Consider the following 288,358-nt stretch of genomic DNA (forward strand, 5'->3'; position numbering starts at 1 on the left):
CTATTGTTACAGATGGGTAAGAAGTTGCTGGACAGTGATTTTTAATTATACATGTGCAATGAGTCTCTGACAGTCCACACAGCCACGTTGCAGTTTATAAAGACTCTGTAGAAAGCCATCTAATGGGCTATCAATGCAAACAGCTTAATTGCACAATGACTATTGACAATAGCTTTAAACATCCCAGAGTTTGCCAGGGTGAGCTAATAGAGATCGGACTGTCTAAGTTGCCACTTTAATGCTTAAATTGCCTTCCCTCTGTTTCTAAATACATTTGCGAGTGCAAATGGACGCACTCTTGCTCTGTACAGCTGTCATGTTTGTCACACATGGATGTTGTTTTTGCCAATATTATAATTCTCAATTGGTATTGCAATTACTATTAGCTGTTACTCCCTGTAAGTACTTCAAAAGCATCAAAGACTACATCAAAAAGCAACCTGACATGAGATATTGGCAAAAAAAAAAATTTGTAAAGCTTTCCTGTCACTCACACTGGACTGTGGAATTAAAAAACAGAGAGAAGAACGGATGATGAAACAAATGTAAAACTTGTGTTCCTCAGGAACTATTGTTAAGATGCCCCTGAGCACGGCCACAGCTATCATTGTGGACACAAGGTCATGTCCTCGGTGATAGTTCTGGGAGTTTGGAGGAATTAAATGACATTTTGGGTTTTTCAAGGCTTTTTGTGATATTATTTCAGACAAGTATATATTAAAATTTGATTGTTTTGTAGAGAAGAGGCAGTGTATGTAATGTAATTCAGTTAACCGAACAGTTAAATGAATAAATAAAATGAGTTTGGTTTGTGGCCATAATTTCTCAGACAGGGGGCCTTATGAGGGAAGCTGGATGCTTATTTGCTTTCTAGATGAGCTTTAGATGAAAAAAATGATACCACTCTCTCTACGGCTAGCCTGGCTCAGCCCAAAGTTCTGCCTACAAACACCTGTAAGCTCAGTAGTTAACACTGCGTATCTAGTTTGTTTGATTCGTACAGAAACTAGCATGTAAAAACAATTATGTGGTTTTACAGGAGTTAAGTCTTGTGGGACTATTTCTTGCCCGGGTGCAGTGACTTCACAACAAGACAGATTAAACAAATGAGATATAACATGTTAGTGAGGTTTAGAGGTTCCGGTAGGCAGATTTTGTTACCTTTGGACAGATCCAGACACAGACGGACATTAGAGTGACATCACTGATAAAAGAATCTGATAAAAATTATAACAGGTTAAAACAAGGAAAGGAAATATTTATACAATCACAAAAGATGTGCAAGCAAAGCCAAAGGGCCAAGAGGCTTATCATGTGACTTCCCTAAAAGAGAATCAAATTTCATCATCACAACGTTATATTACTTCTGCTGTAACACCTGAAACATTCACAGCTGTGAAGGTCTGCAATGTGAATATATAGCAAGGAAATAGACAGGATTTCATTAAGGAACCGTTAAGTTTTTCATCAAAGAATTCAATTTTTCTATCATTACAGATACTTGGGGGAGAAATAGCCTTATCTATTTTGTTTAACTTAAAAATTGTCCGATCTAAGTGACGCTCAGCAACTATCTGCCTCTCATTCAACCTCCCATTTGCACATCAAAGCCGTGTGTGCTGTAGATAAGGCATGCACACACATCACGAACACACACAAACACCCGTCAAACTATAACCTCACCTGCTGTAGCAAAACCATGTTGACTAATGACAAAACCAGCGTGTTCCCTTGCAAACCATAAACTACTACTCTACTTCCAAAAGTCAACCTCAACACACACACACACACACACTCAGACATAAACACACACACATGCTCACACACACCATTACTCTTTCTTTCTCTCTATCTACTACGTTTAATTCCCTTTGGAAAAGACAGGTGCAAACGTTGATTGAGCCTGAGCCAGATTTAGCCCCAGCTCTCAGTGTGCGTCCAGCTGTACTCTCCAACCCACTGAGATCGATGTCCAGCCAGCCAGGCAGCCAGCAGGCAGGCAGCCAGGCAAGCAGCCAGTCAACCAGGCTGCACCCAGCGGGCAGAGGGGCCTACGGCTTTCCCCCGGCCCCAGATACAGCCGCGCTTCACTGGGCTCATTGGGCAGACCGCAGCGGGGCATCGCACAGTGCCAAGCCCAATCACTGCACCACTGATGCAGGATGTGCTGCAGGCAGGACGGGGAGGGGACCCCAAAGCCTGGACCTCCACCCATTTTCCCTTCACAGCTCCTGCTAAAACCACCTTTTCCTCCCTTCTTCCTGCATCCTTCTCAACCTCAACGCCTCCACCTCTATTGAACCCTCCCTCCCTCCCTCCTCTTCCTCTTCCCTCCTTCCTCTCCTCGCTCCATCCATCTTGGAGCTACTTTGATTCAGGTCTCTCTCTTTTCCATCCTCCATCCTCCCAGCCCCAGCCGTTCTCCAGCCAACCACAGTTTCCTATTGATTTATTGATTGCTGTCTGCCTGTGGGAGAGCGGCCGCAGTCTCCCTCTGCTCTCCCCTGCATGGATTTGTCTTCCCTTTCCCCTCCTTTCTTCTCCCTCTCTCTTCACCCTCTCCATCTCCCCATCGATGCAGCAGCTCTGAAACATGAATTAGAGAAAGCAGGGGAGTCCAATTTACCGGGAGAAATCGGATTCACCTTCTCCTACGCTCGTTTCTTCTTTCTCCCTTGCTCTCTTTCACTTATATACCTGTCTTTCTCCTCCATTTTCTGGGGTGCCTTCTGTATTTTGCTATTGTCCGCTCATCTCGTCCGTGTTGCATTTTCGCTCCGATGCTGTTGCAGACAAGCGTTAATGCCAGGACAGCAGGCGTTCCAAAATGCATTGTGTTATGTCTAAGCTGTAATGAGGAATCTATTCAATTTAATTCAGTTGTTTCAACTTATGCTGCATTAGAAAAAAAATCTATATTAACACACAAGCTCTGCTAAATATCCACTTTATGGATTGCTGCAGGTATTCAGTGGAGGAGGCCAAGTAGATAGTAAATAAAATTCTAAACGTCCCATTTTCCGTTAAATTATAGACGGCGGCATCATCCAAAGTGATATTGACTTGGCCGGATTTAGTTTTTCGTATTACTCTCATTCCAAGAGTCAGTTTTTGTTTGCTGCACATATGTGCACCACATTTTATTTTCCCACAGCAACAGACATGCATGTTGTCTTGCTGAATCTGTGTTTAATGTCCAGTGCTGCAGTTTCACCAGCTTGTTGTGTTGCATCCTGGATTGCTGTAAACTTCAATTATCAATCTTACAACACCGCTGCGTCCCAGTATTAAATGAGATTGTCTCTCAGGCTGAAGAGAAGAGAGGGACGGTCTTACCACACTGTCCCCTGAACTGCAGGTTAGTGCAGGTCAGAGAGGAGAGCATCTGATTATCTGACCTCTCAGGTCAACTCGCAGCTCTCTGGGTTTGGAACAATAGGATCAGCTGTAATGGATGGATGGACAGAATGACAGAGAGAAAAGAAAGAGGATGAGAGGACCCTCAATCTATCGAATTTACCCTGTAATGCCTTGATATTGTTTGGACACGCACACATAGGAATGACATACGTATACATACACACACATTTTTACATACAGTAAATTACAGAGGTGGAAAGTAACAAAGTACAAGGGTCACCACCTAAAAACACTTTAATTTCACTTTTTTCCCCTCTAGTGATGCAGATAGTTTTGGTTTTGTTTGCCCAGGTTTTCAGATATCTGTCTCTAAGATTTCTACCTTCACCATTTAGGTGTGAGGATTTTTTTTTGTGTTGCTCACAGCATTGAACCAACGACGTTTAAAAAATTCAACAGCAAGTATGTTTTTACAGAAATAATGTTTTTATTGTAAGTTTTTATAGAAATAATAATAATAACCTTAGGGTTGGATTTGAACTACTTTTTGATGAAGAAGTAATCCCAAGGAAAACTGTTAATATTGTATGTTTTGGATAAAAAAAAACCAAATCAAAATACATGGCTTCATACAACAAAGGTCAAGTCAGAAAACATGTTTTAGGATTTGGGTAAACTGACCTTTTACGTACAATTCATCAAGGTACTTGTACTTTATTAGAGTATTTTTTATTTCGTTCAAATTTATACTTCTACTCAATTACTTTTTAAAAGAAAATATTGTACTTTATATATATAGTATATACTTTACTGATACTTATTTTATGCACAATGAGGTTCATGAAATATAAAGAATTAACAGAGCAAACTTTAATAATGAATAAGTGGGTAAATTAGCTTCAACTGGACCAACTACAAGATAAAATCGCTGGTCACACATTGATAAATCAATACCATGACAAACTGAATGGGGCTATTATAATTCTGATTTAGGTACATTTTGCTTATAATGCTTCCCCATTTTCATTTACATAGAACTCTAAATGTAGGACTTGTGATGGTTCATATTTTTTTATTGCTGCTTTTACTTAAGTAAAGAATCTGAATACTTTTTCCACCGCTGAAGCAGTTGCCAGAATTGTCTCTGCACACTTCTGCTGCCAAAGAAGATTCACTTGAGACGCTGTTTCTTGTCCAGGAAAGGAATTCTATATAAGGACAAAATCCCAAATGGGGATGAGAGGGTTGAGCGGGGGGATGTTGGCGGATGACAGCAGCTCTTCAAGAAAAGACTACAGTTCTGGTGTTGCCTCAGTGCTCGGTGCTCTTTGTATTGATAAAATCCATACTCCTGAGATGCGTCTGTGTGCGACAGGGAGCGTGAGATTAGTTTCCTGACTGGAACCTAGTTAATTCCACGGAGGAGAAGACACCCCACACCTGAGGCCCTGGAAGACACAGGGCACCGACAGGCAGACTACAGGGCCAGCAGCCTACACACACACACACACACACACACACACACTGTGGACACACGTTAAATGCCAAATAGAAACTCATGGGCGTACTTACACTCGTAAACATGCATCATGCCTCACACGCACATGACACCAGTGCATACACACACCTACACACATGCACAGTCCCCTGGTCTGACGCCACCACCCCGGTAGGAGCAGGGGGGGTTAGGTGTCTGCAGGCCAGAGAGTGGCAGCACAAGGACAGACGTCTCCCTGGCTGTCTGGCTGCCGACAGGTCTGATCGATCAATATGCTGACTCTCTCTCTCTCGTCCCTCCTGTCTTCTCTCTCTTTTTCTCCTTCTCTCTTTTTCCTATCGCTCTCTCTCTCAGTCTTTATCTCTCTTTTACTTTCTTTCCAATCATCCTTTCCTGTCATCCTTCCGCTCATCTCCCATTTTTGACTGTTCCACTTCATATTTTTCTGCCTTTCTCTCATTTGTCTTTTCATTCTCTTTTTCTGATTATCTCTCTCTCTTTCTGATCACTGCCTACTGACCAAAGACCCCCACCCTATACACCGACCCCTTCATTCACCCCCCTCCACCCGCCCTCCAATCCTTCTGACCCAACCCAAAATGGGCCCCTCTCATCCTCTACCTCTCATTATCTGTTCATCACTCACTTTCTCCACTGTTTCATCACTCTTTCTCCTTCATGAGCACACAAATGCAGAAACAAGGGAAGGAGGGAGAGAGCAAAAGTGTATTTAACACACTCAAGGCCCTCTGCCACCTGAGCCAAAGCACCTTGCACAATGCAAATTGATTAGAGGTGATATTATTGACTGTAAACTCCATCAGCAGAGCTTAGAAAATAAAATAACTAAAATAAACTTAAATGGTTCTGCTCACTATTCTCGTACTAAAAGACATAAAGCCCACACCAAATAAAGAAAAGCTCTCTATATAGCGCCGCTCTTCTCAGGTGCTCAGTACAAATAGCAGTCCACATAATGATGAAAGTGTTTTTGATATTTTGCTTCACGCCACAAAGCTCATAGTGTATGTTTTTCTTTATTATTAGAAAATGACTCTTTATATCAGCAAAGACACAAAAGGAATATGAGAGTTCGCAGAGTGTGAAGGATCAGATCAAACAGCTTTTAACACATTCACTCAGCTTCATTGGTGGAACTGGACTCATTCGGTGTTTAGTGTGAATTGAAAGTTAACATAATGTTGTGTATTTGTTTTCTGTTTCCTTTGTAACTCATTTTTGAATTATGATTATTAGTTGTAATATTACTGTTGTAATAGTTATCAGAACAGACAGCATTGGTAGTAGCACTGAAATACTTTTGTAAAATTTGTCATTTTTATTCCCTTTGCAAATTAATGAATGAATAAAATAGACTTTTTTTTGAGGAATCAGCCATTTTAGCGATTTATTTTCAACCCACACTGAAAGAAAGTCACTGTTAAGTCAGTGTCAGATCTAAACAGGAGTGTACAGAGTGAGTGTGTGGCTGGGTTTTTTGGGGCTATTATGTGTAGTTTGGTGCCTGTGATGGTTTTTTGGGCATGACCTCACCCACCGAGGAGTGCTCACGCGTCTCTAATCTCTTTTAGATGGGATGCCTCACTTTCCCCATCATGCGTTTTTCCTCGTGACCCATGGGTAATAAATCTAATGGTCTAAACTTCTACTACATCTCATTGCTATTTCTCCAAAAAAACTATGCGCTTTATGTTCTCTTGAACTTCGTTACAGTGGGTCAGAAAGGAATGATTTCATGAGAAAATGTATATATCGGCTTTGATTTTTGTCTACTTTCTTGCAATATGGGCCCGCTTTAGTGGAATAAAAATTGATTTTTTTAAGCTTTTTGTGCATTAGCTTTTAAATTTGAAATTGTATTTGCAGAACCTGTTTGTGATCAATGAGAGAAATCAAGATTTATAGCTGTGATGTAATATAGGAGGAACAGCAACATCTGACTGCCTGAGATGTCTATTGCATCCTGTATATGGACAGTGTCAAGTGTCTGTAAGTACAGTATCTATCTATCTATCTATCTATCTATCTATCTATCTATCTATCTATCTACTTGTTTTCACTCTCCCTTTTCCCTTTTTCTCATATTTCCTTGCTCCAAACTCTTACGACTTCACTTTAGCCTTTAAGGGCTAAAGAGATAAAAGCAGTGAATCCATTTCCTCTCATCTCCTCCTAATTACTCCTCCTCATCATCATCTTCATCACCTGCCTCTTTATTTCTGTGAAAGCCTCTTTAATGACGGGGTTTGATGTCCTGGCTGCCTGTCTCCAACTTCGGAGAGCTTCCTTGAAGACCAGCAAGTGGCCTTTCATGAACACACATACACATACTGTAAACAACCACATACACACACACACACACATACACACACACACACACACACAAACTGCCCATGAACCACACTGTCCATTGTGTGTATCTACAGCCTTGACGAATCTTGAGGAGTGTCTTAAAAGCATGAAGGGGGTTCTAAGAGGGACACACAAACAAACACACATACTAATGGCCTCACATTAGCCGTCAGTGGCAGAGGAGACAGACACACACACACTTCACAGCATCCTTTCTTCTGGGCAGTCTTCAAGTGGGAGGAACAGTTTTCGGGCCTCCAAAGAAGCCCCGTACAGAATTGTCAATTTTACTTGTTTTTGGAAGTATGAGACCGAATCTTAAATTGTGCCTGTAAGTTTTAACAGTAACACAACATCTGTTTGTGATCAACAGTACAACTTTCTGTGTGTCAGTGGCTCTGAATGAATCTATGGATGCTGAATAAAAATCAAATAGCAAACACATAAATCTGCCAGCATTTCACACTGTAATCTGGTGCTTTTCATGACAAATTCATTGAATGAGTTATCTAGTTTAAAAAATATATTTTATTACAAAACCCAAACACTTTTTGTACTGAGCAACAAATACAGTATGAGGTATTTCTTCTTTTAAAAACTCAAGGACCTGTAGTATGTCAACACTTTCAACTACTATTTCTTGGCTTTGGGTTCAGTAGAAACGTCTTTAGATATACTTATATATACAATGTGCAGCATTATCTTTTATTGAGAGTCCAATGTTCATGATCCTTTTAGCTCTATTTTTGGTCTGCACCAACTCATGAGAAACGAGCGAAGGGAGAGGAATATCTGACTCTTTAGCTGGTAAATGCTCCACTATGTTCCCTAGCCATAGTCACTGACTTTGTCTGTCTGTCGTTTTCTGCTGAGCAGGTAGCATACAGTCAATCTTTAGAGCTTTTTCACTGAAAAATAACTGGCTATTGTGGCTGAGAACAGCGCTGATAAGAGCAGTGAGAGTGAACCAGAATAGTAAAGTTGTGAGCTGTAAAACCAAAACAATGAGCTGAAAGACACCAAAAAAGCTGATGATAATTCTCTGTAGGTTCATCACTGTGAGCTACTCAATACACACACAGGTAATCATGTGACCCATTGTCAATATAAAAAAATTAATTATTGCCGCTTTAAATAATAATCCTAAAAAAATTCAATAACCTCCACTCTGTGAAACTGGTGTTTTGTTGTGTAGTGCTACACGCTGTGGCCACTCAAAAAGCAGTCTACCTCTCTCCACAGTTTTGATGTATCACAGAGCCTTGTAAAGATTTTGAATGAATTTGTTTCTTTTCAATATCAAGGCTCGTGCATGCTTTGTCATTGCCTTTTATCTCAGCTTAAAACAGACATACAACATGATAAAGGACGAATAATTCACGCCTTATCCTGTAACTCTACAGGATCTGTATTCTCTCAGAATATTTTGTTGACCTGTTTCTTGTCTACCAGACTCAACCTTTAATGACAAAGACCTGCTGGGAGATATGAGAGTGTGAGAGTAAATTACATTCCCTGCTCTTCTCAGTCACCGCAGGCAGCTACTGTCAATATGCTGTGAATCTACTGGTTATTGGGGAATTACAAAAAGATAGAAGACTTCTCCATTTTAGCCTCTTGGGATCGTTACAGGTTCAAGCATTCTGCTATTATCAAAAATATCCAAGATACACTGTTGTCCACTTCCTTCAATGAAAAATTTGAATGAACAGATTTAAAGGGGACCTATTATGCTCATTTGCAGTTCTATATTTTTATTCTGGGACTCCAGTAGAGTAGCTCTTCATGATTCACAGTTCAAAAAACTCCTTTATTTATCTTATACTGGCCCTTTATGCAGCCCTTCAGTTCAGCCTCTGTCTCTAACAGGCAGTCTTAGTTCCTGTCTCTTTAAGGCCCCCTGCTGATGAGCCCACTCTGCTCTGATTGGCTTTCCAGAAGCCTGCGAAGGGGCAGCTGTATCAGAGTCGTGTTAAGTTACTGCTGATATTAACCCAACATTTCCTGCTTTTGCCACTTGATATGAAAAGGTTTTAAATGACTAAATAACAGCACACTTTAATCGTAAAGAATTTACAGGAAATGAAACGTGTTCCTCACTGAATTCGCAGAGCTTTGTTATCGGCGCTAAAAACTGGTCAACACAACAATATATGGAGATATTTGGAGCTCTTTGTTCAGCAAACCGAGCATTCAGAGCAGTCTGAAGCCTAAGTTTTTTGCTCACAGGGATTACTTCTACATACGTTTACCTCATTATTTGACACTTTGGCCACTTTTAACATCCAACATTGTAACATTATATATATGACTGAAAATAAGGAAAAACATAATAGGTCCCCTTTAAGTCAGAAGCGTTACTTTTATATGTTTTTGTGTCTCCCACTGTCTGTGTATGCATGTGTTGGCGTGTGTACTTGCATGGTGACAGCCTGCTAGGCTAAGACTGCTGTTGGTGATGGGGGACATTGATTTTTTCACTCCCCCCTCTGTTTTCTCTAGGATTTTGACAGAATCATAGCACCATGGAAACAAAGAAACTGCTTTGTGACAGAGGAAAACCTTTCATTTCAGCTGGAGTGAATGGTGGCTTGCCGCTGATAACAGCATGGGTAATCACACACACATACACACACATACCACAAAGCACTCACATATAACGTTAAGGTATGATTGTTGCACATGATTGTGAAAATAAACAACTCAAAGGTCCCTTTTCACTAAGCTGCAGCTCAGACACACAAGCACAGCTATTATCAGCCTCTATAATAATACATCTCAGCCAAAGGGTTGTTTCTTACTGTGTGTCAAAAGTAATACTGATGCATATACCTTGAGGTCTGTTTTATCCAATGATCCAATTTATCACAAAAATATGTTTTTGAATGATAATTTGGCATCATTTAGCACATTTGAAGTCTATTGTCATGCAGTATTTCATCCAATCTATATTGCTGTAACATTTAGTACTGTTAATACTTATTGTGCTTTTAATCTATAACCACAATTTATGCTTGTCCTCCAAACACACATTTTAAACCCCAAAAGTGTAATATTTTTACCATCTAATCACATACCTGACGGCGTTTTTTCTTGCTGTATTTTGGAACATGACTAATGTAAATTAGCCTTTGACATCGACAAAAAACATGAATAAATTTCAAGATTTAGTTATCTGGTGTTTGTCCATGTATTTCTGTCAAATACCTGTCAATCAATGTGTGTATTATAGCTGGTTTTGGTTTTGTTGAGACTCTTGTTTTGTTATTTGGATTATGCCCTTAACTCACCCCAGGTAAGAGCTCAAGCAGCTAAATGCCTGAAATGTAAAATGTAATTGTTTATTGAGGACAGTCTGCTTACAGGTCCTTAAGACAATTTTGCAGTATCGTTTTAAGCTTACAGTCTTCCAACAAAGCATCTGGAAAAACAACATCCTAATAGATAGGATGCAATAGGAACGGTGAAAGTCCAGAGTCAGATTGCTCTTCATTAAACGATTTGACCCCAAAATATTAGATTTCAGAGATTCTATTGCATTTAGCATCTTTTCTATCATTATTGAGATGACGAGGGATCAAATCGATTCTGTGTCAAATTAACTTGAAGAACACCAGACTGCCAGGCTTTCTTTGTGTGTGTGTGTCTGTGTCCGTGTGTGTGTGTGTGTGAGTGTGTGTGTGTGCATGTTTCCAGATGTGTGTAGGTGCACTTAAATGAAATTAATGTCTATGTGCAGGCATGTTGTGTGTTCATATACAGTTTACTGTGTGTGTGTGTGTGTGTGTGTGTGTGTGTGTGTGTGTGTGTGTGTGTGTGTGTGTCTGTGTGTGTGTGTGTCTGTGTGTGTGTGTGCGCGCGCGTGTGTGTGTGTGTGTGCATGTCAGCTGCAGCATGCTGAGTTTGTCTCTATTGAGCTGTTGGTGTAATCTGAACAGCTCTACTGAGAGGCTCCTAATGTGAACCAGAACAGACGGACAGCGGTCAGTGGTCACTGAGAACGGACAGTTAAAGGGACAATCTGCTCTAAAAACACAACTCACCCTGCAGAGGTTACAGAGGCGGGACTGGAAGTTCATTGATTAGAGGGAGCCTCTACCATCAGGCTGCTTCTCGAGAGAAGCCTGCAGGGTGTTGAGCTCTCCGTTACTCCGGTCACTGCTCAGAGATGATCACACTAGCTGCTGGGAGCTGCTGCAAGGAATGAACTTATACAACTGCACAGCATGTTTGAATAGCAGAGTTTGACTGAAAAACTTTCTGTGGGTGAATAAAAGCTCCCAAACAAAATTATTTGTGATTTGGGTTTGATACAGTAAAACTTTAACTTCATTTTACAGGTCATTTTTTTGAACATTTTGAGGATTATTTTGGATAGGAATTAGGATGTATGCATTCAAAAGCACTGCAATTAAAGTTTGTTTGCATGTAATAGCTCAAACTTGACATTCATCCATTCGAAATCAGCTGTGAAGCATTCATCTTATGATGATGTACCATGCCCTTGCTTAAGTTATTGATTATGACTATATTTCTTTAAAAATAGATCTTTATTACATTAACAAGCATTGAGTTTAACCTTAATCCTACCAACAGGGGTACCCACAGACCCCAGAGGTATACTTTTTGTCATATCTCATGGGTGCTTTATTCTATCATTCCAATTCTTCATGGCTTTGTCAATCAATTTGTTCCTCATGACTTCATAGCATTGTTTTCCGTTTCTGCTTTAATTAGTGCTTTTTAAAAATACCAATGTATTGGGGTCCTGGGGGGCCCCAGTCCAATGCACCCAATTCAGCCTATGCCGTTTTAATAGACAGAAATATTTATTGAGTTCATATTTGCCATGGGTTCTAATTTAAAGTATCACACACTATCAGGGGGTAGGAGCACTCTGTCAGTCATTTTGAAGGCTTTCTGGAAAGATTGTGCTTGGGATAAAAGATAAAAAAAACTGCAATTTGTATTAAAGGAAAGTATATATTTTCATTTTACACAAAATGCAAATTAACTGTAACTTTCTTAAAATAATCTGTTTTTTGTTTTGTTTTTCAGATGACATTAATTACATAATATATAATGTTTTCAGAAGAAATAAATTAACATTTTGCTTTGATGGTTGTTTCTTACAGTAGTTTATTCCTGGGGTTCCCAGTCGGTAGTCCTTGTATGTGAAATATGTTGGAGGGATGAGAGTTAATATGAGGGTTTGTTAGCTTATTTTATACAACATGAGGCTGACAAAGTTTACATGGTTTGAGGACACAAAGCATCACAAATCTATCGGTGTAAATCATTTTAATAATTTAATCAATGTCACTGCAACAACTGCTTATTTTGTAAAAGGAGTGCATACAAAACCGAACAGTTAACGAAAACAAAAATAGACAAGGGAAAACATTACATTTCCATCTCATTTGTGCCTTTGTTAATTTTGTTCTGTATCACTTAGACTAAGTCTGACGTTTTGTTAGTGAACCCAAAGAGTTACCTTTCAGAAGAGACCAGGATCAAGACTGTGATCAAAAGAGTCCAAGAACAGCAAACATTGTTTAATTTGGGTATGTAATTTTCAGACTTTTTTCAGACTGCACAAAAAGGAATGTTTGTTTAAGTCGGTTTCTGATTGCAGTGTGGTGCCTTCTGTAAGCACACAGCACACTTTGTTTACTTAGACCCACTCACTGTCTGAGCATTCGATACACTGATTACATGTGGCAGCAACTGTGCACGTGTAGTTTATCTGTAATTCACGTAACACAACTTGCATCTATAAAATGTATGAAAATTATTAATTTAAACAGAACTGCATTGTTTGTTGTATGTTTCAGCAAATTCCAGACATCTTGAATCCAATACAAATACCAAATCTTCATGACCATGAATAAATATACCTGCAATTTTGATGCTGGATTCATCCTGAGAGGAGGTCTGGACGGCATTTTATGTTTTGATGTGCATTCGCTGCATCTCTCTGCCCTGGCCTTTCGAGGATGACTCGTCTCATCCGGAGCCACTCACAGCTAAATGTCCCATCTGGTAACATTTCCACATTTCTCCGCCTTAAATCAATAGCAATAATTTTCCTAAGACCCTCATGGGCGCGCACACACACACACACACACACACACACACACACACACACAGACACACACACAAACACAAGGACAAATGCTTAGGTCCGCTTCTCTTTGTTTCAGCTGCCATTTAATTTGATTGCCATTTGTGTGGATCTCTGTCCTTTGAGCAATTGGCTTTGAATGTGCACTTCAGTTTGAAACAAAACGATATGCCCGTTCCTTGATGCACACCACATATCCTTCTCATATTCTCATCTCTCTATTAAATTCATTGATTGTTTCCCCTCCAATATTGTTGATTTGTGGTTCATTTTTTGAGCGTTTTGGCTTTCCAACAAATCCATACACCAATACGATACTGCAGAGGCACAGAAGCCGACACACACATGCACCGGTCTCCATTTTAGCTCTCTCCAGCTCGCAGGTCGGGCTGTGTGATGGCCGACAGTCTGCTTAGAGGCGCAACGCATCGATGCAGCTTCCCCAAACATGCGTGCTAATACACAATAATGAATACACACATATGCGCACGCTCTCTTTTCTCTCTTCCACACACACAAACACACTTCACTGATTCGCTGTGATTGATTCAGGTCCGATGGAGCCGAGGTAACGGTGAGTGATGCTTCGTTATTAATGTATCCAGATGAGATAATTACTCAGCCCTTCTGCTCCTCTGCTGGTCAGCCAGTTAGTTAAACACGCGTCGGGGATTATGATGTCAGCCAGATTAAATGATCAATTACACGCACACGGCCGAGTGCATGCTCCCTCTCCTCTCTCTCCGAAAACACACACATAAATACACACATACAAACACATGGATATTGTGTGTATGTGTGTCTGCTGTGTGTCAGTTTACTGTATGTGTGCGTGCTGGTCAGTGGCTGGTTGGTTGGGGGCCCTGGCTTCTGACCTTGAGCTCAGGGGTCAGGCAGCAGACGGCCGGCCAGCTGGACATTTCCATCTCAAAGACCCTGAGGACCCCTCAGCCCTCTTGCGTACACACGCACACACACACACACACACACACACACTACCTCTAAGATCCCCTCCCTCCCTTTACTTGTATCTCATTTTCTCCTGCTGTGGATGGTTGGATGGTTTATGAGTGCGGAGAAGCTACAGCCATTCATTTCTCCCTAACTGGGGGTCTAATGGAGAGGTCTACGCTGGAAACCTGAGCTCTTACTGAGTAATGAGCCGCCCTTTACTGTCCAGTATGTGTGTGTGTGTGTGTGTGTGTGTGTGTGTGTGTGTGTGCCGCCCTGAGTGTGTTTTTTCTGTGCATGTGCACTGCCCAGCCGGCTCTGTGCGGCCAGGCTCTGACCCTGTAAATGATGTCTCTCCTCCCCTCATCCACAGTGGCTCTTTACTGCTAATAACCTCTGATCAGATCTTAGATGGCAGAGCCCTCCACTGGGCCTGGACTACCTCCAGCCCACAGCCTGCTAATATGCTCCAATCAACCGTGGGCTTCTCTATTGGAGGTTGATATGCAATGATCCGCGGCGGGGATGGGTCACGCCCAACGCCCCCACATAGCCCCGCCAAAGCCCCACCGACTACCTCTGCCATCTCTGAAGGAGCGAAGGGGAGCAGAGCAGCAGGAGGGGGTTGGTGGGGGGGGCAGCCACTTCTCCACAGTCTAATGTAGTTAGGGCAGGGCCGATCAGTCATCCCGACCAATACTAACCATGTCGCTGGGCCTCTCCTCCCATCTTCTCCACACAGGAGCCACAGAGAGCAGCACTGTACATTTACCTGCAATTAGATTTGCCCCAGTATCCTGCTGGGAGTGATGGAGGCCCCTCAAACCCGGAGATGGCAACAACGCTCTCTCTTTGTGTGTTTGTGGGTGTGTGTGTGTGTACATTCATATACTGTATATGTACATTTATACATGCCTATGTGCATGTGTAATTGTATGTATGCGTGTGTATGTGTGTGTGATTGATGTGAACATATTTAGATACATGCACTTCGTACTTATAGACTGTGTGTATGTATACTGTATGTGCCCTTCAGTGTGTGTGTGTGTGTGTGTGTGTGTGTGTGTGTGTGTGTGTGTGTCAGTAACATATTAAGGACTAGTGCTGCTTGGTGACAGACCAGTAGTGTTTGCCTGGCCCTTTGCTAAGGTGGTAGATGGATAATGATTTAACCATTGAAGATTAGTGATCAGATGAAAACAATGGAGAGGCTGATAGCTGTCTCTGTCTGTTTACTTGGGCCCTACTGGGAACAGGACAGATCTCACATACAGACACACACCTTCACACACACACACACACACACAGTTACGTTAGTTTAATCCCCTGTAGCCGAACTCAATGCTAAACTCATTGTAAGCATGAACACGACACAGGAGGACCTTAACTAGAGGTTTGTGTGTGTGTGTGTGTGTGTGTGTGTGTGCCTGCACTTGTATGAGCGACTGTGTGAACCTGTGCTGTGTAAACACATCTGCAGTTTCGGAGGGAGGCTCTCCGCCTCGTCAGAATGCACACACACAGATTCCATTCCCTCGTCCCTGAACCTCATCCCCTCCCTCCTGCTCTCCTCTCCTCGCCTCTCCTCTCCAATCGCTCCTTTCTTCACCTCCACCCCAGCTCCTCCTCCCCTCAGCCCCCCCCCCCCTTCTCTGTGATTTACAGCTCCTGGCCCCTCCCCACACCTCAGCAGCACATTAAGAGCATTTAAACTGTGGCCGTTACTAAACAGGGGTCTTTATGGAGCCAGTCCACACATCTAAAGCCCATTACAGCTACATCAAAGCGGGATAACAATGACTAATGAACAATAGATATCATGAGAGACTGTGCCAAATCAGTATTCACTGTTGTAGAGAGGGTTTGTGTATGTGTGTGTGTGTGGGTGTGTGTGGTGGGCAATCAAAGCACTATTCATTTTTTTTCTCGCATAAAATGTGTGTCTGTTTATATCTCGAGTGTCTGTTTATATCTCGAGTATGTGACTCATGCGCACATTAATATGGTTTTAGTTGTATAACAGATCTATAATTGAATTTGTCAGCATGTTTTGCGTTCTTGTGTGTATTGGTCAATGATGGGATTTTATTAGACACTTGTGTGTGTGTGTTTGGGTGCATAATGGAGCCCTTTTATTCCAAAATTTTCCACATCTACTAAAAGCACAGTTTGTACCGGAAGTTTTAATGGTGCTTTCTTTCACCAGTTGCATCTCTCTCTCTCTCTCTCTCTCTCTGTGTCTATGAGATGCTCACTGTCAGAATCACCAAACATGCTGCTTGGAGAGCATTTTTATCCATACACTATCATAAGTGCATACAGTGTTAGCTGGGATTAACACAGTGGGATCCAGACCTGTAACAACCCCCAAACTCCAACTGGCAGCTTTAGTGCTGTACTCTATGTGTTGACCTCAACAGGACCACCCCTTCATTCTGACTTGGTGAGGCTTTGAGTTTGTAGAAGTGCAGTGGTATTTTGAAGGCTTCGCCCTGTTCCACAATGTTGAATGGAAAAGGTGGAAGCGCCGTCCGTAATCCCATAATGGCAGGTACATGATGACAGGGGAACCCATGTAATCCTCTTTTAGATGCAGCTATCATTGTCCCTACCCCGGCCACTTTCCCTACTAATCCCTCCTGCCCCCCCCCCTTCCCCCACATAACCCCTAAACACACACACACACACAGTCAAACACAAACATAGAAACACACCTGTGTATACAGCACTCATTGTGGTTGGTCATGATCAATGCAAACTCGTACATCACACAAAATAAATGCACAAAATTGACGACAAAGATCATCTGTTTCACATTTTGTCAACACACATGAACACATGACTCACAGACTGCACTCACCTGCACTGACTCTGAAGCACATGTTCAGCACACACTCATAATGCTTGCAAACAAGCAGATTGGAATAAATTAAATTAATTTCCTGGAGTAAAAATGTATTAATTTTAATAAGATTTGAAATATACAATATTTCCTCTGAAACTGCATATTAAAGTTATGATTATAGTATATGGCCATTGCTGGACAACAAGCGAAGATACCAACAGGTAATACTGAATGTCAAATTAGACAGTTGGAGGAGTGGAAACTGATAAAATAAGAGATACTGCTGGCATCATTGTAATCTTGGCCTCCAATTTCGGGCTGAAAGTTTTATTAGTTCAACATTTTTATTAAGGTTATCAACTGAAACCTATTGTGTTTATAATATGCTATTGTACAAACAAACAGAAACAAATATTGCACATGCAGCAGTTGGTTTTGTTTTTATTTTTATTTTTATTTGTGACAAGTTACTGATTAACTATTTTGTCTTTGCCTGATACTAAAAATTTGACATCACTGTGTATTCTCTAAACTAATTATTGGTTTTGTTAGCAAAATATTTCTATTTGCCTGCAAAATATGGCAAAGTGTTTCCTTCAAAAAGTGTCAGTGAACAGTGAGAAAATGTAATGTCCATGTTGACTGAATGAAAGGTATGAGTCAGGCGTCAGGTGAGAATATGTAAAGTTTTATATTGAAGTTCATGAATAAGTTTATCTGTTCATATAAAGGTTTGGAAACATTGACCTCCTGCACCTTGTAGCACACACCCTCATCTATGAAGTGTCTTTCCTTCTCACTCACAGAAACATGCACATCAACACACACAGTTCCTCATACACACATGCTGAGACCTATTGTGCACAACGGTAAGCCGCTCACAGACATACACACATAGACACACACACAAAGGAGAAGACAGTCTCTTGTTGACATAAAATATATAATCCTTCCCCTTTCTGAGATATAGATTTTCAGGCACAAGTAAAGGACAGCAATCCTTGACCTAACCACTGAGCGCCTTGTTAAATCTGCACACACTGTGCACTGTGTGCACATCACTTTTAACAGGTGGAACCTAGTTATTAAATATGGCACTTCCTATAAGTGGCTGAGAGGATCTTAACTGATCAAGAGGGACACTCCTGTTCAAAGCATTATTAAAGTTTAAACAGGGATATCCACCTCTGAGCTTTTACACACTAATACTGTACTTGTGTTAAATCAGAGGACATCCTTTTAGAAATGTCTCTACTTGTTTTATCTTAATAATGTGAACTTAATAATAAAATAACTCTAATAAATATATGTCTTATCTATAATTGTGGCAATGATACATTTAACAATTAAGAGAGCATTGTATCTTAACGTTTCATTTGGAACTTGGACAACTGGGAGAAGAGATTCATATGAAGATATAGGTCAATACACACCAAATTTAACTTTCACAACCGGAAAGACAATAAATTACATGTCAAATCACTAAAGTAAAAGCTAATAAAACTCATAAAAAGCTAAAAGGCCTGTTTGTTTTTTAACAGTATACAATCTCCTCATATTATTGAGGATATTACATATCTGATCTATCATATTAGTTTTAAAGGCCCTGTAAATTGTGGTCAAACAATTTTGCCAAAATGCACAAGAAGTCCATAAAGTGCTCAGGAAAAATTGTAAATTTAAGCCTCTCCAATTACATGACATGATGATCTGCTGAAGGTCAGGATGATATGAGTGAAAGCTCCTGAACAGCCATGAAATGGTGACCATGTTTATCAACAGCATTGAACATATTGAGTAACAGAGAGATAATTAAGAGTATTCAGTGCATACATAAATTACATTTTGCATTAAAAACATTTAAAAGGCCGTGCAGTAAACCATCTAACTGGAGTGTAAAATCAACAAACACATTTCACCTTATTTTCTGACACTGAAGAATTAATCCTAATAAAATCTTTCTATCTGTGAGCTGGATGCTCTATCTGCAAAAGAACAACCCCATGAAATCATCCTCCTTTTTTTATTTACCTTATAATCCTGTCCCCAGTGTGTATCTGCCAGCGCACTGACCACGCAGCCCTCAGGCCAAGGGGGTCGCCGACCCTTCACCCCTGACCCCCTCAGCTGGTCAAACTCTAACCCTGGGACAGATGGATAACGGACTCTATGCTTTATCTCCTCCTGACCACACTCTCCTTCTCCCTGCCCTCACCATAGCCTTTTCTTTCACCTCTTGCTGCCCTTCCTCTTTTTTCCTTCATCTTGCCTGTCTTGCTCTTGATTGCTTAAACTCTCAGATCCACTGTCCACTTTCTGTGCGTTTCAACATTACTCCTCTTCCTCACTCCTCCCCTCTTCTACTGCTCTCATATTTTTCACCTGATTGCCTCTTTTTACCTTTACCCTTTTTATTTCCTCTCTCTAATCCATCCTTACCCAGGTGCTTCTTTTCTGCTGTGGTTATCAGCACTGTTTAATTCCTCTATAGGCTACATTTTGTGCAGCTGTAAGATTATCAGAATATGACAGAAGCATGTTTGAAAATATGACAACCTGTCACTGTGAGCTACTTTATTCAAACCATATGACTGCTATAAGTCATACAACAGGGCTTATATCTCATTATTCAGCATTCGATGACTCATGTCAAAACAAGACAAGGGATGACAGTTGTTTTGTTTCTGCAAAACTGTGCAAAACAAACAACATGATTTCAGTTTTCGGTTTTAAACTGTGATACAGAACAAAAATTCAACACAAAGGCACGGATACATAACCTCCAGTGATGACAGAAAAATTAAATCAATTAAAGATTAAATATTAATTGTGGCATATAAATAGTTTAGTATATGATAGCCTAGACCCTGGTTGTGTGTGAGTTTATTTCACTAATAAAAAGGTATTTAAGTCTAAGTCATGGTCATGTAGACACAATCTACATCCCCCTGCAATCTGCATCACTACATTTACATTTTTATTTATCCTGCAAAACAACATTTTAGTTACATCTTAATAATAGTCAAGTATTTTCTCTCGTCTGTGTGTGTGTGTGTGTCTGTGTGTGTGTGTATGTGTGTGTGTGTGTCTGTTAATATATGGGATCATTATAAACATTTATGCAGCAAAGGAGCCTCTCGTGCCAAAGGGGCTGACGCTCAGGCGGATCGAACCTTTCGATTGATACTGAAACAATTTGCATACTGATTCTCTTTCAGTGCGCACGGATCCATAACAACACCGGCCAGCTATTCAAATGCGTCTGCATCGAGAAAAGCACGGAGAGAAGCACGGCACCGGAGAAGGAAAAGAGAGGCTTTTTTGCGGAACGGATAATTTGAGATTGGAAACGGAGACGCATGCAGCGGCTTAAGGATGTTTACCTCGCTCAGGATTTGGGACTCTGGCAGCTCTGGAGAAAGCTGGAAGCCGGAGGAGGAGGACGAGGGAGAGGGTGGGACGGGAAGAAACACACACACACACGGAGGAGACGCGCGGATGTGAGCGCATCCTCTGGGTTTTGTAACTCGTATGATGGAGTTAAAGAGTTGATGTAAATTGATGTTCGAGCCCTGTCGTTTTGTGCGCTGGTGTATGGGAGTGAGCTGGGCGGCTGTTAAAGATGCATGACAGAATAGGATCCTGCGGTAATGTCGGGGACTACAGTGTGAGCGTGTGTGTGTGTGTGTGCGCCGTTCGTGCATGTGTGTGTGTGCGCGCGCGCGTGTGTGTGTGTGTGTGGCGCAGAAGAAGAGGAGTTTAAATGCAGACATTTTGCACCCTGTTGAGAAGAGACGTGGACAAAAAGAGTGCTGTCCAAGTCGAGCATCAGACTGTTTCTCTGCAGCTTGATGCGTCTGCACATAAACTTACAGCAGCTGCGACACATTTCAACCTAATATCTGCATACTGTCATCAGATTATGGCCAAATAGGTTGTCTGAAGGATAGTTTCCTTAATAAAAAAAAGTCGTCTTTATTAAATACAGTTATTCTAATGTAGTGTCAAGCCCACTGTGGCCAATATTATAACGGATTACCAATTGATTTTCTGCACAATGCAGCCCTGCCTGTGTATAGAGTCAGGTTGTGGTATTTTCTATAATGCAGGCTTAATTTACTGAAAGTTGCCTTTATACTAAGACACAAACAAAACTATCGCTGATAATGGTTAATTGATGCAGTATGATCAACTGTAGCTGTGCACACACACAGTTCAGGATTCAGACAAAGCTATTCAGTTCAGTAAAAATAAATTCAATGTAAATGTATTTATGTGAAGCAGAAAAGTGTTTCTTCTGAGAGACGAGCGTGTATTTGTTTATTTGAGGCGCAGAGACAACGATGCACCGGAAAAAACATGTTGTCAAGTCTCTTATTGGAAATCAGCCCCACCCTCACGTCAATACCAGATGGAAAAATGTTTATCTAATTTGACGCAATAAGTTAAGTCTTATGGTTTAAAAAAATCCCTAATTATTGGGCCCAAAATTCGAGAGGATAGCCCTATTTTAATTTGAATGTATTTATAGAGGAAAGCTGCAAAGTTAAAACTGTGAAAATCGTTCTTTTTGCCAGTAACCATGGCAATAATTATAACCAATCCAATTATCCTAACAGATTCCCAGTGTGTCAAATATTTTCAATGAGCAGTGAGAATTGATCCAACAGCAGGACAGAATATTTTACTTACACGCTTAAAACATGCAGAAATAAGGAAACCAAAAAAAATATAACACATATAAAAAATATATATCTGAACTGAAGTTTTTAGAAAACTCAACAGACATTTGGAGAACGCTTTTTAATTTCCCCAAAGCCGCAGTGTGTCTGAGTAAGAAGTCATTTGAATTGGAAGTGCATCACTGCTGGGGCTGGTTTGGCTATCGTTAACACGGTTTTGTTGTCATAATTGGAGTCTCGCCAAAGTTACAGGGAGTAATTGGGCGGCATATGGACACCTTAATGTAAAGTGATGCCTTATTAATTTCACATGAGTGCACGAATCAGAGCAAGTGACGCGGAATAACACAAGGGAAGAGGCAGTTGATTTACCCGTGAGCAAGGCAGCAGGTACGGCATCTGCTGCTCGGCCATGATGGCATTTTATTAATTAGGGAGGAAAGAAGTAAATTCCTTAATCAAAGAGAAGAAACTTCAATCAGTCATTTTATAAATATAGATATGGAGGTTTATTTATTCCTGTTTGTTCAGGTTATTCGCTCGTGATTTTACTTAGAAAACTTGAGGCAGTTCGTCTCAAATGCTCTTATAAGGGATTTACAACTGTAGAAGCTTAAAACGGAGATGATCTCTCTTTAGGTCTTAATGTTATCTCGGCTTGTTGTCTGATAGCTGGTTGTCAGTGAAATAACATTTCTCTAATTAACCTTGCTTGTTTTGACCCTTAGAATAAAGCAAAATATATTAAAACAGCGTCATATTTTAATTTATATAAGCAAGCTCGAGGCTTTTCCTTTAAGAAATAAGTCTTGCTCATTTAAATAATAGCATAACTCAAATATAAAATAATCTGTATTTATATATAAAATGTTACGAAATACATATAAAAAACGTATATTTCTAGGTTTGTTTATTCCGACAAATCAAAGCTTTAGCCTGAGTTCCTCCAGGAATTATAATTGTATTCAGTATTGATTGGCGCGGTGTGGTGTGTTTTCAAGGCCTATACTTCAAATATGCTGTAAAGGCCAGTCACCAGCACTGCAACGCACATATTTTTTAGAAAACAGCGCAGAGAAGGAATCATTTCATATATTTGCAGGTATTTTAAACGTTCATCATATTTGTATTTCCCACAAAAAAAAATAAATCTTGATTTTCCGGATGTATTTAAGAATAAATCATATAATCTAGATTTAGAGAGGCACCATATTAATGGAACTCAAGACTTTAAAGGTGAACCAATAAATTAGTTTATGGGTTCAAAAGGATAAAGCGAGAGCAGTCTGATTTATTTTCAAAAGGCTAATTCAGTTTCCACATGCATCTGCCCTCGTGTCATATGGCTTCATCCGCCGTAAATGTCCATATAGGCCAAGCTCAAGGAGCCTCATTTATAAAAGTTTAGTTTCACCAGATGCCATTTAGTAAAGGCTTTTTTCTTAAACAAGCCATAATTGTCGTTTTCAACATCTATAACGTTTGCAACGCTGTGTCACTTTGCAGAGCTGCCGAAATATTGATCCACTGTCCTCTCTGCGAGGCATTATATTGTTTCAGCTCGGATATGCTGCTGCGGGCTTCACAGGAATGATGCCCCTGATTAATAATCAGTGTGAAACCTGTAAGTAATTGACACGGTGCCTTTAGGTGCCCGTTCCTGTCAACAAAACGCACGGCCTGGCTTCACTTTGCTCTGGCACAGACTTTTTTATTATTATTAATTTGGGGTTAAACTCGGCTGGCACACTCTGCTCTGCATATCCGAGCGTGTGTGTTGGATCTGCGAAGCTCTGCAGCGCTTGTTGGTCTCTGCCTGTGTTTCCTTTGTACTAATTGAATTGAATTCCGCTTGCAATGCATCCTCTTTCAGGAGTGCTCAGAAAACCGTGTCCCTTATATTCTCTGCAAAAGCAAATGTCACCGGCTCGTAGGGCCAGGCCTATCTCGGCACAATGGCCATAGAGAGCCAACACACATAAACACACATCTCAGGCCGTGCAGACATGGCAGGAGCCTATCGATCCGTATGAGAATGTGTAGATGAGGTTTGCTGCCATGTAAGGCCAAACCTTGGCCTTTCATATTCCTCTCCTTCTACATGTCGTTTGTCTCTGTGTGTCTGTCGAAATGAAAACATAATAACTCGAGCCACACTTGGAGAAAGAGAGTAGGCTGATTTAATTTTACTTAATAAGGTCAAACTGGGTGTACTCTAAAAAAATCTGCATATTAGGGATGCAATTTTTTTTAAAAATTGGATTCAAATTAAAGTGTAGGGTTCCTATTAACGCGGTGCTCTTCATCAACTGTTTTAATATTAATATGTAATTATACTCTCAGTGTTTTTGTTTCGCTGTTGTATTTGCTTGCCTTTATAAAGTCTATTATGTGCACTGGACTACACGGTTGGACAGCCACACTTCGAGGAATTAGTGTCCTTTTGTCTCGACACACGTCACACACACGCCGTTGACATTGACTTCACATCAGAGACAGTTTAACTTCTTCTCTTTTTTTTCTTTTCTTTTATTTAACTCGTTCAACCGAGCGCTGGGCCTATTGTGGGGACCCTGACAGATGCGGGGCCCCTAGCAGGTCCAGGACAGGGAAAAGTCTGAAAGGTTAATCTGTCCCCCCGCAGATGTTGGCTTTGGGAGTCTTGAAGCGTCACCTTTGACATGTCCCTCATTCAGCAGGGGGTCCAGCAGGACACTGACCGCTGCAAGCTGTCACCTCGGCCGGCTGAGGACGCTCTGCGCTACCGCTCTATTAAGCTAAACGGCCCCTGACATGTAAGCAGGGGCCGGCTTTTATCAGGCTTGCAGGTTTGGGAGTTTGACACTCACGCAGCATGATGCTCTACAATAACACAGAGACATCAGTCCTGTTATGTGTCAGCCTGTCATTTTCCTCCATGGCCTTGGATTTTAAAGAGATGCTGTGAATGTGTGTATTCGTCTTATTTGGACGTCTCTGTCAACAAAAATAAAATTCCTCTTTTGTGTAAATAAAAAAACAGATGTGTTGGTGTTTTTTTATATCATAGCGTGTAAGCCATTTTTTAAATAGTTAAATAATTCTCAAATTTCATATTTAAATGTGCTTCATGTCCAAATAGGACAAGCGTGTGCGCGTCCCCACGTACCTACAAGTGCATGCGCATGCACTCACACACACATACTGCTAGGCTTGGTTCGTTAAGCCTAATGGTTGAACAATAGACACATCTGCTCATCTTTTTCTATCAAAAGAGAAGGTACTACAGTCTTCCTCGTTTGGTTAAACCGCCACATACTTGGCAGGGCTGTGGGGGCAGGGTGGTGCAGCTGAAGTAGCCTAATAATGAAAGAATGGATCCATGTGATGTCTATGAATATAACTTTACTGGCAGCCCTGTGGCTACTAATTAAATTATAATGCTTTGTTGCAATTTGTTGTGCCTCTTTTTTTTCTTTTTTTTTTTGCTTCCTGCTTAAGAATTATGTGTGTTTTCATTGGAGGTTTTGAATCCTAGACCACACTAGTTAAAAATCAACTCCAAATGAACCCGGAAGTTTAGACTACTTCATTTGCACTTAATAATTTAAGGAGGACTGAAGGTAAAGCCTCATTATAGCCCTAATGAATTTAACATTTTCTAAATAGCAATTGACAATTAAACATTAAACGCTGCATCCAGCCCATTTCCATGGGTCGATTCTGTGAGGATTTTATTAGAGATCCGTCTATTTGCATTTTTTAACATTTCAGTAAAGGCCATAGGCTGCTGAATATGGGTTATCGGGGAGAGCAGCTTTTAGCAGGTGGTTTGATACCTCCCTTCCTTAATAAGGTAGCTGACGTCAGAGCAATGTGGCGGTGGATGTGCGCGTGAGAGAGAGAGAGAGGAGAGAGAGAGAGAGAGAGAGAGAGAGAGAGAGAGAGAGAGAGAGAGAGAGAGTATGGGAGGAGATGGGTGTCCTTAGTGCGCATGTGTAGACGGTGATCTGTGCTGCGGTGGAAGAGTGGTTGGAGACACACAACTAGAGAGATGGCGCGGCACCCGACCGGAGCGCAAGGACAGCTGGTTGGCGGTGGGGGGGCTTGAATTATAAAGAGAATCAGGAAATTAAGAAAAAGAAAAAAAACACAAAAATATAACGGAAAAAGGATTCGGAAAAGGAGTTTCCATTCTGCAAAATAGCGTCAGAGGTAAGAGAAAAATCAAATAGGTGAATATAAGGACAGCGATAAGAGAGGAGGCTGCTGCAAGAAGAAAAAAAAAAGCAACAAAAGAAAATTGAACTTTACTGGACGTGAAGACTTCTGGACATCAGCTAACTGCGGTAGGTCAGATAGATGGTTTGTCCACAGCGCTGCCCGGATCATGAACGCACAGCTGTCGATGGAGAATATTGGCGACCTGCACGGAGTGAGCCATGAGTCCGTGTCCGGTCACGGAGAGCTGCTGAGTGGCCACAGTCCGCATTCCCGTCCGAGCCCCCGGGGTCTGAGCCACCGCGCTATGGGCATGGCGACCCTGCTGGACAGTGGAGACTATCACCCCGGCCACCATGGACACCTGCATCCAGCCATCAGCATGTGTGAAGCCCCCCCTGGCATGAGTGCGAGCAGCACTTACACCACCCTAACCCCCCTGCAGCCCTTACCCCCCATCTCCACGGTGTCCGACAAGTTTCCTCCCCATCATCACCACCACCATCCCCATCATCCTCACCCTCATCCCCACCAGAGGATCGCCGGAAATGTCAGCGGCAGCTTCACGTTGATGCGAGAGGACCGGAGTCTGGCTCCTATGAACAGTCTGTATCCCGCATATCATCACAAGGATCCCTGCATGGGCCAGAGCCTCTCCCCTCTGTCTGGTTCCGGTCTGGCCAGCATACACACAACCCAGGCCGGCATCCCGCCCTACGCTCATCCCGGTGCCGCCATGCCTGGTGAGAAGATGCTCACCCCCAGCGGGTTTGAGGCTCACCATCCGGCCATGCTCGGCAGACACACGGAGCAGCACATGAGCTCCTCAGCGGGTATGGTACAAATCAACGGCCTCCACCACCACCCGCACGCCCACCTTGGCGCGCAGGGGCACGGCCAGGGGCCGGTGAACAGCCGGGAGCAGGCCTCCGGGCTCCGGCAGCAAGGGGGCGGCGGTGGAGCGGGTGGTGTTTCTGGGGGACAGATGGAGGAGGTGAATACCAAAGAGGTGGCGCAGAGGATCACCACGGAGCTGAAGCGCTACAGCATCCCTCAGGCCATCTTTGCCCAGCGGGTCCTGTGCAGGTCCCAGGGGACTCTGTCCGACCTGCTGAGAAACCCCAAACCCTGGTCCAAGCTCAAGTCCGGCAGAGAGACCTTCCGTCGCATGTGGAAATGGCTGCAGGAGCCTGAGTTCCAACGCATGAGTGCGCTCAGGCTCGCAGGTGAGCGAAGCCTCGGTAAAGCCCCCCCTTTTTTTGTTTTCATCTTCTGAATGTGACGCTTGAACAGGAGCGTTGATTCAGCACAGAGGAACATTGACCCTGAACGCTACCTTTTATAAAGCAACGGACAGGTCAAGTGGGTTGGGAACCAAAAATGCTCTTGTAGTTTTTTTCATGATGGAGGAAAAACACTAAACATGTTCCAGCAATTGAAGTGGAATTTAAAACCACATCAGGGTAGCATTCAGGGAAAATGTTCCCTCTAGGCTGAAAGTCTAATAATTCATCAAAATAACTTGTCAGTCATTATTAATCTTTCCACTTTTACTCGTTATAAAATATCCTGGAAGTCTTGATAGAAAATGATGTTAGATGAAGGCAAGAACTAGGCCATGTTTGAGGGTCTGATGACCTGACGACCCTGGTTTCTTGTGATGGGGAGAGGGAGGGTCGGTTGGATGGACAAAATCAAACACAATACAATATGTTAAACAATATCTCTATTCTCTAAGTTTGAGGAGCGCTTCGACGAGTTGATGCCCAATCAATACGCGTCCCTTTTCTGTCTCTACACTGATTTTGGGGTTGTGTGAAACAAGTGCTCATGTCATTTTACCTCAAAATATCGACCGCTGGATTGTGTGCGTAAGTTGATCCTTCGCCCAGAAATCGTTAGGAATGTGTTTATTTTGGTGTAGATGCAACTGATCAGCCTTTTTGGTGTTGCCCTTGGTGTAAACAGAGAGCGAGAGGAAGGTGTGTGTGCACGTGTTCTTGAGAGTGTGTAATAAACTAAATTTAAATGTTTATGCCAGTGGAATGGGCTCACTTTGGTCAAATTATAGTCCTTAATTCTTAATTTCAGACTGCTCCAAATAGAATAGAATAGAATAGAACAGAATAGAATAGAGCATGTGTTTATGATTTGGTCGTAAACTAACCCTGACTGAGGTTTCTCTAATTAACTGATAGACCTCTGTATTAATTTGTCCCTGAGGTACACACGAGTCAATTAGGGCGCGGTGAGGTCCATATCGGACGTGCGCGTCAACAGACATCCAATGGATTTTAATAATAATCAATGACCTACAAATGGGCTTTTTGGCTTTTGAAAAGTGAGGCTGTGGCTCCATAGTGGAAAGTACGTGTAGTTGAGTATGTGTGGGTGGGTGGGTGGGTGAGTGCGTGCGTGTGCGCACGTGAGTGTACTCGCAATTGATTATTTTTCAGTTTTCCCATCTGCTGCTGTGTGGAGGGGTGTGTGAGTGTGTGTGTGTGTGTGTGTGTGTGTGTGTGTGTGTGTGTGTGTGTGTGAGTGTGTGTGTGTGTGTGTGTGTGTGTGTGTGTGTGTGTGTGTGTGTGTGTGTGGAGGGGGGTGTTGGTTGAAGATGAGGTTTTTATCACTGACTTTTGAAAATGAGTGAAAAAACTAATTGAATTTTTGAATGCTGTTTTTGTATTTGATCATCATTCGATTATTAGTGTTAACTTCTATGTGTGAAACCTATAATTGGAGCAAAAATCTGATCAGTATCCTATTGATGAGTATTGATGCTGCTTTGATTTCTTTTTAAGTAAGAGATATTTATAGTGGCTATACATAGAAAATAAATATCTCAGGCCTGCTTTATTTACATTTTCCTCTTCAGCTTCTCTTGAACACATTATATCATGTCTGAACTTTTTATTTAAAAAAAAAAAAAAAACTACTAAACTACTAAAACTACTCAAAAATAGAAATGACAGAAACAAACATTTCAAATATAAAATGCTGGCTTTTGTCAAAAAGTGCACCAAAAACAGGTTAAGAGTGGCACATTTACAGTTAAAAACTAAATTAATTTGGAGAGAAAAGGCTGAGCGCCATTTTATTGATCCGTTCGTTTCGAGGTGAACTAGATATGTGATCGTGTTCTGAAGTAGACGTGATATACTTATTGATTTCAGGCTTCTGAAATTAATCTCGGGCCTTTTCTCTTTTTCCCACGTATTCAATTACCCATATCAATGTGCTTGAATAGAATAGAATAGAATAGAATAGAATAGAATAGAAGTAGGCAGGCTGTTTGGCACAAGACAGAATAAACGAGTTCAGAAAAGTGAGGTCTATTTAAATTAAATTAATTAAACAGATGTAATTGTTCAACATAAGCTGTTTTTCTGGTGTTTTTAGAATTACAGGTGAACATGTATCTGTCTACAGTGGGTTAAGATGCATATTCTCGTTAGAATAGGCAGAGAGTTTGTTTTCTAGTTGAATATTTGCAGCATTTTCTAGCACTGAGGTCTGTTTGTTGTTCTCTTGTGCTCTGTAAGATTATGAAACGCAGGACTATCGTCACAGTGTCAGTAGGCCCAGTGTGTGCAGTGTGTTTGAGTGTGTGGAGTTATCTCTTCTGTGTTTTTAATGATTAGCCGGGAGCAGCAGCAGTGTGTGTGTGTGTGTGTGTGTGTGTGTGTGTGTGTGTGTGTGTGTGTGTGTGTGTGTGTGTGTGTGTGTGTGTGTGTGTGTGTGTGTGTGATTAGCCTGATAACGAGGCCGTTGTTATGTCCCTTGCTCCTGGGAAAGCTGCCTCTCTGGCCGGGCCTCCTCTGCCGGCCTGGCCCGGGCCGCTCTGTGGTGGCTCCTGCTGTCTGAGTGGCCTTCACTCCTGCTGATTTATAGCAGCTCGTACACGAGGAGCTCCGACTCTCTGTTAATATTTACCAGCGCTGGAGACACCGTGCTCCTCATACTCACAATTACTCCAGTTTATGGTCATGCGGACAGGGTGCTGCACTGTACTTTAGCACACATCTGAGAAAGTGTTTACTAAAATGAGGTTACAAGGTGGGATCGGCACAATCAGCTTTAAGTATATTGATTTAATAATTATGTTTATTTTAATCTGTCCCTCATGAAGCTTACTGTTCACTGCTACTTTGGGAAGGGAATGATACACGAAAACTAAAGACCGAACTTATACGAATGCCATATTTAAGAAGTAATAAGCCAATTTAAACTCACTATTGACTACATAAAAAAAACCCCTCATGTAATACAGAATTGTAATGCAGTCATTTTTATGGTGAAGTGATACGCATAGAATTGTTATTTGGGTAATTTGTTCCCAGATTCTGCATGGGTTTTGTTTGTTTATTTAATTGTTTTCCTCTGGGCATTGTTCTGTTTTGAGGTTTTCTAATTAAAGGTTTTATTCACCCGGTGCATTTTGCAAAATTAATCAGCACTGGTTTAAGAATTGCTTTGTGGTTAGAATATGCCGTCCATTAATTTCCCCTGTGAGTCCATATTAGGCCTCATTCCAGCAGCCCACGCCTGCCCCCTCCTGGTCCCTGCTCACTAAGGAACCTCGTTCTAAAAGGGGTGAATCAGAGCTTGTGAAGTAAAAATAAATAAATAAAATAAGCTGATGTCAGGTTTAATTTCCCATCAAACAGATTCCCAAGGACGTCTTTCAAATATTAGATGATCTGTAGTTCATTTTTCCAGAGATGTTTGTTGAAGCGCCCCGTTTGCTTTCAGCACCGTGGACAGCGCTCATTGTTTCCTGGCTGACAGGCTTCCTGTCTGTCTGCTCTCCACCCGGGCCCGCGGTGCTCTAGCTCTGGTCCGGGGGGGCCACCAGGGGTTTGTGGGGCAGCATGGGGTCAAAATGAAGAAGAGTGTAATTCCACTGTCATTTCCCATGCACCCTCACGGTTTGCCCAATGAAAGAGTGTCTGGGTATTTGGAACTGAAATGCCACTGCTTCTACCTACCTACATGATTGTTATACCTAACAGCAGAAAATCTTCCAAGATAGGTGCTTATAAGGCAGAAAATGTCATATAAACATATTTGGTCATTTACACTTTATGCCTAAAATATGCATGACTGAATCCAGTTTTGAGATATCATTGTTTTAATGTAACTCGCTGCATCAGCTTGTTTTGCCAATTAACAGAAGTTCAACCAGAGCATTAAAATGTGCTGCTGTTAGGATGCGTTGGGAGGCATATTGTTGATGTCAACCGATATTAACTTTTCTTAAGAGGAAAGAAGTAAGAGAACATAAAAACAATGTCTTTCTTGCAGGGTAACACATTACAGTTATGAAAAATCAGTTTTTCAACTGAGATCTTGGTGTTATACACAAGTTACACAAGTTATGACAATTCGAAAACAATACTGGTATCAGCCAAACGTTCATTTTACTGCTGATTTGAAGGATTGTGGAGTTACCGTTTTTTATCTTTGTTTCTCGTGTCAAATTAGCAATAGAAAGTAGTATGGTCTTAATAGTAAAATCCACTGAATTATCTTGATATAAGCATCTATGAAAGGTTTAATATGTTTTGCACCTGATTTTGTACTCCACTAGAAAAAATCTGATCCAGAAAAAAATGCAAATCAGGATTGTTTTTGGTCAAAATGGGGTTGGACAATGTCAGATATTTTTATTGTATTTTAATAATCATATCAGTGTCCCAATAAGAATGAAAACCTGCAGACTTGTAGGCTAAGCTCCACTAAGATAATTCATGGGTCGGTTTTTTATTCAGCATTTTTTTCAATCAACCCAGACAGAAAAGATTCTTATATCAGTTTTCAATTGTAACTCATTTTTACACAATTATCCTCTACCCTTTCTCACAAACACACTCTCTCTCTCTTTGTCTGTCTGTCTCCACAGCATGTAAGCGTAAGGAACAGGACCACGGCAGAAGTGAGAGGGGGAACGTGAGCAAGAAGCCCCGGCTGGTGTTCACAGACGTGCAGCGGCGGACGCTCCACGCCATCTTCAAGGAGAACAAGCGTCCATCAAAAGAGCTGCAGGTCACTATTGCCCAGCAGCTGGGCCTCGAGCTGGCTACAGTCAGCAATTTCTTTATGAACGCACGCCGCCGGAGCCTAGATAAGTGGGTGGACGATGGCTCCGGTCACTCAGTCAACTCTGGCCCCAACGCCTGCACCAAAGCCTGAAGATGGACTGATTTGACCAACTCATGGACTGACTCAACCTCGGTGGAAAAGCTTTAAAACTTAAGAGAAACAAAGAGAAACTTAAAAAGACCTTGAAGCAACGTTTTGCCCTTAAACCTGTACTATATTGATATTTATAGTATCCAAAGATGAAAAAACAAACCAAAGACTTCTTGTTTGACCTGCTTTGAAATGTTTGTTTCAGCAACACATTTATGTGTAACATACTGCAAAAAGACTATAGTTTTACCCCCCCCCCACACACACACTCACTGTCACTGGTCTCTAGCTTTACTACAACCCCCCTCCCTACGCCTCCCCACCCAGTATCAATCTATCATTCGCCATCCTTATCTTTAATCTGATTGGTTGGTTTTAATGATGGGTCCCTAAATGGAGGTTTAATCAGCCTGTTGGCAGTCTGATCTGCAGCTGTCCACACCCTTGAAAAACAGCCAGAATGTGGAGCTCCGGTGGGATTGGCCAATCAACGGAAAAAAAATCCTACAGGAGCGACTGGATTGTTGTGCAACCTTTTCGGATCGGTGGACTGTCTGTCTATCTGTCTGTCTGTCCAGCTGTCTGTCTTTCCATCAAGCATTCCAGACAGACAAGAAAATGCCCAGCGTAGACTGCTAACCCAAAACCAAATCCCAACCCTGAACCCAAAACCAAAACCTCAACCCACATGGTAGTGCTTTCTTCCAACATGCTGAAGCGTTGAATAATTTAAAAAGAGAAACCAAAGCCTTCTACACCCTGAAGCCTCTCATGCAACTTAGAAATAAAACCACTAAATAACCTGCTAAGAAGTAATTGACCAAAGAGTATATTTTGTAGTTGATAATCTAATAAGTATTTTTACCTCATCTCCTCCCTTACCTCCCAAAACAGACTGTTAGTTAGGAGCCACGAAGAAGAGAATGTTACTGTTCATGGTCCTTACAACATTTGAGTCGTATTTTTATTTATGTTCCCTGCAAAAGGAAATACTATATGACACAACCCTGAAAATTAACTATTTACATTTGCCTTATCGTTGCCTTCTTGAATCAAACTAAATATTCCAGTTATATCTTCACAATCAGCCTCGTGAATGTTACTGTAAATGCTCATTGTGAAGATGAATCATAACATATCCCTCCTTTCCTGTAAGTCTGTTTAGCTAACGCCTAACACAGGTTTAACTCTAGTTGATGTGCTCAAATGCCAGCAGCTGGAAAACAAAGACTAACCCATTCAGTTGTATGTTTTCTCTGTAAAGGTGAAAACACAAGATGCTGGCTCCCATGTTTCATGTGTGGTCTTGACACTGTGAGGGGGACAGAGGGCCTCGGATGTTTTTTTTTTAAGTCAAATTGTGTCACCACCTTAATAAGCATTCAGCGTCCCCATGCTCTTCATATGTATTTGATTTTATCTCCTCATCAAAGATGTTGGGTGTAGGGGATGATATCAATGATCAAATCATTTTCCGGCGCTTACACAGCAATGTCAGCTCGTCACCTGAATACGAAAGCACCCCACCCTGTTCGCCGATCCCCAGCCCCCATCTTGCCTCCACTCTCTCCTGGTAAGCTATGCATTTCAGCACTAGGAGGAAAGCACTACACAGGGCTGGCCCAGGGCAGCGTAACATATTAGATATATTAGCTGGCCCCTTGCCGTCATCCTCCTCAAGGCCAGGGTTAGCAGCTCTACATTCATCAGAACAAGCGCTGAAGGAGAGGCCAGGGAAAGAGAGCTGCTTCTTCATCTCCGAAAGAAAAAACCAAAAAGATGACAAGAAACAAAAAAAAAAAAATGTGTCAAGACCTGCTGATGTTTTATAGTGTGAACCAAAGATGCTACCTCACTCAAGTTCCATACGTGATTTCTATCACTTTGATGATACCAAAGATAACCAAAGATTTTTTCTCATTGCACGGCCTCTACGAGTGGTGTTAAAAGATGTTGTATGTCTCCCCTCCCCCCATCTCCTCTCTCTTCCCCTTCTCCTTTCTTCTACCCTCTCTCCCCCCCACCCACCCACCCCCACCCCCCACCTGCACTCAACCCATGCACCCCTGCTATGCGTGCTCTTGCTTCATCTGTGCTCTGATTACAGCTCCATAGATAGTCATGCTGATATAGCTATAGGCAGATATGCTGATCTAGCCATAGATACACACAACCGGCCATGCAGGTGCCTGCGGGGTACAGCTCTCGCTAGCAGCGTGATCAGTCTTTCTTTGTGCTTGTTAGCAATACAAAAGCATACATTTGTACCACTTTGTTGGCATAAAAATGTACAAGCTGACATTGTGGCAAACAAAAAGATATGTAAAATTAGTTTTAGTTCGGTTTATGAATAATTTCAAAGTAATCTGTGTGGATTTGATGGAGAATCCCGCTAGAGTGTCTTTTCTCTGCAGCTTTATTTCCACTTGGCCCTGCCTCTTAGTGTGTATCTATAGGTTGATAAAAAATGATCCAACAAATAAGTCAGACATCTTTACATGACAATAGGCAGACAAGCTGACATAGCCATGGGCAGAATTGTTGACTCAACTATAGGCAGACATGTTCCTGAAAGTAGAAGCAGACGTGTTGCAATCTTTCTAAAACTCCCAGGACGAGTGCCTTGCTTGAACCAAAGTGTTAAACCGCTGTTGACCTCTCACCTTTGACTCTGTGAATACCTCAGCCTGTAGAAGGGCCACTACTGAAGAAACAAGGAAAAGGGTTTTTTTTTTAATCACACCGTGGTGCTTTCGCCAGTGCAACCATGCAATGAAAACATACCAAAGGAATTTCTGTTGTCCACTTCTACAGATTAAACCAAAGTTCTTTGTTTCTCCTCTCTCCTGCCCCTTTACCCTCCATCCCTCCTACCCCAACCTTCCTTGTCTCTCTGCTGTGTGTAGGAAGGTCCAGCACTCTGGCCGTGCATGTCTTTACCAATGTCTCTGAATACCTCATAGTAATAATTCCTTTGAGTTCTGCATTGAGACGTCTATCTGTGAGTTAAGCAGAACTCCACTCGTGTGGTAATTGTTATTGTTACTTCAAAAAGCTGTATGATTATCTATTTTGAAGTTTTTTGTTTTGGCAGAAGTGCTCTGTTTCAAGTCACGGAGGACAAGTTTCAGGGTTGATGTATGAAACTTACGGGATGGAGGGAGAAGCGTATTTTTTATCAGACATTGGGTTATGCCAATATTATGATGGTAGACTATTGCTTTTACAGGGTAAAACCAACTGCTGTGATATTGTGTTCATATTTTCCCTTTTCTCTACTTCTGTGTTGTGATTTTAATTTAATTGCATTTTTGTATTGGTTAACCACTGCTTTAATTTATGCATTTGTAGAAACTCTAGATTTGTATATAGTAGGATTTTGGAAAAAAAAAACAAACAAAAAAGACAGTTTTATGTTACAGCCTTATTTCCCACGCTTAGATATAACAAAGGAGTAGTTTGTATTCTTCTTCAGCTAAATCCTAGCCGGCATTTCAATGTGTGTTTTAAACACTGCCAGAAACCCAGACAGTTGATTTGCCATTGCAGACAAAGTTATACAGGAGCTACTTTGTTGAACAGCTGGCAAAAAGCAGTGTGTACGTGTGTGTGTGTTTTTTCTATTCTTTTGACTTTTTAAAAACAATTATTTTATGGGTATTACTGCACATCCAAAGATTTTTAAAACAAACCAAAAATTGGAAAAAAATATGTATAATGTTGAAAAGCACTGGCATTTGTGAGGTAGACTTGTTGAGTTTTGATTTGCCATTCGCACGGGTATAGAATGTAGAAGGCGTAGGGCTATGTAGACAAGCTTACTCTACCATGTGGGGAATCTCCTGTTCAATGTACAATCTGAAGCATTTGAAACGAGGGCTGCAAGTCCCGCTCACTTTGCTGTCTCATACACAGAGTGAGGTGGAGTGGAGGCTGGGCAGCCGGTCTGCCAGGGGCTGTGCCGCGGAGCTGGGTCTGTTTTTAATTGCCGTGGCACTGCCGCCTCGCTCCATCTAGTATCTGTTCTTTTGGTACGTACTCGTGTAATGAATATGAGCAAAGTCTAATAAAACTGCAAAGAACCTTAACAAGGAATCAGTGTGTGAGTGTGTATGGGGACACGTTTATTTTCCTGAGTGTGGGAGAGTGCAAGTGAGTGAGAGTGTGTGTGCAACTCAGATGTAAAGTAACGCTGAGGAATGCAGGTATGCGAGTTTTGGTGCATGTTTGTGTCTTTCTTTACTGTGCGTCTCTGTGTTTATTATAATCTGTAAGTACTGCATATTGTCAAGCTGTTGACTGGTGTGTATGCATGTGTGTGGCTGATTGGTGCATATCATGACAGTAAGTTTGACTCCCTCCGGTCTTTAAGAGGCCTTACTGTTAGTACTGCTTCCTCTCTGTCATGCTCAGACAGCACAGAATCTCCAAGGACTGACGATAATTATCATGTCAAAAATGTCCATGGCAGATAACACCAGTATGTTACACAGTCATTATGTCAAAGGATGGAAAGTGTGACCATTATTCAGCAAAGTGCAGGTGCTTACATCACAGTTATAAAGGCCTGTTTGAGGGAATGGATGCAGTGTGGACCTATTTCTTCCCCATTATCACATTTTGTGTTATTTATTTTGTTCATAAGGAGTTCCCATATGATGGGTAGCTTGGCTACAAGTCTCATAACAATACTGCGGCGCCTAAGACAATCATCTGGATCTCTTATGCTGGGGAACTTAGTTTCTCACCCACAGAGGGGTGTCCTCCAGCTATTCATATACAAAGATGCTTGAAGGGTTTTGATAAACAAGCATATTTGTTGTCATCGACATTTAGGAGTAGATTTACAGTAGTAGTTCATCTTGCACTTGCATTTCAAAATGAAATCTCATTGCTCTCGTCGACCTTGTGCTCTTGTCAACCTTGATCTTTCTTTTGACCTCCTTCTCAACTCACAATGCTTCTTCAGTTTTCAGTATGCGTGCATGTGCGAGTGTGTGTGTGTATGTGTGCGTGTGCGCGCGTGTGTGCCAGAGAGGCAATACTGTCGGTGTTACTCTCAGATGTATAACTCCATGTCTCATGACTTGATTTGTCATTGCTGTTTCCCAGGCTTTGCTACTGCTTTCTCAGTGCCGTGCAATATCATCTGTTGTGATTGCTAAGCAAATGAAAAAAAAAGAAAGAAAATTGAGAAGCAAGTGATGATGTCATCCAGCTTTTTTCAGTGTTCAAATGTTTCAACATTTCTGTAGTCACATAAAGTAGAAAATAAACTGTTGGTATTTCCAGCTTCTGAATCCTGTCTCTTGTTATTATTATTTTTTTATTTTTGGTGTGTGCATGTATGTGTGCGTCTGTGTGTGTTTTCTTCTCTTGCTCAGACAGGCAAATTGAATCAATACGACATCAAATCAGATACAAAAGTAGAGGACAAGACAAGCAGACATATAAGTCTGTCTTGGATGGGAACCTGCATGACAAGCAGCTTCAGAAGATGGATCATGTCATAAATGCTGTCAGGGTGCGTCTGCACCGGGGGCTCCAATACTGAAAAATATATGCATTTATATTACTGTAAAAAGCTTGAATCAGTCTATTTCAATCAAACATGTTTCCTCATACATGCTATATGTAGCAATTCAGAATATTTAGCTGCTGAAATCTGTCAGTCAATAATTGAAAAGCATGTATATTCTGTAAAAGGCCTTTAGTATATTAGTATATTATTATAACTTAGAAAAATAACAAATAAGCAGTAAATGCATGCAGCAAATTATTTTACTAATCCCCCAATTTGATCATTTTGGAACTGAATGTTGCTATGAGTTATAGTCCCATACCAAAGATGAATTGATCACATTTGTGTCAATCATCCATATTAGAGTTCCAAAGTGCAGAAAAGCAAGTTAATGTAACCATTTAAATGTTTTTTTTATTCACAATCATAACTTTTAAATGAGTAAAGTCATCCGGATCATCTTTTTTAGCATAAACATATTCACACAGAATCACAAATAAACCAAACATGACACACACAGACTTCCAACCTTCAACCCATCAGCAGTTTCACTAATTGAACCCAAGAACACAGCAATAAAGGTAGAAAGTAAATAGCTTTTTCCAACAGTTTCCTCTCTCTGTGATGCTAAACCCTACTAATCCATCTGTTAGTAATCCCTGTGTGAATGAGTGTGAATGCAATAAAGACAAACTCTTGCATGTAAATATTGGAGGCCAGGTGATGGATTACCAAATTGATTATTGAATGAATGTCTTGCTCATCATCAAACCGTGCCACTGGCCCAGGCTACAGATCTCACCTCTGCCTCGGCCTTCGGTTGAGCCAAAGGTTTGTCAAACTTGTCAAAGAAGCCAAACCAGGATTCATGCCTGGAAAGACTTTTCCTTTGGGATGCAATGAAACCAGAGACACCATGTCAGATATGAAGAAAAAATACCTAAGACCTGAGACAAACGATTCATTCACCTTACCTGCAACTGTAAAGCTTTTTAAAAATGGTCATGAGCTTGTGTCACCTGCTTGTGTTGTGTGTGTATTTCTGAGCATACTGTATGTGTGTATACACTTTCCAGCCTTTGGATCAAAGTGAATAAAGGCACTACAGTATCCCAGATAGATAAAGGAGGACTCCTTGTCTACAATATTTATAGATGTACTTGCCTTGAATGAGGAGTCACAGGACAATGATCCGAGGGATTCCCAATACCTGGAAACATGTCTGAACTGCTCCACTCTAGATGCACTCTTATTTGTACATTTGTCTTTCAATCTCTGGAACTATAGCTCTTTCCCTGCTGTTCTTCTCCATTTTCTCCTGTCTTGTTTTGCTTGTATCAATAGATGGATAGATACAATACAATAGTATACAATAATATATAATATATTGTATATACTTATGTAATACATAGTGATAAAAATATTATTAGCTGCATTATTTGTATTCTGCCACTAGATGGAGCTATGGCATGGATTTTGCAAACATATGGCTTCTTTGTGTTGTATTGTTGTCACAGTCTTAAAGGAAAAAGTCACAGAAAATGAATATATTTGATGATTTCGGACAGTAAAACAGATACCTACAAACACAGACAACTGTATCCCCACATTGGAAATCAATACTTGAATTGATATTTGGTTCAATGAGAGTGACCCATTGATTGTGGGCTTATAGAGTTTTTGTTTGTTGATCCTCCATCAGTGAATCGGAAAATGTCCCAGTATCTCAGTATAATCACCACTGTACTGTCATAGCTTTCTGGGAGTTGTTACTGTTAGCTGGAGTATTTATCTTTAACTTACATCATCACACTAACTACAGCACAAAGTGTGTTGCAGGTAATTACAGCTCATTGCAAAACGCAACTCAAAATGTTTCAGGATTGTTTCAGGATGGGTTGTGATTGTGTTTGGCAGTAGTTGGAGAACCAATTAAACAGAAACATACACACTTTTAGCATCTTCTTCATGTTGTTGCTACTCATCAAGCATGTTATTTATAAAACTTGAATCAAATGAAGTGATGGTTAATTTTTTTACTTGAGGTCTGCCATGCATTTCAGCTTTTCCCTCCCTTAAGCATATATCTATTTATGTAGCCTATAGGCATCATGTTGGTTTACTGCCAGTATTGCTGTACTCAGGACCGCAGCAAGACCGTTTTAAGCTCTATGTCAACTTATCAAGGGGTCTGACACCATAAATATCTTTAAATGTCATTATTGTGGCCTGTTCAGGGAACCGAGAATCATTTACGTCCCCCTTGTCCAAAAAATGTCCCTTCCACAGTTGTTTCTGAATAAAAACCTTGATAGGACACCACATGGTGTCTTATGTGAGTTGTTTTTGTCAAATGCATGATCACAGACTGCTGATGAAGCTTCATTTGACTCATCACAAAGTACAGGAACCCTTACACTTCATTTTGGTGTAAATCAGTGACAGTAGACTAACTTTGTAAACGTTGCTCCCCTGCCAGATAAAGGCCCATAATCAACTGGTAGGTGTTTGCATTGTTCTTGTGGACTCCATGACCCTACGTTCTCTGGGTCACTTGTCTCTGGTATCAGAAACAAAGGACAAGTTGGTCAATTTTAAATTAAATGGTCTAACAGCAAATCGACTGGCAGGCACATATTTTATCAAAAATGTGGCCCCTTTACAACAATATAGACTTTTTTCACGTGAATTTTTCAGTAGTCTATCCAAAATACTTTTCTGACAATACTTTTATTCATGATAATACTAATGATCCTTCACCAAAACCAAGTCCACTCTGCAGACTCTAACTGTGTGTGACAAACAACAATAACACACAAAGTGCAACTGCAGCTGTCAAACAGATTTGTGAAGCAGATTCTAGTGTCCTCATTTTGGCCTTTGCCTTTGTTCCAAAGGGTTTCAGCAGAGAAGACACTAAAACAAAGAGCTCTTCCTCTGTTCTTTTTTATTTGTACCAAAACTATCACCACATCCAGCACTTACTGGGGTAGTGGTTAGAACCACTGGTTCTAGGTCTGTTTTCCTACTTTAACTTCACATGTGGGGGTTTACTTTTAACTTTACTTTTGTTTTTGAAAAAATTTATTTTTGTAGTGGTTTGTTGTGTCTAGCCCTTAGGTATAAGTAACTTAATGATTGGGTCAAAGTTCAATCATGTTAGCGGATGTTCAGAGTGAATATTCTCATTTGATTTATTTTCTGAATTTAACTTAATTCATGTTTGAATTCATTATTAATATCATAATTATAATAATATTTTTAAGTTAGGTTCTTCTGCTCTCCTGTTATTGTTTTAAAAAAAAGTACAAATAGGCTACAAATTAGCCTGAAAGTAAGCTAGCTCTCTGGAAATAGTAGCCTACACCAGCGCAATGCACGAATAACAAAATGTTTTTGATTTACAAGCGACAAAGAACCAAAACAATAGGTTTGCAGCGCACGTTTTTTTTTTTTAAATTACCAGGTAAAATTTTTTATACTGATCATTTTGTGGAATATTTGCCAGGATTTTCTCAGTGGACTGTAGTACTACAACATATAACATCATTACCTTAAACACACGATCTTTGGCCTCATTGAAGCCAGAACAAAATGTTCACGACGTAAAAAAACACGAACCCTCACGTGCGCACGTGAACGCGCAGAGCGTAGCCCGTCTCTTGTTTGTCCTGTTTCATCATTCAGTCACATTAATTGTCGCTAATGTTTACAGAGCTATGAAAGAAGAAAAACTACAATTATAGGCCGTGATTTTCACCAGACACGGCTATGTGTGTCTTCCTTACAAGTTTTGGTACCACTCTTCTAACTTGGCGGTTGCTATGGCTGCGAGTTCATGCGAGGCTGGCAGTGAGGGAAGTGACGAGCGGGGCTGTTGTTGGGACACGTGACTGGAGCTGCACTGATCTGTTTTGACAAGCAGCAGTGAGGAGGGAAGTGAGGAGGGGAGGCAGACTGTAAGCATCACGACTAGAAGGGACTCACTGTTCTTCCTTTCATCTGCATTTCGGCCGAAGTAACATTAGTATCGAGCTCTATTTTAGCAGTCGGCGACACATCAGCTACTGTTAGCTAGTAAGGGCTCGCGAGGGACGGTTGCCGTCGTGAGCGACTCGCTGGGATCGGAGCCTATTTGTTGTCGGGGTGAAAAGTTTTAATGAAGACCACAAAGGAAGTCAGTACAGGTGTTGTTTCTAACGTTAAGTAGATGGTGACGGTTCGAGAGCCGTGGATGGACAGAAAGTGGACCATATCCCTTTTTATTATCACTTTGTGAGAAGATTGATACGCTGAATATGTTCCTGTCGTAGCTAAAAAAAATATATATATATATAAAAATACTGAGACCGTCCTCCTACCTGCGCTACGTTGGGGGTTGGGATGTTTGGGAGGTCGTCGTCGTCGTCACCAGCAGACGTTTAACCACACTGAAACGATAAGGTTAGTTAGTTAGTTGTGTGTGTAACCCCCCCCTGTTCTCGTATAGCTAGTGTCGTTGTGAGCAGCCAACGTTACAGGAGCGGAGACACAGAAATGCATCGCGACGTAACTGTGTCTGTTCAGGTGGTGGAATTTGAAACGGGCTGTAAGAGAAGCCCAGCTTGCTAGTTAATTTACTCAAATGTCAGATTGGTTGCTCGCTAGCAAGCGGGTTGACAACTGCATTAACGAACGCTATCTGTTAGTGGCTATCAGCTGTCTTTGTATCAGTCAGTTGAACAATACAGTGCGACTCGATGGAAGCGTACAGTAGCATGCTAACAAAGCAATGCTTTGTTGTTGGATAGGGGGCAGCTGGCACCAACACGCAGGCTTCACAGCTGATATTATTGCTTAGCTAAGACGGCAGGTCTCAGGCACAGAGGGTGTGGGGGTCCAGACACCGTTGCATTGCTGTCAAGGCAGCGTGTGATAGAGAAAGAGAAGACAGAAGACCCCGCAAGATACCCTGAAGGCAACCTGATGACACTGGACAACATGAAGCCCGAGCGAGGTATGTGGACCACCAGAAACACTCATACACACCCACACATATACACATCTTCAGGTGGCCCTGAAGGTCAGTATTTGGGCAAGCTGTACATTTTCAGCTTTAAGTGGACTGAATGTATTTCCATTACCCTCAGAGAAGAATCAGGGCAGGGAATTATGTAACAGCTGGTCAGCCTGGTCACTGGTAATGTGAATTAAGGAAAGGCTGACCCGAGCAAATGAGGACGTGCACATACAACACACATTTGCTGCTCCAGTTTGGGATGTCAACAACATTAATGTCAGCTGTTTCTTTTCCCCTGTTTTTTTTTGGCTCAGCATATAACCTGCTGGATCCTCTCATGCCAAACACTGTTCCCTTTTCCAGTAGCTCTTGTTTTGACAGTCTCTTGCACGGAGCTGCTGCAAAATGTTCCTCACACCCACCCTGTTGTGGAAATAAGGCTCCTGCCGTATGCTCTGCAACCTGTTTACATGTCGCTGTATCTGCAGCAAAAGGGCAAAACAGGGACAGAGGGGACATCCTTGTTTGTTTCAGTGTGATTATGCTAATTTTATTATTGCATTCATTTGTAAAAGGGGGATCTCATTACCTTCATCTCTGCCCTGACACAGTTAACATTAGATGTTTTATGAGCTCCTTTAAGCTAAATGATTCACCTAGTGATTGATTGTACACGGTTGTTGGTGATCCAGCTGGTGGCTTGAATCGTTGTCAACAACAACACAATAGCACCAGAAGCAGTGAAGGGCCACCGTTCTTCAGTCATGATGAGATTAACTGCAGTCAATCAGGGCTCGTCTGTGTGTTTTGAATAGGTTATGAAACTGCAGTCAGGCTGCTGACTGGCCTGAGTGGGATCTTCCTTAGAGCACAATATGCTGGTAATGAGACTCCACAAGACACAGAGTAAACATGTGCCCTGTATGGGACTTTTAACCCTAACCCTGCCTTGCCTTGCCTGTAGGATCCTAAGCCTTTGTATAGAAGCACTGACCCAGACATCTGTGTGATGTGACTGACCAGAATAATGGGCACACTGACTGACACTGTACAGTGTAATTATAGCCTCATAATGCAGCACAGCATGCTGGGTCAACTGTGAACAGCAACACTGCTGTTGTGGTATTGGTTGGAAAAGTGTCTCTCAAATTGAGTGATAGTGAGATGGTTTACTACCAAATACTCAGTGTGTTTGTGCCTGCCTTATATGAGCCAAAAAGATTGAGAAGTGTTGGCCTGAGGCGCAGTGCTACAGCGAGTCTGTTCTTCACCCTTCATGGATTATCACCATGTCAGGTTGGCTCGCTCACTGTCATGTTCTAATTATGAAAGCTTGTGCCAGTGGAAGCTGCTCCACAGCAGTAGCTCCCTGTATGACTGGCAGGCACTGTGGTGCTATTGTTATTTGGAACATACTGTACCGTTCCTTTGGTGGAGATACCAGATTGCTTATGGCCCTGATGCCTTCTTACTCTTCTCTGCCTGCTCAGAGGAAAGGACTGCAGTGGTGAGAGGAGTTGTTTACTTAAAAGCCTGGACCACAGCAAGGTCGAGTTTGAAAGGAGAGTAGCCAGTTCCACTGCTCTGATGCTGGATTGAGGGTTCCTGGGAGAGCCCGGCTAGTTTGGAGTGGGAGAGTTGGACATGTCCAGACATGTGCATCTTGCTTATACTGTGGTGTGACAAACCTCATGGGCTGTGACCTTCTCATCAGGTTGCTGTGAAAAGTCAAGCCAAGGCTTAGGGTAGGTGATGTGGTGAGGTGATAGAATCAGGCTGCACCCTGCCATACTTTATCTCCCTCTCTCCACCTTTAGCACCTAGAGGTGACTACGGGAGGTAGTGGTGCACAAATCCAACAAACAGTATCGGATCTGTGCCAAAACTGTACTTATTTAATGAATCCCTTATTGGAATGATGTGACAAGTCAAAATTAAAATACTTTTTTTTATTGTCACAGCTCCTGATAAAAAGAATTAAGACTTCAAATACGCAGATTTTTTTTTTCAAGTTTATGCAGCATCTCTGGTACTTTTTTTGAACCATGCTTTTGTTATAAAAGGAGAAGACAAGCACTTATGTTCTGCTCAGGGGCCTAACCAGAGTCATCTGACCCCCTTGTTTTTCTATGAGTTGAACTATGAGTCAGGATGGCGTGTATGTGCGTGTGTGTGAAGGAGAGAGTGAGTGTGGCAGAGAGTTTGCAACAGATTGCTGTTGGCCCTAATAAGCGCTGTACCGTTGAACCACATGGCTCAACAGACAGCTTTTTACAGGTCCCACAAAGAGCAGCTATGGAAAACTCGGGACCTGTTTACACCAGTCAGGGAAAACATGGCTCGCCGTATCGGGTTTCAAACCGCTTCAGCTGAAGTGTGGTTAAGCTGGATTTTATTTGTATCGTTAAAGACATAATTTTGTTGTCTCCACATGTAGAAGGGCAAAGCTTGACTAAAAAAAAACACATTGGAATTATTTACACCATAAAAATAGCCTTTTTTCCTCAACTTCCCTTCTCTTCACAACCAGATCAGTGGAGATATATTACAAATACAAAAAAAGACTTTGCATTATATAGCGACATGTGCACATGTGTGGTGAAATTTCTGAGTAAAGACCTAAGAATGGTGACTGAGTGCTTCCTCCTTTACACCCTCGACCACACTTCTCATACTCTTCCCCCTTTCAGACACCCATTAAACAACACACAGAGATGACCTCAGAGCTAGTCATGTTGGAGAGACTCAGTCAGCTGGCAAGTCTCAGCGCTGCACTCCTTGCTCTCTCTAATGTTATTTGGTGTGTTTGTATGGTGTCGCTTCCTGTTTGGAGCCATTAGTCCTTGAAGGAAGAGTTGAGTACAAGTCCCACCCCTCACCCAACTTACACCACTGCCTGCCTTCTGGTGTGGGCTCAGCCAGATTACAGCTGCCCTGAGATGTCCCGGACACATGCCAGTGGATCAGTGTATTCACTCTCACTGACGAGACACTTAGATAATACAGAGCGACATACACTGTTGTCCCGCACAGCACCTGTCTAGTCCTGTGTTGTCTTTGCCTCCTCCTTGGCAGTGATTTAGCCCGTGGAAGGAGGCAACAACAACAGGTGCTCTCCTCTGTTACAATCATCTTGCATAAATTGAGTCCATCTGAATGTTTTTTTTTTTTCTTTTTCTTGATTGACTTTTTCTTTACTGGGTTTCTTTTCTCAAGATTTCTTAACTAATTGCCACACCACAGCTGGTGATGCTTGGTAGTACTTTGATAGTTTTTTTTTATTTTTTATTTCCAAGACACATTCTGTTATTTGTCATTACCATTGACTTTATATAAATATGGAAGACACGTCTCCACTTCCTGCTGCTATGCCAAAGTGAAGCCAAAATATCTCCTTACTGGGAGCTTCCATCTTGCTTGTGTGACGTCATTTGGAGCCAGAGTCTGCACAGTAGAGTCGGGCGGCGGGATGACGGCACGCAGGACACGCCGCCTCGGTCATCCCGCCCTCAGATGGAAGTTTGAGAGCAGCTGTCACAGCTGTCAATCATGACATCACACCCCCTTCTATAATTAAAAACAAACTTATCAGAAAAATGAGCACTTGGCCAAACATCAGCGTGATAAGAACAACCTAAAATGACAGAAAGCATCTCTGGGGAAAATTTATTTGATGTGTAGGCTATTTTTAAATTTAGCTCATGTCCCATCCGCTAACATGGAGGGGGCGGGACTTATGACATGTACTGCAGCCAGCCACCAGGGGGCGATCGAGATGTTCTGGCACTTTAAGGGAGCTGTCATGACGTCCATATTTATATACCGTCAATGGTCATTACTTATCACAGGTATCACATTTGGAAAATAAGAACAACAGAAATATTAACATTGAAAACCATACTTTTTTATTTCTTTAAGTGCAACTGAAATTAAATTGCGTTTTTTGTCTACTCTAGCACACATATCTGCTCTGTAAATCACTTATCCTGTGTTTAGAAACCAAAAGGAGAAGTTTATATTTTAAAATTCTTTGATTTCATGACCATATTCTTTAGGTTTACATTATTTATTTGTGATTTATGATTAAATACTGTTCCTCCATCCACTTTTTCTTTCTAATAATTCAAAACTATTAACAATGCATTTTAAAAAAACATGTTGACATTATTGCCTGCAAAGGGATGCTTAAATAAGATTTCAGTTGAACTTAAAAGTCGAGCGAACTGACATTTATTTTAACAGTCCATCTAAAGTTGTTCCTGTATATGCAGTTTTACAGTTGGTATTCATTTTATCATCTAGTTAAAGCCAACTTAAGTGTTTCATCGTATTGCCTTTTTAATACATCACCATTGTCATTTGCTGACCCAGCTGCACTGAGCATAGATATTTGACTCCCCCCATTGTACAGCAACATTCAGAGCTGCCTTTCGCAATGAATACCAATACTGGGTAGGCATTCAGCCGTGAGTTACTGTCCTAGCCTCCAGAGTAATCAGCCTAAATCAATGCTGTTGTGACAAGTTTGACTGTAAGGAGCCTAGCCTTGCCTAGCCGCTGCATGGGATTGGGCCCCCAGTCCTCCCAGTCCAGTAATGCTCTTACATAATGCTGGAACGTTTAATTTAGCACACCAACTCTTTATCAGGACACATACACAAGTGCACTGTTACCCTATACGGATACACACAGGCTTAATGCTTAAGGTCGCTGAAGTCATAGTGTCCACACACGTGCACAGACATAAAAGCAGGTGTACATATTTAGCACAGCTACCCCGTATTAAGGCTCAGTGTTAACAAGCTATACAGACACACAAAAATACACCATCCAGACTTAGTGCTGGACTGGCTGAAGTTGAGAGTAGCAGCATGGGGTCACATTTCTGCTGCCAGGATGCCACTAAGCCAGTGATGTCATTGCTTGTGTGTTCGTCACGTCCTCCCGCCCCTGTGGCTCCTCATAGCCAACCAGCAGCCAACTCTGCAGGAACAGGAAGAGCCATCTGGACCTGGTGGTTTACTCCTGGCGTGGGTGGTGTGGAAGGGAGGATGTCTGTGTCTCTCTATCTTTGCATATCAGTTTTTGTTTCTTTATTTTTATCTGTCCCTGTCTGGTGTATCCAGTTTGTCATCTGTTTTACTTCAAGATATCTCAAAAAAAAAAGTCAGAATGAACGAGTCAAAATGAAGACCAGTTTTTTTAACTCTTTATAAAAGCTTTTACATTAAAGGTAGAGTCAGTGATTCTGGAGAAAGATTGTTCAAGACTTTTTTTGTCAAATTCAGCTTATATCTCCTCATAGTCAGCTAGCTGGCTGTTCTGTGTTTGTGCAAAAAAAATGTGGTGTTCATACACAGCTGGCTCTGTAAATGGGAAACAAACAAATTGGCTCACAGCGAGCCACACAACACTGTTCCAACCAATCAGCAACAGGGGGCGTTCATGTTCGTGTACAGGACAGGGGGAAGTCATCAGAGCAGCTGTCTGTCACACGACAGTCTCCCGTCTCCAGCACCCATTGAATGGTGGGGGAGGCACATTGAAAATATTGTCTCTCAGAACAGATACACTTCCTTTTTATTAAATGTATCAATCCATACTGAATCCCAGACAATGTCACAGAAACGCTCTGCATTTTCTTTCGCTCCAAGTCTGTTTCTGTTGTGTTTAGTGAAGCATAATCTGAACAGGCAGTTGTATAAATCACACAAATATCTAGGGCTGTAGTCTGCTGGTCGACTGGTCGATTAGTTGGTTGATATGCTCTCGTCCAACTAAATTCTCATTGGTCGAATAATCTCCGTGTTATTTTCATAAGGAGAAAAGTGCTACATCAATAGCTTTCCAGGATTAATCCATTATGTCCTGCGGCGGGAGGGACAGACTAACAAATTACCTGTGAAAATGGGGGTGTATTCAAAACACCCCTGTTGTTTTCACAACTTTGAACTTGCCCAACCTAATAGAGACTGCTGGGTCTAACTGTACTGAACGTTTACTGAACGTACTGAATGTTTACTGAATCTGTGTTTCTCCATAATGACACAACGAGAACCACCGCCAGGCCAAAAAAAAAAATTTTTAATATTTGATTTTGATTTGAAATCGACAGTGTTTGGAAGTCTCTGTGCAGCGCTGTTCCGGTTAGTAGTGAGTTGTCAGTCAGGCAGTAAATGTACAGTACAGACTACAGTGTGTCGGTTAATAAATGCTAAAAAGTCACGTCTGTTGTTTCCCCAAATGCTGGAAAAGTGAAGGAGGTAAGCTCCAAAGTTAGCAACAATAGGTTAGCCTAACCTGAAGACACAAAACAGAGAAATACAGAACAGAGAAATGTGTGGCTGCTGAGTTTACTGTGCACTCCCCCTCCCCTCCCCCCACGCCTAATCGATTAGTTGAAGATTATGTGCGATTTTAGTCGACCAAGATTTTCTTTGGTTGACTACAGCCCTACAAATATCCCACTATATATGTGTTTCAACTTATTAACTGCATCAATGAATCAAGAAATACAAACACTGTCGATTTCTTCTTGTGGAGCCGACATGCAAACTATTTTGGTTCAGTAAATTTCTCCTGTCAGTCAGCCTGGTGAGGCCAGTCTGTCTGGCTGCTGTCCTCTCAGCTCTCCAGGAGCTGCAACTGACAGGCGGCTGCTTATTTGGACAGAGACGCTGAACGCAGGTTGAGTGAGAAGTGGGGAGGCCACAGAGAGGTGGGATGGACTGTTGTGCTCACATGAAACAAATTTTTTGTCTGCTTGTGATAATGTGTGAGAGGAATAGAAGTGACTCTACAGCTGAGGCATCGCTCTGGATTGTGTTCTGTTCAAATATCAACTATCTTTCTCCAGAATGACTGACTCTACCTTTAATACAGAGCAGACTGAACAGGGTTAGTATAATATGCAAACCATCTATTTTTTAAAAAAATCCCATGTGGCCAATTCTTATGATCAGCAACTGTAGGGTCGTCATCACGATGAACAATTAATTCGTAGTGTCTTTTTATAGTGCATCCTTCCCTCCACTCTAGTATTAATCCCTGATGTGACATAACTAGATCTGTGTTAAGCTGCAAGTTCTGTAGGACTAGCGCGTCTTGCTCAGAAACCACACAGTAAAGAAAAGCACAAGCACTCATGCCTTGCACGGATGTTTTGAGTGTGTCTTTGTCACACACCCAAGATGTCTTATTTTAACTGAGAGACCAAAATGACAGCCTCTTGTTAACCTCAGTAGTGTTTACATAGGAGTATGTTAGGGTATGTGTGATTATTGTTATTCTGCGAGGTCTGGAGAACCTTGTAAAGGCAGTTATGTCTCTCTCTGACCTTCAAGTGAATATACTTTATACAATATACTATACTACTATAGCTCTACCTCTCCTCGCTTCACTGGTCTTCTTTTCTTTTTTCTATCTTCCCATGCTCCTGTGAGTCACATCACATTGACTTATATATAACACCACAACACTTAACACCCCCACCTCTGCTATCTGCTCATAATATATAGACAACAAGACCAGGTCAAATCCTAGTATATGGCTGGACCGTGTATGTAAACGTAGAGGGCTGAAACAACAGACACAGGAAGTGGCGACACTTGGCCAACCGATGAAGTTACACCATTGGGGTGTCACTCAGTCAGTCACTTTCATGCTGATAGGGCTGGCCCCGCTGTTGAGGTTTAGCTGTAAAACATATTAACAGAAATAGAGCTAGGCTGACTTGCTAAACACAAGAATGAATAGGTGATAGTAAGGACTGGCAGATTTATCAGTATACTTATATCGATTGCTTGATAGACATTTTTCAGATATATTGGTGTTGGCATGCATTTCTCACACAATGCATTGAATTGAGAAAAAGTGAGCCTGTAGCATAAGGCTAGTTTCCAGGACTGCAACTAACAATTCTGTTCCTTAGCAATTAATCTGTCGATTATTTTCTTGATCAATTGATAAGTTGTTTGGTCTATAAAATGTGATAATGACGAAAAATGTCCATGACAGTTTCTAAAAGCCCAAGATGAAATTTGCAGATGTATTGTTTTGTCTGACCAACAGTCCAAAACCCCAAAATACTCAGTTAACTACTCAGTCTTAGTCTTTTCTGACTAAGAAAACCAGGAAATATTCACATTTGAGTCACTGGGATCAGAGAATCTTGGCCTTGCTCACTTTAAAAAGTGACTCAAACTGATTAATCAAATGAAAAGATGGTTGGTGAATAATTTTCTGTTGATCTACTATTGATTAATTGACTAATCATTGAAGCTTTACAGATTTTTGGGCGTTACCTGAGTGTTTGTAGTCATCTGCCTCAAGCATTAAACACACATGTATTTTTGCAAATGTGTGAAACCACATAGTCTTAAGTAATGCACATGTGACACGGTCCTTTGTTTGATTTCAAGTTTGGCTGATGAGTCAACTTTGGAGTGAATTTTGCATTTTTTGCCTTCTATTTACTTTTTGGATACAGTTTCTATTGTAAGCTAAACATGATGTATATTTACTAGAGCAACATTTTAGATGTTAACGACAAATTCTGTGTATTTCAGCTCATGTGATGCTTCACAGTTGCTGAGGAGCAGCACATAGTCATGACTCCTGCTGTTGCTCCCGAGTCATAGAAAGTACTTGTCAAGAATGGCACTCCTTTGATGAAAGTAAAAATGTTTAACTCATACAGGTGGTCAGGGAGGTTGAAGAGCTAAAAACATCCTAAGCTAGCTCTCAGAATCACTAGAGCACAATAACTAATGAATAATTAAGAAATAAAAAGCTAGTTCTGTATCAGATGTCAGTATTTCCCACACCTTTTTAATGTTAATGTCAAATAGACTAATTGGATAATATTTGTTTGCATACTGAACATCCAGTACTGTTACACCCCTAATATTGATTCACAGTGCAGATTGGCTCTTCAGGTTTTAACGTCTGTTACCAGACACCACACATCTTTGGTTGCAAGAGTGTTATGTAAACCAGCACTTAAATCAGGTTCACTTTTCACACAACTGTGTCAGTGTTTTCATGCTGACAATACGCTGTTGTGTGCTAGTACTAAAAGGTCATAATAGATTGTTTGGGATTTAACTGTTTGATATCAGTATGAGCATAAGCCAAAAAGATAATTAGGTAAAAGACTATAAGACATGTTGTTTTTCTATGACTTTTAAATGTGTGCATTCACACTAGGGGTTAACATTAATTAATCAGGAGAAATCTAATAGAGGCCGTTAAATATCTTTAATGCCATAATTGATCTTTCCCTAATGTGAACTATTCTTTCAAAGTAATAGCTACATGGTTACACATGCACTATCGCTCACACTCACAGTCTCTGATAATGGAGAGCACCTTGAGGGCTCATTGTGGAGGCGTCAAGCACATTGCTTATTAACAACAGTGTGAGCTTAAGTTAATTTGAGACTCATCACAGCTATCCCCTTTCCTTTTCTCCATTGTCTCATCTCATCTCTTTCAGGCCAGCAACTGTCCTCAAATATTGAGTGAGATGATTCGACTATCACCCCCCCAGTATTGCCTCATCCTCTCCCCAAACCAGCTGACAGTCGGTCTGTCCTGTTTAACAGGGTTAATGTTCTTTTTTCCCCTTTACTCAGCTGATTTTTCACTGGTTGGCTTTTTACTTATTATGCGGTGGCATACTTTTAATGAATGCTGTTGCTGAATCAGAGGACAAGGAACTGTAATTTTGAGTTTCACAAAAAGAAGGCTTTAAATTAGAGCTGCAGCGATTAGTTGATGAACAGAAAATTAATAGGCAACTCTTTTGATAATTGAACAATCGTTTGTCAAACATTTGCTGGCTGCAGCTCTCAAATGTTGAAGTGATTTGAAGCTGTTCTGTGTCATGAATGATAGTGAACTCTATTTTTTTTGGATTTTGGACTTTTGATCGGACAAACAAGGCATTTGAAGATGTCACCATAGAAATTATTATGTACAAGTTTCACTATTTTCTGACATGGACAAATCAATTAATCTGGAAAGTAACCGGCAGATTAATCAATAATGAAAATAATTGTTAGTTGCAGCTCTACTTTCTAAATATAAGTTAAACAAAGAGAAGTGAGAAGTGAGAAGCAACCACAAGGAGAGAAGCAACAGCTATTTGTGTCCTTCATGGCAGATTAATCATTCAGTAAAGCCAGCAAGGTGAGGCAGGTTTTTCCAGTCACGTCCAGACTTCGGCCTTGTACTTCTTTGTCCGAAGCGGTTCATTCCAGTCACCAGCCACCTCAATATTTCTGTGCCACAACTGACACACTTTTCACATGGCCCGCAGAGCTACGCCGCTCCGGTTGCTCAACACGGACCCCCCTTTCTAGAAGCTGGCATCGTTAGCACAGGAGAGGTCAAAGGCTTGTGCAATCTTGTTGGACAGGGTGGCTCTGGTTTCAGAGAGAGGCTGGTTTGTCCTACTGCCCTAGTGTTCTGCACCCACCAGCAGTCAGCTTGCTGAAATTTAAACTGCTATAGTAAAGATTTGGTGTCAGATGTTGCCATTAGATGAGAGAGGGATTGGTCAAAGAGACCGCATATATGGACACAGCTTACTCAAGTGACGTACATGGAAGAAATGAAGAGTAATTACCAAAACATTGTTTTGGAGAATAAAATTCATCTCTAACATTTTCAGTCATTTGTCTTTTTTTTTCTAGATCATGTTGTCCACATGATAGTTGGATCTGGGGCTCAGTAATTTGCACTTTTCCCATCTTGTCCAGTACTGCTGTAGTCACTCCACTCCACGTTACATAACCTGTATTAGTTAGACAATGAATTTGCAAAGGGCCACTCTTGCCTGAATAAAAGGAGCTTAGGGGGGGCCGGCTACAATATGTGCAAGCGGAGAGGCCTAGGTCACAAAGGGCACTTCGGAGGGCGCAACAAACCGTAGGTCACTGCTCTGGTATTTCAGGAAAGATGAAGGAGAAAAGGAGATTCTTCTCAGCCTCTAGTACACCTACCTCACTGTAATTTTTGTGTTTGTGCACTCTTGCCTGCCTGCTTTTAGGGATAAGTTGTAATCCATAGGGGAGTTTACAACATATATCACTTATTTCAGCCACACTCTGCTTGACATTTACTCAGCCATTCGCATTCACACCTGAAAGCTGCCCGGTTGAGCCACTGAGCAACTCATCTGAATAATAGGGGTTTTAAGTACCTTGCTCAAGGACTTCAGTTGCTATGGTTGTTGAAGATGAAGAGAGCATACTGTATCTCATTCCTAACCTGGCATGTCCCAGCCAGTTTGAGATTTGAATGAATATTTTAGTGGTCAGTATCTGGCTGGTAGAGTATGCAGGTTTTTTTGTGACATTCAAAGATAACATCAGCTGATTTTTTTTTTTTTTTTCAGTTCCTCCTGTCTGATTAAAGGTGTGCTAATACTTGAAATCAGCTGGCATGGTATGTAGTTGCAGTGAAATCCTGCAGATTCTTGGCACTCTTTCAGCCCATGGTTACCTAACCCTGATAGGGGACTATTGTTGCTGGTTCTTTCATCATACAGTCCTGACCTAACTGTAATGAAGATTAGCAACGCAAGCAAGTGATTTCAAGGGGATTTATGTGAATGTACTCAAAATAAGGTTTACTGCCGTAAGTGTGAGTTTAAACTGGATGACCTGCTAATACTTACATACATTAGAAAATATATCATGTTTTGCTCAGTAGCCTAATGACAGATTAACACGCAGAGCAAGTCATTTTTAAATTCAGCTACTCTGTTTTCAAAATATAGGTCAGTCTATGGTTTTCTATCGGTTTTGAGTTTCATCTGTCAATTTTAGCCATAGGAATGAGCTTTTGAGCCAAAAAATATATATTAAATTGTCTTCTGGTAAAACTTCATCTCCTAGCAAGGTGTATGGAAAAGAAAGAAGTATTCCTCGGTTCATAGCTGCTAAATAATTAGATATAAACCAGGCCTTCAGTCAAAGAAAACCTTACAAATGATTTTTTCCACATCAGCTGAGATGAGTTGTCTGTTAAGTGCTCACGCCTCATGATGAAAAGTTTTTTCCAGTGGCTCAGAGCTTGTTTACCATGTGACCTCTGTAGTATGTGAGTTTCTCAGCTGCTAAACAACAGCTCTGTTTATGGCTGACAATAATGGGTGTGAGAGCAAGGGCAAGGTGGTGTGACAGTCTGGGTCGAGTGTGTTTGTTTGTTTGTTGGCAGTGGGAGAATAATGGCAGCTGAGTTCACTAAACAGAAGAAGGGTTCTCCTCAGCTGGAACTGTACTAACGCTCCTCAGCCAATCAGGGCTTGTTGCTATGTGTGCTGTGAATCTGCCCCTTTGTGTTGCAGAGTGGGAGAGAGAGGGACACACACACACACACACATGTCACAGATCCTGAGTCCATAGTTTTGAAGAACCATCTCATTAAATCAAGTGGGAGGAAGCTGGAAAAGTTTTGACAAAGACAGAATCTAAGGCTAAAACAACATATTGGAAACCCAGACTATAAAAAAAACTTTCCGGTACTAAGTAGTAGTTTGCAAACAAAGCCCAGAGTGTACTGGTTAAGTCTACTGGTTGTCAACTTAGTAGTGGAATTTAAAATACCACTCATCCAGTGTGATAGCTGTAATTTAAACCAAATGTAATGTGTTGAATTTCAGCACATCAAATCAAACCTGGCTCTTCTTTACTAATGATCCTCACCATTCTTTATGCCAGTTTCTTGGCAGACTTCACCACCACTTCCACTGTTTTTGAATGTTGTAACACAAGGCAGACAAAAACAGGAAAAGTGAGCTGGCAGTGACGTGTTATTCATGTTATAACCCTGTTATTACGAGTGAAGTTTAGCAGCCATCCTCTGCTGTTTCACCACAGAGAGTGAGAACAAAAGCTCTGCGGGTTAGGGACAGATGCAAGATACTGTGTGACATAAACACTCAGACAAAGTCAGGATAACATGTGCACCTACACAGAGAGAATATGATCACGTAAACAGCTTAACAGACAATCTCGGTGTACAATGCAAGAACATAGTGCACAGTCAGAGCACAGCGGACACAGAAACAATCATAGGTTGTTTATACCCAGTGTTCATCACTCACAGAGCGCAACAACAGGCGCATTAATTATCTTCAAACATTTTCTTGTCAAGCTGCCGCTCACTGTCACATACAAAGACGCATATTGGTGCAGCTCATTCCCACACACACTCTTCAATCACCGTGACGGGAATGTTTAACACAATGTCTCCGTTGCCTTGGTAACACTTGCCCTTTTTTTTTTTTCTTCTCCCTTTCTCCGCTGGTCAACTGTTGTGATCGTTGATCACTGTTCTCCACTAGTCCCAGGTCAGTCATCCTGTAGAGAAATGACTGAGGCCATGTATCCTCTTTTGTTTTGCAGCAACACTTCCTTTTTATGTTGGGACTTTAAAAGGAAAAGCTGTTGTGCGTTGCTACAGACGTGCGTAGTTGATTGTGTCTGAAAACATGTTGCGGTTTCTCTTTTTAGAGGAAGTGTATTTAGCAATATTGAAAACGCCTCCAGTAGGTGCATTTCATGAGTGGATGGTTTATTTGAATTCACTGAAACATGGTGGGTGAATATAAATGATTGAATATGTTCCCTATTACCTTCATAGTAATGCTCAAATTTCAATCAATCTAGAATGTGAAAACAATTAAATTGTTCAGGTAAAACCCAATTTAGGCTTCCTACTTTGAGCCGGTAACCATCTACCAGCTAAACAAGTATCAGCTGCACCTAATTGAGGTTAATTCAGTTGTCCAAACCTGTGCCTGTCTAAATATTGTCAACATGCTTGAAGTCATAACAACGCTGCTAGACAACTGACCACAAAAATAGACACCACAAGACTTCTCTTTGGCCTCTTGTCAGAAATGAAGGCTGATTTGGTTCGTGCAACCATTCAACATCATTATGAGAAATAGAACAAGACCAGAAAAAGCATTGTTAAAAAACACAATTCACCCGCCTATGAACTATCAGAAATTTGCACTTATAAAGCTGTAAACACCATGTTGAAAGTGGAACACTGGCTGGTGAAGCAGTTAGTCAGAATTCCTTCAAACAATGTTACGTATAACCTGATGCACTGGATGGTTGTTTGTTTGAAACTGTTTGGAAAAGAAAAAGAAATATTTGGCAGATGATTGGATGAACCGTCTGTCTATCACCGTCTGTCGCTTCTCGCTGTTGTCACACCTAAACCACGGCCATAGCCGCCAGTTCTAGGACGCTTATTGGTGGTTCGGCCACAAGCACATAACTTGAAGCCTGACAAGATGGATTCTCGTATGATGAATCCAGCTGCCTCGCATGGTAATGTTATGTAAGCATAACAGGTTCTGAATAGCTGATGACATTATGGCAGTAAATACACAGAACGCTGAGGTTTAGGTGCTCTGTATTTACCAGATTGTGTTACAAAATACTACATTTTGACATACATAGAGAATATGCATAATGAGGGACAGACTGCTCACTCTGACGTAGCTCCTCTTTAGGCCTCTATGTTTTTTACTGTTTTGCATATTTCAAGGCACACAGTATGTTTGGAACTACACACTTGTTGTGAAGTGCTCACAGGAATAGAGAGTTGGTAAGGAAAACATACCTAAAGAAAAGTAAAAGCTAGGAGTTGTACTCTTCAGATGTATAGGGAACAGAGATACAGTTTAGTTGGTCTTGCAGTGAGACCAGCTGGTCTCCAAATATAGACGGTCAGGCTGCAGAACTGGCCATGGAACAGAAAAGACGGCATTGCAAACAATTCCCGTGGTGGGGAAAATGCAGTTGCCAGAGCTGCTGACACTTCAAATCTTCCACCTGCTTTGCTGCCAGTGCATGTGATATCTTTGAAACTGGCTATGTGCTTTAGTCTTGGGATTGCCACAGGGGAGCCTGTCTTTCAGGTATCAATAATCAAGTCACACAGTGATTTAAAATAATTCTTTTATTTGCAGCAGTATGGCTGATGTGGCAGCATTCAAGCAAATAACTTATGGCTGTAAAAACTTTTCTCAATCTTGCAAGTATGATTTGTCATTGCCATAGTGTATGACTTCAGGCATTCACCGCATTAGCCCTTTTTAACACGGGCGCTTCCTGCAGACACACATCACAAAGTCATCAAATAGTTCATTGTAGGAACCTACACTTTGAAATCAGAGAGAGAGAGAGAGAAACAGAAAATGCGAGCTACCAAGTTGTGTCTATATTTATCTCACCGGGGGCTGCAGTAAGGAGATTTAGCATGGAGGAACTGTCAGTGTAATCTCCCATTCTGCCTGTGTATATTCATTATAGAAGTGCAGCTGTGTGTATGTACGTGTGTTTGTGTGCGTGTGTATGTTAGGGCTGCGTGATTCCTGATTAGGTGCTGAACAATTAATTGAAATTTTATCAAAACACAATATTGCCTAATGCAATTTTCAAATCACAGGGGACACAATAGTTGTTAAAGGCGAAATGTGTGTCGACATAGCATTTTAAATGAAATATCGTCGTGCTGCAGAGATGTGCTGGCCTACACATCATATTCTACAGACTTAAGAAAACATGTTTGTTTGCTACAGATCCCTGCAAAAATCATACCATATTCATTTGAATATGTTTTTCAATTAAAATGAGAATAATGATGTAAAACCCTATTCCTGATCATTTGAGAATCACAATTTTCCAACTCAGAACTGATAGTATGATTTAGTCTCACTTTTCTTAGTTTGATTATAGAAGTCTCTGTAACTCTCTTGAACCTTGCAGAGTTTTCTGTTTCTGCTCTCTCTACCTATGCACAGACCGAGTCTTGTCAGTTGTTGATGTTGGGGAGAAATAAGGAACGCTTTGTTGGATGCTACCTACGAATGCAAATGTGGCAGAATCTTTGAATATAATTGCATAGAGATGTGATTTTAAAATTTCAATTCCCATGTCTCGCAGCCTTAGTGTGTATATATACCGTACATTTACTAAAGTCCATCTACATCAGCATGATTCAAGGTCATCTCATGTCATCACTGCATCACAATTTCCCCTGCATTTATATTTCATGCATTTAGCACTCTTACACAGAGTGACTAAAGGTGCAAACACAGGAAAAAGCTTTTACTTTGGTTTGTTTGCCATCAAGGACATCTGGTCCTGTACCTGATGGGAATGAGAAATTCGTTGAACCTTCACGTTCAGAAAGAGCTAGATATGATTGTGTGTTAAACCGACACACCTCAGCAAGCTCAACAGACTGCTGCAACTGCTGCACTAAAGCTGCCTGGTAATGCCCTTAACACACAGCTTCCCGGCTGACTGCTTATCTTGAATCTGTGGGTCCTTAAAACATCATATCAGCAAAAGACCTCAAAAGATTTTGAATATGGAGACCAAAACCATGTTTTAAGTCTCAGAAATCTTAAAGTCCTCTGGTCTCCTTGCGGGGGTTATTTTTCATTGAGGAATTGGTCCAGTTATACAGAGCTTTATTCTCTTAGTTTTTATTATTAATTCATCTTTAGAAAATGGACTGAGCCCCACTGGGGCAGTTAAGGCTTAAATGCTTTGCTCAGGAGAACCTCAACAGAGTTATTCATTTACTTTCACAGCCAGTGTGTGGATTTGAACCAGAAAAAAAGCAGTCACTGCTTTTTTTCTGGTTCAAATGAACACACTGAACTCCACTACTTTAGCCATTCTTTAATTTTTTTCTCTCTCACATGTCAGTTATTTTGAATATCAGACTTGGGTATTTTAATGTAGCAGTTCACTTAGCAGGGCTTTGATTAATAACTTTTTCTCAGCATTGCAAAAGATGTGTCACGCTCACCTAAAGCACAGCCAAGTCACGATTTGTTCAAGTCTCACGGTACAACAGGTCAGAGGTGCCTTTTGACATTCTAAAATATCATCTGAAAAATATTTGTCCACCACAATCTGCCAGATAGGTCATGTGAGGCTTTGGTATTGCCAATTTATTTATTTAGAATGATAACAACTTGTCATTTCTTAACTGACTATTTTTCTTGTGGGTGGGTTTGGGCATTCAGAAAGCTTAGATGTTTACATCAACTCAGCCTATTCACTTTTTTTTTTTTTTTGCAATGATTGCACTTGACAGATCATTAAATGAACATTAATATGACTTCCTGTCTGCCTTTTGAACTAACGGTGCGTGTTTCATATCTGCCCTTTTAAACTACTCCTCTGTCTCCTCCAATATCTGTGTAGAGCTTCTGTCTCTCTCCCTCTGATGTAAGCCTCTTCTCCCCTGCAGTATATTATCTCATATTGTGTGTGTGTGTGTGTATGTGTGTATGTGTGTGTAAAACACTCAGCCTTTGATAGCCAGTAGCCCCGTTATAGGTGAGCTCATCAGTGTTGTGTTCCTGCTCAGACTTTGATCTGTGGCTCTCTTTTCTGATCTGCCACTGGCTTCTGTCTCCAGTCCCCCAATGCACACGCAACAACGGTGCTGATGAGGAAACACTGGCGAGACTCTGGCAGTGCTCATTTGAATGAAACATGATCATAAACAGATGACACATATAGAGTACAGCACTTCGGCCCCTCCTCCATTAGAGCAGAGGAGGATGGGAGTGGTTTTTTTGCCATATGGGTACTTACACAGCATTTAAATTAGCTGTGAGTGAGTGTGTCAATATTTGTGTGTGTGTGTGTGTGTGTGTGTGTGTGTGTGTGTGCATGTGCGTGTAGAGAGCAGAGCAGCTTTTGCCATAGAAAGAGGGCCAAACATGCAATGAAAGTGTGGCCACAGTGCACTGATTTAATGGGTCAGCCTTTCTGAATCTGGTGTGTGTCTGTCTCTCACTTTCCTGTTTATCTTCCCATCTGTCTCAGTTAAAATAGAAACACTGCCGTGTTCAGGATGTAAAAATTGGATCAAGTCTTATCTCCCTGATTTTTTTTTTTTTTTTAACATATTGGTGCAGAGACACAACACCAAGAGGAAACATACGGACAAGTCATACAAGACTGTTTTGCCCAGGCACTGACATGTTTGCCTTGTTCATTTGCCTCTCTGACAGGCCTTAGGTAATGATGAATCATGTCAAAGTGTGTATCAGTGTGTACCGCGGTGTGTTTACTCTGAATATGGTGTTGGCTATTGAGGCTGACCCCTCTGCTCGTGTCCTGGAGGCCTTTTTCCATCCCACATGACTCTGTACTGATCTGCTGGCCCGAGGACATGGAGACAGCCGAGAGGTGTGTGTGTGTGTGTGTGTGCTTGCGTGTACGGGCCAAACCAGCCGATCTGTAGGCGGGACTCCAGCTGTGCTTGGTGGCAGGCGGTTACAGGTCTACTAATAAGAAGCCTGAATCTAAATCCGACCTGTTACATAATTCACATCACACGAGATTGGTGGAGGAGAGGTCACACGCATATGGAAGAGAGAAAGATCAGTGTTCCATTGTGCGTTATGTATTTTCGCTTCAGGTCCGTAAAAGTGCAGGAAAGTGCATCAGCAAAGCTTCTTATTTAAACAGTGGACCTGATTAAGTTTTCATGATTGAAATGTTTTCTGTTTGCATTTCTCCAGCAGTGTTAGTAGTTGCTATGGCACTTCTCTAAGACTGCAGACTGAAGGCAAAGGGAACAGTGCGGTTTTTACACAGGTTTGATTTTAAAAACCAAGAAAACTCAAAAACAAGGAGAGACAATGGAAAGATGTCTCACAGGCACATGTTAATTTAAAAAAAACTACACATTTAAACTGATGAAAGGCAGGTTCCACATTTTAAAGAGACAGTTTTGATCACGTTTCAGTGGGAAGGAGAGGGCGAGGAGGGGGAGAAAAAGGCAGGATTGAACATTGAACCCTGCTTGTAAGGCTTAATGATTGGTAAACAATGTGGATTGTTACAGAAATTCCCAAATGATATTAACCATTTGTCCCAAAGGCAGGATCAAAAACATGACAAAGAGAGGTGATTTGATCTGCGTTAGGCCAAAACAGATTCTTCTGGTTTTTCTAAATACTCCAATCAGAATTCTTTTGTTTTTGTAAAGTGTGAAGTTGTTGAAAAAGGACAAAACTTGGTCTTAGTTCTGACCAATGTTGCTAAACCTTTTCCACTTCCATCACATGTACCGCTGGTATGTTCTCTTCTCCTTTCATGCCTGTGGGAGCTTTCCTGCTACTCTGCTTTTTTGTGTTGTTCTGCATCCTGATCACCTCCCAGCATCTATTTAAGCTATGTTTCTTTGTGTGTGTGTGTGTGTGTATGTGTGTGTGTGTGTGTGTGTGTGTGTGTGTGTGTGTGTGTGTGTGTGTGTGTGTGTGTGTGTAGGTCTATTCTATTCAGGCACGACGCCCTAAAGAATGACAGCTCTCATCTATGCGTATGCAGGCTGGGCCCCTTAACCAAAGCCTCCATCACTAGTCCTTTGTCCCGCAGCACACACGTGCATGTGTGTTGCTGTGTGGGTATGTTTGTATGTTTTCAAGGGATTTGTGCGTCACTGTGTCTTTATATGTTGGTGGCCATGCAAGTTTTTCACGTGTGCTTTAGGGGTGTGTGTGTGTGTGCGTTCCTGGGTTTGCCTTTCCTAGAAAATGGTAATCTGATACCCACTGTGCACTCATGATTGGGACTTTGTGTGTGTGTTTAAGGCGGGGGTATCCCACCACCCCCCTTTTTTTTTTCTCCTGTCCTCTTCATCACTCTCTCACTTCCCTTCATCCATCTATGCTTCCTTTCTCTTTTGCTCCTTGCCTCCTTCATGGAGCATCACCTTTAGCCCAAATCCCCTAATAGCACCAGGATCTGGAGCCTTTTCCAGGTCCAACCGTATATCCAGTACGTCCGAGCAACCTCCTGTAAAGGTGTAGGCGATGGACTCGGTGACCTTCAGTCTTGACCTTTGTCATATGTTTCTTCCTTTTCCCTGTCTCTTGCTCTCTTTTGCTCTCTCGCCGTTGGTCTCTTGCTGCCTTTGTTCAAACCTTTTCCAATTCCAGCATATAAAGAAAAGGAGATTGTCCCTGAATATAGCCTCCTTCTCCCTCTCCATCTCTTTCACCCTGCGCTTATTCAGCCTACAGCTGGCTAACAGACCCCTCCCTCCCTCCCTCATGTTTTGTGTTGGACTGCGCCTCTCTCCACGTGCAGCAGCAGCTCAAAGGCATGTAGGAGGAGTTCCCTGGGAGGAATGTGCGTGACTGGCTGGCAGACTGCGATACGCGCACACACTCACACGCACGCACGCGCACCCACACACACATGCATCCAGCAGCAGCTCTTTGCTCACACGTCTGCAGAGCCAGCTGAGAGGGACTCTGTTCCAGCCAGCTTGGCTCTGATGGGAGGAGGACAGGGTGTGTGTATGTGTGTTACTTTTACTTCTATCCTTATGAGGACCTGACGTCCTCAGAATGAGAAAAACATGAAGAATATCCACCTAATTTTGACCTCATTCTTGTTTTGACTCTGATTTTAAAAATGGCAGCAGTAGGTTGTAGCTTACAGAGGTATTCAGGCATTTCGAGGTTATAGGTAGGCAGTTTCTTAAAGCCAGTTTGTTTGCTTGTGTGTTGGAAAGAAAGAAATCTGCAATTCTCAGAGCTGCTCCGTATCAGCTGACCTCCTGCGGGATTCTGGGAGTTTTCTCTGGAGGAGTACAGGATATAGAGAGCTAAGACGGGCTCTTCAACCCTCTTCTAAAAATACCCAGCTTTAGATCTGAGCTTCAATTACAACACAAACAGAGCAAGACTTTGTTAATTTTGTTGTGGCAGGGGACGAACCTGTGAGCCGCAGCTTGTGGTGATTTACCGCCCAATATACAACATCTTCAACTTCTTGGCCCTCGTAAAAAATTGCAATAAAATCAGGTTATTGTGAATAATAGAGTACAACAAAGTGGCTCAGCATGAGCAATAATTTGAATGTGATAGCCAGCTGAGTATTCCTTGTCTGTAGTCTTTCTTATTCTGTATAGTTGTTCATTTGAACAGATTCAGAGGGGAGTAGCTTATTCCTGAAAGGGGAAAGGTTTCCGAGCTACTCAGCCCCACCCGACACTACTTTGGCAACATTGGTGGAGCACCGGTTGGAGCAGCACAACCCTATTATTTATATCTTGTAACTCTCCTCATTTATCTGGTTTATCTTTTGTTTGTAAATGTTTTGCCAATGAGTGTGAATGATGTCACCGTCAGTCCTGCCTATGTTTGTTTGTTTGTTTGTGTGTGTGTGTGTGTTTGTACTGTATAAGGCTGGGTGTCTGGCAAGAAGTTGAACTGGACTCAACTTTTACCGAAATGCAACCCGATGTCAATCACATACATACAAGCACATTTTCCTGGTGGATTACTTTGTGACATGAATGCCATTGTCAGCTGTTTACCCTGTGATCATCACGACGAAAGATAAAACAGTTGCCGCTGTGAAAACTTTCCAGAGTTGTAAAATCCTGTCTGTGAGTTTTACAAACTGCTGCATAGTGTTTTGGCTTCTGATAAGTCCTTAAATGCACTAATCTTTAATTCCAACTTGACTTCCTGGATCGTATTTTATTGTTTCACCAGTGTCTCAAACAACACGCCCCCACCATTGTTGCTTCTTGTGTTGTAGTACCGGATTGCTGGATGTGGTGCGAATGCAGCCTAAGAGAGTGTGTGGCTTCACCCCTTTGCCCAGCTGACATGGAAGGTCTAATTATATTCCTTTGAAGCAGCCAAACTGGAAAAGTTACATCATCTGCTGTCTTCCCCCACACCCCTCTCTAAATAAGCCTTATAGTTAAACAAGCCTTCAGTTAAATAGCCATGTCAATAGCCCCTTTTAAACAGCGATCCTGCAGTATCGTCTGTGTCTAGCGTGACTGTCCCGGCATGCTGGCTCTCCCTTTTACACAGACATTGATTCGGCAATGTGACTACCTCTTCTGCTGGCTTAATGGCTCAATTCGTACATTTTATACAGAATGGTGAGGCAGAATAGCAGTGCAACATTCCCACCTTGAACAGGCTGTATAAAAGGGGCTAACATAAGCCATACATACATTCATGTGCTTATCAGTCTGCTTTCTCATTTTACTTATATTGCCCCAAGCATCTATCACGGAACGGACTAATAGCTACTTTAAATACAAGTCTTACTCCAATTGGTTCCTTGTTTTCTCTCTGGATGTGAAGTGGTTTCAAATGTTGATCCTCTGTTTCTCTGCCTTGTTTAGATGCAACAGAGGAGTTTTTCGAGTATGACGCGGAGGAGTTCCTGGTGTTCCTGACCTTGCTCATCACAGAGGGAAGGACACCAGAATATTCTGTGAAGGGCAGAACCGAGGGGATGCATTGTCCACCAGCCCAGTCGGCCATGCCACCTCTTCACAAGCATGAGTGCAGCGACAAACTGCCCCAGGTAGCACACGTACACACACGTCTATGTACACAGCTTTGCATGTTTTTGTAACCTCAAAGCGTTGTTACTGCCTCTCTTCTCAGCGTACTCAAGCTTGTTTCTGCTACATCTGTGTCATTCTAGTCATGAGTGTTAAGTGAGGCCCACTTTTTGAATGGGATACATATTTTTCATGTTGTTTGTAAGTGATAATTACAGTTTTACAGAGCTGTACCTAATGAACTGGCAGCTCTGTATATTACTGTGTCACAGCAACAGCTGCATATACAATAGCATATACACAGTAAACTTCCAAGGTGGAAAGGTTTGTAATATTGTAAAGTGAGTATATGCAGCCCTCACTGTGAAATTCAGCCCTAAGTGACACTCTTTTAGGTCCCATCTGCTTTGCCCCCAGATTTTAAGGTCCTGGTGTTGACATTCACTAATGAACACTAACTCTTCACCTTTGTCTGTGTGTTTGTGTGTGTGTGTCCAGTGTCGGCAGGCACGGCGAACCCGTTCGGAGGTGATCCTTCTTTGGAGGAACAGCATCCCCATCATGATCGAGGTCATGCTACTGCCAGACTGTTGCTATGGGGATGAGTGCCCGCCGAGTGACCCCATCAGTGACCCGGTCATCAAACAAGATGCTCTGCTGCTGGAGAGATGGACCCTGCAGCCAGTTCCCAGACAGTAAGGCCGACACACAAGCACACACACAATCTTATTATTTTAAATTGTGCACATTTGTCAGTTTACATAAGATGCACCATACAACTATATAAATACAAAGGAGACCGTCCACATTAAATTAAGTTGAGCCAGACGGCATCCTGCTACACAACACAAGAGCCACAGACACAGAACAACACACATTAGCTTTCCTGCTAAAGTGTCTTATCTAACAAACATGAACACACCTCTTGTCCTGCTTGTTGAACAAGCCACCAAACAAATATTTGCCGGGGAAGGCTAATTAGCTGCAGCACATTAAACAGCATGTAAACGTACTTGCAAATGTCACTTCGGTCTGTTTAGAGGATGGTATGATCCTTATTCTTCAATACCACTGCTAACAAAACACTTGTAAGATACAGCACAAGTTTGTTTTCTTTGTCTTTGTTTACTGTGTATACTGTGGTCGGATATTGCTTCATTTGGAGTTATGATGTGAAGGTTGCTGAAATTATCATTATTAAGTAAAATAATCATGCATATTAAAACAAAAAATGAAAACCCAGATAAGTGGCTTCGCAATCAGAGGGTTAATTAGCCTGAGAAATTGGCCCACTTCTCTACTCACATATGTAGAAGCTGGTAACACACATCTGTGAACTGTTTTCCATTAACCTGACATACTGGCACATTTCCACCTCTTTTAACTGTGTTTTTAATAGAAGCGGTGATCGTTTCATCGAGGAGAAGACCCTGCTGTTGGCCGTTCGATCTTACGTCTTCTTCTCCCAGCTCAGCGCCTGGCTCAGCGCCTCCCATGGCATCGTCCCCAGAAACATCCTGTACAGGTCAGACATAACACTCACTCAAGACTTTGACACTGGTGGGCTGAAGGCTTTCCACTGAAGCTGTGGGGAGAGATTATTAAAGCTACTAAAGCTAAAGTTAGGTTATTTTCGAATTCATATTATATACAAGATTTGAATTGAATTGAAAGAAAACTGAATAAAACTGTAAAACTCTCACAATTCCTAGATATAACAGTGGCCTGTTTATTGAGTCTCTCTCTCTCTCTCTCTCTCTCTTAAACAGGATCAGTGCTGCTGATGAGGAGTTGGTGTGGCAGTTCTCCCAGCCGCCGTCAGAGCACATTTTCCCCGTCCCCAATGTTTCACAGAGTGTTGCGCTGCAGGTTCGTGTCCAGTCGCTGCCCCGCCAACCCACCTACCCCACCCTGGCCTGCAGCATCCATACGGGCCTGCCTCTGCTTTACGGCAAGACCCCCAGCCTCAACCCAAACCTCAATAGCCATGGTGGCCCGCCCACCCACAAAAAGAGCCAGGACCCCAGCAAAGACACCCTCCTTCACAATTCAAACATGTACAGCAAGAGCTCCAACTCCATGTCTGGCCTTCTTCTCAATGGATTACCCATCCCTAATCTTCCCATCAACAACATACCCATTAATAGCCTTCCCCACACTGCTGTGCCACCTCCTTACAGCAAGAAGAGCCAGGAGCCTGGTGAAAACCACACGTATCAGAACGGAGAGCTTCCGCAGGTTAATATCCCACAACGTCAGGGTTCCCCACTGTTTCACAGACCCTCCCACTCCCCCACGCCCTCCCGCTCACACTCTCCCTCACCACTGCCCACGAGTAAAGCAGGGAAGTGGCTGTACTCGGCCCTCAATGGTTCTTCTGACCCCACACAAGTAGAGGAGTATGGGTCTGGCACCAACAGCAGTGACAGGTCAAAGGGGCCTATCCCCCAACCACTGAGAGCTTTTAAGAATTTCTCCTTGGCTGAGCCACCCCGCTGCCCCTCCCCGAGGCCTGCGAATGAAACAAACCCCTTGATTGGCTCCCTGCTGCAGGAGAGACAGGAAGTTATTGCCCGCATTGCACAGAGGCTCAACTTCTGTGACCCCACAGCACCGCCACTTCCCCCCGGACTTTTTGCTTCTGACAACCCTCCCAAAGCCATGTGGGGCAGTAACCATGAGGACATAACTGCCAATAAGACCAAAGAGCCAGAGGTACCGCCCTATGAGTCTGTGGGCCGTGTGTGGCCCACCCCTTTCAACACACCCGTGACTGACACTTCTTTCAGCAAACGGGAGAGCTCCTCCCCTAAACCTGCAGCCTGCAGGAAGCTGAAAATGACTGAGACAAGAGACAGAGAGGAGGAGAGGAATGGAGAGACAGAGAGAGACGGAGAGAAGGAGAAAGACAGGGAGAGGGAGAGAGACAGCTCCCTCATTGCCCAGGCAGTACAAGACATTACTAGACTCATCCAGGAGAGACTGTCTGTCCCCTCTCTGTCGCCCAGGCACAGCAGAAGCAGCAGCCCTCTGCACCACACGCACACAACAACAGTCACACACACGGTCCGCACATATTCGCACACAGCACACATCCCACAAGCCTCAAACACTGCCACCAATGGCTACACCAACGGCCACATACCCAGCCACGAACCTCACAGTGGAACGCACACCGCTGCCACACACACGCCCATTTGCACAGACAAGCCCCGAGTCGACCCGGGGACCGAACGCCATTCTCCCAGGGCCCAAAACGGCGCCCACTTTACACTTGAAGAACCCTCATTTAAAGGCCAGTTCCACACCCAGGCTGGCCAGCGTTTACGAACTCCCACACAGGAAAAGCTCAGAGTCAAGACACCCAGCAGCCATGAAACCCGTTCTGCCTCCCCTGTCCTTGAGAACGGCCCGAGGAGCGCGCAGATCTTTAGTTGGACTTGCAATGACGCCAGCTCAGCCATGAACTGTAACATAAACCACAACCACAGCAAGCCTCAGCCTCAGCCTCACTCCCAGATGCGGACGCAAACCTGTGCGCTTGCCCAGGCCTCTGCCTTCCGGGATGAGAACCAGGCGCCCTCGGAGTCTGGATGCTCCAGCACCCCCAGTCCAGACATGACTCCCCCTGCTACTGTCCTGGTAAGCGACTCCTCATTTCAACAGAAGTTGTTTATCCAAATATTTTTGAGTGATTGCACTTCTTGCAAATCATTGCATCCTATCAGAGCTCAGAGGAGTCTTGGTTCAACTGCATCACTTTTAATTATATTCTAAAAAGTTAATTTATGTTTGGCAAATATTAGAAAATTAAACATTTGATAAAGCAAATGATGCAGTCCATTTAAAAACTCCTCATGTTTGAGTGTTTTGTTTGGAACAGGTGGGACTGGAGTGCCAATAAGAATGACATATGATATCTGAGAACATGGTTTGATAAATACAGATGATATTGGTTTACTTGCAAGCTGTCTCAATCTCTTTCCCTCTCTGTGCTCCAGCGAGCTCACAGCCCCTCCCCTCTGCGTCCCTGCAACAGCTGGAAGAAACAGAATCGCCACTCATTAGACGCCACCGCGACAAAGGCCTTCCACCCCTGTACTGGCCTGCCTCTGCTCTCCAGCCCTGTACGAGACACACACTCTCACACTTTCTAATTAGCGCATTTGTTAAGATGACAAGTTCACATGCAGAACATGATTAGTAGTCAAAGTCAGTGTCCATGCAGTTATGTTTGTCATAACATCACACTCACGAGCCTTTATTTCTAGTCATCTGAAAGTATGTATACCAGTGTGAGAGGTGAGCTCGTGAATGTTAATCATAAAGAGACAGAGACAGCAGCTTAATGTACACACAGAAACACAAACACAAAGGCGAGTAACAGTAAGACATGTGACTTATCTGTGACTTATCAGCCACAGTAAAGATTGTCAGATTACCAAACTGCCAAATCATCACAGTTTCCTGTTGTCTGATCAGTCTCGCTTGGACACATTAACTCTAAAATGTACACACACAGTACTAGGAACTCTCAGTCTCACCAACACAAGTTCAGAATATTCACACATACACACCCTGATGCACAAAATGGAGTCAAAACTTACTATTATCTTATTATGTCATTGAAACTCACTTTTTGCTTTTGGGTTGATTTACCTAGCAACAGTGTTTCAGATCTAATGACAATTTCAGCTTTTTACACAGTTTGTACTTTTAAATATCTTTTTTTGTGATCTTACAGTTTTTAATTTTAGGATCTGCAGTTTTGTTTTGTTTCTTTTAAACAGGCATGTTGTCTTCCAAACTCTAACCTGGCACACCGTGACAGTTTCTGTGTGTATTGTTAATCATGACCTGTTTGTCTGCGGCAGGTTCCTCAGAGGAGAAATCAAACAGGCTACTTTGACCTGGACACCTCTCTGGCTGGCTGTAAGGGTTTGCCTTGGGCCTCTGGGAAAAGGTACACATTTTCTCACCTGGGATCTTTGTTACTGTAGTTACAAGTCCGTTTGTCCTTGTGGAGGAGGTCAGGGTAATTTCTCCATTGTAAACCGAAAGACAAATTACAATTACCTCCCGCATCCTCTGTGGATTATAGTACCATCTGGATCAAGTTACTCTGTCTGCACAGCAATTTTAAAACCTACTTCTTTTTCTCACTTTGCACCATTTCAGCTGTGTAAAACTTTTGATAGTTGATATATTTATAGCTTTTTCATGTGTTTAATGCTGTATTATTACAGAGTTTTTGTAGTTTACCAATAGTATCAACCAAGCTATATAATGTTTAAAAGGGATCTATATTAGTGAGGAGACACAAATAGAGCCTTGGATAAGCAATAAGATACAGAAGTTTTGTCTCTTGTTTCTTGAGAAATCAGACAATAAGAGTGTTGTTCTGAGTGGTAAGGTTAGGTCACTCCTGTTCTGCTGACTGTTCTTCTCACGCTGCCACCTGCTGAAGCTCTGCTGTACTGTGACTACATCTAGAATCACGCACATTCAGCTCAAAATGGCAGACAGAACTGAGCTGGCTTTATACACACAGAGCTTCATGGCACTGCCTACACACTGCAGGTGTGGGTGGTAGCTCAGTGCCGCTTTTGATGAAGCATATGTTTCAAAAAGTTTAGCCGTCAGAGTGGAAAGTTCAGCTAAATGCTGGTCAGTGTTGCCTGTGGTTGTTTAAAGCCTTTTTTAAAATATTACCTCGCATCATTTTGAGGTTTTTTTATATGCAAAAAAATGTGATGGTTGATTAAATTTAAAAAAAAAAGTGATAAAATGTCAAGAGTAACAAACATTTGGAGATGGCTGATGTCATGTTTGTGTACACACAAAAATAAAATTCAGTCTGAAATCATTATGTCTAACCCTGGCCCCAGGTTTTGTTCAGACATACCAGGAATGTTTGTCACGTAAATACCTTAAGATGCTCTTTAACACATACAGAACAAGTTGATCAAGTGTTTGTGTGTGTTTTAACCCTTTAGGGTGTGTCCAAAGAGAGAGGGGGACACTGAGGAGTCACAACAGCTGTTCAGTGCCAGCGCTCCACCTGCCAGTCTCAGTCTGCTGGGAAACTTTGAGGTATAACACACACACACACACACACACACACACACACACACACACACACACACACACACACACACACACACACACACACACACTCAGAATTATCTGTTGTCTTTTTCTTCACTATTTTTGAGAATAGTCTATTTTCACTCATGCCATTTTTCATCCACAAGTCCATTTAAGTAATCAAATTCAACAGAATGCTGGACTAGTTATCATCCAGCAGCTTGTTTTCTTTTTAAAAAATATTTCTTTAAGAACTTTGCTGACAGTCTGTCCTCATAAAGAAAGTTAAAAAAGACAATCAAAGGTGTGTTGCATTTGTAAGAAAAATCTTTGTTCTTGTTTCTTCAGGAGTGTGTGCTGAACTACCGCCTGGAGCCTTTAGGGACAGTGGAGGGTTTCACAGCTGAGGTTGGAGCCAGCGGGTCCTTCTGCCCCAGTCACCTGACCTTACCTGTGGATGTGTCATTCTACAGTGTCTCCGATGACAACGCTCCATCACCATATATGGTGAGATTGGTTGTTTGTTTTTTTCCCCCCCAGTCAGTCAATCAATAAATTAGTCAACTTTTAATACCAGCTTGTAGGATTTAGCCTTGAACTGAAAGCCATATCTGCTACTGGCGTTCGATGTGTTCGAGCTCCGGTGTGTGTGACCTTTGTATGTCTGCTTGTGACACAGTGTTGGTTGTTTTGTTTTTTTTCACAGGGTGTTATAAACCTGGAGTCCCTTGGAAAAAGGGGCTACCGTGTACCTCCATCAGGAACCATTCAAGTGGTGAGGAATCTCTCATAAACATAATAATAAACATAAAGTAGAATTACCACATTTCTGACAATGTCAACAAAAACTGAAAATGTATAAGCTTCGTAAAAATGGAATTGACGGTAGAGCTGTTGTATTGTGTTGCTTTAGATTGCACAGGTGTTTCTAATGAAGTGGCCAGTCAGTGTATATATATCTGCATGATGGTTTACACATGGCTGAGAACAAAGAGCTGATTATGCCAAGTAACAAAAGGAGAGGGAGACCCCTAGTGGTTAAAGAGGCAAATTCAACATGTTACATACAGAGTCAAGGACATGTTTTTATTGATTTATTGTGCTTCTTCTAAGCTCCTACCTTAGAATTTGAAAGGCATTTTCCTTCATGTATTTTCATAACATTATCAGGTACATTCTTATGTTCATTGTATGTTCTGTATGTTGCTACCTGTCTAAATCCTGCCCTGTTCTCTGCTTCTGCTGCTCAGACCTTATTCAACCCTAACAAGACGGTGGTAAAGATGTTTGTTGTGATGTACGACCTCCGAGCCATGCCAGCTGGACACCAGACCTTCCTACGCCAGAGGACCTTCTCTGTTCCCGTCCGCCGTGACGCAAATTATCAGACCAGCAGGAAGCCCCTCAGCCTGGGCCAGGTTCGCACCTTGCGCTACCTTGTTCATCTGAGGTGAGATAGCTGTCTTTTATGTTGATCCCAATATTTTATTGACTTGTGTCTTGTAAACACAAGAACTGAAATATTTCCAGCAACGGTGGAGTGTCTCCTCCCTTACTGATCCTCCCTCTCCAACCCCAACCAGGTTCCAGAGCTCTAAGTCTGGGAAGATCTACCTCCATAGGGACATTCGTCTGCTGTTTTCTAGAAAGTCCATGGAGGTGGACAGTGGTGCTGCCTATGAACTCCAGTCCTTCACAGAGTCCCCCATTGACCCACCATTCTCTCCCCGCTGCTAAGGTCTGACTCCCTCCCTCCCTCCTCCACCTGGCAGGCCACTACTGAAGCTTCACTCACACCTCGATGCCAGCGATAGACTCAGCCTGTTAGCCTATGGCTAGTATTTGAAAAGAGAAGAGATTTAAGGACAGCAGTCAACAAGACTCACCTGGCTTGTGCCCAAACTCTTTAAGTTTCATTCCTTTTGTCACCCAGAACTGACAAAGGGGGGCTAAGAGCCTGGGAGACTTGTCAGAAATGAAACCTTGTTCTCTGTTGAGTGCACGACCTTGGATCAGAGAGGCTGGGTCACAGGTTAGTTTTATAGGGTTTGGTTTGAGATCCTGAACTGCTGGTTAAGAAGGCCTTACCAGATTATGGATAGAAAATTCTTTTTCCTGCTGTTGTGTGTATCCCCTCCAGCGTCTGGCAGGAGAGTAGAGACCAGTGATTGTCTACAGAAGCAGTTAGACACTTAAAATTAATTCAGCAGAGTTTGTGCTACTTTACAAATCAAAATGTTTAATTGGACCTCTACGTGACATAATGAATAAGTGTTCAATCTCAATTAATATCTTTATAAATGAAATACAAGGCCCTTTTAATGGTTAAAAAAATTGTTTTGATATCAGATTGATTGAATTTAAAGTGACTCAGCTTTGACCCTGTGATTCCTGAGCTCGGCGCAGAGGGAGCACATAACGGAAGAGGAACTGGGTGGCAGACTGTGGTGCAACGCCATCCCCTCGTCCAAAAAAACGCATACCATGGACCACTAAAGAAGTCGAACACGCAATCAAGCTGGACTCAACTGAACACATCACAGAAGAACATCAGAAGTGCACTGTGGATTTTTTTTCTCATTATAACTGGAAATGAAACAGAAAATAGTAATATTCTAATACTTTTGTACTGTTACAAAACCACTTTATAGGAAGTGTTGCAATAGAAAGAGTAACCTTAGTTTTAGTGTTTACACATTCACTTTCAGTTTACTTACCATCAGTTTATTTAATATTTAAATTAATATTTCAGTAACTACTTGTGACGTCTGTCATGCTAAGATGATGTAGTGCAAACTGTATATCATAGTATGTATTTTTGACATTAATATTCAAATCTGAAAAAAAAAATATATCTATATATCTTCTAAAGCAATCTTGAAATCTGCTCAGTCTCTTTGTGTTATTATTTTCCTCACTGTGTTCCCTGGTCTATCACTTCATCTTCATACACTCACACTGGAGGGTTTTTGAATAAAACATAAGTGACCTCTGCTGATATTCAGAGTTTCATTCTGAAATGAAACATCTAAAATGTATACTTGGTGCAAATAAAGAAAAACAGAAGTGCAAATAAGGCATCACGGATGATAATATGATTTCCATACTCTTCACATGTGGCAGGAATGATGTGTGTGGTGAGACAGCTGTTTTTCTGCTGATGTTCTCAATTTAAACATGAGTGACTATATACTGGTACTACAAAACACCATTATAAATACATCCAGTATTTCGGCATTCAGGCCTTTTTTAGAACGTTGTTGTTTTTCATACATATGTAGCACAATGTGCTCCTCCGGTAAATCAAAGCATTATATGTGCATTATGTTTGGAATAAATCATGAATTAGGTCATGTACATATGGATTCGGAAACAACTATTTACTAAATTTTATAGTTGAAAGTGAAAAGTGTTCTTGATGTAGTCATAGTAGTAGTTGCAGCACTTTCCGAAATATGGGGGCACAAAAAGTAGATGATGCCTTCCAGATATTTTCTTTATGGAACTGTAAACAAAGACAAATGACAAATGTTCCATTAAATAATTTTAAATTATTTTTTTTAATTGTCCTGAAATACGCAACAAGAAAAAAATATACCAGTCACAAATACCTGGTACATGTGAGTGTTTCAGCAAAGATAATGTTTGAGTGCAAAAATGAATCTTACTCAAACTGTTGTTTTAACAATTCTGTTACCAGTGTCCCATTTGACTTGTAAATACATTTAAAAATTCTATGAAAACAGATGAGAAACAAGCCTGTGATAAGGGATGAAAAACAGATCAATGCTAGAATTGGTAACAGCCTGGGTTAACCTTAGAGGGGGACGATTTATCGGATCAGGCACATTTACAGTACAGTTTTCCAACACAATACTTGGACAGAAGACACCGCAAACCTGTGGACTGGTAGCTGCTGAACACATTTGTCAAGGAAAATCAGTATTTTTGTTAAGATAAACTTAAAGTTAGCAAAATGTTCAATTTTAAGATCAACAGGAGAAAAATAACAACACTGACATACTCCTTGACTCTTAATGCTTGAAGACAGCAGTTATTTACCACTTCTCATAAGACCACAGGTTGTAGAAGTTGAAACCGCCACACAACAATCTACAAAAGCTGATCATAGTTGTTGGGTACTGCTTGGCACACAAAGCTTGAAATGGTGGGTGGCCATTTACCATGGCTGCCACTGGGTTCTTAAATGCTTCCTCTGCTCAGTCTCGCCCCATTTGTATGCATCATTAATTTATTTTTATGGTTGTGGGTTTTTATTGGTGTGTCTAAAGTGACTGTTTAAATGTGTATACTGTGCTGCTCGGTCCCCCAGTAATCTAACACAATGTGAGTATAGCAACCCGCTTCTGCCATATAACACTGCATGAATAAAAATTATCGGTGTGTAAATCCACATATAACTAACTGAACCTCGCCTGTGTTAATCAGTACAGTATTCATCATCCTCCAGCTCTAAGGATTATTTGAGTGAAATCTGGATTTGCGTTACAGCACATGGGTCTTACAGCTGATCAGCATGTTATGCAACGTAAGAAAAAAAACCTTATCCTGTCCCAGCACTGCGTGGGCGTTCACGACAGGAGTGCCCGATCGTGAACGCGCATGGTGTCTCCGCATGTGACGTAGGAGTTCTTCTTGAGCGCTCGCTCGGCTGCACGGCAGGACTCGTGTGTGTTCGGAAAGTCGGAGCACACGAGTGACAGAGGATTTGTGGATCACTTGCCCAACTAGTGAGCAAACCTCTCGATTAGAGATCACGACAATATAAAAAAAAGATGTCGGGGGATAACGAAGAAACGCAGACGGCCGAGGGGACACCAGTGGACGATAAGGTAACAGGTGCAGCGGTGAAGAAGTAGCGGGAGCGCGGGTTGACTTTGTTTTAGCTACGTAAGTTAGCTTAACGCTAGCCTCTGCGCCCCCCGCGCTCCTTATTGTTGACATATCAACCGTTGTCAGCCATTAACCCCCGGTTGGTTTAGTGAAACTGTGTAGACCAGCCATGTAACAACACTGAGTTACCGCTTAGCTGGCCTGCCATTCAGCTGCTGATAGAGCGACTGTTTCGGGTGGTTAGTGTGAATGTCAGCTAGCTAATGTTAGCAGCTCAAGCTAACCCAACTGTCATTAGCTCAGCTGCTAACGTTAGCTTCCACCGAAAAGATCGCTGTATTCTGGCTCGAAGCCTACACTAATCTTATCTTCAGTGCCACTTTATTTGTCGCACGTTTCCATGATGCTAGACTTCTGCCTATCTAATAGTCCACAGCTTTTATCACAACAAGCAGGAGGGTTTCTGGCAGCATATTTAGCGGTTAATTCTGCGTTTACACAACCGGTGGTCCAACCCACACTAGCTCACTGTAGGTTAGCTCCACTGTCTAACAGCTAATGTTACCAATAAAACGCAGTGCGATCATTTGAATCTTTAACTTTACTTTTACGCCAAGTTATGTCAGTGAGGTGAGTACATAAAATGCCAGCTGACAGCTACATATATTCAGGCTGGCATTGCTTCAAAAGTGTTGGAAATTGGCAGTCAATAGTCATTTGTAGGTTCTATCAAGCACATTTTAGTTGATAAAATACACCGTCAAATACCGCAGTGTCACAAGCTAACACATGTTTTTCAGTGGGAGCCTGGAAGCACCCGGTGAATGTAGTTTCTTATTATTGTGCAATACAGCAAGAAAGCTCTCTACTTTATTAATCCCGAGGGAGATTTAAGTGTCACAACAGCACCTTCCAGCACAAATCACACACAACAATAAAATAAAAAAAAAATAGTTAAATAGAAAATAGAAAAGGTTATTATACATTGTGCAGTATTTATATGCATTGTATACAATAAAATGAGAGTAGTGGAATAGATAAAAATAGTTATCCATTGTGCAGTGATTATATACATAGTATATGATAAAAAAATAAGAATAAGATTATTATATGGTGTGCAATAGAGACAGTTATTATTACATAGTGTGCATCTTTCTCACTGTCTTAATGCTTGTGGTATTTTTCAGGAAGCTCAGGACAAGATGATCAGTCCCGAGAAGGCAGAGGAGGCTAAACTGAAGGCCAGATATCCAAATTTAGGAAATAAACCCGGAGGCTCTGATCTGCTTCGCAAACGCCTCCAGAAGGGGGTGAGTTATCTCTTGTGTTTGTCTGCAAATCAGTCAGGATTCACTAATGGGCAGTCTCAAAACCCTCTGTCATAGAGATGCACCAATACTGATATCGGATACCATTATTTTAATAAATAACAATTTGCATCTATGTTTATTTGTTAAGTTTTGTTTTACAAAGCAATGTTTAAGTCAAGCTTGATGTTGCCTTACACAAAAAAAATGATCCCAGTCTCTCCCACACAGTGAGGCGTACAGCTTATTAATTAAACACTGGTATCGGATCAGTACTAGGTATCAGCTGATACCCAAAGCCCAGGTATCGGTATTGGGACTGAAAATCAGATAGGTGCATCCCTATTCTGTCATTTTTTATTTGTAACATTGCACTTAAACTTGAGTTGGTACATCTAAACTGAGAAAATAATCTTAACCCAAGGGCCATTAACCTTCAGTTAAGGCTAGGTTTTAGAAACACTTCTCAGTAAAACACAATATAATTCAACAACACCACAAACTGCAGCCTCCAAAATGACCATAAAGTTGGATCAAGACCTCTTAACAGTTTCAACAAAAACTGAACAGTATAACCTTCATGATGGTAGGATTAATTGCAGGGTTGTTTTGTGTTAGATTGAGTTCGTTTTGACTAGGTTTATGTAATAAATCTGGCAACTGTGTATTTATAACACCGCCTCCATATAGATAAACATGAAGTAATACTGTGATGCTAAAACAAGTGCATCGCACATATTATAAATGGGAAGTTGTCATAATTGACAAATCATTTCTTGAGTAAAAATACCAGCAAACACATCCTGGCAGCTGATTTGAAATGATCACTCTGAGTTCTATTAAGAACTTGTGATGAGCACTTGCCATTATTTATTTATTTTTTTTTTTAGTATTTTGTCAGAGCAAAAATTCAAATGATTAATCAGTAGTTAAACTAATCCGAAAAACGAACTAAACTGAAAACAGTTTTTCAGCTTTTCTTTGTATTTAAGAGTTCTGAAATGATTATTTGATGAATTGATTTTTTTGATTCAGAGAAGATTAATTACTACATAATTTATCAGGTAAAACAAACACTAAATCAAACACTTGATGGTTACAGGTACACAAAGCTGTTTGCTTTTGTCATATTTCATATAATTTTATTTAATACTTTAAGTAAGCAATTGTGTGACTTGTGATTGGCATTTGACAGAAGTTATAACATTTTAAAGTGGAATGGTTTGATTAATCATAAAAACAATTGATACATTTACCAATAAAGAAAAAAGTCATTACTTCCAACCCTACACTAGATATATTTATCTGTTCTGCAAAACCAGTTTAAAACCTTAAAACAAGTTCACAATTAATGTAAATTGCTCTCCATACCATATAATTAAAATGAGCTAGGCCAATTGTTAAATTGGTATTATTACATCTAAACCACCAAACCTGTTGATGTTCCACGCTGCTTGCTATGTAATAAAATATTTATATAATATTGAATATTGACAATAGTGTGACCTTGTATTAATCACAGGTGCTGTTTCTGTTCACTTTTCATAGTTTACAACTTATAATTGTGAATCTTGTGTCTGATGTTTCTCTGTAGCAAAAGTACTTTGACTCTGGCGACTACAACATGGCTAAAGCGAAGATAAAGAACAAGCAGTTGCCGACAGCTGCACCAGAGAAGACCGAGATCACAGGGGACCACATCCCCACCCCCCAGGACCTGCCCCAGAGGAAACCTTCTCTGGTGGCCAGTAAACTGGCAGGCTGATGCACACACGGCCTTGACAGCCCCTGCAGCACCTCCCAGCCCTAACTCCCCCCCGACCCCCACCACTCAAGTCTCAGAGCTGTAACATTACCTCTCCCACCCCTCACAGTACCACCTGTCCCCTGCCTTTGCCTCCTCCCCACTAGCCTGGACCCCACCTAACAGGAAACCACACCTAGCACCCAGCGAACTGGCTTGCTGATACCCTCAAATCCTCTTTATTTTTGTTTCCACCCCATCTGGCCATTTCTCTACTGCCTCCTGTTCTAATTTTTGTCTCTCCCTACTTCCCCAAACTGACTGCCCTTCTTTTATTGTCCTCTTACTTTTCCATGTTCCTTTTATTTCCTCTTTACTCCCATGTAAGATACACTGAAAGACAGGACATCCAAGTGTGAGTGTGATGGAGCAGACTGTGACGCCTTTGTACGACTGATGGACGACTGATAGCACGGTGTTTACTGGCTGAAGAGATGGGGGCGAGCAGCAAAGCTGCGTCTTGTCTGGTTGGAGGGCTTTAGTATGGTGATCAGGATCCCTCAGTTTGGAAGTGTATATATTTCCTTTTGTTGGCACAGGGGCAGATGTCAGCCTTTTAGAACGTTTTACATCAGATTTGTATCATTCACTGTATGTCCTTATTCTAAATTATGCTGTCAATATGCTTGAGTGATTGACTGAATATAGTAATCCAGAGGCCAAGCTCAGTTTTGTTAACACTTTGATTGTGAAACATGGGGGGAAGCCGTATGAAAGGACCACGCGGTGAAGGCCGGAGTGTCATATAGAGCTGCATGTGTGACCCAGGGCTCCCAAAGGCAAACCTCACTGAGCTCCCTTTTAACTCACTAAGGTGCACTGAACATTTACACAGATGCTGAAAAGCTCAGATGCAGCATAAAAGCACTGGGTGGCAGAAAGGTGGTTCATTCAAGTCTGCTTGGAACTAGAAAATGTTTTAACTCCAAAGCAGAAGATAAAAAGAAGAGAGGATGCTGTTGTTGCTTCAGTCTGAACTGTGATGTTGACAGAGTCCTCTCCTCAGATCAAAGTCTCTAATTTCAAGTCGTCCTGAATGAAACATCACCTTACTATAACAGGGGTGGATGAGTATACGGGACCTTAAAGCTAAATTCCTGTCAGTAGGGACCAGTCTTTGTGCTCCATACACTGTGTGAGAAGAAATCTATGGGCAAAAATGTACTGGGAGCAGCTCTTGGCACTGGGAACAAAGAGTGTTATGACTTGTGTTCAGACTTAGGAAAAACCTCTGCTCATAAGTAGTTTTTATGTTTTAAAAAAATGCCCTGGGCCCTGTATAGTGCTTTTCCAGGGTCCTTACTGACTGGATGAAGTTTACCTGCAATGTTTTAAATCTGCGCTAGCACTACATCTGTCTGAGCTGTGCATGTATATGGCTGCCCTGCTGTCAATTTGTGCCATTTTGTTTTGTAAATAAAATAGTTTTGCACAAATGTTTAATTGCTGTGTCATATTGACTTTGTTGTCAGGGCTTAATGTTTAAGGTGTTTTCAGATGGTAAATCAATGCATACATCTGACCGAAAAACGGTTGAGCATTGTTTGTTTGTCGTTAATCAAGTATTTTTTTTTAGACCTGTGGTTCCAGCCCTTCGGGTGACAAGATAAATCCTGGATTAACAGGACAGGAACTAGAGCAAACACAGAACTGTGTACTTTGTACTATGTTTACTTGAGTTACTGCATAATTTTACCTCCTCAGGCCTTATAAATACAATAAAGAAATCACTCTTTGGCTGAATTGATCACAACCATTAGACGTTTATCCAGTGATGACATTGCTTGCTTTTAAAGGGTGACGAACTAAAAAGGTTGGGGACCACTGCTGTAAACCATTGTGCGACAAAATGTGATTACATGTCCTCATATGTTAACTAAACAGAGCTATCACTGGCCCATAAAGTGGATATTCTTCCCGTGTTTTGAAACAGAACAAAAACAGAGAAAACATGTTATATAGTTAATCTAAGACCATGTTGCAAAGATGTTGAAATGTTAACTCTCTGATAAGCTGAATTAGTTAGTAGTCATCAGTAATGTAGTTGTAAACAAAGTATCATGGACTCTGAACTCCTGTAAGACATAAATTAGCATCACAATCATTAATACTTCACAGTGGTGTATCAACCTCTGATTCAACACCACTCTTACTATCTCAAAAAACCCATTATAAGCTTTACAATGTTTAGATCTTTTAAAGAGCCATAGTAATTCATTTATAATATAAAGTGTTACTGGTATTTTATCTACTCTGTTTTAATTTGCTACATCTAATGTCTTCAAATAGCTTTGCAACTTCTGTGAAGGATTCACTGATTATTGCCTCTTTGTTTAAATTTTGAAAGGATTTTCCCCACTTTTTCTTTTGTTTATTAATTTTGATTAAAAAAACAACATGTCGGGGAAGCAACATACACAAATAATCAAATTAAGAACAAAAATTCACTTTTATATACTGTCAGGATGTATTAAACTAAATAAAGAAAAACATGTTGTATACTCATAGAGCTTATTTAAACTTCCCCTAAATTAAATAAAAAATGATGATGATGATTCTGGGGGCCTGGAGAGGATCCCCACTAATTAATTTACAATAACCGTATTTTAGTAATTAGATGATTTTTTTCCAGTAATATTCTTAATAGAGCCAGCTGCAAGACACAGCATATTTACATATTTAGATTATGAGATTCATATTGAAGCCATATTGCTAAAGGAAAAGAGAAAGACATGATACAGAGTTTATATTCCGTTCTATTCATGGACGTCTTTTTTGTTTTTCAAGAGCTACGTTGTTTGTATTATAGGACGGGTTCACAATTTTTCAAGTGTGTCTTAAAACAACAGTCAGGTGTCCAAATAAACACTGCAAGAGGTTTTCATCGCTGTAATCATTCCTCTTGTTCATACTGACTGCTAAAAGATCTCCTTCAAATGTGTTTTCTTTGTAAGTGATGGAAGCCAAAATCCACAGTGTGTCCACACAGTCATTTAGTGAAAAAATACATTTAAAAGTTTATCTGAAGTTTATATGAGGCTTCAGCAGTCTGAGTTAGTCATATCAAGTGGATATCTGACACATTTACAGTTTTTTTAGCATCAAATTCCCTCTTTGTGTTTCCTCTGACAGTGTTTCCCTGTTGAGCTGCGGAGGAAATATAGTAAAGAGGAACTTTGGCACTAAAAAGATGAACTTTGAAAGATATCTACTTGATTTGACTCATTTGGACGACTGACGCTTCATATTAGCTTCAGATAAACTTTTAAAATAAATTTAAAAAAACAATTTAAATGATCATTTGGGCACCTGACTCGTTTTAAGAAAGATGTGAAAATTTGTGAACGCTTGACTTAAGATTTCATTCTCACATTTTCAATTTTTTACAAATACAAATCTTCACAGGTTTACAAAGTTTGATTTGACATATACAAACTTTATTTGTGAGCATCAATTTATAAACTCAAATTGTTATTGACCGTGATTTGATCCTCTAAAGATCCCCTCCAGACATGTTTTAAGATGTATATAAAATCCTCTACTTTGAATAATAATGTGTGTCTGATTTGGTTTTTCCACAAAAAAGTTCAATTATCTTGTTAAAATATTTAATATTACATCTACTCTTCCTCATTAAAAAATCCAGAATCTATGAATATGTAAATATTAGCTAAACGTTAAAGATGTCTCCTACTTCACTGTAAAGTCCATTCTCACTGACTATGTTTACATGCACACTAATTATTCCCTATATGACAATATTCTGAATTTGACACGGGTCATGTAAACAGCTGTTTGGATATTTTGAATTAAGCCTTATTCCAAATGCAGCATTTTCTGATTAAGACATGTGGGATATGCCGATATTATTCTGGTTTTATTTTTTGGACATGTATACAGCGCATTCAGAATATGCTTCTCAATTTGGGTTTTTTACTGCAGTCTGTGACACATGGCCTCTTGCCTGTTTACCTCTGTGCAGGCAAAATGACGTACTGGAGGAGGAAGGCAGACAGAGGGGAGGATTGAGAGGAGAGTGGAGAGCTGTTCAGGGAGGGCTGGAAAAACAGAGAATGCCTTCTCCATGACGAGGATGGAGATGATTGGTTATTATCCTGACTGATGGTGTCGGAGTGATGCACCAAAAACACTCAGCAGTGTAGTAAACATCATGGGACAACCTCAGTGCTGGATGTGCCTGTAACTATACATTTATATTATCAGTCATATCAAAAATCACTTATAACTATCAGGCACTAATATTTTTCACCTCGCTGGTTTACTTCACTTCCTGCACAGATCTTGTGATTCCCATTCCCACTGGAGCAGAGTGAAACCCTGAAAACCCTCTGCATGTAAACAGGAATATTAGTGGCATATTCATTTTCATTATATAAACAGCTTAGTAGGAATATATATATATATATCTTTTTCAGAATAAGGGCAAAAACTGGAATATTTTGTGCATGGAAAAATAGCCAGTTTGTGCACTGGAGGCTTCTGGTTTCCACATCACATTTGCGTAAGTTGAATACTGGACCAGGATTGGCTTCTAATAGTTGTGATGTCACAAATCCTGCTCGTATGCCCGCCCCCTTAATATCAGATTTTTAATGAGTGCATTTTCAGCAGATGAATGTGAAAACAGCCTTCAAGTACCTTCAAACTCTGCATTTACATCATTCTGCACAGTGAAGCTCAAACAATCCAACTGAAGGAACAAGAAGAAAAACATTTTTGAGTGGAGGGAGACTTTAACAACAAAAAAGCCCCCCCCCCCGAGTAACCATGTTTCGTTGTTGTTGTTGTATTGGTGGTGTATTAAACTCCTTCACCACCGGGGGGCGCAGTTTCCCAGGCGGAGCAGGAGCAGCAGCACCTCGCCTTTTGGCTGAATCATTTCATCCATCATACCCACAATGCAAAGTTTGCAGGTTATCATGGCGATAAGAGACACATCTTCCCCGTGAGTCCCCCCCCGCAGCAACAAAGGAGCTGTTCCTCCGCTACTTGAAAACACTCACTCCCTACATGAGCCCCATGCAGTGCGGAGACCTGACCGACATTTAGCCCCCCCAGACTGGAGAAAGAAAGGACAAACAGCGAGTGACCGTCATGGCAGCGTCGGAGCTGTACACAAAGGTAAAACAACTGTATATGTGTATGTTTGCAGCTGTTTGCTAGCAGTAATAAATGTTATTGACGCAGCTTTCACTGTTCAGCTCACGTTTTAAGGACAAACACGCTTGACAGTTTGATTTTCGCTACGGGTAAAAAAAAAAAAAAGGTGTCTCGCTAGCAGAGGTGATATTGCTGCTTTTAAATGAATGAAAATGTGTCTGATAAAGCTGGTAAATCACGCTGGTCTGACAGGCTGTGAGGTGTGTTTAAATATAGATGCTGAAATGGGTGCAGTTGACAGAAAGCCAGCGTTAACAGATGCGACAGAGAGACGCCTCTTTTTCCTCCACCACACTCGTCCTTTTCCCCCACACACAGAAACATCACGCAAAATCAGCTTTATCCATCAATACTCCTCATTTGTCACCTCGTTTGTTTCACCCAAACAAGATTTCACCTTCTAACGTTACCGGGGCCTTCGTATTTTTTCACATCATCCCCCTCCGGAGGCTAGAGGGGCCGGGATGATGCAAAGGCGGTGCCAGCCATCATGGAGGCTCCGGTTTTACGCTTTTTAAACCATAATATTTGGCCTCAGTCCAACCTGGGTATCTTTATGCTCCTGTGTGAGTGTTTTATTTATATTTTTTTGCGTGTCTCAGGCGTGTGACGCGGTTCTTTTGGGATGTGAGCGTCCTCCTCTTGCAGGTTTGGGTACCGCTAAGATGCTGCGATGAGAGCCGCATCCTTCCTTTTAGCATCCAGGATGTTTAGAGCAAGTGGAGGCCCTGAAGCCTCAGTGTAGTTGTGCAGCCCTAAATGCTCACTGAAGGGAAAATGACACTGCAGCTGAGGAGGCCTGTTACACTCACAGGACTCACAAGGTCATACGTGTTGCTGCTACTGCTGCTTTTGTACGTCTGTGAATGTGAAACAGATAAAGAAAATGTGTTTGTGTGTGTGTGTGTGTAAGGAGATGACTCACCCATCCCCCCCACTTTAACAGCTGGTAGGTTCAGCTTGAATAAGGTTTGTGGTTGGAGAGGATTCATGATTGTGTGTGCGTGACGAAGACAATTGGTTTTTACGTGTTTTAAAACTCCTACCAAACAGCAGCGCTACAATCTATTTCCAGATTTGAACCACTCTCGCTTTCAGTTCTCTTAAAAGCTTCCCCAGCTGTGTCACCAGTCTGTGTTGTGTGTAGAGCTGGAGACAAGTGTAAACAAGTGTTTAAACACAGCACCTTTAAAGCAGATGACACAGATTCAAGCCCCCGTCTCAGCAAATGGTCACTTTGCTGAAATGTCTCATTTCCTGCCAGCTCCTAGGCTGCTGATCTGTAGTCGACCCTGACCTCTGACCTCTGTGGGGAGAGCAAAAAAACAAAAAGGCACCAATTGAGTGTTGCATTTATTGTTGAAGCAATTTGTCACTTAATTGTTTAAATTTTTATTTTTTGAAGCATGAATTCCCCCCAAAAAAAGCACTGATTCACTGATTCAGAAGTGAATATTTGCTGGTTTTCTTATGTGATAGTAAAGCATAAAATGCAATTTCCAGATGTTACCCTGATCTCTGGGTTTTGGGTATTGTCACTATTTTCTGACATTGTTGTATTATTAACTCAGGACTAGAGCTGCAACAATTAGTTGATTAATCAATTAGTTGATCGACAGAAAATGAATCAGCAACTGTTATGATAATCGAATAATAGTTTTAGTCACTTTTTAAGCAAAAATGCATAAAATTCGCTGGTTGCAGCTTCACAAATGTGAGAATTTCAAGCTTTTCTGTGTCATACAGGACGGTAAACTGAATATCTGTCAATTTTGGACTGATCATGAGATAAAACAAGATATTTGAAGATGCGGCCATGAGCTCTAAGAAATTATACCGGACAGTTTTCACTATTTTCTGACATTTTGTAGACAAAACGATTAATCGCTAATGAAAGTAATCATTAGTTGCAGCCCTATTCTAGACACATAGAGGTTGCTTCTTGCTTTCACTCTCCTTTAGGAAAACACAGGTTTTATATGCGTTTCCTGAGCCTGTTTATTCCATAAGAATCTTGTCGGCTGTTAAATGGTCTTAATTGCAGGTGAATTTTTGGATGCGTGTGTCAGTGTGGGAAACACAAAGTTAGTTTCTGGCTTTGAATGGTACAGTTTGTTTCAGAAATCAACCTCTGATGTCAAACCCCTCTCTGTGATTTACTTTTCCAACACACGGGTGGAAAACACTCTGCCCTTTGTGTGTATAAGTCAGCTATATAGAAGCTTATTGAGCGGGTCGGAGCTGTTTGGTTAACACACACACACACACACATATGCACACAACATCAGATTCTGCTCTGGTTTAGGTTTGGCTGTGTCTGACCTGGCTGGCAGCAGAAAGAGAGGTGAGCCAGAGGTGAAGGCAGATTTTATAGGTTGGAAAGACGACACTACAGTGAGAAAGAAAACCTGCATGTTTTCACCAGACTTCACTGTGATTGCGCCGGATGGGTGCAAATAAATCGTGAATATCTTCCATTGTGCATTGTACCTGCTATTAAACAAACCAGGATCCAAACATGTAAGAGGTGGTGAGAGTGAGTGAAGCAGGGCTGTGTAATAAGAAGCAGACATGGAACCTATAACCCCGGTGGAAAGGGAAGCAAGGCTCCATTAAATGAGTCAGAGCTGGGAAGGCTCTTCCTCACACAACCTGGATTTTCAAAAATACGTACTGTATTTGAAGAGGTGTCCTGCAGCACAACATAAATATTGATTTAAAGAATAAATAGACTCAACTCACAAACTTAAAGCGAAACCAAAACTCTTGCTCTTCTTATGTCATGACTGTGTAGGAGATACAGAGTCAGAAGCCTCTGATTGCAGTTTCAGGCGGTCTTGATTTGTCTGTATCAGTGCGTTAAGTCAGCCTGCGGTCGATTGTCGGTCCTCAGCAGGAGCTGGCATGGAGACGCTAATGAACTACGCTCATCATGCTCAGGATCTCTGTAGTCGGCCTCTGATCTGGTGTGTTAAATAAGTTTCAGGACAAGAAAACGCAGGAAGCTGCAGACCACTGGAGGCCTGAGGAGCTGGCATTTATAAAGTGTTTTTATTGTCCCAGTAAGAGTGGAGAGAGAGATTAACTAGAAGAGAAGATATTACATAAGTGATGATACATTACAGTCATGATTTCATGTCCAATGTAATGATGGCAGTCTGAGTACATTCAAATTTAAATGATGTCATTATACTGCGAGACAGTCGTCTTTACTACGTGAAGATATTGGTGTTACTGTGTAAGTGATGAGGAAAACATCTATAAAACAGTGCAAAACAGTTTTTCATAAAGCAGGATTCACTCATACACATTGATACACACTCACATTTATGAGAAAATCACTGCTGGTGGAAACTTCTAAGCAGGCTGCATTCATGCCAGTCAGCGATGTCACACAGTGAGTGTTAAGAGGTCAAAACTCCAGTGACACTCGTAGTGTCACTTCTGGCTTGTTGCCGTCATCGATGTTGCTGGAGTTTTTTGTTTTTTTTTACCTCTTTAGACTAGATATCTCTTCTCCACTCACCTTGGAAGAAGGCAACGTTGTGCCAGAAATCCAGACTCTTCTTCCAGGCTTCTACAAGGTGAATGTTGTTGTTGTGAACAGCTGATAGAGAGGGAAACACCTGTTGTTATGTCACTGGTTGGGCTGTAGCCAAAAGCGCAGCATGTTTGACAGTTCCAGAGCTGCACAGCAACAGTTTTCTACCAAAACTGAATTGTCATTTTATCACACAAGGCTACAACACAAAAACACTACCATCTGAGCTTTTTGCCAGTCTAGAGAAAACCATGGCTAGTTTAAAATCTGAAACACTTGGTGTGCTTTTTTAAGTTTTTATAAATATTTCAGTATATTGAAGTATAACAATATTATGATGATACTTGTAAATAAAGATAAATGGACACTTTTTCACAGTTTATAATACATATAATGCTATAACAGTAGCTTATAGTATATGCAGAACAAAAGACAGCATTCTCAGTAGACATAACTTAATTTCATATCTGTGTACTTTGCTTATTATAGCGCATGAATTAAAGATGTTTCGATTATGTCACAGAACACAACAGTCATGCTTTCTGTGCTTTAGGTGTCGTCTCAGCTGCATCAGGTGGCGGATTTTTACATTATCTAACATCAGTGGTTTATTTTTTTTCTGCCCAGCTCTAATTGAGAGCATGTGCATTAGATTACTGAGATAACCTGGTTAAAGTAATTGCGCAGTCATGTTGTATATGCTCTGGCATGTAGTCATTGCAACACAGAAGGACAGATGCACAGAGGAGGGCTGCATGTTTACGGCTTAAATAGAGATCCTAGTGTCGTAACAGCGATTCTTTATCGTGTTATTTATTGTGTGTTATTTCAGGAGTAAGCTTGTATCATCTTTTTCAACATTTTTGTATTTTATAAGTATAATAAAGTAAATGAAATGTCATGGTTTCACAATGCAGATTTTAACAACATTAGTTTTAGAAACTAAAATAGTAATATATGTTTGCATTTGAATAAATCATGCTCCACTAAAACAAGGAGACGCTTTCATTCCAGCGTACAGGAAGAAAGACTCAGGTTTAGTGCTGCGGTCAGACAACTGTTACTTGGAGCCATGTCAGTGGTTTGTGGGAAAGTCCTAATTTCTCTCTATGAGAGTCTGTCTGCCTCAGCGCTCATGTGATCGAGGAAGGAGGACGAGATGTTTGACGGACGGCAGGGACGGCCAGTTATCTGTCACAGGGCGAGGAACTTTGGGGAGCGTCGGTGAACGCCGCTTGTGTCTGCAGACACAATGGGAAGGTTTCATCCAACAACAAGTTCTCGAGCTCAGTGCTTGATCAGTTAGTGTCTGCTCTTGTGGTTTGTGTGTGTGTGTGTGTGTGTGTTAGTGTGTGTGTGTGTGGCTGGAGGCATCCAGACAACCATCAGACTCACAGCATGAGCTAGAGACTCGCTCAAGAGACAAGATGAACCGGGAGTTGGAGTATATGTTTGTCCAAGTAAGTTTTTTTTTTTTGCTTTTGACTTTCACCCCAACCCTCCATTCATTGATCAAGTAGATATGTAACCTATAAAAATCTTTAAATTGTTACATAATATGGACTTTGAATCAAATTAAACAATCTGATGTGTTGAAGGAGAAGCTATTCTCTCTCTCTTTTTAGCTTCTATGTGGTTCTTTGATGAGTGACCTTTAAGTTCTGGTTTTGGATTTGTTTCGTTGTCTTTTCAATGGGGAACATGGAGCCCCGGTCCTGACACACCCATCTCCTGGATTCATCTGTGTTTAAGGAAAAAAAAAGTTATGTTTCTGAAATCCACAGGCCAGTAATAACTGCCGTTTAGCAACAAATCTGCTTTTAGCCTGATGAGAGTTTTGTCATCTGAATAACAACAAACTCTTTGTTTCAGGTTGTCAAAATCTAATCACAGGAAGCCTAAAGTAGTTTCAGACCCATCCATGTCCCAGCTTTTGAAGATACACAGCTGCATGTCTCATTCGCAGTGGGTTACACCTAGTTTGCCTGGAATGGAGAACCAAATGTTTTCCTTCTGAGTGATAGACTTACATATAATATAATTCTTTTTTTTTTTTGTTAGGATCTGTTTGTTGTAACATGTCGCTATGCTCGAGTAGCAGCAATGGAAAGAAAATGAATTAAAAAGCAAGGAAACAGTGTCTCTGAAGAGCTAGAGGTTAGATTAACATTGTCTATCATCAGTTTAAATGTTTGCAATATTCCACTGAGATCTTTTCTTTATCGATACAAGTAGACATCGTCTAGTATAAACATAACACAAAGATGACTGCTGTGCTGAAATCCTCTTCTCCTACCCCGCCATAACGTACAGAAGTACTTCCCCAGAGTCAGCACTGACTGAACTAATGTGATTAGGTGCTCGGCAGCATTACAGCTTCTTAGTAAGAGACTCTGATCTTTGGCAATCACTGCGTATTGGCATTTTGCAGACTAGTTGTGCCAACAGTCTGGTTCGGGAGCGCCATAGTTTGGGTGTAGTGAGACTAGCAAAGCTCCTTCTTACCAAGCTCCTCCACTGGCGCTGAGGTCTCCAAATCTTGGTGTCATGCTGCGTCTGTCCAGCTGAGCAGAAAAACAGCAGATTCTCACATGAGTGGCATCATGTGACGAGGCTTCTGCAGTCTGGGACTCCATTGACGGCTTTACTGAGCAAAACACTTTTCGCATACCTCTGCAGCTGTCTAGATAGTGGTTTTCTCCTGCTCTGTATTGTAAAAATGTCAAGATTTAAAAATCTGTTTCCACTTTATCAATTTTAATGAGGCATCTTTAATTCTTTAAAATTCCTTTCATTTTTCTATACAGGTGAAAGAACAAGATCATTTGACTTTGTAGACTAGTCACTTCCTCACAACGTTTCTTTATCAACATGGATAATTGAATAGATCATGATGAGACCTTTTTGACTTTTTTATTTTTTGTTGAAAAAAAAACAACTATTTTTTTGTAATTGTAACATTTGACTCAGCAATATGTTCGACTTGCATTCTCCAATTCATCCCTCACATACACATACAGAGTATTGTAGGGAGGACATGTGGTGACCTTTTGTAACATTCAGTCGGCAGGGCCTCCTGGAAAGTAAAGCAGGCAAGTTGTTTCGCTCGTTTTAATGGTGTGTAGGTGCAAGAAGTGGGCCAGTCAACTTCACTATATACAGATAATATACAATACATAACTAAAGTTTGAGTGATCTGATAAGTGTTCATTGAAAGCGAAGGTGTTCGATAAACAGGAGTAAACTCTGGGAGGGTTCAGAGGAGTCACAGCAGGCCAGTGGGACTCTTGTCCAAGAGTGAAAGCTCAGAGCTCAGTATTAGCAGGTCAAGTCTCACTAATCTGCTGTTGACTTTGTGCAGATTTGTAAACACTTCTTCTGATGGAGGCCCCGCCCCGCAGCTGCAGCCCTACACCACCAGTACACACACATATACATATGCACATATACTGTACACACACACACCTCCCGATGTCCTGATCCGTGTGACCTGCAATGCTCAGTCCTCCTTCGCCCTTCAGCAGCAGGAATGATCTGACACTAATGTGCGCTGCAGGAGAATCAAGCTAAAGGGGCTCAGATTTACAGCTGACACTGATTCTCAGGGCATCTGCAAAAATTAGCTGACTTCTTCATTTTCTGAGATTACAGCCGTCTTTGAGGTGTCATACTTTGGTTATGTGTTGTGGAGCACAATTTTGGATAGAATGGGTCTAGTCTCGCATCTTTTATTAATCTAAAGATATTCATACCTATTGTTTATTTTCTTAAATGTCTTCTTTTATATACGTTGACATTGTTCTGCATCCATGTTTCTGTCTGTGTTCCAGGACAAAAATGAGTCAAGTAGGAATTTTTGCACTCGTGTTAACCCGTAGGCATACAGTATGCGATTGTAATGAAATCACGGTGTAGTTGACTGCAATAAGATTAGCTGGTGTTAAACCCTGAGATAGCCTAATCAGCTCCTGATCCTTTGTCTCAGTTAAACCTGGATTAGCATCAACCCAGCCGTGTACCTTCAAGAGCAGCTTTCCCCTGTCGTTCACTAGGCTGCTGAGGGAAGTCGTAGGCTAAATGTAGAGATTGTTAATGGAAACTTTCATTTCTCTTATGTGAACTAGTCACTTTGCAATCTGTTTCTGTTTTTATATTAAACGTGTTTGTGAGGAAGTTTAGCCAGAGTGTCAAGAAAGGTGATATGAGGCAGACTCGGAGACTGACCCAATTACTGAAAAATTTATTCTGACCAGGGACGTCAGTTTCGGTTAATTTTGCTTTCGTCAGACTGACACCCATTAACCGCTAACTAACCGGTTCATTTTTAAGAAGAGTTGTGACGTAGCTTTCGGGAAATTAAAAAAAAAAAAAAACACGTTAGACGAGCCTTCAGAAACTCCTGCAGGTTAAACTGGACTAACTGAACACTTAGTGCGGACCGACTCCAACACACTCACTATAAACAGACTTTAAGACACTCACTAGTCTAGCAACATTAATGCTGCAAACAACCCATAATGCAACACTCCATGTAGGAGTCGGTTTTACACCGGTACTTTATCCATTCAAAAAGAAGATCTGATGTGAACATGTAATTTTCTAGCCGTTAGCAGGGCGTGTATGCAAATTAACCTATAGACTGACATGTGTAACTGGTCAAAAATATTCTCTGTGGTTGACTGATTAACGGTTAACTGTTGAAATCTCTAATTCTGACCAGTGTGATTTAGTGTAACTTATCTGAAATGGTTTAATTCAGGATAACTCAAACTTGCATGATGACTTGCACACAGCTGTTAAATAGGCCCTCCAGTCTATCTAGGCAGAAGCATATTTCTTGCAGGGATGTTTCAGAAAGCAGTGCAGCATCAATTTAAAAGAATGTCCAGTGTTTGGTGTCTTGCGATCTCCGAGCCTGAATGTGTCATCAGCCAGCTAGTACCTCCAGTAGAGCCGGGGGACACCTAGCCATGACACATTGTCTATGCATGTACTTTATTCCTGTTGTCATTAAGCTGTCGCTTTTCTTTTTTGACTTTTTCTTGTGGTTCAGTAACATACAGGAACTCCTCAGCTGTATTCAGGCTGAAAACAGCGCTGTGTAAAACAATACGTGGGGCTGTGTGGGCGTGTTGTTTAAAGTGCTGGTTAGACAATGAAATGCGATCCAGCAAGTCTGGTTGGACTAACAGATTATTGTATTTAAAGACCAATCAGAAAAACCCTGCACAGCGGTTTGTTATAATCACAGTTATCACGCTGCAGCCCTGCTTAGTAGTGCGCACATGTGGAACGTGTCTGCATCTGTGGACCACCGAAAAAAGTATGAATGGAACCACGTCCGCGTGCAAGTCCACCACAGTCTGCTGTGAACAGCTGTGGTAAAGATATTTTTGTTATCTAAACGTTTGACCTCGTTTTTTTACCCTATTAGAATTGAAACTGGGAATCGATAAGAACCAGAATCGATAAGCAGAATCGTGATCAATAAAATTCTAACAATACCCAATCGTAATAGTGTTAATCTATGAATTAGCCACAGTCAATTACTTGGCGTGTCAGATACTTTTGATGTGATGCATATGTTTATTGGAGAATTGATAAATGACACTGGCTACTATTGACTATTGGGATTCCTTGCCAGTAGTCCACAGGCTGTTGGTCCGGACTGGTTTTCCTTGCCAATAGTAGTTTGTTTTATTGGTATGGAATGGATTTACGGGTTTAGTGCCGGACCTCTTGTAGACCACTAAACGGACAATTTTTACCGTCATCTTGGGTATTTTAGTGCCATTAAATGGGACATTTTTACTGCATTTTTATCACAAGTGGTTATTGTGCCTAAAACAAACCATTTTAACCCAAACCATGGGAAGGATTGCTGTATCACCTGCAAGCAAAAATGTTCCTCCAGTTTGAAACAATTTGAAATTGATCATGTGATCTTGCACAATCGATACCAATGCGCATGCGTAATAATCCATACCAACAATAAACGGACTATTGACACAGAGGAATACTCTGAGGTACCAATGGCCACTTCCTTGATAAATGGTACACTAGCTGTCTATGAGAATCTCTTATAAACTGAATACTGCTACTTTTATCATACTGCTGCTGGGAATGAATTTTAAACCTTCCAAAATAACAACTTTAGGCAACACAGTCATTAGTGCAACATGTCAGCAGCTTCAGTGTGAACGAAGCCTGCCATTAAAATATCGGTTGAATTGAAATATGTTGAGGAGATGCCAGACACTCATTTCCATGAATCTCTTCTGGCCCTATGATCTCTCAACATTAATCTAGTGTTAGAAGTCACTCAACTGGTCTTTCGCTGCCTTTTCTTGGAGTGACAGGAAAGCAATTACACACAGGCTCGGGGTGGGATCTCACCGAATACATTGAATATGTCGCCATTCTTTTCAAATAGGAGCATTTTTTACCAGCTGGATGTAGATTGAAGTTGAGGAAGGTGTTGCATTGTTTGTGTGTGTGTGCTCTCAGTGTTGTATTACAGATCTATTGAACATAAAACAGCTGATAGTTTCTAGTGTTTACATCAGTGCGACCACACCCAGTGCCCATGAGGTAAATTGGGGGGGGGGGGGTAAACACGAAATTACAGACCAACAAATAAAATGTAGTCTCTCATTGAGACTACTCTCATTGGGTTCATAGAAGGAAAAAGGATACAGCATATACTTGTGAGACTGTGTGTGTGTTCACTCCTGCATGCAGCATATGTAGGGTGAGCTCAATGCAGAGTCACTTTAGTCATGTGATTTCTGACATCACAGATGTTCCTCTGACGTCTCTGCTCCTCTTTCGTCAACCCCTCTCGTCTTCATCTACCTGCCAAAATACACCAGCTCGACCAATCCGTGTCTCTGCAAGGCGGACAGAGTGGCTGCGCTCTGACTCATCACATTTTTCTCTCCAGCTTTCAGTCACTTCACTTCTCCAGCTTGTGGTTGAGTTTCAACCTTCATCTCTCCTCTATTTTCTGAACCCCGGGGACTTTGCTGGTCTATAAATATAATTCATTCCCTCTGTAGCTGCATTGTATTGCTGTCTGTCTTGTACTCAAGGTGTGTGTGTGTGTGTGTATAATGTGCTGATTGGTAGCATATTTCAGCATTAACTGATTCAAGATAATTAAGCTTGACACCCACTAAAGTGTGAAACAGGTGTGTGTGTGTGTGTGTGTGTGTGTGTGTGTGTGTGTGTGTGTGTGTGTGTGTGTGTGTGTGTGTGTGTGTGTGTGTGTGTGTGTGTGTGTGTGTGTGTGTGTGAGGATCATTATCAGGATCAGGAAGTGTGCTTGGTAGCGCAGCGATGCCTCTGTGAGGTGTGATGCTGCTCAAAACCCGCTCTTGCTATTTTTAGCCTCTGTCCTCCTCCTCTCCTCCCTCTCTTCGTTGCTAGGAGGCTGGCTGCTGGGACGGTCTCCTGTGGGGACCAAAAAGGTGAAACGACTAACAAAATGGTGAAGTAGGGAGAGAGAGAGAGGCAGGCACAGAGACTGAGTCTGCCTATAACTGTCAATTTAACCTCTTAACATTTAATTTTCCCCTTGTAGTTCCACTAAAGTAGCTTTAACGTTGTTAAAATCATCTTATTCCACACTGCCTGATAGTTTCAGTATATTCTGCTTCATCTTGTGGCTTAGTCATATTTTGACACTGAGTCAAATATTCAAATCCAAGATCCATGACAGGAAGTGAATCATTTTGTAAAAGGCTGCAACTACCAAAATGTCAGAAAATGCTGAATAATACCCCTCACACCTTCCTAGAACCCAAAGATATTCAATTTACAATTATATAAAACTAAGAAATGTAGAGTATCCTCACAGTTGAGAAGCTGGAACAAGGGCATGTTTGGCTTTTTTGTTGAGAAACAATGACTGTATGAGTGAATAAATATATCAAATAGTCGCTCATTAATTTTCTGTAGCTCAACTAATGTTTCAGCTCTAATTTTATACACAAATCCCAAGTTTCGGAGTGACATATTCTGTCTGAGAGATCTTTAGAAACTTTGGGATCTTTGCTAGAATTTTAAATGAAGTTTTGTGGCTTTGAAAAATGTTTGGCTACACGACGTGAGTCACAGGCAGGCTGCCCAAATGAACATTGAAACTTTTTTTTGTGCCATAAATCATTCCTCCTGTTCTTACTGACCATTAGAAGATCCCTTCATGATGCACTTACAATATAAGGAATAGGGGCCAAAATCCACAGCCCTCCTTCTGTGCAAAAATGTATTTCAAAGTCAAAGTTAAAAGCCAAACGAGTCAAATCAATATCTTTTAATGTTAGTCTTTTTGATGCCAAAGTCCCTCTTTTTGTTACTATACTTCCTCCGCAGCTCAACAGGGAAACACTGTCCAAGTAAACACAAAGAGGGAATTTGATGCTAGGAAGACTGTAAATGTGTCAGATATCCACTTGATATGACTCAGACTGCTGAAGCCTCATATAAGCTTCAGATAAACTTTGTGGACACACTGTGGATTTTGTCCTCCATCACTTACATTGAAAGCACATTTGAAGGAGATCTTTTAACAGCCAGTATGAACAGGAGGAATGATTACAGCGAGGAAAACCTCTTTCACTGTTCATATGGGCACCTGAGTGTCCTTTTAAAATAACAAAATGGAATTCTGAATGTAAAAAAAAAAAAAATCATCCATAAGAAAGTGAATATTGTACAGAATATGTAACTGGCTTCTTTGAAACAACGTGACAGCAGCTACAATATACAGGATGTGTCAGTGTTTGCAGGCAGATGTTTTACAGAGAACATTTCAGAAGTTCACAGCAGGTAATGTAACTATGTAGCAAGCTAACTGTGCCAGTAACATGTTAGTGTTAATAAGCCCAAAGGTGTTACTGTTGCTGTTTATTGCTTCGATTGTTTCTAGGCAACAGAAACTGTTTATTACAGAAATTATATCAGCTTAGAAATTTTAATTTAGTTGTTTTCACTTAACTCTCATCATTAGGAAAAACCAACATGTCTACTGGGGAGAGAGTCGGGAGCTGTGTGAGCTTACAGATATCTTAGCTGTTGTAGAGTGTTTGTGTAGAACAGATGCAATGTTGTGACCTGTGGTTTGATCATGCTGGTTGTTTATGAGGGTCTCCCCTTTTTAGCTGCCTTTGTGACTGCTGTTTCATCAGTAACTCAACACACACACACACACACACACACACACACACACACACAGCACACTGTCTATGCTTTTCTTTCTTCTAGTGCACACACACACACACACATATAGCCCATGAGCAACACTCATTTCATTTTCTGAAAACCACATGTACACAGTAGAGCCTGACAGCAGATACATCATATCAGCTCATATGCTGGTTGATGATTAATAAACTGCAGCACAGAAATGCTTAATATATGTTTGAGTTAATCATAGAATATAGCCGCATTGATTAGCTAATTGATTAGTCAGAATATTATTTGACAACTATTTTGATACTCAAATAATTTTTTTTTCTTTTTTCTTTTTTTTAAGGGAGAATTTGCTGGTTTCAGCTCCTCAGATGTGATGATCTCTTTGTCATACGTGATATAAATCTGATCATCTTTGGGTTTTGGACTGTTGATTGGACAAAACAAGACATATGTCACCTTTAACGGGCACCTTTCATTATTTCTGACACTTTATCAACGAAACAAGTAATGGATAATGAAAATAATTGTTGGTTGCGGCCTTAATCAAGAATCAGTATCAATCAATGAGTCAGTCTACATGGTTTGTAAAATGTCCCACTCAATATGCATGTTCATCAATATTCTATCCAGCAATATATGAGTATCAGATTTTGAAACTTTCAAATATTGATATTGGTGATGGCTTAAAAAAAATCCAGTATTGGTAGGACTCAAGTACACAGTCACACACACACACACACACACGCGCCCTATAACTTCCTTATTATTTCATTTATTTCTCTATTTTTCAGATTTTGAGTGTTCATTCAGTCCTCTGACTCACACACATTGTATTTGTTTTATCTTAACTGTCAAACAGCGGCAAACCTTAAACCACACTACACAAACCACACTGATCACACTGTCTGGTGTTCATGCAGAGGTGGGGAGAAAAAAGGATTAGAGACAGGGGGAAAAAAAAATCAGGACAAACTGTGGACTCGATGGAGGTGGAGCTTTTTGAAGACAAACATTTCAACACCACCTTTTGAACACATCCAGTAAGGCTCTATAATCACAAATCTGCATGAAAACAAGACTCAAAATTGTCTGCATTCTGCAGTCGCTGAGAGGTTCGAGCTGCCATTTCACACCAATTCTCCTCTTAATAAGACAGACAGCGAGACGGAGGGAGGGCGAGGGTTCCTGTGACCATGATGTCATGATTCAGATGATTGGTAGTGAAGCAGCAGACCAAATGAAAAAGTTTATCTCCCGTTGTGCACTTCTACAATGACCTCTTTTTCTCTTGATTCTGTGAAATCGTCATCAGCAGTTTATGCAATGAAGTCAAAAGAAGCCATGAAATCGTTGTCAGGCTTCCAGAAAGACATCATCATCATCATCATGTGCTTCAGTCGCCCGAGTCCTCATCAAGAAAGTTTTATTTTAATATTTCGGTATTAGTTTGCCGCCGTATTTGTTCATTATTCAATAGTGTTTGAAATAAATGAGAATCGGCAAAAGGAAAATCCTCACTTGTGTTGGATTATAACATGAAAACGTTTTAGTGAGGCTAGTCTAAATCCTATAGTGATTTGTGTGTATGTGCGTAGATTTAGTATGTCCTCTTTAACATTGACAGAAACATGAGGGAATGTTTACAGAGTCAGTATTTTATGTTCACTCTCATTTTGAATGTAGTCTTTTTATGGCACGTTTTCAAGTCCAAAATTAGGTTAAAAGAAACAATCCTGCACCAAACGAACACACAAAAGTCAGATTAATGTCAGATAAAATAAATTCTTACATACAAAACCTGCTAGAATTTGTTCCATTAAAACTCAACTTGTAACTTTATTCCAATTTTCTTTCTGCTTCTTTAATGTCAAATTTAAGAAAAACTCGATAGTTGTCGGGCCGCTGACTTGAGCTCCACTCAAACAGGCTGCACACACTCTGCGGGCCTCATCGGTCTGGGTTTTTAAGGTCACGGTTTGGTTCTTTCAGTCACTGCACAGTCAACCAGTGAGCTCCTGTACCGTCGGAGGTGAGGCCTCCATGTGCGTATGTGCACGTATGCATCTACGTATGCGAGCTGGATTCCTCAGCCATGTGACCGGCAATGTTCATCACTGTTTTTCCACATGTCTGTGATCAGCTGATTGCCTCCAGTCACAAGTCCATGAGGCCTGAAACTGTTTTCTAGTGAACCAAGTGTGTGTGTGTGTGTGTGTGAATGTCAAGTTATGACCACCCAATATCCACAACCACATTCTTCAGTCGTTCCGAGCTCGTATTTGTTGAACCGTTTGTTCCCACAACTTTGAAATTACTGACCATTATGCACCATGTGCTCATGACTGAAAACACAGATCCTTGTGTTTTCTCTGAGGTCATACTGTTTTAACTGTTCGCAGAAAAGAAGAGAAGTTGCTGCCCTGTCATCTTTCTTTTTAAAGGGTTTAAACTGAGGCAGCTCAAACCTCAAATCACTCGGAATCAAATTGTACTTCCAAATATAAAAATGTTTACTCCAGCCTGATCACACCAGGACACCTCAGGCTGTTTCATGTAAATTTAGAAAATCCAATTTGGTGTTTTAGAAAGATATGATTTATCATAATGACCCTGGTGCTGTCAGCATATATACTGAACTCCAAAGGGCATTAAAGTGAGAGAAAAGGAGGAGTTTTGGATGGAAATATGAAATGTCTCTTGGGAATAATTAGTATTCCTCGAGTGCTTTTTATCTCACTTTTCTTTTTCCTTCTTCTGTCCCTCAGTGTGCTCGGGTTTGGATCCCCGATGTCGAGGAGGTGTGGAAGTCTGCTGAGCTGATCAAGGACTACAAAAATGGCGACGCCTCTCTGCAGCTCATGCTGGAGGATGGAACGGTGAGCGCGACGAAGCGGGAGGGTTGGATGGGGATGAAAGCACCTTGCTTAAGCTTCAGTCTTTGCTTCTTCCTCTTCATATTCTTTTCCTTCCAGCTCTTTGTGTCGCTCTCTCTTTCCCTCCTCGCCTCAAAGACACTTCAAAGTGCTGCGTCTCATTAGCGGATATTGGTTTTACCATTAGCACTCTCCACAAATGAGACCAGCTTTCCACAAGGAGCAATTTAAATGTATAGCAGTAAATCTAATTCCTCAGCTGAGAATACAAACAGCTGCTAGCACACAGCTTTTACTCCCAGCTATCAGTAACAAGCAGTCATGTAAATGAATTTATGCTGCTAATAATTAAATATTTATTTGATAATATGTCTGCTGTCTCAAAAAACTTGTCACTAGTTTTCAATTAAATTATGTGGGCATTGATGCCATGAGCCAAGAGTGAAGGATATTTAAAGGAGTCAAGGTTATTTGTTCAACCAAATATCACATACCATGTCCCGTTGGGCTTTACAGGGCCATAACAGTAACGGCTTTCAAACCAGACCAAACTCTGAAAAGAGAAAAGAACAAATCCCCCCTAAATGAGTTTCTTTGCACTGCGAAATAAAGCCTTTTTGCAAGTTGACAGTCGAGCTTCTGCACTATGTCTATTACTGTATGTGTTTTGACACTGATCCAGATCCAAGTGTAGATATAAATCCTAAAAGCAACAGCACATGTTTACTGTTTAACTACATGAACTGTCAAACGCAGGAGAAGTAGGAGAGATAGATGGTTGAGTTTTATCTCAGTCGTGCCTCCATCTGCTGGCAATGAACAAAGGATCTGTGGTGTAAAAAAGATAAGTGAATGTGAGTGAGAATAAAAATTGAATCTTTGGGTTACATTCAGGCTCGGTCAGTGCAGCTGTCGCTGACATGAAGAATTACTGAGGAGCCTAAAGTGTCTGTAGGTGGCGACGCCTGGAGAAATCAGAATTCTGAACTTATATTATATTTCCATTCATTTATTTTATTCCGCCCTGAGAATGAGTTTGTGTTCATGTGAGTTCTTACATTTTAATACATGGTACACTAATAGTTACATCTTAATTGGTACAGTTCATCCAGACATCTTATCGCTCATTCTTTAAGATTTCATGCATCTTATTTCCCTCCTGTGTTGCTCTGTTGTCTTGCTCAGAACATCGATCACAAGCTGGACCCCAAGACGAAGAACCTGCCTTACTTGCGAAACCCCGACATCCTGGTGGGCGAGAATGACCTCACAGCGCTCAGCTACCTCCACGAGCCGGCCGTGCTGCACAACCTCAAAGTCCGCTTCATCGACTCAAAGCTCATCTACACTTACTGTGGTAGGCAGACACTCAACACACGACACCTTACTATATGTTGTCGGTGCTTTGCAATGAATTCATACCTCCAACTGACCAATGAGCAGTAAGATATAGAAGGTAGTGGCAGCAGTGAGTGAAGAGGTGAAACCCAATTCATTTTTTTTTTACATACTTGTTATGTTATACTAATCAGTTACAGTACTAATCAGTTATACAATGTTTTATAGTTGAATAGTTTAGCACTCCATTGATGTCTGTGACCTTCAATGATATTCATTGTGTTTATACTATAAGTCGATCATTGTTTGTTGTCTCATTCATCAGTTTAAATGTAGTTTGCGATTCTTATCAACTGCTTTCATTGATAAAACTTGCTCTTTGTAAGCCGTCAGAGAGACACACTCACTTCCATTGTAATATGTTATTGTTTGCAGTTCGTCTTAAGTCAAGACCAAACAATCAAGACCTTAAATACAAATTATGAAATGACTTATATTTCTTTTTCCATAGTCAATTGTTACATTGTGCTTGGAGGCTTCTCACCACCACTTACTGCTGTATTTTAAGGTTTTGTATTTACTCCAAATATAAAATTAGGAAAACATCAGGCAGTCTGTTTCAGTTTATTAAATTCAGTTTTGCAGAGTCGCACAAAACCCCTGCCAAGTTTTACTCATGACTGGGAGGAAGCCGGTTTGATCCTCGAACCTGCAGGATAAATCTGTGTTGGTAAAGTGAAAGAGCAGCGCTCACTCCTCCTTCATTAACACCACTGAGGTGTCCTTGAGCAAGACACTTAACTCCCAACTGCTCAGTGTCCAACACATGAGACTGGTTGTACTGGGCAGCTTCCAGGTGTGAATGTTTACAACTGTGTGATCAGGGCGTTCCTGAAAAAGAGAGCATTCCTCCTAATAAAACTCTACATAAACTCTAAATAAATAAAGGTTTTTCTCTCCTGTCTGTATATTTATCCTGTTCTATGCTTTTGTTTTTAACAAGCACCTTAAAATGTTTAAAAGCGTTTAAAAAGAGATAATGAACAATATGCAGCATAAACTTTATTACAATTCATACAGTCTCAGTTCTTTAAGAAGTATGATATCTGGTTACGGCCCATTTCAACTGCAGATCAGCTCATATCTTCCCTCTGTGCTCTGTGTCGTAGGAATCGTTTTGGTGGCCATCAACCCGTATGAGACGCTGCCGATCTACGGTACAGACATCATCAATGCCTACAGCGGTCAGAACATGGGAGACATGGACCCTCATATCTTTGCTGTGGCAGAGGAGGCTTACAAACAGATGGCCAGGTTTGTGTCACCTGAGTGGCCTTAGTTCTAGTCTCCTTGTTGCTCAGCCCTCCCTCTCTCTTCTGGGTTTGTAGGTCAAAGCTGAGACAGAAATAGCCTGGTGGTGGTCTCACCGTCTCACTCACTCTTTTAATCACTCACACACACCCCGAGTTTCTCTGCAGGAGCCAAACTGTAGACTCCCCCCTGGGAGTTTATGTCATCCACACGCTAACATACAGTACATGTATACCACTGTGTGCCAACTTTAATCAGCACTTAGATCATCTCTGCTTTACTTACACAGCGTTTGAAGCTGGCAGCAGTGAATAGTGACCATGTAGCACTGATAGCAAAAAGTTATACTCTGTGTGTGAGGACTTTACATTCAGTGTAGAGCTACACAATTATATTTATACTGTATATCAAGATCTTATTTTTCTATTTGTACAATTATTGTCATTGTTGATTTATCTGTTGATCATTTTCTCAATTAATTGATAAGTCGCTTGGTCTATAAAATGTCAGAAAATTGTGAAGACATGTTAGTCATTGTTTCCCAAAGCCCTAGATGATGTCCTCAAATGTCTTATTTTGTCCCAGCCAACAATCAGTAAGTCAAAGATATTTAGTTTACTGTCACAGAGGACTTAAGAAACCAGAAAATATTAATCAGTATTATATTATATTCATTTGAGAGGTTGGTAATGGAGAATTTTGACTTTTTTCTTTCTTAAAAAATGCCTAAATATTATTAAGCTATCAAAGTAGCTGGTGATAAATTTTCTGTCAATCAACTAATCAATTAATAGACTAAGGTCTAATTTGTACAATTTTGGTATTAATTAAGTGCTTAATTTCAACCTTAAAGACATAATATTTGAAAATAAGATACAAGGTTTGTGTCAGATTTTTTTTTAAGAGAGATGAATCAGTTTAACACGTTTTGTGAGACTGATCACAATAAGACTGATAATAGATACTAGATAAATACGGCGTATATGAGCCCAGTTCAAGCTGTTGTGATACACCACTTAAGTCAAGTCAAGTATCCAAGTCATGGATCCAAACCATGCTCTATAGACAGACAAGGAAAAAATCATCTAAAAACCTGAGGGCAAAGAGGGAAAAAAATGAAAGACATCATGAAAGAGGTTATTCAAAGAAATATCCTGAGACAGTAAGAGAAGCAATTGGAGCTTTGTGTGTGGACAAATGCCAATCTCAATAGAAAAAAAAATTGCATCAGCGCCAGACTCCCTACCATCAGCTCTGGAAGAAAGGTGGCACAGTATGAGAAGGCCGTGTTGCCTGAGGATTTGAGTCCTTGAGCTTGGAGGAGAGCGCTCTCCTGAGATATTAAAGCACACAAAGAAACAAGAAGGTTATAAGGTGTGTTACACCTGCTCTGCCTGTAGCCATTGAGAATGCTTGTTGATGATAGCATCACTTTCTGTCTGCCCAAGGCATAACCCTGGCATTGTTTGTGTCACACTCCACCTATTAAACTGTACAGGACTGCTGCACATAGCAATTACCCTTCACCTTTGCTTGATTTAACACATTATTGACTGAAGCAAGATGAAGAAAACACCCACCTAAAACATGCAGAGCCAATTGTTAGCTTCACTTGATTGATGGCAGTTTTTCTTGAGGCCTTAATCTTTGTCTGTCTGATATATACAGTCTTATATCTTTTTTTCCCAATCTATCAGGGATGAGAGGAACCAGTCAATCATTGTTAGCGGAGAGTCCGGAGCAGGAAAGACTGTGTCAGCCAAATACGCCATGAGATACTTCGCTACGGTCAGCGGCTCCGCCAGCGAGGCCAACGTAGAGGAAAAGGTCTTGGCTTCCAACCCTATCATGGAGGTGAGGACTAGATGCTGTCTGCTGACAAAGAGTTTGGATTGCATTCATTTTCACACTGTTACTCAGTGGTTGCTTCATCATCATCTATTTCTGTTCTGTTTTTTTCACAGCTTAGTAGGTCCAGAACGACTGTGTTGTTCTTCTGACTTGTTTTTCTAGTGAAATCATTTGGCACTATTTTGCACAAGCTAAAATACTGAAAATTGCAGTTAAAAACATTTACAGGAAATGTGTTGTTGTTGTGAAAGTATTTGTCCTGGCAGTGCGTATATATGTACGGATATTTGTGAATGATATGGGCTGAAGGTCTTGTTGTTTGTCCTCCTCTCCTCTCCTCTCCTCTCTGGCATTTACTTACTCCCTTCCCTTCAGTTTCTCCACCACACTGCGCCTTCCTGGCCTCAGGCTGCTCTCTGCTGTGATAACACAGGTCTTAAGTGTGTGTGTGCGTGTGTTTGTGTATTTCTTCCTGTAGAGTCATAGGGACAGGAGGAGGGGTTGGAGAGCTCTCCTGTGCCCATATGCCACTACCCCCCCACCCCCCCACCCCCTGCCATCCCCCACCCCATCCAACCACTCTGCTAACATCACTCTCCTCCCCGCCACCACTTTCACCCTGCTCGAGCCAATCAGAGACAAGCTAACAGAATGAATAGAAAGCTTTATTTCGTCGCAGTGATGTCACTTGAGCCTCTAAGCCTAAATGCAGAGTAGACGGTTGCATCAGCCTTTTCGATATTACAAAACCTGTATGTGTGTGAACATGTGCATGTGAGAGAGAGAGAGGGAGCGTTTGTGTGTGGTGTTTATATGCATTTGGCTGATGCAGGCAGAGATTGGAATACCTGCTCTGCTGAAAGACGCCTTGTTTGCAGTGAAAGACTGTGTGTTTGGCCTTAACTCAGCAAGCTCACACACAATTTAATTCTTCTTAAGCTGGCTGGTTGGACATCTTGGACGTGTGTGTGTGTGTGTGTGTGTGTGTGTGTGTGTGTGTGTGTGTGTGTGTGTGTGTGTGTGTGTGTGTGTGTGTGTGTGTGTAAGTGTGTGTGTTTGTATGCAGCCCCACCCATCTACTACAGTTCAGCGGGGTCATTGATCAATCCTGTATATTGAACTAAGGCTGCTGACCACAGATGATTGGTTTACAGACGTACTGAAGCTCAGCAGGAAACGTCCATCAACATGTATTGATCCAGCTCTTGTGTGTGTGTGTGTGTGGAAGAACAAAGGTCCATTAAAACATATTAGTGATTTTGGGGCTCCACAGTAGTTTAACGGTTAAGGTGCATTTACTGCATACCTGCAACATCCTCGGTTTGATTTCAGGAAATCCCTCTCTGTCCCCTGGTTTCATGTCTACTTCTCTACTGTCATCTGTCCAATAAAGGGGAAAAAATGCCAAAAAAGAAAAACCTACTAATGCTTTGTCATGTGTGGAGCAACCACAAATGATCTGCAGCCTGTTTCAGGTTGTAACCTACAGTATGAGAGATTCTGGTGTATTTAGAATTGGGTGTATATGCTGCTTTAGAGAAGTGTTCGTTCATTTTCACTGTAATAATTTGTTCCCTAATGCTGCTAATGTTTCACCACAGTGCCCATAACCACAATAACACTATATTATAATAACAATCTGTGCAAAAAAATACAGAATTCCTTCCCTTTGTGTGCAGTTTGCAAATGGTTAGTAAATAATAATTCACCACCTGTTCTGTCAAAAGTTGAACACTATCTTCATAATGTATTAACTGTTTTTGCCTCTGTGGTTTCCTTCAGGCCATTGGAAATGCAAAGACCACCCGAAATGACAACAGCAGTCGATTCGGGAAATACATCGAGATCGGCTTTGACACTCGCTTTCGTATCATTGGTGCCAACATGAGAACATATCTGCTGGAAAAATCTCGAGTGGTGTTTCAGGTGAGCACACAAACCCACATTAAAGTTTGTTGTATTTGTGGATATTTCTTTGACTTACATTCATTTTTTTTAACTTATCCCAGTCTGCCTCACAGATAACATGGAACAGAGTTAACCTTTGGACAATTATACATTTTATTCTGACCTCAACTCTTGAATGGAAATGACACACAGCACATTAAGCTTTTGTTCACTAAATGAACAACTGTCAGGTTGTGGAGTTTGTCAGACTTTTCAGAGCGCAGTCTAACATCACAGTGGCATTGTTGTATCCTTCAACCAGATTACCTGGGTTTCTGATAGCTAATTTCCTTCCTACTGAAGCGACCTTGAGCATGTTCCTGAACATGTTGTTGGTGAAAACAGGCTGTTCTGTAGCTGACCTCACACTCTGGCTTCTTGCAGGGTCTCAGGCGAAACACAATTTACTGAAAGGTCTGTTGATCTCTGATGTGTTACTGTCTAATGTGATTCACTCTCTGACATTGGAGGTGTTATTGGTATACAAGTCCTCAAGGCTTGTCAGCAGTTATGTATTTACAGTGTGTACTACACTCATAATGTAATGTATTCAGGGCTTTGTTGGCTGGCATGACAAAGGTTGTATTGCAGCCAAACATCTGTAAGGTACAGATTTCTGCCAGATATTGAACCATTACAATAAAACACTGGGATCTTATTCACCTGGGACAATTCTCTAGCTGGCTTTCAAACATGACAAGAAAAATACCTTTAAATTACAGCAGAGTTCAATTTGTTTCATATGTGTGTCGGTGTTTTGTGGATTTGACAGTCCAGCCTTCTAATGGAGCTAAAAACACAGTTTGTGTCTATTCTCTATCCTGTCTAAAATTCTTCTTTGATAATCAGCTTTTATGTGAGAAAGTTATTGAATTAACTTTTAGTTGCCTTGAAATGTCACCTTGATTATTAGATCCCTCCCTCATGTTGAAGCTGACGCATACGGTTAAACACTGTTCAACATTATATGACTTAACTTGTGTTGCTGCTTTGTTTTTGTGATTTATTGTTGTCACTAGAAGAAAAGTAGACTTTTTTATTACGTGTTGAGCCTCTGTATGTGGTAGAAAATATCTTGCTTTGTAATATTTTAGTGCTATTTATATGCTTGAAGTTTTCACAATTATGAAGAAGTGCAGTCAACCACACACACACACACACACACACACACACACACACACACACCTAAACAGTAACAATAAAAAGAATTGAACCAGCACCCATTTACTGTCAGTCTAACCCTGGTGTCCTTTAAAGCAGAAGAAGTATGCAGCAATAACTTCCTTCTTCACAAAGACAAGTAGGAGGAAACAAAGTGAACCCATCCTTTAACAATCCATCTGTGACACCGGCTAACAGCAGCAGCATTCCTTTCCTCTTCTCACCTCTTTCTCTCTCTCTGTCTGGACTTTTCAAACACATTCTTCCCAAAGTAACAATTTAATTTGTGTCCTTTTCTTGATAAAAATCTGTCTTTAGAGATGCCAAATCATTCTTTTTTATAACCTGTAGCTTTATATTTTGTGTTCTGCACACTTCATCATGTCCGTATTTTTATACATAGTCTTGTTCATCTCTTCTATTTTCTGTCTTGTCTCCTCTGTGAAGCCCTTTTTGAATATTGTTTTGAAAAGTTCTATAAAATTTACATACTTTTCTTGTTATACAGTTTTATTGTATATTCAGTAGGTGTGTTTGCTCACAGGTAGAGCCAGTAGGGCAGTATCCAGATAAAGAACAAGTATATTTTACACACACACACACACACACTCTGTTGTCCTAGACAGTCCTGTTGGGGAATGAGGATGTTGGCGGGAAAAACTGGATTACTTTCCCTGTCACATTTTTCACATGCTTGGCTCCAGTACCGCCCATTTATGTGTGTGTGTGTGTGTGTGTGTGTGTGTGTGTGTGTGTGTGTGTGTGTGTGTGTGTATGTTTGTTTGCATTCTGTGTTTGGGTGTAGCTGCACCAACATATGTCACAGGTGACTGCAACTTGAACTGTATTGTTGTATTATTTCTACTCATTTACGCCCCCTGAACAGACAGAGGCTCACCACACTGCCTTTTTTGTTGCAGCCTACAATTTAATAAAAGAGCAGCTTCAGCAACCACTGAATCACCTGTCCTTAGCCTAACCATTATTTTGCTGTGAAGTAAACTCACTCCAGGCCTGCTGTTTTCTGTTCAGATCATAGTAACTACGGTTGGTAAAGTCATATTGCTCTGGATATCCAGCAACAGCCATCACTATCTCCACTTGTTGTCGTCACCACCACAGAAGGCTCGTCTCTCAATTCATCCGATTGGACAACAGGGAAAAAAGGCAAATGACGTCTGGAGCTTTTCCGCTCTTGAGTTGAAGTTTTTTTCAACTCAAGGTGTTCAGGGCGCTCCTGCAAAAACTGTGAAAATGTGAGGCGCTCAGCAACGTAAAAGCAGCGAGCAAAAAGCTTCACTCTTATTGAAAACTATTACAAAAAGCCACCGCAGGCTGCTAAAAAGCACTCTGTCTGATCGGGGCCTTCCAGTGTGATCAATCAGGTTCCACATCATGAGTGGAATACAGGTTGTCGTCTTGTGTTTGATTGTCTGTATGTCTGGAGAAATATGAGGATGGAAAATAAGTGTAACATTCTCATCTGACTCAAAAACATCTGGTAACATGCCCCCCGAGCAAGGCTCTACATCACCAACTGCTTCTGTGGGGCTTCCAGATGTTAAACTTTCAAACTGTGTAGTTGTGAGGCTGGTATCATCATAAAGAAACAAGCAGATGCAGTTTATTTTACCCTGCATGAATGTCTGTAGGAATAAGACAACACAAAGCTTGTGAATAGGACCAAATATGTTTGTGACCAGTATTTATGTGTGTAAATAAGTAATAATTGTGTGTTAGTATTTACTTCACAGTGTATGGTCTTCATGTTTTCTTCTAGGCGGACGAGGAGAGGAACTATCATATCTTCTATCAGCTCTGTGCATCCTCTCATCTGCCTGAGTTCAAGAATCTGAAACTGAGTAAGTGTCATGCTCATATGTGTGCAGCCACACACACACACACACACACACATGCACATTTACAAACACAGAGCTGCACAGTTGACTGTTGGCTGTAACTGTTCATTCTCACCTACAAAAACAGTTGCTGAAAACTCTGTCCATTTTCTTACACCAGAGACCAACTCATCATTTTCATGTTTTTCTGAGTGATAAAAAGGGCTGCAGCACCCAAACACACATTATTATTGTCTTACCTTGAGTACTTGACCACAGCGTTACCGATAATCAGCAGTGAATACAGAGTAACGGAGCACTGTGCTTAACTGCAGTGGCTCTCCGCAGCAGGAAAACCGCCAGAACACTGAAAGTCCATTATTTCAGTGACTCATTGGCCCGCCAAACAACAAAACTATTAATGTTTCATTATGTCCTGATTGTCTCCTAGTGAGAGTCGTATTTAAACTGCAACATCTACTGGAACTGATCCTGACTTGGATCCAAGATGGAGTTCCGATTTAAAAATACCCCCCACCCTCCCCACCAATCTCTAAAAACTCTTCAGGGTTGAGTGAGGTGACAGTGAGGTGTCTCTGCCGCACATCAGATTTAATGTCAGTGTAGACGTATCAGATGATGCCCCTGCTGTAGGCAGGGTTCATCCACTCTGTGGTTGAACAGGCTCTCAAACAGAGCACACCCACTGTGGACCTGCACCTGCTCAGCCTAGTCATGGGACACACACACACACACACACACACACACACACACACACACACACACACACACACACGCACACACACACACACACACACACACTGCTGGCACTGTCACTTACAGCCACTCAGTTGGCTCTCTCGCTCGCACACACAAAGACAGCTGCTGTGTTTTCCTCTCCTGCTGACTTCCTGGCTCAGTAAATGGAGCGGTTGTCACAATCATGTCAGTGCCTCCGGTTGCCAGGCAACAAGCCATGCCTTAATTTGGTGTAAAGTGTGTATGAAGGAATTGATTGTTGTTTAAGTTGAGTTAACATATTTTTTTTACACAGAAGTGTTCTTGGTTTCACTTTGTTACTAAGAGCCCCAAGTCATCTGCAAAACCTCAATATGATGTCATTTTGACAGTGAAAATAAGCTGCTATGAAAGTTCACATCGCTATTGTGAGCCAGGGTTTAAAGATTTGATTTTTGCTGTGTAGCCATGACTTTAGTACAGATGATAAACATGATAGTTATTGTGAAACGTCCCACCTAAATGTAAGTAAGCAATAGTGAAGGACGAGGTGACAGAAAAATAAGTTAAAAGCTTTAATATGACAGCTGACATTCTGCTATCTGACGTCTTCTTGTGAGTATCCTTGTTAGTTCAGGTGTAGCGTAACAAATCAGGGCTGTTGCTACAGCTACCACTAGCACTGACTGAGAATGATGATTAAACCGTTGTTGCCAAGTACCAAGTATTTTCCCTGTGGTCATGGAGTATCATGAAACAGTACATAAGCAGTATATGTGATTTCTTAAATCAGGTACATGTTTTCTTATGAAGCTCTGCTTGATAAATGAGGATACTTTTAATAGCACAGTTCCACCTAAGTTGCTCAAAGTAAAACTGCACATCCTGCATTTTTTTTTAAGAATTTATTCACCCTCTGTTTCTCCACTCAGGCAGTGCAAATGACTTCCTGTACACCAGGCAGGGCCGCAGCCCCGTTATCGACGGTGTTGACGACACCAAGGAGCTCTGCAGCACCCGAAATGCCTTCTCATTGCTCGGTAACACAAACACACACTTGTATACAAACATACACAAATTAAATCTATATATACTTATTTATTTTTTAAGAACAGTCAAGAAACATATGACTGTTGGTTTATGTGTGTGTGTTTTGTCCTCTGCAGGTATTAATGAGTCCTATCAGAAGGGGTTGTTCCAGGTTTTGGCTGCTATTCTTCATCTGGGAAACGTGGAGATAAAAGACAGAGATTCAGACAGCAGCATCATCCCTGTGAGGATAAGATTTATACTTAAGTACTGATAGTCAGTGGGACACACGTTAAACAAATTTACAATCTTTCATCTTACATATGTGATGTGTGTTTTGATGTTTTTCCTTGTAGATATAGCTTTTATTTGTAGTATTTATTTATTTATGATCACATTTTTGTTCATTTTTGGGCTCAAAGTTAGTCCTCCTGTCTTCAGCTGTCCTGTTATGACTAGTTGCATATTCATTGTAGTGAAATATAGTAGCTGTCCATCTATTTCCTGCAGCGTCAGGATGATCATTCCTAGCTCACCTCCCATGTGACAAGAGTACCAGGTGGCAATTTTATAAAATATATCGAGGCATCGTACTCCTCTGTGGTTAAACATCTAAAATTACCAGTCAGCATTAATGACCTTTTTAAAATGTTTAGACTCTCTGAAAGCAATTACATAATAGAATATAGACTATTAAATTAACTGTGAATGTGATAGATGTAAAAATAAAAAGTTCCGTCAATTACAGCAGAAATCAAAAAGGAATATCTAGTAAAGATGTAATAATTCCAGTTAATAATGCTGTACTGCTTATTTGAACTACTTGAAAGCTCTTTTCATCAAGCTCAGGAGAAAAGGGCGTCACTGGGTTGCTGGACACAAGCATCCAAAAAGTACTAATCAAGAATTTAAGAAATTTTGTCAACAAGGGAATTCACGTTATCTGTCATCTTACTGGGTTTGAGCTGGACAGTGATCGAGATCTCCTCTTTTTCCTGCAGCCCAACAATCGCCACCTGACGGCGTTCTGCGAGCTGGTCGGTGTGACCTACCAGGACATGTCTCAGTGGCTTTGCCACAGGAAGCTGAAGACAGCCACAGAGACGTATATCAAGCCCCTCCCCCGTCTGCAGGCCACCAACGCCCGCGACGCGCTGTCCAAACATATCTACGCCAAGCTCTTCAACTGGATTGTGGAGCACGTCAACAAGGCTCTGATCACCAATGTCAAACAGCACTCCTTCATCGGGGTCCTCGACATCTACGGGTATGTTTGCGCATTGCTGGTCTGTGGGGGGGTGAGATTAATGTGAAAGAAGCAACTGTCTTAGTTTTTAGATATGGTACATTTGTCTGATTTGTCTGAATTTGTTAACAGACATTACAGCGCACTCCATAGCTTAATACACCAGTGAAGTAAATTGCACGGACTGTATTCCCCTATAAGGAATAAAGTTGGGAAATATGTGAAATAACATCAGGAATCATTTACCCAAGTATTAATGTGTTCATTTAACCAAGCAGGTCAGCTTTGTCAAAGATGTTCTCCAGTCCGTTGACTCCTCTGTTCTTCCTCGTTAGGTTTGAGACGTTTGAGATCAACAGTTTTGAGCAGTTCTGCATCAACTACGCTAATGAGAAACTCCAGCAACAATTCAACATGGTGAGCAGCATGTGTTGGATTACATTTACAGATGTGAGATGGTATTTTTAATTGTTTGATGGAAGTACGCAGCTAAATTTCCAACTCGTTTGTGTGTGATCACAGCATGTGTTCAAGCTGGAGCAGGAAGAATACATGAAGGAGCAGATCCCCTGGACTCTGATCGATTTCTACGACAATCAGCCCTGCATCAACCTCATAGAGGCCAAGATGGGCATCCTGGACCTGTTGGACGAGGAGTGCAGGGTACTTTTTCAAGCTTTTTGTGGCGTTCTTTCAAAAAAAAAAAACACATTTCAACCTGCATTTGTTGGCAAGACAACAACTATCTTATCTTTTAACAAGAGTCTTCATTGGTGCTAAAACTAAAACTACACAATTACATAATTCTTGATGAGTTATGAATACTGTTAGTGGAATAAAAACTTTCTCGTATATGTATACAAGCAGAGGTTTGTGGGTGGTGGTGGAACATCTCAGTGAGAATCCTCTGTCCTTTCACACCCACGCTCTGCTTCACATTATTGTCAGTTGACCTGTCAGAGCCTCCCACCACACACTAGACCCGAGTCTCCAACACCCACTTTGACAGTTCATATCAAAGTTCACCTGCAGGAAGGAAATGCAGCGTGAAACAATGACCACAGTTTTAATTATTGCATAACAACTTCGTTCTTTTCAGTTTACACAGTGAAACTGAGCATTAGGTTCCTTTCATGCACATTGGAGTTGTTGCAAAGCTGCTAATTGAATTTGTTAAGCTTTGATTCAGTTCAGTTTGATTGCGTGTTGCTATTGGTAAAGTTTCACAACTTCCACAGAGCTGTTTATGATGCAGAGCAAAGCTTTGGTTGAATTAATGTAAAGTTGTCAGAGTTAATATTCTGGTTGCAGCTGTGTTGAACATACTAGTGTAGAGTAAAAACAGCTCCATATCTGCACCATCTATATACTTTTATTGCTCAGCCAAACCATGCTAACTAATCTCTCTGTGGCTCTGAACTACTGCAAGGTCATTTTACAGGTTGTTGACATTTGAGGTGGTCCACATTGCTGACATTTTTGAAGAGTTACTGTACATGACCAGAAAAAAAGAATCCTGTGATAGATACCATCTTATTAAAAATGTTGTTTTTGTTGAGATGAATTATTACAATGTGTTTACAGCAGCAGATGTTCTACACATCATTTCCTGATCATTTCCATTATGTTTTATCCCTTTCTATACCAGATGCCTAGAGGTTCGGACGATTCGTGGGCTCAGAAACTGTACAACACCCACCTAAAGACATGTTCCCTCTTCGAGAAGCCACGCATGTCCAACCGAGCCTTCATCATCCAACATTTTGCTGACAAGGTATAGTTTATTGTTACTTTTCTATTGCTCTGACTCGGAATTTTGTTCCATTTAAAGCTAGAAAAGTAAAGGCATGGCAGGAAGTGGTTTGAAGGATTAGATGTTTGTGTTACAGTGTGCCTTTTTAGCTCAGTAGATAACATTTAGGAACAGATTGGCTGCAGAGGCTGCTGCAGTGCTGGTGTGAGATATTTTTAGGATAGCTGGAGGACGGATGACTTTTTAATGTTATCACTGTTTCACACAAAAAAGGCACTTTCGCAGTCAAGTGTTTAAGAGTGTTAGTGTGTGCTGCTGAAATTCACTTTGGTGGAATCAGATTCATGTCCTCTGAATCGCTGTTTGACACAGTGTTATTTTTTGATCCTCAATATAAGGTTACAGCTAAATGGGTCAAGGACTAATGCAGGCTTTCCCATGGGGGTCTCCTGATGTTAAAATGGGATCCCTCGGAAACATATCTGATCAAACATTTACAATGATTGATGTTTGCATTTTAAAAAGGAGCTTGCATCAGGAGGTTGGACTGTACATAGCCAACAGACCTGCAGACCTCACCCTAAACCTTTGGACAGTGTGAATACATGTGTTTCAGAAAGAATAATTCAAAAATCACAATATCCTGTCAGTGATGTAGAAATAATTAAACATTGGTTGGTTAGATAGGTGAATTTAAGACCTACAAGAATCTGACTTGGACCATAAATATGCAAGGGAACGCAGGTAAACTGTTGTCTCTAATTAGAAATGATTGATCAGAAAGTCTGTCCTCACAGTTTATTATAACACAAACTGTGCTCTCTTGTTGTCGAGCAGGTAGAATACCAGTGTGACGGTTTCTTGGAGAAGAACAAGGACACTGTAAACGAAGAACAGATCAATGTGCTGAAGGCCAGCAAGGTGAGGTGTACAAACACAGACACGTCTATCTTACACTACATAAAATCAGTCAAAGGTAGACCCTACTGAGGCATTATACTGCAGATTGTGTAGAGATCCATTTGAACGCATTAGTGTAGAGATTTCAAAGTGCTATGAAGCGTCATCTCATGGAGAGCTGTGGCACCTGGTCTGTGTGGAAAAATATTGTTTACTGAACAGAAGTTGCACCTGGAGGCTCAGGGAAGCAGCGCCCTCCGCTGGTCATGTGAAGATAATGTTGACTCCAGCAGCGAAGACTTATTCTCAACCCAAGAGATTTATTTTCAGAGAGGTTTAAGTTTATTTACTCATAACAAAGCTGAACACACATTGGACAAACATGACCCACAGAGGACAGATGTCAGTGTGATTTCTGCTGTATTTTCCACTTAATGTGAAATAATTAGCAGAAAAGCACAACCAGACCTAAATAAATGCAGTGTTATCATTATTATTATTATTATTATTATTATTATTATAGTAAAACACATGTATGCACATTGACAATTTGCATACAACACAATCTTTCACAGTGATTTTACACCAGTTATGCAAACAGGAATTTCAAAAATATCACAAATAAAAGATACCATAACTTCTTATTTTATGCTTTCATTGATTCTGTAACATTAATGTCATTTTTTTTAAACAGCAAATTGCTATTGAACTGGAAAACCTCTCTACACACACTAGCACACACACATACTATGCAGGAATTTAACATCTCGTGTGTGTGTGTGTGTTAGTCCTGGTCGAGGATCAGTGTGTAAAACCCTCATGGGTCAAAAGGGACCTAAGCCTTTAAATCCTCGCTGCAGTTTTGGCTCCACACACGCACAAGCACGCACACACACACGCACAATAATGCAGTGTGTTTGTCCAAAATGCTCACAGTGACCTTCGACTATTCTCTTATAGACCTCAACAAGAGCAGAGCTGGGTAAGGGTTAAACTATCGTCTGCTCTAACCTCTAATACAACCACTTAACACACACACACAAACTCATGGACATATAGTCTGGATGTTGCCATGGAAATCAGTGAGACTTAAACAATTGGGATTAAATGGTAATGGCCTTTTAACAAGATTTAGTCTAATTAGGTTTTGTTTTAGTTCTCTGCTAAGCTTATCCCATCATTCCTGGTGTGAGTGTGTGTGTGTGTTTTCTAGCTAGCTACCTGATTGTTTGCTCATGTTTTTTTCTTTATCTGGCACACACTCATTTTATTTTCTGTATCAAACATAAATACTTGATGCAACAGTCAGAGAAAGAGTGAAAAAATTGTTTTGTAAATATTTTAACTATTTTCATTGCATTGCCATATAACACATCAACATATAAAGATGAGGAGACAGAATAGCTGCTGTACTAAAATTCAGAATATAAATAATTGTACATTTACTCAGTATAAGGCATTTAAACAGTTGTTTTTGACTGAATGAACAGAATATGTAACAATGAAGAATGTCTTAAGGGCAACACACACTGGCAGCATCTTGATGCATGTCATCTCAGGGGGATACACTGCTGTCCCGTTTCCCAGCGTTGATGCACATCTCTGGGGACTGCAGGACAGAACGGACCTACAGTAGTCGTCTAAAGCCTCAGCATACTCTGTGCTCCGGATGTCTGACTGGAGTCCAACAATTAAATATTCCTAATGCAGGCGATGCTTGAAACTGCACTGGGACCTACAAGACACACAGGAGTCTCACATTCAGGCCAACGTCTGCTTGCTAGTCTAATCAATACTGTGCATTCAAGAAATGCCTGATGCAGTGATTTCCCATGATGCACTGTGATCCCGGAGTTTGATCATAATGACAGCAGAGAAAATACCAGCCAGTCTTGGCATCTTTCATACAGAGGCATACTTCATTTGTGATATGAAATGCATCCCAAAGTGTCGTGAGTTGGCTCTGAGTAAAAATCATCATCCCATCTTTTCATTACGTTACTCTTCATCATTAGTCTGCCTGCTTTTATTTCCTTTTCGATTTGAATAATAGATGTGTATCATGTATGGTGGATGGGGATGAGAATGATTTTGACCTTGAGCTTTTGGGTTTGTTTTTTTTCTTTAAAGTTTGGGTGTCCGTTAACTTTTCCTTTTAATGTCATTGTGTTTCTGTGTTTGTCACTGTGTCTCCATATGTTGTCCATGTATGTTTGGTTCTGTCCTCATCATGACAACCCTTCCCTGCCAGCAGAAGGTAAACTGAGGCGTTCTTACAACGCTGGTCCGCCTGTAGCTCTTTCTTTAGCTCCTATTATTTATTTTTTTTCTTCTTTATCTTTCCTCCTTCCTTGTCTATCTCTGGTTATTATCACTCTAACAGCACTGAAGAGATTGAAGTTGTGTGTGTGTGTGTGTGTGCCTTTGTTTGCTGCATGGGGAGCACTAAAGGCACTCTGGGAGGAGAAAAGGGGATTGGACATAAAAACAAGGGACAAAGGAAGGAGGGTATTTTTTATTTTTTCAGAATGATGCTGAGAGCGAGCAGCACGCAAAGCCTTTGTGGCTGTGGCTGTCCTGCTTAATGACGCTGGCAAGAGAAGCAGCATGGCACCGCTCTGAGCGCAGCAGGAGGACCTGACGCTGCGCACATAACAGCATCCTCCTCATATAACCTCACGGTTATATGGTACATATCTGATGTGTGTGTGCTTTACTAAAGGGCATACATTATACATGATTTATGTCATCAAGTCATATATGGCAACAGCATAATGTCATATATGACAGAACATAACCTTTTTATAACATTGTAACAATTCTCTGACTTTGAATGAGTTTAACAAATGCTAATCAACAAATCAAACACTTCACTTTCCAGCTGACTTTGTGTCAAAATGTTGAGATTAATTAACTCATGTGAAACTGTCACTACACTTAACAGACATTTATATTAAGTTTTATACATTTATATTCTTTCCTAGAGAAAATAAGTCAAACTTGTGGCAAATGCTCAAAATGTAGCTGTCATCCTGCTTTGTGAGCCCATGTGCACTACGCAGTAAGAAAAATCCAAGCGCATGCCGTATAAGAAATAATTATAATACATTTTTACTCACACGTATGTGATCTACAGTGATTGCGCTGAAGCTTAATTTAAGTTTATCCAGTGAGAAATGCTTTGTCTTGATCTAATTTTTCAGTAAAACAATACTGCCTGCAGTGTCTCGCGCTGCCGTCAGCTGTTTGTGATTCTTATTGGGCTGCTGTTCCCAGTTTGACCTGCTGGTGGAGCTGTTCCAGGATGAGGAGAAAGCTACCAGTCCAACTGGCCAGGTCCCCGGGACCGGAGGCCGGACCCGCCTCAGCGTCAAACCAGAAAAGAGCCGCGAGACGAGCAGCAGGGAGCACAAGAAGACTGTTGGCTGCCAGGTTGATATTTCTCTCCAGTTAAGGTTTTATTTTTAGACTAATGCTGCAGATTTTGGCAGAAGTGAATTTGCAGCACAGTTTGAGTTTTATATCCAGTCATATGCCTGCACATCAAACATCCATGATAGATATTTATATAGGTGCCCAGGTGGCTTTAATAGCACAAAGGAAAGTTGATTAACTCATGCATTTGGCTGAACATCAATATGTTTTATGTTCTATTTACAGAAATGCCTTTTGTTTAAATTCACTGTCAAGGGGAAAAACTAGTTTATTTTCTGGTCAGTTGTTGTGGCAGTCACATAAAAAAACATTTAGAGAACTAATTTTTTGAGAGGACTGGAAGGATTCGAAACTTAATCCATTCTACAGATAAGAATGATCTCCATCCAAATTTGTTTTGATATTGATTAAAAATGCTGCGAGTGATTATAACAATGATCCAAAGCACATGCACTCAGCCCATATTCATAGTACAAAAGAGTTGATGACTGCGTTTGAAGAATATTTAGCTTGAGGAATACTGATACCTCCTGGTTCCAGGAATATCATCAACTCAATGGCTTGTCTGTCAGGACAGATGAGCAAAGGCCGGAGTTCCAGTCCAATCTTGTATTATGGAATAGCTTAACTAGTTTATCTGATAACAGAAGAAAGGATAACAAAGGATGTTAATCTAGGCATCATAATTCCTAATTTCAATAATTATTACTCCAACAAAGGTAATTAAACTTCAAACACAGTTACTATGTAAACCTAGAAATGTAGAAATAACCGTCCCACTAATTAAACCTAATCGGTACAGCAAATAAACTACTAAAGCTGCTATAATTGCATTTTAAACCAAATGAAACTTACATATCATATACACAGATCAAACTATTCTGATGACACATCCACATGAGGCCAGCCAGCTTCTTTGTTCTTAAAAGTTTGCCACAGGTGAGCTGGCAGCCTATATTGATTCTGAGGCTCCGCCCATGCAGGAAGCAGTGAGGCAGGTAGAGGAAGGTTAGAGGGGGAGGGGATTCTCCACAATGTTGTTGATGATGATGATGATGCACCTCTCTTGTAGTTTCGTAACTCTCTTCAAATGCTGATGGACACTTTGAACGCAACCACTCCGCACTACGTCCGCTGCATCAAACCCAATGACTTCAAGTTGGCGTTCTCGTGAGTCTGCATCCCATCTGTTTATGAAAAACTATGCATAATCTTAAGTGAATTGTTGCTCTCAGTTTTCTCTTTTTTTCATACTCTCCGTCATCTTAGCTCAGGTATGACTCATGGTGGTCGTATTGATTGTGATTATTCGCTATTGGCAGGTTTGATCCAAAACGTGCAGTGCAGCAGCTCAGAGCCTGCGGTGTCCTGGAAACGATCCGCATCTCTGCTGCAGGTTTCCCATCCAGGTACCGATGCATCCCAGCAACTCTGCTCCTGCTTCACATAAAACCTCATATGTTTAGTATGTGTTGCCAGCTCATGCAGGGTTCACCTTATCTGCCATGTTCCATCACTCAAGCTGCATATGTTATTAGCTTGTATTTTAAAAACAATCTGGCTTTTCATGCTGGTCTGCTTAATGCATTTTTAGATAGTTTCACTGCTGGAAACCCAATAATTTGAGCAGAATGTATAATTAAAGATCCCCTTCGGACAAACATCATTCTGCACAACGAAGCTCAAACTTTCAAGTGAAGTAACAAACTAAAAAAAACATTTATAGTGGAGGGAGACTTTAAATAAAAAAATACATTTTCTCAGCACAAACACACATCATGGTTCCTATTGGAATACTTGGAATATCATGAAATGTGAGAACAAATAAAAAGGAAAAGAATTCAGTTGTTTTTCTCCGTCAGTCAGGATGGGTTACATTACAGGAATACATCAGAATACTTTTAACTGATCTAAACATGTATACAATTATGTACTGTGGAGTAAACTGTGGCTCTCAGCAATTTTACTTGGGTAAAAATGTTTTTGACAGAGAAAACTAAAGAATAAGATGTTTAGGTCACTGAAGTCTTATGTCTGGTTTTATTTGTGTGTCTCAGGTGGACATACCAGGAATTCTTCAGCCGTTACAGAGTGCTGATGAAGCAGAAAGACGTGCTCCCTGACAAGAAGTTGACCTGCAGGAACGTTCTGGAGAAACTTGTGCAGGTCAGACTATCAGGCTTTTTACCTTTCCTCTTAAAAATACCTCTTTAAACTTCAACAATAAAAATTAAGAAATGTACTCTTATTCGTGTTGCCTACAGCATTTAAATCATTACTAGATTGTGAGTTTGGTTTTGCATTTTATTTGAGTTTATACAGTAAGCTTGTCTCTTTTTGTTCTTCTGATTGATGTCTTACTCCTGACCTCTGCTCTTGTCTTCCTTCAGGATCAGGATAAATACCAGTTTGGTAAGACCAAGATCTTCTTCAGGGCTGGCCAGGTCGCTTACCTGGAGAAGTTGAGGGCAGACAAGTTGCGTGCTGCCTGCATCCGCATCCAGAAAACCATCCGCTGTTGGCTGGCACGCAAGAAGTATCTGCGCAAACGCAACGCTGCCATCACCATCCAGAGGTTCACCAGAGGATACCAGGCCCGCTGGTGAGTGACCTGCGAACCTCATCCTCACCTCAGAACAGCCAGACACAAGAGACATTTGACTTTTTTTGACCAATTTTATTACTTTAATGTCAAGACAATACAGGGTAAAATTATTTATTTTGAGGACTACCGTAATTAAAGACATATAAAGCTTTAATGGTAAAATTTTCAAGTAATGTTAAAAGCACACACACGTTAATATCAAAGAACAGAAACTTACCTTCACTTGTCTCTCCTCAGCCTGGCCAAGTTTCTGCGTCGCACTCAGGCAGCCACCATCATCCAGAAGTACCAGAGGATGTGCGTGGAGAAGAAACGCTACAGGCAGAAGCAGGCTGCCGCCCTGGCCATGCAGACGATCCTCAGAGCTTACATGGCCCGGCAGAAGTATCAGGCGGTAAGACACACACACACACACACACACACACAAAATACTGCAAAAAATAATCATCTTAACTGGTCTTTGTATTATTAAGTCCTGAAATCCAGTCTTTCCTAAAACTACAAGAAATAATCTGAAAACATCATTACATATCCAGTAAAAATGAACAGATTTCAAGAATTTTGTTGTTGATATTGGTGCAGTTATTTGCCATATTCTTATTTCATCTCACTGACACTCACTTCAACAAAAATCCTTGTTCTGCTTTTAGATTAATTGGAAATATCACAGAATGGATTATTGAGTTTATAGTTAAATCCAAAATTATTTGACGCTGTGAGAGATCCGCATTAGCTCTAATCCCTCTCTGCCTCCCCATAACTGTTTCTGTGTCTGTCTGCAGCTGCTGCGGGAGCACAAGGCGGTGATCATTCAGAAGCACGTTCGGGGCTGGTTGGCTCGATGCTGGTACAAGCGTTGCCTCGTCTCCCTCGTCTACCTGCAGTGTTGCTTCCGCAGGATGAAGGCCAGGCGCGAGTTGAAGAAGCTGAAGATCGAGGCTCGCTCGGTGGAGCACTTCAAGAAACTCAACAAAGGCATGGAGAACAAGATCATGCAGCTGCAGAGGAAGATCGACGAGCAGGTGAGATTCACTTTTTCTGCTTTCCCTTGCTTGTTTTTTACTTTGTCTTCAACTATTGATGTATTTTTGTCATTTGGGATGTCTGACTATCTTGTTTGATCTATCCAACGCCTCCAGAACAAGGACAACAGGTTGATCAGCGACAGGCTAGCTGGTCTAGAGACTTCCTACACAGCAGAGAGCGAGCGGATGCGTGGCGAGCTGGGCCGACTGCGCGGGGTGGAGGAGGATGCCAAGAACAAAGGCAACCAGGTGAACTCCCTGCTGGAGGAGCTGGAGAAGCTGAGGAAGGAGCTGAGTGCCACGCAGCAGGAGAAGAAGACTATCGAGGACTGGGCACAAACCTACAGGGACGAAATGGAGAAGGTTAGACGGGATTCACGTTCACAGCTGCCCATTTACACATTGTTGTCCTGATCCTCTCCTTATGTAGAGTGAATGCACAGTAATGTTCCTCTCCTCTACTTTATGTGTGTCTTTCTCTCTCCTTTTGTCTTTGTTTGAGATCAGAGAAGTTCACTTTCAATTTACTGAACTTAAATCATTCCTGAGAGGTCGACTGTATATTAGAAACCTTCTCCTCAAACATCCTCTGTTGTGTTTCTTCCTGTTAGTTTTTTTTTTTACAAAGACCTATTACATTAGCTTACGGTCAATTGAACTTGCTCCTAACGAGTAGAATCTCCCATAGAATACTTGAAATATACATCACAAAATATGTTTTGCATACGTATGGCTATTGGCATCAGAGGCAAACGGTTTTTCCCCAATTTAGGAGCCACAGAGAACAAGGGGGAGATGGGCATGTGGTGGGCTCAGAGGGCAGAGTTGCCCTGGGGCAGGTGAGCACAGGAGATAGAGTAGTGTGTCAGTGTTTTAGCCACTGTGTGTGTGTGTGTGTGTGTGTGTGTGCACTCTGTGTTTGTCTTTCTCTGTCTGTGTTTGAGAGTTTGAAAGTCGGAAAACAGCCAAACTGAATGGAGAGATTGTTTCAGACCCTTAACTACTCTGTCCAGACAATTGCAGGCTTTGACCTTGATCCTGATCTGAAAGACCTTCAATCTCTAAAGTCTTTATTGAAGAAATCTCATAACATGACATTCCAGTCCAACTAGATGAATCTCCAAAACGTCAGCTCTGCGGTTGGCTTGTAATTTAAGTCACTTATTGAACTCTGTGAGGACATTCAATCAATAATTGAAACTTTATGTCTTTGCTTTGTTCATCATAATCTTCTCTTGAGACTTGAGAGTTATAGTAATGTGTTAAATAAGCGAAACAAGCGGGTCAGTCGAATTGTTGTAGTTCTGCTTCACAGTATCCGATTTACACAAGACATCATTTAAGGATCATATTTTTCTGCATGTGTTTCTATGTGTGTGTTTAGATGGTATCAGAACTGAAGGATCAGAATGGCTCGCTGAAGAAAGAGAAGGACGACTTGAACAGATCGATTCAGGAACAGAGTCAGCAGATGACAGGTACGCAAACATCACCACATAAATCATACAGTCGGCCTGCAACACATCCGTCCAGTCATACTGAAACATTTAAAAATCTCCTAAACTATATACTTTAAAAAAATGTTTCTTCTTCATGTTTTATTCTTCCAGAGAAAATGGCTCGTTTGATAGCAGAGGAGACTCAGCAGCTGGAGACGGATCTGAACGAGGAACGGTCTCGCTACCAGAATCTCTTGACAGAACACCTTCGCCTCGAGGAGAAATACGACGACCTGAAGGAGGAGATGGCTCTATCCTCGGTGAGGAGCACACGCACAAACAACTGTTCATTACTTATGAGAGACGTCTGTATCCATGTGCACAGTCAGACACATTTCTATACTGACATTTCAGCTTGTTAAACATGTTATTCATTTTGTCATATTTCTTCCCAACATCAGATTTGCTTTCATCTGCAGGCGCAGCAGCAGTAATTTGAGTTCACTGGTTTTCTAAACGCTGATTTTCCCTCCCATTTGTAGAACGTCTCCAAGCCTGGCCACAGGAGAACAGACTCCACCCACAGCAGCAACGAATCAGAGTACACCTACAACTCAGAGTACGCCGAATTGGAAGAAGGTTCCCGTGCCGCCGAAGTAAGCAAATCCGCGTTAAATACATGCTCATTCAATAAAAGGAAAAATACAGTGACATGGTTAAAGTAAAGCATCGTTTTAATTGCAGTTTAGGTTGTCGATCAGCAACTTAGTGCTGCTGCTGCAAAAAAAAAAAAGCAACTGCGTTTATGCCTTTTCATGTAAACACTGACATTTAAATACTTTTCACATGGGGAAGAGGCTTTGTCCTAATATTTACATGTCATGCAGGATGTGACACGAGGAATAGACACCCCACTGACCCTCAAGCTGCAGAAGCGTCTTACAGAACTGGAGCAAGAAAAGCAGTCGCTGCGCAACGAACTGGAAAACAAAGAGGAGCAGTTCCAGCGGGCTAGAGCCAGGGTACACAAACATATATATATATATATATATATGTATATATATATATATATATATATATATATATATATCACTTTATTAACAAATTATATAAGTTGTAAGCCTTATTTTAGTGTTAACCTACAGTAAAGGATTGTAAACACAGAGTAATGCTAGGTTAGTGCCTAATGAAAAGCTCTTTAATACCATAATATATACAATATATTATATTATTTTAATATAATAGAAGGCTTTTCATCATTACGTGCATCATTAAAGATCACCTCATCACCATGATTTGCTCCTTGTTTTAGGATGATGCAGAGTTTAAAAAGGCTCGGGGGGCTGAGCTGGAGTACGAGTCCCTCAAGGTAAGTTGTCAGAGGGGAGCAAAGTAGAAACGTTGCCACACTCTAACTTGATAACATACAACTTTTTATAACTTTACAAAACCAGACAACATATTTCATGACCGTAACCCCGAACCCTTTCACCTCTCAGCGCCAGGAGCTGGAGTCAGAGAACAAGAAGCTGAGACATGACCTGGCAGAGATGAGGCAAAGCCTGCTGGGTCACCCAGCTACAGGCGCCGGGGCACCGGGCTCCCCAGCTTACAAGGTGCTCTTGGATCAGCTCAACGCTTCCTGTGAGGAGCTGGAGGTCCGCAAGGAGGAGGTGCTGATCCTGCGCTCCCAGCTGGTCAGCCAGAAGGAAGCAATGCAGCACAAGGTAGCAACGACATTTTACTTCCTGTGTGTCATCAGTGTTCGGAGAGGGAAAGTACATCAGCATGTTCATCACCTTTGTTCAACGTGACTTCACTATAAAATACAGCAACCAGAAAACGACTCGTAATTATCCACATTTAAATTAACATTTGGGAACAGTGGTCACATGGTGCCACCGTTTTTTGACAAGCGTTCATCGTAACCAGAGAAATATGAAAGTAGATGTTGGTGGATAGTATCACACTTGCTTGTTTCCACCTTCTGACATTTGTGTGTTTTCACCCCTGTCTGTTTCACTGTTTGTCTGTTTGTTAGCAAGATATCCCAAAATGAAACAAAGGGATTTGAAAATTTTATGTTTCATAAATAATTCTTATACTGTGGTCATGTACTCAAAGAAAACCTGAAGATCAAACACTTTCTATCTTTCATCCATTTGTTTCTGAAAGACAATCGATGAACAAAACATTACTTGACATTTGATTGATTTTTGGGTCAAAATTAAATCACACCATTGTTCACACTTTATGTAGTTAATGTTTTCACTGTGTTTAACTCTCCTGTCTCCACCTTCTCTCCTCCATCCACGCTCTCCCACAGGATGAGAAGGTACAGTTAAAAACTGCATCATGCATGAATGTTTGACACTTTTTTGTGGTGTGTCTTGTTTATACAGTAAAACCTCCTTAGATTGACATTTTGATTTTTAAGAGGCTTTACTTTTTCTAGAATGGAAAAACTTCCTCTCCCTCTGTCACTGCTGTATTACTTTTTCTACCTCCACGTCCTCAATGAAACAAGTTAACTCTTGTTCTCCAGGAGGGAAAGTGGTTAAAACAAAGAATTACAATGGAACACAACTGCAAAACTTTGAACATTAAACTAATATCACTCCACAGCAGCTGCATTGGCGATGCTGCCCGCTGATGTATCTGCACACAGTTTTTGGCTGGACCACAACAGCTCTATAAACGCCGCAGTCTGTGACTGACTGAGTGATGAATTTACACCATTGGTCGGCCGAATGCTGCCACTTCCTCTATCTGTTTCAAATTAAAAGCCCTCTAGTGATCTTGTTGTTTATCGGCCTCGTGAGAGCAGGTATCGGCCGATACAGATTATCTCAAAATACCATACATCGGCCCGATCAATTGGCCGACTCATTAATCACTCGACCACTAGATCTGACACAACTTCAGCGTTTTTACTCAGAGGCTTCACATACAGACTCCGTCCTCTACAGTCTGTAGTCTGATCATTTCATCTGTCTCGTCCTTTACCAGGGTGAATGTATTTTATATTTGTTGTCACTAAATGTCACTGACTGCTCACTGGTTATTTTACAGCGGCCATTTTGAACACAGTCTATGATACATTGTGGCTTGCGGATAATGTGAATTTGTCATTTTAAAACAGATTTAAAATGTTTTCTGAATTCATTTCAAATAAGCACTTTTTTCAGATACAGTTAGCTGCCCTCAGTTCAAGAGAATTCAAATTCTTAAAACAATTCAAAGTTGATTAAATATTGAATTAGTATCACAAACAATGTTTGGGCTGCCGTTGTATTGACACATATTGAAAAGGGACTGACTTCACACTGCTGGGCAACTTTGGCACTTGACATATAGTGTAGATATACTGACTTTAAGAAAATTGTCTTCATATGAAGCTGTTGCACAGAGGTCACATGTAGCCCTGCTCAAACACTTTGATCACTTTGATCACAATTGACCTTTATTCCCCTCTACTTATCAGCTGATGCTCAGCTCTCAGCACTGTCAGGCCCTACGACAGCACCCATTGTCTCTTGAAAGCTAGAAGAAGAGGCCACCGCTGTGAAGTGATGTTCCCAGTAGATGGACGGCTGTCGCTGAGGCATCATTTGATGGCTTGTCACTGTTTCAGCCCGAGGCTCGTAATGGCTGATGACTGTCAGAGTAAAAGGACAGTCGTAGCCAGCAGATACACTGATGCTGGCAGGGAGTCAACAACACACACGCTGACTGCCCACAGCAGTGTGAACTCACATTAATGAAACCATTAACTTGATTCCCTTTATTCATACACCTAAACTGTATAAAAACCCTCACCTTGATGTTTTATGATGCAGCATTACAAGCAGTTGTAGCAGCCAGGTTACTCTTTCTCTCTCCCATCCATCTGTTTTTCCTATTATGATTAATGCCAATATTCTCCCTCTCTCTTTCTCCCTCTCTTGTCTTTCACAGGAGACCATGACCGAGCCGTCTGTCTATGTTGAGGATGTGTCCAAACTGAAGGACGCTGATGAAATCAAACAAGCTTATATCGGCCTCAAAGACACCAACAGGTACTTTGTCACAGCCCGTGTCTTCATCTCTATCAATGTTGAATTCACTCCCTTCCTAATCTTACACCATCAGTCTTCTTTTGTCCAAATTTCATATCTTACGGAGCACTAGTTCCATCATATATATGTATATATTTCCATGATGTATGTGCAAGAAATGTTTGTGAACGCTGCCTTGTCCTGTGCAGATCTCCTAGGTTCATGTGTAAGCCGCTGGAAGTCAGTGATCTCCTGAGTAGGCTCAGGTAACCGATGAGAGGTGGCCTATGCATCATGGAACAGAGCATGCATGGCCACGCTGTCGCTCAGCTGGGTTGAAAGGGTTACAAAGGACTGATATTACTGTAGCTGAAATAGCTGATTCCACGTCGTAGTGCTGATGAAGGCTTGAGTAGCTTTGCGTGGCGTTTTCTGACATAACAGCATGTTGAATAATGCAGCAGCTCTAGCTAGAGTTTTCTTCTTCTTATGCTCTAACAGAAGATGTATGTTCACCAGTATTTACTGATGTCAAGGGGATTTATTTGGCTTTCAAGTCGAGTTTTGTGAGTCGTAGGTTTGCATGTATTTTAATAGTTCAGCATGAACAAGAACAGAGTCTCTTAAGCTGAAGTCCAAGAGTCAAAATAGTCTCTGGTGTTCCTAAAACAAAAAGATACCAAGATGTTCTCAGTGGCTTCAACAGCTCTGGTCTGTGTTTGGAGATGCTGAAGAACTTCGCAGCGCAGTATTTACAGAATGTGTGGCATGAAAAGCATGGAGACGTCTGAGCTAAAAAGGGGATCTAATGTTCAGCTGTTGTTCCACCTTTTATTAACATGTAGATATTTAGAAGTGACTTTGCAGTGGTGATGCAGCAGGTTTGAGGCCTCCTGTCTCAGCTTCATGGAATGAGTTTAACATGAATCCTGCATGAAAGCCCATTTGTTTCATTGTTTGTTAAAGCAGAGATGCACAGTACACTCAGAAACATTTTTTCTCAGAGTACCCACCACTGTGTGTTTAATCTTCTTCAATCAGTAGCCAAAATATTGCAGACATGTAACAGCAGACAATAAACCATTTTACTAAAGCAACAATGATGAAACTCTGAGCAAAACTACTGTGCATCGCTGCCCTTGTCTCTCTGTTTCTCCCATGTTGCTTCATTTGTTGCTTGTAACCTTCTTTGTTCACACTCTGACATTAGAGCTCAGTCAGTAGATCTCATTAAATGCAGGAACAAACTCATTCACTTAGTGATACTGGTATGAAAAGCTGACTAATCTAAGCATACAGTAGAGAATAAACAGTACACAGCAGGCTACATGTAGACAAGAGAAGATTCTACCTCTGTTGTAATTAACAGTGAAATGATACAGAAAACAGTTGTTCCCAGCTGGATTGAAATACATTGAATCAGTTTTGGAAGTAGTTAATATTAAAGGCAGATTTGCGTCATAGTGTTTCCCTTTTAATGGCATAGAAAGTTTCTACTTTTAGGGAGAAAGTTTTCCTCCACAGTGACGTTCAGAACATCTCAAGCTCCAGATAATATAGCTCCACAGTCTATAATCATAGAGCATGGTAGTTCTCACAACACACACACTAACATGCCGACACTTCAGATGAAAGTCCTTCACATTGTCTGGCTATTGTCCATCCACCAACCGCATTTTCTTTCTTTTTTTTATTTTTTCCATTGTGCTTTTCATGTTCCTTTGTGTTGTGTGTCGATCAGATCCGCTGCCCCAGACTTCCATAAGCTGAACGAGGACGGAGAGCTGTGGCTGGTTAATCAGGGCTTAAAGGAGACCATCAGGTGTAAATGTGTTTCAAACACAAGTGTGACTTTCGAGCACGATACGTTTGCCTTTTCACAGGAAAGGATGTGTGCTGCTTTGTTACTTTCCTCACATTGTTTCTTTTATATGCTTTATTAGATTTTTATCTCTATCTAATCTATTTATTTTTTCCAACGGGACAGTTTAGGACATGTAGGACTGCATGTGATGTAGTCTTTGCTAACTTTTCAAATATTTAGAAGTTGGTTTTAATGCTTAAATATAAAAACATAAATGACTACTTTGGCACTAATATGGCTGAAGAGGTCATTATATTGGGCATTGAAAGTTACTGGAAGAGTTTGAATGTCATACCGTCCACTTTGGTACTAATAATATTTCTGGCAGGACAGAAGATGAAGTTTTTCACAGTTTTGTTCTATTTTCTCAGATGCTGCATAGTAACATTTATACAGGCTTTGTTTTTATGAAGTTATTTCCCCCATTTTATTCATAAAACTGTGCAGAAGGGGTCTTTTTTACTCTTTTACTAACCTATAATAACCTGTGTTTACTAGTGTAGCTAAATGTAACTCTATATAACTTCAGCGTCCTCTGAAGAGCATGTTTTAAATATCGCTGTTGTTCCACTTCTGATACTAGATGGATTGGATTTGCCAGTTGACTCGTTGTGTTTCATCACTAACAGCTTATTGCAGATACAGCACTTGCCATTGCTTCGCTTTAAACTATTACATTTGTTTACTCTTTCCTTTGCCAACATTTTCTTGCTGCTGTTGTTGGTTTACTATTTGCAAAACTGATCGATACAATCTGAAGTTATCAAACTAGTGTTAAATTGTAGAGCTACCTCTTTTTTTTGCTGACCCTGACCTCTGAAGACACTTTGTTGGCTAAGGTTCAACTTCTTAAGAAGCATCCACTTTGGTTTATCACTCAAAAATGCAGAGGAGAGTTATTGACTCAGCAGAAAAAACCTTTCAGAGAGGCTGAGCTCTGGGCTGCTGGTAGAGTCTGCAGAGCATGCTGCTGTCCTGCGTCAACACACTGTGATGGAAACCTCAACTTCTCTCATTTGTCCCACACTGGAAGTCTCTTACTGTCTTTCTTTCTCTTCCTTACACTATGATGCTAATTTTTTTTTCCTTCCCTTCTCCCATCTATGCCCTCTATCTCTTACTCCCTGTTATTTCATCCCCACACTGTGCATCCTTCACATCCTCTCACTTTCCTCCTTCTGCACACTCCTCTTCATCCACCCTTCTCCTCCCGCCTCTGGTCTCACCCCCCCCCCCCCCCTCCCCCCCAGGTTACTGGAACACCAGCTGCAGACTCAGCGGAGAAGTTACGATAATGAGGTGGAGGCGCTGCGCGGTGAGCTGCAAAATGTCAAGGAGGAGAACAACCGTCAGCAGCAGCTCTTGGCACAGAACCTCCAGCTACCTCCAGAGGCCCGAATCGAAGCCAGTCTGCAACACGAGATCACCAGGCTCACCAACGAGAACCTGGTACGCTGCAACACGCACACACATGCAGGTTAAGGAAGGCCAGTAGCACTTTTTCTCCAATTAAAAGTGAATTTTATAGTCAAAAAGTCAAAGGCTTTTCATATCTAGTTGCATTGACATTTTAAGATACCATGTACCTTCTTCAAATATTAGATCATCTGATTTAGCCAACAATGACAGCTCTAGCTCATGTAAAGATGAATTTGGTCAATCTTTAACTTATATGCACATATTCCTTCCAATTACAGCAAAGAGACAAAGATAGCGATGCAGGTTGCATCGTTTGTATCAAACCGTTTAGCTTAGTGAAATGTTTTCAACCATCAAAATGACTTGAATGCAAATATATAACTTACATAACCTGGAATTGTCAAGCTGGAACTGTCCAGATATGGTAAGATTAGTGTCTGTCATAGTCCTTCATGCAGATGGGATATAAGAAAAATCCATCAAAAAAAAGATTTTAAAAAAACAGCCACCGTATACAGTATCGCTGTGTCACACACACTCATTTGTACGGCTGGTATCACCTGACAGGAACTCTTGGCTGACGACCCCACAGCATCCCGAGAGGCTCGAGTCATCATTTTACGACGGATGGTTGTATGTAGAGACAGCGCGTGTGCATGTGTGTGTTTTGCATGTGCGTCAGATCTAACAGAAGTTGTGTGTTCTGGGTGAAAATAGCGCTGAGCGTGGCTCTAACTCTCTACAGCAGTGCCCTCTAACTCACAGCGGAGCAGCCCTGCACCTTCTTCTCTCTTCTAACAGTGAGCCCTGCAACTCCTCTTCCTCTTCTGAGAAAACAATCAGCTCAGCAGCTCTCGTGTTGATTTGAGACCATCCTGCCCTCCTCTTTGTTTGTTTGTTTGTTTGTTTCCCAGACAGAGCTGAATGAACTTACATGTTTCACTTTTTTCCTCGGGAATTAAAAAGCTTTCTATTATTATATATTTTAATTTGTTATTAATCAGTGCAAAGCCACTGTTTTTAAGAAGGATTGGAGTTTTTTCTTTTTACCACTGGAGGGCGACAGTGTGAAGAAGTCTGAGTCAGACAAGGTTTGCCGTTTGTCCTCACTGTTCTCTCTGTCTTGTCTCTCTCTTTTTGTCTGTCTGTCTGTCTCTCCATCACTCCATCCCTCGACCCGCTTCAGGATCTGATGGAGCAGCTGGAGAAGCAGGACCGAACCATCCGCAAGCTCAAGAAGCAGCTGAAGGTTTACTCCAAGAGGATTGGAGAGATGGGAGGTACGGGAGATATCATCAGTCAGCAAAAGCTTCATCAATTTGTTGTGTTTAACTGAACTGTGTACCTTTATATCACCTGACCGTCATGTCTTGTTTCCCAGCGGGTCAAGCGGAGGGCCAGACGTCGCCAGGACAGATGGTGGACGAGCCCATCCACCCGGTCAACATTCCTCGCAGGGAGAAAGACTTCCAAGGAATGCTGGAGTACAAGAAGGAGGATGAGCTCAAACTAGTCAAGAACCTCATCCTTGGTAAGAACTAGTAAAAAAAAAACAAGTAACCTGAACATCAGATTTAAGTAGGAGGTGAAAAAATACACTGAGTTTCAGTCATTTTTAAAACCCATCATAATCCAGGGCTGTGTTCAAAATGAAGGGTTTGTTGGAAATCTGAAATACGTCTCTTCTAAGTGATAGCAGAAACTTTTCATCTAATGTCGGCCTCAGTCCATCACTGAACCCATGTCTCCTCCGTCTCTTCAGAGCTGAAGCCTCGAGGCGTAGCAGTGAATCTGATCCCAGGTCTGCCTGCCTACATCCTTTTCATGTGTCTGAGACATGCAGACTACCTCAACGATGACCAGAAAGTCCGCACTCTGCTCACCTCTACCATCAACAGTATTAAGAAGATCCTAAAGGTTCGTATATATGCGTGTGTGTCTTGTGTGTGCACTGCAGTGGTGCTTACAGAAAAAGAAAGGTGATCACTGTTGAAATTCTGAAGGGAGGTTTTTAGTGTTGAGATTAAATTTGCAGTCTGATAAATGGAGTTGGTTCACTGACTGCTGTGTGTTCTTCTTCCTGTCAGAAACGAGGAGATGACTTTGAGACCGTCTCCTTCTGGCTGTCCAACACCTGCCGCTTCTTGCACTGTCTGAAACAATACAGCGGAGATCCGGTGAGATTGACACGCTCACTAGAAAACAGTATATACACAGTCAGTCAGTTCAAAAAGACAGACAGTATTTTTGAGTAAACTTGTATTTATATGAAAAAAAGTCATAGATAGAATTTGGATATTATTTTACATGTTTTAACTTGTATCTGTGTGTGTGTGTGTGTGTGTGTGTCTCTCAGGCCTTTATGAAACACAACAGTCAGAGGCAGAATGAACACTCTCTGTCCAACTTCGACCTGGCAGAGTACAGACAGGTGATCAGCGACCTGGCCATCCAGATCTACCAGCAGCTGATTAAATGCATGGAGAACATCCTGCAACCCATGATAGGTGTGTGCTAATGATAATAAGAACTGCTCGTGTTTGTTTATACACATGTATTTCATGTGCATGTTACTGTCACTTACTATACAAGTGTGATCCCTGCAGTCTCCGGCATGCTGGAGCACGAGACCATCCAGGGCGTGTCAGGGGTGAAGCCCACAGGTCTCCGTAAGCGAACGTCCAGCATCGCAGACGAGGGCACCGACACCCTGGACTCCATCCTGCGGCAGCTCAGCGCCTTCCACTCCACCATGTGCCAGCACGGCACCGACCCCGAGCTCATCAAGCAGGTGGTGAAGCAGCAGTTCTACATCATCGGAGCCGTCACCCTCAACAACCTCCTGCTGCGCAAGGACATGTGCTCTTGGAGCAAAGGCATGCAGATCAGGTAGGGTTGCTTGATGCATTTCTTTTTCTGTGTTTTGTTTTTTGTCATGACCACCTTACAGATGATGTGTGTTTGTGTGCAGGTACAATGTGAGCCAGCTGGAGGAGTGGCTCAGAGACAAAGGTCTGATGACGTGTGGAGCCAAGGAGACTCTGGAGCCTCTGATCCAGGCTGCTCAGCTGTTGCAGGTGAAGAAAAAGACTGATGAGGATGCTGAAGCCATCTGCTCCATGTGCCTGGCCCTCACCACTGCTCAGGTAAACTGTCCTGTTTCTCATTACACCACATTCACATAAACCAGACCAGAACTAAAGAATCCAGTTACAGCCTTCACACAGAAGAGTACTCAGTGCCAACTAAACTTTAAAGCTTGAAATTATTCTTGAAATAGTCTCCACTCCAGTCTCCTTATGAGAAAACTCAGCCACTGTAGGTAAAATGTTTGGATTTTTTTGTTGTTGTTGTTGGAATAAACTTTCTTTGTGACTTCTCCCAGATCGTGAAAGTCTTGAACCTCTACACTCCAGTCAATGAGTTTGAGGAGAGAGTGTCAGTCGCATTCATACGAACCATACAGGTAATATACTCTTTTAAACCACCTGATGATTACATTCAATTTTGAGAGTAGCCTGCAGTGTTATGAGTGATGTAAATAAGATGAGTCTCTTAAATGAGATATCCACCATTTGATGGTTATACCTACAAAACACACAGCACAAATTAAATCTAGTTATTGTTTGTTCATTTTCAAATAATAGTGAGGAACATTTTATATTTTTGAATGTACTATCTAGACCTCCAGCCAGTTATTGGTTTTTCATGTGTTTCACTATAAGGAACAGGAAGGTTTTTTGAGATGAGATCATGTCTGCTATCATTCTGTCAAATTTACATTATTGCTGAGTGGTAAAGTAGTGCATATTTCAAATAGTTACAACTGTATCATCAAGAAACAATAACATAACTTTTTTAACTCTACAAGTAGGTCTGATCTTCATTGTACAGTATTATTGGACTCAAGCAAGTTATGAGTCAATGAAAACTGACTCTCATACCTTAAAGGTAGAGTCAGTCATTCTGGAGAAAGATTGTTGAGATTTGAACTAAACACCCAAACAAATACACCCCTCCCTTCATGCTCCTTAAGACGCTCCGTCCCCCAGATTCATGGGCATGCATTGCCAAGGCAACAACCAAAAGAGAAATATGGTCAGGGATGTGTAAGATTTTTTTTCAGGGCACACATAGGTTAGACAGTTAGTGGACCGTGAGGAGATATTCACTGAATTTGACAAGTAGTGTATTGGATTAGAATCGCTGACTTTACCTTTTAAGCAACACTGCGGGATTTGAAAATTCGTCACTTTGTTGCCATCTAGTGGACACATAAAGAATAACACAGTGGTGGACTGCAATGAACTCATGTCATCTGAATAATTTGAAAGATGCTTTGACAATTCTATGAAAAATGTACACAAAGTAATTTAGATGAAATGAATGAAAAACAGCAACTGCCTGGCAGATGGGAAAAACAGTAAAAAAAACTAAAACACTGCAGGATGCTCTGAAAAACAGACAGTAAGAATAGAAAAAGTCCTTAGGATTTGTATTAAATGGGCTAAAATGTGCTTCAGTCCCTTGATGGATTGAAACCATAAATCTTTGACGTTCTTTTAAAATGGAAATTGGCTCATTAATTTAAATGAAATTGTGATATATACTCACTGTTTCCATCTTTTTTCTCTCCTCTCCTTTCCTTCAGACTCGCTTGCGGGACCGTTGTGAAACTCCGCAACTGTTGATGGACACGAAAATGATTTACCCAGTCACCTTCCCATTTAACCCTTCCTCTCTCGCCCTGGAAACAATCCAGATCCCAACATCCCTCAACCTGGGATTCCTAACCCGTGTTTAAACCAAGCACCCCAGGGATGGCTCTGAGCCGTGCAGCATTTCTGGCTCAGTGGCCACAGTCAGAATTAAAAGATAATAAAAAAAATTTTGAGCATCACCAACACTCCTAAATTACTGTTTTTATTATCAAAATTTGTCCAAAAAAACCCCGAAAAGTGTCAAAGAGCCGTATCAATTTTCATTAGAATGAATGGGGTGCCATCTTGAAACACGGTATCCAGTTCTCTTAAAGTTTCCCTCGTCTAAACTGAACACACACACATAACGTACAAAATTACACACACGAATGCCACCACCATGCTGAACTTTCAACATGCATCTGTACAATACATACATCTCCTCAACGCCCACGTGTACGCCTACACTACGTGCACCTTTTCTCTTACAAAATGCACAGATACACAAAGCGCCCACGTTTGCCACCACTAGTTTAAATCTGGCTCTAAAACGCCACCATCTATCCACTGCTTGTATAAACGCCTGCCTCTTAGAGAAGCCACAGGACCAGATCAATGCCTCCAGTACCCGCTCTCTGCCCCCCTCTGGGTCTGTCCCAGAGGTCATGACCCCATGCCATCCCCCCGATCTTTCCTCTGTGTCAACTAGTTGTTAAAGTAGTTCTTCTTGTCATCGTCTATTCTCCAGTGGTTATGTATCTACCGATATTCGAGAGTAGTCCCAAAAGGAGGTTTCAGACTTCAGGACAAGGAACAACTTGGCGAGTTGTTGTCCAGTTTGATATGTTGGCTCTCTACTTAATAGTCAAAGTCAAATCAAAATCCCAGTATGAAGCCAGCTGACTGATATCGCACTAAAGTTAGCTCTCTCCACCCCATGTTGAGGTAACCATGGACCAGGCTGTGTTCTGTATATCGTCATTTTACTCTCTGAACACAGCCAAGTCAAGACAGAACTCATTGTCTGTACTATATTATTTATATATGTATTAATATGAATAATATATATCATGTATTTTATTTATTGCATATACCTCCGTCCCCACCCTCCCCTTTTAAGATTAGAAGCTTTCTCTTGTCCGATGTGAAGGATGGGACCATCATTCCCAAGACGAACGGTTTTTGTAAAGACAGTTTTAGTTTTAGTTCCATTGTAGACTGTTTATGTCAATATCAGGTAAATGTAGTATAGTTAAACGAGTGTCGGCGCAGATGATCTTTTGTTAGCTCATGTATGGCAGTCTTATCTTTAGAGACGTCGCTTTGTCATGTTTATCCTGCAATTCTGGCAGATGAAGTGTAGCGCAGGTTTTAACTGAGGAGAGATGAATAAGGTACAAGGTTCAAACTCTGCGGAGGGGTTTAACCTGCTTCAATCTATACTGTTTACAGCTGAGACCAGAGCTGAGTGTCACAGGGAACACAATCACTCACACATGAACACGACAGTACAAACACACACACATTACCCTCCACTTACTGCTGATCACTGAGGGGGTTGTTTTGCGCTTTCTTCTGTTTGTCTTCTCTGGTCAGAGCTTTGTTTGTTTTACTCTTATTATCAGTGTGAAATTATTTATTTCAGTATTCAGTGAAACTGCTTATGCTGCCATCTTGACCAGGACTCCCTGGAAGAAGAGATCTTGTATCTCAATGGGACCTTCCTGGCTAAATAAAGGATAAATAAAATAAAAAATAAAATGTTTATCGCAAAGCCATGTGTCACTGAGCAGAGCGCACAGAAACTGTTTCTCTCGAGTTGGTTTTAGAGAGTTTGCCTCAAATCTATTCAGCTTTACAAACAATGTTTTCTGCTTTATTCACTAACATTAACTGCAGTTTTTTGGACTGATTTCTGTCATGTCTCCCACCTGTCCACCCTACTGTGTGCCTTTCCTGTTAAAGAAAGCACAACATGGGCTTTTATCACCAAAAACAGTTGAATAAGTTGAGGGTTATTTTTCTCTGTTGAGGTACAATTAATAGATTTTCAGATGTATTTGCTTTCAAAGGCTGTTCGCAGGGCCTTCAATCATCAATACATACAGTAATCCCCTGCACCAGATCCCTGTAGAAAACCAGAGGGGGTTGATATGTAACTACACCCATTATTCAAGTCTGTATGTCTACAGCGTGGCATAAAAACTACAGCATGTACTGCTGCTGCCCTCATCTAACCTGCATGGGTTTGGCTTAACCAGAATGACCAGTTACCAGAAATGTACCCGCATGCTACTGCTTTTCTTTTTAATACAGAGAAACCTCAGTGTAGCCAAGAGTCGTTGGATGAGTGTCAGCCCATGTTGTTACAAAGAGTTCCTTGTCTGCTTTAATTGTCCTCGCTGCCTCGTGTTGGGAACTTTAAGTTTACTTCCTGTTGTGCCATTAGTGTTAACAGTCAACCAAATTAGCCTCTTGCCCTCACGTGAACCTTATTTTGCCCCATGACCTTACACCCTCACTATGACATTTCACTTTGAGAGAATATTTTTTCTTTTTTTTTTCTTTTTTTTAAGGTGCTTACATATACTGGAGATTGTGAACAGTCACCAAAACTGGACTCAGTCCCATTTTCTGTTTTATTTTTTTGGAAATTCAGTCTGAAAAATGTATCTCAGTGAAACTGTTTGGCTGTCAGGTTACAGGCTGACAGCTCTGTGGGAGATGCAGTACAACACTGAGAAGTACAAATATTTCACCAAGTTGAAGTGTCCCATTAAATGCCATGAAACACTCTGACAGGCACAAACAAGCTACAGATGAGATGAAAGCGGAGTAAAGAGAGATGTGAAGTTGTCTTGTGTTTCTCTCTTTGGGACCACATGTTATCAATCTGCCTTTTGTTGTATTGTTTGGTTTTCTAGGTAGTTGAAAGTATGGTTTGTGTAACGAGTACATATCTGCAGGTTGAGAGACGGTAACTGAAGGAATTAACCATATGAATGTTTAAAAATGTTATTGAAGCGTATCATGATTTTTAGCTGCACATTGTGGACAAAGCCTTATCTGAATTATTTGCTATCTGAATGACTTACACACACACGATCGACGTTGTTTCGTTCTGTCAGTGCAGTATTTTGTTTTCCACTGTAAAATGAATATGAATTGTTAAATGTGATCTTTTTTGTTTTGGTTTGTTTGTTTGTTTTGTCCATTTTGTCCTACAGTTGGTGTCACAGATGGGTTGCACTGTTTAGCCATGAGTCAAAACGCACTTTTTTAAACATTGCAGAAGAAGTCAGATAATTAATAGAAGAGTAGGGACTGTAAAAAGAAATATTTCACATTTTAGGATATGTTTTTCCTTTGATTCCTGCCACCTCTGAACTGTTAAGCTTCCTCTACCACATTCCCTGTGTGTGTGTGTGTGTGTGAGCGCTTCCTTTTCTCAATCAGTGCTTTTTTTTTTTCTTGCTGTTTTATTAACACTATCAATTAATGAAAGCCACAAGTAAGAAGACACACTCTTGTGAGTTTCATGGTCACAGCACCGGCCTTCTCAGACTCGATCAGACTGTCCTTGTGGACTGATGTATTGAGGGAGGATAGTGGGAGGGTTGGCCTAGTTTCAGAGGAGAAAAAAAACAACACATCCATTCATTGGTTGGTATTGTTGAGCAGAGCTGCAGCGTCTTGTTCCCCTGGGCTTCTCTTGGGCTCTCAAACAGGAGAAAATGTCATTCATTCACTCTTATGTTTTTACATTAAGGAGAGAGTTGGTTGTATGATATGGCGTAGACATTATAAATTACCATTGTTCTCATCAGCACTAGCATTGATTGTGCCATTTTAAAAAATTATTAAAAGAGAAGATATATCATCACCCCAGCTGTCGTGACACTGGTGTGGACATGCCGAAGCCAGTACCAAATGTTTCCTCTCCGACCCATGTGTACATTTGACAAACTGGACTGTTTGTAGTTTCTGGTAGCTGTGCTTAGTGAATGTGTTCACCGTTAAGAAACTAAGAAACTTGGAATAAATTGTCAAATCTGTAAAAGTAAAATAAAAGAATTCAGCACTGTCTGGTTGTCTGTGGGAGTTTTGTTTTGTTTTTTTAAAATGTTTTTCTCCTTTTCTAAAGTTTTGTCAAATACTTTTAAGAAATTCAGATTCTTTCAGTCCACCTGGCTCACAAAAACACAAATGTACAGTATGTATTGATCTATATCAGAAAAAAAATATTTATACTTTGACTAGACAAGTTTATTTTATCTCTCTGAGAGAAATTTTCTGCTATTTTAGTGACAGCAAGAGGCCTTAAGACTGCAGTAATGTTATAATAGTGGAAGCCCATTTCAACCAGTGAAAGACAAAAAAAGAAGTCATGATAAAGAAATGGTCATGACTTAGTGAGTCAAAATTATTAGATAAACAGTCAAAATTTACTTAGTAAATCAAAATTATGAGATTGTATATTATAACTATGAGACAAAGTCATAATTTGATTTAGTAAGGAAAAATTATGAGATAAAATCCAAAATTGACAGTAAATATAAGTTATGAGATGAGGTACTTAATTAGTATTATACATAGTATACAAGTTATACAGTTAAGTAAAAGTACAGAAGCAAGATGTCAATTATTTTACTTTGTAGCTCAAAATATTGACTCAGTAAGTCAGAAATTAGCTTCCATACATACCAGCATTGTTAAAAGTTGCAAAGTGGTTCGATGATCATCTGATATCACTGATAAAATGCAGCAAATAATGCAGTTTTCATAAAGTATCAGTTTAAATTCATATTACATTGAAGAAGAAATGTAATCTACAAGCAGTTATATTACAGTTGAAGGAATGATTTTGTATCAGGTTACAGTGTGAAAGTAATCCTGCAGGCCTTGCAGGTAATACTGCAGGAACATATGAAGCATGGAGGCGAAAGCAGAGCAGAGTCACAGCTTAAACACTTGACTAAGAAGCTTAGTGTTCCCTCTCTGACCCTCACTGACAATCCTCTTCACTGGAAAACTCAACTTAGTTCTTCACAGACAAATACCTGCTGTACAGAGGACGACAAAATCTCTTGAGGTAAGATTTTATTATTCTGATTCTGTTTTTGATCAAGCTGCTATATGTGGAAATAACATTCAGCGAATAAGAGGTTGATGTGTTTCATGTTACAAATGTAGCTACATGGTGTTATGACTTGGGATAAACCAGGTTCAAACCTGAAAACTAGAAATGCTCACAACTCATCTGCAGTAAATTATGTAGAAAAACATCTGATCATTACCTGAAGAGATAGTTTTGAGTCTGTAAAAACTGGAGTGAAGAAAATAGAACCCATCAGTTATAACGAGTTTGTGTGTGAACATAATGGGAGGCATCTGAACGCTCATTTTGAGGTAAAATGATTCGTATAATTCCACAGTATTACGTTCTTACCTTCTATCTTATTCTATTATATGTACATTTTGAACATTGTGTAATATTGGAATCAGTAGGACTGAAATGTGATGATAATTAAGTTATGTCTTCATACATTTTCATTATATGTATTTTTCCTGATGAGACATTTGTAAAAATCTGAAACTATGCTCACAGTATCAGTCTGTTATGATATTATTGCACCCTATAAGATATATGAATATGTTAATGTTGGAACATTTATAATTAGACAACAAGTTACTGCTTCAAATAAAGCTACAGTATGTGTACAGTAGAATTTAGATAAATGTTGGTGGTGAATGTCCATATTCAGGTGTAATTTAATTAGTTTATTATATTTAGTGTTTATCTTGTACTGTGTTATATTCTGAGTGTGTGTGGATGTGTGCAGTTCCCAGAATAACTGCACTCGTCTCCTCTGGAGCTCAGAGAAGGATCAGGCTGGAGTAGATTACCAACTACTTACTGTGTCTCCTGCACTGCCACACACACACACACACACACACACACACACACACACACACAGAAACAGGCCTAGTGGTTACAACCAAGCACACCAATCAAGGCCTCAAAAATGTCCACAGTAAAGTGTAACCTAATGAATGAATCTGTGTTTTTTGTTTGTGTGTGTGTGTTTTCCAGGTGTGTGGGTGATCATCTGCAGCCATGTGCGACCAGACGTTCGTCGCGGCCACTTTTGGCCCCTGCGACAGCTGCACCAAAGCCAGTCCTCTAATGAACATCTACATTAAGAACGAGGCCATCAACTACTGCTCCTTCTGTGTGGAGATGGTAATGTTTTCCTTTCTGTTCCTCGTGACTAAACAGCTGCTATCTGAAAGGTTTTTTGTATAACTTAATTTGAATCAATGTATTACGGAGCCCCTAAAGTCCCAAAAGGTGATATTTTTTTAACTTGTGCGCACAATATATTATCTTGTGCGTACAAGATGATTATCTTGTGGGAGCAGGTTAATATCCATACAGTTAAGGCATGATAGGCCTATGCTTTGAAGACCACAGGGGTAAGTTGTTGATTTCTCAAGTATATTAGAAACATGGTGGCATTCATTGCTTTATTTGAATAGTCAATATGCTATGTTTTTAATGGAGCCCAAAAGGTGGTATTTTTTAGGTGTTTAAAAAAACACCTTTTGGGACTTTAGGGGCTCCGTAATTTATTGTGGATCTATCAAGATATTTTTATTTTTTTTACTGCAAAGGAGTCTCTGCAGCGATCTCTAACAAGCTGAATGTAATCATTCATCTCACCATGTCATTTTCTGCTAAATAGGCATGAACCAAATGAATTACTGTTAAATGGTTTGACTCTAAACTTTGGGTATTGAGATGCTTTTTAATACAGAAAAGAGATGAAAGTCATACAAGGTCAGTAAAGTCGGCATACTGATACAAACCTGCACACAAACCTAAAACTGCACTGGAAATATCCTGCTCTCATGTTCATCTACAGCATGAACATATATGATAATAACAGCAAACTGTGAGGCTTCTGCCAAGTTTCTACATACAAAGAGTTTAGTTTGATGACACTTTGTGCAACATCTGTTTAACTATGGACACACCACTCAGCAGCACCTTTTAACAAGCAACAGTGTTAATGTAGCTCGAAACACACTTGACATTATGTGCAAACACACACACACACACACACACACACACACACAAAGTCATGAGGACAGATGCATGCCAGTGAGCCCTCCTCTGTTGTTGTGATGCATGTATCATTATTTTCAATATTAACATGAATTGGGTTCAAAATGTTTGGATATGTAATTAATATTTTGTGACGCTGACTGAATTTAACTGAAATTAATCTAAAATCAGTTTTAAAAAAGATTTCTTCAAACATATTCTGGACAATAAACCTTTTTTCACAGCAGACGTTTTGACTTGTCATCGCAGGAAAAACGCAGATGTTACTAATAATGTTAATAATGGCTTCAGTTCAAGTGTCCCAGTCAGTAGTGATAGTGAGCCAACTTGTACAACACCAGGACCCTGAAACTGAAGCAGCTAAGTGGAATGTGACCATCGTTAAATCTTTTTATTTACTTCTGTGCTTTTCCTACTGTGACAAGTCAAAGTGTCTTCCATGAAAATAGTCTATCTGCAATTCAATGTTATATTCTTTACCCAACAAATCTATTTATTCACTTATCAGTAAGTTGTTTTACCAGATTTCACCTGCCATTGAACAGATATAGTAAGAGTTTCTGCCGTCACTGAGTGTTCAAACTGAAAACAGTACTGAAGGAATTTCAGTTTTTGTTTTGTGTGTCCATTTCAGAGGTATATTCTGTCTAAATTGGTGAAATATGTATCTTAGCACGTTGAATGTGCAATACTAATAGTTATTCAGGGGTCTTAGTCTTGTAATAAGATAAAAATATCTTGCTGAAGTGCCAATTGCAAAAATGATCTCACATGACTCTAATTCACCTCCAACAACATCTGGACTATGGAAGTATGTGAAACACGATTTCTGGTTGTGAAAAGTTACACAGAGCTAAATGTGAATGTGCACCAGTGTAAAATCCAGCCTGTGGTGGTTGTGGACAGTATTTGAATATATAGTGTAGAGGGGGAGGAGGAGGAGGAGAAGGAGGAGGAGGAGGCAGAGCAGTCAGTGTGACACACAGAGGACAGTTTCTACTAACCTCTAACTACCAAACAACCTGATCCTAAACTCCCCCTGTTTGCTCCTGTGTTTCCCGACTCCCTCCCCTCTTTTCTCTGTGTGTTTATTTGTTGTTGTTGTTTTCCTTTTTAAAGATGGCTTGTCAGGGGCTCCAGAAAGGGGAAACCCTGGCGTCACTGTCGAGAGAGAGCGACAATCTGAAGAAGAAACTGGAGGAGGAGCGGGGCAAGCTCAACGACGTGGAGCGTAAGTGTCCTGGACACCTGAGACAAAATAACACCCACCCTAACTTGTCAGCTTTTACTGAAACAGAAACCGTTATCCTTCACTGATTACCGAAGCATACACCGTCATCTTTCACTTTTCACCGAAATACACACCGTCATCTTTCACTTTTCACCGAAATACACACCGTTATCTTTCACTTTTCACCGAAACACACACCGTTATCTCTCACTTTTCACCGAAATACACACCGTTATCTCTCACTTTTTTTTTTTACTGAAACACACACCGTTATCTTTCACTTTTTTTTACTGAAACACACACCGTTATCTTTCATTTCTTATTAAAACAACGTGTTGTTTACTTAAAACAAGGTGACACGCAGATAACGCGTCGGTGATGTTTCGCTTATAATGATGTCATGAAGTTTCTGTGTTTGTTTAGCGATGATGAGAAGAAACTGTTACTACCTGCAGTCAGTGAGGGATGTAGCTATTAGTAGCCTACATTTAATTCATTACTGTACTATTGTCCTATTTCATATTTCCATTTTCTGCTATTTCATAGCTCTGTTTCACTACATTTAAGAGTGAAATATTGTACTTTCTACTCCACTAGCCTACACTTATCTGACAGCTACAATTAATTTACATACAAAGTGTTTAAAACTATGATGTACTGTTAAAAATGAACCTGCTCAGTGATATAAAAACTAGTTAAAATCATCTTCACCATCACTATCTGCAACATTAAATGCTGCTTTCATGTTTATGTAGTAAAGTATATTTTGCTGATAATACTTCTATAATAATTATATGAGAATACTTCTGAACTTTTACTCAAGGAAGATTTTGAATGGATGACTTTTACATGAAGTATTTTTACATTGAGGTATTCCTACGTTTACTTAAGTAAAGGATCTGAGGACATCTCCCACCACTGCCTGCACTCAAAAGTCCTCATAAATCTCACAAAACCAACAGAATTTTACACTACAGAGTCAATATCACCTAATTGTAAAATAGGCTTTATGAAAGCAGTATTCAGATCCTAACAGGAAATGTTACTGAAGTACATATATTAGTAGTAATAGTATTATTAGCAACATGTACTTAAAGTATCAAAAGTAAGTATTTAATACCAAAAATGGCCCCTGAATGTTATGTATTATAATTATTATATCATTTTTACTGATGTATTAATGGATAACAAAGGATAACTCCAGCTCTTGCATACTTGAATTATTAGCCTTAAACTAGATCTGTGTGTGTGTGTGTGTGTGTGTGTGTGTGTGTGTGTGTGTGTGTGTGTGTGTGTGTGTGTGTCCTGGTACCTCAGTGCACCAGGTGGCTGAGAAGATCGAGTTGTTGGGTGCTATCTCCATAAAGACCAGACGCGTGCTGAAGGGTCATGGGAACAAGGTGCTGAATATGGACTGGTGTAAAGACAAACGTCGTCTGGTCAGCTCCTCACAGGTGAACACCTGCACACACATACAGATATGATACAGCATATGAATAGGATACATAATATTATTTGATATTTATGTATGTGGGCCTGCAGTATATGTTCTGTGTTTTTTTATCTGTGTAATATTGATTTATTTCTTCTAATCCAGGATGGAAAAGTGATTGTGTGGGATGGATATACTCTTAATAAGGTGAGTAGTGGTCTATGTGGTACTTTTGTGCATATTTTACAGAATGAGTGAATTAATTTCAGTAATAGATGATAATAAATTAAAGGGCTGAACTTCCAAAATGAATATTTGTTAATTAATAAAATGATATAATGTACAAAAATAATTTTTGAGGAGTTGTAATATTTCTCAGTCACAATGACCTCAGATAAAGAGTGGAGAACAGTGACAATGACCTCAGATAGAGTGGAGAAATGTGAGGAAATGCTGGTAGAGATTTTTTTTTTTACATGAAAGGTACCTGAAAGTTTTCTTTAAATGGAAACCTCATTCTCAGCTCAAACACACACAATCATATTAGACAGTTAAAATGAAAATATCCTTCCCTTTTTAATGTTTTTGTTTACTTTCTTAGGAAATCACATTTCATATGTCACAAGGCACCAATTACTACAATACCCATGAGCCTAGGAACAGAACAGCGCACCACTGGTGTCAAACTGATTCATAGTGATTCATAATCCAAAAATAAAGTGGTTCAACATGTTCTACAAAATTCAGTGTCTCAATTTTTCTGGCCACGTCCTGTTTTGCAGTATTTTGAGCTCAGTTGGATGTTTCTTCCTGCAATAATGTCACAGAGTGGGAAATCTGTAAACAGCCAGTCCAGTCACACAAAACTACCTTTGAAAAAAAAATGAATAGGACTTCCAGAGGCCCGGTTGCCCGATATAACCTTACTCACCTCCACTCTGTTATGTAAGGATAAGTGGGGTTTTTTTTTTCTTTTCTTTGAATACTCAGATGTTCTCTTCACTACATGTACTGATGTTGAGTGGGTGGAAGGGTCATCCTCTGCTCCCATGGACGACATGGAAATACGCGTTAAAAGATTATCTATCCATCTGTCCCCCTGTAATGACAGTGTGTGTATGTGTGTGTGAGCTTGAGTGCACTTAAATGGCAGCCGGGATTCAGCCCGGTTTAACTGTTGTGACTCTTGATGGAGCAGACATAACCACACGGAACATAATCCCTATTAATACTCATCGCAGTCAGATTTACTGCAGATATGTGTATGTGTGTGTGTGTGTGTGTGTGTGTGTGTGTGTGTGTGTGTGTGTGTGTGTGTGTGTGAATAGTTGGTTTTATGCTTATTAAAGAGAATGTACATATTTTTATATTTTTAATATTTTCTTACCATTAATGGATTACCACAAAAACCATATTCATGTTTTTCTCTCTTTTGCGTGTGTTTGTGTGTCTGTGTATATGTGTGTGTGTGTTTGTTTGTGTGTGTTTGCTTTATGTTACAGGAGCATGGGGTGACCCTGCCGTGTACATGGGTCATGGCATGTGCTTATGCTCCCTCAGGTTGTGCTGTAGCATGTGGGTGAGTACAGGGAATGTCCCTTTATTATCTCTTAGGTTTAAATAGCAGGTATTCTTTTCAATAATCGTTTCCTTCTGGAGATGCAAATCAGTGACTCACATGTCATAAGCTCATTCACAAGCTTATTAGACTGTATCTCCGTCCTGTATCCTATATTTAACTATACTGTCTTAGACTGTAAGGAATGAGACACATTATTTAACTTTTGATGTTTCTGTCTCCTCTAAAGCGGACTGGATAACAAGTGTTCAGTGTTTCCACTGTCAATGGACCCAAACGAGAACCTGGCTGCAAAGAAGAAGTCTGTCGCCATGCACACCAACTATGTATCAGGATGCACCTTCACCAACTCTGACATGCAGGTGAGCACCAGTTTAATGCTCTGCATGTAACTGGCATTGTAAGATTTGTAGATCAAATGAACATAGACTTGATTCTGAGAGTTATGGAAGCAGCCCAAACCTGAGGGGTTTGGTGCTGTGCACTTTATTAGATGAAGCAGCTGCTGACAGATTGCAACTCACAATGTTGCATCTTTTAATTAAAGCTTCATGTTGTTCATTTTGCCAAATGTTCAGTGTCTATCCTGCCAGTTTCCCTTGAATACATTTAGTACATCTACTCTCATTGCCACATTTGACTCTGCTGTGCTCCTCTCTCAGTTTACAGTCGGTGCAGTACGACGGGTTTCAGCTGCTAAACCACCAACTTCACTTAAAACCAATTAAGCCTGTAAATAAGCAACAAACAAGCACCAGGAATGTGATAGGTCGGGCTCATCTGGGATTTGTAACCAGGACCTCTTGCACCCAAAGTGAGAATCACACCCCCAGACTAATGAACTGACTTTCTGATAAAACCCAGCCATACTCTGCTCTTAATCATCTGATAGAATTTCAATTCTATCAAAAAAAGTCTTAAAAATAGGACAAATATATTTGTGTTTTATAAATATATTTCAAATTCTATATTTTAGATTTTTTTGCATAGTTGTACTGTACCTCTGTAGGTTCATGAGTCAGCATCAATCAGACTTTTTTGTGGACTTCCCAGCAGGAAAGATGCAAAGTAGGGGACTGAGTCAGAAGAAGAGCATTAAGGAAACTGAGATATTTGGAGACTTAGATATTTGGCTTTAATAATTTACTCCACTCTGGCCCTCAGCAAGGCAGAGGAGCACAATGGGGTGGGAGGTAACGAGAGGAGAGGGAAGAAGAGGAGAGGGGAGATGGATGGCTGGGCTGAGGAGGGGGCAGAGAAGAGACACAGGGGGTGATGGTCCTCTATTCTGGGTGTATTAATAGACACTGAGTGGCTTTTATCTAGGAAAGAGTGGAGCACACTGACCTGAGGGCAGAACATTTAACACATACACACATGCATGTTTTCTTCCTGTCTGTCTCTCATACACACACATCTCTCACACAACTCCTCTCTCATACTGCATCTCAAACACAAAGACACATGCGTGCACATGAGCGCGCTATCTATACCATTAAAATAGAGCTTGAAGCAAAAAGCTGTGGACTACATAGAGGGCTCAGAAAGTCTCTTTCTTTCTTTACCACAGTTGTTACTGCAGCAAGTAAGCATATGAACGCGTGGTTCCACATTTTCAAGCAGCGTAAAGGAGAGTTTAGATGACATAAAATCTTGTATTGTGTTGTGTCTGTGTGTGTGTGTGTGTGTGTGCGTCCAACTGAGAGCAACATTTAAGCAGCGCACTGGTTTTCAGCCGGTGAGTTTTGACATATAAGATCCACTGATGCACTGAGACATGTGAGTTATGAGTTGTGAGGCTTTCTTATGAAAGGCATTTACATGTGGGATCACTGGGTAATTTAATGAACCCCCCGCAAATATTTAATATAAGGAGACGTGCAGGTGGAGAAGGACTGAGGCTGTCTGTTAGATCAGTGAGGTTCCCATCTGTGTGTGTGTTTCAGTAATTGTGGCTTACTGATAATTGCATTCATGTTGAAACTAGAGCTACCTCTCAGCGCAGGCAGGATGTGGTGTGTTTTTGTGCCTGAGGTCATCCAGCAGGAGCTCTCTAATCCACCAGTCAGCAGGGATCTCTGATGCCTGCATGTGTCTCTAAGTGCCCATAATCTGTTTTCATCAGAGGAACTGCTGACATTTTGTGTGCTTGTTTGTATGTGGATACATGATGCATAGTGAGAGTTTTCCGTGTTAGTGGAGAGGTGCTGACCTTTGGCTTTTGTTATTGTATGTGTATGTGTGTCTGCCCTGTGTGTGTATTTGTGGCATAATGATGTCATGTGGGGCACTTAAATTTACAGAAATAAACTTTAGACTTTTACTTTCAAATATTATTCCACCGAGTCGATAATTTCCAGTTTATTTTGGGGCTGTTTCATTTCTCAGTTTTAAGAGTTAAAACTGAGAAATGAAAGCAAAGCCAGCAGTCAAACTCATATAAGTCGAAAATAACTTATCTTGTAAAGCGACACTGATTTAATATTCATTATGTAAGTTTAGTTTAGTTTAGTTAGTCAGATGCAGTCCAATCTTACGGTTTTTTCTGCCTTATTGAGGGAAGGTATAACATGAGCAGTATATTTGTTTACAATTTCAGTTTGCAATTTTTTTCTAATCACCTTTTTTTCATATTTGTTCTTTTGATGACCACCAGCAGTGCACATCCAACCTGATTCAGCCTACTTTCACTCATTTAGCCCAATCATCATGGAGTTTCCAGCAGAATTCATTAATTACGAATCTTAACCCACCAAAGTCGCTCTGTGACCAGCACTTCTTCTTGTCTGGTTCCCACTTTGTCTTCCTCTCTGTTGTACTGAGGTTCCCAATGTTAGTTCAGTTTTCAAGTTTCCACTGTAGGTGGTGGCTCGTTATAGTGAATTTCCACCGAAACAATTATACTGTAGTATTTTTAAACAGAGCAAGTTCCACAATGAGATGAAGTCTACTTTATTTGAATGAAGTAAATATTACAAACTATACTGAACATACATGTCTTACCCTTGCAAAAAACTACTTTACAGTAAAATAAACTTCATGATTTCAAATTGTTGATTGTTTTATGTTTTTTATGTTCTTAATGCATGTGTGTGGGTGCATTGTATTTATTTATCTGTCTTTTATTTCTATGTTTTAGCCAGTTTTACTGCTTGGTATATCTTTTTATTCTACTTTTATTTTTCCTTATACCCTACCTACCCCTTTTATACCCTACCTACTCACTTTAATACATCTCCTCTTTTTTTAGTATTTTATTATCTTTTCTCACACTTTTGTATTATTATTTTATTTTGCTATTCTGAAATTTTACATTTTTATCCTAAATCTGGTGTTTCCCCATGTTTTCCCCAACATTTCCTCAGTTCCTGCTTTTATTGAATCCTTTATTTATAACATAGTCGCTTATTGTTTTGTGCAAGAATCAAAAGTGTTATATAAATAAAGTCTGATTGATTGATTTATTGATGCATGTGTCCATGTGTACTAGCTCCTGACCTCCAGTGGTGACGGCACATGTGCATTGTGGGATGTGGAGAGTGGGCAGCTGCTGCAGAGTTTCCATGGTCACACAGCTGATGTCTTGTCCTTGGACCTCGCCCCATCTGAGACTGGCAACACTTTTGTCTCTGGGGTGAGAGAAAGATAGTGTGTGTGTGTGTGTGTGTGTAATTCATGTGGTCATGGAAAAACCTTGCAGCTCATGGTTCTCTTTGAATTCAGAGTTTTCATCAAAAACACTAGAAACTAGATTTCTACAAAACAATAATCCTTGTCTCTTGTGTGTGTGTGTGTGTGTTATCAGGGCTGTGATAAGAAGGCCAACGTGTGGGACATGCGCTCTGGCCAGAACATCCAATCTTTTGAGAGCCACGACTCCGACATCAACTGTGTAAAGTGAGTTCAGTTCTTTGATAAAAATGTCTGGCAGTGTCTCTTATTTAGTAAGAAGAAGAATTAATTGACAGAGACACATTTATAAAAACGGAGAAGAATAGTAGAATTGATAGTAGTGTTGGCACTACTGCATCTGCTATTACTATTAACAATGGAGATCCAAAACTGATAAATTCCCTCACAGATAATCATAATGCATAATGAAAAATGAATGTCTGTACACATGCTCAACATCTCGCAGGACATCAAAGGCCTTCTTCTACTCTTCTATGTTTTTGTTTTTAATGAATGAGAGACTGTTGTTCCCTGGCTGCAGATCAAGTGTTGGTACTGTAAATCAAGTTTTCAGTCTGGTAAAACTTTATCAGACCTTGATGTTGAAAACTAATAACAAACAGAAATGCATGAAATCTGTTTGATTTTACATTTCACAACTTTCCAGTTGTTCAGGTTTGTAAAATAGATTTTGGTTGCAGTTAGGAGCAAACTAATGAGTTATTTTAAGCAAGGTCTTTGGAGAGTTTTGTGTTTTATTTCCCATTATTTTATTTTTAAAAATGATTTACTTGTGTGGCATGTAAGATTTGAGCTGTTCATGAATTGCTGTTTATTCAGTGTAAAATACACATAAAAAGGAGAATGTTGCATTAAATGTTGAGACAACTGACAGGTTGTGACGTGATTCAAGCAGCAGAATTGCTCAGTTATTTAAGTTTAGTCATATCGTCATATAGAAAGCTCACTGGTGCAGAAACATTTCTAACTCCACCTCACCACGTGTCTTCAGGTACTACCCCAGTGGAGATGCATTTGCCTCTGCCTCTGACGATGCCACAGTGAGTCACGTCATATGATCTCATATCAATATGTGTCCTGTGCAAGATTACCAGTGCATGTGTTGAAAAAGTAACATTGATTTATTGGACTCACTCAACCACTTTTCTTTCACAATTTGGTGTTGAGATGAACTCAGAAATCTTAGTGGTTTTTTTATTTTAGCAAACATAAATAAAATCTACACATATATAATACAGATATAATTCAGGGTTCCTGATATTATTCCTTACTGCATTTATTTGGTCCCATTAGCTAACAAGTAACACCAACCCCATCGCTACAATATAAACATGCCTACTGAAGACCATTCACAGACTAAAATGATATTTGCCTAATAACCATTGTGTCATGTTTGTGTCTGTGTTGTTTCATGTTTGTCGGTGTTCCTCAGTGCCGCTTCTATGATCTGCGAGCTGACCGTGAAGTAGCCGTCTACCAAAAGGACAGCATCATATTTGGTGCTTCCAGTGTGGACTTCTCTCTGAGCGGTAAGAAGTTTGTAAAGCACATGAAGGTAAATTATTGTATCAAATATGCTCAATAAATTTTGACTTGCCTTTTTTAAAATTCTATATATCATCTGTCTGATTGCTTTTGTCGTTATATTTACCATAAATCAATACTGAAGATCTGATGCCATGTCAATTAAATACTTATTGACCTGGACATACTCATCCATTGGTAGTTTTTAATGAATAATATGCATTATTCATCAGCATCTTAAAAAGTATTACAGTACTGAATAAAAATAAAACAATTTTTAATGATTCAGTAGAAATGAAAATTTGGACATTATCTCACAATTTCAACCAATCATTTGTCTTTCTCTACTTCCCCTTATTCCAAAATCCCCCACTTCCTCTTTCATGTACCATGTCTCCTTTTGCTGCCACCCCCAGGTCGCCTACTTTTTGCTGGTTATAATGACTACACTATAAACGCGTGGGACGTTTTGAAGGGAACTCGTGTTTCCATCCTGTTTGGCCACGAGAACCGCATCAGCAGAGTGAGAGTGTCGCCTGATGGCACAGCACTCTGCTCGGCCTCCTGGGACAATACCTTACGGGTGAGCAGGAGTTTCCCAACACAACATGACATTACCATGGAACTGTTGTTCATTTTTATTTTTTACTGCTGGCACATTTTGAATCCAAACACTGTCACTGTAAATGAACCATAATGATGTGCAATGTAAGCCTTCCTCCTTGATACATGTATTGTTCAGTATGTGTGTATATATGTAAACTATTATTAGAAAACTTTTGTAATAAGGAAATACATTTTCTTGTTATAAAGAGATACTTTTTCGTTATAATAAGAAAGTTTTCTCATTATATTGAGAAACCAATCAAATTTTTTTTGTCATGGTGGCAGCAATATGCTGCCATAATGCAGCCTTTCTTGTAACTTACATTTGATTTTTTTAGATAAAAAGGGTATATGTATATTGGGGTTGTTGTGATATTAACTTATGCTTAAATATGCAATTACATTTTTACAAGTTTGCAGCTTTAACCCACATGATTCTTCTCCCTTCTCTAATGTAGATTTGGGCCTAGAGTTTTGGATCACTGTTGTGATCCAGTGAAGATGTCACCAGCATTATACCAAGACTGCAAGTCAACACTACTGCAGGAGTGTTCAGCCTGATAAACAGAGAGAAGCACAAAACCTAAAATCTCTCCTCTGAACAAGAATATATCATTGTATCATAACTGTAGGATCCTCATCGTTGTTACGTTGTTAGCTTGATGATGGATATTGTATTATTATTTTAGAGTAATAGTTATTGTTATATGGTGGAAAATCATTGTATAAAGAATCAAAACAACCTGTAGAAATTAGCAGCATGTGTCTGCTTTGCCATGTAGACTGACAGTCAATATTACTGATTGTTTTGTAAATGATGTACATCGGTTCACTGTCACCTGTCCAGTCATACTATAGACGTACATGCTGCTGTTATAACTGTTCTGCCACTCTGCCATAGGTTACAGTATGTCGTGATTATCCAAAAGAAGACTGTAAATGTAACCACTGATTTATCTTATTTCAAAATACATAAACCACAGCTTAGGTAAACTCCTTGTGAGAAAAGTAAAGAAGATTTGAAGTATATTTTTCATTTTTTGTTCCTTTTGTGCTGTCTTCTTGCCAGAAGAGACTTTCACACACAGTAAGTTGTCTTTCCCTGACAACCTCACTGGAAGCTTCATGCAGCTGTAAAGAAAACAGTTTATTGTTTGCCAAAACCGATAAAGATGACCTGACATGTCTTTGCATAAAGAAAACACAACTGGATGTAAAGAGGTTAGTAAATCCACCTATTTTAGTCAACGTCAAGTCAAATTTATTTATAAAGCACATTTAAAAACAACAGTTGACCAAAGTGCTGTACAGTCGAAATAACAAAAGCCATAAAACAACAATATAGAAAGACAAAGACCAGTTTAACAGAAAAAAAGACAAAGAAAGACAACTCCCATACTCAGTTAAAAGCCAAGGAATAAAGATGTGTTTTAAGGCAGTGTAGGTGCCAGCCTAACCTGCAGAGGCAACTCATTTCAGAGTTTGGGCGCTACAACTGCAAAGGCACAATCTCCCCTGTGCTTCAGCCTTGATCTCGGGACAACCGGAAGCAACTGGTCAGCAGACCTGAGTGACTTTGATGGGACATGTGAAGTTCTGGATCAACTTCAAGCATGAGAAAGAGGCCTTGCACCAACAGCAACGTAAAGGGCAATACAGAAGTCAGGTCTGGTTGAGATAAATGTATTAACCCTTTCAAATAAGAGCCTCAGCTGAAAAAAAAACTAAATTTGATCACTGAGTTAATCTGTTTGTCCAATTTAAAATCACTATCCTTGCGACTTTCCAACAATTGTTTTAAACAGTTTGGATCTTTCCGTTCCAAAGGCAGGTAAATTTGAGTGTCGTCTGCATAACAGTGGAACAAGATGCCATATTTTCTGAGAATGGACCCTAAGGGGGGCATGTAAGGGGGAAATAGGATTTGCCCGAGAATAGAACCCTGAGGGACTCCAATAGGGAGAGGCGCTTAGGAGGATACAGAGTCACCAAGGCTGACAGAAAAACTTCTGTCAGACAAGTAAGACCACTCCCGAGCAGTACCTTTAGTGCAAACACAATGCTCCAGGTGAGAGATGAGGATATTATGGTCTACTGTGTTGAATGCAGCTGTGAGCTCTAAAAGCATAAGAATGACAGAATCTTTCAAAAAGAACACAACATTTGTCTCAATTATTTGAAATAATATCAGAAAAAATATTTTGTTTTTTCAGCCAATGTTAAAAGACACCTTCAACTTGTCTTTTTTTCCACTTGCATTCAGCTCCCCTGCATTCTCCTCTGACGGCACGAGTGATGTCATTCAACCATGGTTCGGATTTAGATTTGGATGATGATTTTAAATGGAGCGACAATATCCAGGATGCTTTGACAGGTGGAATAGAATAGTGAGGTTAACTCCTCATTATTAAAACAGTATTAAAACAAAAGGGGGTCCTGAGTGAGTCTCATTAGCATTTTTAAAAGCAGCAGAGAACCTGTAGCTGATTTTGCTACACGGGCTGCATTCATCTGCTGCCTCTCAGCACTGACGTTGGCCTAGATTTGATCCCAATGGCTGAAATTTGCATTTCTGTCCTTCTGATGAGGGCAGAGATGTAAATAGCCTGAGTGATTGTTTTATTATGGCCTGGTCTGGTGTTGTGAAAGTACACAAGCAAGAAAGCGTGTGTGTGTGAGTGTGTGTGTGTGTGTGTGTGTGTGTGTGTGTGTGTGTGTGTGTGTGTGTGTGTGTGTGTGTGTGTGTGTGTGTGTGTTTAAGACAGGTACTTTAGATGTCCAAAGAAAAACAGCTTGAGTATCAAGCTTTTTCAAAAAATGAACAACTAAATGGGCTCCACCCAAACTGTTGAGAACTGAATGACACCAGGGGGCACTGCACTGAATCAAAACTTATTAACATTAAGCTAGTTTTCTTACTGTCACCTCATTTTTATATCACAACAACAACTTTGCAAACCATGCTGGTGAGTTTTACATATTTAAATGTACTTTTTACTATTCCAGGCATCCATTAGTTTCCATTCATTTCTTTAGGGTATGAAAGTTACATCATCATTGCCTGGTAATGTAGTTTCATTGCAGATTTGAAAAGTCTCCACTGCTTTACTCCACAACAATGATACCACTTTGACCAAAATTAATGCAGAATTGATGTTTGTTGTGATGGACAACTTGAGCAAGTCTCAGGCGTCTGCCCTTTGATTTTCATTCCATGTGGAAATAAATGGAAATCAGTGGCCATCTGTAATGGCAGTAAAGATTAATCTGAAAATCTAAACCTTAACAGCATGAATTTGAAAATGGTCATTAAAAATATAAAGTATACATAATCACTTGTAAAGCAGCTAAAGCTTGTAAAACACTGGTTCAGTCCTTTAAGTAGGCTTCATCTTCAAAGATTAAGTCCTCGTGCACACAGCACATGCAAGCCTCCCAAACTGGATGAAAAAAAGCTTTACTGTATCAATTAAACTGTCCATCACAGGGCTATTTATCCTGACTTGTACTGCTTACTCTTAAGGATGACTGAATCAAATAGAAAAACATCACTGTTGAAATTCAGTTCAGTTTATACAAAACATTTATCATTAAAAATTCTGATAGACAAGCAGACTTTCAGTTTCCTCAAAATAACATTTGATTTCTCCAGCATTTGATGTAAAGTATTTTATGAGGGACAATATACTGTACGTCTGTGTTTTAACATTGCTGTTTGTCCAGTTGTCAAAATGTTTGTCCTCAAAGCATTATTGATCTCTTTATCTCTTTATCCGACACGTCTTTATTTTTGTAGTCAAAGGTCAGACGTCTTCATCCACATCATCATTTCATATATCTCACAGCATCTCATGAGAATATTCATGAGCTGTTTTTGTATGATTACTGCACTGCGGTGAACAACATAACATTCACCTGTGAGGTTGTTTGAGGCTACTATAATGACTGTAACATCCTCGTTCCTTTCACTGTGATAAAAACAACAGGAAATATCAACATTTAAAGCATGTCCTTGTGACTCTGAGCTTTCCTGAAACCCGCTTTTATATTTCAGATGTCAACATTATGTTCTCCAGCAGCTCCTAATAGTAAACATAATATGTAATCTGGGGAGTTATTGTTTGTCATTTTCATTTGAAAGGTGGTCGGGAATACAAAGGGAAACACCCTGAGGGAATTACCAAGGTAGAGAGAGAGAGAGCACTGAAAGGGCATAAAGGACAGATGGATGAGAGGAATGAGGGGCATCACCATGTAGAGAAAATACCCAAAAAGATCACCAGCTGCACAACACTACCTGAACCATTTGGTTTCCCCCGTCAGTCAATTAATTATGAATTCTCAGCTATTTTCACTTCCTCATACTGATCAGCAGGTTTTGGTGCTAGGTGAAAGTATGAGTCTTATAACCACAAGTGAGACCTATAATTAGTTTGGATATGTCTGTTAAAGGTCACAAAATGTTATGTGGTGTTACAGTATTTTGTTTAATTTTAATCAAAGCCTAGTTTCAGGCCCATGTCTTAAAAAAGCATTTCTATAATCCAATCAACCAATGACACACTTCAAAAATTGTATTCTGATTACAATGATTGTTTATGGATAAAGACAAAAAAAAAAAACCCCAAAAACTACACAAAGCAAAACAGCAAATAGTCACATTTGAGAGGATAGTGCCATTCATTTGGGAGTTTTTTTGCTTTAAAAATTAATTAAATTATCAAAATAGTTGCAGATGCATATCCTGTAGATCAAGTAATAAACTAATAGCTTCAACTCTGTACCCTGCAGCCACAACCTGCATACACATAGAGGCCTAAACTTATTACTATATTGAGTATTCCCTTTAAATGTATGTTATACTGAGCCCTAAGTACAATAGAACTACTAGAGAACATGTACGGTACAATTCATCCCTGCAGATGTATTTACTGCCATTATTATCCCTTCATGATATGATAACGCTTCATTATCTAATTCATGTTTATACTTATGTTTAAATGTGTTATTCGCTTTCCGTGATTGTATTAAAGAGGGACTTTCATGGGTTTTTTCTGCGGCAGACAACTGGAGGCGGAGTTTTACATAAAATGCCAGTTGAAGGGAAGCGGCGAGTGAACTGAGGATCTCCTTCCGCCGTCCGTATGTGCAGAGAGCAGTCTGATATCGCTGGGAGGGTAAGCTTTTGTTCCACTTTACGCACGGAAAATGTATTTTAACTATTTATACATGTGTCTGCTTAGTGTCGTGTGAGTGTAGTAAGGCAGAGGTGTTTGTATAATGCTTTAAAAATGTCGTTTAATGCGTACATGCGCCTCTCGTAGTTGAGCTACTAGTCATCGCAGTCTGAGTGTGGTCCTTTGTGTCCTCCATTGCTCCGGTGACAGATCATCGGTTAGTGAACGGGTAGAAAGGTTAACCAGTTCACGTTAAAACTCCTCAATAAACGTATAATTAACGTTATGCAACCCTCAGACTGCAGTGGTGTTTACATCGGGTTGTTATGCTGTTAAATAAGCTGCATTTAGCCTTCAGCGTTATCCGGCTTGTGTTACCGACAGCTAACGTTAACTCAAGCTGTTTCTTTTCCGTTCACAATGCTAATGCTAGCGCGGCTGTTAGCTTCAACGCTAACCGTAACTTGACGCTAAAATATTGCTTAATGTTGGCTTCTGGCTGGAAGTAAAGTAGCTGAACACTACAGAAACACGACCAAGTCTTCACACATGACTTCACACAGTTTTTTCTAAAACATTAAAACTGTAAATGACCAGTGTTACTCTTAACAATAAAATTTCTTAGGAACCTGAAGCGGACTTTTAACTACGTTACGTCATTTCTGCAAATGCTGATTGGAGGTAAAAGTTAATTGGTTTGGCTGAAATAATTAGTCATAAACCGAAAATTATTGGTCAATTATTGACTAAAATGTCAATCATTATCTAGTTCCAGCGTATCAGATATGGAGATTTGAAACCTTCCTCAGTTTCAAACGTTTGAAATTGAATATATTTGAAGATGCTGATCTTTATAGACCATATAATTAATTGAGAAAGTAATTGGTAGATGTATTTAATGAGAAAAATCATCAGTTGCAGTTGTAAATCGATTACTCTTTTGTTCCCGTCACATCCACAAACTGTCTTTGTTGTGCTTCATAGAAGTACAATGATTTAATCCTCACATGTCAACCACGCTTCATAAATTTATTTAAGTGAATTGATTTTTTTTTTTTTTTTTACCCCCGGTAGAAAATGGGTGGGCTGTGGAAAGAGACCCTGGCTCTGGCAGAGGACTACCTGTCCATTTGCTGCACAAGCCCACATCAAGCCCCTTCACCTCCCAGCGAGTCAGCCGCTGCCATGAGGCGTCTGGCCCAGGACATGGAAAAGCAGCATCAGGCTCGCTTCCACTCCCTTGCTCAGACCTTCCTTGGGCAGTGCGGGCCGGACCCCTGCTCCAGCCTCAGGAAGGTGATAGAGGAGCTGGTGGGTGACGGACATTTGAACTGGGGAAGGGTTGTGTCCCTTTTCACCTTTACTGGGGTGCTGGCCAGACTGTTGCTGGAGCAGAAGGGAATGAAGCCGGGGCTGGACTCTGGGCAGGGGCAGGAACTGGGACAGGTGCCTGGAAGCTGCAGGGGATTGGCACAAACCATAGCCGACTACCTGGGAGAGGAGAAGAAAGACTGGCTGCTGGAGAATGACAGCTGGGTAGGTCTTAACTACATGGCTCCTCCTATACAGACACTACTGCAGAGCTGATTGAGTCAAGTAGGAAAGACAAACACTGAAGATAAGAGGAGTTTTGATTGTATTTAGGGCATCAAGCCAATTTTAAACTAAACTGTTGGAAAAATCCCTTGAAGACTTAGAAGTGAAAATGATTTATAAAACAACTGGCATTGGAAACCACCTAGTCTTGATAGGATCATGTTTGCTTACTTCTCCGGTATTCACATCTATGTGTAAAAGTGGCTTAAAATACGACCAGAGCTTAGTTTAGATGGAGCCATTTTTGTTTGCCGACAACACAAGCATTCAGACGTCTCATGAGGCCGCTGTGATTATAAGAACTGTAGAACAACATTAGGTGAGACTATGAGGACTGTGTGCTACAACAAGGTGAACATCAACAGTGTAAATTCAGGGTCCTGATTAAACAATGTTGAGGTTTAGATTATCAGTTTTTTGTAAAGTCAGTATCAGACTGTAAAAACCAAATGAAATCAAACACACAAGGATCATTTGAAAACTGCTTGTTGTGGCTTTTTTTTACTGGAAAAAACTTAAGCTTAAAGGGATTGTATGATAGACTTAAAAGTCTCACCAAAACGAACTATAGTTGAATGTCTGCTTTTGTGAATGAGCTCGCCCTGGCCCCCTCCCAAACGCCCACGTAAACACACACACACACACACACACCCCTCCTTTCTTCTGCTGGCAGCTGGTTTCAACAGACACGTAACCAGCTCAGCCAGATGGACTTTTGTAGTAACAGTCAAAGCTTCAGTGTGTTGAATTTGGCTTTCCCCACATTGAAAGTTAGAGTGGTATGACTAGAAAAACATACAGCTGTAAAGAGGCGAACACCTGGAGCCGAGAGCAGGTGCACTCACTGGTCAAACCTGTGGCTTCAGTCTGAAAACATGAAGAAATGCAGCTGCAGGAGGCTGCACACCTGCATCTGGCTACGCTGTTTATATTGTCATATAAACATGAATAATTTTGCCTGTTTCTGTGTAAGATTTGGGGGAAAATGGCACAAATTTTTTTTTTTCTATACCTGCGGGTTGACACTTTGACAGAATTCATCTTTCTTACTTTGAAAAACTGCTGCGTTGTCAGGAATGTTTGAAAAGTTGCAGATATCAGCAGCAACCTCGGAGTGTAAAATAGTTTTCTGTGTTTTTGGAGAAACCCAAGAATAACTGTGACATATTTTCCAAAATATTTTGTATAATTGCCACCAGCTGTCAGTTAAGCCACTGATAGTTGAAAGTCATTTTGGCAAACAGTTAACACTTGCTCATTTGTATTCTAAACCTACAGCAGATGGAGGAAAAACTGAAAGTTGCAGATAAATTTATTTTGTTGCAAGTAAACAAAAAAGTTTCATACTCATAAAGTTTTCTTCTTTTTTTTTCTCTGTAGGCGGGGTTCTGTAAGTTCTCCCGCAGTGCCAGAGAGGTGAACCAGGACTCGTCCATGAAGACAGCGCTGTTTGCTGCGGCTGGAGTCGGCCTCGCTGGACTCACCTTCCTCCTGGTGCGCTAACCAGCCTTTTTAGATCCTTTTGCATCCTCATCCAAGTTCTTGTTTCATTTGGCACAATTAAGTAGATCTTTGATTCAGTCATTCATTCTAACATCAGTGCTGCAAAAACACAGCTTAATCTGTAGTGAATTCAGGGTTGTTATCTCAAGTCATCAACTGAATGTTTGCACATACTCGGACCCCCCCCCCTACACACATATACATAAATACTGACATTTTGTCACTTGCTCCTTTTTTAAAGATTGTAAAAATGATCTCAATGCCTTCAGAAATTTTGGAGTGAGTGACATCAGCTTGCATATCGTAGACAGGTGAATTACTAAAGCACAGGTTTCTGCACAGGATCGGATCACCTTGCTTTCAGAGTTTGTATTTTCAACTTTGCAGCTAAAAAAGAAGAAACTCTTCATTTCAGTTTTCCCACAGCTTTTTAGTTTTGATTTTTAAAATTGTCAGCTGCCTTTTACTTCACGTGTTTACCTGAGTTGTGTATGTCGTATAGAGCCATTCTAGTGTATAATGTATAAATTAATATATTATATTTATATGAAATGAAACTGTAAACAGATCTGACTCAGTTGTTTCATTGTTTTCAAGTCTGTCTCATTCATGTGATATGTCTTTTGATTTACACGGTCAGCTGAACGCAGGGCTGACGACCACACAACGGTGCTATGATATGTTGTGAAATGTTTCTTTTGTCAATCTACAAACCAGGGACCAATCTGACTTCTGACATATTGCTATTAGAACAAACCGTTGCTATGACATTTCCTCCCCCCCACAGATCTCTTGAAACATTATATTTTTACATTGTTTTGTTCTATTTATTTCACTGTTTTTTGTAATAAAAAAGATGCAATTATAGCGCTTGTGATTCTTGTAATTGAGTGCAGTGAGAGGTGATGTCATCTTTACAGCTTTGTGATTTCCCTAAAATGTCCATGCAGTGTGTAGGAGGATATGAATAGTAAATGATTGTCCCTGCCTTCATACGCAGACATATGGTCATAAATAAGATATGTTCTGCTGTCTGTCTCTGAGCTCCTCTGACCCTCACAGTGCTCGAGTTACACAACAAGCTTGTAGTGCAGCAGCTTCACACTGATGATCTGTGAAATAATTCCTCACAGACTAAAGCTGTGACTAAACAGAAACAAAACACTACATTTCATGAGAGTCACAATTGAAACTGTGTTACCAGTAGTGAAAAGTGTGCCTTTTTTTTACATTTTATTTGGGAAGTAGACATCCCATACATAGTTTCAACTTAGTTTCACATAGTTCTATAGTTTCCTTTGGTGCTCATGACCTTATTTGTACGTTTGCACAGCTGATAATTGCAGCATATTTGGCAATACTGAACCATTTTTGCTGTAAATAAAATAGTAAATCTGTTCATTTTAGAATAGTTTTATACATAATCCTTTGTTTTATTGAAGCACAAGTGGGACATTTAACAGTTGTCAGTGCTAGTTAACAAACAAAATGGAGACATTTTTTTAAATAATCACACACACATCTTTGGCATTTCTGTACCCCAATCTCTTGTTATGTATCAGCTGTGAGGTAAATTATTGTATGAATATGGAAAATGAATGTGTGAACTTGTGAAAGGTTAATATGATTAGAGACAGCCATAGAAACCATGTTTGTGCGTCTGAGCAATATGTTCCTGTGTGAAAGAGAAACAAAGAACATCTGTTCATGCCAGACCATATAAAGTATATCCTGCCATGTCTGTGGGTATAACCATGCGTAGAGTAGTCACGGTAACTCCTAGTGGCTGGTGTCAAAGAGAAAAAGGAGTATTCACCCCACTGTTCGAGGTTCACTCCTCTTTAGCAGCTTGTATGTCTGTATCAAGTGTGAGTGAGCCGTGCTCTGAGAATTAAAGAGAGTGTGACAATATTGAGAAATTGTTTCTTTCCTCATTGAAGTCAAGTGCAATAGGTGAATTGTCACCACCCGGCTGACATATATGTCTTGATCTATAGCAGAGACGCTAAAATTGAGTGATAAATAGGTCTATAATTGGTGTACTTCTGCTGCTTCTGCTTTTACTGGCCACAAGGCTTCTGATGAACAAAATGATACCTTATTTCAAGCGGATGCTCAAGTTTTTTTGTTACCACCAAGCATAAAAGGGCTGAGTTACTCAACTGGATCGCCCTGTTGCTGCACGTCTTCAAAAAACTGCTTTCATCACTTTAAAACAGAAAGAAAAAGCTTGTTGAACTTTAACAGCTTTCTTTACTGCTGTATTCACAGCATGATCAGCACACTATAGAAACACACTTTTCAACACACAAAGAGGGAATTTGATGCTAAAAAGACTGTAAATGTGGCAGATATCCATTTGATATGACTACCTCAGACTGCTGACGTCCCATTAAGCTTCACACCAATTTAAATGCATTTAGCACTGAAACTAATCATTTCCCTCATTTCCAGTTAGCTTCAACACTGTTCACACGCTCGCCCACATACACATTTCTACACTACATTCACAACACATGTTGTTTGTGAAATAGAGAACCACTACTCCCTCTAATGTGGTTATCTGTGTTTCCTGTTGATAATTATTTTTTTTTTATTTTTTTTTTTTTAATCCACCATCCCCAACAGAGCATCACAAACAGCAGACAGATCTCTTGTTATTATCACTATCTGTTTATTTTATGGATTATAATACAGAGATTACATGGGCAGTACAGCAGCCCCCATAACTGATTTAAAAATCTGAGGAGCTTCAATATATCTGCTTCATTTGTTTTATTCTATAAGCTGGTGATTGATGTGATGAGACTCTGTCTCATCTGGATTCAGCTCTCTGGCCCTTTAAAGGTTGGCAATCAATTTCCTGATGGGTTATTCTTGCTGCCAACTAGACATGCGGTTTATACCACATCCTCACTGATCTGACATGTTTCTGTGACGCCGCGTCAAAGAATAGTAATGAGAAACTCGATGAGCTCTCTGACTGCTCCGACACATATGGTCTTATATATAACTAATTATATATACTCAAGTCAGGACTGGGCAATATATCAATATTATATTGATATCATGATATGAGACTAGATATCATCTTACAGTTTGGATATCGTAATATGGTGATATGACGCAAGTGTTGTCTTTTCCTGGTTTTAATGGCTGCATTACAGTAAAATGATGTAATTTTCTGAACTTACCAGACTGTTCTATTATTTGTCTTTACCTACTTAGTCACTATATCCACATTACTGATGATGATTAAATATTATAAAAAATATCATTATGTAAATATTTTGTGAAAGTGCCAATAATCATCCCTACAGTATTGTCGCATATAGCCCAGCTCTAACTCAAGTACTGTACTTGCAGTAAGTACAATTTTGAGGTTCTCTACTCGAGTAGCTGCATTTCATTCTGTTTTATACTTCTACTCTGCTAGGTTTAGGGAAATATATTGTAGGCTTTGTACTTCTCTACAATTATATGACAGCTATAGTTACTAGTGATTTTCTAATAAAGTAATTTAACACTCTCATATGGTGTGTTTCTGCAAAATAAGGACTTTGAATACTTCAAGTACATTTTGCTAATAATACTTATGTATTTTTCTTCAGTATAATTTTACTTATAATGGAGAATTTTTGAATTTTGGTGCTGGTACTTTTACATGAGTAAAGTATGTGAATACTTATTCCACTGCTGGTATGCACGTTTGGAGAGATTTTAGGATCATTAAATGCTACCCAGCACACACCCAGATAAAAAAAAAGATAAATTAATAAAAACTCCACATGCATGTTATGCCAGGATGTAATTTGTCTGCACAGGAAGCAGTGCATTTCCATCCCATCATGATTCCTCTGATGTGATTGATTAGATCTGCTGGAAACAGAGGGACGGACGTTGGAACGGGGACAGTTCAGGAAGTTGAAGACACTGTGATCTCTGTTCAGGTGGACGATCATATCAGTCTGTCAGGCGCACAGTCAGCACTGTCAGTGCTGATCACTACACAGGATGAAATTTGACTACAGTTCAGCCTGCGTAGCCTCCTTTTACACAACAGCTCACTAACTGTTCACCAAGCGGCGTGAAAATCTTCAGAAATGATCACAACATCGGTTTTTCAGTGATATTTTATTGCATTTCTGGAATTTTGTTGTTGTTGTTGGAATCAGTTACAAACAACAGTACATCAGTAAGTTGTTTAAATAGTTAAAATACATGCTCCGTGTCAAAATAAATATCTCTTTTTCATGTGTAACATTTGCCATTGATTTAATATTTATCATAACAGATAGATTAGATTAGTGCTCAGCTCATCACGACCGAACACCACGCAGGGAACAGTTTGAAAAAGTAGGGCATATATCTGAATATACAATACATCTGAGTCCATGTTCATGATGTGTTTGAGAGTATAAATGACAAGGAAGATGTAATGAGTGTTGCACATTCTGTCTGCAAACACACAAAGATTAAAGTAACAAATGGACATTTTGGGGAAAATACTGATTCACTTTCTTAATAATAATAATAAAGTTCTATTTTCTGATTTCCCACTCCTGAGACCGACATGATGAGAGCAGTTTCTCAGGCTACAGGCCAGCTGAAAAGCTTCTCGTCTTGCATCGTGTACACACCCACTATGTTTTCTGCGCATACATTCATAAACAGAAGTACGAATCAGTGCCCAGCTCCTCAAAGCTCTCTCATCATCTTCTCGGCTTTGTCTTTATTCACAAGGAAGACAATGTATGGTCTGATCTTCTCATGGCTGACAGTGAAACTTAAAGGCTTTAATTTTGGTTGACAAATACAAATGTGTCAAATTTTAATGTTTGAAATCCTTTTTTTTTTTGGTATTCAAATAAGCAGGTGTGAGAGAGTGACAAACCATGTACTGCTCTTGCAGTGTGAATATAGCCTCTGTTGTATCCTTCATCCTCTAATGGTGAGTGCATTTGTTCTTGTGATTAAACAGCTTTGACTTTTTTTTCTCCGCTTTTCCCCCACCAGCCGTCTTCTTCACCATCTCCACCATCTGGTTACATGAAACACAAGAAATTCAGTGCTGCTATATTGGACTGTTTTCTTTTGTTGTGATTTGTTTTTTAACTGCATCCTTGTGAGAATTGAAATTGTTTACATTTAAATTTAATTAACTTAGATGACTTCACTGTTTATCAAATGATGACCATATCAATGTTTCCTGGTATTTCTACTGTATTTTGACAGGCCAATTTGGCTTAAAGAAAAATCTGTAAACTAATAAACTAACTATGTGATACCAAAACAGAGACTAAAAGCAAGATAAACTGATACACTTATATAACATGTACATATTAAATAATTACCAGCAGTCTATTAAAACTAATACTAGCAATTTTTTTGCCTATGCCATATTTTAAATAAGATTCTTCACTTTTTAAAGCTCATAGACATCTATCTCACTAACACACTAACCTGTGTAGTATCAGGAAACATTCCTGTCTCCAGCTTGGAGTGGATCTTTTCACCATTCAGTGACACCTCAAAACTGTCTGAGGAGGTGAAAATAAGACAACGAAAATGAAAATACAACCAATTCAATATTAAGTACAGAAGTGCCAAGGTTCATAATGTCTATTTATTTTCACATATTGTCTGTGTTTGCACTTTGCACTAGAACAGATTTCTGTGAGACAGTGGGCGCAGTATGAAACAGACATTGGCTCTGCTAAAAGATGAGTTAGGACTGTGTATTTTCACAGCAGTATTTTCATTTTTTTTGTCTTAATTTAAGTTCTTGAAATGTTAACCCAACATTTTTAAAAGATGGATAGGTGGATATTTCAGTTTGACTTTTTGATATCAGCTCATAGTTAGTGTGACACAAAAAGGTCCCATTTTTATTTATATTATTTTGACAAGCAGGTGGTAAAGGCGATACCAAACAGCGTCTCTAAAAAAAAGAAAAAAACTGCAGCTGTAACCTGCATTTTCTGCAGGTGGCACAGATGTTAAAGCTAAAACTCTTTGACTTGGTGACTGAGCATAACAAGGCAGCTCCAGTTTCACATTTAAAAAATATGAAAACTATGTAGGGTGACAAACAAATATGAATATGATGGTTGTTTTTTCTTTATATTCCGTCCATCTCATTACTGTATATTGTGCTTCTGGATATCTTACACTGCCTCCCTAGATGTATTAGTCTGGCTGTAATGTAGGCTGATGTGCAGATATGTGACATGGAAACTGACATTTTGCAACTGCATATGGAAGATCATTGCTGCCAAAAAGAAAAAAAAAAAAGGGATGAAAAGTTGGTAATGATAAAAATGAAAAAAATAAGAACTGGCATAGGCAGTATAGACAAATTCTAGGATCGCAGGGTGATCTAGAGACGCACTCAACCAGGGGACACAGACACAGAGAGAGAGACAATGATTCATGGAGATTGTTGAGGCGATACTATAATTATTTGTAATTCCAAATAAATTAATCTGAAGTACATCAACCATCCAGTTAGACATACTGAAACAACAATATTTAAAATTAGCATTATTCACAAAATATATTCCAAAACAACTATGGCTATTATCATGGACCTCAGGTTTCTCACCGTTCATAAATTGGAACAAATCAATAGTTGGCAATCATTTAAACATGTAAACATAATCAAGGGATCAGTACAACCTCCAAAGATATATCTGTTATTTAAGTTACAATTACTAAAATGGTATAATACAATTTTGAACAATTTTCGTTATTCCTTGAACTTTTTTTGAATGGCAGGAACAGAAAACACTCTGGAAGATATAATGTCACCTGACTCATGTTTATAGAAAAGTAATCAATTTACATTCTTCATTCATGCCAGCAGGATAAAGGGTTTTTAGCTGATGTATCCAAAAACAGTCCTGTTGTAAGAGTAATTTTTCATGACTACCATGTCTTCAGTTGAGCCACGTTTTTTCAATTCCAATACATTTAAGATCCTCAACTTTGTGTCCATGTTCACAGAAATGGCGTGCCACGGTGATGTCATATCTATATGTCTGATGCTAGGTCTGTGCTCATTGACCCTAATTTTCAACTTTGAGATGTTTGACCTATATAGTATTTGTTACATTGACAGAATAGTAGATAAATTACATGGGTTGTGGTTGTGTAGGTGAGTAGTACTCCTCTGTACTCCCTTTCTGTGTGTGACATTGAATTTGTCAGGTTTCACCATCTTGCCACATGAGTTGCATGATCTACAGGGGGAATTTCCCAAAATGAATGTCTTCGGTCTAGTTGTATGTGAATCTGCCTTCACCAAGCCATCTCTCAGACTTGTTGCTCTCTTATATGTGAACAAAAGAGGATGTTAAAAACTGTTGTTCAGTGTCGGATGACAGAATATGCCAATGCTTCATAACTGTAGATTTAATAACTGAACTGAAAGGATTATAAGTTCAAACATAATTTTGTTTTATTTGTCTTAACAAATAACTGTTTTCTCTCTGTAATGTTCACAGTCTCTGTCGCTGAGTGCAGGTATGATTCTGAATAACCTTTTTCTCTTAATCCGTGCAACATGTTCTTGCTTTGTGGGGTGAATTCATCTTCTGTGCTACAGATGCCTTTAAGCCTGTAAAGTTGACTCACTGGTAAACTTCTTTTTAGGGACATTGGAGATTGTTGTGGTTATTCTGTCTCCATCTTTGATTAGTTTAACTTCCAAGAACGTGTATAGATTCTAAACTCTTTTCCATCGAGAAAGAAATTGATTCAATACACGAGTTTTAATAAGAAAAGAACTTTGAAAGCTCCTCCTCATCACCTGACCAAATTATAAAGATGTCGTCATTGAATCTGGAATAATGCTTCATATATTGTCTATAAATATTGTTGTTGTTGTAATTATTGTTGTTGTAAATAAAGCCTTCCTTAATTTTGCCCATGAAGATGCATCCATATGTGTAAGCAGAAGGGGAAGCCATGGCTGAACCATACTGTTGTTTGTAATAATCATTCTCAAATAAAAATACATTGTTATTAAGGATGAACTGCATTAATAAACCCATTAGGGGGAGTCTGCTCTACCCGTTTGTTAAAGAAATAACTTAAACCCAATGCTCTAAACCCAAGTCATGTAATATTTTGGTATATAGAGATGTTACATTGAGAGTCACCAACCAATCACTGTGATTACATCTTTGACTGAATCAATCCTGATAAGGAAATCAGTTGGATCCTTGATATATGAAGGACGACCCCTAACCAATGAGTAAACCATAAATTACAGGTGTGATTGGAAATCTATTGAGCAAAAACTTTGCTTCTTTTTCGGTAATCCATTTATTGTTTTGACCTCTTTGGATAATAGTATTCAACTCATGTATATAGTTCTCTGTGGGATTCAGTAGTAACTTCCTGCTAACTTTTTATCATCAACATTTTATTTATTTTTTCACTTTACTTACTTGTGACCATTATGGCTGTATCACCTCCTTTGTCACATGGCTTTATTGTGACATTCTTTTCTTTTCTTTCAGCATGTTTGAGATTCTTTCTCTCACACTTCAGTATATGTGATAGTTCCCCAAATTTATTTTCTACTTCTTCATCTACCAGTCTACAAAAAGTATTTATGGAGTGATTGCTTACTGTGAAATAAAAAGTACTCATAGGTTTGAAAATGTTCTTGTTTTAACTTTATAAAGTTAAAATTATGACATAAGACAGTAAGTCAAAATTATGACTTAAAATTTTTGACTTACTTTCTCTAACTTTGTCTTAAAAAGTCAGATTTTTGATATAGCAACTCACGATTTTCCATGAGTATTTTAATTTTTCTCATTCCCATGGTTTTATTTAACGTTTTGGCTGAAATGGGCCTCCACACGGCACTATATGAGTGGAGAAAGAAAAAGCAGCTTACCTGGCCTCCCCTTGGTTCCTGACACCTGCACACCAGGAACCTGCCTTATGGCACCAGCCAGTTCCTGGTAGCGGTACGCATAGCTTCATCCTTTACTGTAACACAAAAAAACACTTGATTATATAATAAGAGTTTCTGTATTTCTAGCCAACAGGAATATGAAAAATTTAAATATGTACCTAATTTAAGTCTATACATCTATTTGTTCCTGGTCCTTTAGCTTCATTTGAACCCTTAAGTTAATTTAACTGGGAAATTGTCACATCATTGTGCATAAAGACAGGAAATGTTCTGTAGACACTAGTTTCCTCATTACTATGTATCTATTTCTCAACACACACACACACACACACACACACACACATTTTCTGCAGACTGTCTAATGCACAAGGTTAACCAGCAGAATAAAGTTAAAAACTTACCAATATTCAATGGTGACTGTAGTCATGGTTTAGTGGCTGATTCGTGTAAACCAGTGGTTTATGTAGAGCTGTAAACACTCAGACAAAAGCTGATCTGAATAAAATGCAAAGTCATGATTATAGGACTCTATGTTATGAGGTAAACCACACCCATTGGGAGGGCAGACCAGTCTGTCCAGTGTACACATCATTATTAAATTTGAAAAAAACAAACCAAAAAAAACAAACCAACCACATGGACAGTATAGTTTCAGTATCATGTTACAGTTGTAGTTTCCTCCCCTGCTGTTGTCTTCCTGGTATTTCACTGAAGCCAAATTGACCAACAATACAATAAGTATAAAATTAACACAACAAAAAGTGCACAATTTAAGAAATGTAAGCCAAAAACCTCTACAAAGTGTATGAAAAGTGTTATTGCAGAGCAGAAGAACCAGATGCCACACTAAATTCTTATTCTCCTTCAAGTGAAGTGATGACAGACTGTGAGAGGATATAGGCCGTTACAGTCAAACCTCTGTGACATTCTCGTTTTAGAGAAGTGAGAGAAGCAGTGTGTTATCACGCAGGTGCATTCAGATTAGGGACGTTCAGCGGGCTTAATTCAGGCGAGTCTATCAGTTTCAATCAGAGGTGACGTGTTTCAGGTGAACAGAGGTTACTGTGTGTTGATTCATAAACCAGCAGCTGCTGTCCAACTGAGGAATCTGAGGCCTCTGTTCAAACACCAGACCCACTGTCTCCTTCTGCAGGCATACTGTCAAGAATTTACCCACCCTTCATCTGCAGGACTTCACTGCTCTGCACTGATGATGGACACTATGCAGTCAGCAACATTTTAAGATCCTCTCCAGACTTGTTTTAAGACATTTAAAAATATTCTAATAATTTGTGATTGACTGGAGGCGTCATATTACCACATCACACATACATCGTTCTGCACAGTGAAGCCCAAACATCCAAGTGAAGTAACAATAAGCTTAACACATTTCTGAGTGAACAGGGACGTTTCCACAATGCAACTAATGATTCTTTTTGTTTTCAATTAATCTGCCAATTGTTTTCTTAATTAATCAAATGTCTGTAATGCCAGAATAGTTACAAATGCCTGTTATAGTTCCCAAGACACCAAGATGATGCATTCAATTTGCTTTTTTTTTTTTAATCCAACCAACTGACAAACTCAAAACACATGAAGTTTATTATGATATAAGACAAAGAAAGGAATTAAAAATCCTCACATTTGGGAGCCAGTGAATGTTTAGACTATTAAAATAGTCTCCGGTTCATTTTCAATCAATCAACTAATCATTTCTGCTCTAATGTTACCATAATAAATATGAGAATGTGAGAAAAAAATGGGAAAATCTTTCAAATACTGATGACCAGTTTCATCTGTGTCTGAAAGACTTTTGCTGTTTCATCTTCACAGCCCACTTACAAACTGCAGGGAGCAAATCTGCTCGGTTTGAATCTGAATATAAGCCACCTATCACAACACTTGTAACACCTGAGCGATGTTGCTGAAGCTTTTTTAACATTTTATTTGTTTAAAATGATTCCAGTACAAAATGTATACAGTAATACCCTTAGTTCGTCAGTTCCCCTGAATAAAATATTTTAATCTGTTCAGCTCATGCCAGATATCAGTATCTATAAGATACACTAGATTGTAATTTGCTCATACAACAGTTGATGACAAAGATATAGCAATAGTACCTTTGTAACAATAAAAACTATCAGCAATATTTTGGTGGACACACTTTCAATACAATAAAATTACATACATTGTTCTGTAAAAGTTGCATTGCAATCTGCCCATATTTTACAAGATTTTCAAATTCATGTATATCTTTTAATTAACTAAGAGACAAAAAGTTGTGATACGAGTCTTTATACATTTAAAAAAATGATCTGGTGGCAAACTGCAGCGTTGCAGTGACTGAATCTCAGCAGGCGTTCCTCTCTGAAGCTGCTGTAACAGATGTACAATGCACTTAGATTTGTTCTTTTTTTGTTAAAACAAGGCAACGTCTCAAACTTCATAATAAATAATAAACCCTCCGCAATGATAGTGTACCTGTCCATATATCCAGTTCATATATATATATATATATATAATTCATAAACTTGTACAAAATATGTTTAAAACTTTTTTACCCCCCCATTTATGTACTAAAAAACAAAGGTTAAGATGGTTGAATTGTGTTCGACACAGCATTTTGGTGGGACCAACAAAAACAATACACAGTCTGCATGCACTGGTTTCCATGGAAACACAGGTGTGATTCTTCCAGTTGATTGGATACGTCTTCCTGCTCCTTGGCTTTGACTAAATGGATCAGAACAGAGTAGCCTCGTGATCATTCGCCTTCTCGCTTTAAAGGGATCACAGCATCAGCCTCATTGATTGGCGGGACTCCTTGACGCCGCCCCCCGGGTTGGGAGGATCATCTTGCGGGAATGTCACCTTATCTGGCGTGTATTCGTTCCTCTTCAGATCTGACCAATAAGAGGGAGGGAAAAGGAAAAAAAAAGTGTTATAAAACTATAATATATCTATAACACAATAAATCTATCACCAGTTATCACCAGAGGTTTATCACCGGTAAAATACGCTAAATTAAGATTAACCAGCAGCCAAGGCGGTAGGTAAATGCTGCCTTAAAGCTCGAAGATTTTTAGCACAATTGGGGAGTGATTCAGTTTAGTAAGGATGCAACTGAATGGCAGCTGTAGAATATCCCTCACCAGGAAGTTTGAGTTTGCGACAGCAGGAGTTGCAGTGATGTTTTGCACGAAAGTTCCTAATGGCATCATCTCCCAGGTTGGCGGGTCCGAATATCATATCATAAGACCTGCAGGAGTCCCAAAGTGCAAAGTTATTTAAAAAAAAAAAGTGGCTGATAAAGTTGAAATGTTATTCAAAAGTGAGTCACAAGAAGCTAAATAAATCAATTAAAAAGGTGAATGACGTGTGAGAAATTGTTAAAAGTGCACTTACCCCTTCTCACCACTCTTTATAACTGATGGATCTGTCAGAATCTCTCCGACTCCTACAGAGACAAACACACCAAACACGCTTCATTATCAAAAACGTTAATTAGAAAACAATATCAATACTGATAGGTGCACTGGCAGTTCATTAATTTAGTAGAATAAACTGTAACTGGAGAAAAAGCTGTAATATAAACGCACTAGGGTGACAACTAACGATTAATTTAATTAACGATTAATTGATTAGTTGTTTGATCTACAAAATGTTTCCTGAAGCCTAAGGTGACGTCCTCAAATGTCTTGTTTTGTCCACAACCCAAAGATATTCAGTTTATTTTATAGAGGACTACAGAAACAATATTCATGTTTGAGAAGCTGAAATCAGAGAATTTGGACTTTTTTTAATATAAAAAATGACTCCAAACGATTAATTGATTATCACGCACAGGAAACAGGTGAACTACATCACTATGTGAACCTCATAACTACTACAAAAACAAGCTCTCCCATCTTCATGACTGATTATCGATGATGTATTGATGATTATTCCTTGTACTGAATGTGGAGATGTGTTGTCCTCGTGTAAAGGAAACAATTTTAAACAAAAAACATTTTCTATAAATTCACTTGATTGCTTGTTAAGGGACTCAGTGTGTTGATACTGTATGTATCACATCTTGTGTGTCTTTACCCTGCAGGTCGAGCACCAGCAGCTCTCCGCGGGTGTACTCGAAGGTCCAGTGGCTGAAGGCCAGCATGGTTTCCTCCAGGAGGTTGGTGGGGACAATCTCGTCTCCGTTGTTGTTGTTGAACTTCCTGAACTCCCCAGTGATGCACTCCTCTATGGCAAACCACTGTCCAGCAGAGTGACAGTAGAGCAGAAATACCTCCAGAAACCTGCACACACACACAGTGACAGCCACATTAAAGACTCGGGTTCTGACTTGTAAATCTACATTGCATCTAAATGCATTTAGAATTGTGAACAAGGAAATATTTATTTCAAATATTAATTTGAAAATAAAATAATCAAATTCCAGGATGAGATGATGTCAAAGGATCATAAATGTTTCGAAGCGTTTATCAGTGAGAGCTGCTTTGCATCATGTAATATGCAGTTTGAAAGCAAGAGAACAATAGGTGCTGTAAAACCACAGGAAAATATCTAGAGAGTAAATGCGGAAAAAATGAAGCCTGTAAATAGACTTGCAAATTTTTGCAAATTTTGTGCATTTGTTTAAGAAATAATGCTAGAGATGACCAGTGCTTCACAACAAGCATGCAGTGTTAAAATCTAGCTGGGTGAAGGAAGAGTTTGTGTTGATGTGTATAAATCATATGTTGTACTACTTTAAATTATGCTAGATATGCTAAATATATATCAGGCCTTGAAAAACCACAGACACGCAAATCTTGTGACCTGACTGCATAACACACGGAAATAAAAAATACATGAAAATAAAGCATGAAAACACTTCTAGGATGTGTGTGTGTGTTCCTGCGTGTGTGTTTACCTTGGTGAATAAGGAATAGTCTTCGGTCTGATTTGGTTGAAAGCAAATGTCAGCTTTTGAGCGGCTCGCTGTTGTTGAATTTCCTGGATTGTCACAGGGAAAAACCGGTCACACACACCACCTTTTCACTGTATCACCTTTGTGTAGGAGGCTCTTACATGAGTATCGTGGTATGTTTGTGCTCCCTACCCTGAGACAAAGGTGCAGCACAGTGTCCTCCTTGTAGATGCTCTGCCAGGTTTGGACCACCTCTGGAAGGAAGGACTTGACTATATACAGGTGTCCTGGTTTCAGGATGTCGTACTCGGACCAAGTGCAGAGCACTTTGAGGGCCCGTCTCAGTCCTCCGCCCATCTCCTCCTTGCTGAGAAACTCGATTTTTGCACAGAGGCCCCGCTGGGCCCAGGAAGACATGCTGTTGTTGATGGTGTTGGGGGAGCTCTCCTCCAGACGGTACACAGTCACCGGCTCACCTTAAAGAAACACACAGCGGCAGGTCAGAGTTAGACACACTCCTGCTGTAGAGATAAGATTACAGTGTGATATTTCTAAAATCAACTCTAACATGTCAGATTCTGTGTTTGCTCCTGTTTCCCTGCCTCCGTCTCCGTCTCATCCTTCTCTGTGTCAGAACAACACCACTTGAAAATGACACTGCATTACACACTTTGACCACTGGGAGGCAAAAAAGATCCCAAAACAGCAAAAAGAACAATGGTCTAGTATCATAAAGTGCATCCGGCTGATGTATTAGCAAATATTTACCTACTTACACATCCAGCAGACGAAGAGCAACATGTGCTGCTGTATGTCCATAAAGTCTGCTTTATGGCTTTAAATATAGCCCTGATGTTCACTGCACTGGTGTTTCAGTCAAGATTTGATCCATTAACTCTGTATGATGGGTGTGGGTCTCTGTGGGTATGCTAGGTATTTGACTTCCTTCCTTTTTAGATTACTTTTTGGGCATTTTTGCCATTATTTACAGCACAGAATCAGACAGGAAATTTGAGGGCAGAGAGAGGGGAAGATGACAAAAAACAAAGTTCCTTGGGCCAGTTTCAGGATGATGCAGTTATGAGGTATTGTATGACAAGAATAAATACAGCTAATAAATGCCAGCTGATTCTGAAACAACTTCTCCAAAGCTTTTAGACAAGTATTTACTGATAACGAATGCTTCTTTAAGCATTTACTTTGGCCAGATATTTCTGTGTATTTTCTGTAGATTTATGTCTTTTTCATGATTTGTCTCCAACTTTGTTCAAGACTGATTAGACAAAACTATGAGCTGAGAGCTGCCAAAAGCTGCATAAAGCTGCAGGCTGTGATAGTGCTGGTAGCTCTTCACAACACATTACATTACAGGATTCTTAAGATGAAATGATAATAGTAGAAATATTGCTTCAGTTTTAAAAATGCCATGTTGCTGCCTGTTTCTTAGACAAACTGTGTGTTGTGTTGACTGCAAATAAACAACCACCTCCTTATAACACCATCATGATGAAATGGCTAGAAACTGCATGGATCACATGACTCACAACCATTTACATTTAAAGGCAATCAGCCGATTGAGTTTCCTTGAACGATTCACAGTGACAACAACAGAAAACTAGCAGCAAAACTGTGACAACAACATGCCCACCACTCGAAACTACAACATCAAAATGTTTCAAATCGGTGGTTTGCCAACACACATGCTTAAGATGCCACCTACACTTTGTTATTTGATAGCTTGGGCAAACAGCTGCAGGTGTGGGAGGGGAAATAACAACGTAGAAACCACAGTCTTCTTATCTGTCTCCTTACTTCCTCATTCTCAAACTGCCTGCCGTCGTTCCTCAGAACAGTCGGCAAAGGTTATCAGCTGACCTGACATATCTGGGAATGCACTGTGATCCACTCTTACCTCTAGGGGGCACCGGGGTGAAGGGGATACTCTGGGACAGCCTCATCAAGTTGTTGCGCTCGACAGCTGCAGAGGGAAGGTGTACACACACATCCACACACACACACACACACACACACACACACACACACACACACACACACACACACACACACACACACACACACACACACACACACACACACACACACAAGTTAATACAATTGCAGTAGAGGAGTGAACAGAGGTAAAACTACTTTGTATGATTATTAATTGCTCTTTGTCTTCACCTATAAACTAATTACTGATTCTGGAAACTTAAATAATACATGAAAACATAATAATGCAGCATATTCTCTTGAATCCATATCTCACCTGAGTACTGGTAGCTTTCTATGGGCTTGAAAGGTGAGCCAATAGCTACAGAGAAAAAAAAAAAGTTGACTGTTAATCTTATTGCAAAATGTTCTACAGAAATAATTGATGGCAGTCAGTGAACCTGCCAGTGGTGATCACTGATCAATCATCTGAGCGCATTAATCCAACAAAAACACCCTGAGTTGTTCCAGTACCCACCAGTAGATGTCTCTTTACTACTTCACAACAACGGAGGCACAGAAACAGGCATCATGCTAAAGTTTAGTGCAACAGTTTTACTGGAAGTACATTCTGTTGCTAGGTAAACACCGCCTCACGGTTGTACACCTCCGCCAACCAGTCAAATTGCAGTTTACATCCATGTTTGTCCAGGCTCATGTAATATTTGTAATGAAGACTTTGAAGGAATATAGTAAAAAAGGCATCAAGTTTATTTTCTGGTGAAATGAGGTATCACTATATTGACATATAAAATGTCACTTAGACATTTGTGTGTCATAATTAGTGTATTGAGTTATGGCCAAGAATGTGTTTTGTGAGGTCACAGTGACCTTGACCTTTGACCACCAAACTCTAATCAGTTCATCCTTGAGTCCGAGTGGATGTTTGTGCCAGATGTAATGAAATTCTCTCTCTTCTCAGGCGTTCCTGCGTTCACGAGAATGGGATGGAAGGACAACCTGAAAACATAATGCCTCTGCACTGGCATGAGAATGTCATAAAAATGTGCAAATATGATAATATATTTGTGATTCCTTCTATAATTCAAAGTCAGAAGGTTACAGATGTAAACATTATATAAACCTGAGCTTTATGGGTTTTTTTTAAATAAATTTTAATTTTTTTGGAATTTCCTTGTTTTCTCATGCTAGATGATAAATATTATCATTGCCAGACCTTCCTCTTAGTGTCATCAGTTCATTGGTCTTTCTGTTAAGAAATGGTAAATATTGGGAGCAGGACTGAAATTTAATTATTTTCACTACTGATTATTTTCTCCATTAACTCATTAAATCATTTAATCTATTAAATGTGAAGAAGTTGTGAAAAATTGCCCAAGGTGACACCTTCAAATTGCTAGTTTTGTCCAAAGATATTCAATTCACAGTTATATAAAACTGAGAGAAGCAGAAAATCCTTGAAAAACAATTGAAACATTAATTATTTATCAAAATAGTTCATTACTTTTCAGTCGACTAATCAGCCCCAATTGCGAGTGCAGGTATTCATGGTATTAAAAAAAAAAACTTTGTGCTGTTTGGTTGGTCAGTGCAGGTTACTCACAGTCCTTTCTGGCTCCGAGGTGAGTGTGGCGTGGTGTGTAGAGAGCAACTGCGGCTGTAACCACAAAATGAGGCACGATGAAGCTTTCATCCAGCAACATTACTACACCTACATGAAGTATAAGTAACTGAAAAACTATCGTATGATGCAGTGTCTGCAAGTAGGCCTGAAGGCTTTGATATGTTCCAGTGAAGTGACCAGTTTGTAAAGATTTGAGATATTCCTCGACTGCCTCAGATTATCAGTCAAATTCTTGTCACCTTGTCTGGAATAAACCTTTAATTATTCTACACTATTCTGGAGGCGCCGTGACCCGTTGTCTTTCAAAACACTATGATGTTGTTAAAGCAATGTCACAACCAAACCAAAGACAGACAATGTTTGAATAAAACACTAGAAATACAGTAAAAAGGTTATTTATGGATTGTAGAAAAACGGTTGTCCCCATGTTACTGTATGGATACCACAAACACACAAACACACACAGAAAGGATGAAAGGAAGGGGAAAAGGTCAAATGTCACTGTGATAAGAGTGTTCATGTAATGCTGCTGAACCAGCTGATTCAGACAGAACGAGTCAGACCCAGCCGAACCATTCAGATGGAGGAACGACAGTAAAACGACAGATCTTACCGTTTAGTTTATCTTCCCCAGGAGCTCGACTGACGGGGAGCAAGACAGACAAAGACAGAGAAAGAAAGGCATTAGTTGAACAAAAGATTACATGTATAGCAGTCTGACTTACAAATCTACACAGGAGCTTGTGTAATGCATTTACATTTGGTGGCGTCAATAAGTGTTTATCACTGTGTGCTGGCTTTAAATATGTGAGACAAACAAGCACCAGACATTGACTTAAATCAGACAAAAGCTGGTCTGACTTGTGTCTGTATATGAGCTCCTATAAAGTAACAAGGGTGTGTGTGTGTGTGTGTGTGTGTGTGTGTGTGTGTGTGTGTGTGTGTAGGAAGTTACTTACAGGCTGCCGGCTTGGGCTGATTTGACCTGAACTCTTTCCTGGTAGAGAAATGAGAAGTTGTTAAACAATGACATAAACCGGAATTTATAAAGTTAACAAGAGTTTAAGTACACAAAGATGTGTTTTTCTACTTACAATACACACACTGCTTACCAGTACTGCAGTTCTGGGGTCCTCATGAATGAGGATGTCTTCAGCTGACACTCTGCTCTTGTCCTTCTTCGTCAGAGCTACAGAAACACAACGAACGATCACCAACCATCACGTGTTACCAGAAAAACTGTTCACAGACACGGCTGGTGATTTATGGGCTGCAGAGAACTGAAATAATTCACATTATTTGTGTATCGTAAGCTTACTGGAGTCAGGATGGAGAAGAGCCGGGTTCCTGTCAAACTCTGTGAAGCCAGCGTAGGAGTTGACTGCTCTGATGTGACCGTGACCTTCAGGCTGACCCTGTGACCAGAAAAACAGGCAGGGACGAAGAGGAAAAGGTATGAGAAAGTAAACATTATTCCTACACACTGATTAATAGTGACTTTAATAGGTTTAAGACAATGTTCCACACTACAAGCTCCTCTGAGTTAAAAATGACGTATGCTACTGTCTAAGCACAAAACAACCATACAATGATATATACACACACACACACACACACACAGACACACACACACACACACACACCTGCGGTCTGGTCTGTGTGGCCGGGCTGTGCTGTGTGCTAGAGGTGGAGGTCTCTTTGGGTGTGGAGTGCTGGAGGTCCAAACTGTCTTTATGTCCTGAAACCAGAAAGACACAGTGAGAACACCACAGACTGAGTGTGTGTTAAATGTATTAGTATTTTCAATGATGTGTAATTTAACCTGCTGTTTCAATCACCAAATCACATTCCCCAAAACAAAAAATTTGAATATACTTTTTTTTTTCGTAATCTTTGCCTGTAACGTTTCCATCAAAACAATCAAAGAATGATTTGTTTGCTACCATTAGGAAATCTACAGCAATTTCTGTAAAGCATTCAAAACAAAGAAAGCAAAACACACAGTCCGATCTGCTGACATCACCACAATGGTGAAATAATCACAATTCAAACATTTGATTCTTATGAGAAACTCCTCCCTTCACCTCCACCTGCCAAACACATCCTTAAATCAACAGTTAGTCCTTATTCATAGAAAACCTCAACCAGTCAACCAATCATTCATGCTTCTGTCACATCATACTTGAAAACCTCAGAGCCACCCAGGAACAGAGAACAAACAAAAAAGGTCCAGACGGAGCGGAGAAAGGAAAGGAAAAGCCACCAGCTTTAGAGGTTTACTGGGATCCTGATCTGGAGATGGACAGGCCTGAGCACCCGGCAGACGCAGCCCTGATCTAGACTGAAACTCAAACCTCTCATTGCCTCTCCTGCCATGTTCCTCTTTCCAACGGGGACTTCAGACCCACTTTGAACCTCACAGCAGGACGCTGGAGGAGCCTTTGGTCCAGACAAACTCAACTCCCTGTGCCTTCGTCTGCGGGGTCTCCTGGATGCCGCAGCACGGGCGTGAGTGAAACTTGGCAGGCTGCTAGGTTCGTGGGTGTCAAACGGTGGTGATGAGGTCATCTGACCGGCAGCTTTAGTGTTGTTTCCTCGTCTACTCAGAGAGCTTGATCTGCCCTCGTCGTCACAGAAAGCCTCGTTCACGTATCCCAAACTTCCCTCCCTCTCTCTCTCCCCAGCTCCTAACCCCTCTGTGTTGTCAGGCTTTGCAACGCAAGCAGGCAAGCAGGCAGACCGAGCAGAGCCCGAAGTCGAAACAACGACAACAGTAGGATACACACACACACAGTTCTCATCCTTCTCTTTTATCCTCTCATCAACACCAGATTCAGCCTCATTCTCATACTTACCAACAAACGCACCAAACTCTACAGTGGTGCTGTCTGGCTGGAGGGGCTGCTGGTAAAGTCCAGCTAGGGCGAGTTCGGGGTGGCTGGAGCCACTGGGCTGGGAAGGGGTGCTGCTGATGTGGAACTGAGCCCCAGGGGAGGGCACATTGGGCAGGCTGGATGGGGAGTCGGAATAGCCCGGCTCTTGTGGACGGGTCAGCTTACTCTGGGTGAGAGAGTGGCCTCGGAGACGCAGCTCCGGTGGGGAAATGGCTGCAGCACTTTGGACAAAGGCACTGGAGCCGGCACTGCCTGAGGAGCCATCCTCTGCAGCAAGGTGCCCGAGCCCAAACAAGCCCCTCCTTTCTGGGCTCATTGCTGGATTCAGGTTGGGGTCCAGCCCCAGTCCTGCTCCAGGGCTGGGCCCGACTCTCCGGCTACTTTCAGTCCCAGCCCCTCCCCCTACGCCAATCCCAAAAAGAGAATCTGCTATGTTGACCCCGGCCTGGGGAAAAGAGGAGCCGAAGTAGGCACCGACACTACGTTTGCCTATCACGGACGATTTGGATTGGGGGCCAGTGTCTGTTGCCACAGGGGCGATGCTGGGGACCACGTTCTTAGAGAGGCTGAGCTCCCGGGTGATCTGATTGTGGACCTTGCTGGCCTCTGATGCCCTCTGGGCAGTTAGAGTCTTCAGAGTGTCCACAGTCAGAGCTGAGAGGTCCTGGAGGTGTCCAATCTGGGAGTCCAGTGTGTGCAAAGAGCGTTTTATAAAGTTGACCTTGTTCCCAACCTCTTTCAGCTGCAGACACATGGTCTCAACCCTGGAAATGAGAGAAAACAGTAGCTTTAGTCACCCACAACTCAGCTTTTGTTACCTGCTATACTTATTGTTAACAACTACTGTAAAAATGAAAATATTTTATTGTTAAAATGAAAATATAAAGAACTAATATCTACTCTGAAATTAATGAACAGTGCTGTCGCATGGCATATTCATCAACTCATTTGGAAAATGTCAGATTTTTCTTACTCATTTATAGTAAATTTAAATTTAGTAATTCCTCTTAATCGTTTGATTTAATTTTAAACACTGCATGTTTTTGAACGTTGCCTCAAAAAAGGGCAATAACAACCCCACCTTTCTGAGGTAAGACGTATACGCTCCTCACTCCCCGAGTGAAACTGATCATCCTTTTCATGAAAGTACGTCTCCACACACTGCTCCTCAAAATCATGAAGCTTTTTTTGATCTTCCTCCGTGAGAAACAGCTCTGAAAGAGGGAGAATCCATTATGGATTATGTGCAGGATACAGGATATTGCACCACAGGGTCTTTATCAACAGAGAGCAGAGACTTGATACTGTTGTTGTCCTTGCTGGTGGTAAGCAGCAACACTTAAAACACTTAAAAAACTCAAAATCACTGGAATCAAATCAATCCAACTTAAAATAATTGTAATCATTGAAAAATATTTATGATCAGTGGCAAAAACTGCTCAATATCCCCCCTTATTTAATAATCTATATGCAGAACACATGAGGTTTCTGCCAGACAGTTGACAGTAGTGTGATCATACTTGGTCCGTAGGTATTCTCCTTCTTTCTCTTTCTGCACATACAGAAGAGAGAGTAGATATGGCACAGGAGGATGAAGGGGGGCGGGAGAACAGGCTTCTCATGGTAGGCCATAATAAAATGGTAGCGCTGGTACTTCCACACCAGATTGGAAATCGACTTCACTTGCAGATACACATTGCTGGAAAACAGTTCAGAAATGACATTGAGGATAATGATGTTGAGACGAATGCCGGTAATATTTAAAGTTTTTTTCTTTAAAACTGAAAACATGTTTAGGTTTTATATTTGTTCACACTTCTATTTAGCATACTATTTTTCATTAGGATAGCCATAAAAATATATTTTTAACCATTGCATGCAAGTGAACATTAGAAATATAAAACATAAATGCATAAATGTTCTGCACTCACTTGAAGAAGGCGATAAGGAGGTTGACCATTAGTATATACTGTACAAAGAGGTAGACTGCTTGTAGGAGAGGAGTCAGCCACACTCCTGCTGTACACAGGCTCTTTACTGATTCCTCACTGTTATTGGCACACACTGTGAAGAAGAGAAGGAGCCTATTAGGATGAGTGTACACACACACACACATAGACACACACACACACACACACACATAGACACACACACACACACACATAGACACACACACACACACACACACACACACGCACACGCACACACACACACACATGCACACGCACACACACGCACACACGCAAGCACACACACACACCCCAGGTCTTGTTCATATGCATTTACAACTAAGTTTCTTTCCTTAATGGGTCTGAATTGGACTAACGTCACTGGTTAAATGTACAAATTTACATTGAAATATTATATATTTAGTGTTCTAATATAAAACCCTCTCTAGATTTTTATTGTATGTATTCATTATGATTAAACTGGCTAAACTACAGAGGAATATTTATAATGTTTGTTACGTCTTCTTTTAACAAAAGTTTGCACTTCTTAATTAACATGTACCTACTCACCACATCTTCCCTTTCCAAGATAAAAGATCATATTCACAATAATAAAGCATGTGATAAATTTCAACAGTTTGTGAAACCTCGAGATGCCAACTCAGGTTTATGGAGCACACCCAGGTGTTTTGTTCCACCTAAGCTTCAAATGCACCCGACTCAAGCGACGATTGCTTAATCGTTGCCTTCATCCCATCAATTTGTAGTTGAGTCGAGGCAGTCGATGCTGTGGTGAAGCAAAAAGCTCTGCCCTCTTCAAAGGGAACAGCTGCTTCTGTGTGTGAACCATGTTGTGTGAAAGAGGCTGTGAGGGGAACAATGATTAGGCTGTCGTGGGTTTGATTTCCAGTGCTTGTTTTGAGTGACAATCAGCTGTCATGCTGTGGTTGAGAAGCTTTGAATAAAACTGTTCTTACCCTCATAATCTCCCCTACCATCCTCATCGTCCTTACCATCGATTTCATAGGCATACACTTCCCCGTACATCATCCAGTATGGTTGGAACACCACATCTTTGGCCAGCGTCCAGCTTGGCTCTTCGTGTGGGTACAGAATAGCTTTCCTGGGTACACCATAACTCAGGAGGACTATAGCCATGATTACCACAATATAAAACATGTTGGCCACCTGCAAAAGATGAAACACATACTCATTTCAAGTCATGTTATAACATCAGATTTTATTTAGCACATAAGTCTGCTCTGGGAACCCCAAGTCAGCACTACTTTCTCACTTTTGCTTTGAAAAATCACAATAAACAAATCCCTGGATTTTATTTTACACTGCTTCTCAAACTGGCTAAAATGAAAAAGTAACTTTTCTTCAATTTTTTTAATTTGGTTTGTTTTTACTGTTTCAAAGCAAATAGTTGATTCCAACTGCTGGGTTAAAAAAAATAAAAATAAAATAAAAATATATATATAATGGCTGTATTGAAATCCCCAAGACAGATTCAGTAATTGTCAACTACTCAACAGCTATGAATGTGTATATAATGGTCTACTCAAGTCTACCATCACTTAAAGTAATAGTTTGACATTTTGGGAAATTAACTTTGACTTTTGAGAGATTGACACCACTCTCATGTCTGCACAGTAAATATGAAGCTAAAGAGAGCAGTTGGGTAGCTTAGCTTAGCATTAAGACTGGAACCAGAGGGAAACAGCACCTCCAAAGCTCATTAATTAGACCCCAGGAAGTCACTAGCTTGCTAGAACACAAGATATAAACGCATTACTTAAAAAATTAGACTAACAGCAACTTTGAACGGAGCTAGGCTTGCAGTTAAGTGTTTGCAGTCTTTCTGTTGAGCTAAGCTAATCATCTCTTGGCTTCATATTTATTGTACAGACATGAGCGTTGCATTGATTTTTTTGTTGAATTCTTGGCAAGAAAGCAACTGAGTGTTTTTCCCAAAATGCTGAACTATCTAAAACTAGAGAAAATTAAATTTAGATCAATTGATCTAACATATTACCATTTTCAATATGCTGTTGAAGGTGGGCTACGACTTCAAAAAGTTGTAAAAATATTTTGTTAAAACCACACCATGAACTAACACATGAAATAATAGTAGAACTGGTGAAAAACTGACTGATTATTAATATGAGCAATTGATGAATGCATAAAAACATAGCAACAGTTTAACAGTATGTTCAGACTACAAGCCCAATCTATCACAAAATAATTACTATCAAACATTTTAATATTACTTCTACTATGTGAAGTGTTCTACAAAGTACTGTATTTGTAAATCATAAAATATAATTCCTGTATCTGATAGTCAGAATGTTCAGCGTGACCATAAAGCAAATATTCAATAAACTTCCTGTGTTATGTAAATTTGGGAGCATCTTCAGAATCATGGATGTAAAATAGTGAAAGCTTTTACACAGTGTATGAAAACTTTCACATCTGCTTACATTCACACGGTGGCGTGACTTCCAGTCAATAGTTCTGTGCTTTTGCTCATTATGTGAACACACCGTCACAGCGAAAAGTGTTGCTGTTCAGGCACATTAAAGACTAAAATATAATACTGAGAGGCAGCCTTACAAAGCCTGCTATGTCTTGTTTCAGACACAAAATACAAACAACATCTTATAGGCGAACAAACCTGGAGGCACAGTTTGACTTTCACCTAAATTGCACTCTGCATGTCTGAGAAATGTTCCTAGAAAGCAAATCCGGCACTCAATGTCACCAAGAAAACTTCCTCTACATTGATTGCATTTGGTGATTCAAATAATTATTCCATTAAGAAAAGAACTCACCATTTTAGCAATCATCATAACATACGGCCCAGCTTGCTGGTTGACAGCCAGGATGTCGAGGAGTCGCACGTACCAGAAGATGATATTGAGACAATAAACTGTCCTCCCGGGGATGAGGGCATCCCCTCCACCCAACCTCAGGCCAAAGCCGATGAAGAAGGTCATAATGGCCAGAAAGTCGGACACATTGAAATAGTCACTGAACCACACCTTTATCTTCTGACTTATTTTGCCTGCTTCAGACATAAACATCTGGGGGAGAAAAAGGAGAAGGAGGTGATATAATAATAGGTTAGTCGGTTCACAGTCTCAGTTAATTTGTAGGACAGGATTACACAAAGGAACTGGTATCAAAAGCTACCGTCTGTGTCATATTAATAAAGTCATCATCCTCACTATTTTTAAAGACCCTGAATGAGTGCGTAACAACTCTGCTGCACATACCTCTCGAATCTTCTCAATGGCAGAGGTGAAGATGTAGAGGATGACCACCCACTCTTGAGGAGAAGGCCAGTCAGGCATCTTCACCAGGACCACGTACGAGTAGAACATCAAGAAGCCCAGGTAGAAGAGCTGACCACAAGAGACACACGAGAATAAGACTCATCAACGTTGCACATGGAGCGAAAATACTTGATTGAATGTGAAGAGAAATTCTCCCAAGAATGGAAGAATATAACTGGCCTGTGTTGACAAAGAGCCTCTAAATTCAGACAGTTCCTGAGAGGGGCTTCCTCTCGCTGAAATATTTTGAGACAAGGTCAACTGAGGCCCTCTGAAAGGTCTCAACCTCATCGTGGCACTTTTGGTCGGGAGAAAATCGTTTTCACTTGGCCTCTGAGCCCTCAGTGCTCAGCTGTATGGATAAGGGCTGTGTGAGAGAGAGAAACTTCATCTTCTCCATCTGAAGCGAAATTCACAGTTCCCAAAAAAAGGCTGTTCTCAGAAGGGAGGGAGGAGGGGTTCAGGGGGGATTACATAAGGAATGAGGATGGGAATTTTTAACCAACTAGTCATTTACAGACTTAAAACTTGACTTGAAACTGGCTGCTCATCAAGCAAACTGTAGTCATACCAACTTATACAATGAGTTAATGTCATGGCTGAGTCTGTGTCTGTTTTGGAGATTGTCTGTCCAAATATCAATTACTAGAGCTTTAAATCACAGGTGTCCTACTAGCTAACAAGCTATGTAGATCAGAGATGACAGTGTATCCATTTGTTTTTATATGATATACAATACTTGTATACCAATACTAATTTTGCAAACTTTGAAAAGCACTTTGTTCTTATTGCTTGAAAAATGCTCATTAAATAAAATTATTATTATCATTTAAACTATAATTGTCATGTCTGTGACCTTTGTGGCCAATGAATATATTGTTTGCTGCTACTTTATCCTGATTTAATTTAAAGTAACCACAATGAAATAAATACCAAATGAAGCAACTGTGTATCAGTTACTGTATTTTCATGTTTTTTCGTCATTAACTCATTTACAAACATTTACATAAATTACTTTTAAATGAATAACACTGAATATAATTTACATAAAAAATAAATAAGGTGAGAAATTATAAGGCAAGCACTCAAACACTATTAATTTACTTTTTTACTTTGTGCTATAAATGTTTGCTTGTTCAACAAGATGTTGAATCTGGACAGGGTTCAAATCACTTAAAAGTACTTAGTGCACCTTCGAGCAGCTTGAAAACTCTTGTGTTTTTATCTCCTGTATGGAAACGTGTAGAAAAGCCACATGTTTGTGTCTCAAATAAAACTACTTTTGGTATATTAACTCCATTTTTGAGTTTGCACAAAAGAGCTCCATTGTGTTTAAAAACACAGACCCACCATACTGCTGACTGTGGGAAAGTATGAGAATTAAATCGGCAGGTTCGTTGCACGCACGCACGCACGCACACACACACACAGAAGACCAGTTGATTGATATGACTTGGATTAGGTCAACCGTTTCAAAAAGCTGCTGAACCTTGACGCTAAAAGAGTGAAGTGCTGGAAAATCAGGCATTAACACTATCATCTGATGGGTAAGTCACTGCTGAGTGCTGCTCTGATGTGTTAAAATCAGGATGGAAGCAGGTACAACAGATGTAGATAAGCTATATTACGTAGACTAGCCGTTTCAGTGATGGTATCAGCACATTTCAGTCCTGAACAGCCTGTAAAACAACCCTGACCCTGTAAATACAACTCAGTGACCACTCCTAAGTCCCTGAGAACCGGCCTCGGGCTTGAATACATAAATACAGGTAAGAGCAAGTGAGAAGAGACGAGTGATAATCCTGTGCATGAGTGTGAATGTGACGCTGCAAGATGTGTTTCAGGATAAGCTTAAACTACTACCACTACCTTTTTTCTTATGTGGTTCTTAAAATATTGTGAACATGTGGTATGCAGGTAATAAGTGCAGGTCATGAACCCAGAGGGACTAATGTGTGAAGAGGTTCATGCTCTCCATCCATGATTCCTGCTCACTCCACAAAGCAGGTGTTGCTGGTGCAGCCAGAAGGACACGTTTCTTTACTGGCTTCTAACCCGCTAGCGCTGCAAGTTGTGTTTCATCAGTCAGTCTGGGATTAGATGAAGAGACAGAAGCAGTTTTCCAAGATGCTTGGAACAACTTACCAACAAGTACCTTGAAAAACTGTGTACAGAGGAGAACTGGTACTGTTTTAAAGGCAAAGCGCGGTCACAACAAATATTGTTTTCATTTAGGTTTGTATGAGGTTTATTGATAAATAAAAACTATTCATGGCATTATTTTTGACAGCATCCTCACTTAACTTTGAATGCCTTAAACTTTTGCACAGTGCTGTATGTGGTGGATTCCAAAATGTTGCATGATCGTGTCACTGGGGATTTCCTATGGGAGGTGCTGTGAGAATACCGGTCTACATTAAGTGCTTTTATACATAGTGAGTGAGAGAGCTGTTGTTCCATTCTTAGTATCTTGCTACTTTCTGTTGGGCGTCTGATAAGACATGGTTGCACCTTGTCTTCCCTCTTGTTTGTGGTATTCATGGAGAAACTATCAAACACAGCCAGATGACAGATTGTCTGGTTCAGTGACATTAAGTTCAGACCAAATCTAGTAATCTGGTGCTATGGTGCAGGGGGCTGCAGCAGTTGGTGAGTGTTGTATGAGGTACCAGTGAGACAATGAAATACGATCCAGGAAGTTGAGTTTGAGTTACAGATTAATGCATTTAGGGACTTATCAGAAGCCAAAACACAGCGCAGCGGTTTGTAAAACTCACAGGCAGGATTTACAACTCTGGAGAGTTTTCACAGCAGCAACTGTTTTATCTTTCGTTGTGATGATCACGACGATCAACTTCTTGCCAGACGGCTGCTGCAGTTTTTTGCTGAGCCCTATGTGGTCCCCACTTGCACAGTGTAAACGCACCGCCCCCATTTTTGCTGCCGTTTTTTCACACATTGCTGCATTTGGTCTGAACGCGGCCTTAGGGTGGCATCTATCCTCCCGAGCATCAGGGGGAAAGATGAACGGTTTGACTGACTGTTACTCACTACTCAGATAAACCACCAGTAAACTGATGGTTGGATGAAGGGGGAGATGAGTGTATACATGTGCTCTCTCCTGTCATCGTTTGCGTACCGTGTTGGACCAGAACTTGACAATAGGAGCGTGGTAGAAGGCATATATTTTCCTAGTTAAGGGCAACTTCCTGGAGCGAATGTGTGTCTCCATGTCAGTCTTCGCCTCCACATGGTCGTGGGATCTGGTCTCCTTGAACACATCCTGCAGGGAGGTTGAAAAAGCCCAAATTAGACAACACCAGGCCACAATGTGGAAAGAAAATGAGAGACAGAGAGAGAGGAAGCAAAGGAAAAAAAAAGAAATACAAAAGGAGCATGTGAGTTAAAAAGTAACCAAATAAACAACAGAGAAAATAGAAACAGGTGAAGAAAGGAATATAAGGTTTATTACACAATAACCTGTTAACAGCTCATTAACCCTTTAACACAGTCAGCCTAAGGTTTCAGAAAATGACAAAGATGACAAAAAGAAAAATCTAACCATTTGGATGTCTTCAGCTATGTTCTGGAAGTTGTGTTCGCTGTCCTCCATGGTCATCTGGTGGTCGTCCTGGCTCTGAGGGATGTGAGCCATCTCAGCCTTGGATTTGTATTCCAACAGTAGGATGGCAGGAGGCACCAAGATACTCAGAATGACCTGGAGACAAAACAGTCCTTTGAATTACACACCTTAATAAACGAAAACATTTTATGGACTAAGCACAGACTTAAACTGAAATCTGAATGACCGTATAGTGCAAGGTCCTGGTTTTGTGGCTTTTCACAATTTTATTTGTCTTGCCAGTGACAAGAATAATACAAGGTCAAGCCCTGCAGAAATTTTTCCCACGCTTGATGCAGATACATTAAAATGTCTGATATTATTGGTCACAGAAAACCAACAAATACGAAGAAACGACAGCATGTTCACTCCTTGTGAGAATCCAATTCAAAATAAGAAAGACAAGGAAGACATCTAAGAAGAATACTTCTTACCAGCACTATAATTATCGCTATCTATTTTATTTATTTATTACTAATTAATAAGTAAAACCTTGCTGCTGCACCTTGCACCAGTAGGTCATCTGAGATAAGACAAGATTCCTGACATGAACTGTTATTCCTTACATCACCATGTATCATTCAGCTAAGTGGCATTTTAACACCTCAACAGTACATGAACTGAGACTGGGATTAGATAAGAAGCAAACCTTTGTTCCAGACACAGGAACACTGCACCTGTTGCCAAAACTTCATCGAACACAAATATTAAACAGAATGTTTATTGCACATATTAAGCTGAACATATGGTTTTCAGTGAGGTTCAACAGTGTGAGTTCCTGACATCACGGCCCCGGTCCCGCACTGAAATTACTCCGGCTTTTCTTTCGTTACCAAAAAAAATATCTAGAGTGAACATGAACCTTGTACCAGGAGTTCTTGCGCATGTTCAGCCGTCCCATCCACATGTCTGACAGCAGCATCTGGGTACAGGTGTGAGCCACAAAGGGCCGTAGGTGGGAGGAGACAGCCAACTTCAAACATGTGGAGTTGCTCCAGTTCTTCAGCTCGTACGTCAGCAGCTTCATGGCCATCGTCTCGTCCTGCCTGAACGACTGCTCCAGCAGGTCCACTGCCAACGTCCCAAACTCACTGAAAAACATCAGTGCTGTTTGTAAAGGCTTTTACCCTTGCTTTTTGAGAAAGAAAATTCAGAAATTTCATACCTTTCAGACAGGTTTTAATGTCATAGAAAAACTTACTTTGAGTACTCCTTGAGCTCCTCTGAGGTGTCGTCCACCACGTCACTCTTCTTGGCCTCATAGCCCATAGACCGGCAGAGCTTACAAGCCACCAGAGCTTTTGCCATGTTCTCCTCGCCATGCTGCCAGAAGAAAAGCGACATTTTCTGCCTTTTCATCAGCACAGCCCACACCAGCAGCTCGTTGAAAGGGTAGGGAAACCGACGTGTCTCTGGGTCGTCTATGTCCACAATCTCTTCTTTGCTCCTCTTTTTGTTCTGCTCAGTGGTGGACTCCAGCTGAGAGGGGAAGCAGGGAGCAGTAAGAAGGGTTAGAGAGAGACAGATGTTACGTCTTGGTCTTTTTGTTATTATTTTTCCCTTTTAACAGCAGCTCCTTAGATGCAAAGACTGATTTTTTTTTTTTTTTAATCCCTACATGTTTTCACCAGGCAACAATCCAACAACTGAGAAGGATGTCAGACGAACATGATATGAAAAACTTTCTTTATCTAGCACTTACTTTGAAAGCTTTTCCTCTACTTTAAACATGTGCGCAAATTTTAGGCTAACCTAATTTTAGTGGGATGCTCCAGTATAAAGAAAGCTATGTTCTTTTTTCGAACAGTGAGAGTTTACCTTGGGTTTGTACGGCTGTGCAGTCTTGATGAAGTGGTTGTGCCTGGTCTTCTCCTTCTTGTCCGCCTGCATGCTGAATGACTCGTGACTTTTCCTCAAATGAGAGCCAGGACCTGCTGTGTGGCGCCCCGACCTCTGTGCAGGAGATGAAAACATTTTCATGATTTGTCTCCACTTCTTTTAATTACAGTTCAAATTACATTCAGTTAAAAGTTGGTTAAAGGCAAATATGATTAGTACAGTGTATGAATTGTCACTGCAGTTCACAAACACACATTTAGTGCTTGACTTCATTTTTTTGGGCATCAACAAGACGTACCAGGTTTGAACTCATACAACTTGAAAATTCAAACACAGACAGAAGTTGCAAAATAAACACCATAAAAGATGTTTTGGACAAATGCAAACATTCCCACTCACCCTGCTGTTGCCCTGGAGATTGTTGTAAATGATTCGAAAGCGTTTTCTAGTGTAGTTGCACCTGTAAGTCCCGCCCATCAGGTACTCAATAACCAGACCCACATCAATCAAAGTGATCTTATAGTTTGGAGGCAGATGACTCTGTAAAAAGTCACAGAGACAAAGTGAACAATAAGATCTAAAAGATTTTTGTCAACATCAACTGATGAAAATCATCTGCGCTTACTCTACCTGTTTAACATCTCTAACCAGGTGGAGGAGAGTAGGATTGTTGGGAGATTGTTTCTACAATAGAAGAGGACACAAAAAGCTTTACTACACTCAAAAACAAACATACTTTCTTTTACAAGCATCCCATCTGTTTTACTTAATGGATTGTGTACATTTTATAATTTTACCATGTTGTAAAGCTCCTCCAGCCGACTGATTGTCAGGAAACGGTGCATGCTAACACCATTTTCTATGAGCAACTTGACAAAGTCCACTCTGTCCATTACGAGTGCATCTAGCATCGCTTGCTCCAAAGAGCTAACCTATACACACAAACAAAGACAAACATGCTGTTATAAAGCATATTTTTATAGCAAATGATTATTTATAAAACAAACACGATAAGGGAGAGAACCCAAAATATGGCCAAATTACAAAAAAACCCCAAATATAAATAAATATTATCTATCCTCCCTTTCACGCAAGAGCGGGAGTCCCCAAGTTTCAAAATAAACATCACCACTGAGGGCAGCTTATGATGACAACTGTAATAGGGTTCATGTTACAGTTAAGACAAGCAGCTCATGGCAGCCTGCCCGATTCCAGTCCTCTGGCTCTTCAGACAGCAGATTGTGGTCAGCAAAGATTCTGGGGTCATTTTGGGGCGAGTCCAAAGGTTTGGAGCTAATACTGAGCTAAGCAAACATCCATGGAAGCTGTGGCTCACACAAAACACACACTCAAACAAACACACAAACGTACCAGAAGCTGCTGTCCGTACACAAACACATGATTCTTGGCAATGTCTACGCGGTCCCAGGCCAGAGTCAGGACCAGCTGATCGAAGGCAGACGCGTTTGTGCCTGAAATACACAGGTACAGCCATGTGTAAACACACACACATTAACACATATTCATTTCCAGGCAAGTAAAGCCTTATTAACTGTGTATTTCCTGTTAGCCAGCTAGCAGGATTAGAGGGGGTTAGTAGAGCAGGGCCGGGGCAGTAATACAGTCAATTACACACTAATACAGCAACACAGCAGATTAGACTACAAAGTAAATCCCTGTTCAGTCTACCGCTCTCTTCCACTGTGATCTGCCTTATTGTCCTCTGAGTCTAATGATCATATTCCCTGTACACAGAAGTGATTGTCTGAATGTCGAACAAGAACCAAACAGGAATCCTGGTGGACTAAAATCGCCAAATTGATTTCCAAATAGCCTGCTTTTTCAGGCGTAAAAATCCATACATGAAAAAGCACATATGCCTGCCTATATTGTGGTTTTAACAACAGTGATGGAATTTAAACTTCCAGCCTACTAAATACTGCTTGCTGAGTAATAAATAAATTGAATCAAAGTGGAAAAGAGAAAAGATCTTTAAGCAGCACTCAATATTCTTTAAAAGGCTTGAGAGCTTTCATACCCCAGGGTCCTTTTGATCATGAGTTACTGTTTCACCAAGATGAATGAGCCTCAGGTCGGCAAATATTTGCCTGAGTGGGCTTTTCAATCACTGGCAGTCCTCAGTTTGTCTTTTGAAAGTCTGAACCTGTTTCTCAAGTCACAAACACATTCTTGGCTTTGGTCATAATAAACTGGAATGAGGTTGAACCCCAACACAGTCAGCGTAACACCCCTCTTCAGGTGAAATATTAATTCCATAAATAATTTCTTTCAACGACAATGTGTCAGATTTAACAAATAATAAAGAGGGTAACAGCCTTCCTACTCTGAATTCTTCCCATTTTGTGTTTCTCAGACAGGCTGCAGAAAGGAAGAGTGATAAGACAGAGACATGCGGCTCAGTGACCGACAGTGTTGGAATAAGGAGGCCCTGTGAACGCAAGCAACATGATCTCCTCAGGAACACAAAGAGAAGGGCACACAGGGGGGAAACTCTGTTCTCAAAGCATATCTATATCAGAATGAAAACATGACAAAGTCTTGAAATCTTATAATCTTCCAATGCCAACAAGCTCAGCGTATGAATAGACTGAATCAACTTCACGTGACTTTTACTCTCAGAGCGTTTCTTTAAAAAAAAAAAAAAAAAAAAAAAGGTTCAGAGAGAAGTCATCTACTAACCTTGGAGTAAAGCCCTCAGAATGGCTACATCAATGTCCTGGTGATCCTCGGAGCTGATGTGAAACACAGTGATCTGTTTTCCAAGAAATAAGATAGCACTTATTATCATTCTTCAGATGTTTAAAGAGTTTGTGTGATATGGCATCAATTTATAAAAAAATAACAGCCCAACAATTTTCAGCTGATGTCACTCATGTGTAAGTTAACCTGACTTTTTATTTTGTTTTGTTTATTACTCTGAGTTCTTATCTGTTACCTTGTTTCCTGCACTGCTGTAACATGCAAATTTCCCCTCTGGGGATCAATAAAATCTTTATTTGTTTTATCTAGTTGGAAGCTGCACTATTTTCACTCACTTCTCCTGGTGCTTTTATATTTGGTTTCCACAACTGTTTATTTATATTCATTAAGTGACAACTTGTGATTGGGTGAATGTGTACAAATTTACCAATTCTTTACTCTTCATGCACTCCATCAGAGTCTGAAAGAGATGGATGGCATCACTCTGGCTGAAGTTGAAGGTTTTCTTGATGGTTGCAATGATGTCAGTCTCCACTCCGTCAGGAAGACGACTATAAAAGAATTACAGCAAAACATGGTTACTCATCACTCTGTCTGTATGAAATCATTACAGCCTCTCAAATCTAAATGTCTCACAATATGGAAAAGTATGTTTTCCACTTTATTAAGTGAGGTGTTGTCATTTGATCTACCAAAGTGGTAAACACTAAATAAAAGTAACGCATAGATCAAATGAAACTGATCATTTAATCGCTAACTTTGATAGCTTTGATGTCTAGAGAATCAATGTGTGCCACTAGGTCACAAACTTTATTGGCAAATAAAGATTACTGTGTACCATTTAAGGGTTCAGTTCAAGTTAAATTTAGATATTGATTTTTGCAAACAGAACAGCTTGACTTCAGCAGCAGGTGTCATAAAGTGAGATTACTGATAAAGCAGACTAACTCAGGGATCAGCCCCAGCCTTTCAGTGTTATGACACTAGCTCATTTTGAAGTTGAGTACATCACCATGGAGACTTTGGCTGTATGGCTAACCTGCTCCACAGCTGATTGTTGTCAGGCTATCAGATTCAGATGTACAATATAAAAAAATATCCTTGCCATTCAACGCTCAGGAAAAAAAAATGGCATCATCTGGAATTTTTCCCTATTGTCTGAGTCATTTTTTAGATGTATTACAAATAATTATATCATTTACTGGCAATTTTGCATGAGCTAAAACATGGTGGCTTATTTTTATTATGCATTAAGAATACTGAACTTTTTAAAATAAGGTTCAAAGATGAGGAACTGGTCCAGAGTCTCATATATGTTTCTATTGCTTATATTCATTCATTTTATAGGAAGTCCTTCTGGAGAGAAGAACATAAAAGTTAGATTTCCTTGCCACACTTCCTACTCCTATAGAAGACATAATGTGGTTCAGCAGCATGTTTATAAAGCTCTACAATCACTCATTATTTAATTTCTACTCATTTCTATTGATTTCTTTATCCCATCTCCTTCTACTGTTAAATCAATTCATTCTGTGCTGGAGCAGTTAACTAACTACTTACTTACCTACTGCACAACATCTGTATGTTTTGGTGATTGGTTATTTCATGTCCTGCTCTTTTTGTGTGAACGTGCTTACAGCTGGATTGGAACATCATGGGTTGACAGAATTGACTTAATACTGATCATGAGCTCTGTATTCAGTTTGTAAGGATTGACAAGATAACGAGTCATCATTTATTCACACATTTGTATATTCATCACCACCTGATTACTGTCCAACACTATCAATAGCAACAATAGAATGAGGGGATATTTCACATTCATGGACACGTTTACATGATTGTAGTTAGTGTGTGATTATCTAACAACATTTCGCAGCATTTTAAACAAATTTCATTGGCTGGGTGAGCGTGTCAGCAGATTACTTTTGTCACAAGTTCAACTATTTTCATCTCTTTTATGACAGGCTGGGCTGTGGTTGGGTTGTTAGAAATCCTTCTAGGACAGAAATAGATCAGAGCCACCAACGATGCTGCCATCAAAAACTGAAGAAGAAGTAAAGATCATCACTGTCTGCAGCACTGCAGTAAAAGATTCATAACCAACAACATCATACTGACATTTTTTTTTTTTTACCATAAATCTAACTATTTCAGAAAACACTTGCTGAAACCTTGATATTTCAACTGGGAACCTCAAGCGTAATGGTTTACATTACTCTTTTTCTACTCGTTCCTTGGCACACCATCCACAGCCATCATTTTCTTTCCTCCGCCCACCCCCGTCCTCTGCGTGTGTGTGTGTGTGTGTGTGTGTGTGTGTGTGTGTGTTGTCCTACCCTCCCTCCTCAGTCTGCTTGTGAACGTAGGCCAGTATGTCAGCAGCTCGGCCAGTCCCCTCACACACCACCACTGGGACAGGAGGGCTCTCCTGAAGGTACTCCAGCACGTTCAGGATCACATTGGGACCCCCCTCAAAGATCAGGGCCACAACAGGAACACCCTGACCGATACCTACAAGAAAGTGGACGAAAGGCCTGCTTACAGTTTGAGCTTAGGTTATATTATTGCCTTCATGTGTTATCCCTTTCACCTAACACAGCCCCACCCAAATGACAGTTTGTGAGAGGTTGAGATGATAATGACCACTTCACTGTTATCACCGTGTTTTCACCAAGCAAAGACAAACCGACTCTATAATAACTACACCTTGAGACTGGATCTGTCTGAGGGATACATCCTAGAACGTGCAATGCTAATTCACTATTAAACATTATAGCCTCTTTCATACATAGTTCCAAGTAAAACGCTGAGATAACCTTTCAGGCACCGTTAGTGGTTTTCACTATTCACACATGCAGCTACATTCAGGAACATTTCCGTCTTGCACCTTTTCACACATGCCAGATGGCGGTAATTCAACACTTATGGATGCCAACTGTCATAAAACACAACAGAAGAAGAAGATGGGGCAAGGCCAGATGTACGTGTATGCAGCGGAAGACGTCTCGTGGAGTCTTGTGATTGGTTCCTTCGCTCCATGTGAAAACGTCTTTTGTCAGACAGACGTAACCCTTTACGTGCTTGCAATGTTACTACTTTCATTTGCAACACAGCCGTACCGGCATTTTCCCTGAAATGTTACTAGGTCTTGAGATGGGAAACTGGCGGTACAGATTTCCCTGAATATCGATCCCTGCTTCCATTCACACATGATCCCATGCAAGAAATGTTCCTGAACATTTCAGGGATACAGCTACATGAGTATTTTAGAACGGGTTTTACCACGAAACACAATGTATGCCTTTTAGAAATGTTGGATTGCAAAGAATAACAAATCATATATATGTATGTATAAAAGATATATCCATCATGATCCAAAATGGTATTACCAGGGAAGTCAAAATGAACACCAAGAATATCTGCATATTTTTCACGCTGATCTGACTGATCATTAGTTTCTCTTCCAGGAAATCATTGTTTGGATGTATTTCTTATGCAGTTTTGGCTAAATAAAGTAATTTTTTTTTTAACTAAAATAATCTAATAATCCCTTTCTCATAATGGTGCATAACTTAACAACCAACACCTTTAAGCCAGCACAAACTGGCAAAAAGGAAGAAAAAAAAATTGTATTGCCTCAATTTAATAAAAACAATTAAACTGCAAATTCTTTTAATAGTCATTCAATAATTTGATGGTAATTTTCTTTAATTTTTGGTAATTTTTTTGGTGTCATTCAATGGAACTTAAATTGATTTGTTAATTGCTATTTCAAATGAAATATAGATGAACATCAGAATTAGCTTTTTTGTTGCTGATTAATACTTAATAATTATAAATAATTAATTGTCCTTTTCTGGTGTCGATGAAGTGTGAGCAGTAAAAATCAAACAAGTAAGATGCATCTGGATGGATCCTTAATTACTACTACACAGCATGGAGTTAAATCACAAAATGATGTCACTGCATTACCTCAGAAAAACATCCCTGGACTGCTTTTGTGGATCTACAGTAACCTTGTACAGTCTTGTGTTTCTCAGAAAAACAAGCAAGGGAAACTGTTGTACTGAAAGAAAATTGCCGGTTTTCTTACGTGCATGTATTCTTTGGAGGTTGATGTGCTTCTCCAAGTCCCGGCGCAGTTTGACCTCAGCACCATACTTGCCCACCGTCCCATCATCCACCAGGAGGAAATGAGAATGGAGATTGTTGAGAACGTTTAATTTGCTGAGTGGGTTCAGTAGCGTCTGATATGGAGCGATAATCTGTAATAAAGTGATAACAGAAAAGTAGAAATGACATGCTGACTTGAAAAAAATTAAGTAACAAACAAGAAAAGACGACTCTACATTGAATAGTGAGGTATCTCACGTCTCTGCCGATGAGATCATTCCTGTTTTCAATAACTCCCCAAGGAGCAATCCCAATAGTGCAAATCTTCTTTGATGATTTCGAACAGTGCTCTTTGAGAGCGTCTCCCACATGTTTCGCCACACCTTTAGAAAGGATGCAAGAATCAATTAGTCAACTTTCATGATCTCTTGGACAGGTGATTTTATTACTACTTAACCTTTGCCATGCCTCACTTAAAATTCTGAGTGGTAATTAAATAATAAGATCGACCTGTTAACATACATTTTTTAGTATAAATCCAAGACCAGTAAAAGTGTGCTAGATCCCAAAGCTCCTGTGACCAATACGCCTCCAGTGGGGCAGGTCCACAACAGGTACATCAGCCGTGGAGTTGTTTGTGAACCACAATCCTAAGCTAATGGATCTCATGGATTCAGCAGTAATTTGTGAGCCAGAAGACCATCCCAACTGGCCAGGGTGCCAGAGAGGCATTAAAAGTAATCACTGGTCTGGGTAATTGACCCTGTGAGTAATGATTTAAACACTATGATCAGACCGCACCATCTTAACGCTGTGCTGTGGCTGCAGACACACCTTGGCCACGACACACAGCCAAATGACATGCTTAGAGCCCAGTATTAAAAACTTCTGCTACATCAAGCTTATCACCCTGATGGTGGCTGTGCAGGTTTGTGTACAATGAACGTGTGAGGCACAGTTCTTTTCTGTGAATCTTCAATTTAATATCTGTGAAGGTTAAAATTAATTAAAACCATTTTTCTTGAGTTCAGTTTTCATTACAATGATTTGTTGAGGCAATTTGACATTAAAAAGTTCCTAAAGAGGTTTAGGTCGCTGTGGAGAAAAACAACTGAAAACCACAATGACATTACTATATTTACATGATATGACTTCAACAAAAACAATGTTCTGACTTTTCCTGTCTGAAATACACCTCTCTAAATTCCTCAGTATTCCAAAAACCACACAGCCAGCAATGGGGGGGGGGGGGGGGGGGGGTCCTACACTTTCCACAGACTAAAATAATCTCTCTCAGACTACAGACCTGTGTTGACCCCTCCAGTGAGAATCCAGGCCCCGGTGGTGACTGCAGCTTTGATGAGGCCCTTGCCCACCACCTGCTTGATGCGTGGGTGCAGGTCAAAGTTCTGAATTCCTCCGTGGACAGAGATGAGGATCTTGGGCAGCTCCATATGCCACTCCTTCAGCATCAGCCGCAGGATGCTCTCTGGCCGCGAGTCGTGGGACAAACGCACATACTGCACACGTTTGCGCAGACACGACAAAAAGCACATGCGTGAGCACGTAAAACAGAGAAAAGCAGCAAAAACTCACATTTGAGAAGCTGACAACAACAAATAATTGGTGTTTTTGCTTGAAAATTACTTAAGTGATTAACTGATTGTCAAAATAGTTGCCCTTTCATTTTCTGTAAATCGACTGATTGATCGACCAATCGTTCCAGCACTAGATTGTAATGTGCGTCGTAATAAAGATTTTTTTTCCTTTTTCATTTATCAAATCAAGCTTGAAGTGGTTGGTTATCAATGGCATACTCGACAAGTTTTCAATATGAACGACACCATGTTATTAAGATTTTTACTCCTCACATTAGTACACAGGGTTAAAACCCAAGTAAATTAATGTTTATCATGGGTCCAAACAAGTTGACATTGAACAAAACATCTTGGATGTTTTTTCATTTTTCCACAATCCATGTAACAGTTATCTCACAAGCTTTCTTTTCACATAAAGCCCTCACCCTCCAGCAAAGAGAAGAATTTGCCCTCCTACCTTGGCTCTGTACGAGTGAGACCCTCCCTGGAAGTTGATGACACCATAGGCATCAGTGGGGCTCGCCTCTGTGTGTTTTTCCACCGACCACTCCTCCAGCTCGGGCATGGACAGGTTGGGGTTTTCCCCCAGCTTCACGTCCGAGTATTTGGTGGCCAAGCTGGCTGTGAAGCCAACATGCTGCCGCACCAGCCGCCCACAGCAGCACCTTCACAATCACCACAATCGCTTTATTAGCAAGTATTCAATTCTAATTATCTTAGTTTTAATGTTGTAAAATCCCAGCATAGACACCACATTGGCCGCTGGGGTGTTACGTCAACGTCGCCACCATATTGGACCAGGCAAGACTGCCTGTAAACAAATACAAGTAAACAGAGAGTTGCGTTTTTTCTGGATTAAAAAGCACTATAACGTTTACATTTCTCAACCGATTTCAATAAGGAGTTTTTATATTCAAGGGTTTATGATCTACGTGGATGTGTTCTGACCCGGAGCACAAGAAAAGCTAAAATGACATAGACAGAAAAAGTCATTTCCACAATGTAAAAAACTTTCTGCACATTTCATGTACACTATTAAATTATATTATATAGGAACGTCTCCACAAGTATTAAACAAGGAAAATTAACCAAATCCATGCTTGACAAATGTGAGGTTTTACAATTCCTCGTGAAAATGAATTATTTTCCACCTTTTAAGTAATTCAGTTCATGTACTGTAAGCCTAACGTTGATACACACTCCTCTCAGGCGTCTAGCAGCGATTATAGTCCAACTATCGAGATTCTAAGTGACTAGAGAAAAAAAACTTTTTTTTTGTACACAAAATCATTGAAATCATTGAAATTAGTTGCGAGATGTAAACGTTATAGTGCTTTTTATTCAGAAAAAACTGCAGCTCCCCTGTTTACTTGTACTTGTTTACAGGCAGTCCGGTCCAATATGGTGGCGATGTTGACGTATTGCAGCAACGGGCTGAAGCAGTAAATGCGGCGTCTATGTATATATGTCTATGAAACCCAGAACAAAGTGGATCATACAACTGTGATAATACTAACAAGAATACATTTTAAAGTATTGCTAAACAATTGTTTTGGAAAGCAGGATAATAATATGGAGGAAACATTATAGACATAGTGCATGGAACAGGAATCCATGACACACCTCATGACTATTAGTCTCTTGTATCCTTCAGCAAACATTGCAGAAAAAAAAAAAAAAAAAAAAAAAACTTTTCCATGTTGGCTCTTCAGTTCAATGAAAACACGAAGCATTGATCAAACAAACCAAAAATAGACCTAAACTAGACGAGTGCACTCAGTAGAGTGCAAATCTCTGCCGGGTGTTTACAGTCAAGATGGCGGCGAAGATAACAAAAGTGGGTATTTATACATCTCATTTGTTCCTAACTTTAATTGATCATGACATATCGGGTATGGAATTAATCTGCAGATGCTCCAGTTCAAGATGAGACCAAACTTTTCTATGGATGTCGGTTTTTGAGCCACGACAAAGGCCAAAATGTGGCCTGCAACAGACCAGGTAAGCCTTGTTTTTAGCCTAGCCGATTGCAGGAAACGCCTTTTGCTATGTCGTAATGCATATTGTAAAATGGTGTGGACAGCTGAAAAGACCAAAGTCTAAGCTTCACATTAGGCTCATAAGCAATCTTATTAATAATTAGCCTATTTGAATTCACAACACAACCCACTCTCAAGGTACAGAAATTTGACACCGACTGATCTAACGTGGCAACAAGGCATGACATGTCTCTAGCGGAGACAATATTCCAAACTGAAGCAGTTGTTGTTAGTGAGTAGTCAGCAATCAATAGGTGTATAAAACAGAGTAGTCAACGGTGTTATAAAATAGGTTTTCAAAAATTGTGAATCACAGCAACCATGAGAGATCCTTAAGAATACAGTCATAAATGTGCACAAAAAACATTGGGCTGATGGGTCCAGTAGTATGCGAGATTAGCGGCGGACAGATACACACATGGACACACATGACCAAATGCATTAACCCCCACCAGGCTTACGCCTGACAAAAACAATGACATCACTGAAAAGTAGCCTCAGGTTTAAGTTAAGACAACAGCAAAACTGACTTTTTCTGCAAACTTAAAGTTTGTGACCACTAGTAGCGCTATGGAGCAATGTTTTTAAGAGCGGGTCCCCATTTTGTTTGTTCTTGTGCTCACACATGAGCACACGGGTGATGTGATACACGTTCCCAGTAGTTTCCCACTATTACACTGATCTACAGAAGGCAGTAACGTGCCAAGAAACGCAGCAATGTGCCAGCAAAGACAGGGAAGAAGACTGCTAGCAAGTAAAAATATACAAGTAAACGACGCACTATTTTAAATATTACCCTCCGAAACAAAACGGCTTTGCATATGTTTACAAGGAAGGAAATGCATTCATAACACTTGTTAGGCCTAAAGGGTACATACATTGCATTTTGGTTAGAAACATTGAACTCAAACAAAAGCCAAGAAAACTTCACATGGCACCTTTAACTTAAGCAATCTTAACAACTTTCTTGGTAAATTGAACCAAAACCAAAGGGGACCCTCAACAGTTACTTGAGGAACAACTTTTTCATTTTGCTGTAAGTTATCGGGAATATTTAGGGATGTTTTTGGTTATCAAACACGACCAAGATTGATCAAAACAAATTCTACTGTATCACTCCAGTGATCATGGCTGGTAGAACAACAGACAACTGATGGACTCAGATCAGTATTTCAACATCAACATATAAAAAAAAAAAAAAAAAGACCCATATTTTCACAACTAAAATATATCTCAGCAGTATGGTATAAAAATGGTAAAACTTTTATCCTAACAAACAACCACAATAACACGGTTTGACAGAATTTCAACATTGCAGGTGAACTTTTAATTTTAATGAGCCACAACAAAGTAATTCTTATTACAATTAACGATCAACTCAAGCCTCTCCTGTTTTCCCACCTCGTTCAATTATCGTTAGTGAGAATGTGCATCCTGACACACAAAGTCAGGAAGTTAATTGTTTCCAGAGAGGAGGGTTTCAGCTCAGTGGAATTACACTCTAGCAGAAATTTGCCTGCAGGTTTCTTGCAGGTTAATCCTGTCTGGTAACGGCGAAAGAGTCAAACATAGAATGAGTAAAACAAAGACCAAACAAATACTTACCGGACTAGCTGTTGGCAAATCTGGCATCCTGGAAGGCATCTGAAAGGAATTTAACATAATCAATCACTAATTTAAACACACACAGACCACCAAAATATGCAAAGTACATTAGCAAAGATACAACGACATTGATAATATAAGACCAGTGTGAGGGCTGATCTCTCCTAGTGAGAAGGAAGTTCTCGGTAGATGAAGTTGTTTGAGGACATTAAGGAAGGTTATCTGTCAGCTGGGCAGGCAGCCACGTTAGATTGGCCTTTAACCAAGAGAGAGATAGGAAACCTGCCAAGGGGACTCTCACTTTGATCACGGTCACATGCGAGCCTTTGTCCCTACGCTAAACGGTTCTGTGTTCACTAACACCTCTGAATCACCTATGAGCAGCAGCACGTACTGTCGTTAGTGCAGGAAAGACAGAGGCAAATTATTGATGTAAAAGAAAACACAAGGAAAAGAGTAACCAAGTATTATTGTGTGTTTACAAGAAGAAAGGAAGGAATGCGATTTATTGAAAGTGTGACTAAAAACAGAAATAGCTTACACACAAAGGAGGTTAAACAGTAAATGTACGCAACTGTGGGAAACTACTCAACAAGAGGCTCACTTTTACCTTTTAACAATTCTTCATAACTGGACAAATGGTTTCTATCAGCTGCTGTACCTTTAAATGGAGCCATTTCATGTGTGCTTCTGATACAGATGTGGTGCCATGTGAATGAGTGGTTTGCATGCCAAGCCAATAACAGCCCTTCATACAAATCTAACACTGCTTTGTAAGATTCCAGTAAGTGTACAGAAAAAAAAACCTGCTACATTTGACAAAAAACAGACCAGCTCTTCAGAAATAAAATTACAAATAAAACAGCACAAAAGGAAATAAATGACTGGAAACTGAATTCATATTTCATTTAAAATCAAATAAATAGGGAAGGTTGTGTCAAGAAAATCCATATGAGGAGATCCAAACATAAAATAAGAAATCCCATCTCTAGCAGTAGAAAATGATATGAGACACAGGTTCATCACTGGCCTTCTTCACTCTCTTAAAACTGTAATTATAGTGACAGACAAACATTAAAATTATGTGGAAACAGACTCATTTACCCATTGGAGAGTAGTGGTTAGGGTTTGGGCCTTTTTTGACACACACCATACAATTATACCGTTTCCATGGCTAACACCACAAGGCGCACTACGGGAGCACAAACACATACCTGTGGGGGTCTTTTGACACTGGAAGTATGTACACACATTCCCTCTTGGTGAAAGAGCTTTCTATCCAGGGTTTCTGGGACTGTGAACAAAGAAACAACAGGTGTATATTGTGAGCAGCTGATATATCCTCATATTTGATTTTGATGTTTATATTTAATAAACTAATAAACTGCAATGCAAATTGTCTCCTGGGATGTCAAAAATAATGCTCTTCTGTTTCAATTGTTGAGTGCTCATACAAATAGCGCTGACATTATATCCATTTTAGTTTCACAGACAGGTTAAGCAAGGATAAAAAAAATATAAGCAGTGAACTCTCCTGTTTTATTTCAGTTAGCACAATGTTCTCTGTAATAAAAAAAACGGACTCCTAAAACAGCAAAAGGGAGTTTGTAACCCCTTAATCCCAGATTTAGTCTATGAAAATCAAAAGGGATTAGAAGGATTAATAAATACAAAAAAAGTAATATATAAAATTAGGACAACTACAGTTCAGGAGCCATATCATCTAAAAGGTGTCTGCAAATGGTTATGAGCTGCAAAACATAGACTCAATCAGTATGATTTTTTTTCAAAACAAGGACTTATGTCGCAGGAATTTTCAATTAAGGCCTCATGCCTTATTGTTCTTCCAGTACAACTCATGGGGACCCACGAGCGATTAGCACCGTTAATCCATACCAGCACAAAGAGGGAAACCTGCAAACACCGTCACCTGCTTTGTACCAAAGCGTTTCAACTATTCCTAAAACTCAAACAATAGTATTACAACAGCCAAGGACGGAAATGTTAAGAACCAGGCAGGTACTTGCTAGTTACTTTCAGCTGGAACTAGCTGCAAATTATCCTCACAAGTCAAATGCAATGTAAACAAGCATTAAGAAAAAGCAACCAAAATGATTTCACTGCCCCCCCCCAAAGGTTTCAATCTCAAATTCCCTCGTTGACTGTATTTATCTATCACAAATATCCAGATTCCTATCTGGTGTTCAGAGTTACATCTGTCATGCCCAATGCTGCCCACAACAAGGCGGCTGTACATCTAAACAAACAGGTCATCCCACCGCTTGACCTGTGACATCGAACCACTGAGTGTGTACCTGGATGTCCTCCTCTTCATCTCTGTGTTTAAGAGCTTTGTACAGGAACATACCAAGGCTCCTTCATGCATCTCCTGGACAAACCACAGTCACCACAGCCTCCCTTCAGCACAACAAATCACTATACTTCTCTCCGTCTTCGTCTCTCTGAAGATTTGCACGCAGTTTCCAAACAGGTCTCAAAGTCTACAGCGATGTTGTTACCGTACAGATCCGGCTCGAGTTAAAAGCTGACTGATCAGTGAGAGGTTGCAGCCTCCAAACTCCATCAAGTGTTAATCTGTAAGAAGCCACTCAGGGGGCAGATGAATGTGTCTGAGACAAACTAGATATTATACTTAGGCTGGGAAGAAAGAGACGAGGGAGGAGGGGGTGTGGGAGAGGATTAGTGGATGGGCAGAGGCCTCAATGATATACACCTAGTTGTCTACTGAAGACACACCACCAACTGTGATTCATGCAGTACACACAAAACCTCTGCCAACAACTCAGGGCCCACACTTACGCTTCAAGAGGCCTCTATTATTGTGAAACTGATTTCCAAGAGAGCAGCCATACAGCATTATTAAAAAAAAAAAAAAACACTTGAGGGCAGCAAACAAATGTATTTAATACACTGACAACTCATAGAACCCATAACATAGGCTTAAATATTTGTGAACGGCTCACTCTTACGTCTCCTATATGGAGAAATTCTATATTGGGTGTGTCTACACATGACAAAAGCAATCTTGATAGATTACATTTATTTCCATCTTAAAAAGGTAGCAGCGCTGTTATAGAACATGTGTGTTTTTCAAGAAGAGTGTCCTCAGTGCTCAGACAGGTTGCTTGAATGATATTTAAAACTTATTTTACACTTTAAATGCTGTTTAGTCAGAGAGTTATATTGCTGACCATAAGAATACTCATTTTGTAGACTAACCCCCAATCATTGTGCAATTGTGCACATCCTCAGAAATGAACGCTACGCGTCCACAAGATGCAGTATGCACATGAACAGTAGGGGCAGTGTAGGGGCAGTATCGGGATTTGACAGGGTCAGGGGTCAGTAGGCGCATCAGCAGCAACAACAATGGCAGAAGAAGACAAGTTAATAGACCACAGTCCACAATTACCCGCATCTGTACGATGTGTCATTGTCATAACGTGCTTGATTTAGGGGCCTGAAATACCATCTATCGATGACGCTGCTGTTGCTTTTTCTGGCGTGATCCCAGAATTAACAAAATAGTAACCTTTTTCAAGTGTCGCCATTTTTATTGTTTACATCATGCAAATCTGAAAGTTGTATTTATATCCTTAATTCTCTGGTGTGCCCTCTAGTGGAATCCTTCAATAACACGCAAACAGGGTCCGAAATTAACACCTGCTAAGCACCAAACACGGGAAGATTTTCTGAGTATAGCTTCAGATAGCCTTACGAGTAAATCTCAGAAGGCTATCCGCCACACTGGTGGGTAAATGTTTGTACCAAAAAAGTCAGTAATAAAATATCTGGCATGATGGCTTGGAGGAAATTACTCTGTTTGTCTCTATACAGTGTAGACATGTGCACCATGTGTTTTTTACACGTGTCTAATCAGTGCCGCAAAGGAGCGCCAGCCACAGACAGTCTCGAGGGCTCCTAGTTTTGAAGCACTGATTACTGTACGGAACATCAGCTACTCGACATCGCAGATCTCCGCTAAACTGTCACTTGCCGTCGGTCCGCTGCTAGCTACGGTTGATGAAATACCTTTTATGTCTTGTACAATAGAATTTCCTGTTAGTACAAAATGGTTAAGTACATTAATTTCTTGTACAGTACACCATCATTACATCATTTATCAATCAGATGCCAAAAATTGCTTCCAGCCTCTCAAATGTGTGTTTTTCTATGTCATATATGACATTAAATTGAATATCTTTTGGTTTTGGACAATAAGTCAGACAAAGTAAGCAAAGTGAAGACATCACTGTGACCTCTGAGAAACCGCAAAGGCCATTTTTTCACTATTTTTTAAAAACTTTTTTCTAACTAAATGATTAAATCAGTTTATCAGGAAAATAACTGGCAGATTAATCATTAATGACAATCATCATTAGTTACAGCCCTAGTCAACAATAAATACACAAAAATGTGGACACAGTGTAATATATACTTTATAGTACTGGTATAGAAGGTGCAATTATGTCACATCTATAGCAGGGTCACAGCAGGGTAAACACAGCTGCATCCAATAACACTGATTGGTGGGTTTGATTTTGGTGTACAAATTAGTGAGCGTTGGCAATAATACTACTGTAATCTTACCTAAGTCAAACCTACTAATTAATCCTTATGAGCTGCAGCTGTGTGTCCAATGCTGTGACACCTCTCTAAACAGTCACTGCAGAAGCAAAACGTATAGCTCCATGTATTACAAAAAGCTTATTGTTTATTCTTCATAAGTTCAGCTATAGTCCACCCAACACTTGTGACGCTAGCATCATGCGCTGACTTGGAAATGTACAACAGGTCATTGACTCCTGAGTGCCCTTTTGTTCATTGAACTGGCAACCTAATCAGAGTCTGAGATCTAATTCACAGTATAGATATTCACTACCTGCTCTACTGGTGACAGATGTGAGACACACCCTGTGACTTATCTATGCTGCGCTGTGGAAGAATGCTTTGGTGTTGATTTAGATCAAACACCATCTAACAAAGTGTTAATGAGGCAGATAAAGCAGGACTGTGCTCTGCTAACCTGTAACCATGGTACCTGAGAATGTCAGCCAACAAAAGAGACTTGAGCGCTTTGGAGTCCCTGCCAAAAACACACACATATATACACACAGATACACACACACACACACACACTCTCACTCTCCCACTTCCTCGCTCCCTCCCTCTTCCTCTCTGGCTTCTTTCTCTGAGCTCAAGCGTAATGCAAGTTTTATGATTGCTTTTTTTCCTGCAGGAAATATAACACAGCACCTTCCCATCTCTCTTGGTACGACAATGTAGGATGCTGGAAGTGTTGTTTATGGGAAACTGCGTGTGTGGTCACATTTATCAAGTGTTTGTGATAGTGAATGTGTTTCCATTGACAGACACTAATTTGGATCACATACCGTCTTTTTTTTTTTTCTTCTTCCTTCTGCCCAAAAACACACAAAACACTCACTGAACTCTGAAACGTTGCCAACGGAGCTCTTCCTTCCCCCTCCTTCTTTTTCCCAACAATGTAACAGGGCTCGCTGGTCAACCCATCATTCCTCTAGCCCTGTCTGACGTAATATGGAGTGAGATAACATCTGGCTTGGCAATCCTATTACCCATTAGAAAAGAGTGGAGGCTACAGGGTCAGCTTTTAGCGAGAGCGGTAGCCAAACGGAAGAGTGGTTCTCAAAGACTGGCTTGGGGAACAACTTTAATTTCTGTTGTTTTATTTTTTTTTTCATTTACTTTGAGAAATTGGTATCAAAGTGCGCTGGCTGTGATATGGCTTCAAGGAGTTTCCCATTACTTGTAATGACGGATATAAAAAGATTTGGGTTTGAAGAGAAACTAAAGGCAAATTTGTACTATCCGCCCTCACCTTTTGATACAAACTATTTAATTAATTAATTATTACAATTTAACCACTGGTATATGGCTATAGTAATCAGCATGGACAAAGAACTGGGGCATCCTCCACGGTACAGTGAGCTAAGTCTCTTGTCAGGAGTTTTTCCCTCGCTATAACCTTCATTCCTCACTACTGTTTCTCTTTGGATTAAGTCGCATCGCAGGAGAACTGCACTTGTACTGCACAACCCTCAGAGGTACTAAAAATCTGTATATAGACACAGACGTCATACATTTCGGAAAGGCAATCAAGTAGAGCTGAAAAGATAAGTCGATTCATCGACCGTGAGACATTAATCAGCAAAAAATTTAATTAATTAAAAAGAAAATTTATAGCAGGAATTCCCTGGTTCCAGCTTCACAGATGTGAATATTTACTGTTTTCTTCAGTCTTATAGGACAGCAAATTGAATATCGTTTGGTCATGGATTTTATAGACAGCAGATAAATGATAGTTAGTTGCAGCCTTATAATCAATGACACACAGCGACAGAGTACAACTACACAAGAGTACTATTAAACATCAACAAATGTAGCGGAACTGCTTTCAAGCCTCTTGGGGGACGACCGAGTCATGTCTCAAGTCATTTGAGACAGAGCCGAGGTCAAGTGTCTCCTCTGCTAGAGCACGTTTTCATAAATCAACTGGACCTCACGACTCAAATCCATCAAGTCTCTGAATGAAAACATGGTATTAGTTCTGGGGTATTTGAGCGTTTTCTTTTCAAATCTGTATCTAATAGTGTTTTTTGAATGGTAAAGGCTGAGTCCTTTTAAGTTATTGGTATAAAATAAGTGTGTTCATAATTGAGCATGTATTTGACTACTTAAATACTAAGATCATAGCACGTACAGAGATGACAGAGCCGCTCGGAACAAAATGTTTGAGGAGGTCCCATGTGCAAAGGAGGGCTAGCAGATATAATTTAGCAGTGCACAATGTCAGGATAATCACAAATTTAAAAGCACAATGACTTAATGAGTTTCTACTTTCCTGAAATCTTTACAACACTTCTCACAGGAGGAAAATTCAATTCAGATCTAAAGTCACAATTTTGATTACTTAAGTCAAAATAGGCATTTATATTGTCTTCATTAAAAGAGAATATATCACACATTCAGAGGACCTTAATTATTCGCACGTCTTATTTGTTCCAGGATCTAGGCCTATAAAAGATGCTAAATGGAGGGAAAGAGTTGATTATAGTCTGCAGATAAGATTCCTGGAAGGCTTCACACAGAAGTAAAGTCAGTTCATACAGTCATGAGACCAAAGTGTGACGGCTCCCTGGCTCTCACACTTGTGCCCCTTGGCATAGCTCTGAAAGACTGCACAGCATGGGCTGATGACATACTGGCATGCCACCCTGAGTCCTACCTCCGAGCAGCTGTATAACCTAGTAATGTAAAGCATGTGATGACTTGGCACATCTGATACTCGTGGTTATGTGAGCCTATGAAAACCTGAGTTAAATCAGTCTAAGGTTAGGAGATAGAAAGAAAGAGACTACTATAACAGTAGAAACATGCATTGCATATGTACATCTATGTGAGACATTCGGGATATGCTAAGTTGCTATTCCCTCCAGTGCTCTTAGCATACTTCAGAGCACATGCAAGTCAGCTGTGTGTCTGACCAGGAGCTACAGCTCTGCAGAGCGGTGGGGTAACGATCAGCTGGATAAGGACTACAGGGGAGCACTCCATTCATAAAATCAACAAACTGAGACTGTGACCAATTTTTCTCTTTTTTTTTTTTTGAAAGCCCAGTCCAAGGCCGCTGGAAAAACTTTATCAGTCATCTTCAAAATGGGCTTGTGTGTGCGGTGCAAATGGATTAGAGCGTGAGATAACAGAGCTCAGAGATGTATGCCACGGTCACTCTGCAGGCTGAAACACGCACCCCACAGACACACACAGACACACTACTAATGCAAGAGTTTATTCTGGAGCACAACACAGTGATGCAAGACCATTCACTACCAGCTCACAGGGCACTAAAGCCTCAGCTGATGACCAGTTCAACCATCCGTCGTTACGTAAGAAACTGTGACTTGCAATAATAAAGCTTTATTACCAATCGTGACACAGATCAAATCATTCTGACTACTCTGGTGACCCAGCATCAGTTCACATCGTGCAGTTAGTGGTTGATCCCTGCTGCTCTGTCAGACTGCTTGGAGCAGTAGCACAGCTGCGTCCCTCATCCAGGGGTAAGCTGGGGCATGTGACCGGCTCAGGCTAGCACGGTGGGAAATAGAGACAGTTTTGCACCGAGGCAAAAGAAAGGCCCCGGCTGCTCTGGAGACTCTGCCAGTAAACGCAACACACCACCGCATAGAGAGATGTAGTGAGAGAATATCAATATTGTGATGCAAGATAAGATTTCATCTGAGATTTGGGTGATGATATTTTCCTCTTCTTACAAGCCACAACACATGTAAATTGAAGGTATCGGACTGAGTTAAATGAACAATAAATGTCTTTAGCTGCTTGCTAAATTAATGAGCAGGATGGATTTATAGCAATATTGAAATTGTAGAATGACTTGAGCTTCAGTATTAAAATTCATTAAAAACAGACATATCTATAGCTGTTTCTCAATAAGTTCTCCACAAAATATACTAAATCATGATACACAAAGATATGATGATTTTAAATACAATATAGGTATTTTGAGTTGATATTGTCAATATGACCCAGCTCTGAACACACGGTGTACTAACAACACTGTGAGGTCAAATCTGACTCCCAACCCTGGCACAATAACATCATCTTCCTCCCATCTCTCCACTCACCCTGAGCTCTTCCACCTACCACACCAGAAAAGGACCAGACAGGAAATTCTTGGGAAAAAGAGGGAGGCCGTGCTTCTTGTCAGGGAGAGGAAGAGGAAAAATTACATCTTACCAAACATAATGTTGAGACCAGTCCTCTCTGAGCAACGTCTGCAGCAGGCCTATGAAACATTTGACTCTCAGCAAACAGCAGCGAGATGGTTTAACTAAAGTCTGAGATAACAAATGAACTACTTCAGCATCTCTAAACTTTTCCAAAAGGTGTTCAGTTTAAACGGACTTGGCAGCTACTCAAGGTGGCATTGACTTGTTACTGGCAATGACAGCGTGCCTTGTCCGACATCTGAGACAGCTGGCAGAAATGTGTCTTAAATAAGTGCCAGCTGCTCTGAACAGCACTCTTCTTTCTGCTCAGTGTCTCTCTTGTCCTTTTTGCAAATAAAACCGCTGCTAACATCAGGCAGCTGCCGCAGCTAGTTAGCTTGGGTTTAGTACTTAGCATTTAGCGCTAGCCAGCTAGCTGTTTAGCCTGCTAACGTTACGCCCGTGTGTGATTTTTGGGGTTTTCTTGCTAGACAGTGTGTCACCGGAGCGCACTTTACTTGTTATGTCCGAGTCGGAGTGTTTCGGCAGAGCAGGCAGACAGTCGGCAAACACAGCAAACACCACCCGGCTCTCGGCTGGTTGCCTGACAGGCAGGAGGCAGCATGCATACGGGGGGGACCTGCCACTCAAAACCCCGATCAGTCACGACGATCCTCAGCGCCAATTTGAGAAGACTATAAAAACCAGAGAAGGCAGCTGACTGCTCACAAAGGATCACATACCATTCTCTTCACCGTTGAGACTCAGGAAGAGCTGCGTCGTGGCTTTTATCCATCTATCAGCGGCTCTCTCGGTTAGCCTTGGAAGGAAAGCCCGGTGGAGGTTGGAGAGATCCGCTTCGGCTGCAGCTCCAACGGAAGGTTGCTTTTTCATAATTGTGCGACTCCAGACTGACGCTGCATGACGGGCCGGCTGACTCAGCCAGCCCCGCACACTGTCACATGGCTGAGGCGGAGCCACCGGCCACATGTGCGCTTTGTTTTAGTTCCCCATTTATACAAACAGCTGGAAAAAACATCAAATAATTGTGATTTCTTCTGTGTCTGTCGCTTGTTTCGTCTGGCTGAGCGTTTACAGACAATGCTCTAGAATAGAGCATACATCCACTTTCTATCAGGGCGCCAGTATTCATTAGTATAATAATAAGTATTGATCATTTAAAAGGACTGCAGTAACTAATAGTTCATTCAATTTTTATCAATTATTATAGACTTCTGGATGATTTATAACTCATAGATCAGCCAGAAGAACAACTTTGAAATATTAGAATATGGAATATTGGAATATATGGAATTAATAATTTAAAAAGCGGATATTTCACAACCTGGCAACTCTAAACTTATTATTACTGGATTCTAACATGTCTATAAAGCATTATTATCAGTATTACTATTCATTGATGAAGCCATTAGTTACTACTTTTAAAAATCTTATTAGGTGTGCCATATTAGACAGTGATATTTTAGGGCGTGCTCTGTTTTGTAGATGTTTATAGTACACTGATACACAGTCCTAAATGAATCATGTCCAAAGAGAAAGAAAATCCATTTAGAATATTTCATACATGCCTGTCAGAAGTTGGACTTTTGTTTGCACTGGCCTAAGGGCCCGTGTTCCCGAGCTGCTCCTTATAACGCTTTTTGCTCAATATAGCATATAACTGACAAGCTCTACTTAATCTTCTACACACTGGCAGCTTCCCTTTTTGCAGAATCCATTTGGAGAGTTTATTGATCAATACTTACTGTAGCACCGTCTGGCTCCCCAGCTACCTCACAGGACATAAAACCCCCCAGAAGTCCTCTCAAAACATGTCATTACTTTCTGTTGTACACTTATTAAATCCAAACAGAACAAGTCATTGTCTGCCTGCAGATAAGCTGTTCATTCAGGGCAAGATTTAGCTCAATGAAAAATCTGCGTGGAAGTTTCAACAGGGCAAGAAAAACACATCCAAAAACATTAAATATAAGTTGTTCATTTAATATAAGGCAACGAAAGAAATCACATCATACAAACAGGTTACACAGAAACCCCAAAAACCATTATCAAAAATGTATCATTTAGGCTACAAGTAATTTAAACCCCGATCCCCGCCTACCCCTGATGAAACAACTGTCAAGCTAAATATTATAAAGTGCTTTCTCTTTTTTTGTATGCAATAATCACCAAGGCAGGATGTATAGGCAAAGTCATTACAGTTTTCTGAACATGAATCTAACAGACCTTTCAGGCACTAACAAGCCTTTCAATCACTTAAAACATCTGTTTCCTCACACAAGCCATTCACAGCAGTCACAATTAACCCATACTGTTAAGAATCTGTTGATCAATAGAGTTCCCTTGCTTGGTAAATTTGATATTAAAATGTAAAAAAAAGCATCCAGCAGTTGGGTCCCTGCTCAACGCTGGTACGTCAGCATGTTTCTCTTTCTATGGGGCAGTCAGTTCTTCCCTCTGAAGAGAAAAGGAAGGAAAAAGTTAATCATTCTGTAGTTTGTTTGTTTCATTGAATACCAATAACAGATAACTGTCATTTAGATGGGATTTATAATGCATACTGCATTTTACTACAGTGAATGAGCAGTAACACATCCCAAATCCATGCCACAGTTCTCCAGAATTAACTGCAAGCAACAGCATGCAGATGGCAACATAAACACGTTGGTGACTGCATGACGGATGGAGTATTAGGAGTTTTGATTCCCGTTGGTTGGAACAGACGGAGGGTTTTAGAAAGCAGAAAGGGATAAAACAAACTGCAGAAATAAAGAGATGATGTTAAAGGTATTCCAGGGCCAGAGGTTTAACACAAGTCCACATTGTAGCATGGCTGAGAAGTTCCACAAACACATCAGAGGATTATTTTCAATCAACTAGGGACACCTAGTGGCCAGCTGATGTAGAACACTGCACTGTCCAAACTTTAAGGTCCTTTATTAGGTCTTTGTATTTAAATCATTTGTGTCATTGAATATCACATTGACCCTGGAAAACAGACGTTAAAATGTCAAAGGAAAAAGGGGATAAAAAGAAGCTGGTGAGAAGATAAGGCACTGCAGTAAGCGACACTGTAACATGGCAGGAGAGATGCAGGGATAGGTTCTGGTTTTGAGGGAAGCAAACCTGGCAGCAAAGGTTCCCTGGATGAGTCCAAGACCTGGTGAAGATGAAGCCAGGTCAGAATTATATTTTATCTTTATCCGCCTCTTTTTCTTAGTCTCTCTCATACACGCAAGCAAGCAAGCACGCACGCACACGCACGCAATTCATAGGTTTTGATTAGGTTCATGCCTGTGAATTGGTGCTGTATGTAAACCTGCAGTGATTTGCAGCTCAACTGAGATAAAACATCAAAGTTAACATTCAGTATGTTGTTCTTAACAGTCTCATCTACAATTATGTAACTTTGACATGTTCACTGTGATGGATTACCAGTCTAAAAGGAAGTTTCTTTCTGTACAAGCAACAATTATCACAAATGGTTGCCTGGAGGGTACATAGATGGTTTGGATTAAGATAAACTGTACAAAATTTAAAGTAAACAACTATTTGGCGGTCCTATTCTTACGTAGAAAAGAAGATCTAGGCTTCTGTTAAAAATCAGACGATAGGTGTTGTTATTCTCCAATGCTCCAATATTAAGTTAATTTGAAAGCAAACTCAATTCCTGTTCTCTATCATATCGGATTTGCTTTGTTTCCTTTGTGGAACATAAAGGGAACATACACACACACCAGACAAAGGAACATGTAAATGACAAATGTCTTTCCATTGCTGTACATTCAGCTCCTTATAGATAGCGCAGTATTGACAGATTGATTGATAGATTTGGTCAATATACATCTATAGTGGGTGACTCATAGCCATCTCTGAATTGTTAGCCTCAGTAGACTTGCAATGACAGGGTAGTAATGCTGTACTGTTTTCTCAGCATCTCTAGTTGTGGAGAGCTGAGTGATGAAAGGTTTATGTAAAATGTGGGTTAGATTAAAGAGGATTTGAAATACAACTTAAGGCCCAGCAATAAAAGTCAGGAAATAAACTTCACATTAAAAATTGTGACTGCAGGTTCTATTCCATATTTTCTTAAAATGACTCAAAATATTTAGAATATCTCATATATGTGGACCATGCAGCAAGTAAAACACAGCAGCAAGTTTTATGTTTTTACAGACACTAATTTTCCTCAACAGGACCAGTAAAGGGGCAGAGAAAAGTGCCTGGAATAACATCCATTGATGCTACCTTTCAACACAGGGACTAGTTTTCTTATAAGAGCCTCAGGTGGTCTTGTATGACTAGCTTTCTCTCAGTGCATTGGATGACAAACCAGGAACAACACAAGTTATTTAACTGTAGCTACAAGGCAGAGGTTTTTAGTGTTTAGTGTGTTGTTTCTGCAGACCAAGAGAAACTTGCTGTATGTGAATAGTAAGCTATTTTGTGGAGGCAAATAATGAAGCAGAGTTGATCGTCGCTTTTTTTTGCTGAACAGATAAGATGCTTATTTTATTATGTTACACACAGGCAGATTGGCACTAAAGCATGTTAGCCTTTTATATATATATATTAGTAATGTAAATATTCAGTATTAGTGTCTGGCAGTGAGCATTTGTCTTGGCATTAAGTCTTGTAGTTTTTGACAGAGCACTGTGTTAAATGAACTGGTGGTGACAAGTTTTTAATCACTGATACAAAAGGAAAGCACTTCAGAAATACTGTCACAGCTATCAATCAAACCTGTACAGAATTGTTTTGAATACTCTTCCTGTTCCTCTCACCTCATAGGTGGTTCCTGCCCAGAACTGCTTCATTTCTCCCCTGCACCCCGCCACCACGGCCGAGGTTATCAGGGTGAAGGGCACCAGGTAGAGCAGAGCAGGCTGGCCCATCCCTGACAGCAGCATCACAGCAAATGTTGTTATCATTCCCAGCAGATAGGCTACAGGAAATAGGACACAGACAGACATAATTTACAGATACAATCAGATCTTGAATCCAGAGACAACTAGTGGTTGGCAAAACAGATAGACACTTTTCACTGAGCAGAAGTATTAGAGACTCATTAAAGAGCTTTTGATACACATGTGAAACCAAAAACACTAGCATGTATAAGGTAATGTTACAAAAAGAAGTCTAAAGTATGAAGTATGGAGTTCAGCCTGAAGAGTGAATGAAGAAGAGCAAAAACTTCTAGCAAGTTCAGATGAGATAAAACTAATATGGACATGGGAATGTTTTAGAAATATTTCTAACATATGAAAAAATGACTGTATACTGTACATTTTTGTATGTTTCAATTATTCAATTATTATTCCTTTTTCCAAAGACGCAAGTCAAATGACTCTGGTCAAGATGCCATGTTTACATGTGATACTAGAAGGTTACAGCATATGAATAGCAAAATGCTTCTAGTTGAGCTGTGAGGTACCAATGCAGCAGCTGAGGAAGTAGATCTTCTTGCTGCTGTGGATCCAAACGTCAAACCTGCTGCAGTAGGCCACCAGGAGACCTGTTGGACCAATGAGGAAGCGGCAATGAGGGTGAGTCATACATCACACTACGAGATCCATTATTTGTCTGTCTCAGTTCAGATGGTGCTGCCATTTTGTCTTCTGCTTTTTAAAAATAGTTGGTTTTATTTGTAATTCAAAATGAAAGCAACACAAACTAAAATTAGGAAAGAAGTTATCAAAAGTAGAAAGTAACTTAAACTAGTAACATTTCATCCAGCCTGAATTCTTCTCCGTAATCATAAATGACACATTACTTCTATTCTTTTTTTTTTATTCTTGTGTTTTGACTTCATTTGTTCAAACCATGTGTTTAGTATTTTCTTTCTTTTACCTCCATCGACTCGTATGTGTTTGTTCATTGTAGTCAAACTGACTGGCAACTATCAAACCACTGTTGTCTGTATTGAACATATTTACCAGGGATGTTTTAGGTGAAGACTGACAACACTTAAACCTCACCTGGAACAATGATATCTCCATAACCCAGAATGGAGAACTGCATCCCGCACAGGTTCTGAGCCCAAGCTGAGAACCGTGGGACACGCATCACCACAGGCAGCTGTGGAAAGAAAACATAATGACAAAGTGTGACAGCAGCATTACATGTATTAATGCAGTGGCTTACATTGACTCAATCTGACTGCAATCTCTTCATTTCATATGCCTTTCTCAAAGCTTTAACAAATACTGTATATTGATGTCATTTGCTTTTGAAGCCTTTGCTCTATTTTTTTTTTTTTTAACTCCCATCTGATTGCCATCTTTGGCTTTTCCAGTATGACAGAATCTGTGTGGACAGTAAGGAGGCAGGTGATGAGCGAACTCAACTGGAGCGAAGCTACAAATCACCAGAGAGGAAACAACTATCATCAGACAAGAGAGACAACTCTCAGATCGCCTGGTTGTTATAATCATTGGTCTAATAGCAAGTTCATCACCATTTAGGGTGTCAGTAAACAATGGTGGCAACAACAACTTCAAGTATGTTTTTCACTCTGTTCAGTCTTGAGGTAAACAACACACATACTAATTCTAAAACAATGTCTTACTCAACTGAAATGATAATACAGAAACATTCCCTAAACAAACAAAACTTAAAAAACACTGAAGCCAAAAGCCGTTTTTACAACAATGCAACAATAATAAATACACTACTCATAACTACTGTGTTCAAAATCCAAACGAGTGACTTATCAGCACCCACCACCTGAAAAATCATGTGAGCCTACATGTGTGTTTCTGTGGCTTGCTTCACATTTCCCTTTTATGAAAGGGTTATGTAAAAAAAATGCTTCCTCAAGCCTTGTTTTTAGAGGGAGATTGATATCCGTGGAGGAAAAATGTAATATAAATGAACAGGAACAGGATGTGCAGCCAGAAAAGAAATGTGGGAACACACCTGAACCTTGTAGATTCTTATATTCCTTTTCAGTTCACAGAATGCATTTTTACTTGTCACAAACTATACAGCATTTTTGTTAGTCTGTCAAATGTGTGTTCTTCTGCCAAATTTTGAGAATAAATCGTTAATGTTTGGATGGTCCATGTGTGTCACATTATAAAGAATATTATATGAAACAATAGTAAAGCCCAACATTTTATCTGGGAGCAGTTAAAGAAACTTTAGGAAAGTAGATTCTACTCATGAGATACTTTCCCCAGCCTGAGATGAAGCATCAGTACAAGGAGTAGATGGATAACAAGGCAAACCTTACTTTCTCAGAGGGAGCCTGGGGTTCAGCTGGGACTTCCACCATGTTACCTTGCGTCTACGACAGAGCCCACCCCACCCCAGCGCACAGTTAGTCAACCAGTCCATCATTCCACTCGGGATCAAACAACAAGCAGTGCAGATCAGCCAGGATGTTAATAAAGCCAGTACAAACTTGATGGGGAATTCCACCAAGCTTAGGTTTTAGCTTGCTGTTTGGAGCTTGAGTGAGAAAATTTATTTATTCACAGAGTGATGTTTCAGTCTTCATCCTCCTTATCCAGTAAACCATTTTCATTTTTCAATGTTTTGAGCTACGAGCAAAGAAAACAATCCCAGGGTAGTATGAAAATAAATGTTTACAGAAAACTTTAGGGGCAATGATGATAATAAAATTTGTCTTAAATCTAGATATTTAAACTAATATAAGTAAGTTACTGTCCATTAGGTTTTTCCAACCATTTCAAAAACACCTACAAAGACAATTTGGTGGAGTTCCCCCTGAAGGTAGGAAGCAATGCAGGGAGACTTACCTTTTCTCCAGATGCATCTGGGCCCAGAGCAACCTGCACCATGATGCTGACTCCGTTCTGTTGAGAGATGCCAAACATTTATATTACAGTGTGTCCTCATCCTGACAGTTTATAAAACCACGATGCATAGTTGTGTGTATGTTTCCCTTTGCAGCTCATCATTTTTCTTACTCAAAGCTTTCATGCATCAGTGTAATATCTCTGCTGGCTGCCAACATACTTTAAACTTGCAGATGACGAAAGACTCTAATATTAAGGAGTGGCGTAATATGATCATAAAAAATGTCACTGATGTTTAAACAGAGTAATGCATCTCATACCTTGGTGAAGAAAGGAGTGATGAAAACGAAGAAGACGTCATATACAAGCAGGAGGCTCAGAAGAATCACACAGATCTATGAAGTAATGGGGGAAAAACAGATTGTACTCAATTCAAGAACTACAAAAATATATTTCATCGTTACTGCAAATGTAGGCACTGCTTTATAATTATCACATTAATGGATGCCTGTACAGGAGTCTGTCTAATGGCAGTAAATGTAAAAAAAAAATACACTTTAATGAATATAAGTGACACTAAAAGAACTCTTCATGCCTAACAAAGCACAAGGGATATGTGCCTTCAGGCAAGCAAAGAGGTGCTGTGATGAGGTACCTTGAAATTGGACAGTGAAATGGTCTTCATGAAGTTGAGGCAGAAAGCAATGCCGAGCAGATCCTGCAAGATCCAGATCCATCTACAGGACACAAACAAAGCTTACAAAATTTACAAAATTAATCCTGACAATGTTTTCAGACAGGAGTATCAACCAATACTGTCAACTTGTTACCACTTAAATTTATCAATGTTAGTTATTTCTTAAAACCAGACACAGACTTTTAGTAGACCTGAGGACTTGGTGAGTTTGTGGTACAAATAGGAGGTGCATCAAGTTACACATATGAGTGATAATTCTGATCATGACACAAAGCCTACAGCTGCACAAATATATATCAAATGGATTTTAGAGCCCCGGTGGATTTTGTTAGAATTTTTACATGTTCATGAACTGCATCAGTTTTCACAGAGAAACTTAAAGATGTGCTTGTCAATAACGTCAGCAAGGCGCTTCGTATGTTTTTGACTTTCACATACATAAACTCACACTAAGCTGTCGGAATAACAGAATAACAATGAAAACAAGTTATGTTAAGGACATTGTGACATGGAGGCTGAGAATATCACCTCCTGTGTGCTGCGTTAACTGCCAACATCAGTATCACACTGGACATAATCAGTTGTGATAATGAGGTTATTATTTAAGCTGCATTGTTATTTAAGATGTACAAAATACAATACTACTGATACAGTAATCCTTCATGTCTCACAGAACACATCAACTCTGCGTCTTAAAGGGATTCTGAAGTTTGCAAGAAAATATGTTTTCATGAATATATCTCAATTCACACAGCAGCATGCTCCTATATTTATTCAGTAATTGCCTTCACAAGCATGTGTCACCATGTCATCATAAAGAAATGATGTCCTGCATCCTAGAGTGACGGTGATGAGGTGCGCTGATGGGGGAATATAAAATAGCTACAATTACCTTTCTGGACAAGTTGCGTTCTCTGCTGGCTATATAAATGTATTACTTTAGCAAATAAACACTAAAGCAGGCTACTAACGCTAAATTGATAATGTTGTAATCTAGAGCACTGCTGCTGTGATACTGTGACCCATTTACCAGATTGTTTTTACCCATGACAACTTCCTGCTTTACCACCAAAAAAAGTCCCCTGCAGTGGTGGCATGGGTATGTCTGTGTGAAACTGAAATTGCAGTTTTTTTTCTGGGTGTGGTTGAGCATGTGCGCCCTCACAGTACCTCTCTTCATTCCTGTAGACTCCCCAGATCACTGCAATGGTAATGCACACAGCAGCCAGTATGAGAGACCTCACTGAGAAGTTTGAATTTCGGATAGTGAAGCTGGAAAAAAAAAAGACACAAACAAACACACTTAAATAAACAAAACGCTTTCAGGAGATGAGGTTTTCTTGCCAGAGTATGAAGAGGGACAGCGGCAAACATGACTCAGTTTGACGTCTTACCTCCCAGTGGGACAATGCATTTTTTCCATCACTGCATCTAGACAGCTGAACAGCGCGGTGGCAGATGCCAGGCAGAATATAGCGATAATGATGTAAACTGGGGGGGAAAAAAAGGAGAAGAATTCACATCAGCAAAACACCAGATATTTGTACTCCTTTGGAATACATGAGTGCTTTTGTTTGTTTGTTATTTTTTGTCCCGCTCACCGAGGATGTTGTAGAAGTAGTACATGAGGACGAGCATCCCGCACATCAGGGCAACGAAGATAACCACTTTGAGAGGAGAGTACAGGGAAAGCTCTCCACTGTCTGCTTTGTTTTCACCACTTCCTCCCCCTCCGACACTAGTGCTCAACCGGTCTCTGCAACAAACAGCAAAACATTAGAATAGTTTTGTATGTTTTTCCATGTCCTTCATTCCCTATGCTGACACTAATTTGATAAAATGTGTTATAACAGCACTGCAATAAATATAAACTTTAAGAGGGTATATATTGCTATTGATTATGATATTCCATCTACATCCATCACTAGCTATCTTCACAGTGATGTTATCTAGTTGACATTTACACTGCATATCAACAACATTAAAAACCATCCGTCCATCTGTCATCTCTGCTCTAGTTTGAATGTGTCAAACTTTACAGATGTGAGCTTGTATATGTGTAATATCTCACCTCTCACATGCCCCGCTCCAGAAACCCCCCAATGCAACTGTGACAATGGAAATCAGTAGCATGACGGCAATGCTCGGATCAATTCTTGAGTGTAGTGGAGCATAAAGCTTCACCTGCATATTTTCACCAAACACCTGACGACATACACGAACATGAGGATATTTAATTAGCAAATCTGCACCCACATTGACATTCTTGTTGTTTTGTGAGTCATTCTGAGAAAAGCAAAACAGTGGGCAGAATGAATGAAGAATGAGGGGAGGAGGAGGGTATGGGGATAGGCAAGGTTACAGTCAGGTATGGAACAACACTTAATTCAATAGCACCCAAAAAAAAAAAAGTAAAGACAGAAGTGTCTGACCTGCTGTGCTTCCAGGAAGTCCCTGTACCTCATGAGTGCCAGGGGAATATGGACCTTTGCATACTCTGAGTTATTGGCTGATGGAGTGATCTGAAGAGCCGAGTAGCGCAGAAGAGATTTTTATAAATACAGTTGGTTAGACATGGGAAAAAAATAAATCCTAACTAGCTTTTGGTGAGATTTTCATTCATTTTATGCATGGTATATTGTCAAAGAAATATGTAAAAGGTGACACAAATCATGACGAAAAGGAACAAAAAGATTTGTTTTACAGAGAAACAGAAATGGAAAATCTTGACATCCACACCACTGTTCTGCCACTTCCTTATTTCTGAATCACTTCTGCATTAGTATCTTGCATGTCACACTGATTTATCAGTACAGACCAAATAACAAAAAGGATCCTCCATGGGAGCTATGTGACTATTTAAAACACATAAAAATCTCAAATCACATCCCTTTAGTTTTAATCAATTAAAAGAAATATAGATTGATGTAAATGTCCTACCAAAGTTTTGTTGCTGGCAATGAGCAAAGTTGTAGCTCCGAGACTCTGAGCAACCAGAGCTTTCTGGCTGAAATCACACTCCCCCCTCATCACCACCAACGCTTTGCCCATAACCACCTCTGGAGTGACCCCTGAGTCGTCGCACAGAAGAGTGGAGGTCATGTTCACCAGTGAATACTGCAACTGGAAAGTAAAGAGGAAAATTTCATGTAACTTTCTCCATTATAACCTTGGGAAACATATGAGAAGTCACACAGATACTACGTGTTACAGTGCAACAAAATAATTTCATCTACGGTCATCATCATTACTTCTTCATTGTAAATTATATGGTCACCATTTTAATCAAAGTGGTAAATACACCAACCTCCAGGTTGTTAATAAAGGCTGTAAGGTGCTAATAAGTCGTCTCCACTGACAACTAGCTGGCAGGTGACCATATATTGTTACAAAATAGATACAAAACAGAACAAATAGCTTAGAAATTCAGTAACAGTCTGAGAAACTTACAGCAGTATCGAGAGTTTGTGATAGGGGGGTCCAGGAGTGATTGTGGACGATGCAGTACTCCTGATCTGTAACTCCATCTGAAATGTGCAAGATCGCTTCTTGGCAGTTTATCTGTTGGGAGGACAATGTAAAGTGTTGGAAAAAATGTATTAAATAAATATATTAGTCTTATCAGATCAAATGGATGAATCAGACTAACATACTATGCTGACTTAAGGAGGGAACAGAAAGCAGTTGATGAATAGTAGCTGGCCTGACAAACATATGCTGCCTCCCAGTAAGACTAGATTTGTTGCTTTATTTGTGAAAAAGATCAACTTTAAAACCAGGCTAATTTCAATTAATTCAAATTACAGTTTTTTTTCCATCTTCTTGGTTACATATATATACTGTTCCAACATCATCTCAATGACTACATTTGAATATGTAATTAGAACCTGTCACACACCAAGCGCTGTTATTTCACCTGCAAATCAACAAATGCCTGCTTTTTGAGATGTGTTAAGGATCAGAATGACCTAAAGCAATCTTTAAGCTTTTAGGCTGTCTTCTTCTTTGGTGGTTACAGCAAACCAAATAGAGCTGCAACAATTAATGGATTAGTTGCTGACTACTGAATTAATCGCCCACTATTTTGATAATCTATTAATTGTTTTAAGTCATTTTTTAAGAAAAAAAGTACAAATTCTCCGATTCCAGCTTCTAAAATGTGAATATTTTCTGGTTTCTTAAGTCTTCTATATAGTAAACTGAATATCTTTGGGTTGTGGACTGTTGGTCAGACAAATCAAGACATTTGAGTAAGTCACTTTGGGCTTTGGGAAACAGTGATCAACATTTTTCACCATTTTCTGACATTTTATAGACCAAAAAACGAATTGGTTAATCAAGAAAATAATGGACAGATTAATCGATAATGAAAATAGTTTCTTGCAGCCCTAAAACCAAATACTGTCAACCTACAAGCAGTGACAAACACACAACTGTACTGTGATCATAATAGTCTCTTTTTTTTGTTTCCCATCACTTTATTTATAGAAAGCGTCACTTCCAACATGTGTGGCATTAAGACTATAGCAGAAAACAATTAGGTATCATAATGAAGTAAAGATAATTTTGTTGATACAGTCAACATGGTAACAGGACAAATGCTCAAAGTAATAATAATAACTAAATAAATAGAGAGAAAAATAACTTAGCAGAAAAGGTAGGCAATAAAATCAGATATCTCTAAAAAAAATTCTTGGGGCATACAGACTGTATGTGCAAATTTTTTATTGTTTATAAGTTGGATAGACTCAAAATAATTTCTAAATTCAATCAGGAAAAGTTCAAATGATGGGCGAGACCTATGGATTTATGGATGTGAAATTTACCCAGTAAAATGAATAAACTGACTGTTGAACTTTCTGCTTTTGTTTTCATAGTATAGTATTAAATCCATGGCTCCCAGCTTCACTGAATGGTTGGTTTGAGTGTCAAAATAATCAAATCCTGATATAATATACTGACATTCATAAAATAGATGTTTAGTTGTGTCTTCTTTATTTTTTTATAATAAATTTAAAAAAATTAAAAAAAAATCACATTTGTTATTGATATCTACAAATCTTGAGACAGATTTGTCCCATCTATATGGGAGAAGCTGTGTGGTTTCCCACTGAATGTTAAAAGTGATTATAAATAGTTTGTTAAAATGAAGATACATGTCTGACCTCATTCTAACTAGTAGTACAAGTAATAAAAAATACTTCCTTATGACGGTGACGTCAGTGGAAAAACACCGTCCATCAAACCTCAAGCCTGTACTCCCCCCCGTCTTTCCTCTGCCTTTCTCCCGGGGTATGATTTCACTTTTTAAAAGGTTTTATGGTAAATGACAATCACCCTATACTGTTAGGTGCAACTGAGACAACTGTTGGGAAAACTTGTTTTTCATGGCAAACTAAGATTTTTTTTTTTTTGGACTAACAAAGCCAAAGAGATCCTTTAAAATGCTTCACAGGCTTTTATCACACTAATCATTATCTGCAGAAACTCGATAAAAAGACATTGATGTAAGTTGTACCTTTTGTGGGGAGCTCAGAGAAACTCTGTCTTTGACCCACATACAAAACAACCTGTCAAGATTTATTTACTCTCTGCCCGCAGCTCTGATTAATTTGCTTTTACTATTTTGACCAAATTTTACATCCACAAATCCAAATTCTTAAGCAGAAACCCACACTTTTCAGAGATGACTGTCTATATTATATAATACATTTCTTCACTATGTGAATGTACAGACTGGTAAAACGTATAAACGTATAACCACTGTAAGCTTTACAAGATATTTAACTATCTATTGTTTATTACAACCTTAAGTCCTCCTCACACAAGATATAGAAGTCACACGAGATGCTATAAACTTGTTTTAAGTTGTTTCAATAAACCTGTTTTAAAAAACCCTCAAGCTACAGCGTTATACCTGCATAAATACACTAAATTGAATTGAGCAGTTTCGGTAACTTTTTATCAACAGTAACGTCTTCTCAGTGCGTTCATTAGCCTGAACCACACTAGCTAACGGTGCTAAGTGGACGAACATTAGCTAACGTTAGCTCTCCGACAGCAGTCATTTCTCGCGGTGTTTACCGGACAACACATATATTCAGATATTCAGATGATCACAGTCCTTTGACTAAATGCTCCGGGTATCATTTACACAGTTACAGTGCTCACAGCTAACATATTATCGACTTATCAGGCCCGTCACAAGCTAACCTTCAGTTTCAGTCATCAACGTCCGTCCACTTACCTGCGATGTCGAGAAAATAACCGACAAAATGACGATTATGACAGATCTTTCCATTCTGGCAACATCCGCTTTTTTACAGAGTCTGGCAGAATCAACATTAATTCACTTGTATCCGGCACGGAGACACTTTTTTATTCACTATGTTCCTCGTATCTTCATGGCCGTTGTTAAGCTACCAGGCACTTCCTGTGTTGTTCTCTTGACACATGACCGCTGCTGTATGAAGACGACACATGACACGCTGACCCACTGCTTTCTGTTTCACCTCGCAGAGTCTAAACAGCTTCTTCTTATTGGTTTTCAGTGGCCGCTGGTGTCGCATTACCGCCATCTACTGAATTTAAACTAAAAAATCTGACTAAATAAAATAATCCTTTCCTACCCATTTCCCACTCTTCATAATGCACTTACAATGTAAGCAATGGGGGCCAAAATCCACAAGCCTCTTCTGTGCAAAGATGTTGAAGTTTACCTGAAGCTGAAAATATATTTAGTGCCAAAATCCCTCTTTTTGTTACTATACTTCCATTGCATGGGAAACACTGTCAGAGGAAACACAAATAGGGAATTTGATGCTAGAAAGACTGTAAATGTGGCAGATATCCACTTGATATGACTAAATCAGACTGCTGAAGCCTCATATAAGCTTCAACTTTTAAATGCGTTTTTGCACAAAATGACTGTGTGGACACACTGTGGATCTTGTCCTCCATCACTTACATTGAAAGCACATTTGAAGGAGATCTTTTACAAGAGGAATGATTACAGCGAGGAAAACCTCTTTCACTGTTCATATGGGCACCTGACTGTGACAGACTAGAAAAATTATGAACCTATCCTTTAAGTAGAAGTACATGGAGTGTTTTGTTAACACTCCTATGAAGACATTTTATATGATTACAACTGTTTTGATATATTGTCATTCATTCTTTTTATACACCAAAGTTATGAATGCTTCACAAGTGGAGTTATAGTTGCTGCCAAATACATTAATAAATACTTACAAATGTCCTCATAGCTACAATTACATTTTAGTGGTTTATAAGCCATTTAGACCAGGATCATGGCCATCTTCTTTTCACATGTCCTGGAGATGCCATCCTGATCTGGTCCTTCTGCTGTCCAAGGTGACAAGTCATCAGAGTCCCTTCTTTGGACCAGACTTGTTTGTTTTTATGTGTTTCTGCTTCTCTCTCTCTTCCTCCTCTCCTTCACTCTCATGACATTCTCGTCTGTGTCTGTCTCCCCTCTTTATCCTATTTTCCTTCTCTCCTGTCATTCTCTGTCTTTCCCTCTCTTTGTCGCCTCTTTTTCTCCTGTCTTTCTCTCTCCTCCTTCTCTGCTCTTTTTACCCCATCCCAGCTCTGTCTTTCAATGTCCTCACTTTTCTTATTTCTCTACTTCCTTTCTCTCCTCCTTCCTCCTCTTTCTCTTCTTCTGACCAGTTTGTTCAGATGGTATGTTTATGAAATATATACGCATAAGCACATTTCTGACACACTTGTGGTCTTCATGTAAACATGTACTGTATGTCTATGACATTTTAAGTAATGTTGCAGTATGTGTGTCACTGTTGCATAAATATTGACCTGAATGTGTGTATGATGGAAGACAGTTATATCCAGACCAACAGTGGACTCACAGATTCACAGACCAGCTTGTTTCAGTCCTTGAAACTTTTAATTTTGGAAACCGGTAATACAAGAAAGCATTTTTGTTTGCTTGTGAGGATTATAAAGCATTTGTTTTATAACTATTCAAGCTTATTAAAGACATTATTTAGCTGATTTTGCATGGACATGGGCCACATCTGCTCTTGTCGCTTCATCCTGTATAGTTAAACAGAAATATAAATGATTACAGTTGAGATATGAGATGTAGAGACTTAAGATTTAGACTTTAGGACTGCTGATGCAAACATTCACACAATCGCTCCTCCACCAAATGTGTGAGTTGGATGCATGTCTCTGCATCAGCTCAGGATTAATTGGCCGGTTTCACACACATCGATGCAAGTGCAACGTCGCACTCCAAGTTATCCCAGCATTTGCCACCTGTAAACACCAAAAATCACAGAATTAATTTAGTGGTACAGAAACCAACACTTAAACTGTCTAATGAGGCCAAGCTCAAATCACTACACAGACAGACAGAGACACAGATGAGATACAGACTTTTTCTAAGCAACAGTTATAGGTCAAACTTGTTGACCGTCATCACACCACCAGTATGATGTTCTCCACACTCAGCCATTGAGAAATATTAACTGTTTTACAACATGTATTGTAGACTAATTAAACTGAATGCATCAGTATTTTAGCAGGTTTCACATTACAGAGAAGTAAGCTTAATGTGAACTGAAGACAAATCTGATAAAAAAAATAAAAGAAAAATGTATTGCCGTCAAGTGACTTGATAAATCTGATTCGAAAGAGTTAGTCTAAACAGCATGTGCTTTATTTATTACTGTCTCTATTATTCAACACTCATGATTTTACAGTGAAAAATTTACAAAAATTGAAGGACACATTTTTCAGCACACCTGCCCTTCGTCAGTTAACCTTTCACTCTTAAGCTTCATAACATGTTGTGATTTACCTCCATAATTAATCTGGATACAGTTCTGAGTGGGACTATCAGGTTGACCACCACACCATTCTTGGAAGTTGAAACGTGTACCATCAATCCAGTACCAAGCGTTTACCTAGACAACAGGATACAATATATGTCTCCAGTTAGATAATGTAGAGTAGAATACTTTATTCATCAGTGTAATGATAAATTACCTCTTGGCAATCTGAGCCTCCAATCCATGTGTTTTTATTGTCTGCAGCATGGTCCTCTATAATGCTCTGAATCTTATGGTACTCCTCAATGCTGTGTATCGATGCAAGGTTTGCGTCCATGGACCGACAGCTTGACTAAGGTGAAGATAAGCAGACATACAGACTAAGTGACATTGCAAGAAGACAAATACTACAAGGAATACACCAATTTAGAGGGAGATGACAATTTACTTGTGCAAGTCAACACTGCCAGAATTTTAGAATTATTTTAATCCATCCTGATTACCTGGGCCTTCGCCCAAGTCAAGGATCTTGGAACAAAGTGGAAACAGCGACCTTCATAATAATCCCACTGGTTAGGACAAGGCCCTCCTTCATTGATGGTTACAGTCCTGTTGATAGACAGCACTTCAGAGCTGTCTGTTGAGGACAAAGAAGAGGAAAAGGTAATGTATCAGTATGATTTCAAAGTTCTGAGAAGCACATTGTACAGTATTTCCTTTGGAATGACACACACAAAGCCTAAACACTCACTATTTGCTCTAGTCAGAACCATCATGGTGAAAATAAGGAGCGATGTGGTCAGCATCCTTGGGGTGAAGATGACGCAGATGTCAAAGATGATGATTACCTTCAAAAGGGAAAAACATATAAATTGAAAATAATCACAAGAGAGCTGATGTGTACAGGAGAGATGTGGTGGCTGTGACAAGGATGAAGGAGACAAGATGATGATGAGGAGAAGCAGAAAAAAGAGGAGGAGAAGGGAGAAAGTTGCAAACCTGCAGGAAAAGATATCTTCTCTTCTTTCTTGGCAGTGTCAACCTGTGGACTCGTCTTCCTATGGAGATACTGAACGAGAGAAAGACCAACTCTTATATACAGTTACCTATCTTATGTAACATTATTTAATATATTCATTGATTTTACTGACTAAACCAAATCAACAAATCAAAGGGCACCCCAAAAAACAGCTGTTTTAACAGCAAATATTGTTTGAAAGTGAATCCCGGCAGCCTCCCACATGATCATTACCAGTAAGGGCTATTTACACTTATGCTGTGATGCAAGCAGATAATTTATAATTTACTCCATTAAAATGTGACTGACACAATATTAGTTAGATAATAAATGCTTAGATCTGGTGATACTCTTAAAAGATGAATTTTATTCAAATTAAATATACATATTGTAACAGACCTGTTGTAAGAAACAGTGACTGCTTTTGAATTTAAAGCATTTCGTTTTGCTACGTCTACATGTTTTATATTACTGTATCATTTTGCATGTATTTGAAATCTTTGAAAATATGATACATAAATTATTTTGCAGAAGAGAATCAGCTGGATGCAGGCCTTTTAAACACAAGACTTTTTGACTTGTCACAGTAGGAGTAAAAACTAAAATGAATAAAGGCTAAATTCTATTCAGCTGCTCCACTTTCAGGGTCCTGTTTATTGTGTATGCTGGCTCGATGTTTGACCCTATATTTAAGATTAGGTATAAAAGAAATCAATCAGAAATCCAGAGCTGTTCTGACCTATGAACATCTGCCATGAGATGGTGTTCAGGCATGGGGGTGAGAGATGTGTATTAATGGCAATGAGCTTATAAAAATATACCCTTTCACCAAAAATGTAATATTTTGACAGATGTTGTGCTCAAGGCAAAAGAGAACACATGCTCTCTCCACAAAAACTGCGGTCCTCACAACACACAGACAAAGGAAAATTGGGGCTTTGAAACAAAGATGATTTGGGTTTGTCAAAACCAACAGTTTATAACATTAAAAAAAGAATTGACCTTTAATGTGACTGCATCAATGCCTGAACACTCGCTCTAACCACTGGAGGGCGAACTGCGCCAGCTTTAGTGAGAGTTAATATACTAAAAGCCATACATGCTTACATATGGCCAATATGACGATTTTGTATCAAGTAAATAAACTATTTTCCATCAGTGTACAACATCAAACTAAGACAAGGAAGACTACAGGGCACAAAATATCAACAAAGCAGTTGTGTTTGCACCCTCATTCATGAGCAGGGGAGCATTGCAGACACGAGATGCCATCAGGTGGATGTAGAGTACTAAAGCAGTGCACACACACCGTATAAAGCCATACACCTTTCCTGTTACTATGCTCCACTGAATTACACAAACCCAAAGTAAATAGCACCAGAAAATGTTCTCTGACCTATCAAAGACCTTCTGACCAGCTGAACAAATCATGACAAAGTGTGTAAATATATAATAATATAAAAGCAGCTGTGTCAGCAAAAAAAATGTCCTGTTGTATAAATTTGTTATTTTTTTAATAAAATAATATTTTAAATCATTTTTTTCAATAAAGTTTAAAGCCCCAACAACAGGTAGCATATAGCATATACTCTTATGTATATCTCTAGAGATTCTTTCATTGGAGCCCAACATATGAAAAACAACTGAGTAACCTGTCATCACTTTAAGTGACTCATGTTTGACTATTTATAGGTAAGATTTGAACAACAATATCGTTCAGTTTCAGCAGTATTTCTGTTGGTCTCAATTAATGTATTGAGTGAATGGTAATAGATTCATGTTAATACCCAGTTCGTTTTTACATTCATAATTACGTTGTAGAATAAATTTTAAAATTTTGCAAATTTTGTTTGTCATTGTTTCGGTTTTATCGCTGCAATACTGTTTTTGTTAACTGTCACTGCTCTCATCAGCATAGTTTTCAATAGCAGTAGGCATCTGTTTTCAACAAACAAAGCTCTAAAATCCCACCAAACAAAAGTCATACTAAGTTAGCAACTTGCTAATGAGGACACAGTGGAGCATTGAGCTGCAAAAAATCCAGATATTTCCCTCAAGAGCAAAAACAAGTAATTTTGAATGTTGCTCCATATGTGCTGAATCTGTAACAAACTGTCTGCCATCAACTTTTATACAGTGATGTTGTCTTGACAGCCTGTTGAGCTGCCCCCAAAGTGACCAAAAAACTAAATAAATCAATACATTCAATAAATAAAATCTATTAGTTCAGGTTCAAATATTTCCTGCAGTTGCTTTCTAGAAAAAAAATGTTTGAAGTTTTCTAAAGCATTCTGTTTTGCTAATGTGTTATAGCAGATGGTGTTGACATATCAGGGTTGCTGTCATGGTGAAATGTGCCAAAGGCTAAAAGTAAGCATTACTATAGAAGCCCGGTAACGTTAAACTATGTTTTGACCAATCATTAGATCCCACAGGTATGGGCCAAACAGCAACTACCTCGGCTTGTGGCTGAAGCCAGTGCGGAAGAACCTTGAAGTGCAATGCCACCAAAGGCCACAAGATGCTGGCTCCAACTGACTCCCATTGAAATAGTGTCAACTTCTCTTTAGAAATATTGAGTCGCTTTAAAATGGTCTCAATTGCCTAATTCAGGCCCTATAAGTAAATATTATATAAATATAATAAGATATCCACTTGATGTGACTAACTCAGACTGCTGAAGCCTCATATAAGCTTCAGATCAACTTTTAAATGCACAAAATGACTGTGGACATACTGTGGATCTTGTCCTCCATCACTTACATTGAAAGTACAATTGAAGGAGATCTTTTAACAGCCAGTATGTACAAGAGGAATGATTACAGCCTCTTTCACTGTTCATATGGGCACCTGACTGTGACAGACTAGAAAAATTATGAACCTATCCTTTAAGTAGAAGTACATGGAGTGTTTTGTTAACACTCCTATGAAGACATTTTATATGATTACAACTGTTTTGATATATTGTCATTCATTCTTTTTATACACCAAAGTTATGAATGCTTCACAAGTGGAGTTATAGTTGCTGCCAAATACATTAATAAACACTTACAAATGTCCTCATAGCTACAATTACATTTTAGTGGTTTATAAGCCATTTAGACCAGGATCATGGCCATCTTCTTTTCACATGTCCTGGAGATGCCATCCTGATCTGGTCCTTCTGCTGTCCAAGGTGACAAGTCATCAGAGTCCCTTCTTTGGACCAGACTTGTTTGTTTTTATGTGTTTCTGCTTCTCTCTCTCTTCCTCCTCTCCTTCACTCTCATGACATTCTCCTCTGTGTCTGTCTCTCCTCTTTATCCTATTTTCCTTCTCCTGTCATTCTCTGTCTTTCCCTCTCTTTGTCGCCTCTTTTTCTCCCGTCTTTCTCTCTCCTCCTTCTCTGCTCTTTCTACCCCATCCCAGCTCTGTCTTTCAATGTCCTCACTTTTCTTATTTCTCTACTTCCTTTCTCTCCTCCTTCCTCCTCTTTCTCTTCTTCTGACCAGTTTGTTCAGATGGTATGTTTATGAAATATATACGCATAAGCACATTTCTGACACACTTGTGGTCTTCATGTAAACATGTACTGTATGTCTATGACATTTTAAGTAATGTTGCAGTATGTGTGTCACTGTTGCATACATATTGACCTGAATGTGTGTATGATGGAAGACAGTTATATCCAGACCGACAGTGGACTCACAGATTCACAGACCAGCTTGTTTCAGTCCTTGAAACTTTTAATTTTGGAAACCGGTAATACAAGAAGCATTTTTGTTTGCTTGTGAGGATTATAAAGCATTTGTTTTATAACTATTCAAGCTTATTAAAGACATTATTTAGCTGATTTTGCATGGACATGGGCCACATCTGCTCTTGTCGCTTCATCCTGTATAGTTAAACAGAAATATAAATGATTACAGTTGAGATATGAGATGTAGAGACACCACACCATTCTTGGAAGTTGAAAGGTGTGCCGTCTATCCAGAACCAAGCGTTTAGCTAGACAACAGGATACAATAGATGTCTCCAGTTAGATAATGTAGAGTAGAATACTTTATTCATCAGTGTAATGATAAATTACCTCTTGGCAATCTGAGCCTCCAATCCATGTGTTTTTATTTTCTGCAGCGTTTGCCTGTATAATGCTCTGAATCTTATGGTACTCCTCAATGCTGTGTATCGATACAAAGTGAAGATAAACAGACATACAGACTAAGTGACATTGCAAGAAGACAAATATTACAAGGAATACACCAATTTAGAGGGAGATGACAATTTACTTGTGCAAGTCAACACTGCCAGAATTTTAGAATTATTTTAATCCATCCTGATTACCTGGGCCTTCGCCCAAGTCAAGGGTCTTGAAACAAAGTGGAAACAGCGACCTTCATAATAATCCCAGTGGTTAGGACCCGACCCTCCTTCAGTGATAGACAGCACTTCAGAGCTGTCTGTTGAGGACAAAGAAGAGGAAAAGGTAATGTATCAGTATGATTTCAAAGTTCTGAGAAGCACATTGTACAGTATTTCCTTTGGAATGACACACGCAAAGCCTAAACACTCACTATTTGCTCTAGTCAGAGCCATCATAGTGAAAATAAGGAGCGATATGGTCAGCATCCTTGGGGTGAAGATGACGCAGATGTCAAAGATGATGATTACCTTCAAAAGGGAAAAACATATAAATTGGAAATTAAACCTGTGTCAACTTGTGGACTCGTCTTTCTATGGAGATACTGAACCTATCTTACATAACATTATTTAACACACTCATTGATTTTACTGACTAAACCAAATCAACAAATCAAAGGGCACCCCAACAAACAGCTGTTTTAACAGCAAATATTGTTTGAAAGTGAATCCCAGCAGCCTCCCACATGATCATTACCAGTAAGGGCTATTTACACTTATGCTGTGATGCAAGCAGATAATTTATACTTTACGCCATTAAAATGTGACTGACACAATATTAGTTAGATAATAAATGCTTAGATCTGGTGATACTCTTAAAAGATGAATTTTATTCAAATTAAATATACATATTGTAACAGACCTGTTGTAAGAAACAGTGACTGCTTTTGAATTTAAGGCATTTCGTTTTGCTACATCTACATGTTTTATATTACTGTATCATTTTGCATGTATTTGAAATCTTTGAAAATATGATACATAAATTATTTTGCAGAAGAGAATCAGCTGGATGCAGGCCTTTTAAACACAAGACGTTTTGACTTGTCACAGTAGGAGTAAAAACTAAAATGAATAAAGGCTAAATTCTATTCAGCTGCTCCACTTTCAGGGTCCTGTTTATTGTGTATGCTGGCTCGATGTTTGACCCTATATTTAAGATTAGGTATAAAAGAAATCAATCAGAAATCCAGAGCTGTTCTGACCTATTAACATCTGCCATGAGATGGTGTTCAGGCATGGGGGTGAGAGATGTGTATTAATAGCAATGAGCTTATAAAAATATACCCTTTCACCAAAAATGTAATATTTTGACAGATGTTGTGCTCAAGGCAAAAGAGAACACATGCTCTCTCCACAAAAACTGCGGTCCTCACAACACACAGACAAAGGAAAATTGGGGCTTTGAAACAAAGATGATTTGGGTTTGTCAAAACCAACAGTTTATAACATTAAAAAAAGAATTGACCTTTAATGTGACTGCATCAATGCCTGAACACTCGCTCTAACCACTGGAGGGCGAACTGCGCCAGCTTTAGTGAGAGTTAATATACTAAAAGCCATACATGCTTACATATGGCCAATATGACGATTTTGTATCAAGTAAATAAACTATTTTCCATCAGTGTACAACATCAAACTAAGACAAGGAAGACTACAGGGCACAAAATATCAACAAAGCAGTTGTGTTTGCACCCTCATTCATGAGCAGGGGAGCATTGCAGACACGAGATGCCATCAGGTGGATATAGAGTACTAAAGCAGTGCACACACACCGTATAAAGCCATACACCTTTCCTGTTACTATGCTCCACTGAATTACACAAACCCAAAGTAAATAGCACCAGAAAATGTTCTCTGACCTATCAAAGACCTTCTGACCAGCTGAACAAATCATGACAAAGTGTGTAAATATATAATAATATAAAAGCAGCTGTGTCAGCAAAAAAAATGTCCTGTTGTATAAATTTGTTATTTTTTTAATAAAATAATATTTTAAATCATTTTTTTCAATAAAGTTTAAAGCCCCAACAACAGGTAGCATATAGCATATACTCTTATGTATATCTCTAGAGATTCTTTCATTGGAGCCCAACATATGAAAAACAAAACTGAGTAACCTGTCATCACTTTAAGTGACTCATGTTTGACTATTTATAGGTAAGATTTGAACAACAATATCGTTCAGTTTCAGCAGTATTTCTGTTGGTCTCAATTAATGTATTGAGTGAATGGTAATAGATTCATGTTAATACCCAGTTCGTTTTTACATTCATAATTACGTTGTAGAATAAATTTTAAAATTTTGCAAATTTTGTTTGTCATTGTTTCGGTTTTATCGCTGCAATACTGTTTTTGTTAACTGTCACTGCTCTCATCAGCATAGTTTTCAATAGCAGTAGGCATCTGTTTTCAACAAACAAAGCTCTAAAATCCCACCAAACAAAAGTCATACTAAGTTAGCAACTTGCTAATGAGGACACAGTGGAGCATTGAGCTGCAAAAAATCCAGATATTTCCCTCAAGAGCAAAAACAAGTCATTTTGACTGTTGCTCCATATGTGCTGAATCTGTAACAAACTGTCTGCCATCAACTTTTATACAGTGATGTTGTCTTGACAGCCTGTTGAGCTGCCCCCAAAGTGACCAAAAAACTAAATAAATCAATACATTCAATAAATAAAATCTATTAGTTCAGGTTCAAATATTTCCTGCAGTTGCTTTCTAGAAAAAAAATATTTGAAGTTTTCTAAAGCATTCTGTTTTGCTAATGTGTTATAGCAGATGGTGTTGACATATCAGGGTTGCTGTCATGGTGAAATGTGCCAAAGGCTAAAAGTAAGCATTACTATAGAAGCCCGGTAACGTTAAACTATGTTTTGACCAATCATTAGATCCCACAGGTATGGGCCAAACAGCAACTACCTCGGCTTGTGGCTGAAGCCAGTGCGGAAGAACCTTGAAGTGCAATGCCACCAAAGGCCACAAGATGCTGGCTCCAACTGACTCCCATTGAAATAGTGTCAACTTCTCTTTAGAAATATTGAGTCGCTTTAAAATGGTCTCAATTGCCTAATTCAGGCCCTATAAGTAAATATTATATAAATATAATAAGATATCCACTTGATGTGACTAACTCAGACTGCTGAAGCCTCATATAAGCTTCAGATCAACTTTTAAATGCACAAAATGACTGTGGACACACTGTGGATCTTGTCCTCCATCACTTACATTGAAAGTACAATTGAAGGAGATCTTTTAACAGCCAGTATGTACAAGAGGAATGATTACAGCCTCTTTCACTGTTCATATGGGCACCTGACTGTGACAGACTAGAAAAATTATGAACCTATCCTTTAAGTAGAAGTACATGGAGTGTTTTGTTAACACTCCTATGAAGACATTTTATATGATTACAACTGTTTTGATATATTGTCATTCATTCTTTTTATACACCAAAGTTATGAATGCTTCACAAGTGGAGTTATAGTTGCTGCCAAATACATTAATAAACACTTACAAATGTCCTCATAGCTACAATTACATTTTAGTGGTTTATAAGCCATTTAGACCAGGATCATGGCCATCTTCTTTTCACATGTCCTGGAGATGCCATCCTGATCTGGTCCTTCTGCTGTCCAAGGTGACAAGTCATCAGAGTCCCTTCTTTGGACCAGACTTGTTTGTTTTTATGTGTTTCTGCTTCTCTCTCTCTTCCTCCTCTCCTTCACTCTCATGACATTCTCCTCTGTGTCTGTCTCTCCTCTTTATCCTATTTTCCTTCTCCTGTCATTCTCTGTCTTTCCCTCTCTTTGTCGCCTCTTTTTCTCCCGTCTTTCTCTCTCCTCCTTCTCTGCTCTTTCTACCCCATCCCAGCTCTGTCTTTCAATGTCCTCACTTTTCTTATTTCTCTACTTCCTTTCTCTCCTCCTTCCTCCTCTTTCTCTTCTTCTGACCAGTTTGTTCAGATGGTATGTTTATGAAATATATACGCATAAGAACATTTCTGACACACTTGTGGTCTTCATGTAAACATCTACTGTATGTCTATGACATTTTAAGTAATGTTGCAGTATGTGTGTCACTGTTGCATACATATTGACCTGAATGTGTGTATGATGGAAGACAGTTATATCCAGACCAACAGTGGACTCACAGATTCACAGACCAGCTTGTTTCAGTCCTTGAAACTTTTAATTTTGGAAACCGGTAATACAAGAAGCATTTTTGTTTGCTTGTGAGGATTATAAAGCATTTGTTTTATAACTATTCAAGCTTATTGAAGACATTATTTAGCTGATTTTGCATGGACATGGGCCACATCTGCTCTTGTCGCTTCATCCTGTATAGTTAAACAGAAATATAAATGATTACAGTTGAGATATGAGATGTAGAGACTTAAGATTTAGACTTTAGGACTGCTGATGCAAACATTCACACAATCGCTCCTCCACTAAATGTGTGAGTTGGATGCATGTCTCTGCATCAGCTCAGGATTAATTGGCCTGTTTCACACACATCGATGCAAGTGCAACGTCGCACTCCAAGTTATCCCAGCATTTGCCACCTGTAAACACCAAAAATCACAGAATTAATTTAGTGGTACAGAAACCAACACTTAAACTGTCTAATGAGGCCAAGCTCACATCACTACACAGACAGACAGAGACACAGATGAGATACAGACTTGTTCTAAGCAACAGTTATAGGTCAAACTTGTTGACCGTCATCACACCACCAGTATGATGTTCTCCACACTCAGCCATTGAGAAATATTAACTGTTTTACAACATGTATTGTAGACTAATTAAACTGAATGCATCAGTATTTTAGCAGGTTTCACATTACAGAGAAGTAAGCTTAATGTGAACTGAAGACAAATCTGATAAAAAAAATAAAAGAAAAATGTATTGCCGTCAAGTGACTTGATAAATCTGATTCGAAAGAGTTAGTCTAAACAGCATGTGCTTTATTTATTACTGTCTCTATTATTCAACACTCATGATTTTACAGTGAAAAATTTACAAAAATTGAAGGACACATTTTTCAGCACACCTGCCCTTCGTCAGTTAACCTTTCACTCTTAAGCTTCATAACATGTTGTGATTTACCTCCATAATTAATCTGGATACAGTTCTGAGTGGGACTATCAGGTTGACCACCACACCATTCTTGGAAGTTGAAACGTGTACCATCAATCCAGTACCAAGCGTTTACCTAGACAACAGGATACAATATATGTCTCCAGTTAGATAATGTAGAGTAGAATACTTTATTCATCAGTGTAATGATAAATTACCTCTTGGCAATCTGAGCCTCCAATCCATGTGTTTTTATTGTCTGCAGCATGGTCCTCTATAATGCTCTGAATCTTATGGTACTCCTCAATGCTGTGTATCGATGCAAGGTTTGCGTCCATGGACCGACAGCTTGACTAAGGTGAAGATAAGCAGACATACAGACTAAGTGACATTGCAAGAAGACAAATACTACAAGGAATACACCAATTTAGAGGGAGATGACAATTTACTTGTGCAAGTCAACACTGCCAGAATTTTAGAATTATTTTAATCCATCCTGATTACCTGGGCCTTCGCCCAAGTCAAGGATCTTGGAACAAAGTGGAAACAGCGACCTTCATAATAATCCCACTGGTTAGGACAAGGCCCTCCTTCATTGATGGTTACAGTCCTGTTGATAGACAGCACATCAGAGCTGTCTGTTGAGGACAAAGAAGAGGAAAAGGTAATGTATCAGTATGATTTCAAAGTTCTGAGAAGCACATTGTACAGTATTTCCTTTGGAATGACACACACAAAGCCTAAACACTCACTATTTGCTCTAGTCAGAACCATCATGGTGAAAATAAGGAGCGATGTGGTCAGCATCCTTGGGGTGAAGATGCAGCAGATGTCAAAGATGATGATTACCTTCAAAAGGGAAAAACATATAAATTGAAAATAATCACAAGAGAGCTGATGTGTACAGGAGAGATGTGGTGGCTGTGACAAGGATGAAGGAGACAAGATGATGATGAGGAGAAGCAGAAAAAAGAGGAGGAGAAGGGAGAAAGTTGCAAACCTGCAGGAAAAGATATCTTCTCTTCTTTCTTGGCAGTGTCAACCTGTGGACTCGTCTTCCTATGGAGATACTGAACGAGAGAAAGACCAACTCTTATATACAGTTACCTATCTTATGTAACATTATTTAATATATTCATTGATTTTACTGACTAAACCAAATCAACAAATCAAAGGGCACCCCAAAAAACAGCTGTTTTAACAGCAAATATTGTTTGAAAGTGAATCCCGGCAGCCTCCCACATGATCATTACCAGTAAGGGCTATTTACACTTATGCTGTGATGCAAGCAGATAATTTATAATTTACTCCATTAAAATGTGACTGACACAATATTAGTTAGATAATAAATGCTTAGATCTGGTGATACTCTTAAAAGATGAATTTTATTCAAATTAAATATACATATTGTAACAGACCTGTTGTAAGAAACAGTGACTGCTTTTGAATTTAAGGCATTTCGTTTTGCTACGTCTACATGTTTTATATTACTGTATCATTTTGCATGTATTTGAAATCTTTGAAAATATGATACATAAATTATTTTGCAGAAGAGAATCAGCTGGATGCAGGCCTTTTAAACACAAGACGTTTTGACTTGTCACAGTAGGAGTAAAAACTAAAATGAATAAAGGCTAAATTCTATTCAGCCGCTCCACTTTCAGGGTCCTGTTTATTGTGTATGCTGGCTCGATGTTTGACCCTATATTTAAGATTAGGTATAAAAGAAATCAATCAGAAATCCAGAGCTGTTCTGACCTATTAACATCTGCCATGAGATGGTGTTCAGGCATGGGGGTGAGAGATGTGTATTAATAGCAATGAGCTTATAAAAATATACCCTTTCACCAAAAATGTAATATTTTGACAGATGTTGTGCTCAAGGCAAAAGAGAACACATGCTCTCTCCACAAAAACTGCGGTCCTCACAACACACAGACAAAGGAAAATTGGGGCTTTGAAACAAAGATGATTTGGGTTTGTCAAAACCAACAGTTTATAACATTAAAAAAAGAATCGACCTTTAATGTGACTGCATCAATGCCTGAACACTCGCTCTAACCACTGGAGGGCGAACTGCGCCAGCTTTAGTGAGAGTTAATATACTAAAAGCCATACATGCTTACATATGGCCAATATGACGATTTTGTATCAAGTAAATAAACTATTTTCCATCAGTGTACAACATCAAACTAAGACAAGGAAGACTACAGGGCACAAAATATCAACAAAGCAGTTGTGTTTGCACCCTCATTCATGAGCAGGGGAGCATTGCAGACACGAGATGCCATCAGGTGGATGTAGAGTACTAAAGCAGTGCACACACACCGTATAAAGCCATACACCTTTCCTGTTACTATGCGCCACTGAATTACACAAACCCAAAGTAAATAGCACCAGAAAATGTACTCTGACCTATCAAAGACCTTCTGACCAGCTGAGCTTCCTGTAAGTCCTTGTATCTCATGAGAGCTGGAGGGATATTGACGCATACAGTGCGTCATTGGCTGATGAAGTGATATTTAGTAGATCAGACTTGGGGAAAAATACTAACCTTGGAAATTTCTGTCATTTTGAGCATGGTTTATTGTGAGAACAAATCATGACAAAGTGTGTAAATATATAATAATATAAAAGCAGCCGTGTCAGCAAAAAAATATGTCCTGTTGTAAAAATTTGTTATGCATATTTTCAATAAAGTTTAAAGCCCCAACAACAGGTAGCATATAGCATATACTCTTATGTATATCTCTAGAGATTCTTTCATTGGAGCCCAACATATGAAAAACAACTGAGTAACCTGTCATCACTTTAAGTGACTCATGTTTGACTATTTATAGGTAAGATTTGAACAACAATATCGTTCAGTTTCAGCAGTATTTCTGTTGGTCTCAATTAATGTATTGAGTGAATGGTAATAGATTCATGTTAATACCCAGTATTTATCGTTTTTACATTCATCATTACGTTGTAGAATAAATTTAAAGCTGCAATTGTTTGTCATTGTTTCGGTTTTATCGCTGCAATACTGTTTTTGTTAACTGTCACTGCTCTCATCAGCATAGTTTTCAATAGCAGTAGGCATCTGTTTTCAACAAACAAAGCTCTAAAATCCCACCAAACAAAAGTCATACTAAGTTAGCAACTTGCTAATGAGGACACAGTGGAGCATTGAGCTGCAAAAAATCCAGATATTTCCCTCAAGAGCAAAAACAAGTAATTTTGAATGTTGCTGTAACAAACTGTCTGCCATCAACTTTTATACAGTGATGTTGTCTTGACAGCCTGTTGAGCTGCCCCCAAAGTGGCCAAAAAACTAAATAAATCAATACAATCAATAAATAAAATCTATTAATTCAGGTTCAGATATTTCCTGCAGTTGCTTTCTAGTAAAAAAATGTTTGAAGTTTTCTAAAGCATTCTGTTTTGCTAATGTGTTATAGCAGATGGTGTTGACATATCAGGGTTGCTGTCATGGTGATTGACTCCATATTTTTACTTTCTTTATGTAACGGGGGACTATATTAGCCTCAGAGTTTATAATGCCCCCTTTAAGTTTCCTTTATATCGCTGATAACAGTGACAGCCTACAGTCTCTGCGTTGTGTTGTGATGATGATGATGGACTGACGGCTGACAGTTAGTAACGTCAGTTGACTCCAACAAAGACATCCAGACAGCTCCGATGTCGATTCAATGATGTCTGTTTATTGCTTAACAAGCACTTCGGGATCTGGGGGATACAAGCCCGGTCTCAGAAAAACTATTTAACATAAATAAAATCATAATCAAAGGAAACTTACAATACTAATAAATTATTTCTGTGATGAAGCTTAATAACCGTTAAATAACAAATTACAGGGCCAACGGTCTAACCTTGACCAGGATCAAAAACTCACTATTTTTTTTTATTTTTTTTACTTTTTGAGGTTGAGAATATTTAAATATTTCAGAACAACCTTATTACTTCTGTCTCCCCCTGGAGGACCTTCAGACACATAAATTATATGATATGATATGATATGAATGATGATATAAACTGTGTAAATGAGACATATAAATCTTGTTGTGGAAATTTTCTTTCAGAAAGAGGCACATGGAGACATAAAGAAAGCATTAAACATTGTTACTTGTTGAAGCAGTTGTAGACACTGTACAATCCATCACATCAGTAACAATAATACAATTGTCCAAACACAAACAAAAATACAATCATCAGAAAGTGTGTTGTTCAGCTGGCCCTTTCTCTAAAGATTGTGTACCCAAACTAGACAGCTTAATATCTCTCCAGAAGCAAAGCTAAAAACAGTCTGGTCCCTAAATGGACACTTCCACAAACCGTTACACCTTCTTACAAACAAGTATGGTCTCTAAAACAGTAGGCTTAAGACAAAGATATCTCTAGCTAACCCCAGAGGTCAGCAAGCAATCCTCAGATAGAAACAGGTTGGTTCAAGAGTTCAACTAGCCTAGGAGTAGGATTTCTTCACCAACATGTATCCCCAAAATGACAATGACATTACATCACATTCAGTTGATAACAAACATCGACTCTTTAGTTTGAAAACATTTGTAACATACACTTTATGGATCATCTGTAACCAGACTAAATTAAATTTACATTATTAACAGAAGCAAAATTGTTATATCATGTACTGTATCAGTTACTATGACAACCGAGGATAAAACCCTGCTGGCGTACACCACGCCCCTACTTCCGCTCATGAACAATCGTCATCACGAAATAGAAGAAGGCAAAACATTTCTTTCCCCACTAGATTAGATGACCCAAATATATCTTTCACTTTTACATAGCGGTCATACATCCATGATGGCGGTAGGAAGTGGAGACGCATCGTCCATATTTATATACAGTCACTGTTCACAACCGGTCCTGGTGAATTACTTCACATAAAATAATATGTGTATAATATGTGTTACTATTAATTGGCTTATGATGACAGCAATCAGGAGGTTTGAATCAAATCAACACAAATGTTAATATTTAATTATTATTTGTATTTTATATCATATTTATATAGTATTTGACATTTGTATTATTCAAAAAGAATGAGGGCGCAGATGGATGTTGGTGCAATAACTTATCGCTTCATGACTTAACTGACTTAACTGGTCAGAAATTATCCTTATAGATGTTATAGATTAGTTTTAGAGAGCCATGCATGATGATGTTTGATGTTTGGTAACACTTGGCTAATTTTTATCAAAAAGACAAACAAACAAACAAACAAACGTACCCCGGAATCTCTTCGTGCTCGCGCCACGTCAGAGCTACAACACTGTCATCATCATTGCAACCAAAGCTGAGGAAGACTCACTTCAGCCTTCAGCATGCTGTACCTGGGACTGAGCTGTTTGCTGCTCCATGTGTTTGTGGTGTTTGGGACTGAGCTCACATTTGAGCTCCCCGACAATGACAAACAGTGTTTCTACGAGGAACTAGAGAAAGACGTGAAGTTCGACATTGACTTCCAAGTAAGTTACTCTGCAGGCTTCATCACTTCAGTCTGTGTGTTTGCAGGACGCTGCCCTCTGTCATTTGTTATTTAAGTATTTATTCAAAAGAGTGATGTTTCAGTCTTCATCCTCCTTATCCAGTAAACCGTTTTTCAACGTTTTGAGCTACGAGCAAAGAAAACAATCCCAGGGTAGTATAAAAATAAATGTTTACAGAAAACTTTAGGGGCAATGATGATAATAAAATTTGTCTTAAATCTAGATATTTAAACTAATATACGTAAGTTACTGTCCATTAGGTTTTTCCAACCATTTCAAAAACACCTACAAAGACAATTTGGTGGAGTTCCCCCTGAAGGTAGGAAGCAATGCAGGGAGACTTACCTTTTCTCCAGATGCATCTGGGCCCAGAGCAACCTGCACCATGATGCTGACTCCGTTCTGTTGAGAGATGCCAAACATTTATATTACAGTGTGTCCTCATCCTGACAGTTTATAAAACCACGATGCATAGTTGTGTGTATGTTTCCCTTTGCAGCTCATCGTTTTTCTTACTCAAAGCTTTCATGCAGTGTAATTCAGTGTAATATCTCTGCTGGCTGCCAAAATACTTTAAACTTGCAGATGACGAAAGACTCTAATATTAAAGGAGTGGTGTAAAATGATAATAAAAAAACGTCACTGATGTTTAAACACAGTAATGCATCTCATACCTTGGTGAAGAAAGGAGTGATTACTGTTCCAACATCATCTCAATGACTACATTTGAATATGTAATTAGAACCTGTCACACACCAAGCGCTGTTATTTCACCTGCAAATCAACAAATGCCTGCTTTTTGAGATGTGTTAAGGATCAGAATGACCTAAAGCCATCTTTAAGCTTTTAGGCTGTCTTCTTCTTTGGTGGTTACAGCAAACCAAACAGAGCTGCAACAATTAATGGATTAGTTGCTGACTACTGAATTAATCGCCCACTATTTTGATAATCTATTAATTGTTTTGAGTCATTTTTTAAGAAAAAAAGTCCAAATTCTCTGAGTCCAGCTTCTAAAATGTGAATATTTTCTGGTTTCTTAAGTCTTCTATATAGTAAACTGAATATCTTTGGGTTGTGGACTGTTGGTCAGACAAATCAAGACATTTGAGTAAGTCACTTTGGGCTTTGGGAAACAGTGATCAACATTTTTCACCATTTTCTGACACTTTATAGACCAAAAAACTAATTCAGCCCTAAAACCAAATACTGTCAACCTACAAGCAGTGACAAACACACAACTGTACTGTGATCATAATAGTCTCTTTTTTGTTTCCCATCACTTTATTTATAGAAAGCATCACTTCCAACAATGTGTGGCATTAAGACTATAGCAGAAAACAATTAGGTATCATAATGAAGTAAAGATAATTTTGTTGATACAGTCAACATGGTAACAGGACAAATGCTCAAAGTAATAATAATTAATAAATAAATAGAGAGGAAAAATAACTTAGCAGAAAAGGTAGGCAATAAAATCAGATATCTCTAAAAAAATTCTTGGGGCATACAGACTGTATGTGCAAATTTCTTATTGTTTATAAGTTGGATAGACTCAAAATAATTTCTAAATTCAATCAGGAAAAGTTCAAATGATTGGCGAGACCTCAAGAACTTGGATTTATGGATGTGAAATTTACCCAGTAAAATGAATAAACTGACTGTTGAACTTTCTGCTTTTGTTTTCATAGTATAGTATTAAATCCATGGCTCCCAGCTTCACTGAATGGTTGGTTTGAGTGTCAAAATAATCGAATCCTGATAAGATAAGATACTGATATTCATAAAATAGATGATTAGTTGTGTCTTCTTTATTTTTTTATAATAAATGAAAACGAAAAAAAATCACATTTGTTATTGATATCTACAAATCTTGAGACAGATTTGTTGGTGGGATACATATATATAAAATACACAATTTTGTAATGTACTTCTTTCAGTTTGTTGGGGAAAACACATCTATATGGGAGAAGCTGTGTGGTTTCCCACTGAATGTTAAAAAAGTGATTATAAATAGTCTGTTAAAATGAAGATACATGTCTGACCTCATTCTAACTAGAATAAAAAAAATACTTCCTTATGTCGGTGACGTCAGTGGGAAAACACCTGTACTTTATCCCCCGTCTTTCCTCTGCCTTTCCCCTGGGGTATGATTTCACTTTTTAAAGGTTTTATGGTAAATGACAGTCACCCTAGACTGTGTACTGAAAACTTGTATTTCATGGCAAACTAAGATTTTTTTGGACTAACAAAGCCAAAGAGATCCTTTAAAATACTTCACAGGCTTTTATCAAACTAATCATTATCTGCAGAAACTCGATAAAAAGACATTGATGTAAGTTGTACCTTTTGTGGGGAGCTCAGAGAAACTCTGTCTTTGACCCACATACAAAACACTTACCAAGATTTATTTTCCACCTCTCTGATTAATTTGCTTTTACTATTTTGACCAAATTTTACATTCACAAATCCAAATTCTTAAGCAGAAACCCACACTTTTCAGAGATGACTGTCTATATTAAATAATACATTTCTTCACTATGAGAATGTACAGACTGGTAAAACGTATAAACGTATAACCACTGTAAGCTTTACAAGATATTTAACTATCTATTGTTTATTACAACCTTAAGTCCTCCTCACACAAGATATAGAAGTCACACGAGATGCTATAAACTTGTTTGCTATAAAGTTGTTTCAATAAACCTGTTTTTTTTTTTTTTTTTTTTTTTTTTTTAAAAACCCTCAAGCTACAGCGTTAGTCCTGCATAAATAAACTAAATTGAATTTTAATGAGTGTGTTATGATTTAATCTCAGTTTCGGTAACTTTTTATCAACAGTAACGTCTTCTCAGTGCGTTCATTAGCCTGAACCACACTAGCTAACGGTGCTAAGTGGACGAACATTAGCTAACGTTAGCTCTCCGACAGCAGTCATTTCTCGCGGTGTTTACCGGACAACACATATATTCAGATATTCAGATGATCACAGTCCTTTGATTAAATGCTCCGGGTATCATTTACACAGTTACAGTGCTCACAGCTAACATATTATCGACTTATCAGGCCCGTCACAAGCTAACCTTCAGTTTCAGTCATCAACGTCCGTCCACTTACCTGTCCACAAGCCTCTTCTGTGCAAAAATGTTGAAGTTTACCTGAAGCTGAAAATATTTAGTGCCATAATCCCTCTTTTTGTTACTATATTTCTATCTCATGGGAAACACTGTCAGAGAAACACAAAGAGGGAATTTGATGCTAAAAAGACTGTAAATGTGGCAGATATCCACTTGATGTGACTAAATCAGACTGCTGAAGCCTCATATAAGCTTCAGATCAACTTTTAAATGCACAAAATGACTGTGGACACACTGTGGATCTTGTCCTCCATCACTTACATTGAAAGTACAATTGAAGGAGATCTTTTAACAGCCAGTATGTACAAGAGGAATGATTACAGCCTCTTTCACTGTTCATATGGGCACCTGACTGTGACAGACCAGAAAAATTATGAACCTATCCTTTAAGTAGAAGTACATGGAGTGTTTTGTTAACACTCCTATGAAGACATTTTATATGATTACAACTGTTTTGATATATTGTCATTCATTCTTTTTATACACCAAAGTTATGAATGCTTCACAAGTGGAGTTATAGTTGCTGCCAAATATATTACAAATGTCCTCATAGCTACAATTACATTTTAGTGGTTTATAAGCCATTTAGACCAGGATCATGGCCATCTTCTTTTCACATGTCCTGGAGATGCCATCCTGATCTGGTCCTTCTGCTGTCCAAGGTGACAAGTCATCAGAGTCCCTTCTTTGGACCAGACTTGTTTGTTTTTATGTGTTTCTGCTTCTCTCTCTCTTCCTCCTCTCCTTCACTCTCATGACATTCTCCTCTGTGTCTGTCTCTCCTCTTTATCCTATTTTCCTTCTCCTGTCATTCTCTGTCTTTCCCTCTCTTTGTCGCCTCTTTTTCTCCCGTCTTTCTCTCTCCTCCTTCTCTGCTCTTTCTACCCCATCCCAGCTCTGTCTTTCAATGTCCTCACTTTTCTTATTTCTCTACTTCCTTTCTCTCCTCCTTCCTCCTCTTTCTCTTCTTCTGACCAGTTTGTTCAGATGGTATGTTTATGAAATATATACGCATAAGAACATTTCTGACACACTTGTGGTCTTCATGTAAACACGTACTGTATGTCTATGACATTTTAAGTAATGTTGCAGTATGTGTGTCACTGTTGCATACATATTGACCTGAATGTGTGTATGATGGAAGACAGTTATATCCAGACCAACAGTGGACTCACAGATTCACAGACCAGCTTGTTTCAGTCCTTGAAACTTTTAATTTTGGAAACCGGTAATACAAGAAGCGTTTTTGTTTGCTTGTGAGGATTATAAAGCATTTGTTTTATAACTATTCAAGCTTATTAAAGACATTATTTAGCTGATTTTGCATGGACATGGGCCACATCTGCTCTTGTCGCTTCATCCTGTATAGTTCAACAGAAATATAAATGATTACAGTTGAGATATGAGATGTAGAGACTTAAGATTTAGACTTTAGGACTGCTGATGCAAACATTCACACAATCGCTCCTCCACCAAATGTGTGAGTTGGATGCATGTCTCTGCATCGGCTCAGGATTAATTGGCCGGTTTCACACACATTGATCCAATTGCAATGTTGCACTCCAAGTTATCCCAGCATTTGCCACCTGTAAACACCAAAAATCACAGAATTAATTTAGTGGTACAGAAACCAACACTAAAACTGTCTAATGAGGCCAAGCTCACATCACTACACAGACAGACAGAGACACAGATGAGATACAGACTTGTTCTAAGCAACAGTTATAGGTCAAACTTGTTGACCGTCATCACACCACCAGTATGATGTTCTCCACACTCAGCCATTGAGAAATATTAACTGTTTTACAACATGTATTGTAGACTAATTAAACTGAATGCATCAATATTTTAGCAGGTTTCACATTACAGAGAAATAAGCTTAATGTGAACTGAAGACAAATCTGATAAAAAAAAGAAAAGAAAAATGTATTGCCGTCAAGTGACTTGATAAATCTGATTCGAAAGAGTTAGTCTAAACAGCATGTGCTTTATTTATTACTGTCTCTATTATTCAACACTCATGATTTTACAGTGAAAAATTTACAAAAATTGAAGGACACATTTTTCAGCACACCTGCCCTTCGTCAGTTAACCTTTCACTCTTAAGCTTCATAACATGTTGTGATTTACCTCCAGCATTAATCCGGATACAGTTCTGAGAGGGAAAATCAGGTTGACCACCACACCATTCTTGGAAGTTGAAAGGTGTACCGTCAATCCAGAACCAAGTTTTTACCTAGACAACAGGATACAATAGATGTCTCCAGTTAGATAATGTAGAGTAGAATACTTTATTCATCAGTGTAATAATAAATTACCTCTTGGCAATCTGAGCCTCCAATCCATGTGTTTTTATTTTCTGCAGCATCTGCCTGTATAATGCTCTGAATCTTATGGTTCTCCTCAATGCTGTGTATCGATACAAGGTTCGCACCCATGGACTGACAGTTTGACTAAGGTGAAGATAAACAGACATACAGACTAAGTGACATTGCAAGAAGACAAATATTACAAGGAATACACCAATTTAGAGGGAGATGACAATTTACTTGTGCAAGTCAACACTGCCAGAATTTTAGAATTATTTTAATCCATCCTGATTACCTGGGCCTTCGCCCAAGTCAAGGGTCTTGGAACAAAGTGGAAACAGCGACCTTCATAATGATCCCAGTTGTTAGGACAAGACCCTCCTTCATTGATAGACAGCACCTCAGAGCTGTCTGTTGAAGACAAAGAAGAGGAAAAGGTAATGTATCAGTATGATTTCAAAGTTCTGAGAAGCACATTGTACAGTATTTCCTTTGGAATGACACACGCAAAGCCTAAACACTCACTATTTGCTCTAGTCAGAGCCATCATAGTGAAAATCAGTAGAGATACAGCCAGCATCCTTGGGGTGAAGATGACGCAGATGTCAAAGATGATGATTACCTTCAAAAGGGAAAAACATATAAATTGGAAATTAAACCTGTGTCAACTTGTGGACTCGTCTTTCTATGGAGATACTGAACCTATCTTACATAACATTATTTAACATACTCATTGATTTTACTGACTAAACCAAATCAACAAATCAAAGGGCACCCCAACAAACAGCTGTTTTAACAGCAAATATTGTTTGAAAGTGAATCCCGGCAGCCTCCCACATGATCATTACCAGTAAGGGCTATTTACACTTATGCTGTGATGCAAGCAGATAATTTATACTTTACTCCATTAAAATGTGACTGACACAATATTAGTTAGATAATAAATGCTTAGATCTGGTGATACTCTTAAAAGATGAATTTTATTCAAATTAAATATACATATTGTAACAGACCTGTTGTAAGAAACAGTGACTGCTTTTGAATTTAAGGCATTTCGTTTTGCTACGTCTACATGTTTTATATTACTGTATCATTTTGCATGTATTTGAAATCTTTGAAAATATGATACATCAATTATTTTGCAGAAGAGAATCAGCTGGATGCAGGCCTTTTAAACACAAGACTTTTTGACTTGTCACAGTAGGAGTAAAAACTAAAATGAATAAAGGCTAAATTCTATTCAGCTGCTCCACTTTCAGGGTCCTGTTTATTGTGTATGCTGGCTCGATGTTTGACCCTATATTTAAGATTAGGTATAAAAGAAATCAATCAGAAATCCAGAGCTGTTCTGACCTATTAACATCTGCCATGAGATGGTGTTCAGGCATGGGGGTGAGAGATGTGTATTAATAGCAATGAGCTTATAAAAATATACCCTTTCACCAAAAATGTAATATTTTGACAGATGTTGTGCTCAAGGCAAAAGAGAACACATGCTCTCTCCACAAAAACTGCGGTCCTCACAACACACAGACAAAGGAAAATTGGGGCTTTGAAACAAAGATGATTTGGGTTTGTCAAAACCAACAGTTTATAACATTAAAAAAAGAATCGACCTTTAATGTGACTGCATCAATGCCTGAACACTCGCTCTAACCACTGGAGGGCGAACTGCGCCAGCTTTAGTGAGAGTTAATATACTAAAAGCCATACATGCTTACATATGGCCAATATGACGATTTTGTATCAAGTAAATAAACTATTTTCCATCAGTGTACAACATCAAACTAAGACAAGGAAGACTACAGGGCACAAAATATCAACAAAGCAGTTGTGTTTGCACCCTCATTCATGAGCAGGGGAGCATTGCAGACACGAGATGCCATCAGGTGGATGTAGAGTACTAAAGCAGTGCACACACACCGTATAAAGCCATACACCTTTCCTGTTACTATGCGCCACTGAATTACACAAACCCAAAGTAAATAGCACCAGAAAATGTACTCTGACCTATCAAAGACCTTCTGACCAGCTGAGCTTCCAGTAAGTCCTTGTATCTCATGAGAGCTGGAGGGATATTGACGCATACAGTGCGTCATTGGCTGATGAAGTGATATTTAGTAGATCAGACTTGGGGAAAAATACTAACCTTTGAAATTTCTGTCATTTTGAGCATGGTTTATTGTGAGAACAAATCATGACAAAGTGTGTAAATATATAATAATATAAAAGCAGCCGTGTCAGCAAAAAAATATGTCCTGTTGTAAAAATTTGTTATGCATATTTTCAATAAAGTTTAAAGCCCCAACAACAGGTAGCATATAGCATATACTCTTATGTATATCTCTAGAGATTCTTTCATTGGAGCCCAACATATGAAAAACAACTGAGTAACCTGTCATCACTTTAAGTGACTCATGTTTGACTATTTATAGGTAAGATTTGAACAACAATATCGTTCAGTTTCAGCAGTATTTCTGTTGGTTTCAATTAATGTATTGAGTGAATGGTAATAGATTCATGTTAATACCCAGTATTTATCGTTTTTACATTCATCATTACGTTGTAGAATAAATTTAAAGCTGCAATTGTTTGTCATTGTTTCGGTTTTATCGCTGCAATACTGTTTTTGTTAACTGTCACTGCTCTCATCAGCATAGTTTTCAATAGCAGTAGGCATCTGTTTTCAACAAACAAAGCTCTAAAATCCCACCAAACAAAAGTCATACTAAGTTAGCAACTTGCTAATGAGGACACAGTGGAGCATTGAGCTGCAAAAAATCCAGATATTTCCCTCAAGAGCAAAAACAAGTAATTTTGAATGTTGCTCCATATGTGCTGAATCTGTAACAAACTGTCTGCCATCAACTTTTATACAGTGATGTTGTCTTGACAGCCTGTTGAGCTGCCCCCAAAGTGACCAAAAAACTAAATAAATCAATACATTCAATAAATAAAATCTATTAATTCAGGTTCAGATATTTCCTGCAGTTGCTTTCTAGAAAAAAAATGTTTGAAGTTTTCTAAAGCATTCTGTTTTGCTAATGTGTTATAGCAGATGGTGTTGACATATCAGGGTTGCTGTCATGGTGAAATGTGCCAAAGGCTAAAAGTAAGCATTACTATAGAAGCCCGGTAACGTTAAACTATGTTTTGACCAATCATTAGATCCCACAGGTATGGGCCAAACAGCAACTACCTCGGCTTGTGGCTGAAGCCAGTGCGGAAGAACCTTAAAGTGCAATGCCACCGAAGGCCACAAGATGCTGGCTCCAACTGACTCCCATTGAAATAGTGTCAACTTCTCTTTAGAAATACTGAGTCAATTTAAAATGGTCTCAATTGCCTAATTCAGGCCCTATAAGTAAATATTATATAAATATAATAAGATTTGAAGATGTATAGTAGCTTTGGTGTCTGCCGTGCAGTCGTTGATTGACTCAGTGACAGTTGGCTCACCTGCCACTCTCCCGACCCCAGGACTCCTGTTGAGTCGGTCTATTGTCTCAATATTTTGGTAAGTATAATGCAACTTGATTACTATACCTGCCCTATTAGCACAATTTAGTCAAAGTGGCTACTGTTTTCCCAAGTGTGCAGCCTTTGGTGTTCCCAGTAAGCTAGCATTCGCTTCGGTCCGAGGTAGTGGGGCATGTTTCCAGAGCGCACTCCCTCTTTGGAGGGTCCTGACTCCAAAGAGAAGAGATGGTGCCAACCGTAAGCAGAAACTCTGGGCTTCAAACCGGCTCCAATGCAAACCAACAGGTGACATCACACCTTGCTACATCCATCTTTAGTGTATATGGGCCCAACAGTGTGTTCCAGGTCACAACACAACATACACTTACATCCATGTTCCAGTCACTCACCTTTAACCATCCACTGGAACTGGCTGCAGTCTCACAAAGGACCTCAGGTCTGTGATTGATTTCTTGTCTCTGTCCTTACCTGCTAAAGGAACAATAGGAGCTAATGTCCCATGGTGATGGTGGCCTAACAGCCTGATCCAGTGGTTTGTCCTAAATACAAATGTTTCACAAATCATCCAATTAAACTATCAATGACATATCAATCAATTATAATTTTTCTCCGATATATTTGAAATCCAATATTGAAATTATAAGATTTAAAAATAAGATGTGTCTTCCTTCCTGATAGAACAAACCAATTATCCAGTAAAAAATGAATAACAATTGAATCTCTGAATTATCTTTTTTTTATGTGTCACAGAGACCCTTGAGGCACTTGATGATGATATTACTGCATATGAATCACTGTCATAACATAATCTGCAGTGTTGAGTATTTTTATATCTCTGTGACTTGTTTTTCATGCTGTACTGTCTTGTCACTGCTCATGATGTCTCAATGAACACCCCATTTTCTGCCCTTTATCCCTTCAGCTTTGCTTGAGTAGCCGTACAAATATATGACTCATGCAAAACACACATTCAGGGTGATGTGGAGGATACATGTGTTCATGTTTCTAATGGTGATTTACCCTGTAATATCACAAAAGTCCTCAGCACCAATTAGCTAATAGCCAGTTTGCTTGCTTGTCCAAGATGTAATCAGATGCTCTATTTCAAATTCATCAGTTTCATATGACTGCCTTTTCCATGGGCAGCTCACAGTTTTGCACCTGGAAAAACATTACCAGCACTCAAAGACAGATGGACAATTAGCTCAAGTGCAGATAATTTTTGACAGTGCTGCAAGGTTTTGTTAAAAGAGGTCATTTGGGTCAGGATATATAGTACATATGGTTCAGTCGAGCAGGAAGTAGTGGGCTAAATGTTAACATGTTTCCACAGTAACTATGTCAACCATGTCAACCATGTCATGTCATGTCATGTACAGCTCAAACACACACACACACACACACACACACACACACACACACACACACACACACACACACACACACACACACACATATATTAAACAGTTGAACTGCACAGTGATGTAAATATATGAACAGAGCGGACAGTAGTGCTGCTTTGTGCCTCTTTTTCTATTTCCCTGCATCTTTATCTGAATTAGTAAAGAATATTTCATCTTCGGTGGATTTATACGATCTCCCTAGCTGTCACTGCATGGCAGAGATAGGTTGAGAAGCTACAACTAACCATATGGTGACAAATTTCAAGTGTACATGGAGACTTTCTGGCTCACCCCTGACGCTCCATGCAGCTAAGCCTTGAGATAAACACAGCAGCTGCCTTGCCTGTTGACCCGAGTATGTGACTGCTGCAACTATGGCTTGGGCTTATTGCTTTAAATGTGTCACTGCAATCTCACCATAGCTGTCAAAGCACCCTCAAACTGTATGACTGTCACATTGCTCAGAATGCATGTGAGTGTGCAATATTTCAGATTTAAGTAGTCACAACATGATCTATGCATTAATATCTATTTATCTGCAAATCTGTGTTCTAAAAATGATGATGGTCACATTCAGAACATGAATCCATATAGATTGCTGAACCACACACACACTGTTAAAAAAATTTCTTCTTAATGACCATTAAACAATAGAGACCAGAGCCGAAGTATCAAATTTAACAGTATTTATTTTCTTGTACAAGAAGGAACGTTTCACAATGCAACATGCAGGATCAGATTACAAAGAAAAAGGCTCCCAGTGGAACGCATATAACAGGGTTTTATACACCTTAAGTGGACGTTACAGTTCTTTTCTTAATCTATCAAAATACAGACTACAGATAACGTCATGTCTGCCTTCAGTTCTTCTGTCAAGGAGCCATCTTGCCCAACTGTCCCCCAGATGACATGTCTCACCCTGTCTCCAACGAATTTTGATTCCTACATCTTCCTCTTTACAAATATAATGCTGAACTTCCTTTAATTCCTTTAATAAGTCTGCTGATGTTGCAGAGTTGCAGTACAAAACAGGAACAATTCATCACAATCTAAATAAAATAGTAACACATACACAGTGCAATCATAATTTTTATAATACACACAGACACATACACATTTATCCAGCTGAAATCTTTGGGAGCCGTGGTGAAAGATTCATTTATGCTGATTACCTCTGAGTGTAACTACAAAGTGTCTAAAATTAATTCTATAAAGAAGAAGAAAATTAACATAATGCAATAATGAACACATCATTCACTGTTCCTCTGCTTGCCTAATTATTTACCAAATGATGCTAATGAGACTAACAGGAGATTTTTTTTGGTTGTTACAAAAATTTTTTGCTTGAATTGGATGAACAAGGCCAAGGAACATGAAATTAACAAGACTCCAACACAATATGGTATGAAAGGTATGAAAACTATACTGTTCAATTTAAAGTAAACAAAAACAAACAAATAAACAAAAAAACAAATTTGAGGAGGGCAGAAAGTCTGGTTGAAGATGAAGTTTTTCAGTGAAAACATAAACTAAGTAGACTTAGTCTTCATTCAGCCACCATCACCATTAGTATAAACTCATGTAAGAAGCTTTGCAGGTATTTAGTCATAAACTAAAGAGTTGGATGATTTGAAATTTTGACCTGGCGCCACATGAAAAGCCAGGGGATAAAAGCTTAGTACACACATGAATGTACTCATTGGTATGCAGTACCAGCACTTGTACATTTTACTCTTCGGTTTTCTTGCACATTGGCTCTTCTCACAAGCTACAGGTACTCTTTTCTGCCCTCTCCATTTCAGGTTCTCTGGGTGATTCATAATGGCCCTAAATAAACTGCATTACCCAGGGGGCATTGTATGACGCTGACCTCCAATCAGATAATACAACCTAATTGTCTACTGTTTCTTTAGAATAGCCAGTTGAGTTAATCTAACACAGCAGTATATCTCTTGACTGAATTCATTGCCACCTGCATACAGTAGCTAACTACTCTTTAATTTTCTTTCTGTCTAACTCCCTCTTCTATCCATGTCTGTCTCTGTTGTGTGTGTCCATAGGAAACATGGAGCACCAGCTTGACAGTAAGAGACTATCACATGCCTCCTCTGCTAGATGTGGAGTCACCATGTTTTCATTATCCCCCAGCGGAGTTTTCCATTGCAGGCCTGATGACTTCATTGCACCACACACCAAAGCTAGTGTACATAGTCAACTATTTTTACTCTAATAATTGAAATGGTTGTCTCCTTGATTAAATACATGTATGTTGTGAACACCAGCAATATCTCCTTGTATCTTTTATTCAATGTAGAAATCATTCTTAATGATTTGCTGATACCTGCCGATACACACGCCAACATGTGAATAACGGTAGGACTGGCACTTTTTTTTCCACTTCAAGCACTGCATGAATGTAAAAATATCATAATCCATCAAATAGTTGTCAATGCATTTCACTCAAAACCACAAATGGTCAACCTCATAGTGGCACTAGAGGAAAAGTCAGGGGATCACCAAAATCAGTCAGTAGGATTCATCCTCAACCATGAATATCTGTACAAAATTTTGTGGAAATTAATTCTATGGTTGTTGAGATATTTCTGTCTGGAACAAAATGGTGGACCAACCAACTGTCCGACCATCAGGTCGACATTTTCATCCATAGAGCTACGGTATGTGGCATTAGCATGGCTAAAAAGAAAAAGCATAGAAAGATAATATGCACACAGACAGACATTGCAAGCAAAATGAATGCCAGTTTTACTCTTTTCATTCACACACTTGATCACGTGTACGTCAGGAGATAGCTTAGGATCCTCTGTAACTAGTAAGGTATGAGATAACCTTACTCTGACCAAGGCTACACTGCAGTCATTCCAAAACATTTCATCTCTGCCTCTGTGCTGCAGCAGACCCCAAACACTTCTTCCACCACACCCCTTATTTCCAAGTATTACAGCGAACAATTAACACTTAACCGCTAATAACCTCCTAATTTATAATAATAATAATAATAAAGATAAACTCCTGTGCATTCAGACTTTTGAATCAGCACAATACAACAGTAATACTGTTTTCATTGATTTTAATAAACATGCATTATTTTAATTATCATCATCACCATCATCATCATCATTATCATCATCATCATGAGGCATCCTATTGACTGGTTGGTCTGGAAAAGGGCTGCATATGATTAAAACCCTTTATTACATTATCACCAAATAGTCAGGAACACAAGCCAGTTGGATTTTTCACAAGCTGACAACCCAAAATTTCTGATCATTAATGGATTTCAACTGATAATTTATATTTATAACTGTTTGTTTTTTTTAACTTTGAAATGGACATGTGTATAAATAAATCCAATAAATCCCATTTCAAAATTTCTTTTCAAATATAAAAATGTGAATCTCCTGGATGATTTAACAATACTATTGATTAACATTATGGTCATCACAGTGTTTTCTGTCAGTTTGGTTTGACTGATGGTGACAGATAAAATAGAAATACCTGTCAGTTTGAAATATAGCACTTATCTCTATTTCATGTGGAGAAAAGCTAAAATACCAGAAGCAGTGATGGCTGAGTGATGAAGACCCCTGCTTCTTATAACACATACAGGGAACATCATACCCCTGCTGGCTAAGGATCAATGCCTGCCAGAGCCGTCTCCCCTGTGTCAAATCATTATTGTGAGAAAAAAGAATAAATATTCCTTTTAGGCTAATGGACAACCAGTTCTCTGCTTAATAAGAGAGGACAGGCATTTCAAGCTGAGGAGACTGTGATGAAGGCTGTAGCTCCAGATCAACAAATAACATACTGCTGCAGCTGAGATTAAGTGTCAGCTTGGCCTAACTGTGTGCAGCGGGGAGTCATACGCTGCACTTTCACACGTGTCACTCTACTGATTGGCCTTTCATTGATTATGGAATAAGTTCAATGAAGCTGTTTACATGCATCAAAGAAGGCCCTATTTCCATGTTGCATAATTGAATATGTTATCATGCTCATAAGATTGGTCTTTTAGTCTCTTATTGGCATGAAAGTTTCATGAACAATGTTATTTATCTCACACAAACACTGAGCTGTTCAAAGGGAAGTTCTACTACTGTGTCGGTCAGGACACACAAGCCATCACCAACAACTAGTAAATGGTAGATAAGCTGCATTTATATAACACCTTTCTAGTCTTCTGACCACTCAAAGTGCTTTACAGTACATGTCAACATTCACACACACATTCATAAGCTGATGGCAAAGGCTGCCATGCAAGATGCTTATCAGGATTTAAGCACATTCACACACACCATTGGTGCAGCCATTGGGAGTAATTTGGGGTTCAGTATCTTGCCCAAGGACACTTCGACATGCGGACTGGAGGAGCTCGGGATCTTCTGATTAGTGGACATCCCGCTCTGCCTCCTGAGCCACAGCCAGCAAATGCAAGACTGACTGTCTGTTGGCCAACATCCTTTGACAAGAACACCACTGTAATGATTTATTTTATGGGTTTGTAATTTCCCAATATATTCTTAACCATTTTCTATGAAGTTTACTGGAAAGAAATATGTCATTTGGGAGAATAGAGACAAGTGAAACAAACCGGAAGGAGCAATGCTTCTATTTTAGCACATCTGCTGCTGTGTAGTAAGATAAAATAAGATGTACCTTTATTGATCTCCTGTAGGGGAAATTCAATTTGACACAGCAGCACAAGGGATTACAATTTTTACATAAAAAAGTAAGGTAAAAATAAAATAAGATACAATAGGAATAATAGATACAGTGATATAGATCTTTGTGTATATACTGTATATGTACAGTACATACACTCATAGCAGTATCTTTGTATATACATGTGCAAAATCTATGACTACACTGTAAAAAAAAAAGTTATTTCAAAGAAATTTACTGTATTATTTTACTTTTTTTTTTCTACATTAAGTGTAAATGCCATAAAAACACAGTAAATTATTTTTATTAAAAATATTCACCATAAAATAAAGGCTGTAATCTGTAAATTAAAATAATGGAATACTATTTTGTTTTTTTTAACAGGATTATTCAATTACTTAATGGTCTTGAATGTTAAATTACATTGAATCCTATGTAAAAAAAAATACAAAAAATACACATCCTATTACTGAATGTAAAGTTAAGGCAACTCTCAGTTTTTTTACAGCAAAACTTTAAATTTAATGTAAAAAAAATGTAAAAAAAAATAAATAGTAAAAAAAACAATAAAAAGTCTGGCAGCAAAAGTTGCCAAACAGTTAGCGTCAAATAACAGTAAAAAATCCTTTCGTTATTCTACAGAGAATTTAAAAAAAAAATACAGATATTTACTGTAGACATTATCTGCATTTTTACAGTCCAACTATTGTAAAATAAAAATAAAAATTCATTATAAAATATTGCTAGAATGTTAAACAAATGTATAAATCTGCACAAAAAAAGAAAAACATTGGAGAAATACCTTAAAATTACTTGATTTAAATGAAGGCTTGTTTTATACAGTATTCTTTTGTAAATTCATAGAATTATCCAATTTATCCTTGAGAATGTCACATCAAAGCACAGATTTCTGGATGGAAAACACAAAAAAATTATGTAAAATTATATTCAAATTACCCTCCTTTAACACCTTTTAATGGTGTCTTGAGAGTTTTAGGCTTTAATTGTATTTCATCTATTTACAGTAAATTCCTGGTAAATATTGGTTTTATACTGTACAAAAAATAGGATCATGTGAAAATGGCTTACGAAAACATAATTTTAATAATCATTACTTTATATAAACATTATTTGAAAGTAATTACAAGCAATAAAATCATATGGTCATAAAATGTGTGTTTGTTGTATCCTATGTTCCATCCTGGTTGTTGAGACTGAAAGATCTCTTAATGATTGACATTGACAATTATGTCCCTTGCCTGTTTGTAATTATGTAGACATGAATAAATCACAGATGTTGGTATAGTGGTCTGCCAACTCCTAGCGGTAGAGTAGGACTTGTATTTAGCTTAGCAGTTATATGAAGAGGGGTTAACAGCGGTACTGAGACAGGTAGGACCAACCATGCCTTTTTAAGCACTGTAGGAGCCTTTCAACTAGCCTGAACATGAACCCTCACTGCATGGCCTCAGCCACTCCGCATTTCAGCGGGCAATGCGGAGTGGCTCTTCTAAGTATAGTTGGATTAATCAATGCAATAATTGTTACAGATTGTACACAGTTGATATACCTTCAAAAATATCATGTATTCATACAGTTAAAGCCCAACTGTGGGACTTTTGTCTCCCCCCCCGGCAATGAGAGTAATTACAAAAACACTATCAACACTTGCTTACATCACAGGCTCCGCCGCAGAATACCCTGTTGCTACTGTTGTAGTAAGACAGTGGATACATTTTTTTGAGCATCACGCAACCCCCGCAAAATGAGTCATTTCACCGTCAGAATTTGATCCATTTGGTCCAAACATACTAACGAACTAACTGGAAACTAGCCAATCAGTCAGTGGAAGTCTATACATTCATCTAACCAGCACAAGAATGTTGCCACCGACATCAGATTAAAAAATCTGTATAATGGCAAATATGAGAGATTTATCTGGCAGTTATAGGCTTAATCAGCATTGTGTGATCTCTGGTGTTTTTTATGAATATGTGTATTATTGATGTATATGCATTTGTATGTTCTATGGAGGTTTTGCACATGATTGGTCTTCATGTTCGCATACATACATTTTTGTATAAACCTATTGGTCTCTTATCTATAATAGCTATAATAAAGGCTGTAAATCCACTTTAAAAATGTTGGAAGCTGTCTCCCAATACATTATGTTAGACCACAACTTGAAACTGCATATGTACCATCCGTGAGTTTTTTCCTTGTGAAGGTGCAATCATTTGTAGATCTAATTTTTCTTCTCTAAATATTAAGACCCAAACAGTCAGTCTATGTTCAACAAAATTCAAAGCTGTCATTGCAGTCCTACTGCTCCCTCAAATCATTAGGTCACTCCAACATTTCTACAGGTCGAAGGGAACAAAGAGCAAAAAGCAGAGACAATATAAGGTGAATAAAGAGGGACCTCAATATTAGTAAAGCTTTACAATGGTTTACAAATGTTTTTTTGTGTTTTTTTAGCAATAGGTGATAGATGTATGAAAGCCTCGGATTTGATGCTAGGACTCAGTTCAAGCAAGGCTTGAGCTTTGATAATGTGGGTAATATGGGGGTGAAGTGATGTAAGACATGGATGTAAGACCTTAAAATAGTTGGAAAAAAAAACATGAATTTAAACATAGAAAATGTCTCTATAGTCTCTGTGCTTCAGACAGATCAAGAAAGTGCGCGCAGATTCAAATGAATGTTGTACAATCATTGGACGAATCACGCTGCGGGGAGATTATCTCGACCAATGATATTGTTTGAGTTCTGGGGGCAGGTCCGCCGGCGTGATTCATCCAATGACTGCGCAACATTCAATTGTTTGAATTTACGCGCACTTTGTTGACCTCTGTCTGAAGCGCAGAGACTACAGAGAGACAATTTCTCTAAATGAAGTCACGCAAGTCATTTGCCAAGCCTGTTGATTTGAGGATGATGATTCACATTCAGCTTTCACTAAAGGTAAAGTAACTTAATCATTTTGTTATTCCTCATGTGAAGTCTCATACAAAAAGAGATATGAACTGAACTTGTCATGAGTTGAGCTAACCCCAAGGGCAGCAGAAAAGGAAAGTAAGATAGAAATGCTAAGTTAATTACAACTTTACATAACTAAAGCGTTGACGTTGCATAATTGTCAGAATTTTAAAATGTATGTGGAGTCAGCAGTGCTAACGTTAGCATTTGCTTTTTGCATGCACTAAGCAAGTCTGTATGGCGTCAGATAACAATGTTATGCCAGTCCTAATGAAGCTATTAAGGTTAGCCTTGCATCAGAATCTCACATCAGTCATAGTAACGTTAAATACGTTAGATTTGTCAGTTGACCATTTACATATTTAAGCTCATATTCTGTCCTGTAAACATTAAATTAAAGACTGTGGGAAGTTGTGACCTGAGAAAGACTTTGAGTGTAAACTAGTATGCTAGTGTTAATAAGTTTAGTCAGTTAGCTTGATAAGTTACTATTAATTAAAGAAACATTAGACCGCCCAGCTGCTCCAATTTACTGCTAGTAAATACATTACCAGTAACCTGCTGCCTACCAGCTAAGTTAGTGTTGGTGTGTGTGTTCCTCGACTTTGCAGCAGCAGCAACTAGCAATAATAAAAATCAAATAGCAATATAGCAGCACTGTAACAGCAATATAGCATTTAAAAAAGAAACAATGCAGTAAGACTTACAGTGTGGTAGTGATATGTATAGTGTGATGTTAGTGTGTGTAAACTGCTGTGAGTGTGTGTGTAATGTGCAGACAGGCAATTAGTGTTCATTTTTCATAAGCCTGGTTGTCTGGTGGAAAAAACTGTCTCAGAGCCTGCTGGTCAGGGCTTTGAGGCTGCGGTACCATTTACCAGATGGCAGAAGCTGAAAAAAGTAGTTGGGGTTAGAAATACAGTTGTAATACACTTGGAAAATAATAGAACACCTCAAAATATGCATGTTTTAATGTAATGTTAGTATATCAATGTGTCACAAATTTATTGATAAAATAAGTATTTTAATCATGACAATTACTATTTGAACTTTGCATCCCCCAGCCTCTTCCTGAGTTGTTTTGCATTGCTGGCATGGTTTTCCCAGGCACAGCCTTCACATACGGCCTGCCTGGTTATTGGAAGGTTCCGGGCCTCAACATCCCCATGGTCATACCCAGCCTCACCACCCCGCAGGAGGGCGTTCTCAGCCAGGGGAAAGCCAAGTGGAGCTTAAGGAACTGCTTCTGGGTGCTACACTGCATGACCGAGGCCTACTATCTGTTTACCAGGTGTGTGCACTAGCTCACTCATTATATAGATCAGTGGCTGAACCGCACTGTCATGCTGGAACTATTGCATGACATAGGGCTAGGTAGAGAGAGTGCGATGAAAACTGGAGGAAACTCGGATCATGTCAACACTAACGCACCTAAGAAGCACTGTGTGTAAGCATTTTGGATTTTACTCTATCAATGGCAAAATTATCGATAAAGATAAGGCTGTTTGCCGACTTTGTATGAAGCAACTACTTTACAATAACGTTACCACAACAACAAATGGAGTCACCTGTTAGCTTCTCACCCAAGCGAGGCTAAAGAATCAGAGCACCAGCAGCTACACAACCTTGCCTAACTTCCTATTTTTTGCCTATAAATTACATAATGCTAATGTTCTGTATGATTTGAATGAATTTCATAGCACTGTGAATTCATTCGAACTTTATTTTGGGAAAAAGTGACAGCCCTAGTGCGTATGCTGCACGGGAGATAAACCTGCTGTTCTTTTTAAGCTTCAAGTCTGTTTTCTCCCAACCCTGCGTGTCAGTGAAGCATGGATATACATACTTTGACTGCTATGTAAATTAACTACATATTCACAATAAAGAGATCCATACATAATTATGTTAAACTAATTTTGGCCATCTGCACCAAGATTTTAGTTTCCACTGATAGGCTAGATGATCAGTAATTTTGAGAATTTTCACTGTATTGATGATAGGGATTAATCATGTTATTTTATATATAATGTGTACATTTGTTGTTTTTTTTATTTTAAACTGTATATTCTGCATAATTCAGTCACTGTATTGCAAGTCAAAAACTGAAAATCACTCTCTTGCCTAAAGCTTGTGCAAAATACTGCACCAGAGTTTTAACTGGTTCCAAATGTAGAGACTACTACATCACTCTAAATTAAGAATCCCAACAGAGGATACCAGCACGCAGATTCACATTTGTATGTTAATACTGATCATGTATTAGCTTATTTGTTTGTTTCTGGAAGGACTTTAGCTCCTGTTTTTGAATTTAGCCCCTATTTCCATGGCCAAAGAAAGTTCAGTCAATATTTGTCAGTGGTAGGGGACTCAAGTCGCATGATTGATGATTGGACACAAGTCTCAAATTTGAGGACTTGCGACTTGCTTTATTAACACTGATAAGACTCGACTTGAATTTGACTTGAGGCAGATGACTCGAAAAGCCTTGACAGTTTTTATTTAGCTGAATCGCCTATTTGCATTATTGTAGATATTGAGCATGAACAGTTAACGTTTTGAGACATGATAGGGTGACTTCTAGTGAAGTGTGTGCAACCCAGGCTTTAAAGACAGTGTCTACCAGGACCTAGAAAACGATGCAAGACAGGATTGAGCTGAAAGCTTGTTGAAAGCATTTTCCTATACCTGCGCTGAGCTGAGTTGAGCTTAATATTACCAGACCGTTTCTGATTAAGACAAGAAAGCTTATGAATTGACAGCTTTTCATGACAGAGCTTCATTATTCTGTTTGCAGTCCTTCACTAGTTCAAAGTCAATGTAACTCAACCACAGCAGAATGGTCTCTCCTTCTCTCCAGTCAACTGTGTGACAAATGCAATCCTTCAAGATCAGGCAAACAAGATGATATTTTTCCTTGATGATGCTTGACGTTTGAACAATTTCAGTGTTCTAAATGAATGGATGTATTAGTCTACACAATCCACAGCAGAAGAAAGTAATCATCAGATAGAACTGTTTTGTGTTGCCGTTTTCTCATGACATGGATTGCCATTGTACCCCTTTCTCTAGTGTTTTAAGCGCTTCTTTCATGATGACTTGATTTGTGACTTAATTGACTTGTCTTGCTTGACGTTTAGCAGTGACTTGACTTGGCTTACTTGAGTCTAAACACAGTGACTTAGGACTTGCTTGAGCCTTTAAGTTTAAGACTTGAGACTTGCTTGTGACTTGCACATGTGTAACTCCCATTTGATATTTGTGAACGTGAACTAGTTCCTCCCAAAGCCACAAACCAGAGACGTGAGACTCAAATTTCTGATGCCATCCACAATAAAGTCTGGGGCTGCTTCATAGACAATGAATGTGAAACTAATTTTGTAGTAATATTTAAATACCCAAGTAAGCTTTATTCTATAGTGACCTTTCATATCTGAAAAAGAAAATGTACCTGTATACTAGGGTTGGGCGATGTCTACAGAATTGGCATATGACGATGTCCACAGTGAAACATCGTAATGGACAAAGATAACAGGTGGGATAAATTACTGCATTTTGCTGTCATTTATGGTTGCGCTAAGTTTCTCTCCTCTCGTCTGTTTCACCACAGGTGGCGCTGAGTAATCCTTGCATGTGTGAGTGTGTGTCCTCTGAGTGGAGCAGAGGAGAGACAGTGAACCACGTGAAGTACTTGAGTTGATGACAACTACAGTCATTGCGTTACTGTAAGTGCAATAAAAGCTTCGTGAGTAAAAAGCCAATAAGAGTAAAATAATCCACGCAAAAGATGGACAGACAATGGGGGGGCTTTTAAAACACAATGTTATGATAGCAGAGGCTCAGTGGTTGATGACCGTCAGCCATTGGCAATGGACAATGGCATTGCCCATCAGCCCAACCCTACCATATACTCAGAACATCCCCCTGAGTGTTCTCAGTGTCATCTATAACATCTTTCTTAATTCATTGTTTTTGGAAAAGCTCCAGACATTATCAGATGACATCACAAATTTGAATTTTAGCAAAATAATATTTGGATTTGGGAGAGATTTGTTCATGTTCACTAACATTTTGAACCATCTTAGAGCATGGGAATAATATGTATTCATTTCTAAATTGGCTGTAGTTTCCCTTTTGCCATAATGCAACATGTAAGACATTGTACTGATAAAATGAACAACACTGTTTTTGCTTCCGTTGATGTCTGTTGAAATAATCTGAATGAGAAAAAAAAAAAGTTCTCGTAAAGTATTCTGTTTGAGCTCTTATTTGGTTGATCAGCTTCAGACCCACATTATAATTCAATATGGCTGTTTATTGGTTCATTAATTCTTAAACTTTAAGGATAACACGGATAAAATGGCAGTAGAAAAATGTATATAATGATTCAGTGTAAAAGAAGTTGATATAATGGTACTTTTACATACACCTTCTGGTTTTTGTACATTCAGAACCCCATACATTAATGTGAAATGTCTGTAGATATGTTGGGGAGTTGCTTGCAATTACTGTAAAATAATGTTTATCTGAAGTAAACCACATACATTTATGGGAAAAGCCTGTAAATATACTGGAGAGTTGCTTGTAATTACTGTCAAATAATGTTTATATAAAATAATGATTATTAAAATTATGTTTTTTGAAACTATTATCACATGATCTTATTTTTTTGTACAGTGTAAAACCAACATTTAGCGATGTCAATTGTCTAACCTTGACCAGGATCAAAAACTCACTGTATTACAGATTACACAAACACACTATTGATACAGATGAATCAGTTCACATAGATAATCACTCTGAATGTCAATATAATTATAATTAGTAATAAAGTCTATCTCAGGTCAGCTATACATTATTATTTACAGGTTTCCATTTAATAGTCATACACTCACCTGGGGGATACAAGCCTGGTCTAACTTGTTCCCCCGGTGATGGGCTTTATAGCTGCATCATTACCTTGGATACTATGTAGCCATGTATTAAATATTAAATATAAGATAACAGCATTAAATAATGAAAATAACACAAATATGTACACCTTACAACTATTAAATAAAGGTACAATTACTGACAAAATTATATTCTATATTAAAAGATTTTGCTGTTATATATAGTGACCATTTAAAGCACAACTCATGTATTTAATGTAACATGCAAGAGGCATATGTTACATCTAGAGATGAACAAAATGATCATAGGCTAATAAAATAAACAAAGTTAAAATAAACAGGTTTTTTTTTAAATATTTCAGAACAACCTTACTAACTTCTGTCTCCCTCTGGAGGACCTTCAGACACATAAATGATATGATATGATATGAATGATGATATAAACTGTGTAAATAAGACATATAAACCTGTACATTTGTTTTAATGCCACATGTTCCTTTCGGTGGTTGTTTTTGTTGTAAAAATGCTTTCAAGAAAATTCATTTTTTAAATCCTTATTTTCTTGATTAATTTCTTGTAGTTCCAGTAGTTTATAAATGGTGTAAATGAGATTGTATATTTTTTAAATGCCACGTTCCTTTCGGTGGTTGTTAGTATCTTGATTTACAGATTGTGAATGAATGTTTTATTGACGGTTTTCTAGTTTTAAGTACTGAACATGTTAGTGTGTAAAAATGGTGATTTGTATATTGTAAATGTGTATGATGATTTTGATTTAATGAACTGAGCAAACCTGAGTGACAAATAGGGAACTGTTTTGGCTCATTTTTTTCATTAACTCAAAATAACTTTGTTTTAAGAAGTTATATTAACTGGCTCTAACCAGGTGATCCATAAAGGAATACCACATGATCTGTGTTACATGGTCAAGTACATGACAGTTCAGCATGAGTACTGCATCACTTAAATTTCAGTTTTATATTTATAGAGTGTGCTTGTATTTCTGATATTAATTAAAAACAAAACAGGCATTGCTTTTATAGTCCATGATTTTTGATATGGCACCTGCAACTTAAACAAACGAACAAACAAACAAACAAACAAACAACAAACAGACACACAGTGCATCTAAAAGTACAGATTTGACAGGATAAATAGGCCCAAGTCATATAAATTAATAGAACTGTCAGTTTCTGTCTTTTTCCTGACTAACTACTCACTTAATATCTGAGCAAAAGCGTTTATGAGGAAATCCATCTCTGTCTCTTTCTGTATGTTCGTTTGGACGCTGCAGATAAACTGCTGTGCTGTCAGTGGGGCCTACATTAGATTACCAAATCTGTGTGAGAGATTAATTCACCTGACTAAATTAAATTTACATTATTAACAGAAGCAAAATTGTTACTATATCATGTACTGTATCAGTTGCTATGACAACCGAGGATAAAACCCTGCTGGCGTACACCACGCCCCTACTTCCGCTCATGAACAATCGTCATCACGAAATAGAAGAAGGCGAAACATTTCTTTTCCCACTAGATTAGATGACCCAAATATATCTTTCACTTTTACATAGCAGTCATACATCCATGATGACGGTAGGAAGTGGAGACGCGTCGTCCATATTTATATACAGTCACTGTTCACAACCGGTCCTGGTGAATTACTTCACATAAAATAATATGTATAATATGTGTTACTATTAATTGGCTTATGATTACAGCAATCAGGAGATTTGAATCAAACCAACACGAATGTTAATATTTAATTATTATTTTTATTTTATATCGTATTTATATAGTATTAGACATTTGTATTATTCAAAAAGAATGAGGGCGCAGATGGATGTTGGTGCAATAACTTATCGCTTCATGACTTAACTGACTTAACTGGTCAGAAATTATCCTTATAGATGTTATAGATTAGTTTTAAAGACCTATGCATGATGATGTTTGACGTTTGGTTACACTTGGCTAATTTTTATCAACAACAACAAAAAAAAAAGTACCCCGGAAGCTCTTCGTGCTCGCGCCACGTCAGAGCTACAACACTGTTATCATCATTGCAACCAAAGCTGAGGAAGACTTGCTTCAGCCTTCAGCATGCTGTACCTGGGACTGAGCTGTTTGCTGCTCCATGTGTTTGTGGTGTTTGGGACTGAGCTCACATTTGAGCTCCCCGACAATGACAAACAGTGTTTCTACGAGGAACTAGAGAAAGACGTGAAGTTCGACATTGACTTCCAAGTAAGTTACTCTGCAGGCTTCATCACTTCAGTCTGTGTGTTTGCAGGACGCTGCCCTCTGTCATTTGTTATTTAAGTAGTGTCTGTCTCCTTTTTAACAAAAGGAGGAACATGCAAAGTTAAAGTTAATACATCTTTTACATTTTTAGTTCGGTGGTCATTTGGTAAGTCAGCTGACATCCTCATTAATTCATTTAACTGCAATAAACATTAGAAACTCAGATTTAGTTTGAAAAGTCAATGGTTTGGTAAATGTTATCTCAGCCAGTGTTACCTGGTTTGCTGCCTAACCAGTTTCAGTCAGTTCAGCACCACACAGCCCAAACATGTTACAAACTGATGGTTACAACTAAACATATGTTACAACTGCACTCTACTATCTTGGTGTGTCATTGTTCACGTCATTCACACACAGCTTTTTTTTAATCTGTGTTTTGTATTTTCTTTTCTTTTAGGTGATTTCAGGAGGGAACTATGATGTGGACTGTTTTGTCACAGATCCTCAAAACAATGTGTTGTATAACGAGAAGAAGAAGCAGTACGACAGCTTCTCTCACACCACAGCTATGAAGGGAGTCTACAAGGTCTGCTTTAGCAATGAATTCTCCACGTTTACACACAAAATTGTGTATCTGGAGTTCCGCCATGGTGACGAGGAACCTCTCCTCCCGAGCATGACCAGAACCACGGCACTGACTCAGGTACGTCTGAGGAACTTATACATGAGGAACAAGGCGTTCAAAACTCTGTGGCCTTGCTGCTCATTCTGTTTTGTCTGAAAAGGCATCTTGTAGTCAGGCAAACAGAAAATAAACAAAACCATTATACATATTTTCACATGCAAGATAATACTGGTTAAAGAGACATTTGTGATGATTACAAAATAGTAAACAACTATAAAAATTATCTGATGATAATGTGTCTACTTGACTGTACTAACTAATCAGGAGATGAGATGAGCAAGTCCAGAAACACAGTTGATGTTCCATCATTATTTCAAAAGAGGGACAATTTTTTATTAAGTCCACAAGGTGGAACCAGACTTGTTCTGACTCAGAGTCTCAACATGATAAAGAGTCTCAACATGATGTATAGGGCTGGGTATCATTTAAAAAATTACAATACCAGTACCCCTGAAGTGATACCAGTACTAATACCAGTATCCTTAACCCTCCTAATTGTTAGAAAAGGGTTTACACACCTTTAGTGTTCGTGGGTCAAATTTGACCCGTGTTTGAATTCATTAACAAGCACTGAAAAAAACACTAATTATCATCCAGTAAAATGTTTTATCTGCTAAATGACTTATTATTCATCAGTAACCATAATATATATACTTACTTTGATATTTTATTGTATTTTGTACCTTAGACCACATTTAACTTACAATGTACAAATAATCTTTAGTTTAAAATAGGCACAGTTTGGCATCTATTTTATAGCTTATGATGAACAGAACAGGCAAATAAGACCATGAGATGATCTGATAAACCAAATAACTCCCAAAATAACTTTTTATATTTTCTTCGTTTATATTTTCTTATACGTTAAAATGAGCAATTATTATAACATCTGTTGTGTTATGGGTCAAAATTCACTGCATATACTTCCCTATGAAAAAAGGAGAAAAGTCAATTTGATTTCCAAAAACAAAATTTAATTTGGTCAATCACACAACAAGTGTCATCTCCGGCATAGTGTGTGTGTGTGTGTGTGTGTGTGTGTGTGTGTGTGTGTGTGTGTGCGTTTGTGTCTGTGGGGTGTGAGTGAAAGAGAGAGTGGGGCATGTGTACGTGGGATCATATTTGCTGTGTGCCGCTCTACAACTGAATTCAAGTCAATACGCTTTCTTGGCATGAAACATAATTTTAATATTATTACATAATATTATTATACTATTTATATACTTTTATACTACATGTTATTTTTATAGGATTTCATTACTATTATTTTTGTTTTGTTGTAATTTTTGTTATTCATGATGATTTGGCAAAATGTCTATGTATTTCTCTGCATAAACAACCCATAATTACTACCGGGTCAAATTTGGCCCATAACACAACAGATTTTTTTATAGGCATTAAAAAAAAAAGATAAAGAAAAATGACCAAAATGTGTTTTATTATGTTCAGTAGAACATTGTAGACAATGTAATGAAGCCTTGTTTTGATCAGAAAAAATTAGTATGTTTCACACATCTAAACTTTAAATTTGACCTGAACACAATAGGAGGGTTAAAGTGATACCAGTACCAGTAGAGTACTTCATTCAATACCTTTTTTTCTCTTCTTCATTTGATACACATCATGTGAATGGAAGCATTCAGTTGCATACAATACCGCCGCTCCTCCCCATCTAAGTGATTTTTACACAAATACATTTTAAAAGTGTTCAAATTATTAAAATATTTATTTTTGTGACATCTTGGCACACTGAAGTACCAACTCTGTCAAATACACCGCGCTCAACTTCACCACCACAGACCATATGGGTTGTAGCTGCTGCGGTAGTGGGCCAATCACACGTCGCATTAAATCAAAGAACGTTTGCAGTGATTGGCTGCAAGCAAAACCATACAAGTAGTTATTTTTTCTAGATCTGGATACAAAAAGGATCAAATGCAGGTATCGTTTGACTGGACTAGAGTATCGTTTCCATACTACAAAGTACTGGCTTATTTCGGTCAATACCTTAAAGGTATTGAGTACTGATACCCAGCCATAATGATGCACCAGAAACATTGTCTTAAACATGGCTGAATCTTATTAGTATTCTCCTACCACACAACATCTGTATGTGTCAGGAAACACTTTTCGAAAGGCCAGTCCATCTCAGTTTTGTACAAAACGTAAGTTAGAAATAGTTAACATTTTCATAAATAAAAAAATAAATTCATGAAAAAATAAAACAAATTTGACATCATTCCCACCAGGTTGCCCAAATCAGCCCACCTCCATATTTATGTGGTTATGGTATACTATACTGAGTAGTGTGTAGTGTACATCCTAGACTTGCTGGGAAAAGTTTTGGAACTTGAAGTGAATTCAGAAGCAGTTTTGTGGGCACAAGTCAGTCTGGTGTGCGTGTGCGTGTGTGTGTGTGTGTGTGTGTGAGAGAGAGAGAGAAAGAGAGACACCCACCTTCCACCGTAACTTTTGCCCCAAGCCATTACTTTGCTCTCGATTAACTTGCGTTGATCTTTCTTCTTTCAGCTGGAGTCGACTTGCGTCTCCATTCATGAGATCCTGAAGGTGGTGGCTGAATCCCAGACGTGGTACAGACTACGAGAGGCACAAGACCGCACAAAGGCAGAGCACCTCTTAGAGCGGGTTACCTACTGGTCAGTCGGAGAAACCGTTCTGCTGTTTGTCATCGGCATCGGTCAAGTCATGTTGCTTAGGAGCTTCTTCAGTGACAAGAAAGGCTCTGTAGCAGCGATGACTTAACCATGTAGTCTTGAAGACGGGTGGAAACCTGATGTTAACGTAGCAGTGCATCTGGAGATTAACACACAACTTGTAGTATCAGCAAACCCTTTTTTAAAGGGATACTTTGAGTTATTGTCTTTCTTCCGGCTTATTCAGTGTGAAACCCTTTTTATGTCTGTTTGTTTTGTTCTTGACGTGCTATACTGAAAAGAAACACCACTCATCATACTTGTGTTGAAAATGATATTGACATTGTTCAATCTTGCACAGATTATTTATTATATTTTTATAGAGGTATGATAAAGCAGTTTCAGTTAGATCTACAGTATCTGTTCATGACCCAGATTGCCTTCAGACTGGATTTTCATCTTGATGCCCAGCAGTTACAGTGAAAGTTGTGGCACACAAGTAGAAACCAAAGAACTGTTGTTTGTAATTGTTAGTTTTAGTTTTTTTTATGGTGTTTAGTTTGATGTTATCATCTTAATTTATGTGCAAAAGTTGTTCCCGTCCATGCCTTTTTTTGTCTGTCATAAAAAGTGCCTTAGGTTTTTTTTCTTAATTTCCTACAAAAGTGAATGTTTACTGTGTTTGTTTGTTTGTTACGTGCCATTCTTTTGTTACTGATTGATTGGATTCTTAGTTTTCATTCATGCACATTTCGAGGTGTGCTGGTTGTGTCTGTGTTATTCCACAAGGAGACATGTTTAACGGACATTAGAAAGTAACCTATGGAAGAGGATTAGGGCCACATGGGAAAAATTTATTTGAGTTCTGACTTTAATAATTTTTTCATGTGGTTTTAATCCTCTTCCATAGTAACCTGATATGTTTTCAGTCCTATTTGTTAATTTGTCTGTTTGTTATCTGTAAAACATGTCAACAGATTTAAATAAAATTTAATGGAAAGACATTAATTTATGTGAATTATTTTAACATTGTTGGTGCTGTGGCTAAAACATTAAAAATTGGGAAGTATAGCTTTTATCCTGTTTTCTCTGTACCCTTGTTATAAACTTGGATTTGTCAATTAAAAATACATAAGTAGTGTCATTATGAAAAGTGACATTATACAATAAAGTTTCATAATGTAAAATTAGCATTAAATTGTGAAATAAATAGGTTTGAAAAAGGCATTTTGAAATAGCAATTTCTATTATGAAATAATGAAGTCCTACTGTATAAATATGGGAATCTCTTGGAAGATTTAAAGATACTATTGATTAACGTTATGGTCATCAGAGTGTTTTCTGTCAGTTTGGTTTGACTGATGGTGACAGAATAGAAAATAGAAATACCTGTCAGTTTGGAATATAGCACTTGTCTATTTCATATGGAGAAAAGCTAAAATACTAGAAGCAGTATACTCAGTGATGGCTGAGTGATGAAGACCCCTGCGTCTTATAACACATACAGGGAACATCATGCCCCTGCTGGCTAAGGATCAATGCCTGCCAGAGCCGTCTCCCCTGTGTCAAATCATTATTGTGAGAAAAAAGAATAAATATTCCTTTTAGGCTAATGGACAACCAGTTCTCTGCTTAATAAGAGAGGACAGGCATTTCAAGCTGAGGAGACTGTGATGAAGGCTGTAGCTCCAGATCAACAAATAACATACTGCTGCAGCTGAGATTAAGTGTCAGCTTGGCCTAACTGTGTGCAGCGGGGAGTCATACGCTGCACTTTCACACGTGTGTCACTCTACTGATTGGCCTTTCATTGATTGTGAAATTAGTTTAATCAAGCTGTTTACATGCATCAAAGAAGGCCCTATTTCTATTTTGCATAATTGAATATGTTATCATGTTCATAAGATTGGTCTTTTGGTTTCTGCCATGAACTGATGACATCGCTCTATAATATTTGGTTCCCTGTTACTTTTCAACAGTTTTGTCAGTGTTGAGATGGATATTTAAAACATAAGACATACTGAAATAGCAATGAAATGATTCACTGTATGAAAATCAACTTGAGGAGACTTGAAACTTACTTTGGACTGGATCATTTATTGCAGTGTGAGATACGTGCAACGCATGAATAAACAATTAAGAGGAGTGCTGTCTTACTCCTGATTTTTGCTTTTGAGGATTCGGCACCCATCTATATATATATATATATATATATATATATATATATATATATATATATATATACATACAGACATACATACATACATACTAGGGTTGAGCATGTTGGTTAATTATGTAATCCATCACAGTGATCATGTCTGTTATTTTTTTGGTCAAGTTTTTGGCTATTGGGTTTATTTAAAATAAAAAGTATGGTGTGTGATGGGCTTTTTGGAGACTGAAATTTTAAAGTTGGTAACCAGAGCCTGGCTAAAAACTGTGTGATCATGATGTTTAGCAAGTATAATGTTTACCATGTTCATCATCTTAATTCATGCTAACATTTGGTAATTAGTACTAAAGACAAAGTACAGCTGAGCCTGATGAATGTCATTAGTTTAGCAGGTATTCTGTATTAGACAGATTCAAAATTCACCAACGTTATGATAATTTATCCTGAAGGGAAAATGAATGCGTGTGCCAAATTTCATGGCAATTTATCCAATAATTGTTGAAGCATTTCACTCAAGACATGAATGTGAACCTCACAGTGATGCTTGAGGAAACGGTTCATCTAAGTCATGAGGATTGATCCTCTGGGCACCATGGATATATGTACAAAATTTCAAGGCAATTCATCAAATAGTTGTTGAGATATTTCAGTCTGGATAGAAGTGGTGGGTATTTTTCAGTAGACCTTGGAAAACAGGACTAAGAGCACTGATTAAAAGTATAACTGAAATCTAGAGGAAGTATTTGTGGTGAATTATATCTATCATCTATATCTATATCTATATCTATCTATCTATCTATCTATCTATCTATCTATCTATCTATACATATATATATATATATATATATATATATATATATATATATATATATATATATATATATATATATATATATATATATATATATATATATATAAATCAACTAAACCTATGTCCCCAACAAATCTAATCCCAACATTGTTGCCTTTCTATAAAACCAAGAGGCTCACCAGGGAGAAACAGAGCTCCCTGTGAGTCAACGCAAATAATGACTCACTAGTGGTGGTGGTGGTGCATCAGGGGTGTGATAGCATTTAAAAAACTTTTTATATATCTAATAAAGATAAGTTAGGATTGTTATCTTTGGAAACAGAAATATACACAAATAATGTATTTTCCTCCACTAGCTGAGTCATTCTGCATTTGGGCTGAAAAAAGCAGGGTACTGCAGGTACCAGTGAAAGGAATGAATATGATAAAATAAGTTCAATTGATTTGAATAAAGTACAGAGGTTTGAATAATACATCCATCAGGGTGAAGTCTCACCATGAGCCCAACCGATGCACATCATAATACCCTAAGAAAGGATTTAACTACTATGTAAAGTCTGTCTCCATCTCAATGATTGTGAAGTTAATTTACATAGATTATGTTACAAGGTAATCTACAAGGAACGTGTGTTTCTGCATATTTTATTGACCAGTGTAGTATGTTATCAGATTATGTTGAATTGTGTTGGAGCATAAACTGAGTCAGGTTCAATGTTTTTGCTGTGTGGCCCAGAACATTTCTTAATCATGACCTGTGGTTGTAGGCTTTTGAAGCAGTGCTAATATCAGCCTGAACATGTGCTTAGATGATGCACACTATCTGTCTGTTTGTCTGTTAGCAGTGTACACAGTATAAAGCCGTGCACAACTAACTTGCATGACAATTTGTAGAAAGGCCTGCCTTTAAAAGGCAGATTCATACGATAACAATAATTTTACAACATTAGGGCGCTTGAGACAGAATTTCATTAACACCGAAATTTGGTGCAGTAAAACACAGGCAGACCAAATTACCACTGAGCAAATAGAGTGGCCACATAGCCAGAATCAATGACTAAAATGCTTATATTTGGCTTCACTTTGAAAGGGCATATCATTACCCTTCTCAGCTAACCTCATTAAACCAAAAGGTGTGATCTTTTCTCATCACATAGTCTCTCTGTACTATTTGTCATATATTAATCATATCATGGAGGACTGCGGTTATTTCTGTCATTCATGAGTTCGCATTTGAAGTTCTTTTTAATACATTTTGTTTCTGGCAAGAAGACTATCAGGGTACGGTGTAGAATTTAGGATGATGATATAAAAGCTCTTCTCTCAGGGATTTAGCATCAATATTGGGCAAGAAAATGAAGCAAGGACACCACAGTGAAAGAGCTTAGGTTGGTTTGTATGAACATGAAGAGCACTGGATACAAATTCAAGGTTCAAATATAAAATTGTGGCTGGCCAGCGGAGGTTTGGATACAGTGTAAGACTCTATGCATTAAGAACAACAGTATTAGAGTAATATGATTTCTTTAAATACGTGCCTCTTCTTGACAAATTGCTATTTACCACATCAGTTATGAATGCTTAATTGTTTTTCCTCCATTGAGCATTAATTAATGAATAATTCAAAGGCTTTTCTTTCTTTCTGTCTTTCTTTTTGAAGATCAAACACACGACTGGGTATTCAGTTGTATGACACAACTTCCCTTCAAGGGCTTATGATGAATGAAGCCGGAAGACCAGGGTGACAAATAACAACATGTTTTAGGTCAGCATGTTCCCTTCCTTACTGGCCATGAGTTGAACACCACTCAACTATCTATTCTAAATTGCAACCAGGGAAATTAATCCATCTCAGTGAATCACAACAGACAAGGACATCACAGAAGAAGTGGCTAAAGTATTGCTTTTCTAGATCTTTTGCAGGTAGAGTAATAGTCTGGAAATGTCTGAGTTTCTTAATATGAGGTGTAAATGTTGTTTTCTACTTTTAGCTGTTTTTGCTGTGCATTTATGGTCCTATTTAGCTGTTATCAAACAAGTTCAAGCCCCCTCTGTTTGACAGATTGTCGATTAGTGACATCAACTGATGAAGATGGTTCAGTATCTACTGTTTAGAAGCCTTACAGTGAGTCACAACACTACTGTTGAGTCAGATATCTTTCTTTGTCACAGTTGCTGTCAACCTTGTAGGTCTGTTTATAAAGACATCACTACTATCGACCACTACACAGAACAACTGCTAAACATAATGTTAATATCTATAGAGAGGACATAGTCCTCTCACAGTGCCTCACCCTGTACTTTCACTTAAGTACTTGAACAATCCAACCACAGTTACTTTCCTCCAGAACTCTTATATCATGTTAAGAGCTGATTCAAAGCTTCCTTTGACTCATCTTGGGATTTGACTGCCAACCATCATCTCCAGGCAAACACTCAGCTTTATATATGTGCAGGTATAGATGTTAACAGGTAAATCCTCAGATTCTGTTCATATAGCAAATTTGAACAAGAGAGACAGATGTGAGCAGGTAAAAGAGGTAAAAGAGTACATACAAATAGAGGTGTAATTAGATGTAGGCTTTACATGTCATTAGACAGATATAAAGGTGTACAAATGACACTAAATATATAGAATGAATGAAAAATAGATAAATATATTATGTAAAATAAAACAATACTCAGAAAATAAAATTATTACACTAATAAGACCCCAAATCACATCCACAATCATACAACCTCAGACTAGTCAAAAGTTGTTAAAAAAAAAACAAAAACAAAAGGTCTTCTTCACCAAATCTTAAGACCATTAACAGATTGTTATGCAGTGCCAGCTATATCTGTCATATGTCATATGTATCTTCACTATGAATGTCATTCATCACCTGGTAAACTTGGGTTTGTCCCCACTGGGTGATGAAGATCATCCAATGTGCTCATGTTCAGCAAAATTGGTAAGATTTTAGAAATGGGCTAAAGGTCTGTCTTCAATGTTGGACTCATTTCCTGTTGTCACACTACAGTAGTTTGATGATCACAGTCACTCTTTAATATAACGTTTAACTTCAACAACAACGCTTCTACGCATGAATATGAGATGTACCTGAATTATTGTGGAGAGTTTTCGTGCAAACCCAAACTCCACAGCATGTATGATCTGAAGCTGGAGCAGGACCTGGCAGAACGCTCTGCTGGAGGGTGGCTTAGCCTCAAGAGTCACAGTACAAGACCCAAAATTATGCAGTGATTAGATGACTGAGGTTAAGAGGAGGAGGAGATACTGGACCAGAGTGACTGTTTCGAATGAGCCTGGTTCAGTCTCATCATTGGACTTCAGTAATCTTCAAAAGAGTCAGGAGATGAGGGAGGATGCATCTCTCTCTGTACTCTGGTGGGAGCTCCCCCTGCTGCTCAGGGCTTTTTCACATGAGCAGATTGAACAGATTTTCCTCTAAAGGGTGTCTTCATTGCAGTTGTTTGCTTCAAAACACAAAGCAAGGGAATGACTTGTGTGGAGACTGCTACAATTTGACCAAAGCTATCATTTGGCCCTAAGAATATCAGATGCTCTCAAGTCCAGAGCAATGCAGTGAAGCTGTACATGCTGATTTCAGTGCGCTGCTCTACAGATGTGAGTTGAGCCTGCATGAACCCAAACTAGGAGTACAAACAGTATTTTACAGTACAGTGTTTTCCCAGGGCTTAAGACCATCATCCAACATATTAACATATCTCTAAAATAAAAACTTCAGACCAGCTGATGCGGACAGCCAAGAACAGCCTTTACTGTAATATATGACTCATTTTATCATTTCAACCCACAACCTTTAGAGTAAATCTGAGGGGTCATAAGATGATAAACAAGGTAGAAAAGCAGAAAAAATATATTCATTCTGTACAAAGGTAAATTGGCTTATTTTTCCCTTTCTTTTCCAATTTCCAAAGTGTTTACACAACATGTAAATCGCTATATTAGTCAGTATTACATAATAGAAGTTGGTGATTGCAGTTTGACCAAACTTTCATAAAAAGATATTTTATCATTGTTCCATTTCAGCTGTTTCAAATGAACAATGATAAGTTTTTAAGAGGAACTAGAAAATGACTACTGATTGGAGCGAGAGTTGCTTTCATCGGGCACTAAATGTTTACTTACATGCTGTATAAATCTATACAATGAGTCAGACATAAATGCTTTGCCATAACAGACTAGTGTAGAGAGTAAAGCAGAGAACACACTGCCTCGGGGAAAATTATCACTCTGAAATGACAACAACTATCATTATTATGATAAAAGAAAGGGATTAGCGCCACATGTAAATGAAAGATTGTAATGCTTTTAGGTGCAGAGACAGTTCAGAATGCTTCACTACGGCAAACACCAAAATTAATTTTGTGTTATGTTCATTGCATTTGTGATGAGTAGTTTTTGCTTGCAGCTGCAATAAAGTTTAACCCCCCTGAAAGGAAGAAAGTTCAACTGGGAATTAATTGAACAATAATAGGAGACCGAAGAGACAGAGACAGAAGACTATGACAGCTACAATTTATCATCCTTGCTAAGCCCTCACTTGTTTCAATTTCTCACACTGCACTGCCATGTAATGGACCTTTGATTATGCAATTATGGCCTGGTGGTGGCCCTCACTCTTTCCTTTTGTGTTTTTGCATTTCTTAAACTGGAACGGATAAGGAGAAGGAATGTGCTGCTGTGAGGAGCTTTAATTAATCCCTGTCACCTCTCCTCTTTACCTTGACCTATGTTCAGCTTTCAGTGAGATATATTACCATGGAAACACAATCCAGCAGTGAGATTTACTCTGAAACATTGATTTAATCTCTGTAACTATTTTATTTTAGACAAAGTAGATGACTCTCAGAGGGCAAGAGTCTGCCAGTGAAAGGCATTTATCAAGATATGATATGTATTTTATCTTAACAGTTAATTCCTTCTTTATTGTTAATAACTTCTTTCAGATGTTGTGTTAACATGTTCATGACTGTATCTGAAATGGTCCCTTGCTCAAATTCTCAACACTAAACACAACTGTGACAGCTTGCAGTGGTTACCAGTTTATTTGTTCATTAGCCATCATGGCTACTCTTACAGTCTAGCTCACAAGTTTTAAGTTGTCAAAGCAATAGTTCACATTTTAAGAAATACTGTACACTTAATTGCTTTTTTGCAGAGAGTCATCTGAAGATTGAAACCACTTACATGTCTGTACATTAAATGCAAAGGTGCTGCCAGCAACCGGTCAGCTTAGCTTAGCACATATAGCAAGCCCAGCTCTGTCCAAAAGTAACAAAATCTGATTATCCACACCTCATATCTTGTTTGTTTAAACCAGTACAATAACCATAGTGGGGAAAAAAATGACAATTCGCTGTTTCATGGGGGTTACGTGCTGGGCTAAAGGGATGTGGAGTCTCTGCCTGGCAACTGCTCTCAGCGAAGAAATAATTGGACCATGTAAAAAAACCCCAGCAAATTGACGTTTTCACTATTAAGGAATAACAAATGATAATGTGTTAATTAGTGAACTTAAGAGCTGCTGGTAGGCAGATTTTGCCACCTTAGGAAAGAGCCAGGCTAGCTGTTTGCCCTTGTTTCCAGTCTTTATGCTAAGCTAAGCTAACTGGCTATTGGCTCCAGCTTCATATTTACAGTACAGGCATGAGTGGTATCAATCTTCTTGTCTAACTCTCGGCAAGAAAGTAAATATGTGTATTTCCCAAAATGTAAAACCATCACTTTGAACCCATTCAGAAGTTTTATGCCTTCAAATGAGGAGCCCTAACTTCTACACCCCTTTTTGGATATTTGTGTGACAGGTCTCATGGCCTTTGTAACTTAAAAATGTACCACATTCACTATAATCCTCAGATGATTGCAGTTGTCAGACTTGAATTTTCTTGTTGTTTGCAGACATTCTTATGTTTCTCACTGTCAAAGAGAATATTGTTTGTCAAGCAGCTCAGCTGCCTGTGTCCTATCTCGTGAATCATGTCTTATGTAATAGCTTTTAGGATCTCACACAGCAGAGGCAACATCCAAACTGTGATTTTATACTTAACATTTTTCTATCATCTATGTCGATTTATTTCTCCCACATTTAGAACAATATTGGTGTTTTTTTGTTTTTGCCTTGTTGTGATCAACAATTGTTGTTTATCCGCCTATTCCACGTGTTTCTTTTCTTTTTTTCTTCTATCCTTACAAATATGTCAGTGAATCTGGAGTTGCGTCGAGGTCCGACCACACCCCGGGGGGATGATCTTACACGGCTCTAATGGTTAAAGGTGGAGCGGCTTTGCGCGCAGGACGCACCGGATGCGGCCAAAGGAGCTGGACAGCAGGTGTCGGTGCACCTAATTTACAGTTCAGTTGCTTTCCTATTGAATCCAAACGAACCCTAACATCAACGAAGCTTTCTTCCTGCTGTGCTTTTTTAATACTTGGAGACTTGGATTCATTCTTCTTCCACTGCACATAAACGTAAGTTCATTTTTTCGCATATGCTCCCTGTAGTTCAAGAGGGAGGGAACATCATAGAAACAATTTCAATCTGGTTATAAGGGTACAAGTGGATAACATAACTGTGCGTAATTCAACACACCTTAATTAAGATTGCTTTGTTTGTTGCGAAACCAAAATGTTGTATTGAAATGATTAGACTGTATATGAAATCAGTCAAAGTATATGTGAGTGTGTAGTCTTTACACTGCAAGTCCTTTCTATGTTTCTGAAACAGGCACATCTACCAAATAAAATGCCATCTGTGGAGCAGGTTAACAGTTCTGAGAATATCCGGAGATAATTAATATCATTATTAATGTTCCTGCAGACTATCCAGATATTCTTGACATAATGTGTCTGTATGAGCCTGATGTCCGTATTATTTACTGCCTGTATAGCCAACACTTCTGACAGCTGCATCCAGATGCTCCGGACAGACCCTGAATTACAATGTCAGTGACATAATTTGTTGTTTCGTCTAATTATTTAACTAAAGCGACGCTTATTTTCATCTCGGGTCAAAACTGGAAAACTATCAAAACCACCAACGACCAAGAAATTGTGTGGAGAGAGAAACAGAGGGAGGAAGTGTGAGTGTGTGTGTATGTGTGTTTTCAAAGCTTTGTATCACCTGTTCATCCACAATTTCCTTTCTTGTCTAATTGCTCCTGTTTCATGGAATATAACATCGTGAGTAAATAAAATAGTAGCTGTTACATACAGTATGAGAGTCACTGATCCAGGTGGAACATCACTCAGTTTTCAACCTGTGTGTTTCTATGGTCCTTTGATTTATGAAAGGTCTCAAAAATTTTAGTAGGTGTCACTCTGATATCCAGGTGGTCCGTGATGTGGTGTCTGTATTGACAGAAACTACAATAGTAACTGATAACACAGCGGCTGCCAACCAACATTTGCATACTTCCTTTATTATTATACTATTTGCATTTAAAATAAAATCAAATATAAGATTTTTGCTTGTTGCAGTTTATTGGGAAGAATTCAGCAATATTTAGAGCTTACATGGTGACCATGATTTTATTTCTCAAATCTTGTTGATTGAGAAACAAATAATGCCATTAAATCTATTCATGAATTAAAAGAAAAAATAACAATTTAGTTTTTTTCTGTCTTTTCTGTTTTTTTATGATTTTCAAGTGAAGAATTCTGAACAACTCATTAGGTTTGTAGGCTAAATATTAGCACTTCTACATGTACTTCAGAAAAAACATATAAGTTCATACCATGCATGTAAAATTAGCTAAATGTACTGTTTTCATATTTTCCATGTTCCTTACAGTTTGTTAGTCATCTTTCCACCTCACTGGATTGTAATACGAATGAGGCTTCCATATATGCATATTACTTCCTCTTGATGAGCCACTGTATTATTCATGGGATGTTTGTGTTTCTGTTGTAACACAAATGTGTTTAGATGATCTGCACCCACTTCATGGACTCTGACTCATCCATCTTGAACCTCTTTGATTTCTCTCTTTCTGCTTTACTCTTGTTACCAGCGCTGACCGTCATGGTGGATGAGCAGAATATTACTTCCTCTGCGTGCTTCAGCAAATGAACGCCACTCTCTGTAACTCTGCAGTGACCATGTATCACCTGACTACTGACTATGAACTTAACGCCAGCTGCAACTGCTCCTCGCCCCCCTACAACTGGACGACGGGGGGCAATGCCCTGCAGCTGCCCACTTTCACCACGGCAGCCAAAGTCCGAGTGATCATTACTTTCATTCTCTGTGGCATCTCAGCCTTTTGCAACCTGGCTGTGCTGTGGGCGGCGCACAGCGATGGCAAACGTAAATCCCATGTCAGGGTGCTGATAATCAACCTGACGGTGGCTGACCTGCTGGTGACCTTCATCGTGATGCCTGTGGATGCTGTGTGGAACATCACAGTCCAGTGGCTCGCTGGGGACTTTGCCTGCAGACTATTGATGTTTCTTAAGCTGCAAGCAATGTACTCCTGCGCCTTTGTCACTGTGGTGATCAGTTTGGATAGGCAGTCAGCCATCCTCAACCCCCTGGCTATCAATAAGGCCAGAAAGAGGAACAGAGTCATGCTGACTGTGGCGTGGGGTATGAGTGCTGTGCTGTCGGTCCCTCAGGTAAGGTCAGGTATCCAAACTGGCAACATGGGCCAGAGGTAAAGCACTGATTTTCATTAGATTAGACAGGTTTTCATTAAAACATATCCTGCCCATAAAGTGTTAACATGCACAGAGGAACATACTTCCTAAACACTTTTCAAAGTTTAACTTCAGTTTAAGCTGTTTAGAAGAATATTTTCCGTCCTGCATTTACAATCTGTTCCATAAATAATCCTCTCCACAAATATAAAAACCTGCTAACAAAACAGTATGAGATATGTAGCTGCTAGTAAGCCCTCCCAGTGGAATGTTTTCTGTTAACATTCAAATGTATTAATCACCACAGACTACAATGAACAGTGGGAAGGGGCCACTTACACAAAGAAATGTCAAGCCATTTGAGATGGGTCTAACCTGACAGGGTGATAAGAGGAAGCTTAATTTGTTCTATTTTTGTCAACAAATCCCATGAAGAGAAAACAACAACAACAAGCCTTATATAGCTTATGTCTCTGTGGTATAAAATCGTTGTCTAAAAATAACTAAAACACATAGAAGAACCATATGTTTGCAATTTGGCTTTGTGTAATATTTTCCTTTATTACAATGAACATGGCCGGTGAAGTTTATTCTTATAAACCATGTAAACATCCGAGGTTGGCAGCTTGGTCTGGGGCTCGGTGTGTCCCTAGACAGCAGTCAGATAAACCTGGCCTAATTCTGATCCAGGAAGGCCTGTATCCTGCAGGTTTTTATCTCTTCTGGGTTTAAGAGCATCAGGTGTGGCTCAGCTGGAAAGAAAGTGATGAACTACAGCACACTGCCAGCACTAATAAGTTTATTAAAGCAAAAACATGTTCATAGACCTTCATCTGATTTTGCTCGTTTCCCACTAGGCAGGATTTTGTGGACTTAGAGGATTCATTGATCATTTATTGAATGTGATTTATTTGGCTTATGCTTGTACAATCCCAACAAAACATTCTGTAGGTCCATATAAGGAGAGCAGTCACAGAAAATAGCACTTACTGAAATCACAGAGCAGATGTGTTCGATGTTTTAATGTTAACCTGAAACCAATTAAGCGTCCATGTTCAGAGAGATGAAAACGCAGCACTGTTCTCCAAGAAAGAGGTTTCTAACCTCGGGGTCAGGACCCACCAAAGTGGGATCTGAGGTGTTATTACACAATTAACGGGAAAGGAAAGTAGATAAAAAAACACATTTGTAATGCATAAAATATTTGATAATTTTCCCACCAGATAGATTTAGGTTACATGTAGGTAGAGTGTTTGGACTATCACTGCCATTTATCCAGAATACTCCTGCCTCTACAATTTATTCAAATCACACAATGTTAGAAATTAACATTACTCTTCAGCTGAACTGCTCATGTGCAGCCTGGGACGAGAAAATGAATGTAGACATAGCTTTGTTGGTCGTGAGTCATAAAGGTTGGGAACTACACTGCTTCTCTTAGAGACCTACAGTACGTCTGTGGTATGTTTAAACAGGGGGTGAGCTTCTTCTAAATACACAAATGAATGGTAGGGATTCTCTGTTAAAGGGTTGTTTCAGGAAGTTAAATGTAGTAAGCAGTTATCTTACAGGATAACATATTGTGTCACTTCTTCCTATTGGTATCTAGCCATACTGATAATTTTGGTTTTCTACACTAACAGCAGTTTTAAACAGTTTAAGTTTTAAATAGTCCCAATTAAAATGAATTCACTGTGAGGTGTGTATTCAGATTATCTTTTATCTTCTATTCTTTATAAAAGATTCTATCTGAATCTTTTATTCAGATTAAGATTGTTTCTAGAAAGACAGGTTGCTTTTGGAGTTTGAAGTGTTTGTGATTTAGTTCATTTCTGTAAGACATGTTAACTAAATTGACTGAAACTGGATGCTTCCTCATAAGCTTAAAAATGCTCCTCTGAATATTGTTAATTTCCCTCCTCAGATATTCCTTTTCCACAATGTGACCATCGTCCAACCCCAGAACTTCACTCAGTGCGCCACGCAAGGAAGTTTTGTCAGTAAATGGGATGAAACGGCCTATAACATGTTCACTTTCTCCTGCCTGTTCCTGCTGCCACTGGTCATCATGATCACCTGTTACACCAGGATCTTCTTTGAGATCTCCAAGCGACTGAAAAAGGACGACTGTAAGTTCAGTCTGAGACTGACGCTC

At 39.6% G+C, this 288,358-nt stretch overlaps 13 protein-coding genes and 2 long non-coding RNA genes across 22 annotated transcripts in view; 8 read left to right on the forward strand and 7 right to left on the reverse strand.

Annotated features, from left to right (window-relative positions):
* The first annotated feature begins 25,828 nt into the window (after positions 1 to 25,828).
* Positions 25,829 to 34,160, forward strand: onecut1 (one cut homeobox 1). 2 transcript variants are annotated; one of them, XM_042413762.1, is made up of 2 exons: positions 25,829 to 27,274; positions 31,936 to 34,160. In XM_042413762.1, the coding sequence occupies exons 1-2, from the start codon at positions 26,203 to 26,205 to the stop codon at positions 32,223 to 32,225; spliced, it is 1,362 nt and encodes a 453-aa protein (XP_042269696.1). In that variant the 5' UTR covers positions 25,829 to 26,202; the 3' UTR covers positions 32,226 to 34,160. The 2 variants fall into 2 exon arrangements, with proteins under 2 accessions (XP_042269696.1, XP_042269705.1); XM_042413771.1 differs by having other exon boundaries at positions 25,829 to 27,259.
* Positions 34,161 to 41,312: 7,152 nt separating this feature from the next.
* Positions 41,313 to 74,288, forward strand: fam214a (family with sequence similarity 214 member A). Its single transcript, XM_042413534.1, has 13 exons — positions 41,313 to 41,705; positions 42,537 to 42,742; positions 64,970 to 65,154; positions 65,633 to 65,829; positions 66,534 to 66,659; positions 66,904 to 68,776; positions 69,136 to 69,261; positions 70,009 to 70,097; positions 71,131 to 71,227; positions 71,570 to 71,728; positions 71,928 to 71,996; positions 72,472 to 72,671; positions 72,805 to 74,288. The coding sequence occupies exons 2-13, from the start codon at positions 42,712 to 42,714 to the stop codon at positions 72,956 to 72,958; spliced, it is 3,306 nt and encodes a 1,101-aa protein (XP_042269468.1). The 5' UTR covers positions 41,313 to 41,705; positions 42,537 to 42,711; the 3' UTR covers positions 72,959 to 74,288.
* Positions 74,289 to 75,840: 1,552 nt separating this feature from the next.
* Positions 75,841 to 80,629, forward strand: arpp19a (cAMP-regulated phosphoprotein 19a). Its single transcript, XM_042419790.1, has 3 exons — positions 75,841 to 76,074; positions 77,263 to 77,385; positions 78,977 to 80,629. The coding sequence occupies exons 1-3, from the start codon at positions 76,018 to 76,020 to the stop codon at positions 79,145 to 79,147; spliced, it is 351 nt and encodes a 116-aa protein (XP_042275724.1). The 5' UTR covers positions 75,841 to 76,017; the 3' UTR covers positions 79,148 to 80,629.
* A 3,456-nt stretch (positions 80,630 to 84,085) lies between these two features.
* myo5aa (myosin VAa) lies at positions 84,086 to 135,812 on the forward strand. Of its 4 annotated transcripts, XM_042392355.1 has the most exons (42): positions 84,086 to 84,328; positions 99,869 to 99,979; positions 101,162 to 101,333; positions 102,484 to 102,628; positions 104,323 to 104,479; positions 106,259 to 106,402; positions 109,365 to 109,446; positions 111,093 to 111,200; positions 111,327 to 111,433; positions 112,191 to 112,456; positions 112,771 to 112,852; positions 112,958 to 113,098; positions 114,084 to 114,209; positions 115,026 to 115,109; positions 118,365 to 118,520; positions 119,596 to 119,693; positions 119,846 to 119,932; positions 120,581 to 120,689; positions 120,914 to 121,125; positions 121,366 to 121,522; positions 121,911 to 122,150; positions 122,268 to 122,516; positions 123,538 to 123,631; positions 123,764 to 123,912; positions 124,135 to 124,248; positions 124,480 to 124,614; positions 124,905 to 124,961; positions 125,092 to 125,319; positions 125,919 to 125,927; positions 127,550 to 127,650; positions 129,371 to 129,451; positions 130,744 to 130,942; positions 131,480 to 131,545; positions 132,099 to 132,192; positions 132,294 to 132,443; positions 132,675 to 132,829; positions 133,000 to 133,089; positions 133,269 to 133,419; positions 133,519 to 133,801; positions 133,884 to 134,058; positions 134,298 to 134,378; positions 135,564 to 135,812. In XM_042392355.1, exons 1-42 carry the CDS (start codon positions 84,302 to 84,304, stop codon positions 135,714 to 135,716), a joined length of 5,625 nt encoding a protein of 1,874 aa, XP_042248289.1. In that variant the 5' UTR covers positions 84,086 to 84,301; the 3' UTR covers positions 135,717 to 135,812. The 4 variants fall into 4 exon arrangements, with proteins under 4 accessions (XP_042248289.1, XP_042248137.1, XP_042248233.1 ...); XM_042392203.1 differs by lacking the exons at positions 129,371 to 129,451; positions 131,480 to 131,545 and adding an exon at positions 117,343 to 117,345 and having other exon boundaries at positions 84,087 to 84,328; XM_042392299.1 differs by lacking the exons at positions 125,919 to 125,927; positions 129,371 to 129,451; positions 131,480 to 131,545 and adding an exon at positions 117,343 to 117,345 and having other exon boundaries at positions 84,087 to 84,328.
* LOC121883962 lies at positions 116,414 to 119,589 on the reverse strand. The gene is made up of 2 exons (XR_006092281.1): positions 119,379 to 119,589; positions 116,414 to 116,823 (listed from the first exon to the last, which is right to left on the reverse strand). It is a non-coding gene; the product is annotated as an uncharacterized LOC121883962 (long non-coding RNA).
* Positions 135,813 to 143,695: 7,883 nt separating the features above from the next.
* Positions 143,696 to 153,835, forward strand: LOC121896348 (guanine nucleotide-binding protein subunit beta-5b-like). Its single transcript, XM_042410175.1, has 11 exons — positions 143,696 to 143,972; positions 145,290 to 145,426; positions 145,570 to 145,611; positions 146,907 to 146,983; positions 147,213 to 147,345; positions 150,474 to 150,617; positions 150,789 to 150,880; positions 151,668 to 151,716; positions 152,109 to 152,205; positions 152,617 to 152,783; positions 153,265 to 153,835. The coding sequence occupies exons 1-11, from the start codon at positions 143,861 to 143,863 to the stop codon at positions 153,274 to 153,276; spliced, it is 1,062 nt and encodes a 353-aa protein (XP_042266109.1). The 5' UTR covers positions 143,696 to 143,860; the 3' UTR covers positions 153,277 to 153,835.
* A 4,040-nt stretch (positions 153,836 to 157,875) lies between these two features.
* Positions 157,876 to 161,281, forward strand: bcl2l10 (BCL2 like 10). Its single transcript, XM_042421728.1, has 3 exons — positions 157,876 to 157,983; positions 159,058 to 159,519; positions 160,960 to 161,281. The coding sequence occupies exons 1-3, from the start codon at positions 157,951 to 157,953 to the stop codon at positions 161,080 to 161,082; spliced, it is 618 nt and encodes a 205-aa protein (XP_042277662.1). The 5' UTR covers positions 157,876 to 157,950; the 3' UTR covers positions 161,083 to 161,281.
* Positions 161,282 to 165,206: 3,925 nt separating this feature from the next.
* On the reverse strand, positions 165,207 to 170,504 carry LOC121900531. Its single transcript, XR_006096987.1, has 4 exons — positions 170,416 to 170,504; positions 169,994 to 170,088; positions 166,546 to 166,622; positions 165,207 to 166,123 (listed from the first exon to the last, which is right to left on the reverse strand). It is a non-coding gene; the product is annotated as an uncharacterized LOC121900531 (long non-coding RNA).
* Positions 170,505 to 172,008: 1,504 nt separating this feature from the next.
* On the reverse strand, positions 172,009 to 214,167 carry trpm7 (transient receptor potential cation channel, subfamily M, member 7). Of its 3 annotated transcripts, XM_042433639.1 has the most exons (40): positions 213,754 to 214,157; positions 205,433 to 205,512; positions 204,219 to 204,257; positions 201,032 to 201,239; positions 200,283 to 200,496; positions 199,235 to 199,359; positions 198,957 to 199,128; positions 197,200 to 197,374; positions 195,288 to 195,411; positions 194,840 to 194,912; positions 193,511 to 193,611; positions 192,937 to 193,071; positions 192,770 to 192,823; positions 192,539 to 192,679; positions 192,119 to 192,253; positions 191,502 to 191,779; positions 191,163 to 191,391; positions 190,241 to 190,396; positions 189,818 to 189,961; positions 186,619 to 186,747; positions 186,175 to 186,426; positions 184,354 to 184,528; positions 183,323 to 183,455; positions 182,912 to 183,090; positions 182,473 to 182,605; positions 181,353 to 182,155; positions 180,141 to 180,235; positions 179,816 to 179,912; positions 179,610 to 179,686; positions 179,457 to 179,494; positions 179,111 to 179,139; positions 178,477 to 178,530; positions 177,190 to 177,234; positions 176,836 to 176,901; positions 175,116 to 175,399; positions 174,927 to 175,009; positions 174,104 to 174,309; positions 173,420 to 173,471; positions 173,167 to 173,273; positions 172,009 to 172,917 (listed from the first exon to the last, which is right to left on the reverse strand). In XM_042433639.1, exons 1-40 carry the CDS (start codon positions 213,754 to 213,756, stop codon positions 172,805 to 172,807), a joined length of 5,736 nt encoding a protein of 1,911 aa, XP_042289573.1. In that variant the 5' UTR covers positions 213,757 to 214,157; the 3' UTR covers positions 172,009 to 172,804. The 3 variants fall into 3 exon arrangements, with proteins under 3 accessions (XP_042289573.1, XP_042289646.1, XP_042289733.1); XM_042433712.1 differs by lacking the exons at positions 172,009 to 172,917; positions 173,167 to 173,273; positions 173,420 to 173,471; ... (13 more) ...; positions 182,912 to 183,090; positions 183,323 to 183,455 and adding an exon at positions 183,597 to 184,205 and having other exon boundaries at positions 184,318 to 184,528; positions 213,754 to 214,167; XM_042433799.1 differs by lacking the exons at positions 172,009 to 172,917; positions 173,167 to 173,273; positions 173,420 to 173,471; ... (17 more) ...; positions 186,619 to 186,747; positions 189,818 to 189,961 and having other exon boundaries at positions 190,304 to 190,396; positions 191,170 to 191,391; positions 213,754 to 214,165.
* An 826-nt stretch (positions 214,168 to 214,993) lies between these two features.
* On the reverse strand, positions 214,994 to 228,016 carry zgc:123258 (uncharacterized protein LOC641502 homolog). 2 transcript variants are annotated; one of them, XM_042414929.1, is made up of 17 exons: positions 227,739 to 228,016; positions 224,942 to 225,052; positions 224,432 to 224,614; positions 223,924 to 224,013; positions 223,563 to 223,696; positions 223,093 to 223,247; positions 222,886 to 222,982; positions 222,662 to 222,763; positions 221,450 to 221,531; positions 221,115 to 221,189; positions 220,795 to 220,851; positions 220,266 to 220,319; positions 219,010 to 219,109; positions 218,466 to 218,546; positions 217,816 to 217,976; positions 216,158 to 216,191; positions 214,994 to 215,488 (listed from the first exon to the last, which is right to left on the reverse strand). In XM_042414929.1, the coding sequence occupies exons 1-17, from the start codon at positions 227,790 to 227,792 to the stop codon at positions 215,448 to 215,450; spliced, it is 1,611 nt and encodes a 536-aa protein (XP_042270863.1). In that variant the 5' UTR covers positions 227,793 to 228,016; the 3' UTR covers positions 214,994 to 215,447. The 2 variants fall into 2 exon arrangements, with proteins under 2 accessions (XP_042270863.1, XP_042270872.1); XM_042414938.1 differs by lacking the exon at positions 216,158 to 216,191 and having other exon boundaries at positions 227,739 to 228,014.
* A 1,705-nt stretch (positions 228,017 to 229,721) lies between these two features.
* Positions 229,722 to 231,603, reverse strand: LOC121896641 (type-2 ice-structuring protein-like). Its single transcript, XM_042410543.1, has 6 exons — positions 231,307 to 231,603; positions 231,053 to 231,155; positions 230,811 to 230,944; positions 230,525 to 230,659; positions 230,337 to 230,442; positions 229,722 to 229,792 (listed from the first exon to the last, which is right to left on the reverse strand). The coding sequence occupies exons 2-6, from the start codon at positions 231,111 to 231,113 to the stop codon at positions 229,722 to 229,724; spliced, it is 507 nt and encodes a 168-aa protein (XP_042266477.1). The 5' UTR covers positions 231,114 to 231,155; positions 231,307 to 231,603.
* An 8,082-nt stretch (positions 231,604 to 239,685) lies between these two features.
* Positions 239,686 to 249,515, reverse strand: LOC121904193 (type-2 ice-structuring protein-like). The gene is made up of 8 exons (XM_042421839.1): positions 249,494 to 249,515; positions 246,444 to 246,500; positions 241,583 to 241,652; positions 241,335 to 241,431; positions 241,087 to 241,220; positions 240,801 to 240,935; positions 240,613 to 240,718; positions 239,686 to 240,068 (listed from the first exon to the last, which is right to left on the reverse strand). Exons 2-8 carry the CDS (start codon positions 246,458 to 246,460, stop codon positions 239,998 to 240,000), a joined length of 630 nt encoding a protein of 209 aa, XP_042277773.1. The 5' UTR covers positions 246,461 to 246,500; positions 249,494 to 249,515; the 3' UTR covers positions 239,686 to 239,997.
* A 905-nt stretch (positions 249,516 to 250,420) lies between these two features.
* On the reverse strand, positions 250,421 to 251,920 carry LOC121900865 (type-2 ice-structuring protein-like). The gene is made up of 4 exons (XM_042417443.1): positions 251,837 to 251,920; positions 251,551 to 251,685; positions 251,363 to 251,468; positions 250,421 to 250,818 (listed from the first exon to the last, which is right to left on the reverse strand). Exons 2-4 carry the CDS (start codon positions 251,668 to 251,670, stop codon positions 250,748 to 250,750), a joined length of 297 nt encoding a protein of 98 aa, XP_042273377.1. The 5' UTR covers positions 251,671 to 251,685; positions 251,837 to 251,920; the 3' UTR covers positions 250,421 to 250,747.
* An 18,857-nt stretch (positions 251,921 to 270,777) lies between these two features.
* LOC121897374 (transmembrane emp24 domain-containing protein 3-like) lies at positions 270,778 to 275,628 on the forward strand. Its single transcript, XM_042411798.1, has 3 exons — positions 270,778 to 271,221; positions 271,676 to 271,921; positions 274,433 to 275,628. The coding sequence occupies exons 1-3, from the start codon at positions 271,078 to 271,080 to the stop codon at positions 274,664 to 274,666; spliced, it is 624 nt and encodes a 207-aa protein (XP_042267732.1). The 5' UTR covers positions 270,778 to 271,077; the 3' UTR covers positions 274,667 to 275,628.
* An 8,006-nt stretch (positions 275,629 to 283,634) lies between these two features.
* Positions 283,635 to 288,358, forward strand: part of LOC121896763 (putative gonadotropin-releasing hormone II receptor) — a 7,511-nt gene continuing 2,787 nt past the window's right edge. The window contains exons 1-3 of the mRNA XM_042410753.1: positions 283,635 to 284,037; positions 285,579 to 286,182; positions 288,128 to 288,332. Of these exons, the coding sequence (XP_042266687.1) occupies positions 285,634 to 286,182; positions 288,128 to 288,332 (754 nt within the window). The 5' untranslated portion in view covers positions 283,635 to 284,037; positions 285,579 to 285,633. The remainder of the gene's footprint in view (positions 284,038 to 285,578; positions 286,183 to 288,127; positions 288,333 to 288,358) is intronic.

This window comes from Thunnus maccoyii, chromosome 1, assembly GCF_910596095.1.
Source record: "Thunnus maccoyii chromosome 1, fThuMac1.1, whole genome shotgun sequence".
Lineage (NCBI taxonomy): Eukaryota > Metazoa > Chordata > Actinopteri > Scombriformes > Scombridae > Thunnus > Thunnus maccoyii.

Bases quoted from the DNA above. Each gene is read 5' to 3' on its own strand.
- arpp19a (XM_042419790.1), top strand. From the start codon at position 76,018: ATGTCGGGGGATAACGAAGAAACGCAGACGGCCGAGGGGACACCAGTG. The intron at 76,075-77,262 runs GTAACAGGTGCA...GGTATTTTTCAG, and splicing joins GGACACCAGTGGACGATAAG to GAAGCTCAGGACAAGATGAT. The intron at 77,386-78,976 runs GTGAGTTATCTC...GTTTCTCTGTAG, and splicing joins GCAAACGCCTCCAGAAGGGG to CAAAAGTACTTTGACTCTGG.
- LOC121900865 (XM_042417443.1), bottom strand. From the start codon at position 251,670: ATGGGTGCGAACCTTGTATCGATACACAGCATTGAGGAGAACCATAAG. The intron at 251,469-251,550 runs GTAATTTATTAT...CCTGTTGTCTAG, and splicing joins GAGGCTCAGATTGCCAAGAG to GTAAAAACTTGGTTCTGGAT. The intron at 250,819-251,362 runs GTAAATCACAAC...TGGTGTTTACAG, and splicing joins TATCCGGATTAATGCTGGAG to GTGGCAAATGCTGGGATAAC.
- LOC121904193 (XM_042421839.1), bottom strand. The intron at 241,432-241,582 runs GTTTGCAACTTT...TCCCTTTTGAAG, and splicing joins GAAGATATCTTTTCCTGCAG to GTAATCATCATCTTTGACAT. The intron at 240,719-240,800 runs GTAATTTATCAT...CCTGTTGTCTAG, and splicing joins GAGGCTCAGATTGCCAAGAG to GTAAACGCTTGGTACTGGAT.
- myo5aa (XM_042392355.1), top strand. From the start codon at position 84,302: ATGGCAGCGTCGGAGCTGTACACAAAG. The intron at 112,457-112,770 runs GTATGTTTGCGC...CTTCCTCGTTAG, and splicing joins GGGGTCCTCGACATCTACGG to GTTTGAGACGTTTGAGATCA. The intron at 133,090-133,268 runs GTGAGATTGACA...TGTGTCTCTCAG, and splicing joins AACAATACAGCGGAGATCCG to GCCTTTATGAAACACAACAG.
- LOC121896641 (XM_042410543.1), bottom strand. From the start codon at position 231,113: ATGCTGACCACATCGCTCCTTATTTTCACCATGATGGTTCTGACTAGA. The intron at 230,945-231,052 runs GTTTAGGCTTTG...TGTCCTCAACAG, and splicing joins GACTAGAGCAAATAGTGAGT to ACAGCTCTGAAGTGCTGTCT. The intron at 230,443-230,524 runs GTAATTTATCAT...CCTGTTGTCTAG, and splicing joins GAGGCTCAGATTGCCAAGAG to GTAAACGCTTGGTACTGGAT.
- zgc:123258 (XM_042414929.1), bottom strand. From the start codon at position 227,792: ATGGAAAGATCTGTCATAATCGTCATTTTGTCGGTTATTTTCTCGACA. The intron at 224,615-224,941 runs GTAAGTTTCTCA...TTTACTTTCCAG, and splicing joins CACAAACTCTCGATACTGCT to TTGCAGTATTCACTGGTGAA. The intron at 220,320-220,794 runs GTAAGTCTCCCT...GCTCTGTCGTAG, and splicing joins CAGATGCATCTGGAGAAAAG to ACGCAAGGTAACATGGTGGA.
- LOC121897374 (XM_042411798.1), top strand. From the start codon at position 271,078: ATGCTGTACCTGGGACTGAGCTGTTTGCTGCTCCATGTGTTTGTGGTG. The intron at 271,222-271,675 runs GTAAGTTACTCT...CTTTTCTTTTAG, and splicing joins AGTTCGACATTGACTTCCAA to GTGATTTCAGGAGGGAACTA. The intron at 271,922-274,432 runs GTACGTCTGAGG...TTCTTCTTTCAG, and splicing joins GAACCACGGCACTGACTCAG to CTGGAGTCGACTTGCGTCTC.
- trpm7 (XM_042433639.1), bottom strand. The intron at 197,375-198,956 runs GTAAGAAAACCG...ACTTTCTTGTAG, and splicing joins CCTCCAAAGAATACATGCAC to GTATCGGTCAGGGTGTTCCT. The intron at 183,456-184,353 runs GTAAGGACGATG...TCTTCTTCACAG, and splicing joins GTATGCCTATGAAATCGATG to TGTGTGCCAATAACAGTGAG.
- fam214a (XM_042413534.1), top strand. From the start codon at position 42,712: ATGACACTGGACAACATGAAGCCCGAGCGAG. The intron at 71,228-71,569 runs GTATAACACACA...TTGTTTCTTCAG, and splicing joins GTCTGCTGGGAAACTTTGAG to GAGTGTGTGCTGAACTACCG. The intron at 72,672-72,804 runs GTGAGATAGCTG...AACCCCAACCAG, and splicing joins CGCTACCTTGTTCATCTGAG to GTTCCAGAGCTCTAAGTCTG.
- onecut1 (XM_042413762.1), top strand. From the start codon at position 26,203: ATGAACGCACAGCTGTCGATGGAGAATATTGGCGACCTGCACGGAGTG. The intron at 27,275-31,935 runs GTAAAGCCCCCC...CTGTCTCCACAG, and splicing joins CGCAGGTGAGCGAAGCCTCG to CATGTAAGCGTAAGGAACAG.
- LOC121896348 (XM_042410175.1), top strand. From the start codon at position 143,861: ATGGCTTGTCAGGGGCTCCAGAAAGGGGAAACCCTGGCGTCACTGTCG. The intron at 145,427-145,569 runs GTGAACACCTGC...CTTCTAATCCAG, and splicing joins GTCTGGTCAGCTCCTCACAG to GATGGAAAAGTGATTGTGTG. The intron at 145,612-146,906 runs GTGAGTAGTGGT...TTTATGTTACAG, and splicing joins ATGGATATACTCTTAATAAG to GAGCATGGGGTGACCCTGCC.
- bcl2l10 (XM_042421728.1), top strand. From the start codon at position 157,951: ATGTGCAGAGAGCAGTCTGATATCGCTGGGAGG. The intron at 157,984-159,057 runs GTAAGCTTTTGT...TACCCCCGGTAG, and splicing joins AGTCTGATATCGCTGGGAGG to AAAATGGGTGGGCTGTGGAA. The intron at 159,520-160,959 runs GTAGGTCTTAAC...TTTTCTCTGTAG, and splicing joins TGCTGGAGAATGACAGCTGG to GCGGGGTTCTGTAAGTTCTC.